The 219,533-nt window shown below is 40.4% G+C and overlaps 5 protein-coding genes and 1 long non-coding RNA gene across 11 annotated transcripts; 4 read left to right on the forward strand and 2 right to left on the reverse strand.

Annotated features, from left to right (window-relative positions):
• Positions 1-4,798: 4,798 nt before the first annotated feature.
• Tip60 (Histone acetyltransferase Tip60) lies at positions 4,799-7,322 on the forward strand. Its single transcript, XM_076774390.1, has 6 exons — positions 4,799-4,906; positions 5,012-5,069; positions 5,434-5,502; positions 5,586-6,669; positions 6,785-6,889; positions 6,950-7,322. Exons 1-6 carry the CDS (start codon positions 4,862-4,864, stop codon positions 6,999-7,001), a joined length of 1,413 nt encoding a protein of 470 aa, XP_076630505.1. The 5' UTR covers positions 4,799-4,861; the 3' UTR covers positions 7,002-7,322.
• A 2,429-nt stretch (positions 7,323-9,751) lies between these two features.
• On the reverse strand, positions 9,752-136,794 carry Rsh (Rap GTPase activating protein radish). 5 transcript variants are annotated; one of them, XM_076774358.1, is made up of 22 exons: positions 136,759-136,794; positions 46,811-46,868; positions 44,646-44,782; positions 43,721-44,152; positions 43,295-43,514; positions 42,668-43,118; positions 42,257-42,395; positions 41,939-42,116; positions 41,373-41,574; positions 41,172-41,283; positions 25,407-25,509; positions 23,636-23,808; positions 19,195-19,678; positions 17,696-18,092; positions 17,182-17,416; positions 16,802-16,973; positions 16,366-16,605; positions 16,101-16,256; positions 14,620-14,777; positions 14,436-14,545; positions 13,785-14,306; positions 9,752-13,543 (listed from the first exon to the last, which is right to left on the reverse strand). In XM_076774358.1, the coding sequence occupies exons 2-22, from the start codon at positions 46,843-46,845 to the stop codon at positions 13,400-13,402; spliced, it is 4,800 nt and encodes a 1,599-aa protein (XP_076630473.1). In that variant the 5' UTR covers positions 46,846-46,868; positions 136,759-136,794; the 3' UTR covers positions 9,752-13,399. The 5 variants fall into 5 exon arrangements, with proteins under 5 accessions (XP_076630473.1, XP_076630463.1, XP_076630454.1 ...); XM_076774348.1 differs by having other exon boundaries at positions 14,620-14,768; positions 16,366-16,626; XM_076774339.1 differs by having other exon boundaries at positions 16,366-16,626.
• Positions 136,795-156,207: 19,413 nt separating this feature from the next.
• Veli (L27 and PDZ_signaling domain-containing protein veli) lies at positions 156,208-157,931 on the forward strand. Of its 2 annotated transcripts, none has more exons than XM_076783925.1 (6): positions 156,208-156,297; positions 156,394-156,432; positions 156,609-156,650; positions 157,013-157,125; positions 157,189-157,434; positions 157,507-157,931. In XM_076783925.1, the coding sequence occupies exons 2-6, from the start codon at positions 156,396-156,398 to the stop codon at positions 157,666-157,668; spliced, it is 600 nt and encodes a 199-aa protein (XP_076640040.1). In that variant the 5' UTR covers positions 156,208-156,297; positions 156,394-156,395; the 3' UTR covers positions 157,669-157,931. The 2 variants fall into 2 exon arrangements, with proteins under 2 accessions (XP_076640040.1, XP_076640041.1); XM_076783926.1 differs by having other exon boundaries at positions 156,216-156,297; positions 156,374-156,432.
• Positions 157,932-158,048: 117 nt separating this feature from the next.
• On the forward strand, positions 158,049-160,361 carry LOC143351876 (intraflagellar transport protein 74 homolog). The gene is made up of 2 exons (XM_076783922.1): positions 158,049-158,737; positions 158,846-160,361. Exons 1-2 carry the CDS (start codon positions 158,343-158,345, stop codon positions 160,359-160,361), a joined length of 1,911 nt encoding a protein of 636 aa, XP_076640037.1. The 5' UTR covers positions 158,049-158,342.
• On the reverse strand, positions 160,232-163,786 carry LOC143351874 (leucine-rich PPR motif-containing protein, mitochondrial-like). The gene is made up of 4 exons (XM_076783920.1): positions 163,674-163,786; positions 160,860-163,592; positions 160,622-160,775; positions 160,232-160,549 (listed from the first exon to the last, which is right to left on the reverse strand). The coding sequence occupies exons 2-4, from the start codon at positions 163,524-163,526 to the stop codon at positions 160,413-160,415; spliced, it is 2,958 nt and encodes a 985-aa protein (XP_076640035.1). The 5' UTR covers positions 163,527-163,592; positions 163,674-163,786; the 3' UTR covers positions 160,232-160,412.
• A 125-nt stretch (positions 163,787-163,911) lies between these two features.
• LOC143351883 (uncharacterized) lies at positions 163,912-194,196 on the forward strand. The gene is made up of 3 exons (XR_013081820.1): positions 163,912-163,995; positions 164,112-164,362; positions 193,892-194,196. It is a non-coding gene; the product is annotated as an uncharacterized LOC143351883 (long non-coding RNA).
• The last annotated feature ends 25,337 nt before the right edge of the window (positions 194,197-219,533 follow it).

Here is a 219,533-nt window from a genome sequence, read left to right on the forward strand (position 1 = left end):
CAGTTCACCTCAACCTCTTGCCTCGTCCTCAGGCTCTCTCCCGTCGTAGTTCCCTTCTACGCGGTCTCTAAGATGCTTTATCTATGTGCCAAATAGATGTATGTACGTGTACACGCCTGTTCGAAACAATGCCGGGCGTGCAACCACCCACCCACCCCCGACCCACACCCTCGCCAGCCAGCCACCCTTTCTGCGAGCACCGCACCATCTACCTCTTACCACCCACGACACCCCCGGCCCCCTGTCCTTCTCCTTGCCCTATCATCCCTTGCGTGCTCTCTCGCCTCAACCCTTACCACCACCTACGTTCCACCCGACCACCCCCGTCGACATCGTCACCGTTTCTGCCAACGGTTCTCCGGGACCATCCTCCCCGCGTTCGTCCCTCGCGTACCTTTCGTTCACCCTCTCCGTCTCGCCCCCTGTCACCGTTGCGTCCTATTTCCATCGTCGTCCCCTCGTACCCCCCTCTAACCCGCCGGATGCTCGGCCCGTGGCCCCCTGCCCCTCCCCCATCCCACCCCCTCCTCATCCAGCCGAGCCCACGGATGCGAGAATACCGAGCCGGCCTCAAAGAGAATGCGATAATACGAAGAACTTCGACTAATGAGTTAATAGTTGGTGCCTCGCGTTACCGTCACACCGCGGGTACTTTATTCGACGTCGCCCCGAGCAACGAGATTATAACGCGACGAGAGGGCTGCGGGGGGGGTTGGATGCTGCGAGGGCTGTGTGTGCACGCGCGCGCGAGCACAGGTGCCGAGGCGTTGGACGATCGGAGCCGAGAAAAGTCATTCGACGCGGATGATCGCCACCCTCCACCCGCCCCGCCAGCAGGTTGTTTTTACTTTCGTCGTGCACGACGGTCACGCTCTTCTGAATTTTACCACCGCCTGGCGGGGGAAATTGTTTTCGGATAGTTCGACTTAAAAAGTTAAAAAGATTTCAATGGCTGGCATTCCCGTTTCAGAGGAGCGTCCGTTTTTATTTATCAACGAGTAAAGAAATATTTACGGGTAAGCTGGTCGGTAAGATACGGATACTTTGAGCAGGGAACCGCTCGCGGCCACAAACGAGTTAATCCACGGCCAAGGATTCTCTCCAGCCTCCCCCGCCCCCCCCCCCCACCCTGAAGGGCGACGCGACGCTTTTAAAACAACTGGCACCGATAGCTGCGAGAAGGGTCGTTCTCGAATTTACATTTCTAATCGCGGCTAAGGAACGCCGCGTTATGGAAATAGCAAAAATAAACGGCGCGATATCAGCATATCAAACGGCCTCTTTGAGCGCTCGGGGAGCGCGTCCCCGACAGCCGCGGGGCGCTTTTTAAACGCGGCGCGGAAAAATCTCGGGAGCCTCGAGTGTGTCGATTCGTCCGGGAACGGACGCGGACCCGCGATAAAAAGAACAGGCCGCCGCGTCGACGAGAGAAAAAGTGCAACCAATAATTTTATTTGCCGCGATAAAGCACGGCGTCGCGCGCGCGCGGCCGGGGAAAGGCTGGTCGCAGGCCCCGCCGTATCTTTAGTAAGTAAACAGAGCGTCTTATGAATTTTAAGCAGCGCCCGGAAACTACGAGCCGTTTCTTCTTCTTCTTCTTCTTCTTCTTCTTCCGGTCTGACCTCCTTTCTTATCCATCTTTTGCCACCCCTTTCGTCAACGTTTGCCTTCGTTCCTTCCCGTCGAGCTCCTACCCTCTTGACTCCCCGTTTCCTCTCTTTTGACACCGGCTAATCCGATACAAAAACAGGCAACGCAATTTGGAAATGTGGATACGCGATCGTGTCCCTTACTTTTCGAACGTTTGACCTTTTTACTCGAAAACGATTGCGTTTAATTCCAAAGCATTCAACGTAGGTGTATACGTATAAATAATATACGCAACCGTGGAACACTTTTTTTTTAGAAGCCTCGACCTTACTGTTACCTTACTTTTCGTCAGAGTGGACGGTCATGCGGCGTTGTTTTGATATTGATCTCCGGATACAACACCGTCTAAGCATTCTAATGGCAAGGGACCAGGATTCTGCGCGCTGCCAGGCGCACGTGTTTCTAATGATTTTAGTGGTACCGAGGTATACCTCTGCAACGTATAGTTATAGCCGACTGCGAACACGTATTACATCCACTCTGCCGGGGCACCGTGTAATATGTCGGAATTGCGGAAAGGGGTAACGCGAGTTGGAGAGCGGAGAGGGCCCGCGAGGACGGTCTTGTGGGATTCTTAATGGCGAAAGGCCTCCGAGGTAACACTACGGCTATTAAACGCAGACCCCGCTAGTCTGTCTCGCGTTCTCTGTCGCGCCAACGACGCCGACGCGGCTCGTTCTCTCTCTCTCGTCGCTCCTGCGTAAATGGGGTAGTTTCTTACTTTCGCGGTGTGCATAGAAATTTAATAACGCCGAGGGCCTCGATCGCGCGGCAAATATTTTTGTTGCGTTCCATTACAAAAATCCTCGTTTAAATTGTTCGAGAGTCAGCGAGACGTAATTTCGCTTTGCCCCCGGTGGTCTACAAACTGCATGGATAGCGACCAATCCGCGAAAGAAAAGAAACGAAGACGAGTTTGATGAGAGAGAGGATGTACGAGGAATAAACAGGACAATTTTCCACGCGTTATATGCTATTTTGGAAACACTGTAGCACGATCGTGAGGGTTAAACAAAATATTTCTTCCGTCAAGCTTGTAAATTCTAAACTGTAAAAGAACCGTGCAGATCGACAGCGTTTCGTCCCTCGCGCGAGACGATAAATCAGCACTAAACTCGGTGGCGCGAGATACACGCGCGGGTCTCGTAATCGCAATTAAAGGGCCGCGTTTAAGAAAGGGAAAAGAAGCAGGGACGGGAGCGGGGAGATACCGAAAGCAGGATAAGTAACGAAAATGTAAGCCCGGATCAACCGCGCTCATCCCCTTTGGCGTTTGGCGTTTGACGCGACCGCTGAAATTTTTACTTGGTTCGATTTGGTCTTTCAGGGATTCCCCGTCCTCTGATTGGTGGACTCTGGCCACGCCCTGCATATAAGGGTGGCTTGCCCGCCCGAGCACTATCAACCCTTATGTATGCCCGATGCGAGTACACTTATGTGCCGGTACATATGTAAGGGTGCAGATTTCGCGCGTACATATATCCACGAGGCGATGTACATAGGCGTAGGAGCGTGTGTACCGGGTGGGGCTCGGCAGGACTGCGGATAGCAGCGGGCGAACTCTCGATACGACACGGTCGATCGAACCAGTCGTAATTTTAGCATCGTGCTGTTATCTAAAAATGAACGGCTCGCTATCGGTTGCTATTCTTTTACGCGAAACGTTATGCAGGATCGCGTGCGTGGAGCTGGTAACTGCGAACGGCCGTCCAACAGTTTTATTAGAGTCGCTGCTCGTTGATAAAACGAACGCTTCGGGTCGCAAAAATATTGTCGCGTTTAAGGGTACATTCTGGAATATTTTCTTTTACTGGTATTTAAATTTATTTGGACGTTAAATCGTCGAGGCGCAACCTTTGTAACACGTTACGAATAAAAATAAAAATATTTCGCCCAAGGAAATAATATTGAACGCGCCCGTGAACAGTTGTTCCCTAGTTTCTAGAATTTAATTAGTTCTTATCCGGTCTGACATAATTTCACTCCGGGGTATATACTAATTTTGAATAACTATGGAACTTGTAGAATAAACTTTTTAATAAATAGCACTACAAATTGTGCACGGTGTTTCGAGTATATCTTTATAATACGGCTCAAATGTACGCGAAAATTACGTAATCTCTCGGCGCTGGACCGTTTCGCGCGGAATTGAATAGAATAACGCGTCACTTCAGAGGAAAAGAATATTTCTATGCAGAGAACATTTTCTACGAAATGTACACTTCCGAGGAAAACGCGGAAAGAAACTTAGTCTACCCTACTGATATTACTATTTTATACTAGACGAAGTAGAATAAGATGTCACCTGAAATTGTCTCCGTGGGTAACTAAAATAGCTTCGCGTTACAATCCTGAAAAGCACGACTATGAAGACAGCGCCTGGAAACTACGTGAAATACACGCGGAAGAGACGTTACATTAAATTCACATCTTTCGAAATGATACGGGGTTTCAGAATTAATTGCGTGCAAATGCGAACACCTTTCACGACACGTCGTGTAACCCTCGTTCTCCGACTGTGTATTTGAATTATTCTTACTTAATCATATCCCACACGGTACTCGACGTCCCATCGTATTACTAAAGGGAAATTTTATTTCATACCGTGTACGAGCACGAACTCGTACCTCGTTTTCCTTCTGCATCCGTCAGCTGCATTTAAGGCCGAGTTCTGGTTCGTCGGGTAATAATAAAATCAGTCGTTTTCAGAAACGAATTACGAATGATAGCCTAGTACTAGAATTATTTAAAGAAACGCAATAGTAAAACTATCTGGTAAACTACAATCGATAGAGGAACTAGTCTACATTAATAATCTCTTCGACAATTTTGTTGTCATATAAACAAATCACCTAGAACCAAACTATCAGGATTTGAACGAGTAAAAGCAGCAATTAAAACGTTTTTCGTGTAAATACAGAATATCTATCCTCAATTTTTAGCCCCAAACGTTTGTAAAGGTAAGTAAACCATTGTTTTCAACGTCTCGATGCTTTATTATTGAACGATACGCGTTCGAAACTTTCGCGGATTCCACGATTAGTTCGATACTCGACTCTCGCTTATCGATATGGCTGATTTCGATTGTGCGGGAAGCCGTTTGAATTAGTTCCTCGTAAATGATAGGTAGTGGTGGGGCGCTCGCGTCAGTGCCGTGAGAGCTTCAAAACAAGGTTGTGTTTGGTGGCAAGTTTCTTGATTTAGGATTGATATGATCGAGGAACACGACGAACGCGAAACAATATGCGATTCAGTGGTAAGTGGTGCGATTCGCTGAATGTGACAGCGTTAATTTCTCCCGAGAGAGAGACCAAAAAGGGGCGAATACGAGGATATTATCAAATTCTAACCTCACTTTCAGAATTCATTGGTGGAAGGCTGCCGTTTACCGGTTAGAATGCACGGCACGGACGATTGGCGTAAGTAACACGTTCGTTTTTACGATCATTCTACTTTGGACAGTGCCGCAATTTTTTTTCTTCAAAATACGTGTACGATCTCGTATCAGAAAAATCGTCCGATAAGTGTGTCACTGAATCACATTATCTGACCGTTCTTCGTACGCACAGACCTTTCATTCGCGTAATATTATCACAGTAACATCCCTGAAATCAGAAATATAGTCGATAGAATGTTTCCAGTACTTGTTATCCACGTACTACGATTGACGTAGTTTTAGGTTATACTTAAATAACTCGGACATCGATAGTACGCGTATATACTTTAATCTAGAAACCTAGGAACGATAAGGATTTATCAAAAGTTTCCTTTTATCATTTACAGCTCTTGCTGAAATCATCAGTGTTAAAGATGTACACGGTGTCAAGTGCTATTACGTTCACTACGTAGATTGTAAGTATATTACAACTTGCTTAAGAAGAAAGGAGCTATGTATGCGCATAAGCAACAATTTAATTAAATCTACAAATTTTTAGTTAATAAACGATTAGATGAGTGGGTTACGGAAGATTGTTTGGACACTAGGAAAGTTCAATATCCTCGCAAAGATGGAACTGCACCAGGTACAGATGCAGCAGCCACCCCGAAAAAACAAGCGCCTAGTAGACCTCCTAGTCCTAGCAGTCTTAGCAACGAACCGGTTAATGGTTCTGCAGTGTTACAAGCAGCATTGCAAAAGAAAATGTCTAGAAAGAGAAAGTCCGCATTTATCGAAAACGAGGATTCTCAGGATGGTCCGCCCCAAACACCAGGTCCGAGGCCGACCGGTTCACTGGTTGCTCATCATCACGACGATATTGTTACGAGAATGAAAAATGTCGAATTAATAGAGTTGGGTCGTCATAGAATAAGACCTTGGTATTTTAGTCCGTATCCACAAGAAATGGTGAACTTACCATGTATATATATTTGTGAATTTTGCCTAAAATATAGAAAAAGTCGAAAGTGTTTGGAGAGGCACCTCGTAAAGTGCAATTTACGGCATCCTCCTGGCAACGAAATATATAGGAAAGGATCGATATCGTTTTTTGAAATCGATGGCCGAAAGAATAAGAATTACGCACAAAATCTTTGTCTACTAGCAAAATTATTCTTGGATCATAAAACTCTATACTATGATACAGACCCCTTTTTATTCTACGTAATGACCGATTTTGATAGCAGGGGGTTCCACATAGTTGGTTACTTTTCGAAAGAGAAGGAATCAACGGAGGATCATAACGTAGCATGCATCCTTACGCTACCACCTTATCAAAGGAGAGGTTACGGGAAATTGTTGATAGAATTTTCTTACGAACTTTCCAAATTCGAGGGGAAAACAGGTTCGCCTGAAAAGCCGTTGTCCGACTTGGGATTGCTGTCGTATCGGAGTTACTGGGCGCACACGATACTGGACATTTTATTGAACATAAAACCGATAGTAGAAAACGAGAAACCTCAGATTACGATAAGTGAAATATGTGAATTGACGTCGATTAAGAAAGAAGACGTGATATCGACGCTACAGAATTTGAATCTCATTAATTACTACAAAGGACAATATATTGTGACATTAAATAGGTAATGGTCAATGGATCGTTAGAGAACGAATCGAGCGGAATTTATACGGAAATTTAGTTTCTTTCTGTAGGAAGGATTTCCTCGGAACTTCACTGACAAACGTATTTATTCGCAGGGATATAATCGAGCAACACGCAGCCGCAATGGAAAAGAGGCAGATCAGAATAGATCCCAAGAGTCTTCATTGGACACCGAAAGACTGGAGTGTTAGGGCTAAATGGTGAAGTGATGTTAAAATTGACAATAAGACGATGCTAATTTGTCTCGAAATTATTTTCAGGAACCCTGGAAGTGACTACGTGCGATTAGCGAGTGTACAAAGCTGTACATAATATTTCGACCGTTACGGTCTGAGTTTTTAATAAGACTGTGTCGGGCTTTGCACGTAACTGCAATGGTCTAAAAAAAACAATTTCACGAAAGCACGCGTGTCTCGGTTTACGAGTTGGACCCATCGACGAACCGTGATTAGCGAAGTTTACGTGATACTGTATCCGTTAACGCTGGCTTACGACTAGAGTCAGAAGCGATGTTTTAATATGGTGACTAGGATTTTTTAATAAGTACGCATACGTCTTTGCGATTAACACGATTTGTACAGGTACTACTAAAACTACGGTCTTGTAGAATTGTAAATAAATCTGATTTTATAATGTGCGCATCATTCTACGCAAACACGAACGCGATCTAGCTTTAAGATAATATTCCGACCTCGAACGACAGCTTGTAAAGATTCGTGTCGTTTTTACATTCGACAAAGGTAATCCGACACTTCCGAATGGAATTAGTACAACGTAGAAGTTGTGTGCACAAAATTGTTCGCACAACTGTGCACACACCTTTACCGCATTAGCCATTATTCAAATTCGCGTGCACGTGTACCGATGACGGATTGTAATCGAGACATTGGTGACGGAAATAGAAACGCAAAGGAAAAAAAAAAAAGAAGAACGTGTCAAAATAATCGGACGTTACTAATCTCGTCGAGTTAAGAACATATGGAGCTTTCGTTTGGCGTTCTGTTATCAACGGCTGTGCTTAAATCGAGCTCGAAAACGCTCGATATAAATAAAATCCGTCAACCAGATTTCACGATTGTTCAACCAAAATGACGAAGAGTTACCTATGAACTGCGAAATAAAAATTGATATTTTTCTCTGAAAGTGTGCATTTTTTATAACGCCGATGAACTTTCACTTTTAGACCAGAAAGAAATATACAAAAAAGACACAAATATATAATAGATAATCGATCTTTTTTCTTATAATTCTCTCGATTCCGTTCACTCATTCTCTTCGCACCGAAGAAGGAACAAATGAAGAAACTCTCGAGACGATTTTTTAAATACAGCATCTTTTATGTATATATATATATATATTTTTTTTTATATTCAACAGTAACATCACAGTAGCTTCATATACAATAAATTTTTTTTTTTTTTTGTTCATAATTTCATCTGCTTTTGTATTCGTTACCACGCAAGCGTGACACGGCGAGTCCCGAATTTGTCGCTAATTTACAAAATTCGCTAGGTTTTCCGCGCGTCGGCAGAGGGACGAAGGAGAGAGAACCGTGCAAACGTGTACGACGTGTAATCCACGCACGACTAGACGACAGCACGAATTAGGGCCGCAAATATTATTCGGATCTGTGCGGCAGTCACGACGATACGATACGTTTCCGATATTTTCTTCGTCACGACACGGTAATATCCACAAATAATGCGAACACAGCGGAACGTCTATCGTGGCAGATTTGCAAAATGCACGCGGTACGCGGAATCCGAATGATATTGCTGACTCGCCACGAAGCTGGTTCGAGCACGCGACAACCATATTATGAAACGTTCACAGTAATGTAGACGATCGACTATGACGAAGTTAATCGGGAGCCCCTTACGATCATATTAAAATACCACTCGGTTCTCTAAGTATTACCTTATCAACGATAATGCTTAATATAACGATCGACGAAACTCATGGAATTTCTTTTCACGTACTTACATACACACAGGAAAAACAAAAAATACGCCCATCCATGCATCCACACGAACACACACGCAATGCGATCGCTATCCACGCCTGTTGATTGTATTCGTGTTCCGTAGACACGAGTATCCGTGGTACTTGAGAAACACTCGGTGAACGGTAGGCGAGGACTCGGATACCCGGAAAATGGTTACTTAACCAAACCTATGGATTGTGAGTATTATGTATAAATCATGAATGACAATACCTCGGAACATGTAACGCAATACTGTATACGAATAAGGAAATAAAACCTTGAACTGAGTGTTGATTGCAGTTTCCTTTTGCTCCTCGTAACTTTACAGGTTATCTCGAGATACGTGGGATGCAACTTGAATGAAATGGGTCACTTGGATAAGTAAGTCGAGTCTACGTAATCTTTTCATACGGGAGATCTCACTAAAGTCTATCGATCTTCTTGTGGAACATGTAAAACTAAAACTACACCGGTGAAAATAATCCCTACGATTCTAACGAGCCTCGTCCTTTCGCGTAGCATTAGCTGTGCAAAATGGCGCATGAACGTATTACGTGCGCGCGCATGTGTACATCATGTGTATGCATATATATACATATAATCATTCTCTCTGATTTTTCTTTATCTAAGGTAGATTCTCTTTTTTTTCTTTATATCTCTTTGTGTGTGTACATCTACGGTTGAACAGTAGTCGGCAATGGCTGGACAGAATCGCGTTCGATGAAAGTTCTTTTTTACGTTCTTCTTTCCTGTATCGGTTCGAGGTGTCACGGAGTTACCGTTTGCTTATCTCTTCGTTTCGATCCTGTGTTTCGGTATTCTTTTTTAATCGTTCTTGTTCCTCGTCTTCTATCGAACGAAACGCAACTGGACTGTCATCGAGCGTGGATAAAAGAACTCGCTTTGTACACAAGTACACACGCATCCGATCGCGACGAGGGTGTGTGGGAGGAGTGGGGAGGATGTGGACACCACAGGCGTAAGTTTGTACTGACTCGTGGCGTTTGTGCGAATTCGAGTACAGGTTCGCTTGTCTGAATTAATTTAGAAACGATATTTCAAATAACAGAGAAACATATTTTATGTTTTTTAATATTTTTTGAGAGTTCAAAGGATCTAAATGCATTTACGTTTTTAATCTTTTTTCACGAGAAACCAAAACTCTATTTTTTCCTTTTCCTTTGGTTTAAGCCTCATTCTCGCGACCTTGTACTCAATTACGCTCGTAAAAATGAGCTCCTCAGCGTTCCTCGGAACTTCCGGAAGCGCCTCGTAGATCGATACAGCGATCGATCGATTACACTTCGAGCACACACTAAAACACCTACGCTTACATACAGAGTTAGTAGAATTTCGGACTACACGCGATCCACGATCGTCGTTCCTTTCGATTCGATCTACGATCGAGACTTTGATGATAATTTCTAAGGTGTCCTGGTAATGTTCATCTTTGTTCGTGGACGACGCGTGTCGCGGAAAATCTACTGTTGTATCGCACTTACGAAGATGAACGACAACGCGAGAGCACAGCGACGAGAAGATTAGACGTTGATCGTGCCACGATCAATGGATCGCGAAGTTGCGATACGCTTGCGAAAACGTTAACGCGTCGTTCGCTGAACGCTTATCCAACAAATTTAATATACCGAAGTTTAAAGAAGGAACGAAGGAACTATATTAAAAACATAATTGGGCCTACAACGTTCTTATTAAACATTACACAACCCTGGGGATGAATAAAATTCTTATCTAGATACCAATTTCGAGTAACGAATGTAAGATAAAAAAAAAATGTTACTCGTTAAACGAAGATAACAATTTTAATTATGAAATGATAGCGTTTCACAATGGGCAGATAAAAATTTTACGTCTACTTTTCTAACATTGTAGATTATAGACTTTAATATTTTCCCTAAACTGCACCCTTGGCGTTCTTTTCTCCCATAGTATAGTCAGTGGACTACTGTTTTCGACTAACGAACTACGATATCCCACATTAAAGGTCTCTATTTCGCGTTTATTTATTGCACTGTACCCATAATTTCTTCCATAACTTCTTCCTTTGCATGCTGTTATGTGTATCATTTAAAATGTAATACAACGCTCAGCGAATACCGCGTCATGGTCGATCTAAAGATTCCCGATGTTTCAGCAAACTTTATTTTCGAACAACGAATAAAAATCGGTTAACGGATTTTAATTCATGAAACTTAAATGGGTTCGCTGGTTCGCGAATCTAATATATTCTATTCGTTGACCGGAAGTAAACTTCGCCCAACTCCGTGGACAGATACCAAGCGATCGCGACAGATCATCGTCCATCGATATTCGACACGATTTCTTTACAAACGTTCATTACAACGACAATCGTTTTATATTTGTTTTGTTTATGTTAATTTACAGCTATACATACGTTTGCATATTTATTTACCTATTTACTTTGTTCTTAGTTTGTCTTGTCTCACGACTCTGCTCGTACGTCACATTTGTACCTCTCGGTTCTACAGGTTCTGTAAAAATATTACAAATAGCCCTCTGTGGTTTCTCTGTCTAAACGAGTCGTCGATTCGCGGATGGAGGCACAAACGTGTCCGGATTCACGGAGCGGCTTCGAGGGTCGATCACAAGCGATAAATCTTCAGCGATCGGTTTATCGGCTGCGAGAGACAGCACCGAGAAAAGATCTACTTTCGTCCAGCCGGTTGCCTGAACAATAAGACACTTAACAGTTGGACGATTCCCCGCGACGCGTCGGGGAATCGGCGAGTGTTTTTTTCTCTTTTTATTTTTATCTCTTTTTTTAATACTTTTTTTTTTTTTTAATTTCTATTTCCCGCGGTTGTTGTTCGCGTCGAGTCCTGGCCCCGTTGGAACGATCGCGTCCACGCGTGCACGACGAACGCAAACACGATCAACACCAGGGGGCACCGGAAACGCATTGGTGTCGCCAACGGACGACCGTGTAAAAAATATCTCTTTTTCTTGGAACTTTGGAGAAGAGTCGTTTCGGGGTTTGGGGTGGGTAGAGCGGACACGAGCGACAGTGAAAAGTGACAGAGGGTAAAAGACAGGTGGACGAAAATCAGCCTCTTTAGTGGTTGTACGACGAGATCGCGCGTTCGTTTTATCTCCGGTTTGCTCGTGAAAATGCAGTCGATGAAACGTCGGGAGCCAGGCCAGTCTGAACTGTATGTCGAGCACGAGCTCGAACGTCGCGATAAAATGAACCGTTCTCGAAGCGAACGACGTCGATACGCGTACGCGTTATTAGAAAAATCATCGAACCGAAATTTGTTACACGCGTCTCTCCGTTCTTCGATCCTTTAAAAACGAGAAAATGCCTTCTTGCGTTCGACTTCTTCTTTCCTTTTTTTTCTCTTGTTACGTCGTTATATATCTTTCCAGCCTGTTCTCGTGAATTGTTTTTTTTTTTTTTTTAGAATTTCTGCCTTAGAGTATTGAAGATACAAAAACTACGATAGAAAACAGAACAGACTTCGAATACCATTTGTTTCGGTTTGTCTCGCCTTCCTTCGTCTTTTTAAATTCCACATTCAACATCAACATCATTTCTTATTATTACTATCGTTTATTATTCTTGTTACGCCTATATTATTATTATTATTGTTATTATTAGCGTCGTCCTTATACGTACATATGTATAGTTAAATTCATTCAAGCTTACCAAGTAGTTAATCCGTACGTTTACCGTATTATTAGTAACGTTTTTTTTTTTTCTTTCTTCGTATCTCTCTCTCATTTTTCTTTTGTTGTTGTTTATGATACAGATTGTCATGTTCGGCATCTCGTTGCCGTTAAAATTCCTCAGCCTCGGATACAATCTCTTCTCTCCTCTCGTTTCTCCCGCGAAAACGATGCTTACGATGGATCTATTCTCCCCCTCCCTCCTCTTGCGGTCTCGTGGCACGTAACCACGACAAAATGGCCGCGATATGCAGGTACCGGTGGCTACGACGCTACTTTCAGCAGCGACACACGATCCCCTAATTATTTACTTCGTCTAATCGACTCTAAACGCCCTCGAGTTCTCGGTGTTTCGCCTCGGAGAAGAATCCACCCTTTCTCCCCCTTATTTTTTAGAACGATATGAAATTTGTGCATTACTTTTCCCATTGGTGTTCTTCTTCTTACCGACGTATGAAACTAAGAAGTCCAAACCCGCACCGAGCACCCCCGAGATCGACGAAATCTTCTTCCAATCGATCGTAGCTCTCTTTTTCTCTCCATCTTCGGAATTTCAGAACGTCAGAAACCCTCAACGGTTCGTTCGAGACTTCCAGGAGCACCGAGCACCGACTTTCTCGTTGAAAACATTCCTCTATTACGAACTAAACATTTTCTACCTCGCGCGAAAGTTGATTACAGTTTCTGTCGCGAACGTAACACGAAGTAAACTGATTATTTTCCTCTCCTCTTCGAGGAACCGCGTCCACGACTGCGTTTTAGCTCATCAAACAATTTCGCCTCGACGACGATCGAACCTCTTTCGCGATCCATCACGATTCTGGCGTAATTACACCCTCCTGCTGATGCTTTTATCGCTGAACAGTTCTCGAATGACCAAGAATATTCGCGAGATCGACGACGAAATTGTGGTGTTGAGTTTCTGGATTTTTTTTTTTCTTTTTTTTTTCGGAACTCGAGTTTCCCTAGTTTACGAACTCGCGATTCTCTCGATTTTCATTGTAAAAATCATTTACATGCCTCAGTCGGTACTCTTCTGATTTTGCACCTCCTTCTGGAAAGACTCTACGTAGGGACCGACGTTGTTGTAGGTGCCCGAGTTCGCTTGGTACATCAACGTCTCGAGGATCCTCTCGTTTCTAATCGCTTTCGACTTCAAAACGATCTGAAACATATTCAATTCGTTACTAGGGTGGTCGACAAGTTTCTCTCGTCGGCCTTATATTAGAATATTTAGCAAAAAGAACTCCATTTATTAGAACTCATCGCGAAACAAACCGTATAATCACGAACGTAATAATATTCATAGAGTTTTCGGTCATAGCCATTGAACTAAATTTAAAATAATAGTTTAAATAAACAGAACAAAATGTCCTCCCCTCTCTGACATCCAACACGAGGCTCACGTTTATAAGCGAATGCGGCGGTATCCTGTAGAGTTTCAGGTCTCTGCTGAGCCTCTCCATGATGCATTTGAACTCCACGTTCGAGTCCACCTTGGCGGACTTGGTCTTGATCCTGTTCTCCGCCCAGCTGAGCATCGCGGCGAACTTCTCGATCTCTCCGACCTCCAGGTCCCTGCACATGATCATCTGCACCATCGACTCGCTGAGCGTCAGGAAGCCCGAGTTCTGGAACAGCTGTCGCGCCCTCGTCTCGATGAAGGCCAGGATCATGTTAACCAGCTCCGAGGCGGACGTGTACCGCCAGCAATAGTTCTCCAGCGTGCAGAGCATCACGCAGACGATCTCGATGCGCAGGAACTGTTTCGCGTGGTGGAAACACGCTTGGAGAAGGTCCGGCAGGTCGTAATGCTCCGCGGCGCAGATCAGCCCGGGGATGTTGCTGCAGGTCAGCGAACAGGAACCGGTGTGCAGATAGTCCAGGAGAATTCTGAACGTCTCTGGGTCGAACTCGATTATATCGAACTGTCGAATATAGCGAGACAAAGCGCTTTTAATGTCTAAATAGAATTCGAACGATCTTTAACCAGTCTAAAACTATCCTTACAATGATCATTTTACTAGCTTTTATAAACGATGCAATATTAATTTTACCTCTGTCTGTGCTAATTTTGCTCTGTCGACCTTCTGCGCGTCCGCGAACACACTGAGTCTAGGCACCGCCAATTGTTGAGCAGCCTTTTCCTTCTCTTTCGCTTCTTTGTCTGCGGTAAAAGAATTTTAAGAGAATATTTGTCAGACCCTGGATTGTCTTTTGTAACGTGTAACCGGTACGTACTGCTGCAATCCTGCGAGCTGGCCCATCGTTTCCGGTCGTCGCTGTGCAACGTGTGGCCGCCGCCGTGTTTCCTGATGCTTCTGCCCCAGCCAGCGGTGATCGTGCCCAGCCTCGAGAACGCGCGCATCACCATCGGCGACGAGGGCACGCTTTTGGGTCTAAACAGGTCAGAGCCAGTATCTCACAGAAACCGCAGAGCGGCACCTCAAGGTACGGAAACGGGGAACCATCTTTGGGAACGTTCTTGCCAGAGGCTGGGAACTTGGAGGAATCGGTTCGTAAAGGTGCTGGAGGTTTCGGACTTTCTGAACGCATCGAAACGAACACGAAGAAACGAACACGAGACAACGACGAAAGCACGGCCCCCCTCCCTGTGGTTTGCAATGTCGCGATAATTTGTTCAACAGGATGTCCAAAACGTTCGACGTTCGAAATTCTGTTCAGCAATTATTTCGAGCAGAATATTTCTGGACACCCTGTGTACAGAGTTTCCAGCAACGAAGTTGTACGATCGAAAAACAGGAGATTCTACGTAAAAAAGGGAATAGAAAATGAGGAATAAAATTGTTACGAGGTCTTCGAGAAAATTCATCGATTAAAGCAATTTCTATTTAACAAATATATTTAACAAATGAAGCGACTTATGAAACAAATTTATTCGACATGTTCGATTAACTTTTACACGCAGAAACGTGCGAAACTCGATCGTACCACTCGTCGCGGGTAAGTTTCGTTTTGGAGTACGTTTGGAATTAGCCCCGTGCGTTTGCATGCCGGTAGCCGAATCGAGATCGTTGCGATAGAAGTGAGATTCCGATTTAGAGATCGTTTCGAAAGAGCAAGGCGTACAGAGAGCACGACAGCCACGAAAGGAAACGCAGATAGAAACTCGTACGCGGCAGTTCGATCACGAAGCTGAGAAGATATTTAGCATGGCCGGGCGGTGAGTTCGATCGATCTTGCAGTGTTTCGTTCCCCGAATAGAGAAGTGTACATGCCACATTTGTCATTCACAAAGAAACGAACGAGACATCGGACTGCGAACCTCAAGATTGCAGTTACTTCGAGCAAAATTACCGACAACTGCGAGATAAGATTGGTACGAAAATATCATGCGGTGCTGTGAGGATAGGAGACATGGAAGTGCCGTACAAAATACACATAATTACGATTAAATATACAATATAGAAGTACATTCGACAACGACAGGCATTGAGTCTCACCGTACGTTCCAATTCTCTTAACAAATCCGCTTCGTTACTTGGTTCGATTGTCTTTAAACCACTCTACGGCGCACTTGTTCGAATAGTTTCGGAAGACGAGTAACGTTAACCGAGAGCCAAATTTCGATTTCGATCGAACAAAGATCGCGCGACAATTTCGTTCTGGTGACAATTCTCGTGAGTAAAGATTCGAAACTCGCAGCTGGACGACGAGAATCCAGACTACCGCCGGTAGGAATTAATTATCGAGATACGAACCTTGGAGTCTCCAAGTCGGGAACTTGGAGGAAGTTCGAACTGCGTGGTTTTTGCGGGCTGAGCAAGGTGGGCGCTGGCCTGGCGAGCAGCTCGGCGACCGGCACCTGAGGACTTCCGAAACCGGCTTGGATCCCGTACAGCATCTCTTGAAACACTCTGGAACGAATCAACGGATCGTCAGAAGCCTCCGCGGCTCGCACGAAACGTTTCCACGCGGCTAATTTTAAACAAACTTCGATAGGTTATTTTAAATATTGTTCATCACCTGCTTCTGACCGCCAGAATCGCCCTAACGCCTATGAACCTGACTTTCTGCTTCTGCTGACCGGGGACCAAGAACGAAACGTCGAAGAGGTTCGCGTTCACCGACGCGTTCTCCTGATTGTTCAAAAACACTTTGGTGAAATCCTTGGCGAGCTGATCGTAGTCCTCGAACTGGTCTCTGACCGAGTCCAAAAGCGGCGACGACGGTCTCATGTGACCAATCGGTCTCCAGGAACCGCGTCTGAAAATATTCATTCGACTCCTGTTGATTCGTTTACGAATCATTAATATACGAAGTACAATCCACGGGTGGCCATAAGCGCGAAACCGCATGAGATTCGAGCGGTTTCAAACTTATTGGTCGACTGATACATCGAGTATTGCATTTTTCAACAGTATTACGGACACGTGATACGTAATTTCTGTCTCTCCTTTACCTGTATGGTTTCGGGATTTGACCAGTCTGCACGTGATTGGCCAAGTTGGCCACGATGTCTTCCAACATTTGGCTACGGGTCCTCTCTTGCATTCTCGCGAATTTCGGCGCCGAGTAACTTGCTCTCTCTCCGTTCACGATTTTCGTTAGTATCCACTCGCGAAACATGGGACCTGAGCACGGAGGAACGAATAATTTAGACCTCGAGTTGAATCGATTCGATGCTCTTATCAAATCTTTTATATTTTATCTATTATTCGTATCTATTAAGCCAAAAGGATTAAGAAAACAAGAAATGTAATAATGTTATTACGAATGAACTTTATTACTCTAGCGTGTCTTTGAGAGAATAGGGAGAGGAGAATCTAAAATGTCGATTACCTTTCTCGAAGACGTTTTGCTCCCAGAGGTAGGGCTTGTAGGCTCCGACTTCGTCCCTGGTAACGACGGACACTTCGTACCTGGTGATTTTCCTTTTTATACGTGGACTGACTCGCACCAAAATGAACGTATGCAGGAAATGCGATTTTATACATGCCGGACTGAATGCAGTGTTATCAGCTTCTAGGAACACGACGCACACTATGTCGTTGCCGATGTGTCTCTTTCTTTGGAGCTACGTAACGCGAAATCATTTCTTTTCATTACACCCATACATCGTTTAAATCAGCCGCTGGCACGTTTAATGTCTTCTATCGTGAATAAGCGATGTCATCGAACGCTCGTGAATATTGTTCGAGATGCCAGAGATCGAAGGATCATCGATTAAGAAATTCAACATCAAACAGACCAATATTTGACCGTCTAATTAAATGCTTTAGAAAATTTTTTAAGAATATAAATAGTTACTGCAACGATGGACCCTCGATCTTAGCGCGTCGATCGGGAACTTTACCTTTTGAGGATCGTGCTTCTCGTAAGGCAGCAGCGTGGACACGTGGAACATGATCTCGATGCTTCTCCAATTCGTGTAGACCGAGTAGAAGCCCGTCAGGTCGTGAATGGTGTCCAAGCCACCCTTGTACTTGTCGAAACCCTTCAGTCGAACTTTGTCGCCAAGGATCTGCAGGAATTCCTCGAAGAGCGGCGAGTTCTCGTTGTTGTCGAGTATCTCCTCCTCGGTGTACTGGCCTTCTTGAACGTACATCACCCCGACCTTCAGTTCCGACTTGATGAACACCTGGTCGAGTTTGAGCAACTCCTCCTGGGTGTCCGGTAGCTGGCCCAACGTCAGAGGTGGATTCACGTTCACTTCTTTGCCGAGACTTCGAACGACTTCCTCGCGATTGTATCTACGATATACGGTTCTTCGTGAAGAAATAATCCTTCATCGATCCCACAGGAAAATAATTCCCTTCTTTCGAAGCACTATGATAGAATTTCATCGCGATTTGTAATATTTGAACACTCGAATCACGAAGGATACGAATAGACCTTACATCCGATGTATTATTTCGGTCGATTTTTTTGGGGCTGTAGCTCTAGTACATAAATAAATTTCAATGAGATACACTCACTATTGCAGGAGTTATAATGGTTTGAAAATTGGACCATGTTGATGGGGGTTTTCTCACTTTACGGGGTTAAGGAACAGCTTTTCGAACATTCTTAGAATTTATAAATATTCTCCACCAAAATACGCGTTGTTTGCATTTTGAAACATTAAAATCCTCCAATCCGTTCAGAAGTTATGATGTTTTAAAGATACGCATGAAATTTCAGGGAAACATCTCCACGGTATGGTCAGACATGATATTTTCGGTAAGGAATTTTTTTCTCGAAACTGCGTAGGAATTCGGGGGTATGTCTGTTCACCAAAAATGATTGTAATTGACCCCCGCAGCCAAAAATAATTTTTCCATTTTTTTTTTTGAAATTTCAGTAGAACAGATCAGTTTCTGGTCAGACATTATAGTTTCGGAAAGGAATTTTTTTCTTGAAAGTAAGTAGGATTTCGGGGGTATGTGTATTAACAAAAAATGATTGTAATTGACCCCTACAGCCAAAAATAATTTTTTTAAAACGATTTGAAATTTTTTAATTTTACCGAAAAATTTAGGCACTTACCCCCTGTCGATTTTTCTTAAAAATTCGATTTTGGTTTTTAATAAATTTTTGTGACGCTCTTCGTTCAATTTTCAGGTCTGTATAGCAGTCAGATTGAGCCACGAAAGTCCCATAAGGTGTAAGGTCTATTCATGTACCTCGTCTGTGCTCAAAAGTCGATCAATCGATTGGCGATCGATAAAGTGTTAAGACCGATACTAATTTTAACGATTCGTACATGAATATATATTCTCTTTGCTTAAAATTTACTAAGAATGTTAACGAAAAACAGGTTCGCGAATGTCCATAAATATTTTTTCCAAAATCCTACGGAAATGAATGTTTTACCGATCGGCGAAGACGCAGCTGGCAGGGATCAGGCCGTGAACAGTGTAGCTGATGGCCCTAACGAGGATCCTAAACTGATCCCGGCCGTTGAGCGTCTCCTGTTTGATGCTCAGTATCACCGGTCCGAGGTCCTCGTCGTTGGTGAAGTAATTCCAATGCTCCCTCTGGTAGAAGTACTTCTCGTAGGTCTCCTGTTCGACGGATGTGAGCTCGAATCCCTGATTCTTTTCCCATTGCTCCTCGATGGTGGTCTTCCTCCGCGGCACCTCGTCGATCTCCACCTCGTTCTCCTCGTAGAAACAGTAATTGTTGTCCTGACGTCTCGGCGCTGGCTCCGGCTGGTCCTCCCCCTGCTCGAGGTCGGTGGCTTCTCCGCTCTCGCTCTCGTCCAGGATCGTGTCGGACATGATCTGCTGTCTCGAGCACTCGATCCAGTATCCAGGCGTCGGCACCAGGTTGTGCGGGAACTCTGTACAGAATTCATCTGCAACCGGAAATCGAACGAAGCGGCTTTAAACGATTCCCCGTCGTCTCTCCGCTGAAAACGTTCGCGTCTCGCGTACTATACGACCCGTTTCGTTCAAGACGACACGCTTAAATCGTTGCAAATCGATTCGCGGGATACCCAATGACCAGCTAATTAATTTCCTTAAATTTAAAATTAAAAAGAAGGATCCCCTCGTGCGTCCCAGGAGACTCGAAGGGTAAATCTTCGTCGTTTCTCCTTGAAAGATGAACCGTGGAAAGTGTCCTCGAGTGCGAAGCGTTTGTTTGGGCCACGTGTAGACTCGAGAAAATCACTGAAGCCGCTGGGGACCGAGCCACCCGACTCGAAATCATTAAGGGAGGAATCCGATCCGCGTTGAAGAGGATCTCGTCTAGCACGAGTCCGGCGTACGGCGTCTTTCAGAGATTTTTCCTCCGTGCAACGTGACTCTCCGTCCACTTAGGCACGTATCGTCGATAATGCGTTCGCCCCCTCCTCGACGCCACGTCTCCCTTCATCGATCCCGACCTTCGACCCTTCGGTTCCTTCGGTCCCTCGCGGCCGTTAACGATACCGCGGTCGACTCACTGTAAGGTAGAACACCAAACTGTTTACAGACAGGCTTGGTATGCGAACTTAAAGTGAACCGGCCGTGGTTGCATCCCTGATTCCAAGTCGTCTTTCCATCCCTCTAATCTCGTCTCCCTCTCGCCGGAACTAATGGTCTATAGTGCTCCGTAAATTTGATCGTCGATACGGAAAGAGGGGATGGCGTTCCAGTTTCCCTGGGCTCCCTCCTTGCGTCCCCAGGATCACGAGATTCCCCTCGACGTGATAAAATAATGAAGAGAACCACGTATTCGATACGGTCGTCCCACGCCATCGGACGACGTCCTGCTGTTGAGAACGTCCGACGCGGGGCTTTACGAGCCTCTTCCTTTTCGCCATCGAAATCTCGATCAGATACCCCCGGAACTGTATTTTTCTTTTAACTTCAAAGTCACACGTTAGTAACAGCGCAAAGACATCGGTCAGATTCCTTACAATACACTTTCACGCTCAAGGGGTCCTCCTCTCAATTTTTGAGAGCTCCAATCATCTGAGCCAGCGAAACGCCATTTTTAAGGGTAAGATTGCTTAAAACTCTATAGAAAAATGTATATAGGCTGTTCGGCCAACCCTGGGAAAAATTTTAATGGAGGATTTTACAGGCCAAAATAAGACGAAAATCAAGAATACCAATTTGTTGATGAAGGCTTTGATAAACAGTTATTAACATTTAAAGTTCCGACCGTACTGAATTTTTTTCTCGAAACTGAGTAGGATTTCGGGGGTATGTCTATTCACCAAAAATGCTTGCAATTGACCCCTGCAACCGAAAATAATTTTTCCAGAACGATTTGAAATTTTTTTTTTCCGTCGAAAAATTTCACACCTTCTCGATTTTTTTTCTCGAAAGTGGATAGGATTTCGGGGGGATGTCTATTCACCAAAAATGCTTGCAATTGACCCCTGCAACCGAAAATAATTTTTCCAGAACGATTTGAAATTTTTTTTTTCCGTCGAAAAATTTCACACCTTCTCGAATTTTTTTCTCGAAAGTGGATAGGATTTCGGGGGTATGTCTATTCACCAAAAATGCTTGCAATTGACCCCTGCAACCGAAAATAATTTTTCCAGAACGATTTGAAATTTTTTTTTTCCGTCGAAAAATTTCACACCTTCTCGAATTTTTTTCTCGAAAGTGGATAGGATTTCGGGGGTATGTCTATTCACCAAAAATGCTTGCAATTGACCCCTGCAACCGAAAATAATTTTTCCAAAACGATTTGAAATTTTTTTTTTCCGTCGAAAAATTTCACACCTTCTCGATTTTTTTTCTCGAAAGTGGGTAGGATTTTGGGGGTATGTCTATTCACCAAAAATGCTTGCAATTGACCCCTGCAACCGAAAATAATTTTTCCAGAACGATTTGAAATTTTTTTTTTCCGTCGAAAAATTTCACACCTTCTCGAATTTTTTTCTCGAAAGTGGGTAGGATTTTGGGGGTATGTCTATTCACCAAAAATGCTTGCAATTGACCCCTGCAACCGAAAATAATTTTTCCAGAACGATTTGAAATTTTTTTTTTCCGTCGAAAAATTTCACACCTTCCCGAATTTTTTTCTAGAAAGTGGGTAGGATTTCGGGGGTATGTCTATTCACCAAAAATGCTTGCAATTGACCCCTGCAACTAAACATAATTTTTCGAAAACGATTTGAAATTTTTTTTTTCCGTCGAAAAATTTCACACCTTCTCGAATTTTTTTCTCGAAAGTGGATAGGATTTCGGGGGTATGTCTATTCACCAAAAATGCTTGCAATTGACCCCTGCAACTAAACATAATTTTTCCAAAACGATTTGTAATTTTTTTTCCCCCGACGAAAAATTTCACACCTTCCCGAATTTTTTTCTAGAAAGTGGGTAGGATTTTGGAAGTATGTCTATTCACCAAAAATGATCGTAATTGACCCCCGCAACCGAAAATAATTTTTCCAAAACGATTTGAAATTTTTGAATTTAATTGTTAATAACTTTTTAACGAAGCCTCCATCAAGAAATTGGTATTCTTGATTTTCGTCTTATTTTGGCCTCTAGAATCCTCTATTAAAATTTTTCCCAGGGGTGGCCGAACACCCTGTATGTACGACTAAAATGTAGCGAAACAAACTACAAAAAAGAATCGTGATGTTACACGTGGCGTTTGGCTTTAAAAAATTCATGAAAATTAAAAATTTGGTAGCTCCCACGGAGGCAGTCACCCCTTGAACGTAAATGATCGCCTGTTGATCGCGCAAAATTAAATCAAACCTAAGCTTGTTGCAGCTACGTTCGTGTTTGATTTAATTTTTCCGCTCGATCTTCGTCGCTCCTATAAATTTCTAACGTGTAAAGTTAGACGCTTAGGTCGACGGATTTACCTCGTTTCCAGCGTGAGCTGATAAACATATTTTCTACTTGGACATATTAGTACATCATACGGTAATTTAAATATTTACAACTATCGTTCGTAAACTTAATTCTACTTTAATACGTGTCGCTCTAAATTTCTAATATTCCCACGGCAGATCGCGTTTTATAATTCACCGTTCCAGGTTACGTCAACCCCGCCTAACTCATATATATGCAATACGCACCTTGCCTCGTGGTAAGTCGGCAAAATACATTATATATAGAGTTGGGTCATTTTATTTGAAATTTCCACATAATACGATAAAAGAAGCTAACATCATCGCGAATGTCTCTTCGGTAAAAATACCCTCTGCTAAATACTAATTTTCTTTGGATTTCCTATAAAAAAAAAAATAAATTTTACTCCTTAGATGTTAAATATTCTATAAATTAGTGATATCTAATTAGAGTCAGTCGTAACAAACGATATCGTGGCGGACTCCCGATGCAAGTAGAAATAAGTAGTATTGGTCAAACACATCAGACATCTATAGATGGACTAAACACCACTGTTATTTTTACATTTATAAAATATTTCCAAAACATTAACACTATATTTACCTTCTTCTCCGCTCTCGTATAATTGCAAATACTTTAAATTCTTTATTATTATGTTTCTAACGTACTACTAATTTTGTTTTCGTACACGGTTTAAATACCACGTAGAAGACCAAAAGGCAGAATCAGTTCCACGATGGCTTCGACTAATCGTTGTCACAGAATAATTTCACGCTATGAACGAGGCTTGGTTTCATACTTTTGGTCTACAGCGTATGTAAAGCCGTATAATCCAAGACAGGGAGAACCACCTGTAGCTTCGGCTCATACATATGCGCGTTCGTAAAAGTTGGCAAGTCGAGCGTCTCTTCTATGGTCGTTCGAACCCCGACGCGACGGATCTCGAAGGAATCGAGACGATTCGAGGATGAAAGGGATCCCATAAATCGCATCGGTGATCCTACCTGAGCACGCCTGCGGCGGCAGCGGGAAGATCAGGGTCGTCGATGATTTTCTTCTCGCAACTGCGCAGCCTAAACTTTGTGGTTTGAAGCTGCGCAACTGCTGCATGAAGTCCGAGCACTCCATCAGCGTCACGTCAGCAAAGTGCAGATCGCAAAGTATTTGATTTTTGAACCTACGAACAAGGAAATTTTTTAAAAAATTTATCACTCGAGGGGCAATATTTACATTTTTATTATTCACGTATTAAATGATATATCAAAGTGAATTTCTATGGGGTGATAAAAATCGTAAAGTTTACGCGTAACTTCGTTTTTTTTAACCTGTTAATAATTCTGGCTACTCTGGAATCGGCGTGAAGCAAAGTTTTATGAAAGTCGAAGCCGCTCGATGAAAAGTGAATCCGCGGCGGCGTCCCGACGTCGGTCGTTATTGGATCACGCCGACCCCCTTATCTCCTTTATCATCTTTTATTATCGCGAATCCACGCGATACCAATTAAAATCACGGAGAGGCGCGCCTCGAATCACGATTCGCGCGAAACTCTTCTCCAACTATTCCGATTGTTCGACGACCTCGCGGGCCCTAGATATTTTACCCCATCCGATCGACTCCATTTTCTACGCGTCTATAAAATTCTACGCTTTTACAGAAGGTTCTTGTTTATTTTCGAAGTCGATCGATTCAGTCGACGAAATAATCAGAAACGTTGGATCGAATAATGAACGAGGCAATTTGTTACACCGTACGTGACATGCATAGATTACAGTTTAAATCAAATATTCAGTCACCGAGGAGATCGTAAAGTTGTGCAACCTGGATTGTTACATAATCGACACCGATTTCATCTACGCTTTTCGTTGTAACATTATTATCGATATCGTTGCATAATCGTGTCAAGGTTTACTTCGTAAAGAACGCGAAATTACCTTTAAAAAAACGAAGGAAAGATACTCGTCGTTGTTGAATTACGTAGTGCGTATTTATGATCGGAATAATAATGTATGACGAACTGTAAATCGAGTTACCCGCGTTTCTCGTATCGCGGATCTTGAATAAAACGGAAATGCAAAACGACTTTTCGTTGCGCTGATTGAAATCACCGCCGGCGCGTCGATGCATCTCGAACGGTTACGATCGCGAGTGTTTTAACTGATTGAATCGCGCGTCGAAGTTGCCGTGACGTTTCGCTCCGATGGAGAATTCGACGATCGAACGAGATCGAGGACGTTTCTCGAGGAAGATTCGACCTCCTCCTTTCGACGATTTCGAAAACTCCAGAATCGTCAATCTAAATGCATCGTAGGGAGAAGTAAAGAATCTTGAATTAAAGAGTGCGTGTAAAAAATTCTCTCTTCGATAAATCTTTGAATAAATTTAAAAAATTGAAAGATCGACTTCGTTTTTCGACTTAAGACGATCGAAGGATAGGTTAAGTTCAACCTCTGAGCACAATTTTAAGCAAATTTAGCGAGAAATAGTATTTTGTTGTAGCAACGAGTGTAATAAAATGGCGACTTTCTCGATCGAGCGTACGTTTTTCTGGCTTGTCAACATACTTTCCGCGGCGAGTGTAAATGTTGCGTTTTCTCCCCGAGCGGCGAATAACGGACGGACGTTTATTGCGAGACCGTTGGCCAGTATTTTCTCCATAAATAGGAAATTAAAGCGGCAGCCGGGCGAAATTACGGGGCACGTCCGTTCCGTAGAAAATACAGGGGACGCGATTCGGCCGCATATGCAACTAGAATCGCAGCGATTTTCTCTACTCACCGTCTAGCCCGTTTCTGATTGGGTCCGGTGAGATTCAGGCCGCAGCTGTTACATTTTAGGCATTCCTCGTGGTAGTGATTGTTGTCGTACAACGGAGATGGCTCTTGAAACAACAAACGCAAGCACGAAGTTTAATCATCTTGTAAATATTTGTTGCAGACTCGATTAAAGTTACTCCGCTTAGGGGGGGAGACAATTTTAACCCCCTTGGATCGATGGAACCTACGAGCATCCCTTTCTCGATTTTAAATGCAAACTACTTTATATTTTTTCCAACATCGAACACAGAAATAAACAGTAAGCCACGACGAATGGCGGACTGGTTCACACCATATATTAAAATCTGAAGTTTGGGAGAACTTGAAATTAAATTACAATTATCGCTAATAATTCCACGATTTCTTATCTAATAAAAGATAGACAATTTCTGATTCGTTACAGATCGAATAAAATTTAGAAATATTTCAGGAGCGGACGAGTTAGGACTACACGATCGAATAAATCGCTGGATCGGAGTTTCACTCTTGTTGGAATGAAATCGTGGCCGTCCCTGTTTCTTTTACTAAAATCTGAAGTCTAGAAGAACTTGAAATTAAATTACAATTATCGCTAATAATTCCACGATTTCTTATCTAATAAAAGATAGACAATTTCTGATTCATTACAGATCGAATAAAATTTAGAAATATTTCAGGAGCGGACGAGTTAGGACTACACGATCGAATAAATTGCTGGATCGGAGTTTCTCTCTTGTTGGAATGAAATCGTGGCCGTCTCTGTTTCTTTTACTAAAATCTGAAGTCTAGAAGAATTTGAAATTAAATTACAATTATCGCTAATAATTCCACGATTTCTTGTCTAATAAAAGATAGACAATTTCTGATTCGTTACAGGTCGAATAAGATCTAGAAATATTTCAGGAGCGGACGAGTTAGGACTACACGATCGAATAAATCACTGGATCGGAGTTTCTTTCTTGTTGGAATGAAATCGTGGCCGTCTCTGTTTCTTTTACTAAAATCTGAAGTCTGGAAAAACCTGAAATTAAATTACAATTATCGCTAATAATCCCACGATTTCTTATTTAATAAAAGATAGACAATTTCTGATTCGTTACAGGTCGAATAAGATCTAGAAATATTTCAGGAGCGGACGAGTTAGGACTACACGATCGAATAAATCGCTGGATCGGAGTTTCTCTATTGTTGGAATGAAATCGTGGCCGTCTCTGTTTCTTTTACTAAAATCTGAAGTCTGGAAAAACCTGAAATTAAATTACAATTATCGCTAATAATTCCACGATTTCTTATCTAATAAAAGATAGACAATTTCTGATTCGTTAAAGGTCGAATAAGATCTAGAAATATTTCAGGAGTGGACGAGTTAGGACTACACGATCGAATAAATCGCTGGATCGGAGTTTCTCTCTTGTTGGAATGAAATCGTGGCCGTCTTTGTTTCTTTTACTAAAATCTGAAGTCTGGAAAAACCTGAAATTAAATTACAATTATCGCTAATAATTCCACGCTTTCTTATCTAATAAAAGATAGACAATTTCTGATTTGTTACAGGTCGAATAAGATCTAGAAATATTTCAGGAGCGGACGAGTTAGGACTACACGATCGAATAAATCGCTGGATCGGAGTTTCTCTCTTGTTGGAATGAAATCGTGGCCGTCTTTGTTTCTTTTACTAAAATCTGAAGTCTAGAAGAACTTGAAATTAAATTACAATTATCGCTAACAATTCCACGATTTCTTATCTAATAAAAGATAGACAATTTCTGATTCATTACAGATCGAATAAAATTTAGAAATATTTCAGGAGCGGACGAGTTAGGACTACACGATCGAATAAATCGCTGGATCGGAGTTTCTCTCTTGTTGGAATGAAATCGTGGCCGTCTCTGTTTCTTTTACTAAAATCTGAAGTCTAGAAGAACTTGAAATTAAATTACAATTATCGCTAATAATCCCACGATTTCTTATCTAATAAAAGATAGACAATTTCTGATTCGTTACAGGTCGAATAAGATCTAGAAATATTTCAGGAGCGGACGAGTTAGGACTACACGATCGAATAAATCGCTGGATCGGAGTTTCTCTCTTGTTGGAATGAAATGGTGGCCGTCTCTGTTTCGTTGGAAATGGGTTTTCCTTTGGTCCCAATTTTCGCTGGACAGTTGCGTCCCCCCATCGATCAATTTCGAGGCACCGGTCGTCGGGCCAGAGTCACGACGCGTCCCAGGAGTTCGATCGGGCTTCTTTCGAGAGCCCCCGATCGCCACTTTTCTCCCTTTTTGCCCGTGTTTTATACTTAACGACCTCTCGAGCCCGCGTCGTCGAGGGGTGTGGTCCGTTCTCTCGTGACGCCGCCGTGGGGGCCATAAAGAATTCCAGCGCGTGCTGAGCACGGAATTTTGATATCGCGGCGAAAGCCTGGCGTCGCGGCGCCGACACCGTCGGGGGAACAACGCCGCGTCGAGTTTTCGTGACCGTAGGCACGTCTAATTGCGTGCAAGCACGCAGCTACGTTCTCGATTCAGATGTCTTGCAATGTGTTCGCCAGCCCCCTCCCGCCACCAAAACGAATTACTCTTATCGTATGCTAATACTGCCTTTGCACACGATAGTTCGATGTTTACGAGGACACCCGGTGGGCTGCCTTAATTTTCCCTACGTGTAACACTTCATTTAGTCACTTTGACTGTGTCATATATTTATCTATTTACGGGTATTCGTCATTTGATAAGAAATAAATGGAACAGTCGCATCTAATCTCGTATGTTTAGAGGCAAGCTACGTACAACGTTAGTGAGGTGCTTTTAAAGAAATGTTTACTAAAATATTCTGATTTGTACACGGAGAATGCAATGTTCTATGTCTGGAGTTTCCTTTTAGTTTTGGCCATGGGTTCTACGAACTCATGGTGTTTATTGTACGAAGATAAGAGTTCGTCGTTAGGACGAACTGCGTTTCACTCTTGCCTTTCTTCTGCGAGTGAAGTCACAGTCCAGTAACAGATCTCTTAGAGAACGATACGGAACTCTAAGATATACCTTAACCTATTGAATAAAAAGTATAAAAATTCTACCATTAATTATTGTTGTTTCAATTAAATCATACGTCTCATAACCGTACCTATTCCAATATTCTATAAAACAGGAGACTGCTTGTCCAAAAAAAAGAAATGCGTATCGAGAATCGTTGCCTCGATTCGAGGGAAACTGTGAATAATACGTTAGAAAGAATTGTTAGGGGAAAGGGTGCAGCGCGTAGTTGAAGATCTTCCATCTCGAATAACGATGTTGCATCGAACGGATCACGTAACCGCCTTTCGGGGAAACCAATTACATTAATCTGAATATGATTCGCGGAACGGAAAGGTTACATCGAGAACCGTGCAATGGCCGTGACGAAATAAAGGGTATCGCGAGCGGGAAATCTTCGTTTCGAAGTAACGAATCGTCCATTAAACGGCGCGGGAAATGTTCCTTTTCGACCGAGAGCAATCGCATTACACGCGGGCTGGGAGAAGCCGCTCGGAACAGGAAATTGTTAATGCAAAGCGTCGAGGGATTGTAGACCGACGGTTTAATCGATACAACCATTAGAAGAAAATTAAGTATTACGCGAGCCTGGCTCTCTCTGTCTCTTTTCTTTGGCACGCCCACGCTTATACACACAGAGATGCACAGTTCGGTGCAAGGGTTAACGCTCTCGCGAGCCAGGAAGCGAACTTCACGCGCTGATTCCGCGATAATCGAGATAAAATTCGAGGCTTCGCGAAAGGGTCCGCGACAAAGCCCGATTAATTAAGATCTCTCGCGCGGATAATGAAATGCGACTCGTCGGAGCGACCGAGCAACGGTGACGGTGGTTTTCTAGTTCGCGCCCCTAGAAAGAAACGCTCTTTCATGAATATAAATAGAATACACCTTCCCGCGTACGAACAAAAAATATGTCCCTCCCCGCCCGACGACCGCGACTTTTATTTTACTTTTGCTCGAACTGGGCGCCTATTTTTCGTTCGATATCCGTGCACGCGGATAAGAATTTTGTCCATCTCCCGGGCGGCAGTCTCGTAGCTCGAATCGCCGGCCATCGCGCTCGTAAAGTTTGAATAATATCCCGAAGCTGCCCCTTTCGCCGCGACTCGTGCAAAACTAACGGCGAAAGCGCGCATTTTATCGCCTTCGATCTCGAACGGGACCGGAAAATAGCCGTAATTTTCCCCGCTGTCGGGAAATAAATATCGAAACGTGTTTCACGACCGTCGAAATCCGCGAAAGCTGCTGTAAAATCAAAACAACGAACCTTTGATTTAAAAAAGAAACATAAATTGGAAGTATCTTGAGAACCTTTCTCTGAAAAATAACAATTGAAGAAATTTGTTCTCAAGGCGAGATAGAAACCTACGAGTGAAAGTTTCGAGAATTAGGTCCGTGGCAGGTGGGCGTTAAGACGCGTTCAAAATTCTGTTTCGTAGTGTTAGATATCAAATTAGAGGATGAAACAATAATTTTGAGCGTTGTTTCGTCTTCTCACAACTGGAATCCGATTATTTAATGAGCAAAGCCAGTGTAGATGATTAAATCTGTGGCAGATGGGCGTTAAGGTACGTATAAAATTGTGTTTCGTAGTGTTAGATATCGAACTAGAGGGTGGAACAATAATTTTGAGCGTTGTTTCGTCTTCTCACAACTGGAATCCGATTGTTTAATGAACGAAGCCAGTGTAGATGATTAGATCTGTGGCAGGTAGGCGTTAAGGTACATATAAAATTGTGTTTCGTAGTGTTAGATATCGAACTAGAGGATGAAACAATAATTTTGAGCGTTGTTTCGTCTTCTCACAACTGGAATTCGATTGTTTAATGAACGAAGCTGATGTAGATGATTAAATCTGTGGCAGATGGGCGTTAAGGTGCGTATAAAATTGTGTTTCGTAGTGTTAAATATCGAAATAGAGAGTGAAACAATAATTTTGAGCGTTGTTTCGTCTTCTCACAACTGGAATCCGATTGTTTAATGAACGAAGCTGATGTAGATGATTAAATCTGTGGCAGATGGGCGTTAAGGTACGTATAAAATTGTGTTTCGTAGTGTTAGATATCGAACTAGAGGGTGAAACAATAATTTTGAGCGTTGTTTCGTCTTCTCACAACTGGAATTCGATTGTTTAATGAACGAAGCTGATGTAGATGATTAAATCTGTGGCAGATGGGCGTTAAGGTACGTATAAAATTGTGTTTCGTAGTGTTAAATATCGAAATAGACGGTGAAACAATAATTTTGAGCGTTGTTTCGTCTTCTCACAACTGGAATTCGATTGTTTAATGAACGAAGCTGATGTAGATGATTAAATCTGTGGCAGATGGGCGTTAAGGTACGTATAAAATTGTGTTTCGTAGTGTTAAATATCGAACTAGAGGGTGAAACAATAATTTTGAGCGTTGTTTCGTCTTCTCACAACTGGAATTCGATTGTTTTAATGAGCAAAGCCAGTGTAGATGATTAGATCTGTGGCAGGTAGGCGTTAAGGTACATATAAAATTGTGTTTCGTAGTGTTAGATATCGAACTAGAGAGTGAAACAATAATTTTGAGCGTTGTTTCGTCCTCCCACAACTGGAATCCGGTTGTTTAACAAACGCAGGCGTTAAGGCGCGTACAAAATAGTATTTCGTCGTGTTAAATATTGAAATAGAGAGTGAAACAATAATTTTGAGCGTTGTTTCGTCCTCCCACAACTGGAATCCGGTTGTTTAACAAACGCAGGTGTTAAGGCGCGTACAAAATAGTATTTCGTCGTGTTAAATATTGAAATAGAGAGTGAAATAATAATTTTGAGCGTTGTTTCGTCCTCCTACAACTGGAATCCGGTTGTTTAACAAACGCAGGCGTTAAGGCGCGTACAAAATAGTATTTCGTCGTGTTGAATATTGAAATAGAGAGTGAAACAATAATTTTGAGCGCTGTTTCGTCCTCCCACAACTGCGTTGTTTAACAAACGCAGGCGTTAAGGCGCGTACAAAATAGTATTTCGTCGTGTTGAATATCGAACTAGAGAGTGCAACATTAATTTTGAGCGTTGTTTCGTCCTCCCACAACTGGAATCCGGTTGTTTAACAAACGCAGGCGTCAAGGCGCGTACAAAATAGTATTTCGTCGTGTTGAATATTGAAATAGAGAGTGAAACAATAATTTTGAGCGTTGTTTCGTCCTCCTACAACTGGAATCTGGTTGTTTAACGGACGTGGTGGGTGTAAGTCGTCGGTGAACAACGTTGGACACGCCCGATCGCGAGTTCCCGCGAGTGAAACGAGAAAGAAGAAGTTACGAGGCAGGAGCACGCGCCCCGCGATAGGAAGCCCGGTTTTATCGGTGCTTTAACCTGGACTTGCTCTCTTTTTCCACGCGTGGCAACGGCCACCTGGCTTATCTGCGTTCGGGTCTCCGGCGTCTGAAAACGGCTCGTAAAAAGAGCTCGAACGAGAATCGAAAAAAGAAAAAAACGAAAAAGAAAAAAGGGAAACACGTTGGATTTTCGCGCGGACGTCGTCCCTGGGAAATTGAAGCGGGAGATGCAATTAGAACCGTGCCCGCCGCGTGAAACGCAATTAGACGCGAATTCACGCCTGTCTCCCGCGACTGGCCCGCTGATTCGCCGGAAACGGTTCTTCCGCGACTTCGATACGCGATTTCCTAACGCGTACGAATCATTACCGTGATTTACTCGCGCCAGGTACGCTCAAACTAGCTATTGAGCGAGATTCGACTCTGGAACGAAGGAAATACCATTTTTTCGATAGAGTGGAAATAGTTATTCCTACGAACTCATCGTTTTCTCGATTAATTGTATTGAATCATTAAGGATCGTTAATGTTTTCAAAATGAGCCTTTCTCTGTAATCTCTCAGAAAATGTAAAGTTTGCGCCGTCTTGTAATAAATCGAATACGAGTCGATCGGTGTTTTGTCGTGTACAGTAAATCCTGATTAATGTTTCCAATTATTGTAACGTTCCTCAGCCCTTCAGTTTTCTTGAAATATGTCCTGCATAACATTTGTCACGCCCCAGGCGATCAATCGCGTAAACGATATCCGAGTATAACAAAGTATCCGTCTTTGGCGGAGTCTATTTTTAGGACATTCAAGTTATGCCCGTTCTCTTGGAAGAACAAAGTAGAAAGAAACAATTTACAAAACTCGATACGCGCGAAACTTTTCAGGAACCAATCGTCAGAGTGATCCAAGCTAATTTCTATCGCGATTACGCGTTCTGTTCTAAGCAGGACCCGCAGTTTCGAACAGAATTACGCCACCGATGTTGACCCTCGTTATCGTTTCGCACTCAACTAACGACGCTCGACGGTCGTGTCGGTCGTTTAGCGTAATTCCTTGCTCAAGAAAATCGCGAAACCACGATCACGCGAACCATCGACGGATCGAAACCAGACACGGGGCGCGACCGCGATCCGGATAAGTTTTATATCGTCCGAGTTACGTAAAAAAAAAAAAGAAAAAACTGGCAATTAGGACGTTTCTGGCAATAATGGGACGGCCACGGATCGATCCCGGGCGAATCAAGTTGGCGTGTTAGATCGGAATTAGTAATGAATGCGGCTGCGTTGTCGAGAATTAATGACGGAAGACAGACGAGAGGAGCACGGGGGCTGAATTTATCGAAACTAATGAAATTCCTGGAATCGCGGGACGTTGGCGATTACGGCCACGTCCCGTGAAAATGATAATTATTCTTGGGGCCAGTTATTGCGGCCGACGAATTCCTCGACGCGTACCGCGAACGAAAAAACCGATGAAGTCAATTATAACAGATTTGTCGGCCATCGAGTCGACGCTGTTGCTGTCCTCGTTGAGATTTTACGTGGACGATATTTTCTATCTTAACGTTTTTCCCGCGAAAATTTAATAATATGAAATTTGCAAAATAATGCACCTAAATTTTTCACTGCAATTAGCTCCCAATAGTTAGAAATATATCGAATATGCGAGAACAGGTTGCAAACGCGTGTATAAATGATTTTTGTAAGTAAATGTTACGAGTACGTTTGTAAACGCGAAGAGAAATCGAACGTCCATTCCACCTATCGATCCCCTCGATCGATTAACGACGCGATAAGGTTCTCGTGGCACGTAACTTTTTTTTACTGCATTCCCTTCCATCGCTTTTGTGGAATTTCCTTTCTCTTGAAATTCTAGATACTTGGTTTTTTATTTAACGAGGTACGACATGCGGTTTTGATCTTGCGGATAGGTGAAATTTTCAAAGTTACGGAATTACCTCTCTTGGCGAACTATTTCGCGTCGATATTGCACGAGGACAGGGAACGTTGCGAGAAATAAAACGGAAAATCATTTTCCAGGTATTAAATCTTGGATTTTCAATATATCCGAGTGTATTCCTCGAAAGAACACCACGGTGAAGGTAATAAATTTTTTACCAACGTAATTATATTTTACCATTGATTTGTAAACGATTATTTCTTGCTATATTAATTTTTTTAATCGTATGCATATGTTTAAGGACGCTATGAATTCTGGTGTTCCTTCTGATCAAGTAAATATTAAGAATGATACAAATTATAGAAATAGAAATTTCATTGTTTCTATAAAATCTGCAAAAAGCAACAGAATTGTGAACAGTGGTATAACTGGACGTATAATAATTTCAATACTGCGTGCACAGTACAGATTCTTTTTACCCACAGTCACATAACTTCGTATAAATCTGAACGACGTCCAATAGTACATCCCAATTGTTTATACATCGATCGCACCACCTCCACTCTATCGAAAGGTTACCTATAAAAAGTATTATAATTGCGTTCGACAGAACAACTCGATTCTTCTCGTGTCTTTTGCATTTTCCTTGCTCCTTTGCGATATTAATAATAAGCAACAGTGAAATTCACACGTACAAACAGCCTCAAAAACTGAATCGCGAATGTTATTTTCTTGTTTTTTACAAAATATTCCTACGAACAGAAATAAAATTCCGTACCCTAATAGTCTTATTTAATATCGTAATATTTATGTTTAATGGTATTAAACGCGATATTAAAATTCGTTCATGAACAGCGGTGTGCATTCAGTAGAACGAGTCAATATTTCTCATACGCCCTTCGCATTTTTCTCTCTATAAAATATTCCTATAAAAAGTAGTCAAACTGAAGGCCACCCGCTAGTACTACACAATACTTCAAGCATCTATCGTACTTCGTATATTTAAAAACCTACCAACAATAGAATAAGTCCTCCCAGTAGTACAGCTCACTATTTGCCCCGCCCTTTGCATATCTTCCTTCTCCATGAAATATTTCTATAAACAGCACCCCCCGAGAGGTCAATAAAAATAAAATTGCCCCAATACACCCTGAGTATAGATGCTTTGAATAAATTCAACGCGATTTTAAATTGAAATATATTATTAAAAAATTGAGAATCGAGAAAGTATCAGACTCTGTTGATCAGTAGTTTTACTCAATGATACAGGTATGTGTGGCTCTATTAAAATACTATAGACGACAGAATAACTATGCTCGGTAAAAAGACTAAATATTTCTGCCCACGCATTTCCTCCGACTCTATGAAATATTCCTATAAACAGTGGTAGAACCCTATACCGCCCACAAGTATTACTGAATATTTCGAACATCTTTCGTCCTTCCTTCGTGGTATTAAAGTACCACCTATGAGCAGTGGAATAACTCAGTAGAACGACTCTATATTTACCGCGCCCTTCGCATACTCTTCTCTATAAAATATTTCTATAAACAGTAGTAACCTACGCTCGTATTACCCTCAAATCCTTTATTGCTAGATTTAAATCCATCTCGAAGAGAATTCAGACGCAAAAATAATTCTGTAAATTATAAATCTAAATATCAACTCTATTTTATTCTACGTACCATTAAAATATAATTGTTATCGTCGATTTAAGTACTGTTCGAGCACAAATGGGAAAACTGTACCAGCGTTCAAACATTTCCAGGACCGTATCCGACGAGACGTCGCGGAGGCGCGCGAAGGGCAATTCCGCGAGGATTTCGCGTGCAGACCCTTGGTTCGATTAACATTTTTCGATTAAAAGCCCATTAAGCCCGGCGTGACGCGACGTTGGCCGGGAGGAAGAGGTTAGATTAGGGAATAATGCGATCAGCCCGTTCGATCGAATTTCCATTCAGAGCGCGGCGGCAATTCCTCCGCCTCCGTCTTCGTCCGGACGCTGGCATTGTGCCTCGACGGGGTCCTCGAGTCTACAAGTGGTCGAAGGAAACGGACGATGCTGATCGACCGACCCTGGTCTTGCTACGCTTCCTTTTTTTACAACCCTCTTTTCTCTCGCTTTCTCCCCGTCGTCGTTCTCCGAGTTTTCGAGAAAATCAGAAGACAGGGACCGAGGAATCGAGAAAGTAACAGGAGTATGTTGCACCTTATTATTCCGGAACGCGGAACCAGCCCCTGACGCAATTTCGAAATGGCGTCGCGAACGGAATTGCATTAGTCTGCGGCTCGTGAATTAAGGGCAATTTCATTTTTCCTTTTTTTCCGTTTCTTCCCCCCTGTCTTCGTCCGAGTGCGTGGAATTGGAAAGCAGAAGCGACCGACGGGGGAGGAAACGCCTTGGAAGGGACGAAGTGTCGCTGGGAATAACGATAAGAAGCTGTGATAATGGAAATTATATGGGGTGGCCGGTAATTCGTGGTACAATGGAAGATTCTTTATAGGGGAGTACATTTCTCAAATACTGCTCCAAACGTATTAGATACTTCTGTTATTCTAATTCCTGGTCGTTCTTCTTTTAAAAGCGTTTGTTCAACTTCGGTGCGATTAAAAAACTACGAGAAATTTTATATCAAGCGATAGTCGCGAAATTACTCTGCCAGCGAGCGTGTTAAATTTCTTTCCTGCTGTGTGTTTAAGTAAAAAAGTTTTACGAAGCACGGTCGGTTCGTACGATAAAAACTATATAAAATGGTAACTTGAATAAATTCTTTGCTTCTTTGATTCTTATTGATACAGAGCAGTTTAATTTTAATACCATTAATTATCCACTGACGTCTCGACCTCAATAATGTCTCTTCGAGAGACATATTGATCTATAGATTACAATTGGAACGTGGATCTTTAATTGCGTACAGCACGTGTCTGAATTTATAATTTTATCGCACAGCAAGAATTACTCTTCGTCTTATAACGAACAAATAAAGAGTATTATTGGTTTTATCGAAACTGAATCAAGATATATTTTATCATATTTATTACGTATCTGGAGAATCGATTCCAGACAATTAATATGTTTCCCGAAGAGGGACCGGAAATTGAGGTCGAAACGTCGATAGACAATTAATAAAGCGAAAATTAAACGCTGTGTATGGTCCGATAAATACTCATCCTGTAACGTATATAATTTAATGACCTCGTACAAAAATAAACCAGAAATGTAAAATAAAATTTTGTCGTAGGAAGGTTCCTTTCAGAGATAATCGATTTTACAAGTACGTGGTTGCACGCGCCAATTTAAGTTAAATTCGTTTGAATGGACCTCATTACAGATTGTCCAGCTCGTACACGATATACGACGGTCGCAATTTGCAAGCAAACATTTGTGCTCGAAACCGAAATACTGAAAACATTTTTTAATTGCAAGAAATATTGTTCGAGCGCGAATTAAGGGCGCCAATTATAAGGTCGCTTATTGTCAATTAAGGGCACGCGTGTCCCGCGTATTATTAAAATCGATTATCGCGAGAACGAAAAATGTTCGTTCCACGTTTTCGACTCGTTTTTAAACGAGAAATCATCCCCCTCTTTCGTTATACATCGAAATCTCGACTATCGCAGGAAACGAGGGTGCAGTAGATAATTTTTATCTCCAACGCGACACGTGTTACCCCGGTCTGCGTCCGTGAATTTTAAAAGGGCCAGAAGCACGGTTCAAGAAACGCAATTATCCAAATAGAGAAGGAATCCTCGTCGGAGATAATCACGATGGCAGATATTCGCGAGTAAAATTAAAAGTTGGTTACGGGGAAACCGACGGGATCGGGAGCAGAAGAAACGTTGTAACGACTTCCGGCGCGGAGTTATTCAAACTTTTTTCGTAACGAGCGTCTCTCTCGCTAGAGGGGTCGCGCGAATTGTGTAAAAACTTATGCTGTCGCGTAAATTTTGCTAAAAGTATCCTCCTGTTTACGTAATGACGAGAAACTTCCCTGCTGTTATCGAACCGTCAGAAAAGAACGCGGGACGCAATTACCAAACTTCTTTAACGCGATTTACTCCAATCGCGTACGAATGCGATGGTATTATTAATATAATAGATAAACACGGATAATAAATCGACAGCAGTTTAATGTTTTTAATTAAATTAATTGAAAAGCCTGACTTAAATATGATTTATTTGTTTCAACGAAAAAGACTTTAACGATTAATAAACTAGTTGCAGAAGCACAGAGGAAATGTGAAATTCGATTTAGCGTAACTGAGAGGGTACAAATAATGAAATACGATTGTCTGTTAATTTCCTATGTAATCTTAAACGTCTATATTAGTGAAACGTTAAGTGACAATTTAATCGTGAGTTGTTTCCATAAAAAAAACAGGGAATTTGCCTTTTCCCTGGCTTTTGGAGCGATGTAAACTCTTAAACGAGCGATACGATCGCGAAGCTCGCGAGGCAAACTATTCCCCGCGATCATATCGCGCAGCGACACGTCGAATTTCAGCGAGAAGATGGAATCAAACGCGACGACACAATGAAAGCATTCTAACGAGAAGCGTTTCTCCGCTCCGTTGATCACGGAGCTCGTGAAACGCGCGATGAAAATACTTTTGGCTCGCTGGTCGACTGCGAGATCGTCTCGTTTCGCGTCCTACGCGCGATTCTTTCAAGACAGACCAATACTTCCGGGCAAAAAAATCGATCACTCGCGTTTTGGATAGCCTGGAGAACGTATCTTATAAATTTCGTCGCGAAATTCGGAATGTTAACGATTTTCTAGAATATTTTAGCGACTCGGTAGGTTCTTTTGAACGCTTGAAATCAGACTTTCATGAAATAGTGCACGAAAATCGTGCAACAACGAACCTATAAATTATTAAAATGTATAATAGTAAGACGAAACTTACGGGAACGCGTTGAGGTGTGGATGAATTATTCATTCGTACATGTTAAAGTGGGAATAAAATATTCAGAGACGTGACGAAACGGACGAGGCACGAGTTGAAAGATTGTAGCGATCTGCATATTATGGGGAACGAAAGTGAAAAACCGAGTCATAAATACAGTGCGTCTGGAATATACAAGGCCGTACTTTGTGGGGAGTGAATCTAGTAAAATAAGTAACAGCGTTCTGCGTGCTTTAGTTTTCGAAACGAGAACGCTTTATAATTCTAAAGATTTCATTTCTCAACGAGATAACGCCAGCCATTCGATAATATTAAACGTGTTCCATAGAAAACAATAAAAGAGAAATGTCAGTAATAGACTGTGAAGACTTTCTACCGCTCAAACATTCAGAGCTGTGTCTCTGTTTTGCCAGACGACGAACAAACATTTTTGTTACGTTGTTGTTATTTGTACAGACCTAACCTCGACCCATCTGTTTCAGACGCGCGCGTTAACATTTTACAATTCCTGTCGAAAACCTTTCTGTGACCCCTCGTTTTCTTTCCCCAACAAAAGTATTTAAGGAAGGAAACGTGAAGAAACTTACGTTCCTTTCGGACGAAAAGACGGTAAACGAAATCGCGAAAACGCCGTTCAGCTTGACGAGCCGTCGTGCGTGCGACTTGGCGGCTCGACGAAAGGCGGCAACCACATCCCGCCGCTGGACAAACAACGGAATCCTTCGTCGATCCGACGAGTCCTTTTTCCCCATTGCTCGTGCACCACGTATCACATGTCACAGGTGAACGTCGCGGACAACCGTTCGAGGACCGTCACACGCGCACCACCAGCGATTCCCGAGCCCGAGGATCGCGATCTCATCGAAGGATCCCTCTCGATCGCGTAGACACCGACGCACGAGTCCTTGGCCAGCTTCCAAGCAGCTCGCCGCGACCAGTGTCAGATGTTTAGCACGCACGATCACCGCCACAAGTGGTTGCGTCCACCAGGACGCCGCGTGTCGCGAAGGAGACCCTCACCAGCCAGTTGCACAGGTGGACATCCTTCGAAGAGGATCGCGGAATCAGCCGATCGATCCCTCGATCGCGTTACGAACGACACCACCCATAGCCACGATCAGAGGAAGCTGTGTTTGCTCGACGACAGCAGCTGGAATCCTCGATGCAGGACGAATTCTCTCGACGTCGGCCTCGAGGATCGATTCCCAGCCGCGGAGGTAAACAGACCGTGGAAGGGAACAGGTGATTCCTGACAGGACGATCGGTTCACGACGTGCACGCGCAGCAAAGAGCCTCGAGAAGTTCTGGACGGTCCCGTCGACGACCAGCGTTGAACAGAGTCGAGGATTCGCTGACGGATCCTGCCAGGACGCACTGGTTCGATCGTCGATCAGGACAACAAGAGACGATCCACGAGCACCGACACCAGCCGCACACGTCGCGATCACGTCGAAAGCGTGACTGTTCCCTGGATCCTGCCGCTGGACGAGTGACCGTCGTCCTTCCCAGGACCTAGATACGTCGCGAAACAGTCGTCGAGACACGATAAGGACACGAACACGCTCGCCAGACAGCAGCTCGTCGGGGCTGATTTTCTATTTGGCAGGCTATCGACTGTCGTGCACCCAGTGTCGTCTGCTCGGAACTAACGCCGCTGGCACCACGCCTGCGTCCGCAGAGACGCTGGACAAGCGTCGCGACGCCGGCTGATCGCGACGAACGCGTTGCCAGGGCGCATGCCGCGCCGGTCGACGCGCCGCGATTCGATTCGAACGAGGACCAACCGCCCCGAGGGCGCGTATTTTGACTCGAGTCGAGCTAAGCGGAACGTTTGATGGTTGGACCTAGTTTGAACTCTCGTTATTCGAGTCTATGTTGATATGAAAGCGTAGAACGTGACTGGGATCTAGGAATCGAATGTGGTTTGAGGGTGAAAGAGAGTCGAGAGGGTCGAGAAACGTTTGACGAACGCTTTGAGCAAGTTTGAGCAAAGTCCATTTGCACAATTTGAATCAGGCTAATATGAGAGCGTAAAGAATGATTCACGTATGAAATGCTTACGTGTGAAGCGTGGAAATAGTTAAATGTTTGATGAGTATCCTAGTCTTTGACCTGTGTCGAATAGAGTGGATAATTTATGTACGAATCCCGGAGCTATTTGGACCCATTAAATTTGTTTGGCAAGTTTTAATATAATTTTTATCGAAAGTTTCTTGAACATTTTGAAACTCGAAGGCCCAAAATTTCAGACACAAGAAGCACCTCGATCGAATACATGAGACTAAACACGCTGTTTCTAAGCCGTGGAAGCGACGATAATTATTTACAAATCGTAAACTAGTGGAAGGGAGCATCGAACGTTATGGACGATGTTTACGTCATCGTTCAGCGCGAAATTCAAACACCAGCGAATGGGCGCCGGGTCTGGCCATGGATAGGTTATACTACTGAAAACGCGGCGGGATATTTGAAACTTGGCAAAGCAAGAAGTTAAAAATTTACATCGACTTTACGAACTTGATCGATTTCAGACGAGGAAAATGATGCTTCTAGTGAATTTCTAAACTATAATTCGCGAGGATGGGATAATGATCGTGAAATGCGTGACTCACCAGTTTGAGTACTGCTATCGAAAAAGGTGCTCGATGTCTCGACGGTCATCGAAGCGAATGTGCCATCGGTAATTTGAGCGGAACTGTCTCTGCGTCCTCGGTATCTTTGAACCTGATAAACAAAGAACGTAAAAAGGACAACGTCGCCTTTCGTATTTCCCTTCTTTTTCAATTAAAAATACACCGATTTAGGAAACTAACCGCCTCATCGCTTTGGGAGCTCTGCCTCCGAAAATTTCGACATCTCAATATTTCTTCCGTGGTGCCCTGGCGCCGGAAACCGCGAGCTATGAAGATTTCTTTGGTCGTCGACTGTCTTCTGACCGGAGCGTGCTGGCTGCTTCCTGGTGCACGCGCGCAAGGACTCGGGTCTCTCGACGAGCAGGTAGAGCTGTCCGGCGACCTCGAATGCAAAAATCACAATCAATTTTATGAATATCGAGAGTCGAGAACGGTTACGAAACACCTACTTCGGACAGTCCAATTGTTTCAATTAAATGCAATCGTTGGGAAATATTTAAAACATGAATTTTCACTTCTCCATCTTCGATAGGATTTAATAAAATCTAGACATGTTATTGGATAGTCGAATTGGCTCGATCACTTGGAAACGACATTCTCTGCATCAAAGATTGGAGTTTGATAGACTTTGGTATCGAGGATAAGTAATTAATAATAATTGTTATTAACCGTAGAGTCGCGTTTTTATCAGTAAAGAGATATTATCAGCAGACAGTGCGGCGTGAAAATCGATACAGGGCAGATACCTCGGTGGCCGACTGGCCATGGACGTCGACTGCCTTCTGAGCTGATGCTTTCGTTGCCTGATAGGACTGATATCCCTTTTATCGACGTTCCTGTCCGGACTCAAATGGCTCCTGGAGTCGCGACGTCTCGGATAAGAGGCGCAATCCGGGCTCAGCGAGTCCCTGCGTGCTTTACGACCTGCAAACATTCCGAAAACGCTTTCATAGGTGTTCTTGAATTCGAAAGTACTCGCCGCTCGAACGAAATACTTTAGGTTTCTATTCGCGAACACGTTCGTGCAACCGTGGATTTATTTTAAACGAATCTCATAACGATACCTCCTTCGTCAGGATCCGGCGATAAAGTCGGTTGACTCCCGCGACGTCCTGCAGGTGGCATCGATTCGTCTATTGCTGCCGCCTGTCGCGTTAATCTCGATAATTTATTCGGCGACGCTTCGTTTCCCTTATAATAGCACTGCAACAAAATCCGTGGATTTCCAATCAGCACCGTTTCCGATATATTTAACCCAGTACCAATGCCCTACTTGGAGAATTATTAGACATTAATGAAATTGTACGCTGCGTGTCTGACTGCATACGGACTGTTACTACTTCCAATTCCTCGCGGTGGAACGTCTGACCTGCTGACGTTAAATCATGATCCTCGAGATCATAGGAGATGCAACTTTGAAACTTTGCAGAAATTATATTCGGATATTATTACTTTGATAATATTTAATTACCCACCTGGGTGGTCGAATCTCTTCTGGTGGCGACCAGAGGATGCGTAGGCGTGTGAACGTTCGGCGAACCGACTGGGCTAGAGCTACCGGAAGTGGAGGTCCCAGGGAGCGGAAGGCTGCTACCGATCGTCGGCGAGATCGTCGGCGGCGTCGTCGACGACATTATGATGGTGGGGGGAGTGATGGACGAGTCCAAAGTTAAATTCTTGTTGTCCAAAACCACCTTCGTGTCCACGGTCAACATGGTGGCAGTCCGGGTGGACGCGGAGGTCGTCATCGTGGACGACGACTTTGAATCAATGGCAGAAATCACGGGCGTCTTGCCGTCGATCGCCGACGTGGTCGTCGTGGTGGTGGTCGTCGTGGCTGTTATCGTTTTAGCCTCCCCCGTCTTCGCCTCGAGGCTGCTCGATCGGTCGCTCTTGTCCATCGAACTCCTGGTCTCCAGATGGTCTCTGAAATCGAAATTCCTTAGAGATTCCACCGAAAGGAAGCTACCTAAATTAAAATATTCTAGGACGTACAATTTTCTCGTGGAAAAGAATTCTTTTTTTTTATTCCACGACGTTTATCGATGGTCGCAATATGAAATTACAGGCTCGTATAGATTGTTATTCTCTTTATCGAGTACCTGACAGCGTTGCTGGTCCCGCTGTCGGTGCTGGAAAAATATTTGGCAGCCGTCGCCCCGATGCCGCCATCCATGGACTGCTCCGACTGTCTGCGCCTGTGGTGGCGGCAATTATGCTTCCGTTCGCCGGAACTGGGGGTCTGTCCAGCGACCATCGAGTCCCTTCTGGACCTTGCACTCTCGCTGGAACCGCGACGGGAACTCCGCAACTCCGCCGACCCTGCAAGAGGAACGCAAACATCAATTCATTATCGAGACTACTTTCGTAGCCAATCTTTTGTATTTTCTTCAAAAAGTTTGCAGACGTATACGTTGGAGAAATAGGTTGACACCATCTAAAGTGGAAACACGTGACCTTAACTGTTAAAATAAATGAACAAATTACTTTTGAGGATACCAAGTATCAATAATAAGTTGTCGACGAACCTCGACGAGGGGTTGGTGAAATGACGGTCGGCGGTGGTTGGGGTTGAGGGGCAGCCTCCCTCTTGCTCCATAATTTCGCGATGTCGTTTTTAATCTCGCTGATCGCCGAGTTTCGTCTCGATTTCGTCGACGGCTGGCTCCTGATCCCGCTGTCCACGGAGCTCTCGCGTCGTTTTCGGAGTCTCTCCAGGTGGCTGGCGTCGGTGGTCTGCCTGGACCAGGGCATGGATTTCGCGATGTCTGCCAGCGTTTCCCGCCGGCAAAGCTTGTTTCCGCGTCCAGCTTTCCCGGAAGCACCTCCGCTGCTCCACTCCCTCAGGATGTCCGTCAATTGTGCCAGGCTGGACCGTCGACGGCGCTGATTCGTCGGCGACACTTCCTGCGGTTCGTTTGGCGGCGAGATTTGCGTCGCGGAGTCTCGTCTTCCGGTTCCTGGAAAGACGCTTACGAGTTACTTGTCCTTCGAACGATACGGTAATTTGTGCCGGAAAAAATGAAGAATATTTCTCCAAGATATTAGTCGTCGTTCACTTTCTACAAATTGTCAAATTTTTCAAACTTCCTCGAGCAAATATACGGCGTTTGTATGCACAGAAAACAGGAGAACGGAACGTATTCATTCTGTCGAGTACACTGCTTTCGAAATCAGTTCGACTCCGGGGCCATATATGGCTGTTCCAATTAGTTTCCAATCACAGTTCGCGCATTGTTATGACTAAAAATGTTTTCTCTGGTAATGATGTGTCAAACTACTGTTCGAAACGTGAATCTAACGGCTCCGTACAGACGGATGACGTTTCCTCGATATCGTCAAACGTCCAATTCACCGAAGCGAAACGAAGTAGTTAAATATCTTCGTCTTGTTCGCGATACATTCGAAACAAAATTCTGACGTTTCGTATACTGTTTGGCGAAAGATCGTTACCGAGTCGTTGCTGCAAAGTGGACTCCTCCACTTGTTCCCGCACCAGGTCGTCCCAGCCATTTCCTCCCTGCCATTCCAGCCCGACCTGATGGCTCAGGATCGGCAGGTTGCACACGAAGCAGATCGCTGTCATGGTCCTGGAACGGAAACGCTCGATCTCGATTTAAACGGACAAAGGATCGCCACGATCCGTCAACGGACGGCGGTGAAAATGTAACTCTAGGAGAAAAGGTGCCATTATTCAACGACAGAGTTACGGGCGAAACCAGGCCATGCCAAACACCAGCCGCTAACAAAAGTGCCGTCGAAGTCGTGGTTTCTCCAACTACCCTCTACTGCTCGATACGCTTCCATGCTCGACGAGTTGCTAATTACGCGGGGAATGGAGCTTGGAGGTGGGTGGGGGGGGAACAAAAAATACAGAGGAAAGATCAAGCAAAATTCAGCTCAGTTTCAAGCAAACTACGTTAACGACTATACTTGTAACTTGGCACGTACTTGGGTTTACGTACTTAGGGGCGTTGATGCTCGTCAGAGACGCTCTGCTGGTTCGATTTCGAGCATGAAGTTAACGAGGAAACTTTGCTCGATTCATGCTCGTATGCTCGCCCTTTCGGAATATTTGCTCTTTAATTACGCGACGCTGTTGAACGTCGCGTTTCGTTAAAAGATAAAAAAATAGACGACTGTTTCGGACAGTTAAAGCAGACGAAGAAAATCCTCAAAGTTTCATTTCGACTCTGAGAGAACGTCTCGGAATTTCATCAACTCCTCGTAATATAATCGTTAAGAACATTAACTCTACGACTTACGGAAGAATATAACAATGTCGAATACAAGAACTACCGATACGAGAACGGTTCGACTCGTTTATTTGATCGAACGGTTCAACTCCCGTCGGTGGCAGAGGGTGGAGCCTCGATTTAAATAATTGCACGAAAACGATCGCGTAAATTTTACGAAACAATTACTCGAATTAAGGTCCAACGTCACCGAGAAGGGATCTCTAATCACGGGGTCGGGTCGCTTAACCGAATAAACGAGTTAAACCGTGTTGGTAGTGTTGGTTGTTCCGTTCACCTGTCAGTTTCAAAACAAGCAGATCTCATTAACTAATTTAAATAACAGTGTGTCGTAAGCGCGAAGCAGAGACTCGGAGGAGGATCGTGTCGATTATAAATTCATACGCGATAACTCGCGTTCCTCCTCCCACGTTTTCCGAAAAGACGAAACCGCGCTACGCTGACGCCCACGCCGTGTGCGTGGGCGGTGACGGTGACGTGCATGACGAACGGTCGGCTAAATGGAGCAACGTATACATTAAAGACACTGCGACGCAGGTGTGGTTGCACAGAGTTGCCGAAACGTGTTCGAGGGATCGTCGATAAACGTCGTTTCGGAAGCGTGGATGCAGCGAAACAGCTCGAGATATATCGTTACGTGTGTTGGTATAATGCGAGGATGCCGTGATGCAAGCTGGATTAAGATGATTACACGTGCAAAAATAAATCGAAAATGTGGACGAAATTATTTCTCGCGCGAGGCTTTGCTTTTGCAAACAATGACAATTTTACAGAAACTCCTGGCAGCTATCGTTATTGCACTGATATATTAAAGTATCTCCGAATTAGTATTTCGCGATAGTTTTCGATTTTAACAGCGACTGAGTTTCGTAAGTAAATTAATTAAAAATTAATGGAAAGTGTATACTTTTCTCGTCCGTTCCTTTCAATTTACCTATCTTTACAGTTCTCAACTTTTCCTTCCTTATAATTAACCCGACTATTTAATTTAAGTTCGCAGCAGAGCGTCCGATCTTCGTAATTTACAATTTTAAAAATAATACATTATTAGCGTGGCAAATTTACAAACTTAATTTTGTTCAGTTGAATCGAAAAGCAGATTGATCGCAGACGGAACCGAATATTTTGACATCGGAAATGTTCAACGTGGTTCTCCTCAAAAACAAAGCCCCGCGTAAAAAGCACCTGTTCCACCATTTTTACGTATTTTTGCACGCGCCGTCGGTTCTGCTCGAGCTCGCAACCCACCCTGTACACAATTACTAGCGAGAAAGAAGGATAGATAGAAATAGAGCCGCATGTCTGTCCTCGTATTCAGCGTATAGCAAAACTCTCTTTGTATATTTGATTTGGCGTTTCGACCTGTAATGTCGAAGTCTGGGGCTCGGCAACGACATCGCATGGCAAGGGCCTGGCCGACCTGCAAAAGACACACACAAAACGTTTTTCTTTTCCCCCCATGGGTGGGAAATAATGAATTTTTAGGGGGGTGTCGTTGTCCTGAAAAGTTACGTCAAGTTCTCTCGATCGTTTCCACCCTTCTTTGGGATTTCAATATACTTTTCTAAACTTGAATTTTAGAGAAATTTCGAAAAACTCGATTCTTTCGACCTCGCAAGACGAGTGCACCAAATTCCTCGCCCACGACGGAATTAATCGACCGGGGCTGTCCATCAAGCTCTTCGTTTAACGAAGTTCGAAGCCTCCGCGAGGAAGAACGCTCGAATCCTCAACTTTGGCAACCCCCGGTGGAACGACTAAGGGTCGTCGCGTAAACTTGGCTCGGCAAATGTTTGCGGAGTTAAACGCTAGAAACGTTTTCACCGGGTCGTAATTTTTCTAATCCCGCCGCCGATGGGATGCTTAGAACGTTCGCGCCTTGATGAATCCGAGGGCTAGGCGCGAACGAGGGGCTGAAATAACGACGAACCACTCGCACGAAACTCTATCTCCGTGCGTAGGAGAATTTCGTACGAAATGTTAAATAATTTCCTGAGATTTGTACATAATCTTTGAATATTAATTAATTCCCAGACGAATCTACGATTGTGAATTAATTTAATATAATAGAGGGTTTACCGTCTCTCTCTGGTTATCAGAAACCGAATAGTACAGAGCTGACGTTAATAAATAATAGTAATATAAATAATTAGTTTCATAGCGTATTTGGATATGAAATTTTAATTGAGACAACGCGACCATCAGCGTCATTGCATCGTAGAACCAACCTGATTATTGCAAACAATTTCGAAACCAGACATCAAGCATTACACGAGCAAAGCCCCATTTTATACGGACGATTTTCATATTACATTACCGAATTATACAATAATAATACCAGCCGCTGTTTGCAAGCCATTTCGCGTCGGAATATATTTCATTACGTTCAATCGTGCGTTTAGGTTCGCCTCCGATACAGAGTTACTGATAATGCAAACATTAATTGTAATAACGGTACATTGTTAATTCCGTATACGATTAAACATTGATGATGTAAACGCACGAAATCGTGACGAGCTGCCCACGCGACGAATGTCCGCGGATCACGCGCACACCGACGAACATAATCTTTGCGTAATTGATTCCACATGTATCGCGTTCCGGCGTTAAGTGAACTTTTGAACTCTAACTCCGTAAGAGTATGGCTTTCTCGTGACATTTTATCGAAAAATCTGTGAAATTTCAATCAACATTGCTACGTACTAGAATTATTCGATTAAACATTCTTGGTCCTCTTAGTTTCGCATGCACGAGAGTAGCATACATTTTCACGTATATTGAAGAACTTCGCTAATGAAGGAGTATGTATTTTTATTAATCGTTCGCACGACATTACATATAACAAATGAATTAATAAACATTCAAAGTGATATTTATTAAATCACCACTAGATTGATCCATTTATATCAGGGAACAGAGTTAAACATGTGAGGATCGGGTGAACGGTAGCGATGGATGACAGTGGTCTCCCCACTCCTCCGCCATCATGTGTAGGACTCATATGGAGTCACTGTGACCGAAGGTTCTCATTCTCTACCTGGCTCCCGGGGAGGGCGGACCACCTGGACTACCTAGACGTTCCGGAACAACCTTACTGACCAGTGGCCACCAGTGGGGACCTCTAGTGACCAGGCTGACCACTGCTGACCAGGCTGACCAAGCTGACCAGGGTGACCAGGGTGACCAGGGTAACTAGTTGACCAATGGTGAGCATACAATGACCAGTTACTGACCAGTGGTGAGTGATATTTAAATCTCCCCTCTCTCTCTTATTTTTCAAATTCTAAATTCGCTCGTTTATTTTTGACTGTTGTTTGATGAAATATTGGGTTTGTTTAATTTATCCGTACTTGTTTCGATACTGTGGATGTTTCCTCCATTTTTGACATATAATGAGATGATCTCTTGACCAGTGCTTCTATTATTTGGTCAATTTTTGCGTTATGGCTTTGAAAGGAAATGATTCTGAACGTAATATGTTCTCCGATCATTTACTGTTTCTGGTTCCAAGTTGCTTCTTGAACTCATATCTGTGTCGATTAATCAGAATTTTTATTTTGATTTTATTCGTGAAACTGATTTGTCCTTTTCACTACTTATGGTATTAATTAAATCTGACTTGATAAGGAGTTCCTCATTTCGTAAAATTATTTTACTGTTCTGCTGTTCATCAGCATCGTCTATCGACTAATCAGAATTTTTATTTTGATTTTATTCGTGAAACTGTATTGTCGTTTTCACTACTTATGGTATTAATTAAATCTGACTTGATAAGGAGTTCCTCATTTCGTAAAATTATTTTACTGTTTTGCTGTCCATCAGCATCGTCCATCGATTAATCAGAATTTCTATTCTGATTTTATTTAGGAAATTCTTTTGTCGTTTTCACTACTTGTGATATTAATACAATTTTATCTGATGAGATCTGTCTTATTTGATAGAATTTTTCGACTCTCTAGCTAGGTTCTTCAGCATCGTTTGTTTAATGTGTTTATTAAATTTTGTTTCAGGTTAAATCTATTACAGATCAATTCCAAGAACATCGAGGGAAGGCGCCATGTGATACTAACACAAGTATTAGTTTCTGTTTCAGGTCAGATCTATTATAGATCGATTCCAAGGACATCGAGGGAAGACGCCACGACCGCCGAGGGACTCATCCGCCGAGGGACTCATCCGCCGAGGGATTCATCCGCCGAGGGACTCATCCGCCGAGGGACATTTAATTCTAAGTCGATTAGATTTAAGCTTCGTCGCGAATCTTAAAATTAACGTCGAAGATTTCTTTATTCTACATATTTTCGCGTCTTACCAAGCAATTATTCAATAAGTAGCTTCTCTCGACTCGTTCCCTCGTTTCTAGCTTCGGTCACCGCTGTTTCATCGATTGAAACATGTGATCGGCCGTGTATCGGGTCCGAAAGATCTAATCGCCTTCCCTTGGTAAGCTTGATCGAGGGAAAACGGATCTTCGCTGGAAGGTGTGGAGTTTCCGTATTCTGCGGAAACGCACACCTTCCAGCGGAAGTCGACCCTGTTTCAGGTACTCTCTCTTTTGTCAGACAGCCCAAGTCGGGTCCTTCGGGCTCCCGGCGGGTTGCGTTGGAGAAATGGAGACCTCGACTCGGGGTTGCAGTTATCTGTTTTCTTGTTGAGATCGAGTTAGCAAGGGCAGTAGGTTCGATCCTCGGATCCGCTGCACGGTTCAGCATCGCGTCGCGTCGCGTCGCGTATCCCACGATTTAGCTTCATCCCTCTTTTTAACCACATAATTGCTTGGTAAAACTAACATCCAAGGAACTTTGTTTCCTTCTATCGTCCGAATTTTAGCTTCAACTTGACTAGACTTGAGCTTCGACGTTAATTTTATTCTATTCTATGCGTCTCCCAATATTGCCAAGTAATTATTTAACAAGTAGCTTCTCTCGACTCGTTCTCTCGTTTCTTGCTTCGGTCACCACTGTTTCGTCGAACGAAACACGTGATCGGCCGTCCAGTTTGTCCGAAAGATCTAGTCGCCTGCCAATGATAGATCGATTTCTAGAAATAGAAATCAATCTACCAAGGGTAGTGTCGATTCGATCCGAAGATCCGCTGCACGGTTCAGCATCGCGTCGCGTCGCGTCTCCAACAATTTAGCTTCATCCCTTTTTAAACAAAATAATTACTTGGTATTTAGACTTAAGTCTTTAGTGTAGCCGCGTGTCCTGCCAAGTAATTATTTAACAGGTAGCTTCTCGTTCACTCGTCCCTCGTCCCTTCGATCACCACTGCTTCCATGTAGAAAGCAAGTGATCGGCCGTTTAGCTGGTCCGAAGGGTCAGTTGCCGTCCTCTGGTGAGACGATCCAAGGGAAAGGGTATTTCGGCCGCAGAGGGGATCAGGGACTGTTCCTGTCTGCGGTAGCCCCGACTCAAGATCCCTCTCTCTGTTAGACGTCCCGAGTTGGGTCCATTTGGCTCCCAACAGGTCGCTTGGGGGAAATGGGGAACCTGTGTCGGGTGCGTCGATTCCCTTACCCTTCGATCGGACTTGCCAAGAGGCAACGAGCTGACCCTTTTGGACTCGCTATTCGGTTCGCGTATCTCGTTCCCTGCACCTACTGCACTTTGCAGTAGCGCGTCGCGTCGCGTCGGGTCGCGTCTTCCTCAATTTAACTTCATCCCCTTTAAACAAAATAACTGCTTGGCAGAAGTGAACCAGAAGATCGAAGGAACTTTGTTTCCTTCTATCTCTCTGGTTTACTAATCTAGCTTCTAATAATGTAAAGGGAGATCGATGGAACTTTGATTCCATCTATCTCTCTTCGGGTCTCCAATCGCAGCAACCTCCACGTGGTGAGACCTGGTAATCGGTGTCACCCACGATAGAAAAGTTATTCTCCGTGGGTGACACCGAGCTAATGGCTGCGAATTTAGAATTGTTTCTTGATATAATGAACGAATTTAGATTTATAGTTAGTCAGGTGTTTGGTTAACCATTATGTTAGACAGATTATTTTTATTTGAAGACAAATTCTTTTGAAAACTCTTTCAACTCTCTTCGTTGGTTGTGCATCTTTGGTCACAGAAGATCTTTATTAATGGAAGGTGGTTGGGAATCGGTTAGTGCGGGTCTCCATTCGCAGCAACCTCCACGTGGTGAGACCTGGTAATCGGTGTCACCCACGATAGAAAAGTTATTCTCCGTGGGTGACACCGAGCTAATGGCTGCGAATTTAGAATTGTTTCTTGATATAATGAACGAATTTAGATTTATAGTTAGTCAGGTGTTTGGTTAACCATTATGTTAGACAGATTATTTTTATTTGAAGACAAATTCTTTTGAAAACTCTTTCAACTCTCTTCGTTGGTTGTGCATCTTTGGTCACAGAAGATCTTTATTAATGGAAGGTGGTTGGGAATCGGTTAGTGCGGGTCTCCATTCGCAGCAACCTCCACGTGGTGAGACCTGGTAATCGGTGTCACCCACGATAGAAAAGTTATTCTTCGTGGGTGACACCGAGCTAATGGCTGCGAATTTAGAATTGTTTCTTGATATAGTGAACGAATTTAGATTTATAGTTAGGCAGGTGTTTGGTTAACCATTACGTTAGACAGATTATTTTTATTTGAAGACAAATTCTTTTGAAAACTCTTTCAACTCTCTTCGTTGGTTGTGCATCTTTGGTCACAGAAGATCTTTATTAATGGAAGGTGGTTGGGAATCGGTTAGTGCGGGTCTCCATTCGCAGCAACCTCCACGTGGTGAGACCTGGTAATCAGTGTCATCCACGATAAAAAAGCTTTTCTATCATGAGTAACGCCGAACTAATGGCTGCGAATTTAGAATCGTTGCTTAAGATATAACAGCAAATGATTCTGACTGAAATATTATGAGACTTTAGTAAAACTTCTCGAATGGTATACGATTTCTTGCATTTAGCGACGTTTTTACAAATTTTGTCAGGTTACTCCTTTCGTTTCACGATGCGTTTGCAAATAATTTATTAAATCTAAACGTGTAGTCGGCAAGCACATTTCCACAGATAATACAAAAGTGATCGATAAAAAGTAAAAATGTACGTCTGGCGAGGGGACGTGCGAATAACGGCGAAGACGTTCGGCCTCGTGAGTTTCGCTTCTCGTAAAAAGGTTCCGAAAGATGACCTAAAAATGAACTCGAGGGTCGGGAATGCTCCCTTAATCGAGCGCCGTGAACTTGGCGTGCCTCGGAATATGAAATTATGTCCCGTAAAAGGCAGTCGCCGGATGCTGGGGTTCAAGGGGAAACGAGGACGCTTGGCCTATTTTAAATCCATTCGTATGCTAATTCGACCGACCGTCGACCAGGAGGGAAAAGGATACAGGGGCACGGCGGACAAAGCAGCCAGATGGAGGTAATTGGATAATTGATCCCGCGGATGCGGGATGAATCTCCTCACGGGAACCAGACGGTGGCTGTGGCTGCCGTACAACTTCGCGATCCGACGGAATACATTTACAAAATTAAATGCCGCGTGGAAACTTTCCGTTTAGAAAGTTTAATCCGCGTGGGCGGCACGAGCGACGTTTCGCTTTATGAAAATTTTCATCGTCCTTCGCGGACCTGCGAACCTGTCGAAGGCGTGGGGACGCCAACTTTTTCTTTTTCTTCGAAGGGGTGAAAAACATTCTGGCAGGATTTCCCCTGGGTCAGGTCTGGGTTAAAAACTATCGAAACTGTAAAATTTCTTACGAGACCGAAACTTTTTAAGCACCCTAAAACTCCAGTGTCCTATTCGAGTTTATTTCCTTGGACGTTTCAGCTCGAGAATTGTTTTAATTCTAAAGTGAAATGTCTCGTCGCCCATGTGTGGACAGTGACAATGAAAGTGTTAAGCAAATATTTTTCTCTGCATAAATGGAGAAGTCCAATTTCAATACTAGGATCAATTGTTTTTTCTTCTATATAAAGGCTCCAGAATTTCAAATGTTCGTAACTAAAAAGCGAGGTCACGGATTGCACGATATAATCCTCTCCTATGTCCGTTCGTATGAGAAATAACCATATTTCGGTGCGTCCTATCTCCCCGAGATACGTGTTGATTATACGTGTCTGACAATGCACTGTCCTACTCTACTTGGGCAACATCAGGCGAGCGACCTATTCCGCGCGATAAGGCACTGGCCACACTCAACTGGCCTGACTGCACCATAATTATATTCGACGCATTCTGGTCGTCTGGCTCCATACACGCGTCCAATTCTACTGGAAACATTCGTGCTACGTTTTACTTATCCGATCGCAGGCTAATCGACTACCAATATGTTTGTCTGACCATCGCGCGACCCATTCTACTTACTCGATTGCCCGACTATGTCCGCGTTAGTTCTACTTGGCAGACCGGAATAAGTTCTAAATTTAATTAAATCGTGAACGCGTTTTATTCGAAGAGTTTTAGCGATCGAATTGATATTAAATGTATATTTAACACTTGATCCGTGCACGTTGAAACGCCTCTCGCTGATCTATGTCGAGCAAATGGCCGTCTTTCGTTTTTATCTTGCGTTCTATTTTTAACCGGAGCTCGAGTGCCTGTGATTTACGGGCTGCATAACACGGGCGCATCTTGTCCAGAAGTTATTTTATTCCCGCGCGCCGTGGCTTCCGTCAGACACATTTGAATTACGGTCGTTCCCCGGCGAGCAAAAGAATTCTTCCACGATTGCAGCCACGGCATTTATTTCCCCAAGACTTCGAACGAGAAAATATTACATCACGGTCGCTGTACGTAAAATCAATTACAGCGTCGCGTTTCCGACCGCGGCCGCGTAATCTATTCCGTTTATACGAAGGACGCTGTTTACTAATAATTATTCTAATTAAATTCATTTCGTTCCGAGGCGCGCGTCGCTGAAATTAATGGCGATTAAAATTCGACGAGCTGCCGTACGAATAATTTGTTAGCAGGATAATTGAATGTATTGTAGGAACACCGTGAAAACGTGACGCTGAAAGTAATTTAGTATTACTGTAAAATATTTACGCGTTGCCAGTCCATCTTGAATGCAAATTTCTAGCGAAAGTAGAGCACCGTTGCTTATTCCGCTATCATCGACGAGCGATTATTTCGTCGTTTTACACGGAGATTCTTAAAACGAGGAATCCATGAATGTGCAACGGCGACAGGAAATATAGAATGCCGCGGAAAATTTGAAAACTTTTAAAAGAATTCTGTAGAATATGAAAAGTACGGAAAGGGACCCCACGTCGCTGCTAGCGAAATTTTAATAAGTATTCGAAAAAATGGTATCGCGAGGAGGGGATCCAAGGAAACAATGTTTTCGTTGGAAGTTTCCGCGGAGTTAGGGAAAGTGTTTCCGAAATTCACACCTTGCCGACTGTAATTCCACAAGTTCCTCGAGTTTCTCCGCTTGCCGCGAGACCGGAGTTTCGTATTCGTTCGGGAGTTGGAGCGATCTTGAGAAAAAGTTTCGCGTCGAAACCGCAAAGTTAAATAAATTAATCCTTTCTCGCCGCGACGGTGACGTTAAACGATAATCCTCGCGTACAAATCTCGACAGGGATTTGATAAACGATTCGCGGGCGCAAAACCATCTATTCGGACGTCTCTTCGATACCGAAACTTTCATTAAATCACCGCTCGTCGATCGTTGCGTATAGATATGGATGGTCGAGATAATAACGCGTGAAATATTCGGGTAAAATTAACTAAATGATAAATTAGAAGTAAATGTGAAAAGTGTTTCGATTTTTAATACATTCGATCCACTTTGAACGACGTATCTTTTATGTTACGCGATGGGGAGTTCATTTTTTGTGATTGTACGCGTCAAGTATCGGGAGTCTATTACGCGTCGAAGGTAACGGAAGCTCTAAACAAATTTCGACGCGACAGGAATTGCCATGCGTCGCAATAACGCAACAGGACATGACATCGCATTGCGGTTCGCATTAACCGACACTGAAACGTCCACTTGTGTCATCGATGGAATATTATTCGACGTGTCGCGGTGCGATATTCATTTTCGCGATGACGGTCCGTGCCTCGCGATCAGGCCACTGCATAAACGATTCGTTTCGAGCTAGCAACATGCACTGTACGCTCAGGAATCAATAGATAAATTGTAATTACGAGTTTCAATGGCCACGTTTTAAATGAAACCGTAACAAAATTACTCGATTATCTTCGAGGCTCTTTCCTCTTTTATGGATTGCAAAAACGTATGGTTTAGAAGTGCATTGGGCCAGCGATGGCCACCGGAAGTCCCAAAGTTAACAGAGGAATATCGAAGAAAAAGGAAGTTTCAACCCGTTGAGCCGCAACTTTTAATAACTGTCAATTACCGTGTACCGTGGAGTAATTATTATATCAGGTCGGTAATTGATTTTCCGCGATGTTTAAAATTAAGTCTCGCCGCGGTCGGTCGACTCTGCGTTCGCTACACGCTCGTAAAAGGTTCGAGAACTATTATCCTTCGAGGCTACGTATCTTCGTTATATTATTCGAACCAATAAAACAAGATTTCATAATTTTTGCTTGCGTTTAGAAGCAACCAGCGGTGATCTGATTAATTTAAACTGATTTCCGCACCGACAAAAATAATTCCATGAGTTTTGAAAATTGATTCTCGAAAACAAAGCTTCGTAATAAAAATTTTATCCCACGTTTTCGATGTATCGTTACACGAATAATCCTTCCAATCCTGTAATTTAATGCGACGGATCGACGCGTCATTAAAAATGAATAGTAATAATATGTCTACTGTTCTATGCATGTATAATATCTATATTTTCCTAGTTCATTTGATCACCGTGTTAAACTAATTTCTGTATATACAGGGTGTTCGGCCACCCCTGGGAAAAATTTTAATACAGGATTCTAGAGGCCAAAATAAGACGAAAATCAAGAATACCAATTTGTTGATGGGGGCTTCGTTAAAAAGTTATTAAAAATTATTTTCGGTTGCGGGGGTCAATTACAATCATTTTTGGTCATTATATGTACTCCCGAAATTCTACCCACTTTCGAGAAAAAAATTCGAGTAAGTGCTGAAAGTTTTTGGTGAAAAAAAGACTTTCGAATCGTCTTGGAAAAATTATTTTTAGTTGCAGGGGTCAATTGCACGCATTTTTGGTCATTAGACATACCCCCGAAATCCTACTCAGTTTCGAGAAAAAAATTCCTTACCGAAAATATCATGTCTGACCATACCGTGGAGATGTTTCCCTGAAATTTCATGCGTATTTTTAAAACATCATAACTTCTGAACGGCTTGAAGGATTTTGATGTTTGAAGAAGCAAACGACGCGTATTTTAATGAAGAATATGTAGAAATTCTAAGAATATTCGAAAAGTTGGTCCTTGATTCCGCAAAATGAGAAAAACCCCATAAAAGTGGTCCAATTTTCAAACGACCATAACTCGTACAATAGTGAATATATTTCAATGAAACTTTTTTTGAATTAGAGCCCATGGGTGCCTACAAAAAAGTGTTAGACAACTTTTCTGTAGAGCGTGAAACAAATTTTTAAGAAAAATCGACAGGTGATAGGTGCCTAAATTTTTCGACGAAAAAAGAATTTTTCAAATCGTTCTGGAAAAATTATTTTCAGTTGCGAGGGTCAATTACAATCATTTTTGGTCATTAGACATACCCCCAAAATCCTAACCAGTAAGGGCGGAACTTTAAACGTTACTAACTTTTTAACGAAGCCTCGATCAACAAATTGGTATTCTTGATTTTCGTCTTATTTTGGCCTCTAGAATCCCCCATTAAAATTTTTCCCAGGGGTGGTCGAACACCCTGTATATCTGTAGAGGGGGAGATTCGTCGATAGGCTGCGATTAAATCTAATCCTGGATTAACCCTTCGAGCGTAGCACGGAGTTTCGTCTATCGAGCAGATTTTTCATTCCCTCTCGATCTGTTAATAATTTTCCACGAAACATCGAATCGACCCATTCGTCTTGTTTCCCGAGGTTCGGAATATTAAATTTCATCACGATTCGACGCGGTGATTACGATCTTTTCGGTGGGATATCGGGCTGACCTCGTTTCCCAGGAAAATATTGCATTTTGCTGGAACTTGAAAGCGCATTCCGGCGATTTCAATCTCGCGAAAATAAATAATGCTGTCGCGGGAATCATCGCGTTTACAAGAACAGGGACAGTTTCGCTTGCAAATTCCGCGGCTCGTTCGCATTTCTCGGTCGACTAGGAACGGCTTAATCAGATCCAACCTCGAAGGTAATATAGAAAAACTCATCTGGCGTCGTTCTGAAAACTCATCCGAGGACGGTAGAAAATACGAAGCGACGTACCAAGTGCCGTCCGCGGCTTTTCAAGACGAGAACGGTTTTCCCGATGCTACGAGCGAACAAAAAACAAAGTTACATTACGTGAAAAGTTTACAACCGGCGCTACGAAAATTTGATCTTATAATTTTTTTCTCGTGAAAGGAAAGCTTCTACGAATAATATTCAATTTTCAACGTTAGAGAATCGATGTTTTGCATTGAAATAGAAATTCATCGAATTGGGTACTCGGAATGGTTATTTGCGGAAAAAACGTGTTTCTATTTTGTCAAGAAATTTTATAAAATTGATAGACCAACGACTGTCGCGATAAATATCCATCGTGACGAATACTGCAAACGATGACATTTAAACGTGAAATCTCTACCCTTTCCGACGCGTAGAATTTTCACCATTTTCGGGGGGAGGAAAAAATGGTGTCAAATAAAATGAAAAATATTGCGACGCAACGAACACTACGGCTCCGCAGTGCGAACTGTCGGAATTGCATTCGAACGAAATGGAAATACACCACCGACCAGCATCGCTACACGGCTCGATTATTATTAACACGATTTTCGAGATGGATCTCGACGTTTCTCTTTAAACTTTCAGTGGAAACGAAGGTAAAACAATTTTTCTTGTTTAATCGGTTCTGAGAATATTTATCGTAACATTTTTTGTCAAATGTCTTCCCTCGAGCAAACATAAATTTCATTCGCGAAGATAGTGTCGCAATGGTACTTCGTTCCATGGCACTTCGAACATCGTGAAGCAACAGTCTGACGTTTACGAAGCCACTGATCCACAGGTGGCTCTTAAATGCGAATAGCAAAGCTAATAAAACGCTTTCGACACCATGAAAATCATTCTACGACCAGTTTGTCCGTAACTTTCCGAAAATTATGACCCATGCGAGCGTTCGAGCTGCGATTTGTCAATTTTAGCTCGAGCTTAACCACGAACCAGACATCCAAACAAAGATCTACCACAGAAACATCTCCCCCTCGATCCGAAACTACGAAATAAAATTAAATGATAAGATTTAATCGTCTAGAACGGCCTAAATTGTCTAAAATCGATAGAAATTTCTTAGCACAGAATCCAAACAGTCAGGATTCCCTCGAATCCACGAATTCTCACGTGCTTCGCCTGCAGTCTGAACGCTTATGCGATTACGGCGAAACAATTTAACGTATTTGCTGGAACATGCGATCAAACGAAATTATAGAATTCCACGATATCTCGAAAAGCACTGCAATCGGTCTCGTCGCGATAGAAATAGCTTTCCATTCATCTTTTCACGGCGAAGAAAATTTCCTAGTAAGGAAATTAAAAATTGAAATTTTCTACGGAACACTCGCGTTGGTTATGTTCGTTGCAGATTAATTTTCTGCTTTCGCGCGACATCGTTGGAAATTTCGTAAATGAAAATGGGTTTTACGCTTATGTATTCAAACAATGTAGTTCGACGTCGATTCACGCCGTTCATCCGGGACATTGCACTCACTGTGACGTCAATTGACAGCACCAGGATTAGCCAATCGCTTGGCAACACTCCATTTTTGCAACACTCGACGAGCGTTCAATTTTGTTTGAGTTGCGAAAATCCGTAAAAATCTGCGCGTTTTTCTACGATAGAAGGACTCGTTAAAACATTCTAGCCATCGTTCTCGATACACTCCGGTAATCGATAACATAGATATTTATCAAACACTCTGTTTTCACATTTTATTGACGTTTGCAAATTTATTCAGGTTGGCGTTGAAACACACCGACGTGAATCGCGTTTCTGTTTATTTTTGTAACCATCCCTTACGGGGTATAGTTTATCACAGTTTACGTAACTAGATAAATATTAAAAAAATCGTGTAGCTAGATTACGTACCGATGTCGATACCAGAATTTGATTTCTGTAAATATTTTTTCTTTTTTATTTCGACTATTTTCGATTACTCGAATCAAATCGCTTCGAAGAAGGAAATTTACATTAGAGTATGAAGTAGAAATAGGCTAGAAACTAAAGGCAGACTTAAATTCGTATCTTTGTTCCATTGACTTTTGTCACCCGGAGAATAAACGGTTTGTTGCGTCTGCAAACAATTTTCCTGGCTTAATTGCATTACTCACGGTCGACTGTCTCAAATGTTATTTAATTTTCTTTAAATTCTATTACCCGTTCAACTCGACGCCCATCCATTAATTTCTCGACGAAGGCGTAATAAGCGTTCCCGGATCGTTCGACCGTAAGGACAAAAGACTTTCTCGAACGGAAAGCCAGCTGGTTAGTTGGAGGTAATTTAGATTTACAGCGAAGTCGTGCTCCACGGAGCCCCAGAAGCGAGGACAACTTTCTCCTCGCGGTGGAGAAACGTACAGGGCGTGACAAAAATATTTCCCGTTTTGCAAAAACGAGTACCAAAATTCTGGCTTCAAAGTTCGATGTTTCCTAATATTTCACTTAACTGTGCCTCTGAACGGAGAAGGGTTGAAATTGTTCGACTGTAAACTCGTATCTGGAGGGGGTGGTGAGACCGCTTCTTTCCCACCCTGTACCAGAACCGAGAGTCCCGAAAGCCTGGCACGAAACAGTAGGGAAAAGGAAGAAGAATGCGTCTACGTACGAGAGAGGAACGCGAGGAGGAGGAAATCACGCATGCTGTTACTCCTCGACGAGCAGAAGCCAAGAGGGTATCCCCATAGCAACCATTGTGGGGATGACGATACTGGTGAGCAACGCGGAAAACAGAGGGAACTGTGACGAACTCGAAGCCAGAAACTGCACAGTGTCGGGGCCAATTCAATCAGATACTCGTTAATGCCTGTGTCAATTTCCAAGCATTCGGTTCGGATATCAAACAATTATTCGAATAAGTTGTCACGGACATCGGTAAGATGAACTCGATGACTCAAACGTTACCAAGTACTTTGCCCTGCTCTGTGTCAGCGAGATCTAGTTACTCCAGCACAGTACTGCGTTAGGGATACATGCATCAGATATCTGCAATTATTTAAATAAATCGTCGTACTTGCTGACTAGAACACTTCTTTCACTATCGACATGAATTCAAATATCAAATATTTCGCCTAAATCTGAGGTACCTAGCTGGCCTACTACAGCACTGCCTCGCTTGTTGCATCGGTTGGGGATCCGCGTTAGGGATACTTGCAACTTTCCCTGTCAGAGGCTTAATAGAGTGTCCGATATTACGATATACGATGAATTCTACTTTAAAATATAGGAACAACGCTAAGGGAAACGTTCTGTTTAAAAATTTAATGCCAACGGAGTTGGAATTATCCAGGTAAGCTCGATTCGACGGACATTCGGATTTAACAGACACGTCGTGTCCCCCATTAGTCCGCTAAATCGAGGGCTTTGCCGTGCCGATTTTTCCCCTGTCAGTCCCATCACTATCGGGGACGAAACGAGCGACAAAAACAGGGGGAAAGGAAACGAAAGTGATCCCCGAAACTCCCATAGGTTCCTCCTTGTTTCGCAGAAGAATTTATGTCGGTGGATCAGCGCGGAATCGAGGAAAGCGACGGTCGAAGCGAATGGAAGTTTCGCGCTACGCTCGCTGAATACGCTCCGGGACTTATTTATCGTCGTCGCGCGATCGGAGAGGGTAGACGACGACCGGCGGCGTAAATAGAAAAACGACGAGGGAGACCGCCCGGAATCCCAGCTTTATTATTGCATCGTAACGCGTTCGAGCGAAGACGAATTCTATTACGACAGTTTACGAACGCACTGTACACTGTGTTTCCCCGGTTATCTGAAAACGAATCCCAGTCTGGTCTTCGACAGCTCTCCAGGAATCGACCTTCCTTCGAATTACAGGGGATGGCGCGTATAAATAAAATTCTAATTTAAATTATTTTTTAAAGGTCAAAGCTTTCGTGTCGATGAAATTTTGTTGAAACTTTCCTAAAACATAGGGACGAAATCTATCGCTCTACGAGGGGGTTGATTGTAGTTAATCGATAAGGGTATTGTGTCCAAAGTATTTTAAGTGATCACTGTGGTTGAGAAGAGTTGGACGAAAGACGAGCATCGAGTACAGTCTGCTTTAGCGATTAGCGTGATAGTTACCGCCTCGAGGGCTTCAGAGACGCAACCCCTTAGGTCTGGATATGCATACACCTAATCAGCGCGTCCGCGCAGAACGCAAACTATCGTTACGAAGCCGATTTGCAAACCCCATGTGTCCATGTTGCTCGTCACCGATACATTACGACGTTCGATCCAGCTAATAAAATTAATATTAACGCGTTTGATCTTAATTTCGAGGCCTTTTGCCGAACGATATAATAATTTGTAATGCATTACGCGAGAAAAGAGGAAGATCAAATAGATAGCGATCGAACGAAACGGAAATAGCAGAATCTCAGTATCACGGTAATCTATGAAATTAATACAAGTCTGTGGAAGTGTACGGGAAACGGCAGTTCACCTTGCAAGTTGGTTTCGAAGGTAGCTGATATTAATAACGAACAGGTCTCCGACGTGACGCTTCGCTGGGAGCAAAGTTACCCTCCGAGGTCTCGTTTCTTATTACCTCCCCTTTCTCGCATGCTTCCTCATTTTTTTCGACCAGCCACTCTCGCCTCGTGGCCTGATTAAGTGGTCTGTCCAGAAATAAAAACTGATTTCTTCCCATTCCGTATTTGCTTTCTTTCGAATTTCTAGCTTGGAGAATACTGGACAAACTTCGAAGGGCCTAAAAATCAATTTCTTTTCGCATTCTCTTAAATATTAAGCCTCGAGACAACAGACGTTAGAGTCGTTTGATTAGACTCATAAATATATACAGGGTCTTCAGCCGCCCCTGGGAAAAATTTTAATAGAGGATTCTAGAGGCCAAAATAAGACGAAAATCAAGAATACCTATTTGTTGATGGAGGCTTCGTTAAAAAGTTATTAACAATTAAATTCAAAAATTTCAAATCGTTCTGGGAAAATTATTTTCGGTTGCAGGGGTTAATTGCAAGCATTTTTGGTCAACAGACATTCCCCCGAAATCCTACTCAGTTTCGAGAAAAAAATTCCTTACCGAAAATATCATGTCTGACCATACCGTGAAGATGTTTCCCTGAAATTTCATGCGTATGTTTAAAACATCATAACTTCTGAACGGATTGAAGGATTTTGATGTTTAAAAAAGCAAACGACGCGTATTTTAATGAAGAATATGTAGAAATTCTAAGAATATTCGAAAAGTTTGTCCTTGATCCAGCAAAATGAGAAAAACCCCATAAAAGTGGTCCAATTTTCGAACGACCATAACTCGTACAATAGTGAATATATTTCAACGAAACTTTTTTTTGAATTAGAGTCCATGGGTACCTACAAAAAAGTATTAGACAACTTTTCTGTAGAGCGTGAAACAAATTTTTAAGAAAAATCGACAAGTGATAGGTGCCTAAATTTTTCGACGAAAAAAGAATTTTTCAAATCGTTCTGGAAAAATTATTTTCAATTGTGAGGGTCAATTACAATCATTTTTGGTCATTAGACATGCCCCCAAAATCCTACCCACTTTCGAGAAAAAAATTCGAGTAAGTGCTGAAAGTTTTGGGTGAAAAAAAGACTTTCGAATCGTCTAGGAAAAATTATATTTAGTTATAGGGGTCAATTATAATCATTTTTGGTCATTAGACATTCCCTCGAAATCCTACTCAGTTTCGAGAAAAAAATTCCTTACCGAAAATATCATGTCTGATCATACCGTGGAGATGTTTCCCTGAAATTTCATGCGTATCTTTAAAACATCATAACTTCTGAACAGATTGAAGGATTTTGATGTTTGAAAAAGCAAACGACGCGTATTTTAATGAAGAATATGTAGAAATTCTAAGAATATTCGAAAAGTTGATCCTTGATTCCGCAAAATGAGAAAAACCCCATAAAAGTGGTCCAATTTTCAAACGACCATAACTCGTACAATAGTGAATATATTTCAATGAAACTTTCTGTTGAATTAGAACCCATGGGTACCTACAAAAAAGTATTAGACAACTTTTCTGTAGAGCGTGAAACAAATTTTTAAGAAAAATCGACAGGTGATAGGTGCCTAAATTTTTCGACGAAAAAAGAATCATTTTTGGTGAATACACATACCCCCAAAATTTTGCGCATTTTCGAGAAAAAAATTCAGTACGGTCGGAACTTTAAACGTTAATAACTATTTAACAAAGCCTTCATCAACAAATTGGTATTCTTGCTTTTCGTCTTATTTTGAGGTTAACAGACTTTAATGTTTATGGTAACACAGAAGACATCGAGTTTCATAAATTTTCTAGCAGCCCGGCGAATGGAAAGGGAGTTAATAAGAGAGCTCTGTACCCTATCTTCTCTTTCTTTTAGCTTCTTCAATGAGCTTTACGTCAATCTCCAGATTCTGAAACCAGCCTTTGCCTCTGTTAGTTATTTCTATCTTCATCTATTAATCTTTTATTTAAAGTTACCCCCTGGATTTCTATATCGAAAGAAACTCGAATAAGTAATAAATATACGAGAAGAAAGCACAGTAGAACGACTTTAATTTCCTAAATATCCTTTTAGTTCGAGCTCTCCATTGTTCTTTCGAATTTATAGTTACTCCTTGTCATCGCTTTAACACTACGAGGATGATGATTGCGGCATTAACCGGCTTGGTAACGATACGATTCGCCAGTGCGTTAATAGAATTTTATATCTAGCACGAAGATCCTCGAAGAAGTCACCCAGAAACGATCTCGTACGCGTTTTGTAGCTCATTCTGCTCCATCGGCGATCCAACGGGCAGCTATTTATCTACAAATTGTTCTCCGGACATAATGACGCGATAAACCGAGAAATACAGTTTAATAGTGGCCTAACCTCCTATGGCGTACGTCCGACGACTTTCTTCTCTTTATGATCACTTTCAGAAAGTACCTCGACCACCCAGATGGTCCGATGTTCGCGAAATAAAGACACGGTAATGGAACCTTTATAAAGGATTTTACAAACGCTTTCTAACGCTTGCACGACAGAGGGGACCTCGAGGACTATCTTCCCGTGGACTTTTAATTTTAATTGCTTCCCTTTTTCAGCTTCCACTCGCGTCGCCGTTGATTTATTTTTGCATAACTCTCGCCGAAATACAGCGACGACGTTCGAACGAAAAGGCGACAAAACCGTAACTGTGCCTTTATATTTAGAAAACGTTTCTGGAAATGTGATTTTGAGGGATTCTCTTAATACAGAATTACGAACTATGCGAAATACGGCCATTGAAGTCGCGTAGAAAATTCGCAGAAGAGAAAGGAAAGAGTGCGGAATGTTCCAAGCGATCAGTTTCCTCTTTTCTGCGAACTTCTCGCCCAAAGACGAAATTCGAAAGAAAAACTTTCCTCCTGGTCCGGGAAAGAATTCTTTCCCGAGCTTTTTATCGTAGTTCGCGAAATTTCGTCGCGAGTGGATGTACTTTCGAAACGTTTTTGAGTGGTTTGTCCATACAAACTGTGCTTCCAATAGCTGCCGGTATTCGTTCTGTTGTGCTTTCTGGTCCGCCTCTCTCGCCAAGTAATAATCAATAACGACGAGAATAAAACTAAATTACTAGCATCGATACCAGATAATAAAGTAACGTTTTATAGCGAGCTATTTTAGCTAACGACTCTTTTAATCAATGAATACGTATCGACGCTCCCATTAGGCAGTAAACGAGCATCGATCGTACTTAAACCAGACCTGATCCGAATCCCGTTTAATTTTAAAACGTCCAAATTTGAACACGAGATCTATTTTGGCACGATAGTAATTAATTAAGTCTTACTCTCAGAGAGATTGAAATAACGATAAAACAGTCTCTAAAAATACACTACTATCCTTGTAAAATTCATTGCATAGATCTATGTTTTCTCTATTTTCAATTTCACAGGAATTGCAACTTGCTCCAATTTATGAACTCGCTCTCCGTTCCAATTTTTATTACCGTTTCTACCGAATTTTTTTCAACGACGCTCGAACTAACATTCATCGAATACCAAACGTTTCCGCTTATATTGTACGAATTTCTCGAAAAAGTATTTCGAAAAATTCTACTCTAAAATTGTATAAAGAAACATCGAGAAAACTCGCGATATCAAATTACGAGACACTAATAATCCGAGTGTTGAAATCGCTCTGTCGTAGTATGGAAAATACAAAATTTTTCAAGTATAAAAACAGCTGAAATTACAAACCGAAATATTAATATGATTTTATTATCGGAACAGCGTGAAAAATCGAAACAGGCGCAGAGTTTTTCACGTCCACGTGAAAAAGTACCCGTCGAAATCGCGTCACGCGCAATGTTAACGAAGAATGAAGAAAAAATACAAGGAACAAGAGTCAATTCCAGGGATGAACAACGAGGCAACCAACTTCAACGCGACGTTGAAAAATGTATGTTTTCGTCGTGGGTCGCGAGGAAAGCGTACGATTTATCGACCGATATGTACAATTTATCGGTTCATTTTCCAGACTCGATAGCTAATCCAAACGAAAAATTGTGCAGGACTCGTGCGCTGACAACGAGGATCGATTAAAATTTACATTTATCAACGTCAGTTACGGAGTAAGAATCACCCTTATAAACTATAACACTTTTCAAACGCACCCTAAAATTGTACGTAAATAGAAAAATGAATAAACTGAATTTAATCGACACCGACGATATTATTATTAAAAATGTGCAATGCTTTGTATTCGAAAATCCCCAATTTTCGTCGGATAAAATTCACGCTAGGTTACGAGCTCACAAAACTGATTATAGATTTTTTATTAATCGAAGAATACCTCGTGCATGAAATATGGGTGGAAAAATGTAACGTTTGCTTTTATTAAATAGCCGCAAAGCAGAATCTATTAGAACCAATCACCCTGTAAATGAAACCCATTCTCCTCCCTGGCGCTATCGCTTAACGGCCATTTTCATCGTCGTTTAACGTCTACCAAATTTGACTTCCAAATTGCCGTTCGAACCAAAGGACGCATTGTTTACTCTCCGTTCTTTTCCCCTCGCGATCGATAAAAATTCTCGTTACGGTCTTGCCCGTTGTCGTTGACGCGAAAATGTTCAGAAACGTTAGCGTACCGATCGATAAAAAAAAAAAATAACGGACGTTAATTGGGAAAAGGTTATTTAACCGCTTCGCAATTATTTGCTTAGTCGTGGCCGTCTTTTTATTCCTCTCTCGAGGTATCGAGAATTTCGTCGCGTTCTTTTTCGCTCGCTTCCTCGAAAAGTTTCGAAAACTCAATTCGGAACTTTCAACGCCCTACCGTTGACAATTACTGCACGCGAAAAGTACACTGAAACTCGTATCGGTGAGCAGTTTGGAAACTCTGGCCTTCTCAAAGGGGTACGAGTTCTCGTCGATTATCTTATTCTTTTATTTGCAATAATCCGTACACGCAAATTGAAAACGACGAAACGCGTGTGAACGTCACTTTTGACGTTAATGTCACGCGAGACGATATTTAAATTTTCATTCGAACGTTCCGCGACGTGGATTGTAAATAGAAATTTCCATTAAGGATGAAACACGCGACGTTTCGTCTCGTCGCGTGACGCGATAAAACATTGAATTTTAGAAAACACAGAATCCCCGTGGTCCGCCTTTGTTCGTTGTTGAATCGCCGGGCGAGAAAGCCTGATCGAATTTCGGTTCAATTTCGTGGCCCCGGTAACCCAGGAAACTTCGCCATTATCCGTGCTCCTACGTTTAATGCGGAGCCCGGTAAATACGCGCACGCACGCAGAAATGCACTGAACGGGGAGCGCATTTCGCGAGGAAACGGGATTAAGAAACTTCCAACGAAAGCCTCTATTACACCATTGCGTGCAGTATATTAATTAAAATCTTCGTTGCCCCGTTCCAATGAAAAAAGAAACACGAAGAACGCTTTCGAATTTCGTCGGAACAAAGAGACACGCAACACGAGGAGAACATCCAATGCAAAAAGAAAAATTCGATGCATTTCCGTGTTAACGTGATAACGAGTGGCATTTATCTTTGAATCGAATGTCTTCGTTCAACTTAATCGATAGCAGCTCGCGAAATTTCATGCGGCGTGTCGCCAAGAATTTCATCGTAGAAGATAAAAGAATCTAGCGATGTAATTGTTAATAATTGTATACGAAAGTGTGGGTCTGTGGTATATGGAAAATCAAAACATAGAAATGTTTGTCATCACATCGAATGAATTTTCTTTGAGTGTGAAAATAATCGTGTGTTTCCCTGTTCGTCGTACACAACATATAACACAGAACACTCAGTACGCGGCACATAATGCACAGAGATACAACAGATAGCACACATAAGACGTACCACCCATAGGTTACAAAGAAAATACATACCACAGAGGCATACGCTCGAGTCTGTAAAATATTTTGCTATTATTTACATGTTGCTATAATTCTAACAAACAACACATAAAAGTTCATTCAAACAAGATCTAATATAGACACACTTAGATAGTTTCATACGAAGTAGATTGATTATTTCAGATTACGCGCGTTCTTTACCGATGAATCTTCGAGCTTCTTTCGAAATAAAATTAGGCGTCCAAAACGGGCCATTTTTCGAACGATAAATCGTTTAACGCGTTATTTTCTATCGCCAAAAGCAGACAAGTTGTTCGTGCGGCCTGTTTTTGGCACCTCGTTTTGTGTAATTGCTGCGCAGCCATTTGGGAAATCAAAGCGTATCAATTACGATAAAAAGGAAAAGATATACAGAGGGTATTAAACAAAATTGATCGTAAAAGTTTACGATGGCAAAAATTCATTTACCCCCGGGATATTTCCACAAAAACTGTAACGGTTAGAGGCGTGTGAAACTCAATTTGACGTAATTCAGTTTCACAGTAGGTCGAACGTTATCGAATACGCTTTGACCGACCACGCGTTGCAATCCCAACCCTTTTATCTCGATAATTTGAATACAGTCGCGTACCGGTAAGTTTTATACAACCTACGGGCACTTCGTAGACAATTAATTAATAGCCATTCGCTTTAAACGCTGTACCCGCGGACTTGGTATTTCGCGTCGTTAGTAAGTTCTTACTAACATTAAGCAACTTGCTGGATCGAACATTCCGTCGCGTTAGTTTCCGTCTCAATTAAGAACGTTCCGTTACGCCCTGTCGCCGTACCGATTTAATTAAGATAATTAATGGAATATTCGTCGATGTTCCGAAGCACTTTTACGCGAACGGTTTCATTCCCCGCGTTCGTCGGAGCCCTTCGAAGGATCCACGAACCCACGATTCTAACAAAAGGAATCTCGAACGCCATTGACATTTGAAATCTGAAAGATCGTCCATACGCGTACTGTACGTCCGCGAGAAGTTGGCGAGTCAAAGGAATGCTCGTCGCTGTTGGTCGAAACGATGACGAGAGCGGGGGATGGGCGGAGCCAACTTCTCCCGTACGCGCAATACATTGAAGGATATCTGTTTAAAAAGTTTTAAAGCGAAAGGAAAGTTAAATTCTTTAATTACCGACTAAATTATCGATCGTTGAGCGTAAAAACTTTTCTCGTGCAAGGTATCCCGTCTTATCGTGTGTATCGCGAGATAAATCGTCCTCCGCGACGCAGCGGAGATAGAAATTAATCGGGCACGCCAGTTTTCAAAGGGTCACGATCGTCGGGCTGACGGGTCGTTTAAATCACAGAGATCCCGACTTCACTGTCCTTATGATTAATGCGAGCACTGCTATTTGATATGAATTCAGTGCGGCTGGGTGGCGTTCCGTCGACTAAGCACACGTCGCGCGATCAGAAGGGAGACTGTCAGGACCAGTCTTGCTGGGTCAACTCAAAATCATCCGTAATGTGGAAGTTGTGCGGAACTTTTGATTAATTTCTTCTTCGTTCCATTCTACGGATTCGTTTTTGAACGTGCCTCGGCGAATTTCCGGCGAGTTTCAACGTGTATTTATTTGCCGCGCGCAGGAGACAATTACGGTTGCTGGTGAGCTCGAAATTACTCTAATTTAATGAAAATATAGGCCACCTTTGTAACCGATACGTTTAACGACGCGACGAATGGTTAATGGCGGCTGGTTAACATTATTTAATGACATAGAGTTGCATGTAAAAATTGTATCGATGGTCGAGTTCTGGAGAATGAATACTTATTTTTAACGAAAAAAAAAATTTCCTCGACCTCGAGGTCCGCGCGAAATACAACCCTGAATAAAAATGTTTGCTTATCGGAAAACTTGCTCATTCGAAACGAACAATCTTCTCCTCTGCCTTCCGTCGTGTCTTCAAAAGGAACGAAGGTATTCTATTCCACGAAGAATGGAGAACCTTTCGTGGGAGTCGTATTGAATCATACGTTATCGGTAGTCTCCGCAGACCGAACTAATGGAGAGTCACCAGAATTCGGATAAGAAAAATTACGAGTAACGGAACACACTTTTTTTGGCGTATAATGATTAAAATTTTCAAGGGAATCATTTTCTTGAGCCCTTTAACCCCTTAACGCTCATATTTTTCGGGTTAACCAAGAATGATCAGTTTTCTTTATTGGATTTGTTTCTAAAAATGCGTATAACGTATAATTTGAAAGAAAACAATTATTATCATCCTTTAAACCATTAAATAAAACAAATATCGTTTTTCAAAGCAGTCAGACTCGGACATGAACGTTAAGGGGTTAAAAAACTATGGTTCCCATTGTTAACGTTACAATGAACGTCAGCGAGAGACTTTTTATAAATATATTCCAACTACCTCTGGTTTTCAGAATATTTAATATTTTTGGTTAAAAATTTCCATCCAGTGGGAGGAAGGATGAATAAACGTGGCTGCAAAATATGGAAATGATCTACTGCAGGGGTCGGCAACATACAGCCCGGAGGTATTTGTGGCCCGCGAGGTGTTTTCGTACGGCCTGCCAATCACATTACAATAGATACGCATCATCGTGGTATCTACGAAAATTGTTATATTTTTCAGGAATTAACTCTTCGCGGTTTAAACGAAAACATATACTTCTAAAAGCTTCCTCGTTACACTTCTCAATTTAACTTACATTTCATTTCAATTCACTTTTCTGTCTATATCACTAATGTAATAGAAGTTCGAACGTGTAACTTACGCATTAAAAAATTACCAAAACCCCTAATCTACCAGAAGTAGAAGACCCTTCCTTTTTCTCTGCAATGGTTGCTTAAAGTACATACTCCAAATAGTATACTCTTATTAGTCGTCTGCGATGGAAATCAGATTTTGCTCGTCTACTATCGTGGCTCGAGTAAAGAGGCCCAACTAATGCGAGTGTCAATGAAGGTAAATAGAGTGGCTCACGACGCACCGTGCTGCTAATGTACAGCTCGCATTATATACACATGCCCGCGGTGCATTGTGTACCAATAACGCGGACTGCATTATTATGTGCGCTTCATCGTTGATCAGTCGATCGGACATCAATCGAGATAATGGAGATAATATGTGCGGTCGCCGCGTCGATCACGCTTCGCGTGATACGCGCAGCTGGCTTGTAAAGGCCTACTCGTGAAAGCGTTCTAACGCGACGATTACCAACTTTCCAAGACCAGGTTCGCGACACGAACATCTAAAACGAGTAATTCATCCGGCACCAATTAACCAACTAATTAACCAACCGAGCGCAAAGTTGGGATACTCGACGATTATTTAGAATTTACGAAGGGAGGATCTCTTACAATGTTCCCGCGCTCGCCAGCAGATGGCTACGCTCGAGTCATACCTCTCTCGCAAGTACTCGATCGACTCAATTCTCCTTTTACTATTTCCATCATACGCGACTCGAGAAAGCGATCGAACCGTGATTTATTTAATGAGACATCCGCTGAAAAATGATAAGAGGTATATCGTTCAATTCGGTGACAGGCGTTGATGTACAATTTCTACAAAATACAACAGAGGGGAGGTGGTTGTGATGGAGGACATTAAAAAAAATAAAGGAGAGAAGGCCTGCGGAAAGACCGACGGAATAACAACGAACGCGAGATTCACGGTGTATCTTCGCCGAACGAGCATTTTGGTATTCGCTGGGGAAATATCACGGTGGGGCGACTCACCCTAAAACCATTAAGGGATGCTGGGTCAGCCACGTGCATCGCGTTAAGGGTGAGCCTCCGAAAAAGGAGGTTCCAGGCTCTTTTTAAACAAATGGTAATCGATTCTGGACTTTCCTGAATATTTTTATAAAACATTCCAAGATAAATAAAATGTGAATTTTGTAATAATCTTTACGATCGAATAAATCCTCTAGGGGGGTTAAATCTTCGAAAATTGCCCAAGTTCGAGCACTGATTTTTCCAAGCGTTCGTAATTCGTAAAAATATTACTTTAACGTCGTCTATAGTAAATCTCAACCGCCGATTTCATTATATCGTATTAAAACGAGTGAAATATTCTCGTTTATTGACCAAAACGTACCGTCGGGGAACCACTTTCTTTGATTACCGCTGACAATAGACCCGAATAATTCACAAACTCGATTGCTTGTTAATGTCGCCTTTTTCCCCCCGCTTCAGCGATCATTTTTGCCCGCTGTTTATTGCGAGGCCGTTGCTCCGAAGGGACGCGAACGCGGAAAAGGGACCCTGCGATCTCCCTTTGATTAACTCGCGACGAATTTCCGGGACTAGGAGAAACTTCCCTCGCTGAATTTTCGGGCTACACCCTCCGGATTCCTGACTTTCGTCGCAGAGAGAACGTGCGAAAACGAATTCGTTTAAACGTCGAACAGCGAACGAGACGCTGCTTTTGGGAAATATTTTGTCGCGGCTGGGAAAATACGACGAAGGATTTTCGTGACGTGCCGGGGGATATTTGTTTTATTTCGATCGAAAGAAACGCTAGCTTGAAAAATAGTTTCTGGCCGAGAAAAGGAACGAGATGTTGTTTTTACGCGCGCTGGAAATACAATGTCGCCTCTCCAGTCGGATTTCAATCGGAGACGATTTTTAAACGTACCCAGCGAGACAATGTAAATTAAAACGTTTAATCTGTGCTTATTATTCTCGTACCGTCAATGTTTCCCGAAAATAAAAAATGTTTCTTACGCTTTGGTCGACCGTAGATAATTTTTAGAAGCAGAATGCAGGAGAAGTATGGCAATAACAAACGAGGAAAACTCTTTTCCAAAGCGAAACATACGGGTCAAGTTCTCCCTTTCCGGAAACGAGTCATGTGTTTCGCGGAGCTTTTAAAAGTTCTGATTACACTCGACGATCGGCGTGTAATCGCGCTTTCATGAAGCGCAATTTTGTTCCTGGCTATCCTTGCGTCTGTTTGTATTTGTCGAAAAGACGTATGTATAAAAAATACGAATGATACGGCGTGCAATGAAATTGGGTCGACCATCGATTAAAACACAAAGCGAATGAAATTTAATTTGCAAACTCTGCACGATACTCATCGACTTTGCTCCGGTTAAATAATCAATGTATACAAAAAATAGTTAATTATTTAATTCGCTCGAATTCGTGGGTCGAGTATTATCGAAAACCGAGAAATAATTACGGTACGACTCGAAATGGCACAGATTAAATACCAAAAATTAAACGTATCGAGATTTATTCATAAGTAGTACGCATTGCCAACAGCTCGCCAGTGAATATACAGGGTGTTCAGCCAAACCTGGGAAGAATTTTAATGGGAGATACTAGAGGCCAAAATAAGACGAAAATCTAGAATACTAATTTGTTGATGGAGGCTTCCTTAAACAGTTATTAACGTTTAAAGTTCCGACTGTACTGAATTTTTTTCTCGAAAGTGGTTAGGATTTCGGGGGTATGTCTAATGACCAAAAATGATTGTAATTGACCCCCATAACCAGAAATAATTTTTCCAGAACGATTTGAAAAATTCTTTTTTCGTCGAAAAATTTAGACACCTATCACCTGTCGATTTTTCTTAAAAATTTGTTTCACGCTCTACAGAAAAGTTATCTAACACTTTTTTGTAGGTACCCATGGGCTCTAATTCAGAAAAAAGTTTCATTGAAATATATTCACTATTGTACGAGTTATGGTCGATGGAAAATTGGACCACTTTTATGGGGTTTTTCTCATTTTGCGGGATCAAGGACCAACTTTTCGAATATTCTTAGAATTTCTACATATTCTTCATTAAAATACGCGTCGTTTGCTTTTTTAACATCAAAATCCTTCGATCCGTTCAGAAGTTATGATGTTTTAAACATACGCATGAAATTTCAGGGAAACATCTCCACGGTATGGTCAGGCATGATATGTTCGGTAAGGAATTTTTTTCTCGAAACTGAGTAGGATTTCGAGGGAATGTCTAATGACCAAAAATGATTATAATTGACCCCTAAAACTAAATATAATTTTTCCTAGACGATTCGAAAGTCTTTTTTTCACCCAAAACTTTCAGCACTTACTCGAATTTTTTTGTCGAAAGTGGGTAGGATTTCGGGGGTACATATAATGACCAAAGATGATTGTAATTGACCCCCGCAACCGAAAATAATTTTTCCAGAACGATTTGAAAAATTCTTTTTTCGTCGAAAAATTTAGGCACCTATCACCTGTCGATTTTTCTTAAAAATTTGTTTCACGCTCTACAGAAAAATTGTCTAACACTTTTTTGTAGGCACCCATGGACTCTAATTCAAAAAAAGTTTCATTGAAATATATTCACTATTGTACGAGTTATGGTCGATGGAAAATTGGACCACTTCTATGGGGTTTTTCTCATTTTGCGGGATCAAGGACAAACTTTTCGAATATTCTTAGAATTTCTACATATTCTTCATTAAAATACGCGTCGTTTGCTTTTTTAAACATCAAAATCCTTCAATCCGTTCAGAAGTTATGATGTTTTAAACATACGCATGAAATTTCAGGGAAACATCTCCACGGTATGGTCAGACATGATATTTTCGGTAAGGAATTTTTTTCTCGAAACTGAGTAGGATTTCGAGGGAATGTCTGTTGACCAAAAATACTTGCAATTAACCCCTGCAACTAAAAATAATTTTTCCAAGACGATTCGAAAGTCTTTTTTTTCACCCAAAACTTTCAGTAATTACTCGAATTTTTTTCTCGAAAGTGGGTAGGATTTCGGAAGTATATGTATTCACCAAAAATGTTTGTAATTGACCCCCGCAACCGAAAACAATTTTTCCAGAACGATTTGAAATTTCTGAATTTAATTGTCAATAACTTTTTAACGAAGCCTCCACCAACAAATTGGTATTCTTAATTTTCGTCTTATTTTGGTCTCTAGAATCCTCTATTAAAATTTTTCCCAGCGGTGGCCGAACACCCTGTATATCGCAAGGCAACTGCTTTTCGTTATGTATTTTCCGCAGCTTTTCAAACCTCTGATTACGTTCGGTTATTGGCGCGTAATCGGACTTTCATAAAGCGAAATTTCATTCCGGCTGTGTGCGCAACGAAGCATGAACACGCACACTGGTTTGTCCGTGTTTGCGAAACGCGCGGCGAGCAGTCGCGGGAAAAGGTCCGCGAGCAAATTCCTGAAAAATTGCGTGGTTTCTTCTGTGCTGTTTGCCCGCGGAAGCGTGACCGTGCTTTGGCATCGTGTATTACAGCGTACGAATTTGTTTTATTGAAAACACCAACGAGACCAGAAACAGTTTTCCATTGGAAGCCCCGCGCGTAACGGCGGAAAGCAGGTACACAAACATCCGGGGGAAAATAAACGATAACAAACTCGACGAGCAACGGTCGAAACGTTTTTTTCTGAAAAACGCTTGCGTTCGTACGAAAGGCGCCGAGTAAGAAATCGAGAAACTCGTCGAATTCTAACGATTCAAAATTTCATCGACCTCCGCATTGTACTTGCTTCGAGTACACTAATTATTTGGATTTTACATCAACGAGGCAGATATACGATGATTGCATTTCGAGAAAATATGTTCGTTGCGCTGTCTATTGTTCATTGTGTGCCGACTGAAACATCAATTTAATTAACTCCGACATTGTGTGCATTACTCGTTACACAGAATCAGTTGATAGATCGAGAAACTATAGCCATTATAGTTTCATTCTATTCGTGTCGAAAGTTTCCCTATCGATCATTCGTTGGTCGATCGATAACCGGTAATGTCGAAACGAACGAATAAAATTTTGTTTCAAATTTCACATTTCAGATAGTATTTTATTTATGTTTTAAAACTCTGATCCCTTCTTTTACCTCGATTCTTACGACTGCAAATTGCAGAGCCACAAAATGGTCTGTAACTCGAGAGCAATAACAAATAGGAAACATATTGATACAAAGTTCTTTCATTAATCTCGCGTCCCCGATCGATACCCGAAGCGTTTCCCACATGGCACGGTACAAACTATACGTCTTCCAGGAGGAGAAGTTTCTCCGCGAGGGAACAGTAATTGAATCGACTAACGATTCGTGTGGCGACTTATCATTAATTGCACGTTTTACTGGCGTCCATACAACCGCGTACGCGTTCGCGACGTCGAAACATATGCATAATCCGATCAACGAAAACGTTACGCGGTACGCTGTTCTCGATCTCGTTGCCCCATTTCCATTTTCATCCGCGTCATTGCGTTTTGCGAATCGGTTTACGGCCTACCAAACTGCACAGTTTCCCATTGTTTCAAGGAAACGTTCCAATTCACGGTGTACAAAGGCGATTTATCGAACGCGAATGTCACTTACGGGGAACAAAGACGTACCCGGAGACCGTGTTTGCAATTTGTCGAATTTTCTGCGTCGCGTATCGCGTAACTCGCCGCGGAAATTATTGGTTTTCGTTTCGAGATTTTTCTCTGCGTTTGGGTCACACAATAGACTTCGACCGGAAGGTTACTGCCTTGGAAAACAATTCTTTTCGCTGTGCTTCAACGAGATCGTCCCTTTGATCGCGAATGATGCGACGCAGGATCGATTGTCGCTGGCGTAAGTGATACTCTGAATTATTGGATAAGATCGAATGGTTTATGAATCGCTCGATTAGACGACCGTGTCGTTCGAAACTCTGTATATTAGTATCCATTCGCGTAAATAAAAAGATACTTCAACTTTTATCGCGAGAGTACTTCGGTGAATTTTCGCAGAATTTTTTACGCACTCGAAACGCGTGAAAATTACGCCAAGCCAATCGGGGTTAATTAATCGTAAAAAAACTTATTTACGAACGACGACGTTACAAAGTTATCGATTGGCCAGGGTTTAGCACAGTACACTTTATACCCGTCATCAATCCTGTCAATTATCACGGTTCGATATAACGCGACGTAATTCGACGTGATTACGATTGAACCTCGATTATTCAGCTTAATTAGAACCGAACGGACGCTGTTCGAATCAGCGTCAAATCGTTCTTACGTGTTGAAAATCCTATAAAAAAACAATACAAAAACTGAAACGACTAATGTAAAATAAACGTTATTGTGCCACCAGATGATTCTGGAATTTTCCATTATATCCAGATATGTTTAAAACAAAGAACAGCGTCCTAACAGCCGCCACAGCGAGGCGTGATCGCTAATGAACGCAGTCATTCTTAGAATACGGTGTTTTTCATTAAATATTACGAAATAGTTATCTGGCAACACGAGTGTCCATACAATATATTCCTTCTAAATACCTTAATTTCGAATGAGTCGATGTTTTTCTACTCTTCCATCCTCAAAAAAATCTGGGAAAAATGGTTTCCTGAAATCTCGACCGCCATTCGTGTTGCGTGCCCCGAACGCCATGCTTCGAAACTTCAATTTAAAAAACGTGCCTTCCCCTGTACCTTAATTTTCATTTTTTAAATTTACGCGGTCTTTGTCGATAAAAAAAATTTCAAAAACGAAGCTACCAGATCAAATTAACTTTCACTACTGTCTCTATCATAGTCATAAATAATCTCTGATTCGGTGGATGGCTTCCAAGGGAAAACCGAAACCGTTCGATAGCTCGTCAAGGCAATTCCCGCGAATTTGCATAACAAGTACGAGCACATTCCGGTCGAAACGTTAATTTATTTAATAATTACGACCACTGGATTGTTAAAATCGACCACGGTACGCCGGCGCGAGTTCTCGTCGGCGTCACGCGGCAATTATTTCGTTATTCAAACTGGCCGCGCACGAGCCAATTAACCTCCCGCCTCGGTAACTCGATAAACTGGCTCTGTCTACCTCGAGTGATAAACACGCGCGGAAATAGATTCGGCTGGCCACCCCGAACTCATCGTCCAAGCGAGAACGAACCTGCGGTTACTTGTAATCCAGAGACTAGAGACGATCACGTGATACGAATCCGCGCGATTCCATCGAACGCTGCGAGCACCGAGATTATAAGCTCAACTCGAGCCGAATTGGAACTTCTTAAAATAGACAATATACTTGCTGGCACTGTCATCATTGTTATTACTATTTTTCTTATTTACAAAACGAACATCACCTTAAATGTTGTTTATCGCGTGTGTGTTAAGAGCAACGACCGCGTTCAGGTTTTATAAACGTATCGACGCGAGCAAAAAACCGTATTATTATTTTAAAAATTCACAGGAGTAATTAGTTTCGGGCTTCGACTGTGCACGCGAACAGTTTGAATAATTCAGTTCGGACAACTATCGATTATGCACTCGTCCCCTGGACTTTCGTTTAGAAACAATAGACTGTTTTTGGGAAAAGTCTGATCAACGAGTTCGTTAATTGCATTTTCGACGTCGAGGCTTGTCGCTGCCCCCCTCTGTAATTTTTTTTCTTTTAATCGCGTTTGTATTTTCATCGATCATGGGAGACGGTCGGTCGTGTTTCGTTAGGAGACTATAATGCGACAAGGGTGAAATTTTTATTATCTCGACCGGTGAAATACGATGACGTTCCGAACGCAATGTATAAAGAAAGACAGCGGTCGTAAATAACCGGGGTAATCACGCACGCGTCGAGATGAAATGTTCAGCGGAAAGATCTGATTCGGCATGTAAATCTTCGTCGGAATCCGAGCCATAAATACACGCCACTAATTGGTCTCGATTTTTCTACTGACTTTCGTTCCGATCAGCGTACCACCTTTTCCCGTAAGTATTTTCACGGGCGAGAATCAACATTCCAACGACGTACAAGATTTTCGTTTAATTCGACGTGTCAGCCTTATTCTTCGTACGATATTTGTTTTACGAATTGTACGATTTTTAAATTGCGCTCGTGCATCGTAGAAGAGGAATTCTCTTAGCCCGTTCGTTTCGAGTTACTGGGAACTTTATTGCGTTTGGATACCACCAATCGTTTCCGGAGGTATAATTCATTGAATTGTTCCGTAGAGTTCGGCGAGGAATTCGACAAATTCTGCACGCGGTTGCAAACATTTTATTTAATTACTCAGAATGTAATTGGTATTTCGAAATTGAAACTTCGCTGAAACCTGCTCGAACACTTTCGATGAAACTTTAATTTTTATCAAGTATTTTCTATTCGTTACCACCACCTCACAATTTTATCAGGATCGAACAATGTATTGTCGTTAATCTATTTATTTTTTTATCTTTTATAAACATTCTTTTATCTCTGCACGAGGACATCGATAATTCAGTCAGGTATTTTTTGACTGCGTCAATACTTCGCTCCTTTCCAGGCTACCGTTTTTAGCAACTCTTGAATAAATAATGGTTCGGAGTTATGGCAGACGAGTAAAGGAAGCGATTCGTCCTTTCCCATCCGAAATCATCAATTTTTAACTAAATTCTGGACAATCGATTGCGTCACAGGCAAAACCAGAGTCGACTATGAAAAATTTTACGTTCGATGGGAAATGGAAGAGAAAATAGCCTGATCGATCGATATGGAAATTTTTTATCAGCAACTGGAACGATTACGATCAATATTGACGAAAACACCGACCTAATTTGCTCGACAAAAATCGTACTTTTCCATCATACGTGGCGAATCAAACGCTAGTAAAAATTGATTCGCTCTGAATAATTCGCTAGCTGCTAGATTATCAACTATTCAAAAGTTTGTAAAAGTAGTAAAGAACCAAAAAATATACGGATGGTCGACGATCGTGAATAAATTGTTTCGTTTCGCCTTTTTCGAACGACACGATAAAAATATTTATTAAAATGGTTCTAGTGAATTTTTTCCAAGAATATCGCAGTCCCAAACTATAATGTTGCTCGTCTTTAGACCAACCCAGTTGCGAACTAAAACACACGCGTGCGTATAGGAGTATCGAGAGAGTAATTTTCGTTAATAGTCTCTTATTTTGCTGGTTCCACTGCACTCGCCTAGTAATTAGATCGGCTCGAAAATTGGGTCTCTATTTTTGCGGTGCTCGGTAAATGCATCGATACAGGTGAACTGTGAACAATTACCTTCCATTTTGTCGCGTAACCGCTGCTGTGACGTCGTTACAAATATCAGTGTCGCGCCTGTTCCGAGCGAGCGTCGAACTTCAGAGACGACATCGTCGCGTTTGATAGATGAATGATGTTTACATTCAACATGGCTCGTTTACACAACCGACAAGCCTGTATTACACGCAAACCGATTCATTTGCACGGCATGCGAATCTGAATTGCCGATGAGCATGATAGAGTCGACTGGAACGAGGCTACGACGATCCATGATCGACTTGCGTTCACCCGCCAATCGATATTTCTCTACGTACACCGTGTATGGAAAACGCGGTCGTAATAGCCAAAGGATCGAACAATTACTTTTTATATGTATAGTAATTCCTATAAATTGTGGATTATTCGAATGAATATTTCTAGTCGATTTAAACTTTTACTATTTGATAATGTGGAAAAGCACTGAATTTTTTAATATAACTTCGCGACAGATAAATCGTGCGATTCGTCGAGTGATTTGCTTTTCGGAAGCGTCGTCGAAAAATCGTGACACAGGATTTTGAACGGAAACGCCATACGTCGAAACCGGATATAGGAACGCGTATTAAAGTTCCGTTCTCCGATAGTAGTTTCTTTTTCAGAATCGCTACAACTTTTATTAAATTACAGTTTTGCCGATTACACGAGGAAGTTCGCGGCAAACGCAACCGTACGAAGGCCGGCTCATTAAAACTTGATTCAATATTTGCCATCCTCTGTACATAGAATTTACAGAGAAATCCGCGGGCGTGTTTACATAGAAAAACGCGGTCAGGAGTTTCGACGAATTTAAAATTTAAAATTAAAATTACATTCACCGATATTCGATATGGTCCCGTAATAAACGCTCCGTCCATGGAGATATTTCGCTGCGATAAATTTCATCTCGCGTTGTAATCAAGGGATACGTCGATGTAGCATTTAAAATTTAATATTTCCCCTTTTGCCACACGTAAAACGCCCGAGTATTCCCATATTTTTCTTTTATTTATTTTCTACTCGCCAATTTTATCTGTCTCCGTTCTCGCGGAAAATTTTCATAAAAATCAAATTAACGAGCTCTTTACCTTTTATTTGCTTCTCGATAAATACTACGCGTTAATAAAGTACACGTGAAATTCCGTTGCAAAGTAACTCCTGTTTCTCGCTCTACCGTTACCTCTGCACCGAAATGTTTCATAAAAATTTTATTAAATTCGTATTAACGAGGACGCGCGTTTAACATTTCTCCGACGTGAAATTTCGTTTCTTTAAAATTTCTCCCGTTACTACGATCGACGTGTTCGATCGTATTTGTGGCTCGAAATAACACCGCGGGTGGAAATTGAAAAATTCTACAAACGCAAATAATTCTTCGCAACATTTTACTGGAATTCCAGTACCATGTTTCGATATACAATCCAATAATCCATTGCAACCGAGGGAGTCTCGAATTCCTCCGAATTCGTTTCTCTTTCGAGATAAAAAGCTAGAAAAAATTCTCTATTCTATTAACAGAATTATTTAAATATTTACCGTACAAAAATATACCACCGATAAATCCCGCTTAACCCCTTAACGTTCATACCAGAGTCTGACTGCTTTGAAAAACGATATTTGTTTAATCTAATGGTTTAAGGGATGATAATATATGTTTTCTTTCAAATTATACGTTGGATACAACATTGTAAGTAACAAAAAACGCATTTTTAGAAACAAATCCAATAAAGAAAACTGATCATTCTTGGTTAACATGAAAAATATGAGCATGAAGGGGTTAAAAACATCCGTAAAGTCCTGATTAAGCCCCAAAACGTGGACCAGAAGTTTGGAGAACATACAGGGTGTTCGGCCATCTCTGGGAAAAATTTTAATGGGGGATTCTAGAGACCAAAATATGACGAAAATCAAGAATACCAATTTGTTGATGGAGGCATCGTTAAAAAGTTATTAACAATTAAATTAAAAAATTCAAATCTTTCTAGAAAAATTATTTTCAGTTGCGGGGGTCAATTACAATCATTTTTGGTCATTATATATACCCCCGAAATCCTACCCCTCTTCGAGAAAAAAATTTGGGTAGGTAGTGAAATTTTTCGGTGAAAAAAAAAATTTTTCAAATGATTCTAAAAAAATTATTTTTGATTGCAGGGACCAATTATAATCATTTTTTGTCAATAGGCATACCCTCGAAATCCTAACCATTATCGAGAAAAAAATTCCTTACCGCAAATATAATTTCAGGCCAGAAATGCTTCCCTGAAATTTCATGCGTTTCTTCAAAACGTCATAACTTCTAAACGGATTGGACGATTTTAATGTTTAAAAAAGCAAACTACGCGTATTTTGGTGGAAAATATGTACAAATCGCAAAAATATCAGAAAAGTTGGTCCTTGACCCCGCAAAATGAGGAAAACCCCATAGAAGTGGTCCAATTTTCAAACAGCCATAACTCCTACAATTGTGAATATATTTTAATGAAACTTTTTTCCGAGGTAGAGCTCATGGGTACCTACAAAAAAGTACAACTTTTCTATATGGTGTCAAACAAAATTACTAAAAATGAAAAACGAATTTTTAAGAAAAATCGACAGGGGGTAGGTGCCTAAATTTTTCGGCGAAATTGAAAAGTTTCAAATCGTTCTGAAAAAATTATTTTCGGTTGCGGGGGTCAATTATAATCATTTTTGGTGGATAGACATACCCCCGAAATCCTATCCACTTTCTAGAAAAAAATTCGAGAATGTGTGAAATTTTTCGTCAAAATTAAAAAATTTCAAATCGTTCTAAAAAAATTATTTTTAGTTGCAAAGGTCAATTGCAAGCATTTTTGGTCAACAGACATACCCCCGAAATCCTACTCAGTTTCGAGAAAAAAATTCCTTACCGAAAATATCATGTCTGACCATACCGTTGAAATGTTTTCCTGAAATTTCATGCGTATGTTTAAAACATCATAACTTCTGAACGTATTGAAGGATTTTGATGTTTAAAAAAGCAAACGACGCGTATTTTAATGAAGAATATGTAGAAATTCTAAGAATAATCGAAAAGTTGGTTCTTGACCCCGCAAAATGAGAAAACCCCCATAAAAATGGTCCAATTTTCAAACAGCCATAACTCCTACAATTGTGAATATATTTTAATGAAACTTTTTTCCGAGGTAGAGCACATGGGTACCTACAAAAAAGTACAACTTTTCTGTATGGTGTTAAACAAAATTACTAAAAATGAAAAACGAATTTTTAAGAAAAATCGACAGGGGGTAGGTGCCTAAATTTTTCGGCGAAATTGAAAAGTTTCAAATCGTTCTGGAAAAATTATTTTCGGTTGCGGGGGTCAATTATAATCATTTTTGGTGGATAGACATACCCCCGAAATCATATCCACTTTCTAGAAAAAATTTCGAGAAGGTGTGAAATTTTTCGTCAAAATTAAAAAATTTCAAATCGTTCTAAAAAAATTATTTTTGATTGCAGGGATCAATTATAATCATTTTTGGTCAATAGACATACCCTCGAAATCCTAACCATTTTCGAGACAAAAATTCCTTACCGAAAATATAATTTCTGGCCAGAAATGTCTGCCCGAATTTTCATGCGAATCTTCAAAACGTCATAACTTCTGAACGGATTGGACGATTTTAATGTTTAAAAAAGCAAACTACGCGTATTTTGGTGGAGAATATGTACAAATCGCAAAAATATCAGAAAAGTTGGTCCTTGACCCCGCAAAATGAGAAAACCCCCATAAAAATGGTCCAATTTTCAAACAGCCATAACTCTTACAATTGTGAGTATATTTCAATGAAACTTTTTTCTGAAATAGAGCTCACGGGTACCTACGAAAAAGTATTAGACAACTTTTCTGTAGAGCGTGAAACAAATTTTTAAGAAAAATCGACAGGTGGTAGGTGCCTAAATTTTTCGGCGAAATTGAAAAGTTTCAAATTGTTCTGGAAAAATTATTTTCTGTTGCGGGGGTCAAATATAATCATTTTTGGTTATTAGACCTACCCCCGAAATCCTACCCACTTTCGAGAAAAAAATTCAGTAAGGGCGGAACTTTAAACGTTAATAACTTTTTAACGAAGCCACCATCAACAAATTGGTATTCTTGATTTTCGTTTTATTTTGGCCTCTAGAATCTCCCATTAAAATTTTTCCCAGGGGTGGCCGAACACCCTGTATAAAGGCCACCCTTTCGGTATTCTCTGAACGCTGTCAATTTTAGTGCCTCGAATATCGTGAATGTCCTTTAAATTTACAGAGAACTAGGATCGCGGTGACGTACTTAGTGGTCCAGTTACCACGAAGCACGTCAAGTCGCGCAAAATCCGCTCTTCCGGCCCCGCGTGCCCCCTCCTGGACAACTTCCGGCCGCTCCTAATTGACTTCCGACACGTGGCGACCTATCGCGAACGACGTCCAAGCCCCGACGAAGGCTTCTAACCGCGATCGGGCGCACCTTCTTCGACGCTCGAGCTTCGATCCCGGTTAACGAAAGCTTTCACACGTGCTCACACGTTCGACTGTTAACCCAGAATCGAACCAGCGTAATTCGATCGTGGAAATTATGGAATCACCGTGGAGTCTGGAGAAACTGGCGAGAAATTCGACTAGCAATCGTGGACGCTCGAATCTGCAACTCGAAAGGGTCCCGAAACGTTGCAGCTCGAGAGGATTCGAATATCTGAACGACTATGAGCATTTCAATGCTAAAACTACCAACAATTATGGTGTATTTATTTGCACGAAAGAAATTAGAACTCTTAGAGAAAACTACGGTTTTCAAACATCCAGTCGAGTAAATTTTGTCGAATTTTTAAACGTTAATAAATTTTAATAGGATTCGTGAATTTGAGGCTACGAAAATAAGTATCGAGGCAAATTTTAAGTTGCGCGGATGTCTGAAATCAAAGTTTTTGGACTCGTGAGAGATTGTACGGTTTTAATCTGTCAATCGATGAATTAATGGATCGAACGAGCGGATACGTGGCTTTAGATAATGCACGAGCGAAGACCGTGCGTACCGTTGAGACAAGTCGGATCGTAGTTTGTTAAATTGTAACGCAGCGACATAGAATTATGTTGCTGAGCACACCCGAGGTCGAACTGTAAATTCAATTATGCAGAAAGTTTACTAAAACTGTGTTTTAGCGAAGGCAGGATGTGGCTTAATGGACTTGGAGGTGCTTTCGGTGGTACTGGGTGACGAGCAAAATGTTATTGGAGGATCTCTTGCGGAAATTTGCACATGTTTCTATCGAACGTCCAACGAATAAATCTTTTACGCTATGCTCACTGTGACAAAAGAACTCTCAAATGAATCTAGATGAATCCGTGCCTTTCTCATTTTAATTTCCGTCTCTTCCACCGTTCATTTTTCCTTTAATCCACTTGACAAGCAACATCGAATCACGAAACAAACGAAATTAAATATTATATTCTGAATATTCTGTATAATTTAATATACGCAATTTTTTTGTAATCGACGAGGCTGTTGTTTAAATATTTTCGGAGGATATTACTTTCCCCGAAACAATGCAGAGAGCGAACCGTGCGGAGTATGGAAGAGAATTGAGAGATCAATAAAACGCGAAGATCAGTGGTACGTGAAATTGAGAAAGGAATTATCGCGACAGCTACTCGTTTTTTTACCAACGGAATAAATATTTTACTTAAATAAAAGACGATAACGAAATCGTCGGAGCGCGAAGGTTCTTTATTTAAATTGAATATTGACTGGAACTCGTCAAATTTCGCTTTGTGGTATGCGTTTTTGGATATTTCTTCCTCGATCGGACGAGCAGATTGATCGATTTCGACGCGTTTCCCATTAACGTCTTCTCGAAACGAGAATCGAAAGATTTCGAACAGTGGTGCAAATGATAACGTATCGATACTACTGATACTATCCCATGAATTAGAATCTAATCTCAATTAGTATCAAACGTTCACGTTCTCGAGACGAAGCTCGGAATATTATAAAACCGTACTTTAAAAAACCATACAGTTTTATACTCTCAGAAGTTTATCTTAGTGCTTTTCAAGCCAGTCTGAACTTTTCTAGCCTTATATATGGATACATTATCATGCTGAAAAGTAGCATCGTCGACCATAACGACCAGCGTTAGGCAAAGTCTTTGTTACAGGAAAGTTCTTCGAATAGTTTTCAACTTTTACCGTATTACTTAATTCGTAATTTGCAATCCACCCTTCCCTGTTAGAGCCTCTGCAGTTTCCATTCGTTGTAATTTTGTGTATCGCGAAAGATCCAAAAGATCGAAAATAACGTTTACGCCGGACGAGCGTGTCTTCGATACTAACTTTTATCGGTCAGGTACGCGTCCCTGTCGCCGGCAGGAAGGGAAGCGAAGCGACAAAACAACGGGAACAGTTTCAAAAAAACCCGCATGCAGACCAGTTAACGCCAGCATCTCCTGTTTCAAGTTTATTCGTTTTCTGCCCGATAGAATTACCCCTGGCCCCCAACAATGGCCCCCGTTTCATTTTATACGCCGCCCCTGGCGGCGGTGCTTTGAGCTTGGGACGTCTATTAAGCGGGAAGGTCAGATTAAAATTAAAATAACGAAAGACCTCGTTGTTAGCTGGGCTCGAGAGCCACGGAACTGGAACTCGGCCAGGGATTTATTTCCCTGAAACGAGTCCTTTTCGTTTGATCTGCTGATTATTATTGTTATCGTTACGCGAATTCACCGTAAAGTTTACATGCTACCACTCTGCAAATTCAATTAACTGCGTGCGTAATTTTTTATATTAATTTTTAGACCTTTACGAATCGAATCATCAACAACGATTCGTAACAATGTAATCAGAGATTACGTCAACGATATCATCGTACACGAGTAGAGAATGATCGACGAGACGTCCGCGGGAACCAAGATCTAAAGTTAACATTCGCAAGACAGATTATCTAGGCTGTGTGGTTGATAAATTATTACGTTAACGTTCGCAAGTGGTCGATCTAATTTGCTCGAAACGTTTTACGAGATACAGTTGGGATGGAACGAGGAAATAATAGAGGGTGCTGGTTCCGCGATCCGACCGCAGAACTTTCAAACACGATGCGATCCATGCACGACGCCCGGCGAAATATCGGCAAATATTTCAATTAGTTGCACACAAATGCCAATATCCGATATCGGATATCCGCCTTCCCGAGCCCCCCTTCCTTATTATACGTTCATGAATTTGGCAATGAATCCGATAACTCGCGGGCGAATTTCGGTCGACGACTTTCGGACAAACAGTCCTGGGCCCCCGTTCGAGAAAGCAACATGTGCGTGTACGCGTCCAAAAGTACGCTAACAAATGCTCGTTCGTCTAGCTTAAAGTTCCAATAAATCTACGGGAGCGTACTCCCAGCGAGCAATATCGTTTAAATGATATTGCGAAGGAAATGGCGCCGCGGTACCATTTGTTCGCCGGTGTATCACGCTCGAGAGTCGAAAATTTAAAGTACCGCGCTCGCGAGCCTGCACGGCTGAAATCGTTTTTTATTTACTTCCGGGGCTCTCGCTGCCGCTTGGATTTTTATAAACACGGGATATTATTTCGCCCGGCTCGTAACACAAGATTTATTCCGAACGATATTTACCCGCGCGAGATCCACGAAAATATTTTTCACCCTAAATTAAACCGCGAGTGAGCGTTAGGGTAAGACTATATTTAATAAAGGGTTCGTCGTTTTGCAAATAATTCAACGAAAAAAGGGATTAAAGGGAATTAAATTCTCATCGTCATCGACGACAACAAAATGTCGACGTTCGCATGTATCTCAAACGCAACCCTTTTCCTAATTCGAGTCACGAGATCCGCGGGCGCGTTATCTTCGCTTTGATATCCACCGAATAGTACAGGAATTCCTTTTGAGACTATTCAAACGCATAGTCGCGCGTAGTTATGCACGCACGTAGATGTGTGTGCAGCCGAAACACAAGGCACGCAGGATTTTAGGTATTAGCTCGCCATGCGTCGTGATGAACCGCGATTCTGTTTTATTAATCAGTTTGACCTAGCTTTCATTTCGCAATTACGTTACCCGGTTGAATATTCCCGGTTCGGTGCGCGGGAATGGGAAAAAATCTACTCCATATCGCGATTCCTCGGTCGTTGTTCGAGCAATCAAATTCATCGTCGAATAAACACCCCGTTGGAAAACTTTAATAATAGAAACACACTTTTTACTCCAGCGTATAAATTCTAAAAGATCTTCTCGTTCAAAGAGTTTTCATATAACGAGGAAATCGTATCTATGCTTTCAATGTTCACCGCGTAAAAAGGCTGCAAAAATATTGATCTATTCTGCCCAAGACTCGAAGGAACCCTCTCACAATATGGGCAAAATTTAATCCTACGCTCGCGTCGAACTACGATGGTTCCATTATTTACGTTTCTAAGGTCTCCTCGTTCAGCAATTATAATCACGATCTTTGTTCTTGATCTACATCCCACTGTTCCCTCTGTTCTCCCAGCTACGATCTTATTGCCTTATGCGATAGTACTTTTGTGACGTCAACAATGTTGCTCGCCTTGCTCCGCAAAGATCCATTGGTTTCATTCCGAATCCTCGTGAAGTTTTATTTTTTTTTAAAAACGTCGATTCATGTACACGTTTGATTCGAAACACGGTCGAGCTTGTAACGCGATTTCACACCTCCCCCAGGAGTCCGGTATCGACTTGGTCGTTCACTTGCGTAGTTTCGTTCGTAGAGTTAGCGGACAAAGGCCCGAGCGTCACACGATATCGACAGGTACGTAATCGACAGACTGTTAAAATTGTCTTTGTATCGAACTGGCTTTGCCCAGTCGTTCTCTCGCTTTTTGTCGCTCATCCAACGAGGCTGCTCGCCGTTTGTTGCCGGGGAACGCGCACGCGAGACTATTAAGTCTTTACGCGCGACACGAATCCCTCTAGTCTCCAATTACCCTGTTCCTCCCGAAACGTTGCTCAAAACCAATATTTGACAAGTTTTTCTCACTTTCGACCGATGAAAATTAACTTAGGGCACTCGTTAATCCTCGTGGAAACTACTTTCGACGGTTCTCGGTACGAAGCTTAGCGTGTGAACAGAGATTCGAATCAAGTTCTTGTTTAACCAGTAATATCAACGTTATCGCGTTGTATATTAATATTTAAGTACTCGCGTATGTAAACCTGCCCCTAATAACACTCCATTATACAGGGTGTTCGGCCACGCCTGGAAAAAATTTTAATGGCGGACTCTAGAAACCAAAGTAAGACGAAAATCAAGAATACCAATTTGTTGATGGAGGCTTCGTTAAAAAGTTATTAAGAATTAAATTCAAAAATTTCAAATCATTCTGGAAAAATTATATTTGGATGTGGGGGTCGATTACAATCATTTTTGGTGAATAGACATACCCCCGAAATCCTATCCACTTTCTAGAAAAAAATTCGAGAAGGTGTGAAATTTTTCGTCAAAATTAAAAAATTTCAAATCGTTCTAAAAAAATTATTTTTGATTGCAAGGATCAATTATAATCATTTTTGGTCAATAGACATACCCTCGAAATCCTAACCATTTTCGAGAAAAAAATTCCTTACCGAAAATATAATTTCTGACCACAAATGTCTGCCCGAATTTTCATGCGAATCTTCAAAACGTCATAACTTTTGAACGGATTGGACGATTTTCATGTTTAAAAAAGCAAACTACGCGTATTTTGGCGGAGAATATGTACAAATAGCAAAAATGTTCGAAAAGTTGGTTCTTGACCCCGTAAAATGAGAAAAACCCCATAGAAGTGGTCCAATTTTCAAACAGCCATAACTCCTACAATTGTGAATATATTTTAATGAAAATTTTTTCCGAGGTAGAGCTCATGGGTACCTACAAAAAAGTACAACTTTTCTGTATGGTGTCAAACAAAATTACTAAAAATGAAAAACGAATTTTTAAGAAAAATCGACAGGGGGTAGGTGCCTAAATTTTTCGGCGAAATTGAAAAGTTTCAAATCGTTCTGGAAAAATTATTTTCGGTTGCGGGAGTCGATTACAATCATTTTTGGTGGATAGACATACCCCCGAAATCCTACCCAGTTTCGAGAAAAAAATTCGAGGTGTGAAATGTTTCGTCAAAATTAAAAAATTTCAAATCGTTCTAAAAAAATTATTTTTGATTGCAAGGGTCAATTGCAAGCATTTTTGGTCAACAGACATACCCCCGAAATCCTACTCAGTTTCGAGAAAAAAATTCCTTACCGAAAATATCATGTCTGACCATACCGTTGAGATGTTTTCCTGAAATTTCATGCGTATGTTTAAAACATCATAACTTCTGAACGGATTGAAGGATTTTGATGTTTAAAAAAGCAAACAACGCGTATTTTAATGAAGAATATGTAGAAATTCTAAGAATAATCGAAAAGTTGGTTCTTAACCCCGCAAAATGAGGAAAACCCCATAGAAGTGGTCCAATTTTCAAACAGCCATAACTCCTACAATTGTGAATATATTTTAATGAAACTTTTTTCCGAGGTAGAGCTCATGGGTACCTACAAAAAAGTACAACTTTTCTATATGGTGTCAAACAAAATTACTAAAAATGAAAAACGAATTTTTGAGAAAAATCGACAGGGGGTAGGTGCCTAAATTTTTCGGCGAAATTGAAAAGTTTCAAATCGTTCTGGAAAAATTATTTTCGATTGCGGGGGGCAATTATAATCATTTTTGTTGAGTAGACATACCCCCGAAATCCTACCCAGTTTCGAGAAAAAAATTCAGTATTGGCGAAACTTTAAACGTTAGTAACTTCTTAACGAAGCCACCATCACCAAATTGGTATTCTTGATTTTCGTCTTATTTTGGCCTCTAGAATCTCCCATTAAAATTCTCCCAGGGGTGGCCGAACACCCTGTATACATCTAACGTTATTAAATATTGATCTACAACATAATAACACGAAGATATTATCAGGCAACTTGAATTGAATCTACGTTCGCACGCAAACTGCCATATGATTCAACGATTGTTAAATTTCATTCTTTTCAAATTCAAACCCCGATTTTTATAATTAATTTTCTTCACGAGGTGGGGAACGTTTGAACTTGGAACTCCCAGTGCAGTAGCTTCCTCGTATAAAGTTCTGATTTCATTCGGATGCCTGGTCACGTTTCCAGTGGTCGAGAAGCAGCGCGTAGGATTTTCGAAATTGAATCCTTCCAATTATCGACAGCCGTTCGACGCTTCGACGAGCTACGACTCTTTTGCCGGTTGTCTTTCGATCTTTCCATTCCACCGTGGGTTCCACGCGTCGACGAAACGACCGAGGTATTCGCGGGAATCGCGAATCGAAACGACGAACAACCCCCGGAGAAACTGTCTCGCGCGACAAACCGTTGAAACGACAATTTAATTCAATGGCGTCGAAACTTGCGCGTTTCCTGGAAATTCTACTGTGCTCGGTGTTTCGAAACGCCGGTGTTAAATCTCGTTTCGAAGGAATTCGACTACTTTTCGACCTGATAAAAAATCAACAATTGTACAACGTAAAATTTGTATTAGTACTCTTATAGTCGGGCAGTAGAATCAGCTACGACGACACAGACGTTAGAAATCATAAATGGCTGAGAAGTAGAACGAACCTAAACGTAACAGACGGTAGATCGATACTAGATCAAACAGTGAGGTTGGTTCTATTAGGTGGGACGATAAAACGAGCCCTGTCGGGGCAGACAGTCGAAGAAGGTAACGCGTGGGACAGCAAACGCAGCTGTAGTACATACGTCAAATAGTAGAACAAGCTGTAACGTGCCAGACAGTAGAACAAGACGCGATAACTCGGTCGGTTTCAGCTCTAACGAATGGCGCAAGTAGAACAGACTGCAACAGGTCGGACGGCGAAACGAGCTGTTTAGCAACCGCGAAGGGAACCGTCCAAAAACAAGGCGGGCAATATGTTGCAAAACAGGCGACAAAATTCTATATATTTACACGAAGGCGCGGAGGCATTAACGCCGAAATAAATTCGTCCGGGACGTGTGAAACGGAGGAATTAATTCCGGGAATGAAACTATTCTAGCGTTTCTAGCGTGACGGGTGCAATTATGCAATTTAGAAAGGGGAACATAATTGTCTGCGACGACGAACCGCGAAATAACGCGAGCGTGCCGTAAATATATCGTTAAACGAAAGGTGTTCCGTGTACGAAAACATTTCAAAATGAACGAGTCTGTCAATTTTCCACTGGTTTCGATCGAATAAAAATCGTATTTATTTGCCAGTCGAAAGCGACAGTATTTCGAGGGGAAGTTCGCACTTGAAACGCTTTATCCTCTTGCGAAAATTAATTACGATATTCAAATACTCTTTAAACCATCTGCGAGCAAAGCACTGTTCCAAAGTTTCTTGCCTCTCTCGCGGAAATTTCTCCAACACGAGTACCCTGCCACCCTCGTCGAAACCCGCCCTTCGTTTTCCACGAATCTGCATCCCCACGGTTACTTAGCGTTATTACGGTTTTCCATAAAGTCCTTCCGAACCTGTTTAATCGTCAGCCTGGAAGGCCCGGCGGTAATACGAAATCGATGCTCGCTAATTACTATCGACGAGCGCGAACGATTCGACGACGTTCCGAGCTCGCAAGAAACGAATCAACGAAGACCACCGTCCCCGACGATTTAATTTCACCCGATCGCGAGCGGTGGTTTAATTACATCCTCGCTGGGAAGTCTTTTCCGCCGTACCCCGAACCGGAACAGCGATAGTTGATTTAGAAACGATCTGGAAGCCAGTGGAACCAAAATGAAGAATTTTGCAAAATATTCGATTGTTAGGTTGAAAAATAACGTGCAATAAAATAAAAACGAAAGAAGTATCGTTGATATTTACTACTGTTACTACGAATTCATTTCTCCCGATTTTAGGACTCGCGACGATCGTTTCAGCGGAGCGAAATGGCTGCACGATAACAGAGAACTAATTAAGCCCGAAATTAAACCGCACCACATATTTCTGTGATGTTTGAGCGCACGGTGAAACCGCATATATCAATCGATACCCAATCGCGGACCTTCGTTCGCGATTTCGACAGCAAACAGAAAATTACCCTTCTTTGTGTGTCCGTGCATTATTGTTATCATCATACTGATTGGACTAATTTCGTCCGACATCGATTCCTGATACCGTTTTAATTACTTCCCCATTAGTACTGTTATTGAAAAATAATAGTTCCACTCATTGATCCAATAGTTGTCACAAAATTATTCCTCCGCGAGAAGAGAGGTACTTCGTTTGCTCCGCCCATCCCCACTTTCGTCGTTTCGACCAATAGGAACGTGTACTCTAAAGCGAGGAACCAATCAGAGTCGCATTCCTTTCACTCGCAAACTTCTCGCGAACTCACAGTATCGGTCCCGTCATTAATCATATGGACATTTTTGCAATAATTTCCTGGAAGACCCATCAGCTTTGCAATTTTTTAATCCATCCACGCTATTATACTTCTACTTCCTTTGAAACTCTCGTCTTTTTCAGGTATGTTTCTTTCCTTTAGAACCCCCGCCGCTTTCACGCTTTCTTTATTCTTGTTTACACTTTTTTCCCCGCCACTCCTCTGCATTCCTCCCGCTTTATTTGCGTTCGCGTCGCTTTAGTTTCCTTTGACAGCAAACTTTCACGCCTCGTTCGCGATAGTCGCCACTTTTTCCTTCCCTTTTGTCCCGCCAGCGACAATCTCGTGTACGTCGAACTCCTTTTTTGGCAAATGAAATTGTTTTAAAAAAATACGCATCGAAAGCTTGAATCGCAAGCTCCCGGTAACAAGAGGAAAAATGTAATATGAAATATAATCATATTCGAGGTATTCCTCTGAATTCCATTACATCGTTGCGGAAACCTCGTTAAAAAAGTTAAAAAGGAAAATAACTTCGATAAAACTACTCTTTGAAACCGTTTAATATTCGTTCGCGTATTTCCTTGTTTATTATATTTCTTTTAAAATACGTTAATGCGGTCTGGTTTGAATAAGCCAACCCGTGCACGAACATCTATTCAATTTGTAAAGAAAATCTGGAGAAAAACTCAGAAACGTAAGGGCAAACTACAATTTAGTGCACGGCGGATGTTCACGTGTAACCCAATTAGCGAGTTATACATTTTGGAAGGCGTTGTTTTGTTTAACTGTACATTAACCTCGTTTCCCGCGTTATAGGATGCGTCATTTACCCGGGAACTTTAGCGAAATTTCGCTTCCTGTTCGCGCCTTCGAGTCGATAAAAAAACAGAATACAACTTCTACAAATTTCAAGTTACTTCGTAATAAGCGACAACGTTGTGCGAAACGTTGCAAAGTACTGTGTCGTATTTTTCTCTGTTCTTCTATCAAACTTGCTGAATTTCCGAATAAACAACCGAGAAGTGGTATTTGATATTCAAAGGGGGAGGAGGGGGGTAGACTGTAGATTATTTCCACGATCTGACAGGACACCAAAGGAAATGGGGAAGTTAAAGACGCGATGAAGCGAGTCAAGAAGTTATCAAAACTTCCGGGACGAAGGAAGGCCGCGGTTGAGGGGAAATTAGAACGAACGGAAATGTTGGAATAAAAATGGAACGAGGGTTACTTCCTCATCGAGAGAACACTTTTGCACCAACGGGAACGAACGGAGCGTCTGTTTTCTTGATTAATGTCCCAGCAGAGACGAACGGAAAAAGAGAAAACACAATGTGGCGTTACGTGGAACGCACTCGCGAATAAATGCGAGCGAGATGAAAAAAACAAATTCGCGATTATGACTATGCGACGTGGGCCGATTAATAATTTGATACATAATTGAAATTTCTGGCTTAAAAATTATGTAGGTGACACAGTTTCCTTTAATACGAAGAGACGTACCTTTTCCAATAATTGATAATCTGTAAAAAGGAAATCTATCTTGGTATCTAAATGGTAAATCTTGGTATCTATCTTGGTAAAAGCATCTAAAATATAAATCCATTGGAACGCAAATGTGAAGTAGCAATATTAATTTGTTACATATTTCCTACCAAAGGGCGAATAGAAAATTTACCTCGCGGACGGAGAATATTTATTCATCGTACAAGTGTATCCTATCGTAAACTCGATTCTGAAATAATAATTAATATGCGCTCGCTATTTTAAAGAACAAATACCTGTTTATGGAAATTTATCCTCGAACTCGCGATATTAATTTATCGTTCCTCGTATAACCGAAAACGTATACAAGATAAATATAGGTTTCGATAATATGAAATTGGAACATGAATTTTCACGCGCATGCGTTCAATGGGTAATTTCGAAATCATTAACGAAATCATTTGACGTCATTTAAGTACGCGTAATACACAATTTGTTGCGCGAGAACCACAAAACGTTTCTGACTTTTTAAAGAGTTAAGATTATAAAATTTACTTACATCGAAAGGATCAAATATTTGAAAAAATTGCATTTCAATTCTACAGAGGCTTGCATGTGTACCATCGCCAGAATAATAATGCAGAATAAATAATTCAATATCGAAAGTGGAAAGGAGATAAATAAAACGTAAGCAAACCAGACGAGATAATGAAATTTTCATAACGAGATCCGACGTTTCTGACTCGAATTCATTAATACGTACAAAATCAATGTTTGATTAATACATATAGTACCAAACAAAAAAAATTGTTACAGAAAAATATCGTAATTTTTCTAGAATAAATTCTGCACGAAACACTTTTCTTAGGTCGTCGAAAGCGACTAAGATATTCGAGACAACGATAAATGGGGCACACTCGGTGAACAATTACAGTCGTATAATAAAACGCGATAGAAATAAAAGTCCTTGGAACGCGAACGTAAAGCATAAAGGAGGAAAGCAAATTCTCGTCTGCAAATAACCGTAAAGATATCACTCTCGATGAAAAAAAAAGTAGTCGATCAAACGCAACGGAACGTGCAAATATCGGACGTACTGCTGGAGAAGATATTTTTAAAACACAAATATGATTCAATATTAATGCGCTCATTAGCCAGGGCTCTTACAGTTGGACTGTTAAATTTACATCTCGCGAAAGTATAGCCATGCGACGAACTCAAGAGAATCGAAGAAGCTTTCCGTTAACTTCGAGCAAACTTTAAGCAGCTTGTTTGTTCTCGAAATGGATACGATCTGGTACTTTGTTGCTACTTGTACACAGATACTATTTTAATTTGCAATCGTAGTAGATGCTCAAAAATGTTCTCCCTAAAGAAAAAATATTTCCAATTCTAAATTCTGGAGCGACACGAATCGCTTGTAACGATTCACACAGGGCCACTGCCCGCCATCTTCTTCTTAAAGAGAGTAAAACCAATTTTATTTCTTTCGATTCGACCAGCAACGTACCATCCTACGATCTGATCGGGAGACACACACAAAATAAATCAGAAGCTAAACGATAAATTCAACCTCGTGGTTCTTTTCGTCTTCCTGAATAATGTTACACACTGCAGAAATGCAAAAATAATTGCAAGTTACCCGCGTCGGGAAGTATATTTTCTCTTTAAATAGTAGAATAACCTCACGAGCAGCTTTTGTGCAATAATATTCGACAGAACTCGAGGAAAAAATTCGTGTACATTGTAGAACCTCATTAATGTAGTCTACGTAGCTCTGGACGTTTGTTTGACGTGAATTTCAATGTATTTCTGCCTTCATGTTTTTCAGTATTTTCGTGTTAAAAAATCCAAGATAGCTTCACGAGTTGGTTCGTAACTAAATTTAACTGACCGTTTCGAATACTTAAAATTTAAAAAATCCAAGTCTGCGCCGATGCAACTAAACTATAATCGATCCACGATTGACAAAAATACGATAACCTGGAATATCGAACGACGGGTACTCCCGTGCCAACTAAGACGGTTATGGGTTTCTGTTCCGCGCGATAATAACCAATCTGTTTTTCCTAGTAATGAGCAAACAAGACGATGGCCGCACAGTGACGGGTACGTACCACTGGCGAGGAAAGTAATCCGACGAGCAAACAAAAGCTACTGCGCCTTTCTTCCAACGCGTGATGTCTTCGTCAATAGTGTTGTGTACACAATCGAGCATCGTGTGTCCGCGCGAGGGTTCAATACCGATTTGATTGGAACTGTCGTTCAAATATTAATGTTTGTTGCTTAGAAAATTTGCCAGCGTTTAAAGAAATTTCATCTACAAGCACTGTTCTCTAGCTCGACCGTACAAATATATTTTCTCTTGCACGCTAATGGGGTTTACCCGTGCAATAAATAAATAAAAAAAATCCCTCGTCAACTCTCTGTGAGTACAGCAGATGAAAATTGAATGTTCCATGGTTTATGCTAGCAGTGTTAAAAATTCAAAGGGGGCAGGAAAACAGCAAATTGAACGTGTTATCGAATTTTCCGATGAATATTGGCATTTCCATTATTATTTCGAATATTAAAGTAACCATACGTACGCCGAGTAATTCCACTTAGAATTCGTCCAGGCTCGTCGATAATTTACACCGAAACGTCCGCTTATCTCGCCGATCGTGAAATCTCGCGAGAGAAATGCGTATGTACCGAGCAATTAATAGTTACGGTCGATTATGGTAAATTGCAACCAGAACGTGATTCGAATGCCGAATTGCCGTAACTGGCTGCCAACGATTACGTTTCGCGTATCTTTATTGAGAAAACAATGGGACGGCGTTGCTCCGCCGATTGTAAACAAACGAGTTTCAATCCCCGTTCGATCACGGATTTATGACAAAATCGAGCACCGTGTTGTTAGAATTGATAAAACGATTAAACGCAAACGATCAAAAGTTCACAACACGTCCGTACTATCTTGTTTTCGTACGCTTTACCCCTGTGTAATGATGTTAATACGAACACGATGTTGGAATACCACGCCCAGCATCCGGCTTTGCGTGAAAAATGGAGGAAGAGGATGTTTCGAATATCCCTGATCGAGCTGCGACAACGGTGTGCTTTCTGAAGCAAACGGGACGTGCAAAGGTAAAACTGCAATCCGTAGGAATTGCTGGCAGCCACCGGGGCTCCGTTTCCCGACGTTCACCGAAGATTTACCTCCGATACAACCACTTTACCTTGACACGTGCTTTGCATTCGCCATCCCCGTAGCTACGATCGATCGGATGCAACCAGCTCCTCGTCGATGTGTACGGAGTCCAAGTTAAAAATTCGTCAACAAGAACGAAACGAGTGCACCCCGTTTTACCCCTTGAACAGTTTCGACGGCTAAAGTTCGGTAGTAATTTCATCCCTTACGGGACGCGACTCGTCGACAACGCGCGGAGCGTTTAATTCGAAAACGTTTGGAAGAAAAAATCGTCCAACTGTTCAACGTAGATACAATGGGACTATTATAAAATTCATGGAGAAATTTATTCGTTTACTGTCTATTATAACACGATAGTTTGGAACTAGAATAAAATACGAATCGAAGAAACGAAGAGAACTTAATTAAATTAATTAATTCTTATAACGAGGTAAATAAACGAGCAAACGAAATCCATTCAAATAATGTGTTCATTAAGTTCCCAATGATTATATCTTCCGTGACCTAGATATTATGAATAAAATTATAGGAGGCACGTCGAGGGATACAAAACACATTCGGTACGACGTCGAGACAGCGAAAGTCATTAATTTCCTCGTGTTGGCACGGATACATAAATTTGATTAATTTGTCAGGCTTCTAACGGATCAAGGTTCCTTCTGAAATATCATTCCTGCTACGGCCGAACAACGGAACAAATTAATTTTAAAAATAACCGAGACTCCGATTCCGAAGTGCGCTTATTGATTATAGCATTTATAGAGAACTTGCACATTTAGCTATGCGAATTATTCATGGCTCTTTATACTAATAATCGATACTTTCCCTACCATGGGACAGAGCGCTCGGGAGTTGAAATAATTGCAAGATTTACAACCATACTCCAAATTATACACGACAAACAATTTAAAGGATCACACTCTATCCTTGAATTAATTCTATTTCCATTTTTCTTTACTGTCAGGAAATTTAATCAAATTCAAAGGAGGACCCTTCGATGGAGATTTATTAAAAGAGTCGTTCCCTCGATACTTATGTATCTGCGCCCAATCTTCGGTTAAAATTACCCGGCTCAGACGGACGTATCGAGATATTTTCACGATCGTTAGACCCCCCGTGTCGAGGAGCTCCTCGAGGACGTCGTACTACGCATCCAAAGTGTCCAACAGGCATGCCAGGAGCGGCAAAAATTGGCCAACGACGCAGCGATCGGAGCAACAGCCACGTGCTCGTCAGCCCCTCGTTGTCCGGGGGACTTAAGCTTCATCGATTTCGCACGGGGGCTGGTTAGCCCGCGATATTAGCCCCCTTGCACGAGGGTTTGTCGCCCAAGTTTTGGGTCTCTGCTAGGGGGAGCAGAGTACGAGATTGACGGCTACGAAAGATGAATAAGCTCGCGGGGGTGGCAGAGAACCGGAAACCGTGACACAAAGGAACGAAGAAAAGAACGATACCGGACCGATACAATACTGTGATTCGCTCAAGTACGCAAAAATCTGACGGGGTCTAATTGTTTTTTAAACTTAAACATCTACGAAATTTTTTATTTAATCAATTGACAGGATTTGCGCTAACAACAAGGCTTGAATTTTTTGCCAGTAAAATTTCCCTGTTCAAAAATCAGGTTTACAATTTATAATTGAATTATAAATCTCACGATCGATTCTATTTTACCGCGTATTTGTATATTATGTATATATTATATTTTCGGTAAAGAATTTTTTTCTCGAAAGTGGGTAGGATTTCGGGGGTAGGTCTATTCACCAAAAATTATTGTAATTGACCCGCGCAACCGAAAATAATTTTTTCAGAACGATTTGAAAATTTTCAATTTCGCCGAAAAATTTCAGTGAAACATGTCAATGGATGGTCAGACATTGCATTTTCGGTAAGGAATTTTTTTCTCGAAAGTGCGTAGGATTTCGGTGGTACGTCTAATGATAAAAAATGATTGTAATTGACCCCTGCAACTAATAATAATTTTTTTAGAACGATTTGAAATTTTTTATTTTCGACGAAAATTTTCTGCACCTACTCGAATTTTTTTCTCGAAAATGCGTAGGATTTCGTGGGTATGTCTATTCACCAAAAATGATTGTAATTGACCCCCACAGTCGAAAATAATTTTTTTAGAACGATTTGAAACTTTTCAATTTCGGCGAAAAATTTAAGCACCTACCCCCTGTCGATTTTTCTTAAAAATTCGTTTTTGATTTTTCACATTCTTTAGCTATACGCACTGTTCTCCACTGAACTGTAAACATGATATAGTTTCTCTTTTACGCCAATTTTACCCGTATAATGAATAAATAAAGTTTGAAGGTTTCTAAGCCAATAATAATTCTTGTCCAACGAGAGAGAAAAGAATGGCGAGAAGACGAGGCGGCGACGCGACCATCCTGACACTCAATTGCGAATTTCCGGTCTTGCGGAAGACCGGGGAGACAAAAGCTCCGGCGCAGAGATATCGCGCTCGTTCGTTTAATCCACGCCTACGAAACGTTCTTCGCGCCTTTTGCCGACACGCACACGCTCGAGATTGCGTCGCCGACTTCCCACAGTTGTTTGCGAAATTGTATCCGGGGTTTATAGCGAACTTGACGCCAAACGAGTTTGCAGATTGTTTCGAACGTCGACCTCGTTGACTAACGCGCGAAACACTTTCCGTGAACGAGCTTTTGTCACCGAAACGTGTAATCCGGGCTCGTCGACGAAATTTCGCTCTTAGCGATCTGTTACTCGCGAGCAGGAACGAACAAAATGGCTACTAATGTCCATTAGACGCCATCGCGAGATTTCCAAACTACTCGAGAGCCTCATCCCCCGAAGAAAAATGAATTCTCTAGTTAAGGAGTTAAAATAAATAAATCTGTCCTCCCCAAAATGTCGAAGGATATTTTATAAAGAATCTTCGAATGCAGATTCGGGTAAACGGTGGCTTAGGGAGTGGTATGCAACGAAATTTGCGACACAAGCCGCGTATCAACGATTTCGCGCGCAATCTACGTTTGATTCGAAACAGAAGGAGCGTTTCGGTGAAAATTATTCCTTCCACTATGAAATTATACTCTCAAGCGAGAATCGCGTTAACGCGGCGTGAACGTCAAGCGCCGTGACGCCTGAATTCCAATCCCCTGCCTCTTCCTCCACTCCCACAAGCTCCCAAAGGACTAATTCGCGGAATCGGCATAGTTCGTGGCCCGCAAAATCCGGAATCGTAGCGAACGCTCGGGTCAGAATCAACAGTTTGCTCTATCGATTTAGTCGTCGGCGCGCCGTGTGCCTACGAAACAGGGCTTCGAAGCGTGACCGTACTGTCAAACGAGGGAATTCCAAGGAATCCGACCCACGTGCCGAGCAAACTTTCGTTTTTCCAGCGAAAATTGCGATTAACGGCCGAGCCGTTTCAACTGCGAACGAGAAACTGTCGGGAACCGCGTGGTAAAAGAATTTTCGGAATATAAAATCGACGTGGAACTCGTCGTTCGTATCGCGTTTTAATATTTCTGATCGATACGGATAACTTTGGAAAATAAACACACCGCGATTTCGATCTATAGAGGCCGACCACAGTCGAACAATTTCAAATGTTACTATATCGCGTTTTGAATTTAATGCACAGACACTGCGACCGCGATGGAAACAATAAATGCGCTTCTGCGTGAAACGTACACCGACGGAAAATATTTAGTTTGTTTTCGTTGGTCGGTGTGCAAGCAACGAGTTCCGATTCCGGGGACTCGTAGTTTGTTTTTCTGAGGATTTATTAAAACGCAATAAATAGAAAGCGGGAAAATATACTGGCGAACGTCTGGCCAAAATGTGGCTCGGAAAAATAGAATTCTTTTCAACACGAGAATATTAGTTTTTTAAATGCAACCAAGATGGAATCGAATACGTTGCAATCGACGACACGAACGATTTTTGCCTGCTATTTCGGGCAAATTAAATGTTTCATATGCGCTACAATCGATTTCTTGCTTAACGTTTTCAACTTCACGTTTCAAATAATCATCGAAACATCGAAGATGAATGTTTAACATTATTGACCTCGTTATTCTGTGAATGTTAAAATTTAATTCTAAATAAATTGCTTGTTTCTATCGACTGTCGAGTTTGAAATTAATAACGCTGATATACGCAGAGAAGTTGATATTCCCAAAAAATAAATTAAAAAAGAATTATTACGATTAGAAAAATCAATATTTCCTGAATATAATATTTATTTTATTCGTAATGGTTCATAGAAAAATGATTAAAAGTCTCTTTATATGGATTTCAATGAATTTTAATACCGGTGAGAAAATTTTTTACTGAATTTCCCCCGAACAGGACGTTGATAATTAATGGGTTAAATTACAGATTCTGAAGGATATCGATTTTATTTTCACGTTCGTCGTCCATCGAGTCCTTTCAGAACTTTAGAACTTCCTATTTTCCAGAGACGGTTTCGTAAGTCTTCGAAAATCCTCGAAGATACGATTACTGATTTTTCCCGATGGAATACGGACGAATCCCGAAACTGCGATCAACGACACGAGAAACGAGACAATTTGAAAGGAACACGATTGCGACGAATCTAACTTGGACCGATTATGGCGACTACGACGCGACTGAATCAAGGCAGCGACGATGAATTTGCATTGAAACGACTATGATGAATCTAAGACGAAACGACGACGAACCTGAAAGAGACGACGATGACAAGAAATGATAAGACGCCATTGTGAACGTGCCAAAGCGAAAATGGTGAATACAGGCATTTGAAAGGAAAATTACTGTTGGATGTGAGAAACACGATGATTAGGTGAGCGAACAATGATTAGAAGGAGAATTCTTACTGTATACAGAGTGATCCAAAGTTTATGAACATGTAACACTCCCATAGAAACTACTAAGATTGCTCATTTAAAGGTCTCTGAAATTCCCTAGTGCACTTAATAAATGTTTCGTGTCTTAGTAAAATATATTTCTTTTTTATTTCAATCGATCGGTATTCGAGCTGAGAATACGGTGTATCGTTTAAATTGGAAGAATTTCCTCCCTGTGACGACAATAGCTACCAATTGAGACTTCCAGAAGCACGGCATCGGCATTTTATTAATTTCGTAGCTCGCCGTTCGAATTCCATTGCTTGGAAAAGAACGTCGATCAGTAGGAGGGGAAAGTGGGATCATCGGTTGGGGTTCCGTTTAACTCAAAAGCCTATGCCAGTGTCCAGGGAAATAGCAATTTCCGAATCCGTTTCAGTATCCAGAAAGGAGGGTGCAAAATCAGTCGACGGTGGTTCAACGACCAATCTTCGAATTCCTTCTTTTGTGAGACTCGTGCATGCCCAGGCACTCGTGCCAAATGACACGTGACATTTCTTTCTCGCGTGATTTCGCAGACAATTCTTTTACCCGCCTTTCCCTCGCGTCGATGAGAATCCATTTTATTTTATATCGATGGTACAAGCGGTCGGGATTCTACATTAATTAATAAATAATAAAATAGGATGGACATAGATCACATCACAGATATTCGTAAACAAATTGACAATGCTTGGTTACTTTTCGATCTGTCACGGGAGAATCTCCAGCCGTAACAAATATCCATTTTACACCCCGTACGCGAGCAGTACAAAGTGCAGTGTACGGTAGACAGCATAAATAGTTGTACGTTCATTTGCAATTCAAAAGAGGTCGGTTTATCCCGTTGACAGCGACTAGATGAACGAATAGAATCCACTTACGCTAACCAAGTTACGGACGTGTATCCAAACGAGACGTTAAACCCGCGGTTATTAAATTCGCAAGCGAGAACCCTCGAGCGCCTGCCGATTGAAAGAGAGACTACGGGCACGAATCGCTTCGAGACGATGTAAAAAGGGAATTTCGAACGAAGACCACGACCCTTTCTACGTTTTACGTGCTCCATAATTGCCAGGAACGAAGAAGAAATCTGGGTGAAACGAAATCACGAAATTCCCTCGTAACGCGATTGAATGAGTTTCGCGCGAGTCTCGAGGCTGTGAATGGAAACGGGAAAAGAATGGCGCGCCGTTCGAAATCGCCCAACGAAAGATTCCCGCGAGCATCGTGTTTATTCGAAAATAAATCCCGACGTTGGAATTTCTTTATCGTCCGACGCAGAGATTCTGAGATTATAAAACAGACGTTGGAGAGACGCGAATGTTTTGCTTTCGAGTAATCCGTATTGTTCGACGAAAATTAGTTACGAATTTAAATTGGTGTAATTTTATCGTCGAAGGGAACCGTCGGGCCAGTTTTACGGCGCGCGTTTCGGCCATGTTCTGGTAGTTACCGGGTTTAATCGAGCGAACCCCGAAAGGCAAACTAAAAGGCAGGAGAATAAAACGGGAGCAACTCGGTCGCAGGCTATCGTATTTTAGGGATTAGTCCCGTAATTGCGGTGCCCGGCCCGTAAAATCCGATTTCCAGTCCCTGCAAACTCCCGCGAACCTCCGCGCCTTTATATCGTCGTCGCCTCCAGTCGCTACATACGTATCCGGCCTAACGAAAACTGGTATCGACGGAACGAGTTTATGGCTGCCGCGACCCGATTCGCGTCTCGATTTCATTACTGTCGAAACGTGGCCGTGAAATTGAACAATCGCCGCCACTTTTTGTCACGTTTACGCTCCGCTATGCTTGGAAAATATGGAGATAAAAATTGCCCGATTTTATAGAGTAATTTGCGCTTAATTGTTTGCGTTACCTCGCGCCTCGTTTCGAGTGTATCGAAGTTCCCAGGACGAGAAAGGAAACTAGAATGTGGCTTCCCCAGAATACCGCAATGTGACATCGACACTCGCGACGGAGAAGTTCTAATTTCGGACGGCACCGCGGGAGTCTGTCGAATTCGAAGAAACTGGAAGTTCATTGAGAGTTCGATGTCGAAGGACCCTCCCGGTAGAGTGAATTAAGGGTGAACTGATGTCGACGAAGGTCGAAAAGTATCTGCATTTTGTAAGATTAAAAACGAAGTTACAAGAAAGCCTTTCGATGAGATTAATGGATCTAAAACACCCGAGTTTAGACGCGAATGGTTAATAGTTTACGATAGTATGACTATCTACAAACGAGCGTACTTGAGTCGATAAGACGTTAGACTGATGACGCGGTCCTTTTCTTGTCGCTGGTCCAGCTGAATTCGAACCGGCGACCAAAAGAAAACTGTACCATCAGTCTAACGTCCCATCGACCCGACCTCCTAAAAAGATAATCTCGCGTTATTATTTTCGTGTACACTGGAAAGACAGACAATTCGTTATGTTCTTTCTTTTAAAAAATGACCAACTCTTTTTACTATTACCCTGGTAACTTAGCGAAAGTGCAAGAAATATCCGTTTGGCTGGTAAGATTGATCGATCGAACAAATTTTCTGATGATAAAAATAGGTGGAACATTCTGTATACGTCGTTCCGTCTATTCGGGTTCTAAAAATACAGCGACGCAAAACTAGCGAACCTCGACAAAAGAGGTCTTTACATCCCTCGTTGGCTTTCCTTTTTCTCCCGAGTTCTTCTTGTCGAGAAGACTCTTTCTTTCCTCGTTCGTTTTCACCGCGGAAAATTCGAGCGACGCGCGTCGCGGACAACTATCGCACGCAACGCCGACCGCGATTTACCGTCGTTCGTCATTCTGCCTTTTAAAAATCGTTCAAAGTTCGTGGAACGTGAAAATCCGCCGTTTGTGCCCGTTGCATTCGACAGTCGCGCGTTTTTCTCGACGGTAAATTATGCGTTGACCTGTGCGCGGTCGGATTTGCCTCGCTAGACGATGCAAAAAGCTTCCGGTGACGTACTGCCGCAGTTACTTTACAAAACACAAATTGTGGGAGTACGTGTACGCTTTAATTGTAACGAACTGTGCCCGCCTGCAATTTCATTTTTCCGTCGAAACGAGCAACAGGAATATTCTCCGAGGTTTTCGACGGGACTACATACCGCTGGTTGATTTGAAACGAAAATAAAATTTATTAAAAGGCGAAAAATAACGATTTTCGTTTTTCGCTTCGATCGAAAAAGAAAAGAATTATTGTTTCGAAACGAAGTTATATTACAAAGTTTGCTGCCGGGGCGTTGACAATTTCACGTAGGTAGGGGGGGTGAAAAAAGGGCGCGACTTTTCCGGTCAACTTGTCCGTCAGATATTCGAGATGCCTTACGCTGCGACTGCAACGTACAAAAAACGACATTCGAAATGAAAAACGAGCAACGTTAACGGGGCGACGCGAACTTCAAAGGTGGCAATTTTATAGATCTTTTTTGGAGGTCTGTGAAACACAAAGCGACAATACCCGCTGACCCCAACGATACTTTCATCGTAAACCTTTACAGCGGGAAATTTCGCGGAGGTTTTACGTCGGTTCCCGTTCAAACGGAACGCTGCTGTTCGTTTCGGTGTATAAAAGAGCTTTGTGCAAGTTGACATCGAGCTATAGAAATTTTCCAAACGGAAGTAATCATTTCGGTTAATAATTAAGAGAGTACTCTAGGATATTTATGGAATTTTATCAAATAACAACTGTTGGCCACCATCTTTCTGTCGTCTTGCACTATTGAGTTACTTAACATTAAACTACCAAGTTTAAAAAATATCGACGGAATAACCTCGAACTTTACCGAACGATTATCAAACTCTTTTATTTTTTGCGATATAGAATTACGTCAAAAATCATGAAAAATATCAATTTCATCGATAGCAAATAGGCGACTAATACTTCTAACGGAAACGAGACCGACGATGACGCGAGTGAAGCTGAAATTTGAATCGCTGCGGCAATATTTATTAACGTTTCCACTCTCGCAATTTTTCATCTATTTCGGGCACTCCGCTAGCGTTCAGCTTGGAGAAGAAATGAAAAATATTCGATTCAAAGATAAATACGAAGAAAATATTTATTCGATAGGTCGTATTTCCTACATGGAAGAGTAAATAAATTGGCTTGCAGATCGATATGTTCCTCTTACGTACGGAACAAAATTTTAATTCGGTAGATACTCTGCTGGAAGTCGAAGTAAAAATTGTCTAAAACTTTTGTTCGCATAGATTTCCTTCGGAACAATTTATCAACTCGTCGATCGACCATCGTCCTGTCGGATCGAAGCCGCGAACAGACGAGTTGAAAAGTTACGCGGTGAAACGAAACTGACTTTTTGAATAGATGCAGTAATAGATCCCAATCGAATCTGGGAACAGCGTTTCGCTTCCATGGTAATAAGGAAGTTTCGAATGGAACTGGCTGTTCGGTCCTCCGTGCAGATAAGGGAGTTCCGTGGAAACGGAATGATAATTAACGAGCACGCCTCTCGATGTTCGTAGAACCAATTTGCTGTTTGGCGAACATTTCAGATTTCCATTCGATATTCGTAACGGAATCGCCAACATGGTTTCAAACTTTCCTCGACATATTAGACGCCGATACATTACTGTGAACCCTGATCGCCACGACTCCAAACCCCTATTTTCGCTGAATTTCATTCGAAAATAATTAATTACCTTCACCGACGGCAAAATAAATCTCTAAAAACTCCAAAGTAACGCGAATCGACTTTTTTAAGAAAAATATTCTTGGAAATAGATAAAGAGAGAAAGGGCCACTCGACGAAATTGGTCGGAGAGAAAAATCTCGCGTACCTTTGAAGAGAATTTCGTCAGAGGAAACAGATACACGCGAAGTCGCGGGGAAAATACTTTCTCTGTATGGAACAAGGAAATCTCAAGGGACGCGTAAGGCTTTTCAAGGATGAAGTAGTTTCGTTCGATAACTTACAATGTCAACATGTTGTAAGTTTCTCGAACTTGCCACTTCAATCTAGCGCGTTCAAAGGTCTTTTGAAGAGAATCTTATATGACATCGTACACTTACTTCGATGAAACTCCATCGAATTCGCTTCAATGTTCCTAATAATTTTTTTTTAACAGAAACATCTCATTATTGTTAAATGTTTCTTACTACAGGGACAGAATTATCCACTAAAAATTACCCTGTAATAAATAGAGCTTGTTACGGTTAGAATTTTTACAATAAATTGTATAGAATAAGTACAGGCTTTCTCGATTCCAGGGTAATTTAACCCTATTTTTCACTGAAGTATTTGCTCGACAGTTCTCTCGGCGTACAAGCTGAATTCTAATTTTAATTACTGTTCGAAATTTTTATATGGACAAGAATCGCAAGCACGATCGTTCTGTTGGAAAAACGATTTGTACCGACGCCGTTAAAATTAAACGTTGCCTCAGTGGCGAGCCAACGAATAATTAAATCGAGAACTCTTTGATGCACGCCTATCGGGATAAAGAGAGTACTTTCAGCGGCTGTGCTCGATTTATTGCGAGTAAGAATGTTGGAACACGCGTGGCTGAAACGAAAAAGGGAAACATTCTCATGGCTAGGATCGATGAAAGAATAAAATTTGTCAACAACGAGGAATTAGAATAGAAACGGAACCCAGTAATGTTTATCGATGTTGACAAGCCAATACAGAGCTGGTTCCGCCGCGTTGCAACGAAATCTACTGATCGAAGTTATTGGCGTTCGTTTGACTCGCGATGCGAACAGGTAAGGGAACAGAATGAACAAAACGTTTCTTTACGGAATCGATGAAATGTATTTTTGGAACGATCGACGGCAGAACAGACCTGACAGCGTACGTTTCGTCGAAGCTCGCGCGCGTTTGTATTTGCATTGAATTTTCTTTGCGCCGGTCAGACGGTAAATGGAACGCGGCACGCTTCCCGTAAGATATTTATGACGAGAAAGAAGAGAAATTTCCTGCTCTTTGTAGCGATTGCTTCCCTTTCGACGTACAGTTTCTGTCTTTTTCGTTTCCCCGTATCGAGAGGAGAATCCCAAGGAAGGAACGAGCCGATGAATTGACAGCCACTTCGACGTCGATTTTTGATAAAAATAGAAAGAGGTCGGATCTCTAAAAGGGCTGTTTTATAATCTTCCGCCTCGCCGTTCGCGAAAAAGCCTGTTAGATTTTCCATTTCTTCTCTGTCTCGCGGTGTAATCCTTTCCAGCGGGAACGAAGGGGAGCAAAAGAGAGAGAAAAAAAAGATTGAAATAAAAGGGACCTCCGTAAAAAGCAGAAAATTCGCTTTTTATTCCGATAGAATCTTCTTTGTACGATACGCAATCCGTAATATGTACTTCATTAATGAAGCTGGCGATGGAAAAATATTCGAATCGACCGTGTACGTCATATCGTATTCGACGTCGTAAAAAAAGAACATTTAAAATAAAATAAAATAAAATGTCTGAAGATTTCAGGGATTTGTGCTTAAATTTTTTTAGCTCTTAGATCGGGTCAACGAACATTCGTGCGAAGTTAATACATTAATACAAATTTCGGAGAAGGGGGTGAGAAAAATATTCCGAACGCGTAGAATGGTGGATTTGCACCGCAAAGGAACGAAAATCCCGCGAATTACAAAAACACAAGGCCCCGTCGAGAATTCCGTTTGAGGTTTCAATCCTGTGAAACGCTGAAAGTACGGTTCCCGGAAATTAGTACGCAAGGCCAAGCGAAGATGAAAGGAACACTTCGTCGACGAACTCAAATAACAGCTAACAAACGGTTAAATTCGATATTATCTGAAGTCGTATCCCGGTAAAGAAAACTCATTACGACAAAGAGATCCTTTTGCAAAGCAGCTCGACGATTGGATGTCGTTATTTTGAAGGGTACGGACCAGACCTTGGCCGATCTTCGAAGAAAACGAAGCGGAAAATGGACCCACTTGGCGCGAAAATAAACGCGAATCTGCCCAAAACGGAGAAAAAACACATTTCGGTGAACAATACCATTGTGGCGTCGCCTCCCATGCTCGACCCCTCGATTGCTATATACAGGGTGTTTGGTCACCCCTGGAAAAAATTTTAATGAGAGATTTTAAAGGCCAAAGTAAGACGAAAATCAAGAATATTAATTTCTTGACTGAGGCTTCATTAAAAAGTTATTAAAAAATTTCAAATCATTCTGAAAAAATTATTTTCAGTTGCAGGGGTCAATTACTATCATTTTTGGTCAACAGACATACCCCCGAAATCCTACGCACTTTCGAGAAAAAAATTCCTTACCGAAAATGTAATGTCTGACCATACATTGACATGTTTCCCTGAAATTTTTCGGCGAAAAAAAAAATTTCAATTCGTTCTGAAAAAATTATTATTAGCTGCAAGGGTCAATTACAATCATTTTTGGTCGATAGATCTACCCCCGAAATCCTACCCACTTTCCAGAAAAAAATTCAGTACGGTCGGAACTTTAAACGTTAATAACTTTTTAACGAAGCCTCCATCAACAAATTAGTATTCTTGATTTTCGTTTTATTTTGGGGTGGCCGAACACCCTGCCAAAGCTTTACTGATTTCCACTAGCAGACCCGAACGAAACGCGCCCCCTCCTTTTCTTTTCTGCCCCCCTACGAGATTCTCACGAGTTCCTAACTGCAGCAAAGCAGCGCCACGCCATGTTCCAAAGTTGATTCATCGTTGATGTTATAATTGATACGAACGTTTTCGATAGTGACAGACGATACAATGTATACTTGATAGAAAAGCTCGGATTATAAAAGATAGGAAAGACTCGATTCACCGTTTCGCTTCGAATGAAATTCTAGGCTCTTTGCGGAACACTCTGGCGCGTCTTACTGTAAACAGTCTCGAACAGGATGAGAAAACACCGGCGAGCTAATACTCGGACGAGCCACTAATAGCAGAAAAGAATTCCTCTCGATCATAAGGCGCTCGATGTTTCATTACTGCGTGGTTCATTAAACTGTTCACACGTTGTACGATGTTTGCCATGCACTACGCTCGCTCCTCGATGTATGGTTTCTACAACGGTGCACGGTGTTTCCGGCTTTGACGTACGGTCCTCGAGCGCGACGGTAAAAAATTTATAATTAAAACGCGACCGTTCTCTCGAAACGCGTGCGTGAAAACGGGAATCAGTGAATAAAGAATGTTCTCGACCCGGATCGACCTCTCTCGAACCAAACTCCGGGGTAGCGGATGGTCGAGCTGCAACAGACAATGCCACGAGTGGCGATAAGCAGACTCGAGCACTCCTCGGTGCATCGCCATCCTCCTCGAGTGGATCTTCAGATGTTGCAGCAAAGGCATGCAAGGACAGAACTCGATTCTAAGGACTTTCCCTCGTGGGAACACACAAAGTCAAGGAGGATGGTATCGATCCTGAAGGAGACCATTCCCGTTTCGGCAGTCAAAGCAACTCGGTGAGAACGTGACGTGAGTTTCCACAAAGAAAATTTGGTGGATTCGACGAGTTTCAGATTGCATATTCACAGTTACGAAATTTTTAAATATTATTTTATAGCAATTGACGTTAAACTTGATTAATAAAAGCATGTGAAATCGAAATCTAGCGTTAAAGTAACAACATCGACCGGATTGCAATAACTAATTCCAGAGCCAACAAGCCACAACATGACGTCGAACGTCACGTTCACGACCATGAAGCACAACGATCCGCCAATTCCCATTACACGGCACTTAAAACCATTACTGGGTCGAGGTTCCGGAAGGAAAACACCGCGACCGGTTAAAAATAGAGGGGCGATAAATCGCGAGAGTATGAGAAGAACAGAAACCTCGGAGTCGAGAAAAAAAAAAAAGCTGACATCGATATTCGCTAAAGCACGCAGTAATGGAACCGAACGGGGGGGTGGTGGAGAAAGGGTGGAACAAATCCTGGGGAAAGAAAAACGGCGGGTAGATACACGAGGTTGCAAGAAGGAAAAACCGGGAGGCAGCAGCACGTAAGAAAGTTGAAAAGTGGACGAAGAAAGAGGCGCGTAACGAGGTGGAAAATGTTGTTACGGAATTGTGTTATTCATAGATCGTTGGTGCTCGTCTTTAAAATTACATTACAGCTTGATTACTGGACGAGACAAAGTTGTTCGGAGCTTCTTAAATTTTTAAGGGACGAAAAATATAAAATATGCTCTCGATTGTTTTGGAGTGAGCTTAAGAAGCCTACGAGCGCGAGTTTGGCCCCAAACTTCGAGTCGTTTCTTTGCCGATATCGATGTTTGGTTCCATCGAACCGACGTTTCGTTGGCGTTGCAATTAAAGGGGGAGACGGAACGGGGATGAAAACGATGAAAAGGAAGGAAGAGTTGAAACCATGAGAGAATAAAGGGGTTGGTAAGGGGAACGGAGAAACCTTCGCGCGGGAGAACGCGCGGGGAAACAGATATGCAGAAGAAAGGCGGCGGTGGAGGGTCGAGGGGATGAAAGGAGGGTAGCAACCGCGTCGGTCCAGGGATGATCCCGGCTGTGTCTATTTATACGGGCCAGGGAGCCGGCGCAGCTACCTGTTGGCTGGCTGTGTACAGTAGGGCGCGCGTCACCCCCTATATACGTCCACCACCATTCGCGAACAGCCGAGCTGGCCGGGTGGCTGCCAGCCGCCTCCGCGCAACAGGGGATGCCTGTAGCCTCTCGTATACGCGTCCACACGTAGACGGGCCAAAGCGGATCGACGACGGATAAACGTGGAACTGGGTCAGCGGCTCCGTAGAACTGGGTCAACTAACCCAGGGATTCTCAACGGGGACCACGTGGCTCAGCACGACCGGAGCCACGGAAAATGCTACCACTTAACGAGCCTCCAAAACTATCGAAACAGAACGATACCACGCGCCAATTATCATGAAATTTATATACGAGATTTCTTTGCCCGCAATGATTCGTATCTAGGGGGTGAAAACCATGTCTCAAAAACTACTCAATCTAGGGAAAAGTTGTGTATTTCTTACATTTAAGCAGGTACCTAAGCAGTTTCTCAAGATATCTGCTGTCTCAAAATATTCGCATGAATTTGTCAGTATAAACTACAGACTGACACGAAAAATACGTAAAAAGTGAAAGTCAGTCGCCTTCGAGAAAGACTTTGGGAGCTTGAGTTTCTGGAATCCTCGGATAGCAAAATGGCAGACTGTTCGTGGGAAGTGGGTGATAAAATTCGGAGGGTGTTCGCGAGCTAAGGAGGATTGAGAGACACTGGACAAACCGTTACCACCACCGATAACACGCCGCCGTTTCATCCAGACACGGCGATGTTCTCATCGCGCGTCTGGCTGACTGAAAAGTCGCGAGACCTGCGCGCGACCATAACCCGCGTTGTTCTCGGACTAACGAGGAACATCCGCCAACTACCACCCTTCCACTTTCGATGAAACTTTCCAGGCTCCGGAGAAGATGAGAATAAACGTTTCATTCCATTTCCCTATTCTTATATTTCATTTTTTTTATTTTACACAAAAATTCCATCCATCATAGACGCCATATTTTTCGAAATAAAGATTACGCCGTTCACTTTGCATGGAACGTTACGCAACGACCGCTACAGCGTAATTAAATTCTCAATTGTCAATCGAATCCCTTTATCGTTGTTCCAGGATAGCTCAGAAAATAATTACATTTAATATACCACTAGCAATTGTTCGCGTTGCATCGTTATTAAAAAAATCCAATATTCGCGAGTGCTCTTCCATTCTGGTGATTTATTAATCAAATATACCGGGTATATCGGAACTATACAGTCTTAACCGACTAATGGAACTCGCAGCAAAACGAGCAAAAGAGTTCGAGTAAATATAGGTTCACGATCTAATTGTTTCCAATATTATTAAAGTCGATCGAATGATAAATACTTCGTTAGCCAGTTAAGACTTCTGTGGCGACAGTTTCCGCGCTCGCCAGCAGAGGGCCACGCTTAACTCTTATCTCTCTCGCAAGTACTCGACCATCTATCAATCCTATTCACTCTGTATAAGCTTGTCCCTTCGAATGATCTCTCCGAAAGTCCCTCCGATCATCGATCGACTGGAAGATGTTACGCTGGTCGTGCACATTTAACCAGTCGACTGTCATCGTCGGCGTCTATTTTAAGATTAATTCTCCGCCGATGAAAATGAGCGTGAAGGACGCGTCACGGCCTTCCATGGCTTTAATGAAACGTAACCTGCACGCTTTTGCTCGAAACGTTCCCTGTGCACCTAGCTATCAATTCCAAACGCTGATTCCAAGCATTTCGGTGAACGCGTCGAATATTCACGATTCGTCGAAGCATTCTATAAGCAACAAAAGTTTCTCAATGGCCAAACGACGCTGAATAGAATTCATTTGTAGAGTCGTAACTTGATAAACGCCAACAGAGTGGTAGTTGTGTTTAGCGTGAAATCGATTTTCCCCTGACTCGAACATGTATTATAACTTCGATACGGTGATTTCTACGTACAGAGTGTAACTGAAAAGTACGTCTATTTATTAACAACAGAACGTATCGTAATATTCTCTGGTCGAAAAGCTGCAGCTTTATAAACTCCGTGAAACTTGTACCAAATTTGACACGACGTTGTCAACCAACTTAACCGATCCTACACGTCCGGGACTCGAACTCCAAAGTCTGTTTCTGACTTTCGAAATAAATGGAGCTGTCCGTCGTGCTCCAAATGGGCGATTATCGCGAGCAGACGCGACGATGCACGGCGCAGATTATTCGCAAGTAAACAATTCCTCTGTGAATTGAGAAACGAGCACGTCGAGCTTCCATGTTCATTAAAAGCGCTTTGAATCCAATTTACACGGTCGGTCTTTAAAAAAACAAAAATTGAAACGCGAAGTTTTAAAAGCAGCGTTGCGAAATATTTAAAAAAATTTAGACTCCGCGTGTGATTTTTAAACAATATAAACGTACTACGTTTATCTTATTCGGTGGTTATAAAAGTTCTGTTATCTATTTTTAATCAGATGCTTTTGATACCTCGTGTCTCGACTTTTTGTCCAGGGTAACCTAGTTGTTCGCTCGTTTAATCGAAAATGTCACGAAACTCAACTTCGTTCTTCCAACGACCGTCGACGAACCGTGAAAAGACTGAAACGCGAAAATGACCAAACGAAATACAATCTTCGATGGCGCATGCAATATTACACTCGCGATTCCACGGCTGTCGATTGAACGTTGGCGAAACTATCGTCCGATATTGTATTTACGTTGCGACGAGGGGGTGAACAAGCCGAACAACGCGCGAGAAAGCGATAGATCGCGTCGACGGAAGGCGAGAACGAGAGAGAAGAGAGACTCGTTTGGTCGGGGGAGTTGGCAGAGCTTGAACAATGCGTCTATTGTGCTACGAACTCCATTAGAGCGTTTCCCTAGCCGTGGAGAGACAGCCAGGGTGAGCAGAAAGGGACGAAAAATTGGGAAGAGACAATGGGGCGTCGTTGTTGCTACAAAAAGAAATTTGCATGTGACCTCTTGGTAGACTCTAAGAGGCCTCCAGGTCGTTACAATTTCTGTTCTCCAAAACTGAATGCCTTCAGTGGGTTCTACAAGACAATTTTACAGCCCTCTTTACAACACGATTGATCAATAATTCAATAAGTGGATAGTGGATGGTTTTAAAGATTAATTAAAGTTGCATCCCTAGGAATATACTATGAATATAGGTCGCAGACGAAGTGACGCGTCGCGTGGTTTGCAAGTGGGAAGTTCAGCGATCACTGAAATTCCGGTTTACAAGCCCTGGACTTCTGCAACCTATATTCAGAGCGTAACGCTAGCTATGTAAGTGTAATTAATCATCGTCGCAATATTGTTGAAATTCCGAGGGTTTAAAGTTTTGGTGTAACTACATTTCACGCGTAAAAGTTATTAAAATTCTAGTTTCGTAGATGATTAACTCAAACGACGTTGCCATTATCAACGGTGAAATCGATGTCGCAGTTTACTTAAGTGGGACGACAGCAAAGCGGATCAACAATCGGACCACCATTAGTAGTCGATAACAACAACCAGAAGTTGCTCGTCAATTGACTGCCTACAATCGAACTGTTTCGCTTCCTCTACCTTCAGAGATTATTGGTCGCCCGAGGCAGCATGCTTTAACCCCTTCGTCGCGAACAAAGAGAATTACGTTCGTTTGAATGTCAGCTTGTTTGTCTCGAAATAGAACGGTCAGAAATTTGTTCGCCACTGTGTAAACTGTTTCAAAAAAACATGACGCTCGAACGTTGTCCTGGGATAATTTAAGATACAATAATTTCCTAAGTATAATTTGCGCGAGGCGCAAGTTGTAATTAATTTGTAATATTCTTATTACGCGCGAGGAACTTCCTGCAAGTTCTGCGTCGTTGGATTGAACTTAAAGTAAACTTCAGCACGATAATGTAAATTGACAAAGTACTTGCACAGAAAACTGCAAGGATTCTCGGAACTCTGAAGCCCGACTATAAACGTCCACGACTACTTTGGATCTAATTCATCCGCGTGCAATAGCCACGCCACCGTTGGGGGGGCTAACAAGATATTTAAACAGAAAACAAAATATAATTTACAATTAGATACAACAAAAATTTGCGTATCCACAGATACCGCGATCGATTCGAAAGCAAATTTAATTTTCGATTCGGTTCGAGTATAATCCGTGGAACGAATGCATTTGCAAACAGGCGTGCACAAAGGATCGCAATTTATTCGAAAAAGAGACTGGAAATCTCCTTTGAAAGAATTCCAAATATTTTAATTACTTCTCCCTGCGTTTGTCAATGTTCCATTCAACCGAATCCGCGCCTCGATTTAGAATTATTTTATTCTATTAAAGCTTTACGCGAGCTCCGTTCCACACGCGAAAACACGATCGAATCGAAACAACGTGTCGTAAAAATACATTCGCGAGCAAAACAATAGCCCGACAAGAGGTAAATAAAGGAAATACGAAAAAACCGCACAGAGGCGCAATAAATATTTTATATTTAATACTTCAAATGCCAATCTCAAAGCAGATCCCCTCGCGGAATCTGTTTCTATCATGGATGCCCCAACGTTGACCTTTTCCCCTTCCTAAAACATCCTGAATAAAACGCGTCGATAAAAGAACTCCGACACGACCCTGATAAACGCTCGTTGTATCTTATTTTAATTATCTGGTAGCACCTTGAAATATTTCAAAGTTGCATTCATTTTTGTCGCATGACCGACGCGTCTTACCATTATTGACTATTTCTACTTGCTACTTGAATTATTCCACCTAGCTACAAACTGACAAGAAACACCAGAAATCGTATCAGGAAATTTTATTTGTTTCAATTTATTTCTGCGGAACTATTTTGATGACTATTTCTACTTGCTATTTGAATTATTCCACCTAGCTAGAAACTGACAAGAAATACCAGAAATCAGATCAGGAAATTTTATTTGTTTCAATTTATTTCTGCGGAACGAATTCAAGGCTGGCGCGTCTGACCATTAATGACTATTTCTACTTGCTACTTGAATTATTCCACCTAGCTAGAAACTGACAAGAAATACCAGAAATCGTATCAGGAAATTTTATTTGTTTCAATTTATTTCTGCGGAACTATTTTGATGACTATTTCTACTTGCTATTTGAATTATTCCACCTAGCTGGAAACTGACAAGAAATAGCAGAAATCAGATCAGGAAATTTTATTTGTTGCAATTTATCTCTGCGGAACGAATCCAAGGCTGGCGCGTCTGATCATTGATGACTATTTCTACTTGCTACTTGAATTATTCCACCTAGCTAGAAACTGACAAGAAATACCAGAAATCAGATCAGGAAATTTTATTTGTTTCAATTTATTTCTGCGGAACGAATCCAAGGCTGGCGCGTCTGACCATTGATGACTATTTCTACTTGCTACTTGAATTATTCCACCTAGCTAGAAACTGACAAGAAATACCAGAAATCAGATCAGGAAATTTTATTTGTTTCAATTTATTTCTGCAGAACGAATCCAAGGCTGGCGCGTCTGACCATTGATGACTATTTCTACTTGCTACTTGAATTATTCCACCTAGCTAGAAACTGACAAGAAATAGCAGAAATCAGATCAGGAAATTTTATTTGTTTCAATTTATCTCTGCAGAACGAATCCAAGGCTGGCGCGTCTGACCATTGATGACTATTTCTACTTGCTACTTGAATTATTCCACCTAGCTAGAAACTGACAAGAAATACCAGAAATCAGATCAGGAAATTTTATTTGTTTCAATTTATTTCTGCGGAACGAATCCAAGGCTGGCGCGTCTGACCATTGATGACTATTTCTACTTGCTACTTGAATTATTCCACCTAGCTGGAAACTGACAAGAAATACCAGAAATCGTATCAGAAAATTCAATTCGTTTCAATTCATTTTGGAATCCAAGTTTTTATTGCGATATATCTTATTCGTACACGAGCCCCCATATATAATCCAGCAACATCGAAGATTAGCCGTGCATTTACGCGAAGCGCATGCAAATTGGATTACCGACGTTATCCTTCGATTTGCAACGACGACCCATCACGCAAGAAAAGGGCGGTCGCTCCTATTTACGAATATCGTCTTCGGGAAATCAAGATTAATGGCCGATAGCGTATCGTTCGCCTCTCGTGGGTCCTTCGTTGGAAAATTTCGAAACGATAGAGGCAACCTCGCAATAACGTATCGCGATCGTTTCCACGACCCTCGAGACTCGAGTCCTCCGCGAAGGGATGTTCCGGCGCGAGAAACATCTGTTTCTCGTTCGCGTCGAAAAACCCCGCCCGGAATTCCGTCGAATCAGATAATATCCATAAATTGAGAGCTTGGCAGCCTGGTCGATCGAGGCAGGGATTTTTAAAGGGGTCCGCACGACCCCGCGAGTGACAGATGTAACAAAATGGAAAACCACAATCTCTCGATGCGCCGCGATAAATATTACGAATATATTAGAACGATACACGCGACTCGTACTATCCCGGAATAATTTAGGACGTTCCAAGTAAATGCAATCTCCGATAGCTACCTTTGACATAGAATCGCAAGATACGACCTTTGCATATACATACGTATGCTGGGCATTTGAAACATGTACACAGTGATATGAAATTTCGGTTCTCTGACGCGATACGGACGAGTATTTCGATACATTTGAGACGAACGCTAAGTTACACAGAGTAATTTGATAATTTAAACGATTTTTGAGTTTCGACGCGGAATTTTGCGTGTGATTTTGACGAGTCGCGGAGCAATTTACAAGAGTCGAGGAAATTTTATAACATGCACGGTGTGGAGCCAGTTATCACGAACAGAAACTGGTGGAATCGACGCACACAATTCCCAAGCATTGCGTCGAGGCATCAAACAACTATCGAAATGAGCTGTCATTGGTATCGATATCGTGTACTTGTTAATATTTATAGCATTATCGATGCGATTTAAACACCAAGTATCGTCGGGACCTGAACGAGACAACGATGTATAACGAAGAATCGAATAACCATGAACAGATTTTCATTCAGGTAATCGTTCGAATATTTTTACTTTTTCTATACCACATTATCATTATCTAATAGGGAGTAAAATTACATTTTTTCGTCGATAATTTCTGCAGAATTAATGGAGAAATGCAATACAAATGGAAAGCACGTTAATTAATTTATCGAAATATCAAATTAATTCTGTTTACGAATCGTTGTTTCAAATTATTCTTCTTGGCGTTTATTATATTTATTCGTTCCCCTTAAATTTTAACGATGCTGTTCGATCGACTATGGAAAATTTAATAAACTCTGACTCTACACATTTGTTATGAATCAGCGATAAAAGTATCTGTCGGAATGATTTGCACCTCCAAGACGAACGATCTTCCCTGACTTTGTATTTAAAACAGCCTGTACGTAGAGAGGAACCATTAAATGGTAAATTATAACGCGAACAAAGTTTAATTCCCTTTCTGTTATAAAAAGTCAGTGGGCAAGTTAACTGATGTCATACTTTTAACTGGTAATACCTCTCGAGAAATTCTCTGTGGAAGCGTATCAAATCTTCTTCTACCGTCGACTGATTTAATTTCTACTTCCTGCTGCAAGTTCCTCGGTGGATTATTTTGCCGTCACATTCAACCAACACCACCTTAGCTACTGGGTGCTCGAGTGTCGAAGAACCTCGTGGACAAGTTTTCTCTCTCAACAGGTGGCAGTCGAACAAAGAGAAACAGAGACAGCGACGGGATTCACTAGAGATTAAAGCACAGAAGACAATTGGTGCTTTATAATGACCCATGCTAAATCTGATAATAACAGTTATAATCTACATAATCAAATCTAACGATTATTCGACTGAACTTCCTAGTAAAAATCCATTTAACCGAAAAAATTAAATTTTTATCGATAGATTATTTCCTCTCCGGTCGATCTAAATGAAACTTTACTTTGTACCGTTTCGCGTGCGATTACCAGGATCTCGTGTAAAATTAATGCTCACGGGGGTAGGAAGAAAGCCTGTTTCCATTTCCCTGAGAAAACAACGCTCGACGCAAGGAGTTTAATCAATAAATACGGGAGCAGAGAGGAACAGTTGGAAACTGCGAACGAGCCCTCGGGACGTGATTGTACGTTTGACGAAACGTATCGTTGTTGAGCGCGATAAGCCGGGACTAGCAAACACCTGATCCGTTATTACAACCAGCCTGGATACTTTGGCCAGCGATAAGGTTCGTCGCGGTCCTCTTAATCGGAAAATCAGAGACCGCGTTGGGGGAAATCCGACAGCGGAAACGCTGACGAGACTCGTTTGGTCGGGTGCTTTGCTCGCGATAGCTTCGCCCTAAGGTCAACGAACCTAATTCTCAGCGTTTACAACTTCTCGAATTAACACTCCGTGTCTACGATTTTTTTCTTTAAGCCACGGAATCGAAGAAAAATACTCGAGCACGATTTAACCCTTAACTTTGTTTATCTTGTTACTCTGAAAGTATAATATATCAATGAATATTCGCTGTAGTTGATATAAAATTATACATGATTTCTTTTCACGCGAAGCAAATTTGACATATTTCTGGACCGTTTTATATCCACTGTTTGTCTAATAAGTAACTTGGACTCGTCGAAATATTCTTCAAGAGTTTCGTAAAAGAGTGAGAAGTTGCGTAAGACGATCTCGGAGTCCAGAGTGCGACAAAACGTGCAAAGCTTAATTCGCGACCCGTCCAAGTATCTTGTTTAATTAAATTTTTTTAACGAGCCAAACTATCTGCCTGCTAGTAGAGCACAGAGACTGAAATTGTTTTACTCCCGACGTCTTATCTTAGCAACTACACGCTGGAAAGTCTTTTAATTTTCGCGCGGAGACAACGCGTATGTATTCCACAATATTCCTCGTAACGTTTATCGGTGCTGGATTCAATTAACCTTCCACGAAAGTTTCGCCGGACGATCATTTTATAGTGTTTCTCGAAACGTGCCTCACCGAGAAAAAAAATCGTTTCGACAAAGTTGCCCGTTAAATTGCCAACTTCCCGGCAGTTGCATTCATTAAAAAATACGCCAGACTCGGCGGAGCCATGGATTATAGAATCGAGAGGGGACTGGTGTGTAAAAGTTTAAGCAAACTTCTCTGGCGAGTTACGAAGACCGTTTTATAAAGGAGCCACGTTCACGAAGACACACCCGGCTGATCAGCTCTCGATCGTTCGTATCTCGACGAGTACGTCTCGTATCGCAAAGTGTAAACGGACATTTTGATTCGCATTTTTATTCGCGGCTCGGTGGAAATTCAATGCGACCTAACCTGTATTTTACAACTTGTTCGTCGTTACGCTTATAAATAAACGCGCTTCGTAACTTCGAGTTGCCGCCCATGAAAAATTCAACGTTCGACTCGCGTCGCGGAAAAATCGTGAAAAACTCGGCCAGAGCGACCGTTCGAGGAGAAACGAATTTCCGCTTGGAGATTGTTTGAAAATTGTGTCGTCTCGGAAAAGGATAGTCGTCGTCTCGGGTTTCATCGAACAGACAGGCTGTATCGCCTTTCCGAGCCGCGGTATCATCGTTCTTTCCGGTAAAAGCTTGTCTTCCCTCTGACTAATTGAATTCTGTCGCGGTTCCGCGACGAAACGCGCCTCCTACGATCCACGCAAAGTTCTCAAACGGAGGCTAAAACGAATCGAACGGGGATGTTCGGTGTAAATATTTTCGAAATATTAAAAGCGTATGGAATCGAAACGCGAAAATGTACACAGAGGAAAGAAAATTAATGTTTCGTTTAATAACGGTTGAAGTTATTTGCAACTGAACGCGTAATTACGATATTATTTACGTCGTTTTTTACGAAGCTTTTCGATTTCGAACGAATTACATCGATCCTGCGTTGAGAGACGTAACACGAAGGCATGTTGTTAATTTTAAAGCTTCATCACGGAACTTGGAATGTTGAGCTACGGATCTAGGTTAGATCTCGGCTAGTCTAATTCGATGGAGTCCAGATTAATCGAGGCTCGCTTTTCCGTTGGGCGTAAATCAAAATTGGATGCAATTCTTGATGAAATCTGGGCTACGTTCGAACTCGAAAAGAGAAATACGTACACTGAGTATGGGTTAGGATTTCCTTTTGACATCCAACAGTTATCCGTACTATACGAGCTGTACATGTTGCGCTATCAAGTTTTCCGAAAGCATAATAGTAACCGGAGACCAATAACGTCGTACGGAGTTCGCTTTTCAAACCACAATATCTGTATGTACGTTGTTACATCCCTGGTGGGGTCTGGTAACCGTAGAAATAGTTCAATAATACAATTAATTCGATTTAATAGAAAAAATAATTTAAAATTCACGAGAATAAACGTTTTGGTCGACGACTGGGAAATAATGATTTTTCTGAAACTTGGATATCCTGTGATCTCGAAGGATTTTTAATAAATTCTGTAATTTATCGACTCGGCGATTTTTCTTACTGGACGCAGCCACACGAGACTAGATTCGATAAATTCACCGTAGTTTCCGGAGCACATGGGTTTAACCATTGAAACAGGGCACTCGGTATATCAGAACGTTTCACGTAAATGCAATTATTAACACGGAACATAACGCTGTAACGATTGCGCGGACGCAAACCACACGCCACGTGGATCGTGTTTCCGAGGATGTAGTTTGCGTCTAACATTATCATTATCCACTCGCCGATGCTCTACAATATTCAACCATATACGAAACGCATACTTCAGGCATCTAACTAGTTCAAAGCCTTAAAAATTGGATAACGTTTGAGCCAAAATGAAAAATATGAATTTCTTTGCGCCCCTGGGAAAAATTTTAATAGGGGATTCCAGAGGCCAAAATAAGACGGAAATCAAGAATACCAATTTGTTGATGGAGGCATAATTTTTCCAGAACGGTTTGAAATTCTTTTTTTCGTCGAAAAATTTCAGGGAAACATGTCAATGTATGGTCAGACGTTACATTTTCAGTAAGGAATTTTTTTCTCGAAAGTGCGTAAGATTTCGGGGATATGTGTAATGACCAAAAATGATTGTAATCGACCCCCGCAGCCGAAAATAATTTTTTTAGAACGATTTCAAATTTTTTTTTTCCGGCGAAAAATTTCACACCTTTTCGAATTTTTTTCTAGAAAGTGGGTAGGATTTCGGGGGTATGTCTATTCACAAAAAATGATTGTAATTGACCCCCGTAACCGAAAATAATTTTTCCAGAACGATTTGAGATTTTTTAATATTGTCGAAAAATTTCAAAACTTATCCAATTTTTTTCTCAAAAATGGGTAGGATTTCAAAGGTGTGTCTGTTCACCAAAAATGATTGTAATTGACCCCCGTAACCGAAAATAATTTTTCCAGAACGATTTGAAATTTTTTTTTTCCGTCGAAAAATTTCACACCTTTTCGAATTTTTTTCTCGAAAGTGGGTAGGATTTCGGGGGTATGTCTATTGACCTAAAATGATTGTAATTGACCCCCACGACCGAAAATAATTTTTCCAGAACGGTTTGAAATTCTTTTTTTTCGTCGAAAAATTTCAGGGAAACATATCAATGTATGGTCAGACGTTACATTTTCGGTAAGGAATTTTTTTCTCGAAAGTGCGTAGGATTTCGGGAATATGTGTAATGATCAAAAATGATTATAATCGACCCCCGCAGCCGAAAATAATTTTTTTAGAACGATTTGAAATTTTTTTTTTCCGGCGAAAAATTTCACACCTTTTCGAATTTTTTTCTAGAAAGTGGGTAGGATTTCGGGGATATGTCTATTCACAAAAAATGATTGTAATTGACCCCCATAACCGAAAATAATTTTTCCAGAACGATTTGAAATTTGTTTTCGTCGAAAAATTGAAGCACCTATCCCCTATCGATTTTTCTTAAAAATTCGTTTTTGATTTTTAATAAATTTGGTTGACGCTGTATGGAAAAGTTGTTTAGTACTCTTTTGTAGGTATCCGTGAGCTCTACTTCAAAAAAAAATTTCAGAGATACGTTCAGTATTGTAGGAGTTATGGCCGTTTGAAAATTGAACCACTTTTATGGGGTTTTTTGCATTTTACCGGGTCAAGGACCAACTTTTTCAATATTTTTACAATTTTTACATATTCTTCACTAAAATACGCATTGATTGCTTTTTGAAATATTAAAATCGTCCAATCCGTTCAGAAGTTATGGCGTTTTAAAGATATGCATGAAATTTCAGGGAAGAATTTCTGGCTTCATATTAGATTTTCAGTAAGGAATTTTTTTCTCGAAAGTGCGTAGGATTTCGGGGATATGTGTAATGACCAAAAATGATTGTAATCGACCCCCGCAGCCGAAAATAATTTTTTTAGAACGATTTGAAATTTTTTTTTTCCGACGAAAAATTTCACACCTTTTCGAATTTTTTTCTAGAAAGTGGGTAGGATTTCGGGGGTATGTCTATTCACAAAAAATGATTGTAATTGACCTCCGTAACCGAAAATAATTTTTCCAAAACGATTTGAGATTTTTTAATTTAATTGGTATTCTTGATTTTTGTCTTATTTTGGCCTCTAGAATCCCTCATTAAAATTTTTCCCAGATATGGCTAAACACCCTGTATAGAGACGCAAATGTTCCAGATGTGCTCTCGCCGAAGATACATCTGTGGCTTTTACGGCCCAAACGATTCCCAGCCAGTTAATCGGCAGACCGATCTGGATATTAATTAATCCCAATTAGTCGTGTTAACGTTATTGGGTAATTAAGGTCCGCCGGAGCTAGCTTGTTCCACTTTGCACCATTAATTCTGATCGCGTTGCGTGGAACAAATATTTTGCGAGCGGGGATCAGGATTGCTTAATTGACTTCTTCACGGTGAATCAGTCAGATTTTATTTTTATACAAACATTGTACGCACGCCCCCGTTGCTCCAAATTAACCACCCTTAATTCTCCAGAGCATTTTTCAACAACTTTGCTCGTAAGAGAAAAAAAACTTGATTCTGAATCTTGAATTATCGTACTCAGAAGGGGTATTTTAATCGATGGAAGGGTTTCTTCACCCTAAGCTTTCAGTATTGATCTTGGGAATAATTTCTATATGTAGAAATATCGACTAATCACGTAGCGAAAAATTATTGTACGATCCTCCACGAAACATAGAAGACTGTCAATTTAAACAAAATGTAACATTACAATTTTCTACAGACAACTATTACTACGCTTGTCGACTGAAGTTATACGAGGTCAGGTTATTAACAGCTTATATCTCGCCTTTGTATCGTAACGTAAACTTATTTTTACATCTATACATTCCTTTTTGCTTATTTTCCACTTTTATACATTTTTTATTCAGTCTACGAGTATTTGTTTTCATTATTATTGGCATGTAAGACATTTTTTATAGTATCTTCTATAGATACTATTCAAGTAACGAGCGATGCTTTTGACCATTGTTCAAATAAAATCTGATCGTCTAGAATTGCTCAACTACGGTTGCATTTAACAGTTTTAAACCTTCTCGGAAGATGTCTTCCCTGGGTAGAAGTTAAATTGACTTTTGCAATAGTTGAATATTGTGCGAGAAGTTTTGTACTCTAATCGCTCACTTCGCTCGCATTGATAACATGTACGCCTTCTACGTTTACACTGAACACGTAATTGTTTTTTATTATAATGAAATTTCTGACATTCCCTTTGGAATACATTTTAAATCCCTTTCATTGTAGAACACACAAGTTGCCACAATGTCAAAGACGATCATATTCAGAGGCGTAACGAAGCGAGTCACTCCATTTTGCGATAATTAAACGATTCATCTTGATAACGATTAAATCGTCCAGCACGATGCGCGGCACAGATTTCCATCGATTATGTGAATCCACGACTCCACGGAAATTAGTGAGTTTGTTCGCTGCCACTGTCGTCGCGTTCTCGATAAAATAAAAACTATTAAATCCGAGGCTAAATAAATTAATATAATTATATTCTCAATATTCATTGCACAATTAGATTTTTCATCAGCACGCAAACTTTAATCAAGCCGTTAGTAAGTGGTAGTAAAATTGAAACCCCGTTTAACGAGTATTTAATCACGTTAATTATTTCGATATTGTAAAACGTAAGAATCGCCTCGTGGTTCTGAAATAATTCTATAACCGACGAGAAAGGACGGGGATTATTTAATTCTCAATTTCATTTATTTATACGAACCCTTCGGTATCGAAGAAAAATACGATCGAGAGAAAAAGGGTAAAAAATCTTAGCAAGAAAAATTATCTTCGTTTCGATGGAACAATTTCGAGCTCGTACAATTACGTGGCGAAACGAGTTTCAATGTTTCGACGCGCGTATTTTTGCTCTTTCCTCGCCGTTGCTCGACGATTTTACAGACGGAAAACGCGATCCTCGCGTGGGAAGCCAGCAAGATCCGTTTATTCTCAACTTAGACCGACAACGTGGAAAATCTGGCTGACGATCGAAAGTTAGGTGAAATCGCAGTCGCCCTCGGCGATAAGTCTTTTTCGACTCCCGGGAGTTCAAAGAATTAATTAACAGAAGATTAACGAAACAACGACGGACGCTTTTCCTTTGAATTAAAATATTTTTACCAAGAAAATGTCCACATATAGGAACGATTTGCGAATGGTGATTCGAACGATCAACGTTAATTAACACGGTCTCCGTGGATTCTCTCCCCGAAGGATTTCGCGAGACGACTGGAAGCACGTAGGCTACAATATTTTAAATAAGAATCGTCGAAATCAAGCGTCGAGAAACGAAAGGAAAATATTACGTGTTCCAGGGTGCATAGTTAGAGAAACTTCGAGCCGCGAGACGACCTTAATAAATCGCGAAACGTTCGCGAGGAAAGAGATCGCGTACAATCGCGATCGGTTATTCGATTTCGTCGCGGCTTTTCCTCCTCGATGTTTTGACCGTCGTTAATTAACGACACCGTGGGTAGATCAGTAAGTGAATCACGAACGGAAATACGATTTATCGACGGCGGTATCGGGTCCTGAAGTGAAATTAACGATCGACGGAACGGGCGCGGACGATGATTCGCGACGACGCGACGCATCGACGATAAAACTGCAGCGGGGGGGGGAAAAAAAAAATCGGAGACGAAGGAAATTGGATTCCGCGTCGACATTCCCGTCGTCGTTCCGTCGCTTTCGATTTTTGTCCCGCGTTTTGCAAATACGTCGCTGATTAATTGAAATTAAATCGGTCAGGTCTACCGTGACAGATAAAAAATCGAGACGCGATCGCGGGGTCGGTTAATTAAATTCGTTCGTTCGACCGTGACGAATAAGAAATCGAAACACGATCGTGGAACCTTATACTTTCTATATGGATTATTATTATTATTGGTACAGAGTCTAATAAGGTCTGCGAAGCAATTCTCGACTAAAACCCAACCCCCGGACGAATTATATTGCAGTAAAAAGTGATTTGCGATCGCTGAGGTTCAATTGGGCGGAACGACGGTCGGATCCATCGAATAAGATAACACGATTCTCGTCCTCGAACCGGATTGAAAACAGATTTCGCTTAGCACGAAGGAAAGTCGTCGAACAACTCTGCCCAGAAGGACCTAAAGGGGATCCGGAAAATTACCATATGCATCCGAGGTCTCCAATCACGAGGAACATGATTACTCCGGAAGGAAGAAGTTCCTTCGGTGGCTGTCGCGAAATTGCTCCGAACGAAGTTCCCTTCAAATTTCTTTTTTTCGAACCTATCACTTTTTAAATTAATTCAACGATTATGGCGAATGGTTTTACGCGTCCAAAGAACCAGCACAATGTTCTAAACAAATACGATTGCTTTCTAAAGACGCCCTAATAATTTAAATAATTCCAAGTCGTCGAGTATTGCAAGCTGGCAATATTCGAAATTTTCTCGGTACATTTATCAGGATGATTTTTCAACCCCGAACCCCGGTCGTCGTTCAGCCATAGCAATGTAGAGAGTCTTACAGACTCTGAAGCACGTCTGAGGAAAGTACTAAGAGGATTGGCTCCAATAAACGCGTTCATCGCGTACCTAGCGAGTTTATCGAATTTTCCTGAATTATTTGTACTTTTACAGAAACTCTAATTCAGTGCTGTCCAACATAAGCTGCTGAGCTTAGGGACCTTCCAAGACAGCGTCTCCGTTAGCACAATATAAATCCTCTGGTATATGGGACAATGCTTCGCGAGGAGCTCCGCTGTAGACAGAACTACCCTAACTGATATCGCAGTGTCCGAGAAACATCCCTACGTGCACGCTTCTCTCTCGTCTGCCTAGGTTCAAAATATTCAGCCATAACCAAGGGTGATAGCGATAGTAGAGACCTGTCAATCTATATTAAATCTATCAAAGGCTCGAACCGATCAAAATCCCGCTGATTGATCGGTATTTAGAATCACCCTACTGAATATTCTTTGTCGTTGTCTGTCTATAGCAAAAATAAATCTCTGCTTCTGAATAGAATTATGCAACAGGACAGGATATATTCCACCGGGGTGTCAAAAATAAAAGTCATACTTTTGCTCTAAAGTCACGACGACACACAGGAAAATATACCGCGAGTCGTTGGATATTTAGTACCTATAATATAATACGATGATCTATCGCGTCGATACCCGATAAATCCTTGTCTTTTCTATCGAATCGATATCTTACGTTCAAAAGAATTTACTACAAAGGCAAGTGCAACGCGTAATGATTGCACGTGCGTTCTTTGTACAACGAACGACAACGTATCCTCCATCTGAAAAGGATCTTACAGATTTTGTGTCTCATCAAACTTCGATCGCATGTATATTTCAACGTCAATGTATGCTCTGTACGACCACACTTACTTAACCCAAACGTTTCGTGAACATTTTCAATCCCAAGAACGAAAGATTTTCAGTAATGATTCTCAAAATGAACGACGGCGAAATTCGACACAGATATTTATACGTAACAATATCGAATATTCTATCCTTAAAAACGGACTTGAGAAATTATTCGACTTCTAAATCGTCGTCCATTTTTTGGGAATCGCGAAGGGTGACACTCACGCGTGGACAACGCGAGAGCTCAAGAACAGTTTCGCGCGAGCAGCCAACAGGTTTTCATCGACTCTCCTTTTTTTGGTTTTCGCCGACTCATCGAACTTCGCGACACGATCGATCGAGAAACTTTGACCCAGTTACGCGGTTCGCCCTTCGAACGGTGCGTTAAAAAGCGACGCCTAAACCGACGAGTCCGCTCCCCTCCCTTGCATCCTGTCGCCGGTCCACGGTGCAGAATCGCGCATTGTTTAATATGAGCCTGGCATACGAAATGAACTAACGACAAAACAGTTCCCGAACTGCTCGAAATCAGAACGCGCTCGCTTCTCGCCGAGAACAATGGAGCCACTCATGGACCACTCTGTTTATGATACCTGCGCACGACGTAACTTTGCTCTCGGTGAATCTAGTTCGTCTCACCGGGTAGAAAGTGCCGTTTGCTATATTTAGGGGCGAGCGTCGCGTTAGGTGCACGGAGAAACGGGGCTGCTCGACCTCCGTCGATCCTACGAGGCTGGGTTCTGCGTGGTTATTTTCCGAAACTGTAACCGGGACTACCCCACCCCCAAGTCTACCAGTTTCTTCGACGAAATCGAATCGACCGTACTTTAACCATTTTTCGTTCGAAGCTCAATATTTTACCCGCAAATATTAGCGAATTTTTAAAAAAAGTTAATTTAGTATCTTGATTGGGCTGAACCAAAATAATAGCTTATCCTCCGCTCAATATTTTACCCGAAAATATTAGCGAATTTTTAAAAAAAGTTAATTTAGTATCTTGATTGGGCTGAACCAAAATAATAGCTTATCCTCCGCTCAATATTTTACCCGAAAATATTAGCGAATTTAAAAAGAAATTAATTTAGTATCTTAATTAGACTGAACCAAAATAATAGCTTATCCTCCGCTCAATATCTTACCCGAAAATATTAGCGAATTTAAAAAGAAATTAATTTAGTATCTTGATTGGGCTGAACCAAAATAATAGCTTATCCTCCGCTCAATATTTTACCCGAAAATATTAGCGAATTTTTAAAAAAAGTTAATTTAATATCTCAATTGGGCTGAACCAAAATAACAGCTTATCCTCCGCTCAATATCTTACCCGAAAATATTAGCGAATTTAAAAAGAAATTAATTTAGTATCTTAATTAGACTGAACCAAAATAATAGCTTATCCTCCGCTCAATATTTTACCCGCAAATATTAGCGAATTTAAAAAGAAATTAATTTAGTATCTTAATTAGACTGAACCAAAATAATAGCTTATCCTCCGCTCAATATTTTACCCGAAAATATTAGCGAATTTAAAAAAAAAGTTAATTTAGTATCTTGATTGGGCTGAACCAAAATAACAGCTTATCCTCCGCTCAATATTTTACCCGAAAATATTAGCGAATTTTTAAAAAAAGTTAATTTAGTATCTTGATTGGGCTGAACCAAAATAACAGCTTATCCTCCGCTCAATATCTTACCCGAAAATATTAGCGAATTTAAAAAAAGTTAATTTAGTATCTTGATTGGGCTGAACCAAAATAATAGCTTATCCTCCGCTCAATATTTTACCCGAAAATATTAGCGAATTTTTAAAAAAAGTTAATTTAATATCTCAATTGGGCTGAACCAAAATAACAGCTTATCCTCCGCTCAATATTTTACCCGCAAATATTAGCGAATTTAAAAAGAAATTAATTTAGTATCTTAATTAGACTGAACCAAAATAATAGCTTATCCTCCGCTCAATATCTTACCCGAAAATATTAGCAAATTTAAAAAGAAATTAATTTTTGTATCTTAATTAGTCTGAACCAAAATAATAACTTATCCTCCGCTCAATATTTTACCCGAAAATATTAGCGAATTTTTAAAAAAAGTTAATTTAGTATCTTGATTGGGCTGAACCAAAATAACAGCTTATCCTCCGCTCAATATCTTACCCGAAAATATTAGCGAATTTAAAAAGAAATTAATTTAGTATCTTAATTAGACTGAACCAAAATAATAGCTTATCCTCCGCTCAATATTTTACCCGAAAATATTATCGAATTTTTAAAAAAAGTTAATTTAGTATCTTGATTGGGCTGAACCAAAATAATAGCTTATCCTCCGCTCAATATTTTACCCGAAAATATTAGCGAATTTTTAAAAAAAGTTAATTTAGTATCTTGATTGGGCTGAACCAAAATAACAGCTTATCCTCCGTTCGAAAGTGTGGAATAAAATTTCGCCATATTAGGCTTCGTTCTCGAGATAATTATATTTGAGAAGTAGTTGGCCACACGTGTAATTAAATACTACTTGTTTGATGCGTCTGACCATTACTTGGTGTTTCTACTTGCGCCGATATCAAAGTCCTGTTTTATTTCGCGCGTACCAGACTGTACGTTCGAATTCAATTTATCTGGAAAACGAACCATTATACGAATTTTTGTATGTATCTGTATAATATTGTGTACTCTGAATTTGTGTACCTATGTAATTATTAATTACTACATCCGTAATATATTTTATTACGATTTCGTTTCAGACCTCAGTTATGTGCAATTATGTCTGACCTTTGAAATTAATATATTGTCATCTAGGACACGATATAGACACATATTATCTTATACGTATGTGTAGGAACCAACATAGTACGTACATTGCTTGATACGACCATATATACTCTGATATGATTATGTATCGTCTTCGACCACCAATTTTGGTATCTGATCGTATATTGTGTTTCACACACGATTCAGACGCGAATGCATTTTGAGAACTAATCGAAATTATATCGTATATAAAGAGAACCTCCTACAAACCACAGAAATTTGAATTTCGATGGTCAGATATAAAGAGTACGATTCGACGTTAAAAAATAGTTGTAAAAGATGAAATAAAATTTTTTCGCAGTAGGCTTCGTTTCCGTGAAAATCGATTTTGAAACTGTTCGGGACGCGTGCGCGTTTTACTAAAATTCGGCCTAATCGATCTCGGTCTAGACGTCTGTCATGTTCGTATGCAATGTGTAGATGAACAACACATACTCGGAAATAATATTTTCTTCTAATTAAGCCCGCGTATTTTATGTAGAAACGTACAAGGAATGCAAAGAGACGTCCATGAATTTCAATCTAACCGGACAAACACGCACACGTACTTCCAAAATTCATTTTCTCTCGAACGAAACCCGGTTCAAAAGAGCATCGATAAATATAAAAAGATTACCGGACAATACGTGCAAATAAATTTAATTGTTTCTCGTCCGTTTATAAATACATAAAAATAAATCGAAATATTCCAACTCCTGGTTATAAAAGTAAAACAGAGTCTACTAGCTTTTATAGATTCGGGAAAGTCAGCGTTTTCTTTTCCAGAAATCGACCTTTTTTATCTCGCGTTTAATCGAGCATCGACGTGCCATTCGACGAAGAGAACAAACGGGATACGTTGGAAGCGAGCGAGACAAAATTTTTATTTCAATAGTGGATAAACTTTAATCTCTCGCGCGATAAGGACGCGTTGAATAAATAAAATTAACGGTGACAACGATGGTTCGTCTATACGGTGAATATTGTTTCGAATAAGAAGATATTAATATCCGTATAAAAATAGAAATATTCGATCCAAACAACGAATATTTACGTCGGAGGATAATCATTGGTCGTCTTAATACTTCGACGTAGTCGAATAGGTTGTTCCTGGTAAAACTAAGTCGCCTTCGTACAATTTCCGTCGTGACAGTATCATTCGAAAACTTTGATAATGTCAGCTGAAAACTTTTATCCGAACTTAGTATGTGATACGTATGATATACTGGGAATGGGAGCATATACAAGGTGTTCGGCCAACCCTGGAAAAAATTTTAATGGGAGATTCTAGGGGCCAAAATAAAACGAAAATCAAGAATATCAATTTCTTGATTGAGGCTTCGTTAAAAAATTTCAAATCATTCTGAAAAAATTATTTTCGTTTGCGGGGGTTAATTACAAATATTTTTGGTAAATATACATAACCCCGAAATCGTACGTACTTTCGAGAAAAAAATTCTTTACCGAAAATATACTCTGTGACCGGAAATGTTTCTATAACTTAATCAACAAATTAGTATTCTTGATTTTCGTTTTATTATAGCCTCTAGAATCTCCCATTATATACATATACAATATCCAGACTGGGGTTTTAACCGCTTAATTTATGGTCCTCTTCAGGCAAAGAAATTTTAAGTCCAAAATATAGATTTATAGCCGTGTAATCTGTAATAATATGAAGTAAGAAAAAGAGGCAGTGAAAGGGGAGGAAAATGAAAATGATTTACATGTGGATTAAATACGAAGGTAGAAAAGATATGATCAATAAATTATATTAATATTACGCGCAAGAGAGAGGGCATGAAGAAGGGAAGGAAAAGAAAATATCACGAAAATAACATACATGTGGCCTGAAAGATGTAGTCCACATGTAAATTAAATCCGGTTTTTCTTTTTTTTTCTCCCTTTTATATTCAATATTATTACAATTTTTCTTGGCCTAACAAGAACCACAAATTATATCATAACAACATAGGCAATATATACTCCCATTTCTAAACAATCACGCATACAAGTAACATCGATTTTGGAGGAACAAAATCACATTTTGCGTGTTTAGTTTTATCCGAAATTCGATGGATTAGCGTAAAGGCAGATTTATAATCAGCATTCGCGCACGAACAGTACATTGTTTGCCAACGGATGGTCCGTGTAACAGAAATAATCCCGTTTGTAATGATATCCCTCTGCGCATCGATGCGCTGTTATCGAAAGCCCCTTCAGTTTTCATTTGAAACGACTCTCTGTCGAGAGATAAAGAGAGAGAGAAAGTGTGAAAGCATCGATCGCGATCGTCGTTCCGTCGAAAGAAACGAAATATTCGCTAGAGCTTCGAAGGGGTAACATTAATCGTCACACGTACACACAGAGGTGATATTTGTGCTCGGTCTTATTGTCGTGATTTACATTTAGAAGAAAACGTGGCGTACAGGGGACGTTTGTGCTGTCAGGATAACACGTCTTTCCGTGTATGTAACACTGCGTGAAAATAATTTCTATACGTATAAATATGTATGCGTCCGTGGCTTGGCTGAAGAGAAACCTACGTCAAACGCCATTAAATCCGATGCTGGAAGCTCCTACAAAATCTTTAGTTTGCGGTAAGATTGCAATGTCGATGTTAGGTCACCGAATAATTACAATTTTAAAAGTTTTCCATATGCAAATACTATCTCGAACTTAGTCTTCTCTTAATAAACATACCACGTCAAACGAAATCAATCACTCTCAGGCTTCGAACATCGAACGAAAGAATTTTAAATTCAAGGTTCGATTGAGATTGTCGTGTAAAATTGGTTCGATTCGAAATTTAAAAGGAGGTTACACGTATGTTATCTATTGTTGTTTCGTATTTTATCCAGTTTGCGAGGAGCTTTTCGTTCCGTAACATCGAACGATCAGAGAAACGTCAAGTTACATTCGCGTTAATCGCGTTATCCGCGAGTTTAACAGGGTTTGAGGAAAATTGTACGCAGCGAATTCTTCGGCCGAACCACGAACGCAATAAAGGGCAAATCTCGTGGAAGACGTGAAGGAGAAGGTGGTCTGCGAGTGTGTCTGCTTTGTATCAAAGTAGACGAAGAGTTAATGCGACACCGTCGTCCGTAATCTCGTTTTGCTAACCGCGTTTCCTGGATCGTTTAGAAGCTACTCCGGGCCGGTTAGCAAAACCGCGTTTCCTGATTCTTGTTGCCTACACGGGCGTGGGAGGCGTCGGACAGGCTCCCAAGGAACATTAATTTAGCGCAGCGACGCGGCAAATCTGCCTCCCGCGTGAAAAAAATTTCGATTAAACGACGTTTCGCGCGGAGAACTGATAACGTTAACCGATATCGTTCAACGTGAAAATTTCCGCCCGCTGAAACGTAAATATATTCAATCGTCGATACGAAACACGCGATACTGTTAATTTACGAAAAGATCAAGCGCCTTCGAACCGTTAGCCAACGTTTCTGGATCGTTTAATACCAACGCGAGCGTCTGACACAGCGTTGATTATTGGAAAATTTAATACGCGAAATATCCAATGTGAAATTAATTGCGGTGCAAAGTAAACGACGACGCTACTTAACGTAAAAGTTATCTTGCTCATGAATAATTCCCGTTATTAAAAGCCTTTTTGGTTGGATAATTGGAATATTTCTTAATCGATAGAAAAAACGTAACGTCAGTGGCAATTATTTAATTTAACGATTACGAGAGATTTAATCATCGGTGTAAAATACGTAATGCCGAATATTTAATTATTTAATTAATCGTGGTATTCAAGGTAATAATTGTCTCGATCGCGATTCGTATTATTACCCTCGATCGTTAGCAAGAATGTAATTATTTAGTTAAAACATGTAGACGAGGGAATTAATTATCGTTCGATAGCTTCGAGTATCGAACCCGTCAAAGAAGCGTCGACACACACTTTAGAATCACTTCGCAGCCTTCGCAAGACTCTTCGAGATCGTTCAAGACATGGTACACAAGTTCAATCCAATCACGATCCATGAAGTATCACTTAGAACACCCCTCGGAAAGACAAAGGAGAAACCGGCAGCGAAAAGATTAATCTCCATTCTCTACCCTTCATTCATCCATGCAGAGTAACGCGACTTTCTCCCCGCCGTTCCACGAGATTTTCCACGAACACTCAAAAACGAACGACGGAATAAAGAGCCGCGCCGCTGAATCAACCCTTAAACCGGTCTCTCGGCGCACTTCGTTAAAGCGTCCCGCAACGTAGATCGAAAATGAAAAAGGAAACGCGAGAGATCGATTAATCTCCGTCGCGAAGCTCCCCCGGAGCGTTTCACGAAATATTAAAAAATAGAAGATTCCCAACGAGAACGGAACATTAAACAACCCTTCGAAGAACTCCCTGGGGAAAGGTCGTTACTTCATTAACCCCTTATTAAAAGATAACGAATGCTTCTCGCCTCGAGTTTCTTCTACCGAACTACCAAAGTATAATTCGCTTCTCTTTGATTACGTATATTAAAAAAAAAAAAACAACTAATTATACGTTGAATTATAAATTCTTTTATTCGAATACGCGTTTGGTAAAAGTTATTTTCGTACGACCGGGGACGACGGAAAAACGAAGGACGAATTCTAATGTCGAAGGGATGAAATCGTCACGTACCAGCGAGAGTCCGGTTCGAGAGTCGATCAAGGGCGCGGGGCAGATGGGAGGGAGAGTGTGATCAGCCAATTGTGGAGAAAATTTACTCACGATTGTGTGGCACGTTTCGGCGGTGCGGCAGGACTGTCGTCGAGGGTGGAAAAGCACGTCGGACCGGCCGCGAAAGAGGCTCGCTCCACTCTCGACGCGCATCGCGCAGACGTGCTTCTCCAACCCCCTCTGCGTTTACGTGTACACACGGCGAACGATCAACGGGGGGACAGAACGGAGATCGCTGGCGGTTTTCCTGCGACTGGTAGCGGAACAGAAGGGCCGAGACGCGAATGGATTAACTTGTAACGGTGTCACCGGGAAACGCGACTAAATCCACGCAACTTCAACCTGAAAGTACCTGTACCCCATCCAGAAACAAAGAAATAAGAATCGTATTTGTCGAGGAAAAGCATTATTCGAACAACCACTGTATCTGCAATCTTTGACACGTCACTGTTTTCGAACAATTTGAGCATGAAACGCGACTAAATACAAGCTAAAAGTACCTGTACCATCTACCACTAGTTGACAAGTCGAAAATAGAGAAATAAGAATCGTATTTGTCGAGGAGAAGCATTATTCGAACAACCACTGTATCTGCAATCTTTGACACGTCACTGATTTCGAACAATTTGAGCATGAAACGCGACTAAATACAAGCTAAAAGTACCTGTACCATCTACCACTAGTTGACAAGCCGAAAATAGAGAAATAAGAATCGTATTTGTCGAGGAGAAGCATTATTCGAACAACCACTGTATCTGCAATCTTTGACACGTCACTGTTTTCGAACAATTTGAGCATGAAACGCGACTAAATTCATGCAAATATAAGCTAAAAGTACCTGTACCATCTACCACTAGTTGACAAGCCGAAAATAGAGAAATAAGAATCGTATTTGTCGAAGGAAAGCATTATTCGAACAACCACTGTATCTGCAATCTTTGACACGTCACTGTTTTCGAACAATTTGAGCATGAAACGCGACTAAATTCATGCAAATATAAGCTAAAAGTACCTGTACCATCTACCACTAGTTGACAAGCCGAAAATAGAGAAATAAGAATCGTATTTGTCGAAGGAAAGCATTATTCGAACAACCACTGTATCTGCAATCTTTGACACGTTACTGTTTTCGAACAATTTGAGCATGAAACGCGACTAAATTCATGCAAATATAAGCTAAAAGTACCTGTACCATCTACCACTAGTTGACAAGCCGAAAATAGAGAAATAAGAATCGTATTTGTCGAAGGAAAGCATTATTCGAACAACCACTGTATCTGCAATCTTTGACACGTCACTGTTTTCGAACAATTTGAGCATGAAACGCGACTAAATTCATGAAAATATAAGCTAAAAGTACCTGTACCATCTACCACTAGTTGACAAGCCGAAAATAGAGAAATAAGAATCGTATTTGTCGAAGGAAAGCATTATTCGAACAACCACTGTATCTGCAATCTTTGACACGTCACTGTTTTCGAACAATTTGAGCATGAAACGCGACTAAATTCATGCAAATATAAGCTAAAAGTACCTGTACCATCTACCACTAGTTGACAAGCCGAAAATAGAGAAATAAGAATCGTATTTGTCGAAGGAAAGCATTATTCGAACAACCACTGTATCTGTCATCTTTGGCACGCCATTGTTTTGGAAAAGTTTGAATATGCGAGGACTTCTTTGACATAATAAATAAGCGTCATTTTGGATTCTAAGATTGTCTGAGAAAGTCACAACTTGGAAATGTAAGATAAAGTACCCAGTACCATGTATCGAAAAAGAAAAGATGGAGGTAAGGGCCTCAAGCGGCCATATTGGCTAAAGTATCGTTCGAACGATCACTGGTATTTACCGACCTTCCTACGCCACTGTTTCAGAACAGCTGCGTGTTGTAACGAACACTCGAACGTCTTTTTTTTTTAAAGAAGTTGCAGCTTGCAAGAGTGTCACAGTACACGCGAACCTACGCAAATATAAAGTAAGGCTACCGGTAGGTTGCACTTCTAGAAAGAAAGTATGAAAATAAGAGGCCCCAGCGGTCACATTCGTAATAGGGAAGCATTGTTTGGACAGCCACGGTATCTACGATCTTGCTACGCCACTGTTTCGAGACAATTACGATATATGAAGACTCCATGGGAAGTAAGAGGAACGTCAACTCGAACAAATTTTGAATTTAACGTTTCTATGTTTCGTCAGTTTCTATCAATTAAGGTGCTGAGTATAATAATTATCATATTTCGTTTATGTCTGCGCGTATTTCGAAAAAGAAGGATAATTTATATTAAATGATATAATACTTTTCACTCGCAACGTTCTCTATCTTCGCCTAAGGAGCGCTTAGCCCAGTTTCTCCACGCATCCTGCATGCAAAACCAAAATGAATGGATGGGTATGGTAAATTCCATTAAAATCACGCGGACCGGGAACAGCATTTTCCAACGCGGAAAGGAATGGATAATTTTCCAAAGAAGCGTAGCAAGTATTTAAAAAATTTTCTAAACGATTCACCGGGACCCGCGCCCCCTCGTTCGTCCGACAAATTTCCCTCGCGTACGGGAAAGAAAACTTTCCCCGATTAGGAAAGTTTCAGATCAAATTTATAGACAATAAACCGCGTGAATTTTTAACGATGCGTGGCCTAACGCGTTTGCATCGAAAATGTCAACTCTTAAAAGTGACTCTTCGCGTGGCGAAATGTTCCTCTCGCCAGCGAGACTGAAAATTCGATTTAAATTGAAATGGTCCTTTAAAGAGGAAATTTTCGACGGCTCGGGTTCCCCTCGCTATTCGAGACCGTTTTGCAACGCGTTGAAAATAGAAAAGAAATTCGAGCGTAACAGTTTCGAGTACTTTCCGAGTAAGTTTAACTCGTCGGCGTATGCTAGGAATATTCAACATCTCAAAAATGTGTTTTCCGAACAAAACGTTCGCGGCTGAAATGTTTCCAGCCGAAGAACATCGTTCTTTCCTATGTTTCGAAGTACTTGCTACGAAATAAATAATATTCCCGAACGACGATGCCCTTAAGACATTTTCCAATTTAAGCAACATTTAAAGAACGTTTTATCGTGCTCCAAGAGAACGTAGTATATTTTAACGTCAAGCCACGCGAACATATTTTACAAAATATCCATATATGTATATTCAATAGGGTCGAAACGTAAGATTTTGATTTATTATGTCAACGATTACGCCCTCGTGGGGATCATCGACGGCTGAAAACATCGCGAACCCGATTGTTCGAGATTTATGATCCTCGTTGGCCTAAGTCTGGTGCGTGCAAGATAGTAGATCATCTTCGTATGCTTTCATCTTGGTGCATCTTGCATAGTTTGCGATTAAATCCCTTCAAATCCTCCGTGTTGGTTGTTGGCTCTAACTCCCACCCACGTAACTTACTTCCCTTTAGTGTCACGATTGAACTCTCCGTAGAATGCAACCTTTCCTCGAGCATCATCGTGTAACATTTCACCTATCTAGGTGTTTAGACCGTCATATTGCCGTGTCGCCCTACATTTTTACGTTTACGTCTTTCACGTATCATCCTCGTCGCGTTTCATTCACCCACGCTGACCTCGTACCTTTCCAATCTTCGGTGGTTTCTTTGTTTGACATCCGCAATATGGTTTATGGCTCCAGTTTATCATCTCGAGCATCATCCCTTACTCGGAAACTTCCAAAACCGTTTTCTTGTAATTTGATATTATAATAGAATCCATATCCGAGGAAGGACGAAACGTCGTATATTTTCAATCCCTGTACGCCTATATTTTACATCCAAAGTCTATTTAATTGGAGTTATAATCACAAAAAGCGCCCGGAATAAATTCCCTACCAAAGATAACTTTCGAAATATCATTAATGAAGGTATTAAACAGAAGTAAGCTAAGATACGAGCTTTGAGGCACCCCGGATGAAATATTAATATTCCTAGGGAAGAAATTCTGCACTTTAATTAACCGTGGACTTTTCGTAAAGAAACTGGAAATCTAAGACAGAAAATTACGTTCAACTTTTATATTAGGATGGACTTGTAGGTTGGAAAATCAAGATCTTCCCGAAAATCGTTTCGTCGCGTTAGACGTGTAATGGAGGGACATAATACCAGATAAGCCGTAATACTAATCGTCTCGATAAAAAGCTCTCTTGTTTATCAGGAATAAAGTTTTTGCTACAGTCCCCGTAAATTCCATCGCATTATTCCTCTGCCCCAACATTCTGGCTGGCTGAACACGCGGCAAAGATGGATTCCACGTCTCGGCTGTCTTGTCTACGACGTCCTTGCCTCAAAGACTCCTACCTATTCGTTTAATTTACTCCCTTCCAATTTGTCTTCGCATACCAAGAATACTCCCAATCACAAGAATCGCTCTAAACCATTCTATGCATTACGTCTCCACTCGCTTGTTTCATTTAACGATAATGAAACCTAATAAAACTTGAATTTGATTCCTGCAAAACGGTCCAAGCACGAAATTATACAACTTTACGCCAACGCGCGAGCATCCGAGCCGACTCTAGCGGCGGCTCGATTTTGAAATTTCAATCAGTCTCCGAGTAATTAATTAAATTGTTCCGGGGGAAACGAATATTCGACGAATTTTCCGGTCGACTGCACATAATTATCCGATCGACTACCCGTATCTCAAAAACGATTTCGACTTCGATGATCTATTACGCTATTAATCAAACCGGGTGAGAGACTCGGGGGAATTATAATAAATTTCAACTCGTGACCTCCGGAGTCGCTCGTACGAAACAAATCGATCTCTGCAACGAAAGTTTCGTATTTGAAAAGAATTTTGTCTACGTATGATAAACGATAAAAAATGTAAAGAAAAGTCGAAATACTCCGTGATCGATTCCAAACCCTTAAATGACGATCGATCGTGCGCTAGCAGCGTTCAAAATTCATCCCCTTTTATCGCGTGGAGGGAGCTGAGGATAACCAGGCGCGATAAACACTCGGTTCGATCATCTAATTAAAAAGTTGCTAGGAGAGAGAACGACGCGGCGTGGCGTCTTCGCGTTACTCGTGAATCTTTCATGTGTCTCCGGGTACGGTCCATCGCGACGCCAGACGCTCCAGCTGCTCCCAAAGAGCGCCGTGGAGAACGGAAGTTTCACAAGGAGCAACGAAAGATCGATGGTCCGTCGGGGCGCGAAGGTTCGAAACAACATTCTTCATTTCGGTGCCCGGGGCTTGGTCGTCGGTTCTCGTTCGCCCGTTGCGAAACTTGACGTCGTTACTACCCCCGTTGCTTTCCATCCAGCAACACCGAGCATTTTGTCGCGTTCCTCAGCCGGAAACTCCGACGGTTACTTTCGAAACTCGTTGGTAATTAAAAAACAAAAGGATTCCTGGGAAAACTTGGTCGTCGAAATCGTGGGAGCTTTTGATGCAAAAGCAGAAGTAGACTCGCGATCGAGAAGTTTGATTTTTATTTGTTCCGCGAAGAAGTATACGGGATGAATCTTGAGAATACAAACTCGCTTCTCGAAAGGAAAATTACGCATATTTTTTCATGGATAACTCGATCTTAAACATATAGTTGCAACACGATGGAAAAGGAGTAAGCGAGGATGAAGAAAATAATAAAATGGAACTCTAGCCAGGTCCAAAGTAAAAGCAACAAATTGCCACGTGCCTCGACGCGGATATACTGGCGACCATGAATTCAAAACTACCTCTTTAGTGATTACATTATACAATTATACGGACAGCCATTGTCACTTACATATTTATTAGCTGTAAATAAGTTCGTGTGGCGTTATGGGTACTACGAACGAATTATTGAGGAAATAGAAAAATTTTAACGAATCGTTGATTTTTATATTCCTTTTTGTCTTCGACTCAGTATATAAAATTAACCCTCCTACGATTCGGTATATAGATTTTCTTTTTATGAAAGCTCTAGATTACTTCAAGGGTCGAGTAAGGAGTATGTACGACTAGATTTATAAATTTGGAAAAACTTTTTGTTTTGACCTACACGAGGGAGGGGATGGATTTGGTCAAAAAGTTAGAATTTCATTTCACTCAAAAAGATCCTTCGATGTAGCGCGATGGAAAGTTTAAAAGAGACCTGTAAAGTTTACTCGGACTCCTTATCGAAAAGTTTTAAAAGAACTACGAAATAAGAGAAACCCATCGTCCGAGACTAATTCGATTAAATTACAGTTGACAAAGAAATATCGGACGATGGAAACTTCTATCGGAAAAAACGAAATTGATAACATTTTTGGTCGACGCTCGAAGGTTAGCGACAGAGAATTTTGGAGACCTGTGTTAGAAATTTCTCATCAATGATATTCAGGGTGTTTGGCCACCCCTGGGAAAAATTTTAATGAGGGACTCTAGAGGCCAAAATAAGACGAAAATCAAGAATACCAATTTCTTGATGGAGGCTTCGTTGGAAGTTTATTAACGTTTAAACTTCTGCACCTTCTCGAATTTTTTTCTTGAAAATGCGTAGAATTTCGGGGGTATGTGTAATGACCAAAAATTATTACAATTGACCCCTGCAACTGAAAATAATTTTTTAAAAACGATTTGAAATTTTTTTTTTTCGTCGTAAAATTTCACACCTTCTCGAATTTTTTTCTCGAAAATGGTTAGGATTTCGAAGGTATGTCTGTTGACCAAAAATGCTTGCAATTGACCCCTGCAACTAAAAATAATTTTTCCAAGACGATTTGAAATTTTTTTTTCCGTCGAAAAATTTCACACCTTCTCGAATTTTTTTCTCGAAAATGGTTAGGATTTCGAAGGTATGTCTGTTGACCAAAAATGCTTGCAATTGACCCCTGCAACTAAAAATAATTTTTCCAAGACGATTTGAAATTTTTTTTTTCCGTCGAAAAATTTCACACCTTCTCGAATTTTTTCCTGGAAAGTGGGTAGGATTTCGGGGGTATATATAATGACCAAAAATGATTGTAATTGACCCCCGCAACCGAAAATAATTTTTCCAGAACGATTTGAAATTTTTTTTTTCGTCGAAAAATTTCACACCTTCTCGAATTTTTTCCTGGAAAGTGGGTAGGATTTCGGGGGTATATATAATGACCAAAAATGATTGTAATTGACCCCCGCAACCGAAAATAATTTTTCCAGAACGATTTGAAATTTTTTTTTTCGTCGTAAAATTTCACACCTTCTCGAATTTTTTTCTCGAAAATGGTTAGGATTTCGAAGGTATGTCTATTCACCAAAAATGATTGTAATTGACCCCCGCAATCGAAAATAATTTTTCCAAAACGATTTAAAATTTTTTTTTTTCGTCGTAAAATTTCACACCTTCTCGAATTTTTTTCTCGAAAATGGTTAGGATTTCGAAGGTATGTCTATTCACCAAAAATGATTGCAATTGATCCCTGCAACTAAAAATAATTTTTCCAAGACGATTTGAAATTTTTTTTTCCGTCGTAAAATTTCACACCTTCTCGAATTTTTTTCTCGAAAATGGTTAGGATTTCGAAGGTATGTCTATTCACCAAAAATGCTTGCAATTGATCCCTGCAACTAAAAATAATTTTTCCAAGACGATTTGAAATTTTTTTTTCCGTCGAAAAATTTCACACCTTCTCGAATTTTTTTCTCGAAAATGGTTAGGATTTCGAAGGTATATCTGTTGACCAAAAATGCTTGCAATTGACCCCTGCAACTAAAAATAATTTTTCCAAGACGATTTGAAATTTTTTTTTCCGTCGAAAAATTTCACACCTTCTCGAATTTTTTTCTGGAAAGTAGATAGGATTTCGGGGGTATATATAATGACCAAAAATGATTGTAATTGACCCCCGCAACCGAAAATAATTTTTCCAGAACGATTTGAAATTTTTTTTTTCGTCGTAAAATTTCACACCTTCTCGAATTTTTTTCTCGAAAATGGTTAGGATTTCGAAGGTATGTCTGTTGACCAAAAATGCTTGCAATTGACCCCTGCAACTAAAAATAATTTTTCCAAGACGATTTGAAATTTTTTTTTCCGTCGAAAAATTTCACACCTTCTCGAATTTTTTTCTGGAAAGTGGGTAGGATTTCGGGGGTATATATAATGACCAAAAATGATTGTAATTGACCCCCGCAACCGAAAATAATTTTTCCAGAACGATTAGAAATTTTTGAATTTAATCGTTAATAACTTTTTAACGAAGCCTCAATCAACAAATTGGTATTCTTGATTTTCATCTTATTTTGGCCTCTAGAATCCGCCATTAAAATTTTCCCCAGGGGTGGCCGAACACCCTGTATAGTACATAAACATTGCCAGATACTCTTTATAAATAATTTTATCTCAGATGGTCACGATTGTATTTATACCAAAAGAGTGCAAACCTACGAGATACGTACTTACACCGTGCAACTCTCACAGTAATGATTCTTAAAACGAGCCCCCTCAGACGTGATTCGTAAATTGATCTATGCCTCCCAAACTGGGGAGGAGCCTTCTTGGACTAAAGCTGTACGAAAAATGAACGTGTCAAAAAAAGTTTGAATAAACTCGAATGTACGAATGGACCGTGCCAAAGGATGGTTGGTACGAGCTGATTATTTGCAATATTTTATAGAAATTAACGAATATCGTTGGGTCTGGAGGAAAGGGTAACGATCGTGGTGTCAAGGTGCAAAGAGGCAAAGAAAGAGAGAAAACGGAAGATATACGTAGATTCGGGCCGAGGTAACGATTACTCGAGCGAGCTCATGGGGGATTTTAATAAGGAAACGAGAGCTTATTCATATCCGTGGACGGCGCAGGCGCCAGAAAGCCACCTGTAGCCCCAGCTTCCAATCAATACATCACAGAGGCATATCGTGCAGCTTTTCAGGTAGCAATGTCTATGTACGCGCAGTAGGCGCATATACCAGCGGACGCGTAGCTGCTCCGGGAAGCCAGGAGTCGCCTGTTGCTGGCGCACCGGCCGCGCCGATTCGATCCGACTTCTATGCTTCGATTTCAGCCCCGTCGATCTGCTCCGCTTTGACGCACCCTGTCACCAGAGTCCGTCGAAAACGACACGATACATCGCGCTCTAAGGCCGACAGACGGATGATCCATGTTCGGGTCCCGGGAAATCAATGTAGGTCGCGTTTCGAATCGTTCCTATCGAATATTGGCTGACCACCCACGAAGGCCAACGGCATTCCGAAAGCAATCACGTAATTTTCGATTCTCGTCGGTCGCTAATTGACGAGGCATTCTAATTTAAAACGTTATTATTAGAATTTCCGTTTGCAATTACGCGAAAGATTCTATGAATGTTCGATCGCGACGGTGGTGGGATTCTTTCAAACTCGGGAGTCGATTCTCGAAAGGAATCGACCGGTTCTCTGCGATACTCGATTCGGAGGATCGTGTCAGCCCGTTGTTTTCGAATGCGTTCAAGATGGAAATATATCGACGAATGCCAAGATCAGCGACAAAATTGGACTTTTCGTATTAAAAAGTCGTATTACATTCTTGCGAATCGAATACAATTTCAAACGAGGTCGCGTATTCGATTTGCAAGAAGGTAATACGATTTTTTAAAACGAAGAGTCCAATTTTGTCGCTGATCTCGACAATGGTGTTACCAATGTTTCTCATTTTCGAATAGAACTATGTTTCCTTATGTAATATAAAAATTCGAACAGAATATCGCACGACGGAATAACGGACTTTCGAAGCGTACGTTCGATCTTCATCCGTCGATAAAAGAGGGAAGCTATTTTACGATCCACGTTGCGCTTCGTACGTACCGGGAGTCGAAAATGCAAACTCTCGATCGTCGGGAATTTGCGTGCAAGTTCGAGGGCATGTATTATTCATTAAAAGACGAAAAAAAATCGGTGTTCGGTATAATGCTGTTCGCTGTACCGCATAAATTTATACAAAGGTTCCCGACGATCGTTCGTCTTTCTTTTCAGACGCCCGGTGTGCACGATACAACGTAAATCGATGTTCGATGCGTGCGTATATAGACCGCGAAAAACAACGGGAAAAAAACATGGGATCCGATGACGCCACGAATATTCGTGCGCGGGATTTGTTACACTCGCGATTCGTACGTTGAAAACAAAATACAATAGTGAGTATCGCCTAATTTCGGTGAAGCTGCGTCATTAGGGGCACTGGCTGCTTGCAATGTAGGTCGAGAATGGGGGAAAAAATGGCACGATTGTCTCGAATAAATTTTCAATACAGCGAAAACCGGAAAACTACCCCGGAAAAATAAGACAGAAGCTTCTCATTCATTGAGCGTATATACATATACCGCGTTCTCCTTGGCACCTCACGTGTTACTAATAAAAACGCGTATGCGCCGTATTATTAAAGTAGAACGTAAACATTGGTGTTAGTATCGTCGAGAAGAATCGAAGGAATCGCTTTTAGAGAAGTTTTTAAAATTCAATATTATATTGGAGCCGAAGAAAGAAATAAAAACAGCTTCGAAGGATCTTCGAGGAAAAATACACATTCTATAAACGATGAAAATATAGTGTGTGAAAGGAGATTGTAAGAGGCAAGGAAAGACATTGGTATTGCAAAAAGGAAAGTCTACGAACGGATGGACAAAATTAAAGATGTAGATTCGTGTATTTATAGTCATGAAAATTAGATTGGTTCGGGTAATTTATGGCTGAAAACTTTCTTAAACCTATTCTCTCGTAGCAAGCTCTGATCGATATCGATCGGGAATAGAGACTGCATCAAAGTTTCGTAATTAGATGGTCGCTGTTACGGTCTCCGATCGAAACGTCCAAGTCGATATTTTCTTTGTACCGGTGTTATCTATTACTGGAACAAATGGTTTGTAATTTAACTTATTGAATGCTCGAACCTCCAGATCCTCCATCACAATATAAGCTATACAGTGGCGACAAGGGAGATCCCATGGGGGATAATATATATTTTTTTTCCTGAAAACGACTACCACAAGTTGGCCGAAACGTCGGGAAAATATACTATCGTTCAGAACTGACGTTCTTATTTCCTTCTTTTTCGGTACACCGCGACACAAGGGTTGGCACGAAGACTAATATCGAATTTTGAAACTTCATCGCACCGAGTAATAAAAAGAACGAAGTAACAGGACAATTTTTAACGAATGTTTATAGAGAAACCACGGAAGTTTCAAACTTCCTTTCGATGTTTGCGAATTATCAAAACATCCAAGGAAAGTTCCAACTAAAAATTACTGTTTCCAGCCATTTTCCAATCGACTGTGTACATTGCAACGTTATGTTATTCGATTTTATTTTCATCTCTGATGATTGTTATGTGGTCCTTTGAACGACTATCTTCTGATGGAGGCTTCGTTAAAAAGTTATTAACAATTAAATTCAAAAATTTCAAATCGTTCTGGAAAAATTATTGTCGGTTGCGGGGGTCAATTACAATCATTTTTGGTGAATAGACATACCCCCGAAATCCTATCCACTTTCTAGAAAAAAATTCGAGAAGGTGTGAAATTTTTCGACGGAAAAAAAAAATTTCAAATCGTTTTGGAAAAATTATTTTTAGTTGCAAAGGTCAATTGCAAGCATTTTTGGTCAACAGACATACCCCCGAAATCCTACTCAGTTTCGAGAAAAAAATTCCTTACCGAAAATATCATGTCTGACCATACCGTTGAGATGTTTCCCTGAAATTTCATGCGTATGTTTAAAACATCATAACTTCTGAACGGCTTGAAGGATTTTGATGTTTGAAGAAGCAAACGACGCGTATTTTAATGAAGAATATGTAGAAATTCTAAGAATATTCGAAAAGTTGGTCCTTGACCCCGAAAAATGAGAAAAACCCCATAAAAATGGTCCAATTTTCAAACAGCCATAACTCCTATAATAGTGAATATATTTCAATGAAACTTTTTTCTGAAGTAGAGCTCATGGGTACCTACAGAAGAGTATTAGACAACTTTTCTGTAGGGCGTCAAACAAAATTACTAAAAATGATAAAGGAATTTTTAAGAAAAATCGACAGGAGGTAGGTGCTGAAATTTTTCGGCGAAATTGAAAAGTTTCAAATCATTCTGGTATTGGCGGAACTTTAAACATTAATAACTTCTTAACGTAGCTACCATCAACAAATTGGTATTCATGATTTTCGTCTTATTTTGGCCTCTAAAATCCCCCATTAAAATTTTTCTCAGGGGTGGCCGAACACCCTGTATATTCCAAGCTACGTTGCCCAACCGTTTGTTACTCGCGGTAGTAGGTGTAGGGAGAGTATTATACGGCCCCTAAGTCCTAAATCCTTTCATGGTAACACCCGGCGGAGGTTTTCACGGTTCAAACACGCCGCGAAAGAGAAATGCCTGGTAACGCGGTTCGTACCGCTTTCTTCGTCGTGATTTCTCGTGTGCCGTGAAACCGCAGCCGTCCACGTATACACGTATGAAAGCAAATATTCACTATTGCGATATACGATACTCAAAGTATCGGCGAAGGTGGAACGTAGAATCGAACGCCGCAATATCTGCTTTGGCTGGCGTGGAAACGCGTACATACGAGCCATTATGCTTTGAGATTCTAATATCGGTCGCGGATGATTCCGGGTGAAAAAACGATGAAATTGGAACGCGTACTCCTCTGATAAAATTCAAAGTCTGAAACGTTACTCTACGTTCTCTACGGTCCATGAAGGCGCTTTTAGTTTCCTAAAGGTGCGTTGGAATGCGCTTGCTTTCGGTTTCTTTGAAAAAGCTTCGTAGCGAGCGAAGATAACGAACTAAAATCTCTTATGCTACCTCGTTTGCGAGTCTTGAACCCACGTTTTTTAAACGATCGATGACTCGAGACAGACTCGAGCGGAAGATTTGTGCTGTTATTTTCCCGGGGGAAAAACTCGAAGATAAAATCGCGAAGTGACGGAAGAAGATAGAAAAATGCACAATGGTTCGTCAAGATAGACGATCCAACGAACCGAGATACCGCTGTTATACGCGATATCCCGAAATCTATGTGGACGGAATTGAATTTCGCATTGTGCCGCGAACCTGCTCCTCCAAAGATCCAACAACGCGCGCAGAGGCATCGCTAACCGCGTTAATATCGGTTTCCAGGGGCAATCGAGCAAGGTCCGCCGTTGTACCTTGCCACTTGATGACGAGGGAAGGGTCTATATCTAAATATAACGTTCCGGCAAGGGCTCGTTCGGTCGAGGTAAACCTGGATAATATCGATTTCTCGACGTGCTCCTCCGCCGAATGTTCTACCAGTCGAGTTTCCATCCTGTTTATCCACGCAACGCAAACCATTCCAGGCTTTATCCGACACCTATCCGAGCCAATTAACGACGAATGGTAATTACTCGACCTATACAGATCCCTATCATCACGGACCAGGCATAGACTAATCGGTTGCAACACGGACTATTTTATCGACTGCACGTTGCATGTCACTCGCAACGTTACCGACTCAGAGAAGAATAAGACTGCAGCGGAACGCCGGGAATTATAATTGAATTTACCGATCGTCGATTATTTTAATCGCGGAAATGAATAGAAATCAGAGACTCAAAAGCTAAGAGAAATTTTAGAAACACTGCTCTAGGCTGTTATTACTGTCTCGGGGCAAAATCCAAATCCAAAATCGACTATGAGAATTAAAACTAAATGTGACGAAAATTATGATTTGATAATATCGACATATCAATCGCTTTGGGCCTGATGAGGAAGCTGTATTTATGCTAAACTACGCGAGGAAGATCGCAGCCATTAGCTCATATTATTTCTTATGTAATTAATTATTAAATAATTATATTATACAGTAACAAGTGATAAAATTAATTACATAGTAAATAATATGACCCAGGTCTCACCGCGAGGAGGTTGCTGCGAATGGAGACCCACCCTAGCCTCACCCCAACCACCCACCTTTGGCGAGGAATCCTAACATCTGAGAGAAAAGCGGTCGGAATTCGACCATTATTAGAAACTAACAATAAAAGAAAAATTATCAGAACAGCTGCTCGATAAACAGATCAAAAAACTAACAAAATCTCGATACATGTGTGGCAATCCACCACATGTTTTCTAGAAACGAAATTGAAATGTGCAACTGCACGTATGAACCTTGACTATTAGAATACCGATATGTATCTTCATAATCAATATGAACTTCATAATCGATATGAATCCCTCTTGAATAGGCACTTGTATTACAATAGTGCCTAATGAGACACTGAAGAACGAAGTTGAAAAGTGCAACTGCACGTATGAACCCAACCAGGTACAATATTAATATGTACCTTAATATTAATTGTCCCTACTTAAATATACGTTCGTGGCTCGGTGGTATTTATTAGAGCGCCGCGGAACACTCGTTTATCTTATAATCTATATACATTTATACTTATATTCTAACGCAATCCGTAAACGCATGAAGAAATATCAGAAAATATTTTCTTCTTGGTGTCTTTGTCAATCCCACGATGTTTTCCTAAAACATACGCTTAAATACAACAAATATAAATCATATAAAACAAAGAATTGGGGGGCAAATGTTGTCTTCTTGGTGCCTTTGATAGTTCCACGATGCTTTCCTGAAACATACACACAAATACAATAAATATAACTCAGATAAAACAAAGAAACGTGAAAAGAAATTACCTCTTTGGTGTCTTTGATAGCCCCATGATGCTTTCCTGAAACATACACACAAATACAATAAATATAACTCAGATAAAACGAAGAAATAGGAGAAAATGTTGTCTTCTTGGTGCCTTTGATGGTCACGCGATGCTTTCCTGAAACATACAAACAAATACAATAAATATAACTCAGATAAAACAAAGAAATATAAGAAGATATGTTCTTCTTGGTGAGTTTGTTCATCCCACGATGTTTCCCTGAAACATAAACAGAGGCAGTAAGTAATTGTATGAGATAATTACTTCCCTAAAAACGATATTTCCAATTAAAAAGCAATCGCGAATGGTAATTATTCGCAACGCTACTCTGAAAAGCAAACGCGAAAAATAGTAATTCGCAACTCTAAAGACAATCGCGAATCGTGTCTAGTCGCAACGCTACCCTGAAAAGGAAACGCGAAAAATAACAATCCGCAACTCTAAAAGCAAACGCGATTGTCGTATATTCGCGACTCTATTATAATAAAAATTTATTAACATATTGACTGCTGCCACGTTTAAATAAATTATTGCATGAAAAGTATAAATATATTGAACATATTCAATGATGTACCTGTTATTTTATTTTTATATTAAAAATGTTAGAGTTCGTTCCAAGTATTATTAAAGAATGTAAACTTGTGGTGGCAGTAAACATGTTAATATTCATATTGAAACCGCGAGTTGGCACGGTGGCTGGCATGTACGGTGCAATCATGTACAAAGTACATGCATACGTGAGCCAGCCAAATAAACAAACTAACTACAACACTACAGACGAGTTAAGTGACACGATAGTAACAGTAATGACTCTCCATTCTCATCCGAAGATGAAAATGAAGAGCCATTCGTTGCAGCCCACTCTTGAGACAGTTTGTCAGGGCCTCTTCGACTCCTGAGAGTCTCTTCTTTCTTCGGCGGTCCTGGCAAAGCCTGAAACTTAACACTAGGCTCGAGCACTCCGTGCAATACGCAGACCTCCAACAATTCAAGGAATTGTTATCGGAACACGTGTGGAGAAACTCGAGCGGGACGAGCGTTTCGAGGGGGCCTAATCGCGACCGCGAGCGCGAAGAACGACTTTAAAGTCGCAGGCGACTCCAAGAATGGAAAACAACACCAAAACAAACGGTAGAAACCGTTTAAATCGGGTAACTTTTCCACTCTTGAGATCGTAACTACAGGTACAGGACTGCCACGCGAAAATGTGCCTACCCGAATTACTAATGTGGACAGTCCTAACCTGACCCTACCTACTTAGGTCTAACACATACACACCAGAGAATAAGTTACCTACCTACCTAATCCTATATTTAAAAAATTGCAAAACTCATTCTCACAAACATACACTCCACGGTTCTCATTCTTAATGCCCGGGCGCGACCTAAACTAGAGAGGACTCCCCGGGGTTCCTCCGACACCCGGACATTGCAAACATTCACACTCTAAATGTACGTACCATTTCCTGAAATCGACTGACACGGGCTAGAGACCATTGCGTAATTTTATTATTCATACAGGTTGTTCGGTTACACCAGGGAAAAATTTCAATGGAGGATTCTAGAGGCCAAAATAGGACGAAAATCAAGAATACCAATTTGTTGATTAAGGCTTCGTTAGAGAGTTATCAACGTTTAAAGTTGCGCCTGTAGAATGGCAATCTGCGCACAACGCGTGCGCGCGATAGTGGTTCTCACTCAGCATGAGAAACTCTCAGTGACGAGTGAGAATCACTGTCACGCGTACGCAGCTGTTCGCAGATTGCCGTTCTACAGGTGGAAAACGTTAATAACTTTTTAACGAAGCCTCGATCAACAAATTGGTATTCTTGATTTTTGTCTTATTTTGCACTCTAGAATCTGTATAATATAAGATTGAAAATCTATTAAGCATTTGTTAATATTACAAATAAAGTCAAATAAATTGTATGTAAAAATTTGATATTATTATGACAACTGATAAAAATCAAATGTTGCAAAATTGTGTATGGATATTATAATTATAAAAATTTTTGAAACGACGCACTTCCACAGCCTAACCACAAACACACATATGTGGAGAGTACGTCGTGCACGATTCACTAACCAATGTCAGTCGCCAATTATACGTTATTATAAATTGTTATAAACTAAGTCATCGTGCCCGTTGCCTTCGATCATGCAAATAGCACCTGGGCATGTGCATGAACTTGGGCAACGAACACGGAAAGATTAATCTGAAAATCCTGACTAAAAAAAGTGGTTAATTAAATATAGCTAAACGATATTTCTTATTTAATTTTTGGACAAAATGACTCGACTTATATCTAATATATCAATAATAAAATATGTTAATATTGAAAAATATTATAATTAAAGAAGACTGTTATGATTTAAATTTAATTATTTAAAATGAAAGACTTTAATTGAGATTTTACAATAAAATAACTTACTTTGAAAATTGAAGGTATTTGAAACAGATTTATTAAATTATTATTTAAAAAATTCAACTATCCATGGTCGATTCTGTCGTCAAAGTAAATTTTTAAAAAGATCAAACTAGTATGCAATGTATGTTACTTTCAGTCAAAAATCGACCAGTCGCGAAATGTCTTCTTGCATGTAAAATACCATCATGTGATGTATTAAGAAAATAATCAATATTTAATAATTGTATTAATATTATAAAAATTACTGTATATTTAAACGTAATAAAACATTAATATAATGTTTTCACATTATATAAATTCATATTGTATTCAATCATATAATCCATATAAAGTTAATAAAAATATATTTTACAGAAATTGTTTTAAATATTTTAATAAAAATTTTATAATAATCATATTATATAATGTTTATTTTTAACATTAAAAAACTCGAATGCAAGAAGACCCCTAGCCTGCACTAAAAATATATAACAATTAATGTTATTATTCACGGGTATTTTTCAAACCCGCGGTCACTTAACTCGTCAAAAATACTAAGTATACAACTAGTCACCCGTGTTGTTTCGGATCTTTCATCCTACAACATGATTGAGGACCAGAGGAACGAAAATCACATGCGACTCACCAATGATGAACTAATATACCTCTGCGATGACTGCATGGCGGCGACGCTGGCCTGCTGGAAGTCATCAAACAAGTCATCCATCAGTCAGCATAGTCCTGCTGGTTTCCAGGGTGTAGAGATGAAATCTAGAAACTGTAAAGAATAAGGAAACAATTATAATCTGCTGTAAAAATTATAAACATTTCGTAATTTAATATAAAAGTCTTTACGTATTCAAAACTTACATCTTTCGCTCGTAGAGCATCGTCTAAAACTCCTCTTCAGCGATGCACTGACTCTAATACCGGAAACGAGTAATTCTACTTCTCAAAGGAATATTTGAAAAAAAATATTAAAGGAAATAATAAACGCGACCGAAAATGAAGCTCGGCGAACAAGTGATTTTACTGTCACGATTTAGAAAGCAATGAGCCACGATGCTCTGGAAAGAGTATACAAATGCGCAATAGACACTGGCTCGACCTTCGCGTGTGCCTAAAGTGTAAACGAAACACTACTCGAAGCCACTATGCTTCGAAAAGTAAACTATCTACGCAACAAGCACCGACTCTATTGGCCGCATTGCACGCGATCATCAAAATTCCTGAAAGAAGAACTGTATAAAAGGGAAATAAGAAATGTTAAACAAGCACCTAACCCAGACTCAATTTGAAATATATTTGAATTTTTACAGATATTCTGAATCTTGCAAAATTAAAGTTCTGTAAGTTGTCGTGCAATTCCGACATTTCGTAACAACAAATTTATAAAAAGTTAATCAAAAATATGATACCCAGAAAAATCAATCGCGATCGAAATACAGTAAAATGTAGGTAATTCCAATTTTTCGCCCATATCTACCGACGCCATTAGTACCTCCCACCCACGTGACCGTTATAAAAGGAAATGGAAAAAATGTGCATTACATATTTTCTTATTTAATCTTAATACTGAATTGTTACACAATCACACATCATACTTACGAACTGTAAAAATTCAATAAAAGAAACAAACATATATAAACAAGTATAAATATGCTATTTACTATGATAAATTAGATTTTACCAATCTTCGGTTTTACCAAATCCGTTTCGAATGATTCGTTCGATTCGACTGTTAAGTGTCATGGCATCAATGACTGGTGGCGCCCTCAACTTCCGAAACTGTAACAGAAATAAAATACAAATTTTGATTATATATCTTAATATAAATGTACCTATGTAACAATTAAACATCGATCGAACTTGAAATATGTTGTACGAAACTGTATATAATTATATTTAGAGGAATATAACGATGATCAACCTCGGTTAGATGTTGGCAAAAATGCACGAAACCGATTCAACTTTCTTCGCGATTTCGATTCAATTCGTAATAGAAATGTATTAATATTAAACGAAAGTACCGTTAGACAATGGCAGAGAGTAATAATAATTAAATGAAAAGCAATTAGATGTTAATAGATAAAATGTACGTACCTTATTATCTGTGAGACGACCGTCTTACAAACACGTCTGATCGCGCCAATTTTCACGTTGCGAATGACGTACTGCGCAGTAGCAGCGACATCACGAGCTAGGCGGTAGATGGGTGAAAGTCCTATGCCTTTGATTTTCGACGTTTTTCCAACGGAAAGATTAAACCTCGAATTTCAAATAATATTGTTGATATTTATGCTCGAAAATGCCTCAGATAGAAATTACAACTGCAAAAAAAATAAAACTTCTTTATTCATTAATGCAATTATAACAGGCTCACCGTATAGGGAATTATTTTGGTTCTGTTAAATTACTAAAGATATTTCAAACAGAAAATTCGAACACCTTTCAAGCTATCTTACATTCTTGGTCCAAAGTAGTTGGTCGATAGATCGAATTGTTGTATTTTTATGACAGTTTGCGACTGTGTCAGAGTCAGATAGAGTAAAGTGTAGACCCGTAAGTTGCCTAAGTTATTTATATTATATTTTATAACATTGCAAAAATGCAACTATTCTATGTAGTATCTTTTAAGATACTTTTACTTGTTTCCAGACATGCTTGCGATGGGCGAACCTCTCACTTTAGCAAATGGTAACTATTATTATATACAGTCAGTTACAAAAGCCTTCATACACCCCGTAAAAATGGTACTTAAAAAAAAAAAATAAACACTAACTTTGTATAATATCATTTTTTGTGTGTTTATTAATTAGTAACTTAGATTCTAATGAGATAAAAATTAAATATGATATTCTTTTCATTTGTAGATGTTAAACGGTCCATAGAGTTACTGGATAAACTACAAAAAGGTAATGAATTAGATGTATTATATAGATGATTGCATTTTAAAATTCAAGTCTATTATATTAACTATTATCTGTATATTAAGTGTTGGAATTGGTGAATTGGTGTTTAATATTTGTTGAGAAATATTGCAATTATAAAACAACTTACATTTCTGTTTGTAATAAATAAATTAACATAGTGAAAAACAAGTGAATGAATACTCTAATAATCTAAGTAACAAAGTGATAAACTTGAAAGTATTGCAGTGTCCAAATATTAAAGTAAGTAACTGTATGTAACACCATTCTGTAATAAATTTCATCTAGTAATGAATTAAGTTTAGTTACACATATACGCTTATTGATTAGACATTTTGTTATTTTAGGAGGTGAAGTACCTGCAACAAAATTAGCTGCCTTACAAAAAGTTTTACAAAGTGATTTTCTCAGTGCTGTACGCGAGGTGTATGAACATGTATACGAGACTGTAGATATTCAGGTATTGTACTTGCACAGACGCATTATAGTTTATTTGATGCAATACTAATATTAATAATTTCAGGGTTCTCAAGATGTGCGTGCATCAGCCACAGCAAAAGCTACAGTTGCTGCTTTTGCAGCAAGCGAAGGCCATGCACACCCGCGAGTTGTGGAATTACCAAAAACAGAAGAAGGCCTTGGTTTTAATGTGATGGGTGGTAAAGAACAAAATTCGCCCATTTACATTTCACGAATTATTCCTGGTGGCGTTGCTGATCGACATGGTGGTTTGAAACGAGGCGATCAACTTCTGTCAGTGAATGGAGTGGTTAGTGTTATTTTTATAAACCAAATTTTTTTAGAATTTACTTTCTAACATTAAATTTATGTTATTCGCTAGTGCGTTGAAGGAGAAAATCATGAAAAAGCAGTGGAATTACTGAAACAAGCACAAAACTCTGTGAAGCTAGTTGTGCGGTATACTCCGCGTGTCCTCGAAGAAATGGAATTGCGATTCGATAAGCAAAGAGCAGCACGCAGTAGGCGTCAGCACATGCAATAAATCTAAATATATATTACGTATTATTTATTTTCTAATGACCAACCACACACGCCTTAATTTTATCTTCATTATTCATAAACCCGAAATTTTATCTATTTGGAGTTATAGAACATGTGCGACTTAAGTTTAATGAAATCTTACTATTATTGTAGCTATTGTTGTCGTTTATGTCTTTAAAATAATGTTGCATACAAATGTTATACAGCTTTAAAAAAAATCAAAGTTGAACAATAAAATGTGACCTGTTCCTTAATTTTATTCGATTATCAAATATTTGTGTAATCTGATTTACAACGTAATTTATAACCTTATCTAGGGGCTTCGGGGTGTCCATGAGGATTTCCCCACGTACAAAAAAAAAAAAACAGCCGCTTATAGCAAAAAATCATTAGTTTAGAAGATATTTTTATTGTAATATTATGGGTGGTGACATCGCAAATTACGATATTATTAAAAGATCTACACTAATGCTTTTAATTACTTCTTACACTTGTGTTTATTCCGTAACTCGGTCCTCGTCTGCAATGTTAGGTTTATGACGAACAGGTTGCTAATGACAACCACATTTATGATGACACGAACTTTTATCGACTGTTAGATCCATTGGGTCTATTTTATAATTTATCCGATATAGCATTTGAAGAATTACACTTGTTAAAAGTCTGTAAATAATTATGTCTCAATGGCATTGGGATCACGACAGTGCTTCGGATAAATCGAGTGTAAAGAAGAGACCGTCCACGGGTATATCTACACCACAAAATAAATTCGAAAGACCTAACAGAATAATAAAAAATGAATTGGGAGGATCGTACGTCGCTTCTGGAAATAATCGTCCTGCAACACCTGGTCAAAATGTTCTGGCAAGGCCACCATCAACATCAGTTTTGTTTAACCCAATACAAACTGACAGTTCACGATTGACCACATCATCGAGGAATTCTCCTCATTTAAACACAGGATTTTTATTGCCTGGTCATATGAATATAAACATTATGGAAAGGCCAATTACTCAGCATGGAGTAGCAGGTGTTAGACCTGGGACATGCAGAGGATTGTCAATGACAAGGTAAATTCATTTTGAGCTAAAAAATCAAGAGCACCATAGTAATAAGTAATCAATAGTACCAATAGTTTCTGACCTCTTCATTTTATAATTTTGGACTTTTATTTATAGACAAATTCAAGATAAGAGATATTACATTGGTATTATGCAACTAAAAATAAGGGAATTGAATCAAGAAATTTCCATTATTACAAAAGATATTGAATATCAAAATAAAGAAAAAGCCACCTATCTACATTACGATAAGAGAGCTAAAGATTTAGCTACAGAATTAACAGCTTTGCAAGGGCAGTTAGCAGACTATAATATCGTTGTAGATAAAATGACATCCGACATTGGAAAGGAAATCATTGATCAGGAAACTGAAGAATTGGCAACAAAGAACGAACAAAGTTTATTACAGATTGAAAATATGTTTGAAAAAAGGAAGGAACTGGAACAACATTTAAGTAAGATAGAAAAACAATTAGAAAACGAAAAGAAGAGAACAGAGAGGCTAATTGAAAGCATGGACTCGAATACAAGAGAGAAATATGATAAGCTGTTGAAAGAAAAAGCAAGTTTAGAGGAAAAAGCAAATAAAATGCAGCAAGAATTGGATGAGTTATACAAAGAGCAAATGTCTTTGGAGGAAGAAATAGCATTGTCTCCTTTAAAACAAGAAGCGGTTAAGTTACATCTTAAAATTGTAGAAATGGAAGAGAAAAGAGGAAAGCTACAGCAGGAAGAGAAGCACAGAATTTCGCCAGAAGAAGAAAAAGAAAAATTATTACACAAAATTAAGCAACACAATATAGACATTGCAGCTGCAGAAGCATTATTAACTGAGAAGAAGAAGCGAATTCAAGAAACGGAACAGGAACTTGAACAGTTGGAAACTGATATAGAGGACAACCAATCTGAAAAACAAATTAAATATAAAGAACTTCGTAAGCGAGAAGAAATCATGGAACAATTTATGTCTTCTTTCGAGCAAAATAAACAGGTTGAAACAAAAAAATTGTACGAACTAGAGACAACAGTAATTGAATATTTGAAAGATATTTCAAATATTTTGGATGTCGACGTAGATTTTGTAGGCGGCGATGAAATGGTTATATTGAATAGTGTATCTTCTTACAATGAATATAATAAGGATCAGAGTTTAGAAGGATTAAGGAAAGAAAATTTAAAGTTGCAGCAAATTTTAAGTAAAATGAAGATATTAGAACAGAAACTTAAAGTAGAATTTACTGATCTTAACGAAAAAATAAATAATAAAGAAAACAAATTAATGGTTTTAGAAGACGTAGACAGTCTAAAAACTAAATTGACAATACAAGAAAAACAATTAATATCAAAGTGTGATCAACTAAAAGAACAGCAATCAAAATATGAACGAGAACTCGAAGAAATTCTACTCGAATATAATGAAATAAAACAACATTTACAACGTAATGAAATATATGCTGAAATTAATATATTAGAGAGTACAGTAGAAAAGTTAATGGAAGAACATGAAAAAATTAGAAATTTTATTGTTCAGCTAAAAGAACGTGGCAACTATGGCCCAGTGAAAGAAAACACTTTTAGTTCAGTAACTAATTATAATATTATATTAAAAGAAAATTTGAAAATAATTTATTAAGTAAAATCATTTTTTGTAGTTCTTAATCAATATTATTATACTAGGTGTGATTCATGAATTCGTTACCGTTAATTTATGACTTTTCAGTAGTGCATTGAAGGTATTTTCAAAAATTTTAGAAGGTATCACACCTTTCTTGTACATTTTTTCCCTCAACTCCTCAGCATCTTTCAATTTGCCTCGATGCCCTACACATACAAAATAGAAAATACAAATTTTTATATGAGCATTTATTATAAATTAAAAACTCGATTACTCACTATATATGGCCAGAATTAAATTACATATGGGGTTTAAATCTATTTTCAGTATTTCTTTATATATTTCCAACATTTTCCATGAAATTGCTAGAATATCATCGTCTGATAAATATTTTAAGTAAGTCACTAAAAGTGTATTACATATATTCTGCTTCTGAAAAGTAAATATTTCAATTATAAGATATATATGTAATATATAATTTCATGTACATAGTAAATATGAATAATAATGTAATACTTTGAGGAAAATTTTTAATTCTTCTATTTTATTGTTTTGTATTAACACTATTGTAAGAATTGCAGCTGTTCTTTTTTCTCCATTCACTTTTACCATAAAATCATAAACTTCATCCAGTAAGAGTGTGTTTTTTGGAGATAATGGTGGAGCTTCCTTTATTAATGTTGATAATATTAAATGCTTTGCCGGTGTAATTTTATATTTCACGGCACATTCTTTGAATACATCTACAGCCGACTTAATATCACCCTTTTTGCAAGGAATTCTTACTAAACAACTAAGTATAGTACTGTTATACTCGCAATAACCTTTTTGAACTAGTAGATCTAGCATCTTTTGAACATAACTCTCATTATTTTCTGCTAATAAATTAATTAATTGGCAACAAAATCTAATCACATTTGATTTTTGATTAACGTTTGTGTGTTCTATTACACTAAAAGCTTCTTTTATTCTATTCTGCTTGATTAATAATTGAACATACTGTAATATTTTAAAATTATCAATTTTGAAGTCTGGAAATAGAGATTGAATCGTATGTAATTTAAAACTGGCTTTGTCGATCATTTCGTTTTTTGTATAAAAATTGAATAAAACCACTTCCATTCCAGGTGAAAATGTAATATTATGTAATTTTATGTCTTTTAGAAGTTCATTCACAAGAACTACATTGTTTGCATAGCAAGAGACTTGGAATAATTTTCGAATTATATGTATATCATACTTTCCAGTATTTTTGAGACTATAGTAACGTGACTTTAATTGATCTTCATTCATGTACGGGGGACGAATAGACGAATTTTTATTTGTGGTTATATCATTAAACAGAGACGAAATTTGATATTCTAAACTTTTGGATAAATTTAGACGAAAAATTGTCTGTTCTATGTAGTCTCTCTCATCAGCAGCCAAAACTGCACCATGTAATTTCATACTACTCAAAAATTTCAAAATATTGTTTACATCAGATGATTGAAACTCACACTGATTTACTAATTTTCGTAAGAATTTTCCAGTAAAACCATGACCATTACTGGATAAGTCAAATAAAAGATATATGGCACTATGAATATCCTTTGTTAGATTATAATGCAAAATCAAAGAATCTAACATGTCTTGGCAATCGACTTTTTTATTATAAATACGACACACATGCAAACTTTCTTTCACCCTATTCACACTAAATAAAAATTTCATAAAAGGTGCTATTGTGCGAATAAGTGGTACCCCATGTTCGTATATTTTTTGAACTGTACGAACAGGATCACTAGTATTGATATATGGAAACACAAAAGAAATAAATGTTTCAGAATCTATTTTAACATCTAAGGATGACATGTGTCTAATAATTAAGTATATATCATCGTAGTCTTTATCTCGACATATTTTCGAGAGTAAAGGCCAATAATATTGGCACTGAATAACCATGCCCCTCTTCTTCATTTCCGTGAATATTGTGAGTGTTAATGTTTTATTATTTGCATTTAAGGCAAATTGAGCTGCCTTTTCCCAAATTTCCAAAATATGATACTTTATTTCAAAATCGTTTATAAATTTTAGCAAAGCTTGTTGATCCCCATTTGATTCAATCATTTCTTTTACAAAACAAAATGCAAATGTTTTTCTTGTATTTTCAAACGTATCTTGTATAGGAATTTCAGTAATAATTCTATATGCGTCTGAAAAGTGTCCAGCATTTACAAGTTGTACAATAACAGCCAAAACATCTTTTTCAGATTTCCGTAATGGGTGCATGTATTTCAAAATTTTTGGTATATGCATTCCTTTTCCTGATAAACTAAGAAACTTAACAAGTTCCATAAGATACGACATGGACATCGTAGTAGTTTTTAAAGTTTCTGTTAATGACTCTATATCATCAGTTTTTGCAAAAGCATACATTAATTGTTCATAGCTTTTAGCTGATGGTATAATATTTTCTGCCATCATAGTATTTATAACATGTTTAGCTTTTAGTACCTCTCCGTTTATAGCATACACGTATATTAATGCATTGTAAGCATCTTCGCTCAAAGGGAAGTTTTCATTATGTATGTTTGAGATAAGAGCCTCGGTTGATGCAATATCACCCAACTTTGATGTCAAGTTGAATAAAAGACAATAAGTATCGTACTGTGGTTTAACAATCATATTTTTTAAAAATTCGTCTGAATTAATAGCACTGGAATTATCAATGTACGTGTTTAACAAAGCATGATAATGTTCTATCGTCAATTCGTGGTTTTTTTTGTTTATGTGATTCCAAACACAATTTGTTAATGTTTGCCGCCATTTCAAGGATGTATCGTACATCAAATTTCCACAGCACTTAAGTAACATTATGCTTTCACTAGACGACAAATCGCGATTATTATTTTCTATATCCTCGATGATTTCTTTCATATCTTTTAACTTTACGTATTGTTGTTTAACGTCCTGGTGTAATCGCATGATATTATATTGAAAACTGTTGCTATCGTTATTATTAATGTTATCGTTAAAATTCGTTGTGTTTTGTATGCCGAATTTATTGGAATTTGATTTTGCCACAGAACCACAGAACAAATACGAATCATTTTGAATGGATAATGTTGAAAAGTTTGAATGAAATGTCTTATACAATCTCATTGTTTTCATTAGTTCGTTGCATTTTCGAATTAGAATCATTTCATTAATTTTTAATTATTAACATATCCTTTATTGAACGAAGTAAAATACACACAGGTTATAAACCTATAATTTATATATACGATATAAACAAAATTGTATGGAACGAAAGAAACTATTATTCATTACTAATTTGTATGTTCTTACGTGAAATATACATTGTTTTCATGATGATATAATCGAGAAATTATATTTCTAATCTAAACTACTCCGTACTCCGTCCCAACACATTTCGTCGCATTCTCAATCACGCGATGGAATTGTAGTTGCGATCGACTCAGCCAATAACGACAGTGCGTGTGAGGCATGTGTCGCTATTAACGTTACAGCCAATCAGTGTGTCTTGCCACCAAGTCATCTCTCTATGGTACTTACGTGTCTAACGGAATAAATACCACAGCGTCGACAATGTACACGATGAACTAGACAATTCAATGGAAGTTTGCCTTTGATAAATTGCACCAGCCTTGTAAGTATAGTTTTATAGCGTACTCTGCGTTTAAAGACTATTTCGAAAATATTTCGAGATACATAAATATATGCTTGCAACGATGAAAATCTTTGACACGCATTTTCTATCGGCAGACCTATTTTCTATTGTGTGTAATATGTTACTGTACAAACATGAATATTCATAGTCGTTGAGAACGTCTTTATTTCGTGATACTGACCTTGTACTTTCGGTAATAAGAGACGAGCGATGGTCGTAGTTCCGAGAAGGGCGGTAATTTCGGGAAAACGCTTCAACAGAAAATGAACTTGTCGAAACTTGTCGAGGCCGGGCACGCTACGTTATAAGACGAAAGCAAATTTTGCGAGGAACTGAAGCAACGCTCGTAAGTAATGTAAACAATAAACCAATAGATCAAAGTATTTCGAAACATTGACAGGAAGCCTAGTACATAAATATTAGCATGAGTATGTTTCGTCTGTATTTCCTTTAAAATCATACATTTTCAAGAAAAAAAAAAAAGAAAATACCATTAACGAGATTTAAGATCTAAAAAATTTCTAGAATAGCGCATTTCATGAAAAGGATAGTAACGCAACGCAAATTGTGGTTTTGCTGTTTATAATTTTATTTTTACAATTTTGGTGCATTCGGGGAAAAATATTTCTTCTTTTTCTTTTAAGCAGATATTTAACATCGCATCGACATCTAACTCATTACAGGTTTCTGTATTAGGTTTAAAATTTTGTATCGTTTTTAGAACGTTCAATTATTTGGGGTTGAGAAATACATGATTGTTAATATTTATGAATTCTGAATATGCAACGTATCCGATTAACTACATAAAGTACATTTATGAACGAAACCACCAGGTATAATTCAGATTATAGTGAGAAAATAAATATATTCGATATAAAAAATATGCACACATACACACACACGCGCGACATGCAAATTTGATAAAAATGTATCAGAGTTAAATATGTAAAAAATGTAAGGAAAACATGATTTATAGTAATATAAATTGATAAATATGTAATAAATAAATAAGTAAATGAGACACGATCACGCACACACAATATACATTATAGCATAAATATATATAAAAGTATGATAATAAGTACGATAACCTTATGGATTAAACGATTACACGTTAAATTCATTCTAATAGATATTTCACACGCAAACCTTATGAAAAATTATTTGTTTCGATACACATCGTATTGTCTTTAAAATATATTTACATAAACGTACTATATCTTATACTCAATTCGATACAGTAGATTTTGCAAATAACTTACAATCGCTAAACCTAATATTTATGTACATTTTCTCGGATTTTCGTGAAGTTGTACAGTATAAACTGCCGTAGAATATCATAGACTAGATTTATTGATCATGGACTGAGATCGAGTACCCTACTAAGTTCGCCAAGTGAAATTCAGGAGTTAATTTTCAGCAAATATTACGATACCAAAATGTTTATTAAACACAGTACGTTTCTTTGTCGATCAATGAAATATTTGAAATGTATATGTTTTCGTTTAATTAGTCTGTGTTATCTTTTGCCTCGTAAATTATACACTTGGGTTAAACCGTTCGAGTTGATGTCCGTGATTTCGTTGACTAGAGGCCACTCTTAATAATACATTCTCATAGATCGATTATACTCGTATCTTATTTGTCCATATTCGTGACTAGAATTTGTTATTATTTGGTAATCGTTGCACGTGCACAAGGAATACATTAATCATTAAATCTCCTTGAAATAAATAAAATTAGTTTGAGATCGAGTTGGAATACCTGCTAAGACTAGATTTAATCGAGATACGTCAGGTGGCGCTCGCGAAACTCCGTCGATAAATGTTGAATTAAATTTGATTTTACCTCTGACGATTAAACGATTTAAATTCAGTTAATACAATATTTCTAATTACTAAACACAGCCCGCTAATAATTACTTCGCAATTCTTAAACGCTACATTTTTTTGTATTTATTTATTGGCCGTTTAATCCAACTCGTAATGTCTTTTTTTTTAGTTTACAAATTAATGGCAGTTTTGTACGTGGTTCGTTAAAATCATAATTCAATTTACAATAACTTAATTCTACGTAAGTAAGCTGCCAATGCGGACAATTCTCCCGTATAGATGAATATTTGAACAAATTCGAGTAACTATTTAATTATCGGATCGTGTAAGTGTAAATTAAAACAATCGACGTAACTAGCCAATTTTTATTTGTATCTCAATGATTTTAATGATGGATTATAATTATAGAAAATTGATATTTTTTTTAAGTTTTTTTTTTATATGAAAGTTATTAATTTTGTAACGTTCTATACGATAGTAATATTAAAATAAAATACTGGCACGTTTCCCAAAATAAAGGAAAAACATTATGTTTACATCTTACCAGTTAAGTGACTAGACTCATCCTATCGATAAAGAAGCTAACGAACGACTAGAATCTAGCGACATCTGGCGGTCGTTTTATGACTAAGGTACAGCGATTCTTCGAACTCTGCAGATAGAGTTGGCTAAATTTTATTCATCGATAACGAATATAAATGTTAGATTGATTCTTAAACTAATAAATTAGAATCTATTAACGAATATTTGAAACCAATATTCAAAACCTAGTTTACGAGTGAATCTTAACAGTTTTTATTCGTCATTTGAGAATAAAATTTCCCCAACCCTGGTTACAGATAAATGAATGTTATACTTTTTTAACTTAACTAATTTTTCTATGGCATCGTATCCACGGATAATTTTATTCTAACGATGTGCGCAAGTATTTAAACGAGCGATACACAATCATATACGATACTTTGAAATAAAAATCGAAATTGCATTTACTTGTGGCCTGCATATTAGTTGGTGAATATCAATTGATACAATTAGTGTATTTACCAATTAATTGAAAGTAACTAATTATTAAAACAGACTAGAAACACAAAGAAACGTTGTGAAGATATATACATTATTGCTTGAACTTAGCGTAAAGCGAAATTAAATTAAATCCGTATTCGTCTATGTTAAATGTACGTGACTAGATGCGAAACTAGAATATTATATTTTATGACTAGATTATACTTTTTGTTTACTAATTTTTGATTTTGACTAGATTGTTATTTCTTTAGTTTGACTAAATTCTTTACATTTTTTTTTATTTCGACTAGATTTCGTGTTTTGATTCTCAAACTGAACAGAAAATTCTCATCACTTTTTTTAGAATAATTCCAGCTGCATTTTTAGTAACAGTAAATTATAGTAAAAGCGTGATTGAAAACTTTTCTACAGTAATATTTTTTTATACGTATGCTACTTCCTAAAGACTTAAACAAGAATAAATCTACGATTAGTGAAAATATTATTAACAAATGTAATCGAAGTTGGGTAAAATGCTATTTATACTTAAATTTAATAAAAACAAAATCGATGATATGGACTACTTTTCATTATTTTTGTGCGATAGAAATAAGAAAATATTGTTTCTTATTCGAGATATTATTTTATTTGAATCGTAACGAATGTATTATTTAAAATATTTTCTCTGTAAATTTTACCCAGCTCCGAGCATAACTAAAGCTAGAATCACCTATCCTAATCGTATATCTACATTTGTATTAATAAACAGTCGACTCAGAGTTGAAATCTCCATTGAAATTCTGATTTACTTTTCGTACTTAAATTTCGAAATAGATGCTAAACGAGCTGCGGACTTGAATTAATTAGCATACCGAGACAGTGTCAGGGTCAAGGTTGTAAGTTTCGGCGAACAATTTCTGCACAGTCGTGGTTCCATCGACGACCGATTTTCTGCATTTGGTAGATTATTCTTTGGGTGTCTTCGGTGGAATAATTCTTTTGAGTCTCGAACGATAATGTTACTTGGGCTTCTCTTCTTTCGTCAATTTTGTAACGCTGACTAGTACGAAACTTCGAAGGAAATTCTCATTCCCCGAGCTAGTGACTTGAGTAGCATTGTACTTTTAGCATCAGTACTCTACGTCTCTATCTCTCTCTCTCTTTCTCTCTCTTCGCCACTTTGTCTTCCCTTTGTACAAGTTAAACGTACGTATTGCGTATGTACAATCTTCTTTATACAAGCCCTCGAAGCCCGAGGACGACGGAGAATAGAATGTTACTATTTCTCGCACTTTCCCGATCTCGACGACTCGACGATCCCCACCGAGCAAGATCTCAACCGCGATTCGTCGACGAACGATCGAACGTGTACCGTTTACCGCGTACTGATTTGGTCTATTGTACTCACGTCGATAGCGACAGGGTTGCGTCTTGGCATTTTCGACGTTCGATGGATCCATCTTCGGTGTCCCCTCGACTCCGTTTCCGGTTTCGGTTCAGAGCTGGTACGAGAACGGTCCGGTCCCGGTTCGACGATCGGCCTCTCTCGGTGATTTCAATTCGAACGTGTTCGAATCGGGAAAGCAGGGCAGAAGGTCGTGGACCCTCGGAGATTGGATCGAGCCTCGCTCGAGCCAGGAAGGAAAAGACGCAGGGAGAGGAAAGTAAAACGTAGAGGAACGGGTCGAAGAAGGGAAAAAAAAGGAGAAAAGGAAAATGAGGAGGAGAATGAAAATGGAAAAACCGTTCTCCGAGGGCCACGCAAGCGCACAGTCGCTCGCCTGCTTCCAGACTACCTCAAACTCCGCCGCTGCGCTCCAACTGCATATATCCCCCACTCTCCCCTACTCTACCCCCACCACGTGCACTTGGGCTTCAGCTGCGACGAGAACCCCAAATTGTCGCGTGCCCCACTTCCGTGGTTCCGTTTTTTTCAAAGCTTCGCTTTGTATTCCCCACCGTTCCTTTCCCCTCCCCGCAGCTCGTCACGCCCTATAGAATCGCTTCCAGACGCCGTTCCGTTCTGGGATTCGCGAGCTACGCCCCACCATTCGGCCAATTTCCAAGATTTCCTCCCTTCCCGGCGCGTGCGCACTCCCGTCCACCCTGTTACGCCATCACCGACCGTAACGTTATTGTGCCTCCGTCGCGGCGTAAGAGATTCAACGAGAGGAGCGGGGGGGTTGATTCTCTCGGGACTCCGGGGGTTCCTTTCTGCGCGCGCCTAGATCTGGTATCCTTTCGGGGAACCACGTGTCGTCGCTTCTGCATTATCCGCGGTTCAAATGCTCAACCCTTCGGCGGTCCGAGACATCTTTTAATAGACATTCTTATTTCTAGTCCGCGATACAACTACATTTTAAGGGTAAGTCTCGATCCAAAAGTTGTTCGAATACCTACTATTACGAGTGGTTCCAATTTGAGGGGGTCTTCCAGCAAAGTAGACAAATTCTTTATGAATTTTTTCAGGTTGTTGTTTACCTTTCGAGGATACTTACACATTTTTCTTTGGTACAGAATAGTAAAGTAGGCTGTTTAGAAAAGGATGTCCAAATGTCTCGTCGTATAAATTTATCAGTTTGTAGTAGACAAATTCTTTATGAATTTTTTCGGTTTGTTGTTTACCTTTCGAGAATAAGTACACATTTTTCTTTGGTACAAAATAGTAAATTTGTAGACTATTTAGAAAAGGAGGTCCAAATGTCTCGTATAAATTTATCACAGTTTGTAGTGTGCTTCCAGCAAAGTAGACATATTCTTTCTGAATTTGTTCAGTTTATTGTTTACCTTTCGAGGATACGTACACATTTTTCGTTGGTACAAAATAGTAAAGTAGGCTGTTTAGAATAGGAGATCTAAATGTCTCGTCGTATAAATTTATCACAGTTTGTAGTGTGCTTGTATGTGTGTGTGTCATAGGAAAGTGTTTCACACCCTTCCTGGTAGAATCGCGGCACATACCGCGCATACCTCATTCTCGAACCCTCCTTTGGTCGCCCATTATATTCGATTGCGAAATACCGACTTAGGCTACCTTAAACTATTTTGTATTATACAGGCTGTGCCACCGTAGATGATCATCTCGAATAACTGGTAAATAGCACGTTACAAAATTGTTGGTCGAAACAGGCGGTATAGTGTCAATTGCCTCTTACGTAGATAATTATTGAAATATTTCGTTTTATCGTGAGTTCTCGTTCCGCGATTCTGGTACCTGTGACTCGTCTCTGCATTGTTATTTGCCGAGGAACATTCGAATTAGCAATACAAAACCGTGACAAGGTCTAACAATGCGGGCGCGACATTGGTATTCACGGTCGATTTGCGATATTTTTAAGACTCGCGTTGCCAAGTGTCCGTCCCCTATTCGTTCCATGGACGTTTCTGATAACTATTATCGCGACCTTGACTATCTCTTTTTCGCGAGGACTGTTCTGGAATTTCCATGGAAGCTACGGTTCACCGAGAAATTAAAAGCTCCATCGAATGCTGGAATCAAAACTATACAGGGTGTTCGGCCACCCCTGGGAAAAATTTTAATGGGGGATTCTAGAGGCCAAAATAAGACGAAAATCAAGAATATCAATTTCTTGACTAAGGTTCCGTTAAAAGTTGTTAACGTTTAAAGTTTCACACGTACTGAATTTTTTTCTCGAAAATGCGCAGGATTTCGGGGGTATGTGTAATGACCAAAAATGCTTGCAATTGACCCCTGCAACTAAAAATAATTTTTCCAAAACGATTTGAAATTTTTTTTTTCCGTCGAAAAATTTCACACCTTTTCGAATTTTTTTCTCGAAAGTGGGTAGGATTTCGAGGGTATGTCTATTCACCAAAAATGATTGTAATTGGCCCCTGCAACCGAAAATAATTTTTCCAGGACGATTTGAAATTTTTGAATTTAATTGTTAATAACTTTTTAACGAAGCCTCCATCAACAAATTGGTATTCTTGATTTTCGGCTTATTTTGGCCTCTAGAATCTCTCGTTAAAATTTTTCCCAGGGGTGGTCGAACACTCTATAGAATTTAAAAAGAAAATGTGTTTCTAATCTCGTGCAAAGTATAGGCTCGCGATAATTATAATTTAATTACAACTATCGTCAGTCTTTCGTCCGGATAAAATCGTCGCTGCCTCCTCCCCCTCCCGACAGTGTGTTGTGGTTTTCGTTGAAAACGTTTTTCCAGTAAAAATAAAAAAAAACAACAAAAAATGCAAAGCTAACCGAAACCAATACGAAACGAGCGAATGAAAGCTTCTATTTTTCGTCACTGTTCCCGGATAACGTCATCCATATTTACTCACGCAAGTTGACATGGAAATAGATAATTACACTTTCCTAATTTATTCTACAAAACAAACTATCCGTTTAACGTTCACGCTCTCCAGTCCAATTTCCGACACGTTTCGTATTTTTTTTTTATTAATGTAGGAATTTAAATACGTTCCCAAAGATTTGCAATCGACAATTAGCGTTCGATCGAACAAAGAGTATAGCGAAGCGAAGTGTTTGATCGATTTCGTGAGTCAGTAAATGTAAATAGTGATTGCGTGTGAGAATATCAGCAGAGGAATGAGAATACTGGCAACGTTTCGTATAGTCGGACCATATGACGTCGTTTCGATATACAGAAATATCATAAACGCAGAAAAATTATATTACTTATGGTTATAAACCCCGTTTCGCTGCGAGGGGTCTATAATTTTCGGTGGGACTGCTTAAACGTTCGCCGATGGTGCACGTCACGGTGGGAATTTTCCCGGTTTTCATACGCATTTTAACCATGAGAAATATATACAGTGACGGCCATTTATGTGCAAGTCATTTTTTAATTTCTAAACCGTCCATATTGTCTTGAAAATTCTTGCAAAAATACACTACGGTGTCACAACTATAAAACATTCCAAAAATTTTCAATTTTCATTGTGCTCAACATACATCAGTAATTATATTAATAATGATTTTCATATCTGTTCTTCTAAACTAACACTTTTCTAATAAACTATCCTGGAATAACTTGTTTCCATGGAACTCTTATTACAACGGATTTTAAAATATCTGTTCTTTAAAAACACTGTTTATAAAGATTCTGTAAGATTTCTTTCTATACTTTCTTTCTATAAAACCTCATAAAAATGGTCCAATCTTCAAACAGCCATAACTCCTACAATAGTGAATATACATATTTCAATGAAACTTTTTTCTGAAGTAGAGCTCTTGAGTACCTATAAAAAAGTACTAAACAAAATTTCCGTAGAACATCTAACAAATTTATTAAAAATGAAAAACGAATTTTTAAGAAAAATCGACAGGGGGTAGGTGCCCAAAGTTTTTGTAAAAATTAAAACATTTCAAATCATTCTGAAAAAATTATTTTCGGATGCGTGGCTCAACTACAATCATTTTTGGTCATTACACATATCCCCGAAATCCTATCCACTTTCGAGAAAAAAATTCGAGGTGTGAAATTTTTCGACGAAAAAAAAAAATTTCAAATCGTTCTGGAAAAATTATTTTTGATTACAAGGGTCGATTACAATCATTTTTGGTGAATAGACATACCCCCGAATTCCTACCCACTTTCGAGAAAAAAATTCGAGAAGGTGTGAAATTTTTCGACGAAAAAAAAAAATTTCAAATCGTTCTGGAAAAATTATTTTCAGTTGCAAGGGTCAATTACAATCATTTTTGGTGATTAGTCATACCCCCGAATTCCTATCCACTTTCGAGAAAAAAATTCGAGAAGGTGTGAAATTTTTCGACGAAAAAAAAAAATTTCAAATCGTTCTGGAAAAATTATTTTTAGTTGCAGGGGTCAATTGCAATCATTTTTGGTGATTAGACATACCCCCGAATTCCTACCCACTTTCGAGAAAAAAATTCAGTAAGTGGACAAATTTTTCGGCGAAAATAAAAAATTTCAAATCGTTCTGGAAAAATTATTTTTGATTACAAGGGTCAATTACAATCATTTTTGGTGAATAGACATACCCCCGAAATCCTGCGTATTTTCGAGAAAAAAATTCAGTACGAACGGAACTTCAAGCGTTTATAACTTCTTAAGGAAGCCTTCATCGACAAATTGTTATTCTTGATTTTCGTCTTATTTTGGCCTCTAGTATCTCCCATTAAAATTGTTCCCAGGGTTGGCTAACACTCTGTATATCAGTTCCAACAGAATTTTTATCGTGAACGAGAAGTATAGTTGTTTGTTTCGAAGGCTGTTTTCAACCTCTGAATGAACGATAAATGGCGTCGTTTTCAATGAAAGATTCAATAAACTTTTTATTGAATCGCAAGAAGGAGGCAGGGAATGCTACCTCCTCACCCCTAGATATACTTGTATCGAAAGCAGTCGCATCAATAACGTTTATTCCATTTCCTAGCGTGACTGGAAATTTTGTATGCGACCGGCACCCTTTCGGGTCGGCTATTTGCTCTAGGGTTAGAAGAGAGGGAGGGAAACGGAAATATTACTCGGTGGGTAGCAAAATGCGGTGTAATAATGTCCCGCCGCAGGCATACTTAGCTAATTGAACTGTATCGTGACTATTCGTTTCAAGATTAGGTTACAAGAGGGCATGCAATGCCCCGCAGCCGGTAGGAATGCTTCGAAGATATGCAAAGACTCGAATTATACAAAATTTCCATCGTTTTTGGTCGCCATTTATCTCCAAAAGTGGGCCCACGATAACTCACAAAATCGATCGAACGCCTCCATTTTGTATACTTCCTATTTAATCAAACTCTAATTATGCTTAGTGCTTCGTCCGCGATATGCTGATCGATGACTTGCTCTTCGAACGTAAATTGCTAGGAAATAATGTTTATGGTTTTGTAACTTTGCAATATGGAAGCTGAGACTGTGTTCCGTAAATCTAGCGAGCAGTATAGATTGCATTCGATGACATCTTTCTCGCGAGACACGATAGAGCATCATTATGCGAACGAAGGAGGTATGAAAGGGATCGGTGAGTCTTGAAAAGGGCTCACCTGTTGCAGCCACTACTCTAACAACTCACCAGTCTGAACAGACCAGCAACATATTCGCACCCTATGAATTTCCATACAACTACCCCTATTTCGCAACTGTTACGCGAAACTGTCGTAATCGTTCGGTTGATTCTTTAGTATTAGAACAACTGCGCCAATTGTGAAAATTAACACGTTCGTTGACACGCTAGTTTTTCTCGAAATTTGGTTCAAATTATAGCGTGAGAGACTCGGAGAACCCTTCATCGTTCGTTTCAAATGTGTAAAATGGTTGACGGTAAAAGGTGTGTACGTATTTCATGAACGTCGATGAATGTGCGCGAGGTGTTTCGATTAAAAAAACAAAATTATCGAAAGTTTTACGATAGAGTACCTCCTCGAGAACCGCTGCACCATCCTGTCGCGATTCTTATATTTTAACAAAAGAGAGCATTCTGAGAGGCTATTCGTTGCGAGTTCGTACTTTGTTGTAATATTGACAAAAAATTAAGCCACGCCCGGGATAGGTGACAATACGAGCTCGAGATCGTGGCAATTTACGCGATCGTGAAGCACCTTTGTAATTTCCATGGGTTCCGAAGCAATGCCCAACAATAGCGGTTGCGATACGATAGAGCCACTCGTTAAACAAAAAGGCCACTTCGGTACCGAGTGGACGTCTGTGCTTTTTTCCCCCTGAGCACCACCTGTTCGTGGGAAATAATTATTGATACCGCCACGGAAATCCTACGTCAACGGATTCGAGGTACAAAATTACTGTCCAAACCGAACGGGCAACAGAAAATAATTAAACGTCGATTTATTCTTGGACCGTGAAATTTTGCTCCCGCGTACTGAAACCAGGGCAAATATAACGATTAAAAATGAAAGAGCACATCGATCTTAGGGCTAACATTTGCAACATAGTATGCGAATTATACAGGGTGTTCGGCCACCCCTGGGAAAAATTTTAATGGGGGATTTTAGAGCCCAAAATAAGACGAAAATCAAGAATATCAATTTGTTGATTGAGGCTTCGTTAAAAAGTTCCGCCAGTACTGAATTTTTTTCTAGAACGTGGGTAGGATTTCGGGGGTAGGTCTATTCACTAAAAATGATTGTAATTGGCTTCTGCAACCGAAAATAATTTTTTCAGAACGATTTGAAATTTTTTTTTCGTCGAAAAATTGAAGCACCAACCCCCTATCGATTTTTCTTAAAAATTCGTTTTTGATTTTTAATAAATTTGGTTGACGCTGTATGGAAAAGTTGTTTAGTACTTTTTTGTAGGTATCCGTGAGCTCTACTTCAAAAAAAAATTTCAATGAGATACGTTCAATATTGTAGGAGTTATGGCCGTTTGAAAATTGAACCACTTTTATGGGGTTTTTTGCATTTTACCGGATCAAGGAGCAACTTTTTCAATATTTTTACAATTTCTACATATTCTTTACTAAAATACGCATTGATTGCTTTTTGAAATATTAAAATCGTCCAATCCGTTCAGAAGTTATGGCGTTTTAAAGATATGCATGAAATTTCAGGAAAGAATTTCTGGCTTCACATTAGATTTTCAGTAAGGAATTTTTTTCTCGAAAGTGCGTAGGATTTCGAGGATATGTGTAATGACCAAAAATGTTTGTAATTGACCCCCACAACCGAAAATAATTTTTCCAAAACGATTTGAAAATTTTTGTTTTCGCCGAAAAATTTCACACCTTCTCTAATTTTTTTCTCGAAAGTGGGTAGGATTTCGGGGGTAGGTCTATTCACCAAAAATTATTGTAATTGACCCCCGCAACTGAAAATAATTTTTCCAGAATGATTTGAAATTTTTGAATTTTATTGTTAATAACTTTTTAACGAAGTCTCCATCGACAAATTGGTATTCTTGATGTTCGTCTTATTTTGGCCTCTAGAATCCCCCATTACAATTTTTCCTAGGCCAACACCCTTTATAGATCATAGAAAATAGCAGAATGATAAAGTCCACTAGTTCAGACTTTGTAAGAATGCCTTACTCGTCAAATATATGGATTAAACGTAACTGAACATCGAAAGACGCAACCATGGTACCGGATTGTACTGGAGTTCATCTTCCGCGTATTCCAAGCGTTTTGTCTCGGCGTGGATTGCACATCCGGTTACCGAGCAACGGAAATTTAAACGTCAGATGCGAGAATCGATCGCTCGACGATACATCACTGAACGGAGAGCTGGTATACAGTCGTGTGTGTGCGTTCACCATCTTATCCGTTCGAATCAATTTCGTTTATTGCATCGATCTAACGCAATTAACTGTACTCGATCGCGTGAAACGATTTATAAACATCGATTCAAATAGCGACTACCAGAAGCTCCATAGTTGACGAAGATTGTCTTCCATGTGTTAGTAAATATTTCCTTATAGGAACAATTTAAAAAAAAATGACTTTTTACCGCGTTTTTAGACCAAAGAGGTAGCCAAATATGGATCAAGATTTGTTTGTATCCCCATTACTCGCACGACGTAGTTATCAATCAATTTTCGTACAACGATCCTCGTACACGGTGTCTCTTGTACCACAGAGCCGCGAAACGCTTCTAAAATGCACTTTTTTTTTTGTAAACAACCTTTCGTGCACGATGAAAAACGTATCTCGGATCACCGTCCTACATAGTACAGAGTTAATCTACGATCTAGCCAGCATGCATGTGACGCATGCACGAGACGTGCTCATATCCGTACAGTAAATGTTACATCGTGTCGCGGGTAAATGATTGCCAGAAAATTGCAGTTTCCGATAGGGTCGTTGCAGCGCGGTTCCGCGGATGGTTACGGATCATTTTCCTTTTTCTTATCGTAACTACAACCCCGCCTTTACCTTCTCCAAGAAGATCGATGCGTACTTCCAAAGTTCTCTGTAGCGATCACGAACTCGCTCGGCTTTGCACGCTACCGGTTTGGACCAATTTCATTCAAATAACAACAAACAATCGAATATTTTATAGAAGTTAGATTTTATAGACGTTCGCTACCACGATGGTTTTTCGTATCTAGAGACACCCTCTGTTCGAATTACAGTAAAATAGAAATATTCGATAATAATTGTTGGGATACTTAGGGATGTGGTTGATAAATAATACTTGTCACTTTTTTTGAAACTAATATCGAGGGAGACGATTAAATATTTCTTCAACCCAGGAAAATGGCATTATTTATTATTGTTGGAATGTATGTAAATATTATAGTCTCGATCTATGCGCCATCTGTGAATAGAAATGTGTGAAAAAGAGGGGGAATGAAAAAGATGGTCATGATGGATAGAATATGCATATATTGTAAGAAATAAACACACTTAATTATAATACTATCATTATCGCTATGCATAGTCTATCCATCATGGCCATCTTTTTCACTCCCCCTCTTTTTCACACATTTCTATTCACAGATGGCGCATAGATCGAGACTATAATATTTACGTACATTCCAACAATAATAAATAATGCCATTTTCCTGGGTTGAAGAAATATTTAATCGTCTCCCTCGATTTAAATTAAAGACAGAATATTTTTAATATACTTTTTGCAGAACAACGTCGTTAGAGCGTTCGATCGGTCCTGGGTAGGGCGATCGTAATTTGATCGAAAGCGGAAAGTCTTCAGCGTCGGTTCTCGTTTAATTTTCGCTAATCGTAGCCTCGAATCTCTTCAGAAAAATTTTACTCGAACCTTGTAGAACTTTACAACAGTTTTATGCCTTCGTTGATTGCATGCTCGGCTAACCCGAGAGCGACAGTTTTACGGTGCTTTATACTTGGCGTGAAGTTATCGTTAATTGCTCGTGATAATGCAACGCTCGCCGGAGCCTTAGACGAAATTCGTATAAATACGTCACGAGATTCCTGGCTCGATGCTGTTTTTCGCGAACCGTTCAGATCGCGATTCCTCGTAAAGAAAATATCAACGCTCGATGACAAAAACTTGTATTTTAAATTATGCAATAACCTTTTCGAGTACTAGTTTATAGAAATTATCTATTGCAATTACTATTCTGCGATTTGACACGGAAAGGCTTGTGTACGCATTAGATTTCGGATGATCAACGATCTCTTAGCCCCGTCGGAGTTCGTTGTTCCGCGCAGTTATGCGAACGAAGGGTGCAAGGACAGAAGTACTCGTCCACCCTCTTCGTCTTTTATATACGCGACGCGTGACTGACAGCTTTCTAGGGATTCTCTGACGTCCTAATGTCGTATTTCCAAACGCTGCAAATATCCTGTTGACAATTGCTCGTTTCGATTAGTCTGCACGTAATTCGAGTACCCCTGCATTTTTACGTCTTGCATTGCAATTAGGTAATTGCTCGACGTTTGGACGTAGCTCGAGCATCGAAGAAGCGACAGCTTCGTAGCGAGAAGAAGTTTAAATAACGTTTATTCGTAACAGATAGGGATAATTTTACCGAATATCGGGAGAAATTCGTCGGGTTTCGCGCTCAGAAATTTGTTGTTTATTGGATGTGTGGTCGGTTTCTAAAACGTCGTGCACGTAAACGATTACCTTTCCGATAGTTACACTAGTTGAAACATTATCTCCGGTGGCAATCCAGTAGATTAGTTCTTAATGCAGCTCCCTCACGGCGACGCAGAGCTGCGCAATTAAACGAGTCTCAGATGAAAATTACCGGCGTGACCGCCACTCGATAGAGATCTTATTATGTATACTTGCACGTATACTGTTGTCTAGCACGAAGGCTCTCCACGATGATTGCTTCGTGAGAACTAGCGTAGACTTGGTTCTGCATTAATCTAACGGTAACCCAAAATTGAAAATCTCTCGGACGAGTAATTAAAACGGCACCGATAAACGAAACACAAAAGTAGAACTTCCGTGGCGTGAAAATATTGATAACAAATTTCGAAAACAATCTGCTTTATAAGAGTATATGTATAAGAACACATCTTTGTTTTCTTTTACTTATGATACAAACGAGGAGTACAGACATTGGATTCTACACAGATTGCAATTTGTCGAATTGCAAATGTTCTATTTACGTGGAAAGTAAAAGAATAACTGAAAATTTCAATAGTTTCGTTCGAGCAGCGACTGTGTAACCAAAGGAACGCGATTGGCCATATCATCTTGCAGCGTTGAAAAATTCTTGTCGCAAGACGAGACGCGTTTATCGACGTTGTTTAATTTTGGGGCTGGTTTTTGCACAAAATAAGAGTGCTCGAGCCTAAATCGTTGCAGTACCGCATTTTCGAAGATGGGAGGAAGACGGTTGATAGCGAGTCTTCCCTGCCCCGATGTATTAATAACACGCGATTAAAAGTTCATTTTGGTTGGAATTTTAATTGCAATTAGGCCGGGATGCCCGGCACTTATCTAGTTAGAAATTAAGTTAAGGATAAAATGTGAACTAGCGCCGGACGTGAGATTGCATCTACTGTTTCGCGAGTTATTAGTAATATTCTTCGGGAAATACTTTAAGAATTTATGAAACGAGACAGTACGAAGGGAAAAAAGACGACTGGTAAAGGGGAAGGAGCAGAGTAATTTTTAATACTTGCCCCGAATTAATTTAATGCTAATAACCAGCCGTTTCCCGACACGTTTGACACTTTTGTTCCTTGCGAAACAATTATGAGATATTAACCTACCGACATTCTTCACGGTCTTTCCCTTGTAGATGGAACGTTTGCTCTCAGAGCAATGTAGCCGCTCTAAATAAAATTAACTCGTACCAGTTTTTACTTCTCCTTCGTGATAATAACGGTAGGAGCCGACGTCTAGCATATTCGCGTAATTGCAATTTCGTGTCGATTAACAATTCTCGTTTGCAGTGTCTTCGGAGGCGCGGTACAAATCGAGCTTGATTTCGAACAGTCATTGCACAGTTAATAACAATAACAACAAAATTATTTGCACAATGATTTGCATCCGAATTGCAATCGTATCTATATCTTGGTATATAAAGATAGATATCTACCCGTCGAATCGAATAAAAAAATGTTTGGTTGACAAAGGCCTGCTAATCAACCCTTTCAAAGTAAACATCGATTTCCTGTTTCAACGCGATAATCTAAGTTGCCTATTCGCATCTGTTCGTCACCTTATCGTGCCAGCTCGGTGCCTAAATATTTACTCATTGAGCAGTCCCAGTAGGTATATTGTACGATAAGAAAAGAAATATTAACGATTTAGCAGATTTACAAATTCATAGAAAAATTATTTCGCGATGATGGCTTCGCGACGGAACATTAAACGTACTTCCGATGTACTTCTACCGTGAAAAGTATGACAAACTATCGAACCCAGTTATAATCGCGAACACGAACAGTGATATTACACATTTTACAAATATTTTATTCGCGCGTAATAACTTTATTTCTTTTGCTACGAGCGACGTTTAAAGTCACGCCAGCCGCCGGGGTTATCGACGTCCATACAAATATTAACTCCAGAAAGACCGAGTCACGAGTAATTACGTTAAAGATCGAGGGGGAGGGACTCGTTGGGCGCAGAAAAACACAACTACAGCAAGAGTAATGGTAGTTTGGTATGTTGGAAAACAATTAACACGAACAATAAGAAAGTGTAGCAATTATGTTCGTCAAATTTTCCTTTCTCAAAGTCCTGTATAATCTCAATCGTTTGCATATTTCTTACGTATTTGTATATGTATAAACGTTCTGTATATAAATTGTCTATAAACGAAATTCGGAACATTTTCACAAGACCGTTCGTTATTGAACGCGATCGTTTTTATCGTGCGTTCGACGCGACAGAGAACAAGGAAAACGAACAAATAAATAAAAGAGGGAGAACAACGACAAGTGGTTAGGGGGGTTGAAAGAAAAAACGAGTAAATATAATATTTATCTAGATCCTAATTATGAACCACGAGGTATTAAATGAAGCCCTTCGTGTCCCCGGTAGTAATGGCACTTATATGGTGTCCTATAGTGGATTACTTTACCATAGTGCCTATATACCGATATCCAGAGCAGCTGCCCGGAAGAGCGGCCACGACACTTCCTTCCTGGTCGCCTCCTGCCTATCTAGCCACTTTTTTACGGTGTCCCTGTCTTGTGCTCTCGAACCCGCACGAATGCTGCGAACAATATTCGTCACCGATACTCCTCTCGGTCACTCTCTCCCTCCTCTCTTTCCGCTGTTGAGCAATTGAGCGTCGATCGATCATGAATTCGGTTCACTCTGTACTTACGCCTAAACTAAACGTCCCCGTTTCTCGCCAGACTCATCATATTTTCCTCAAACCAACGAAGAACACGTCCTACGAAACCTGATATATTATTTGTTATTTTGTACGTTTCTTTGTTTATTTCACTTTTGATGGAATCGTGATTCCAAATACGTTGAATTTGTGACAGAATCGAATGGAGTATCGAGGTTGATATTTGACATAATTTTTATCAAGTATGCAGTGTCCTTTAGCGAGGTCGTAAATTAAACTCTTGGGGGTTGGGACCGACTACTACTGCGACACTTAGGGTCTTGCATGACATCTTGCTTGAGGGTGCCTTTTTGAATGTCTTTCTAAATGCATATTCTACATGCATATATTATAAGCAGGTGAATTAAGATATTAAAGACTTGAGTAAGATCTTTACCTGTTACGATACCTCTAAAAATGTTTCGTACGGCCCTGACTATGGTCTAAGGTCCTTAGTTGCTCGTATTTCTGTCAATTCACATGTTTCGGGAGCTGAAACGTGTAAACTTTGACACCTACTCGAGTTTACAACCTCGCTATATCGTGGCCCGGACTATACCAATAAGTGGCATACGAGTCGAGCCTTGGATTGTCGTTAAAAATGCGAAATTGTTTGGAACAATGAAAGTTCCACGTATGATTCATTTTCGCGGGGGAAGCAAGTTCCCATAGCTGCACAGCGAAAACCATAAACTCGTCCATTTGTCCCACCTGTACAAGGAAGGTTACACCCCCTCCTGTTAAACCGTGAATCGCGTACCATCATCCCCTTTTTCTGTCGCGTATCGTGGGAAGAGTGCACATTTGCTCATCGATTGTTTTTCGAAGCCTCGACAAACGGCCGTGTCTGGTCAAGTAAAAACATTTAAAACCTACGAATCGACCAGCGATTTTCTCGAGGGTTTCTCCTCAGCCCTTCCGACAACGTTCCTAGTATTTCGCTTTGTTTGCGTTCGCGTCCCGTCGCTGCTTCTTAATGAAACGTTTCTCGAAACCATACGCGTTTAATGATTGAAAGCTTGACGAACGAGTGTGGAACTAATTCGGCTCGCTGGGGTTTCGTTTCTTCACGGATGGTGTATTAGCAGATTCTTAACGCGTTAACAACAGATCGGGGAGATCTTTGCGCTTTAAAAATATACAGGGTGTTCGGTCACCTCTGGGAAAAATGTTATTGAGGGATTCTAGAGGCCAAAATAAGATGAAAATCAGGAATACCAATTTGTTGATGGAGGCTTCGTTAAGAAGTTATTAACGTTTAAAGTTCCGACCGTACTTAATTTTTTTCTCGAAAGTGCGTAGGATTTCGGGGGTATGTCTGTTCACCAAAAATTATTGTAATTGAACACTGCAACTGAAAATAATTTTTTTAGAACGATTCGAAAAATTTTTTTTTTTGTCGAAAAATTTAGGCACCCTTTCGATTTTTCTTAAAAATTCCTTTTTCATTTTTAGTAATTTTATTTGACGCCCTACAGAAAAGTTGTCTAAAACTTTTTTGTAGGTACCCATGAGCCTTACTTCAGAAAAACGTTTCATTGAAATACGTTCACTATTGTAGGAGTTATGGCCGTTTGAAAATTGAACCACTTTTATGGGGTTTTTCTCATTTTGTGAGGTCAGGGACCAACTTTTCGAATATTTTTGCGATTTATACATATTCTCCATTAAAATACGCGTGGTTTGCTTTTTTAAACATTAGAATCGTCCAATTCGTTCAGAAGTTATGACATTTTAAAGATTCGCATGAAAATTCAGGCAGACATTTCTGGTCAGAAATTATATTTTTGGTAAGGAATTTTTTTCTCGAAACTGAGTAGGATTTCGGGGGTATGTCTGTTGACCAAAAATGCTTGCAATTGACCCTTGCAACTAAAAATAATTTTTCCAAGACGATTCGAAAGTCTTTTTTTTCATCCAAAACTTTCAGCACTTACTCGAATTTTTTTCTCGAAAGTGGGTAGGATTTCGGGGGTATGTCTGTTCACCAAAAATGATTGTAATTAACCCCCGCAATCGAAAATAATTTTTTCAGAACGATTTGAAATTTTTTAATTTAATTGTTAATAACTTTTTAACGAAGCCTCAGTCAAGAAATTGGTATTCTTGATGTTCGTCTTATTTTGGCCTCTAGAAACCCCCATTAAAATTTTTCCCAGGGGTGGTCGATATACTAAGCAGTGACCGGCTGTTCGTAAGGGTTGCAGAGCTACAACCCCTTTATATTATCTCTTTAACAATTATTTTCATCAAATTAGACCTTTTGTTCTAAACAAATAGCTTCACTCTCGGTTTGAACGTATCGTACATCGATTTCAAATAAATCATCGTCTGCAATATTCATTTTCAAGACTAAAAAATTTTTCTCCGAGTTCCTTCAAAATTCTTTGTCCTTACTGGTAACAAAAATTGAGACTTCGTCGTAAGACGTGAAACTCGATTACTATAAGTTTAATATGAAGATCAATACGGATGGGAAACGTGTTGTATAATATATTAAGTAAAATTGTTCGCGAGATCAAAAACGGAAGCATCGTTTCGTTCGTAGACCGCGTATCGAATAAAAAATTCTTGCAACGGGAAACGTGATAGTGTTTTCCAAAGAAATTTATATAGTAAGCTTGTGTGAACGAATGTGTAAGTGGCCGTATAGTCTCCTTACCTTGAAATGTTAATTCCCACAGATAAGTAGGTACCTTGGTTGAGTGACACTCGCCGCTTCAAAGAGAATATAATATTTGACGCTGATTTATGTCTTCCCCGGGCAAATTTTCATTCAGTGTCTTTGATGATGCCACGTGCACCGTATTTCACCGTTCCTCTGCTCCGATTGCAATATTTAAAAATAAAAATTCACGAGTCCTATCTATTTAGCGATTCGACTCGAGGATCGATTGTTTTCCATGGATCTATACGATAACAGAATCGAAAGTTAACAAAATTAATAACGATAGTACCGTGTGCGTAGTGCATAAATCCTATCAGCAAGTGACTTCCCTTAGATCGATAAAAAGGTATCGCGTAAGACACGCCGCATCCTGGCACGTGCCAACGGATCCCTTTACGCGTTTCCTCCTTGCCAACCATGCTATACATAACAAGCTGGGTATATCCGACACGGGAGAACCCAGGTGGATATACATAATTTCGTACCAGATGCATCTTAATGGTATAATGTTTCCCGAAGACCATCGTGTTTTGATACCGTACGCACGTGCCTCCACTCCCATGACTCGGTCAGAAAAAAAGAGAATCGCTCTGTGACTCGGCAAAAAGATAATTAACAACGTTGCTCCGTCTCAAGACGAATCATTTAAAAATATTACACAAGGTGTTCGAACACGGGGCATCCAAGAGATCGCAGAATACTTTAGGAAAATAGTCTTTGAGGGAGTATATCTCCTTAGATACGGGTGTATTTATACAGGGTGGGGCAGTAACTATTAGCACCTCAGATATCTTGGAAACTATAAATTTCACAGAAATATTTGCTAAAGTAAATTGTACAGTACGAAGGGTGCTATTGGGTGGCGATAATAGTTTTTTTGCAGGTGGAGGTACTTCGGACATTTGAAGGTCACATGCATTTTTTTAAATGGATCGGTATGTTTTTGCTTCCGTATCACGATAGAGGATCTTAAAACGAGTTCAACGACCTATTACACAAGGTCATTGAAGGTCATAGAAAGTAGAGAAAGGCGATAATACTTACGGTTTTGGTAGTAAATGAAACATGTTTATAGTAGGTGTTCGAAATGATGACCATCACTGTCAATGCACCGTTGGATTCTTTTTACGATTGATTGACTTGCAAGTCTTACAGCGTCAGAACTTATTGATGCACAGGCTGCAATAATTCGCTGTTGCATATCGAGAGATGTAGTTGGTACTTCTTTGTACACTTTCTCTTTCAGTGTTCCCCACAGAAAGAAATCTAAAGGTGTTATGTCTGGTGAACGAGCTGGCCACGATATTGGACCGCCGCGTCCAATCCAACGATTTCGAAATTTTTCATCGAGTTCCCTTCGCGCAATCGATGAATAATGTGCTGGGCATCCATCATGTTGATACCACATGGTTTGTCGTGTAAATAAAGGTAACTCTTCTAGCAAAAGACCCAATGTATCCTTAATAAAATTAGCATAGACGTTGCCATTGAAATTTCCATTGATAAAATAAGGTCCAATAATTTGATCACCTATGATACCGCACCATACATTCACAGACCATTGTTTTTGATGTTCAACCTGTCGCAGCCAATGTGGATTTTCCGCTGCCCATAAATGCATGTTATGCAAATTAACATTCCCGTGATTTGTGAATGTTGCTTCATCAGTAAATAAGACGGTATTAAAAAAAAGCTCATTGTTTTGAATCTGACGTATAGCCCATCGACAAAATTCAACGCGATTCATGAAGTCGTTCCCATGCAATTCTTGGTGAAGACTAACGTGATACGGATGAAATTTGTGACGGTGCAAAATGCGAAGTACGCTCCTCCTACTAATGCCAGATTCGCGTTCAATTTGTCGCGAACTAATATGAGAATTTCTAGACACACTAGCGAGCACACCGATTTACATTTCTTCGTTAATTACTCGTTTCTGGCGTTCACTTTTACGAACACTTAAACTACCGGTTTGCCTAAGTTTATCATACACATTTTTAAATATTTGACGCGAAGGCTGAGACCGATGTGGATATCGTTCAGCATACAAGTTTTTCGCCCTTGCAGAATTTTGTTGGCATTCGCCATAAATAAGAAGCATATCAACCTGCTCTTCAAACGGATACATCGTGCCGGATTGACCGATTTATCGATACTAATCTTATGATGTTTATCTTACTCTGCAAACTATTAAAGTGTCCTTCAAGCAGTGTTTATTCTCAGTGAAGTAAACGGTAAGCATTACGCATTCCTCTACTGTTGACGAAACGTATGTTTCATTTACTACCAAAACCGTAAGTATTATCGCCTTTCTCTACTTTCTATGACCTTCAATGACCTTGTGTAATAGGTCGTTGAACTCGTTTTAAGATCCTCTATCGTGATACGGAAGCAAAAACATACCGATTCATTTAAAAAAATGCATGTGACCTTCAAATGTCCGAAGTACCTCCACCTGCAAAAAAACTATTATCGCCACCCAATAGCGCCCTTCGTACTGTGCAATTTACTTTAGCAAACATTTCTGTGAAACTTATAGTTTCCAAGATATCTGAGGTGCTAATAGTTACTGCCCCACCCTGTATAGATTTCAACTTTCGATCGTTGAAACGGAGACCAGAGCGAGCATAAAATATTTTTAATAATTAAATTTTCATCTTTGTAAAGTAATAAAGGGGCTGAGAGTCCCTATAATCTTGCAATTTTGTAAAATTCATGCTTGAAGTATAACTGTTTAAACTGAGAGCACCCTGTATACTCTGAACCGTGCATTCAACAACGTAACAATGAACGTCCGGGAAGTATCCCCTCCTCCGATCCTGATGAAACTTTGCAGATTCGTATCGCGATGCAGATGATACTTCTTTTTGGCTGTGGTGGAAACAAGCCTCAAAAGTTCACCCGCCTCTTTTAATACTATTTTTAAAAACTATGTACGAACAAGTTGTTAAACAAATTCTTTATGGTTTTTGACGAAGACCATGTTGCGACAGAAAGAAACGGGACACCTTGTGTACACAAGCTCGTCATAATATTTAGTTCCATTTCTGTATCGACCGCGATAAATGAAATATTTTTAGCGATATTATTACGAAGCGAAGTTCGTCATCGTAATAAAGTAAGGAAGCGAGAAATAGAACAATCCTCGCACTTTCATCGCACGTGAAATAAATAATAACCAATTCGTCTCGTAATCCGTGTTACTCCAAAAATACACCAGGTTTATGAAATATTAAAAATTCCTTAAAGCGAGACAGTCTCCGATCTTCGACGTTCCATTTTGTCGTTTGAATTCGAAATTGACAACCGAATTAACGATACATTTCAAGTAGAAGAAAATCGATACCAGACAATGCTTTTTATTCGTCTTCACGCGTTTGCTTATAAATGTTTAAACAGCGTTAGCGTTATCGAGAACTCCTTGCAACGACAAGCAATCCGTTGGACGCGACTCGATCCGCGCGATCGGTGGAAGTTCTACGATCCACCGCCAGCGAAATCGTCAACTCTTTATTGCATTATAAATGCTATAGATATTTTCGAGTTATTCCAAATAACCCGCAGAATGTGGGTCGCTGCGGGAATCCTCGGAATACGATCCTCGTCGCGGCTGTTCTTTTCAAAGAGTGCATTCAGACGGTCTTGTGCACTGGCCTCGTTAAAAGAGTGCTCGCACCGGCACTTAAAATACTCCTGACCGCATAGGGGTGAAGAACGCCAAGATATTTTCAAGATGACTCGAGTTTTCTGGACACTTCCAAGTGCCCATATGTATCACTGCCAAACGATACAAATATACGGGCCCAATCTATCTGGCCCACTGCACGAAACGTCTCGAGAACACCCAGGTTCGACAATTTCTCATCGAATTCCAATGGTTCCATTCTCTGCGTCTCGTTCCACTACCAGCATGAGTTTTAAACGCGTTATGTGTCGTGTATTATAAATATTCCGAGTGTCCGAGTTAAATAGAAAGAATTCTCCCTTACTATGTAAATTAAAGTTATTTATTATAGATACTTTCCGTCTATTTTTTGAAGAACAATCGAGCTCTTGCTAGCGATTCTTCCCATCCAAATGTTTTGGAACGTTATTTTTACTTAATATTTGAGACAGTGCGTGTAATCAGTACCGATAACTTGATTTCCCCAAACAGATGTCGCGTAAAATTCAAATGTTGGTTTCAGAAGCGTAATGAACTTTTTCTCCCTCGGCTGGCTAATCTGCGATTAAGATCTCGCAACGGTGAACTCCTTTTCTCTTCTTATTGATATATACCAGACACGCTCGGCATGTGGTCAATGTACTTTGAACGATGGAACTTCTAATGTTCCCGTTGTTCGTGCTTTATGCGTTCTACCGTGTATTTACCGAGGGATGCTGGTGGACAGATGTGTAAGTGGTTGCACTCCGCGGATAGAGAATTTCTAGTGAACTCCCTTCAATGGAGATACACTGTGCTCCGGGTCCTTGCTATACTATTAATCGGCCAAGGATGAATTCACAATTTTTTCCGGATAATCGAACGATTATCAAACGTGCAGTACCATTTCTAGCTACCGTACCACGCCGAGTAAACAATATTTTACGCAAACATAAACTTTGAAAACTGAAAATTGAATCCTGCATTCTTTCTTCTCGAGATACGATTAATCTTGTTTACTGATTCGAAGTTACTAATTTGATTTTAAATGCCAAGTAGATACTGACTATCTGAGGGAAGAGCAATAACTGTTAGGATCGGTATTTGTCACGTTTTGACCTCGCATTTCAATTCCCGCCTCTTTCATCGCACCCCAATCGACTGCGTCGAAGACTCGAGTACTTTGGATCGCGTTCGCGTTTCGTATATCGAAACGCTATGCATCACCATTACTGGCGAACGTGAGCGTGTATCGAGCAGGGGCCACTCTACGCTCGATTGAACAGTGCTATGCCACGAATCCTCCCGAACGAAGATGCACACGCACAGTTAAATATGTCCTTTCGAAACGGGCGACAGCCCATTGTTATTCATAGTGCGCACTTGACACGTAAAAAGCTCATGCACAGATGCGTACGAATAATCCCGCCTCTCCGTGTACACTGGTATCAGAACTAATATATTTTAGCGCTGTACAAAGCTCGTTGGCGCATACAGTCGATCGCGAAAGTCTTCGTGCACACCCTAGAAAAGTCACTTGGAAGCAAATAAATAGCATTGGTAATTTGGGGTACTACAATAATCAATTTTCGTACGTTTGAAAAAATTCACAGCCATTTAAACGCAATAACGTGTGAAAGTAGTATTTTAAAGGTCGAAAGATGGTTGGAACTTTCCAGCAGCGAAACAGAAAACGGATTCGTTTATCCTTCGAAAGTTTCGGGGACCGTCCACTAATCAAGCAGAATTGGCAAACGGGGCCGATTAGATGAAAGTTTTTACGGTGCGTCAGAATTTCACGCTCGTCCACGCGCGAAGCGAAATTTAATTTTCCCGCTCGCGTCGATCACATCGCAATCACGAGCCTCGATCGTGGTCGTTTAGGCTAAAAGTTACGACCAACCGTGCCTTTATTCTTTCTTTTTCGTCGATCGGCGACGAGCAAATACAATTATCGGGACATCAAACGCGATCGCTTGCCGAATCCTGGTTCGCAGAGGGTTGTCGCGCGATAACGGATAATGTATGGCGTCGTACAACGTTCGTAACAACGAATTAGAAACGTCGGAATTTTATTTACTCGCGTATATCTGTTTCTAAAACTAAACCAAATTACAAGATACAAAATAATAATGAATTGCTTTCTTGTAACGTTCGTTATTTTCATAGGAGCGATCGTAGCAATTATCATACTCGAATCTCGCGCGAAATCGGTACGTTTGCCTGATCGCGATTTATGACAACTGCGCAGGACCACTCTGGGGGTACCTGTGTGAGACGATTAATTCGTTCTCAGTTAACGAACGAACGTCAAGAGGAACTAAGCATCTACAGGATGTTCGGCCACTTCTGGGAAAAATTTTAATGGGGGATTCAAGAGGCCAAAATAAGACGAAAATCAAGAATACCAATTTGTTGATAGAGGCTTCGTTAAAAAGTTATTAACGATTAAATTCAAAAGTTTCAAATCGTTTTGGAAAAATTATTTTCGGTTGCAGGAGTCAATTACGATCATTTTTGGTCATTACACATACCTCCGAAATCCTATCCACTTTCGAGAAAAAAAATCGGGTAGATTGTGAAGTTTTTCGACGAAAAAAAAATTTTTCACATCATTCTAAAAAAATTATTTTCGGTTGCGAGGGTCAATTACAATCATTTTTGGTCATTACACATACCTCCGAAATTCTATCCACTTTCGAGAAAAAAAATCGGGTAGGTTGTGAAGTTTTTCGACGAAAAAAAAATTTTTCAAATCATTCTAAAAAAATTATTTTCGGTTGCGAGGGTCAATTACAATCATTTTTGGTCATTACACATACCCCTAAAATCCTACGCATTTTCGAGAAAAAAATTCGAGAAGATGCCTAAATTTTTTGGCGAAATTAAAAAATTTCAAATCGTTTTGGAAAAATTATTTTCGGTTGCGAGGGTCAATTACAATCATTTTTGGTCATTACACATACCTCCGAAATCCTATCCACTTTCGAGAAAAAAAATCGGGTAGATTGTGAAGTTTTTCGACGAAAAAAAAATTTTTCAAATCATTCTAAAAAAATTATTTTCGGTTGCAGGAGTCAATTACGATCATTTTTGGTCATTACACATACCTCCGAAATCCTATCCACTTTCGAGAAAAAAAATCGGGTAGATTGTGAAGTTTTTCGACGAAAAAAAAATTTTTCAAATCATTCTAAAAAAATTATTTTCGGTTGCAGGAGTCAATTACGATCATTTTTGGTCATTACACATACCTCCGAAATCCTATCCACTTTCGAGAAAAAAAATCGGGTAGATTGTGAAGTTTTTCGACGAAAAAAAAATTTTTCAAATCATTCTAAAAAAATTATTTTCGGTTGCGAGGGTCAATTACAATCATTTTTGGTCATTACACATACCCCTAAAATCCTACGCATTTTTGAGAAAAAAATTCGAGAAGATGCCTAAATTTTTTGGCGAAATTAAAAAATTTCAAATCGATTTGGAAAAATTATTTTCGGTTGCGGGGGTCAATTACGATCATTTTTGGTCATTACATATACCTCCGAAATCCTATCCACTTTCGAGAAAAAAAATCGGGTGAGTTGTGAAGTTTTTCGACGAAAAAAAAATTTTTCAAATCATTCTAAAAAAATTATTTTCGGTTGCGGGGGTCAATTATAATCATTTTTGGTCATTACACATACCTCCGAAATCCTATCCACTTTCGAGAAAAAAAATCGGGTAGGTTGTGAAGTTTTTCGACTAAAAAAAAATTTTTCAAATCATTCTAAAAAAATTATTTTCGGTTGCAGGAGTCAATTACGATCATTTTTGGTCATTACACATACTCCTAAAATCCTACGCATTTTCGAGAAAAAAATTCGAGAAGATGCCTAAATTTTTTGGCGAAATTAAAAAATTTCAAATCGTTTTGGAAAAATTATTTTCGGTTGCAGGAGTCAATTACGATCATTTTTGGTCATTACACATACCCCCGAAATCTTGCGCATTTTCGAGAAAAAAATTCAGTACGGGCGGAACTTTAAACGTTAATAACTTTTTAACGAAACCTCCATCGACAAATTTGTATTCTTGATTTTCGTCTTATTTTGACTTCTAGAATCCCCCATTGAATTTTTTCCCAGGGGTAGTCGAACACCCTATATACTAACTGTTAAGGAGTGATAATAACAGCCATTTCGTACGTATTTTTTTTTAAATAAATTATATAGAAACAAAAAAGAGTTTATCAAACGTGAGAAAATATGGCAACTGCATCGATTAGCCGGTCGATTCGTCGAATTGTTCCGCGACGAGGGCGCGTGCCCCGCCACGTGCTGGCTGATTTTATCTATGAAAATACAGGAAAGTAAGTTGTGCATGGCCCACCATATCGGCACGAGGTAATACCCGTTAGCGTATAATAACCAATAGGCTTTAGATTCCGGTGAAAAAAAGAACGATATCTATTTATGGGGCAGGCGTCCATCAAGTATCTGATTTCCTTTTTAATCGAACGTGTTTCCACAATACGTTCGGTATCGCTGGTAAACGCTCCCCTAATGTGGCTACAAAATTATCCGAAATAACACTGTAAGGTCACAGTGTTCCATAACGTCTAAGACGTTTAATGTAGTGCCCCTAGATTAGCCGGAAAACGCTATTTTGAGTTACGCGAATATTCAACACGATACAAATTCGGCACATTTCTGCTTTTGGATACGATAATTGCGTTTGATCCGGAACTCGATAAATCTCGAACGTCTATTAGAGTAAGCAGAACACCGTATTTCCTGATTATTGCCTCGTCTATATTAGGTATCGATTTCGAAGTGTTCGACGGAAGTAGCGTAAAAATTTAATTATAAATTCGTCTCTAGACTTGGACAGTTTTAACTAAAAATCACCGATGGCGATTTTCTGGGGCCCGTAGAAATCTGGTCGCGCCTAGGTGCGTCGGAACAAATCCGCCCGAAACGATTCACGGGTATTTTGACGGGGCGGTGTTCGCGTGTTCGCGTGGTCCGATGCTCTGGTGTGTGAAAATGCACACGTGCCGTGGTGGCCCGTGCACGACGATAGTGAAAAGGTATCAGCGCCCTGGCGAAATGCGTGTACGTGGCACGCGTGCACGTATACGCGTCGCGACACCCTTACGAAGCCTTCGAGCCCGGTGTACCTAAAGTTCCGAAGGGTGCACGACCCCCTCGCTGTACACACATGCAGATAGGGCCAGGTGGTATGACGTGGCTCTGTTATGGGGGCGCGTATGGGGGTTCTTCTGCAGGCAGCTGCAGCTTGATTCCGACAATGCACCGGCACAAAAAGCCCAGAAAGACCACCGCGGCTTCGTAGCGTGCCCTGGTACCGCGATTATGCCAAGGGCAGACTTGCGCCCATAGGCTTAGGTACTCCCGAATTTCTCTACCCGTGATTTAGAATTTATTTTTAAGCCCATTAACGACTCACAAGTTAGGACAAACTAGGAAGCAAAGAGGAACGAGCTGAAAAATATCAATCGATTTGTTCGATCACTCTTCTTCAGGACGAACGATTTTTTCGCTAGTTCTTAAATTTACAGGCCTGAGAACTAGTGTACACAGAGTAAAAACACGTGTAACCTTGAATAACAACATTTGAGTCTCGAGTATCTCAAATTCGTGAGTATCGTTGATATTTATGACGCCCCATTTTCGTAATTTAAAAATTACCATTTACCAACCTTGAGCTTTACAATTTTAATCCCATATGGTCCGGCGTGTGGATTACGCCAATGGGGGGGCCGTCGAAGACGTCACGTGACGCGCACCTTGAGCACAAAGTCTCGAAGACGCGTGTGTTCGTAAGAACCGGTGACGTCACGGTGTAAACGTCAGAAGGAAGCAGGTTGTATCGGTTTCGTGCCCATGGGGTAGCTTAAGGTGCACCAAGGTCCATTCACCAAGATATATCTTTAGACGCGTGCCACCGAACAACACCGTCTCTTAAAGGGGGCACAAAGACGATCGTATTCACCAGAGTACACACAAAGATGGTTAGGTGCACCATACTCTGCACCCCAACAGGGGCGGAATATCGATCAAAGGAAATGCTCAAGGCACCGGATAACTGAAACCTATTAAAGATATTAGCCTTTTCTCGCAGGATGCTGAAAGTAGCGAACAATTATATGTAATCTATTTATTTAATTACATTCTATGCATTTGTTGACCACGCGTAGCAAGAGCCTATGCCTTCGGAATAGAAATCTTGGAGCAAAAGTTGCTTGCTCGTGTCAGGATTCGATAAAGTAATTGTTTAATAACCGTTTCGGTCAGACCCTTTGCACGAACTTGAATACTGATTTCGTTGCAGCGTGTCGTTATAAAAAAAAAAGGAAAAAAGTGAAAGACAATTGAATGGAACGACGTCCACGCGGTCCTTGGAACGTGTAGTTGATTAACATATACGTGTAACGCCTGTTCTAGATCATTTCAAGCGTGTTTTACGAGTGTCGAGACGGTGCGCCTCATCGTTTGCTAAATTAACCACCTGTTACGTGTTTCTGTTGCAGCAATGGCGCGATCGTCACGATCGAACACATTCGAGCCCGTGCGTGCCGCATATGGAACGCGAGCAACATCGATGACCAACCTGAGATACATTTATCTGCATACTGAGTACGTATCCAATTAATTAATAGCTAAGCATCGTAATGCTGCACGCGTTTGTAAACACGGAACCATATGGGCTAAGGTACAACAGATTGTACAATACACCTATCCTCTCCTGCCAGCTAATTAAAAAAAAAAAAAAGAAACCACCGGGACGATCTTCGAATCTACTTAACTGTAATTAAAAAAAGAAAAAAACATTTAATAGTCCGGAATAACTATAATACGCGATATTTTGTCGAGTCACGCGCCATTTTCTAGTCAAAATATACTTAAATTGCGAGTAATATTTCCTGGATCGCTAATATTTGCCCTTCGCTAGGGACTCACAATGATTGGTCCTGTTATTGGAGGGTTTGATGCCTACTTATGGCAGTCCATCAGTGTAATTACACCATACCCATGCAATTATCCGGGTTTGCTTAACAATGATTTCACGAAATCCCTCTACGGTTGCGCCATCCCCTCTAAATACAAATTCGCAATCATCAAAAATCGAAGGAATTGCGATCGGCTGTTCGAATGCATTTTTCGTAACTTCCCCGTCGTGTCTGGACAAAACGGATATTACACTTTTAGTCGTTAAGGGTTCGTAGAAACGTGCTACGAGAGAATTTCTCGCTTCTGACCGGCTTCGTTATTTAGCATAGGCGTAGATCGCGCGGATAAATTAGCAACTGCGCCGTTTTGGCGTCGATGGTCGGAATCAATGAATGGGGTTTGCATTGGTTGTCCCGGGGAAAGGAATTGGCTCGTGTCGACCTCCTCTGGAGTGGCGGCACACGTCACTTGGGGCTGCAGGAATGCATCCATTCGTGCTAGACGCGTGCAGCCTAGGATGCAAACAATGGCGAAAATCATGCATTGTGGCGGCTCGCATTGTAAGTCGGAAAGCTGTGACATTGAGTTGAGGCAGCTGCGTGCTTCCTGCCCTCCCCTCGCCGCTCGTAGATCTCTCTCTCTTTCGTCATCCCCTTCGACTGGTTCCAGGCTATCCAGGGGTGGAAGGGTCCCGCCGCCGTATCTGCACAGAAAGCAAATACTTGCTGAAATTTCGTTTGCCTAGTATTATCTTTCCCAGAACTGGTTGGGCACTTTAATGTCGCCTCTGACCCATTAGTTTTTTTTTATTATCGAATTACCGCCGCAGATGCGAGCCACGACGATCGATTTCCATACTGGTCCTTTTTTCTCCTCCAACGATCAACAACCGCTGGTCTTCGTTTGTATTTTTAGTCATATTATATTCGATGAAATAGAGATTTTACAAGAGTTCCTTAGGGTTAAATTTTCACGGTCGTTGCTCCGAACGGAACCGTATTTCGCGTGTTCGCGTGAAAGAGTTGAAGGATGAATTGAAACGCGAAACTGGAATCTGGTGGTCCACCCGAGCACCTGGACAAATTCATTCAAGAGGATGCGTTAGCACGCGTCGAACAGATGCGTGGGTTTGAGTCTATTGCTGCAGGCGGTTCGAATCGATCGTTACGAATCAGGACTCTTTTTACCGCGACAAATACCGAGTTGTAACTACGACGAGCCGCTTCGCGTTTGAAATTTTTAGTCGGAGAAAAATATATTTCACATTTCTAACTCGTCTTGGAAGAATGCCCCGACGCGTGATCAATTTCTGGGGCAGGTGGGTGCGCCAGAACACGCAGCCACGCGTTTCACTATCCCGAGGAAATGAATGAATCGACGAAAACCGAAGGAAACGAGAAGCTAGAGACCTTAGAATCGCCCTAAAGGCTATTCGGTTGTCCGCTAACGTATGCACGTACACGCGAACCTAAGTACATTCCCGCGTACGGCGTACGTGTACGTGCGCGAGTCGAAGTCATGAATGAAAAAGAAGTAATACGACCTACGGCAAGAAGCCGTAGATACGTCTCTCTCCTTGCCCCCCCTTCGCCTCGGAGGGTCCAAAACGTTACGGTGAATGAAACCAATAGCGTGATGCAGAGAAAAAAAGTTGACAACGTTGTCGTGGAACTTTATCGGTGTTAGTTTCGAAAGTAAAAATTTTTTTTTTCGCTTCCAATGGTCGGTGTTTCCGACCAAATACTGTGAAACCAAAAAAGACTCCAAGTTTATTTGCTTTCGAAAGTTGCGTAAGATTCTACGCCTTTGGATCGGTGAAGATTCGTTTATAATTACACCATTGTAGTGCAATCATTTTTCTTTTCATATGCATGCATGAAAATAGCAATAAATATATGAACGTAAAAAATGTAGTCTCGGTAGAGGCAATATTTTACAAACAGCATGAAATCGAAGTTGTACGATTGAGGGTTTCTTCCCCTGTTAGATGCATCATGAATTAGGGGTTGAACTCGTAAAGATAAGTGAATAAAATATCGTGCACGTTCTTTGTGCCGTGGTAAAACGTCTTTCCAAGTAAAATACTCGAATTTTGCGTAACTTATGCAGGGTTTTCACGCGCGAAGTTTATTGACGCGACTCGACTGGCGCCAGTTGTCTTGCGTATGGAAACGCGACAATTCGACTGGCGCCACTTGACTGACACCAGTAATTCCTCCTACAAAGTAAAGAGCAAACGTACTTTTTGGGGTGAATCTTCCTTATAATTTAAACAAGTGTCGCCTTTGGAAACGTTTTCGTCCAATTTCGAACGCATCAAACGAACGAACATCGGCAAATTCACTCGAAACTTGGCCCAAACTTCTGTTTCGATGTCGCGTTTCTTAGCGATTTGAAAGGTACGAGTTCTAAGACAAGTTTAATACCGAATCGTATTTGTACCTTAGACAGCATTTTGTTCTTAAATTACATAAAGGACCAATTTTGTGAGATAAAATTGTCAGATTTCCTATCGATCGTTCGTTTAGTAACACTGTTCCTTAAATTGACAACAAATTCGATACCGTTTGCTGTCGACGAGAAAACGATAAAATTGAGAAATTGGGTCAACGAATCTTTGCAAATAAATTCTGATTAGATTTCGAATTATTATATTAACGATGTTATGTGACAAATTTAATAATAATGCCTTTATTTCGAGCGCTGGAGAAATCGACCGCTTCTTACGACGAATTACAAAAGAATTTTAACGCGAGCAATCACTGCAGATATTTATGCAAAACGTATGCAAAGTAATGGAACCAATTATACAATCGTTTCATAATTCCTATGACACTCGACGCTGAAGAATTTGAAGGTTGAAATAGACCAAGTAAATTCTGATCATAATACGATAGGAATTATATCGAAGCCCACTTTGGTACTCTTGGAGATACTTTTATTTGCACCAACAAAAATAATTGATGAAATTAGTAAAAATTTAAAAAAGCATGCACTCTTGGGGAAGAGAGCGAAGGGAAATTTGAATGTATAACAGCAGAATCGTGTTACTAGTCTTCTGGATTGGTTTCGCGTAAACGATCGCCTAACGGCAACCCTACAATTTGCAGCGAAACTCGCGTCTTCCGGTGCAGGGGTCCGACAGGGTAAGAATTCCTCTCCGTGAGTAGCTTTCCATGGGGCGGAGGCAGTCGTTCTCTTGAATGGAGAAAAGATTATGAGGCCCCTTTCCTTGGAGGCGAGTCTTGGGTCGAGGGTGCGTCGTGTAAATAGAACCTGGCGAGCAGAAGGTATTACACGGGCACGCGACAACCGAGAAACAGGTCTCACTGTCTTCGGAACCGACCGGCGAACCCCAAGAAACTTGTAAGCCAACGCCTGCTTATTATTTGGCAGTCTTTGTCCCGAGATAAAGGTGTAAGGTGGACCGGAAAGGCAACTGACTTATTCCAACCACCTTCGTTACTCTCCAACACTGTTCAAGACAGTATAACAACATTGTTTTACGCTTCATTGTCCTGGAAGCCACAGTTAACGAGTACTTCCGAAACAGTTAAACGGATACAAATATTTTCACTTCGACGAGAGTCACCGAAAGGTTTTCTGGAAATAAGTGATCTTTTTAGAAGTTTCTTTCGCTGTCTCGTTAGAAAGAATCGTGTGATGGAATCCAATAAGCATCCCTCCGAGTCGAAGTACCGCGTTACGTGGCAAAATTAATTTCTGATGTACTGTCTGTGGTCGGTTGCCTGCATAGTCATGGCGCACGACATAAATCCAATCCTAGGTGGGTAAACGGGTGCACAATACGTGTCCCCCCCCCCCCCCACCGCCGCTCGTTCACGCACGAGTCGGTATCTGGGCAGGATTGGCACGCGTGTATTCGAAAACACGAGGAAAGAATCGACAGACGAGGAGAGAACGTTGGCTGCACACACGCTCTCGCAGAAAAGAAGGAGTAACGGGGTTCCCTTTTGGTGGAGTTATGGGGTGAGTCATCACCTGGCTTCAGCCCATAAAGGGGGAAAGTGGGCTCATAGGACTGCCGCGTTATGGTCGAGGGGAGTACGGGTGGGGCACGGAGAGATTCCGGGTGGTTGAGCTGCAAAAGGCAGGTGAGGATAAGGACACGAGCCAAACGGGCGCACCTACAGTGATAGAATGTATTTTTATGCTGCAAAAGTGTTGTTGGATAAATTCGATAGGATAAACCACCTAATACGTATTCCCAATATGCCTAATAACGCTCCTATGTTGTGAAAAATGAAATACTTTGAGGTTCAGGTATTACATTTCCCGATCACACCGCTATTTCAGGACCATAAAAGATACTCAAATATATACACAGAGCTGTGAATAATTAATTATACTTGCAACTCGATGGTCGGATAGATTTTGTTTATCTTTTGATGGTGTTCGAATCAAGACTCGATGCTATAACTCGATTCTGAACCACTTTTTTTTTATAAGAGAAGCTCCGTATTTTACTGCTGTAACTATTTATCGATTTAATAGATATTATAACAACTGGAGTGCCAACCCTGTTGGGGTCTCGTCTGGCATTATTTCTCGTGGAAGAAACGAAAGTAGAGGATTCCAAAGAGGGGTATCAAAGCATGTATTTCCAATACATATATTAGCTGTAACGCGTGAACCTATCTACGTGGTTGGAAAGTATCGTCTTTCATTAAAATTACCCTGCTGTCTGCCAATCGATCTGCGTTGCAGCGTGTCCATCATGCTAGGTATCTTCGTCGAACGTTTCACGTCGGTGTTAAGTCGAACGAAATCGAACCTTTTGCAAATTATTAAGATAAAAAATTCCCAGCCCTTGCACAGCCACGTTTCACAAAAATGTCCAGTTCTTCTCGTTTCATTTTATATTATTTTAAATCTACCACTTGTTCGAAACATTCGAGATTTCTAGACAGTTTGAAAAACACTGCTATTCTCCAAGTTTGATCATCGATATATTCCTCTCCCGTAGATAATTAAATAAAGTTTTTGCTTTAATCGCTTCGTTATTATCGTGTTTGGTAAGAAACTTATTGCCAGGAATTGTATAACAGACTGGACATATCTGTGTTCTTCGATCGATGTCGTAGGGAGGATCGCTAAACGCCGATGCCAGGTTTCCATGAACGGGTTGAAAGTGATCGAGTCGAACGACCACGAACGAGGCTTTCAATTTACTCTGTTACGTTTCGCATACTGCGTGTATGTACGTACACGTGTTCTCAATTACTTCGATCGATGGTCAGTCCGTGTATTATGTGTACGAAATCGATTACTGCCGTCAGAACTTTTTGTCCTCTCGTAAACATACAAGTCGATTATTTCGTTTATTTTCTCCTTATTCTGTCATTAATGCTATATCTCGAAAGTTTGCTCCTCCTATTTAGCCCAGTGTTTTTCAAACTCGCGGAGAAAAAAAAATTTTTAATTACCTTTACAGCATTTTTATTCTGTATCCAATAACTGCTCGTTCGAACAACGGAGCGTGGGTCCATTTTGACCCGAGTATAAATCTTACCATAAGGTTTTCGATTTAATTTTCGCGTTGTTATATTTGTAAAATCTTTTATTTATTTATTTGAATCGTAATGATCGATGCTTACTTCGATTAATATTTATCGAATGCTATAACAAACGTACGAGCGTGTTCCGGCACAGTGTACACGGCAGACACGCGTAGTCTATAACTTTTTAAAAATTCTACCAACAAAAATAATGTACCCGGTGAAACTTCGCCGGGGGGTTAATAATTTCAGTACTTTCGAAGGGATGTCGTGAAAGTTATCGTAGCGAAAAAACAACCTTATCGATTGTTCGTTTACCGCGTTCGACCGGCTCTAGATAAAACTTTCAAACGTTGATTCCAAGATTTATTTAACTTTTTAGTTTAGTTTTAATGAAACATCGATCGCGAAACTTTCTTATTTTTCGTTTTTAATGCGCGGAGAAAACCTTCTATGCTGCAGATTATAATAATGTCTGGGATGAAACTTTTTTTTTTTTTTTTTTCTTCGATCGAACTTTCCAACCACTTATTTTTAAAATTCTGTCGATCGTTCGTAATTCTTTACCTGAAATTAATTTCTGTTCCAACGAGAAAACGTAGGTATATCGAGTTCATAATTATTCGCGGCAGTTTAAAAATTGCCTCGAGGTAAATTATAATGTCGTGAGCGAGGAGCGTAAAATTCGTTTTGTCCGGTTCGTTTTTTATTCCCATCGAACGGTGCCGTGACAACGTTAATTAATAAAATCTTATGGTTGCGTACCCGGTAGGTAGAGGGGTGGGTATAAATCATGGTTCAGTCATAGGTGCACCATATGGCGAACGTTGAAAAGGCCTGGCTCCTGCCCAACACCCATAGACACCGTGAGGGGTGTCCATGGTGACCACGTGTCTTGCAAATCGTAGGTATCGTCATCGTCGTAACTCTCTGAGCTCGATGGTTATTTGATCGCAATTCCATCAACGGTCAGTTAAACTTAACTTATCAATTATTTCTCCCACCGTCTATCCTCCCAGAATGCGGGGAATATTTTATTATCCTGGATATACGACGCTGTCCCACGGTTATCGGACATTTCCTCGTCCGGTTTAGAAAACATAAATTAACGTACAAACTTAATTTCCTCGAATAAACTTCTTTCCTTTATTATGTTACAATCACATAGTTTAAGTTGTCATTTTTATATACACAGGTTTTAGCAAATTTAGCGTTCGCAGAACATTTAATTTTCAATAAATTTTGCACCCGACGATGGAAAAATATTTTTTAATACGGTCAAACGTGAAAGTACACGAGTTGGCGCAGTCGCGAGAAATTAGTATCGTAAAACCATTAGACCGCTAGTAAATGGTAGATGAGTGGAATAAAATAGTTTCTCCGTCTGAAAGTTCCGGTCGGTGTACCGATAAATAATAGAGCGATTGCAATAATCCTGTCTGCGGTTAATAACAAACGCGCTCGATCGTTCGTTGATTTCTTACTGCCGGACAGGAAGTGTCGATTCGTTTCTGAGACAAAAACGTCGGATAAAATGGAGACAGAGATCGGAACTGTCGATAGAACAGGTAATGAATTATCGAAGACGTCGAAGCCAACGGGACAGGCGATACCTTATATCCTTTCCTCCGAGATAGATTTGTTCCAACGTAACCAGAAACGCGATTAGCGTTGGTGACATTTCGTGCATCGCGACGACATATTTTCGGATTTCACCGGGACCAATGATATTCGAGTATAAAAATATTTAATCGATCCAACAAACATGTATGAAACTTGTCTTTCTCGTTAGACAAAACTGTTTACCTTTACCGATATCCGATCGTAATTTTTTATCGTGTACCGATTTCGACGTTTATTGGAAAACCTACGTACGCTTCGCGTATTTCTGTATTTTATATAGATATATAAAAATGGAATTTAAGTCTATTATCTGAAAATTCCCTCATCGGAGCGCTGCACAACGGTTTGAAACAGTTACTTCCGGTACCGTTTCGACCACTGGTTTTCCAGGCTCGGTAGAACTAAAACAGGAAAAAATTTCGAAAGTTATTCCGCCGTGTCAACGAGACACCGCAGGCAACGTGAATACATCCAGCAATTTAATACCGAATTTGCAAGAAATTTGCCTTGCAATCTGTTCGGAGGTAGCGTGGCATCGGAGAGAGAACAGGGGGTGACAAGGGACGCCGGAAAAACCGTTTAAGAGCCACTCTCGATGCAAATTCATTGCAGACATTTGCATTTATCTTCGTTCGATCTTGGGATAGGATTCAATTTACTTTTCGCGGGATTGTTGCAGCGGTAGCATCCAATTAACCCGCTCGATTTTTCGAAAATCGATCCCCGGGAGCCACGTACAAGAAATTTGAATAAAATCGTTCTACGAACGATACAGTCGGAGTGAGAAATCGAGTTGTAGCTCTTCTCCCTCGGAGTACGTTGAAAAGAAATTTCGGTTTCTACTCAATTTCGAAGAAAAGCCCCTTTAAAAGTGCGGGGACTCAAAAATCTATTACGTCTTCGACACTTCGCGTCGAGCCTTAACTTATTCATGGACCTGTTGAGGCGTTCAAGATGCGTTTAGGGCGGGGGAGAACACGCGTCCCTCCTGTCGCAAGTAGATATAAGGGTAGTTAGCGCCCTTCCGCCATTCAGGGGATGAAATCACTACAGTGACCAAGGACTCGTAAAATTGCCCGTTTAAAATACAGCATGCTACCGTTTCGCAGCATCGCGCGAACTTATGGCTCTTTAATATCCCCTATGAATGTTAATGTCGATTCAATTTTTCGATACATGCGTAATTATTTCACCATCGAACCCCGGGTGCTTTTCTTCCATCTATTCTGGTCGGAAAATAAATAATTAAATATTCTCGTGTTCTTTATTCATAACGAAATATTTCTGTAACTTCTACCCGTTTCGAGTAAACGAAGAGCACGGAAACAGCGAACGTGGAATGTTTCGTTCGTTGTTCGCGAATAAAATTTGGCCAACTACGGGGTCAAAATGAACCCTGGATTCGGTGTACGAGGATCGATGGACGTTTCGAATCCGAATTTATTTCTGCCTCGACTCCGGTGTACGTCTGGCTTTATTGGGTTTCGAGAATTCGATGTTTATCGGGATTGATCGCATACCTGGCATGACGAGGCATGCGTCGCCACAGTAATTACCAAGGGATGCGTGTCTTTACGCACCCGGTCGGAAGGGTACCGCGTTCACCAGGAGGGTGCCACACGCAACTCGCCACAGCGACTATGATTCACCTGAACCATCGTGTTACTATAGTTACTTGATGCCTACTCGCTTAGGCTCGCGAGAAAGACTAAAAGTTTTCTGCGTCCACCACGTTACGAAACATCGAATAAATTCTCGTCGATCATTATACTCCAGGATTACCCTCGAAGGACACAACTTTCCAGGCTCGAACTATTCCAGCCAGCCATTCGAATCTTAAAGAGTTCGAAAATCTTGAAAATCTCGATAATCTTACGACTCGAGACATTCGAGAGTTCCAGAGCTTGCAATCGTCTTACTTTTCGTAAGATACTTTCGCGACAGAGATTATTTTTGTTCGTTTACGATAAATACCGCGATCGATTTGCATTATTTAGTCGACCAAACGCGTAAAACTTGCAAGCTATCGTCTCGACGCTTTTCTTTCTTGAACATACAAAGTGTTCGGCCACCCTTGGGAAAAATTTTAATGAGAAATTCTAGAGGCCAAAATAAGACGAAAATCAAGAATACCAATTTGTTGATGAAGGCTTTGTTAAACAGTTATTAACGTTTAAAGTTCCGACCGTACTGAATTTTTTTCTCGAAAATGCGCAAGATTTCGGGGGTATGCCTATTGACCAAAAATGATTGTAATTGCCCCTCGTAACCGAAAATAATTTTTTTTGAACGATTTGAAAATTTTTTTTTGTCGAAAAATTTAGGCACCTACCCCCTGTCGATTTTTCTTAAAAATTCGTTTTAGTAATTTTGTTTAACGCCCTACAGAAAAGTTGTCTAATACTTTTCTGTAGGTACCCATGAGCTCTACTTCAGAAAAAAGTTTCATTGAAATATATTCACTATTATAGGAGTTATGGCTGTTTGAAAATTGGACCATTTTTATGGGGTTTTTCTCATTTTGCGGGGTCAAGGACCAACTTTTCGAATATTTTTGCTATTTGTACATATTCTCCACCAAAATACGCGTAGTTTGCTTTTTTAAACATTAAAATCGTCCAATCCGTTCAGAAGTTATGACGTTTTAAAGACTCGCAGAAAAATTCGGGCAGACATTTCTGGCCAGAAATTGTATTTTCGGTAAGGAATTTTTTTCTCGAAACTGAGTAGGATTTCGGGGGTATGTCTGTTGACCAAAAATACTTGCAATTGACCCCTGCAACTAAAAATAATTTTTCCAAGACGATTCGAAAGTCTTTTTTTTCATCCAAAACTTTCAGCACTTACTCGAATTTTTTTCTCGAAAGTGGGTAAGATTTCGGAAATATGTGTATTCACCAAAAATGATTGTAATTTACCCCCGCAACCGAAAATAATTTTTCCAGGTCGATTTAAAATTTTTAACGAAGCCTCCATCGACAAATTGGTATTCTTGATTTTCGTCTTATTTTGGCCTCTAGAATCCTCCATTAAAATTTTTCCCAGGGGTGGCCAAACACCCTGTATATCTCTGCCAATAATTACGATGTTCCTTTATCTTTTTCTTATTTATAATTCCTTGGTTTTCGCGTGTTCGTTCACAACAGGTATACACGTACACATCGCGACTTTTGTTAGAATATATTTAACGAAACTTCTGCGGAGCGTTGCATTCGCGATTAATTCGTAAAACTTTGATTATGATCGATCGAGGTTTCTGCTTCGACCGACACTCGAAACGCGTGGTTCGGTAATAACATATTAAAGCATAAGTTTGTTAAGTGTCTGCAGTGTGCTTGCAAATTCATGCACCTACTCGTCCAAATGCAGCGAAGTCTCCGGTATCCGAAATAATAGGGAGATAAAATATCGTTTGGGTAAGGGAATCTTCGAATAATAAAATAAATAATCAAGTTCTGCATTCTTTGAAATCCATTTTTCTTTTAAGTCTGCAAGCACCAGCATTTAATTAAATTTAACCCAATAAACCCAACCTAGAGTGGATTTGTTATTGGGGTAATAACATTATCTAATCCTCTTAACTGTTAATATTAATCCTATTGGTATTATTACGAGTAATTCTTATTTAGGGGCAAAGTTTTGGTCTTGGCGAGGTTTAACATACATAAAAAGTAAATATAGCTTTAGTGCCAGAATATCTTTCTCTATAGTCCCTGCCATAGCTATATGTACTACTCGTACTAAATACAGAACTGTTGCTTCTTTCTTTCGTATCAACGGGACTTGAAAAATCGAGCACACCAAACGCGGGCGATTCCTTTCCTTTGAGTGCGTTGGTTAACGTGTCAATATTCTCTAACAAAAGAAAAGCGTAGTTCAAAATTTTTTAAATCATCTTGAACTTAAAATTCATAGAGAAATACCAATTTTCTAGCGATCTAAATTAGAGTAATTGTATCAATCGTGTATACAAAATATACAAGACGAGATTTCTCAACAGTGGAAGTAGATTATTCTTCGAATGTACTCCGAGAATTTAAAAATATTTGGATTTCTCAATACGTTCAGATCCGCGTATGAATTTTAACCGGTTTGGAAGTGTTTAAAATGTCGCGGTTCGTTACGTTGTATCGGTGGATTAGGCACCGGGAATGACTTCACCCATTTTACGAGGTAGCAAGAACAGAAGGACACTGGACAAATCAGTGACGATGACGGTGGGGTGATGGCGTCTAGACGTTGTCGTCGTGGATGTCGTTGACGTCGTCGCACTGACTCACTCGACACCGACATCCGACGGTAGGGGGTACGGCTAAATATTGCGTGCACGCAATGACACACGATGCTTTGAAATAGTTCCACAAGCCACTACGCGTTGATTCAGCGCTGCATCCGACTCCCTTTACTTCTTCAGGGTCACGTGAATTATTGGCACCGTACTATTTAAGGTTCACCATCATTCACCGCAGCTTTCGCAAACTGGAACAAGAAACTGTCCGAATCGTCAAGCTTGCCCCACTGTTTCTGCGTCGCGAAAATTGATTTAAAAAATATTTTTAATTACTCCGCGAAACGGAGAATGTTTCTTCGTGATACATTCTTTAATAAGGAAAAGGCTAATCGTTTTAATAGATAGTGATTGGAACATTATAATCCATTTGGAAATCAATGAAATATACTACCGTTGCGATTTATTAATATAATTTAACAAATGTGATACGTCGTACGTAAGTGATGTTTAGAGAAGTGGATTTTTAGAGAATGATTTTTTTCGAAACCTGCGAGGAAAGAAACTGTGCTCCTCGAGCGTGAGCAAAGTGTCTGGAAAAAGATTTGATTCCCAAAGGAGGCGTAGGAATAGGCGGGGCGTAATATTTTACAAAAGAATTCTATAATTGGATCCTTAATCTTGTTTACGGTGAAGAGATCAAGTGGTCTTTGTCAGGGTCGCGTATGCTCTGTGCCGGGGGACGCATTCCTACACGGGTGGCGTCAACCAAAATAGATTCGCCATAATAGACGCTCGAGGGCTCCTTTCGTTTCTGGGACATCGGGGGAAAAACGAACTTGATCGAGCCCGGTATTTCAGGCTCTGGCCACTTTGTTCGCGTCTCTCTGCGCGGTCTCGCGAAATTCAACGACTCGAGCCGCCGGAAACTATGTTGACGAGCGCCGAAAAATGTCGCTTTTCTCAACCACGCTCGAATCGAGAATATAATCGACAGATATTGACCCCGTGTGATTTATGAAATTTCGACGTCGCTTATCGGCTAACCTGACATTTTAATTGAAATGTAAGGCACGCCGTGTGAACGCACAACAAATAAAGTTGTTAACTTCCTGCGTGGAGCGTTGCAGAAGGAATGCTCATCCTCGTGGAGTTCCCACGCGATCGGAACCGCCTGTTTGCTGGGGGTCCTAAGCGAACATCGACGCGTTAATTACAGTAACGTCCCCAGCCGCCCTAAACTCGTTTGGAATTCGAACTAACGGTCGCACAATCGAAAGCGTCTAATGGCGCGTCCAAGACAAATTTTGATATTCCCACGTATCATACTATCAGGCTGCACGTGCATGGTCGTCCACTGACAGCTGTTTCGTTCCGAAATAGGGATGCTTCCAACTCCATTTTCCGATCGTTCTGAGCAACGTGGAAATATTTTCACAGTCTCTGAAACGATAACGCTTCGTCCAGATAGCCAATTAAATATATTATACAGGGTGTTCGGCCACCCCTGGGAAAAATCTTAATGGGGGATTCTAGAGGCCAAATTAAGACGAAAATCAAGAATACAATTTTTGGTGAATACACGTACCTTCGAAATCCTATCCAATTTCGAGGAAAAAATTCTACAATGTGGACAAATTTTTCGAGAAAATTAACAAATTTCAAATCGTTCTGAAAAAATTATCTTCAGTTGCGGGAGTCAATTACAATCACTTTTGGTCATTACACATACCCCCGAAATCCTGTGCATTTTCAAGAAAAAAATTCAGTAAGTGGATAAATTTTTCGACAAAATTAAGAAATTGTATATTAGAGTTTCCTCAGTTCTTCGAAACAACACAGTGCTAAGGAAGGACCGTGACAATTACCCTTCTGAAATGTTAACCAACGATTTGCTCGAACGGTTAGAGTTTTTTAATTTTCGACTGCAAGTGTATGTCCAGGTGCGAACAACCTTTGAACGTTGGGTGTCTCGATGAAAACGGTAGCGAAAGGAACCCCTGGAAGTAGTTGACGGTTGATCGGTGATTCATACTAATGACGAGTGCCGCTGTTCATCGATTGAATTTGTAACGCTTGCCGGAACGCACCTGCGCTCGTTACGGGCGTCCCTTTTCACGTAAAAACGAGTCTTCCTTTGCGATTCGCGAATGGCTACCGCCTACTAATTTCTAAAAGTACACCGCAATTTACCGATAAACATCGATCGTTCCACGGAGAGCAACGCGTAGAATCATTGGCGGATCGAGGAAGATTCAAAGATGGCCGCGCATCAAGGGCACGGGAGATCATAAATACAATGAGACCTCGAGTTACGTTATTTATAGTTATGCGGGCTCGTAGATACGTTCGCACATTTAAATCGCATTGTTCACTTTACGCGCCTAATATAGTATGATAAATACGCTTCTAACGCGAAGATTTCTTTTATACGAAACGTAAATGTATTTTAAAAAACTATTCGACAATTTTTATGTCATTTTGCGTATCGAGAAAAATTAGACACCGCTGTCGTGTATAAACACGATGATCGCGTTTGTAAGTGCGACCGCAATGCTAAGAGGTGGATCTATGTTAAATATTTAACGAGACCGAGTACCCCAACATTATTAAACACGTAAATAAGGGCGACTGGTCGTAATAACAGTAGAGTATAAGAATAGTCCTGGATCTAGGATTAAAAAGGAAAAACGTGCTCCCCTTAAAATGCCCACGTGCGAGTGCATTCTCCGCGACGTTTATGACAACAAGGGGCATGCACACATAATGCCCATGTATTTCTGTCAGTGGCACGCGCTCATTAGAGGCTAGTTGCTTGCGTCGCCGTGGGTATTGTTGCCGGTTGAACCGAACGATGTCAATAGAAACTCTAAAAAGAAAAATCCAGAATAAAGAATCCACCCCCGTGTACCGGTCTCTTGAATGGCAAACCTACAATCTGCTACCAAAATGTCGTCTAATGGGGCTGCCAGTGTCTCCGGTTTCTTTTCACACCGGGTGCCTCTCGAAGAGGTGAAAAATAACTTGCAGCCAGACAAAACTAATAGGATGCCCGTTGCGATGACTACCGACTGACAGGGCGAAACGTTTCGTCACTGTGAACGACACCGTTCGTAAATGGCTGATTACGAAAAATTACCATACAGTCCCACTATGAAACCCACAACATTCGAATCCCACAGCAATACGGTGCGTTGTTAATTAGTAGCAATAATCAGACGAAAGTGTCCCCGATACTTAACATTCTTCATCCCCGCAAAACAGTGATTTTAACGCCGAGTTTGATTAATGAGTATGTCCCTTGATTAATGAAATTGACAAAATATTCCCGATGTCCGGGTTAGAGGGCGCTTAGCCCGGAATTTCACGTTGTTTTTCTAGTTTAAAGTATCGATGGAGTTTCGAATTTCGGATCTGTTTTCGGTGCACGGCTCGTTCGTCAGTTTCTATTCCCTCTCTCGGTCCTTCAATCAGCGAAATATTCGCGGAGATAGAAACGAGCGTAGTTGCGCAACTTTCACGACTTTTCTTCGGCGAATAGTCCGCGGCTCTTGCTGTTTCCCTTTAAACGAATTACGACGGTGTATTAGCTTCACTATTCAGAAGTCATCGCGCACCGGCAACCCTTTCGGATTGTACGTGAATAGAGCAATTAACGCGTACACTTCGGATCGACAGAGCGGAGGATCTAGGGACAGAGAGGCGAGGATAGGAGCTGGTGGAGCGCAGAGTCGAGCAAATATCCAGCAAATAAGCGCGACGTACGCGCGTTAATAGGGTTAAACGGAGCAGGCGCGACCTCTCCTCTTCAAAGTAACGAAGTTATTCGAAGTAACTGTCGGAGTGATCTGTCTGCAGGCACAGGCAGTTCCGGATGGACGTACCTGCGTGCAAGGTACTTCGAAACACCCTCTCGTCGCGATCATTCTTTTTTTTTTTAAATAAACTTCGAAGCTTATTAGACAGCCTCCCGTTGCATTTATTCTCCACTGTTTGATACTTTTCGAGATATGATTATTTATAACGCTATCTTATCTATGAAAAACCAGACATTTCTTACGTTCAACATATTTTTCTAGCTTTATTAGTTTCCCAGATATCGAAGGAAACGTGTTTTCCACCTTCTAAAGATACGTAATTGGGTCGTTCACCCTAGATAACAGTCGGAGAACGTTAACGTTTCAGTGTTTTATTTGAAAACAGTGCGGAGTCGAGTCGATCTGCCTTGAAAATTTATTTAAAATCACTCTCGAAAGATGTCGAAAGAATTTGTCGAGGAAAGCACGAACACATTTCCAAGCTTTATAAGTGGAGATAGAAAGAAATCGCAAAGAAAAATTTTATATGGTTTAACGACCCCTATTATCTTATGATACAAGTTTTTTCCTTCTAAGTGTATCGATATACTTTGAAACTGTAATTGTACTTTTACTTTCCCGGCAGTTATAGAATACAGCAGAGGGAAAGTATCGCTATCGGTCGAGCTTTGACGCCAACGATCTCTTGCGCTTCGTGATTTTTTAGATCCTTTTCGACCTTCCACTGTATCTTGGGCGTGGAACATTCTATAAAATACAAAATCGGAGTTTGTCAATCTTCCTTGGGTTTAAAATGGAATATTAAAGGGTTCGAAACCTTTTCATCGACACGCGTAACTTTTTGGTATCGGAGAGGAGAATTGTCGTTGGATAGCGTGGATCGTTTAATCGAACTCGTCGGAATCGGGGGACAGGGTCTAATTAAGAATGCTCAGAGACCGAAAAAGCGTAATAAAATTAGTGGACTTAGACCCTTTTCTATGAACCCTCGTCAATCTGATCAAACGCGTCGAGAAGACCTCAAAATGAGACGGAAAGCGTGCTTCTGGTCGTTGTACATTCACGCTGTGAGATTGTTTGTTTATGGGGTGCTTCTGTATAGTTTCGACGACCCTCGACAAATACCTCTCCCCCTCTTCCTCTGTCAGCGTTTTGGCCAACGTTCGCCTTTCTCGCGGACCTCCAATCCGGTCGAACAAACGATTCCTCTACTCTTCGGTTGCATGGTATAATGGACCGAGTCTACGTGGCCTATGAGTCAGTTTCTACAAGGGATCGAAAAGGTTCTGAAAATAACTGTGTCGAAGCGTTATGTGCACATCGGTTCTTATTCAAACAGTTATAAACAAATATGTCGATACTATATCGATTCTATATCGATAGGTATACATATACGCTTGAATAAAGATTAAATTGTGTATCGTATGTTTTGTCTAGCATCTTACTAAAAACTTGCGTATAATAAATGATCAGTTTTCTTAACCCTCTATGAGCCCGTGTAACTTTCAGGTCACATGCTAATATATCGTCATTTTACTAAATAATTTTAGTTTTCTCAATAACTAGACTGCGGATGTTTATGCATTTATGGGAAATTTAAATTTTCAAAAAACTACAGAACGCACTTAATATGCCAAAATATAAGAAATGTTTCAAGTTAGATACAAATTATTGTATTTAGGGGTTGAGACAACCCTCTATAAAGTTCCCATTTCATTAATTCTATTAATAAAAATACGAATTTGCATAAAGATCCGCGGTCTACTAATAACAATATTGATGACGGTTGGCAGCACCAAATATCAAAGTAAGTGGCTCGTAAGTTTATATTCAAGAAACAAATTCGGCCCATAGAGGGTTAATTCCCGATTAAATGAATTCGATTAGAAAAGAAAGCGATACGGGAGTTTCTGTACAGTAATTATTTGAAAAAAATAATGGATAGCAAGTAGTGGACGATTTTCAGTGCGAGTGGCTCTATTTACGCTACCACACAGTCCGTATTCGCGAACGTGAACACTCTGGTGCCTAAGGCGGGGTCGTCGTTTGCTTTGATGTTTTCTGTTGATTTTGTCGACGAGAAATTGCATTTAACATCCTGTGTATCGGATTTCGATGCCCCCAAACCGTAAGCGCGATTGTCGTCGTTGACCAGAGTCGGGCAATTCTTATTTTAAAACAAAAATCATATTTTTATTTTTCGAAATAGACTCAGTGTGTATACAGGGTGTTCGGCCACTCCTGGGAAAAATTTTAATGGGAGATTCTAGAGGCCAAAATAAGACGAAAATGAAGAATACCAATTTGTTGATGGAAGCTTCATTAAAAAGTTATTAATGTTTAAAGTTCCGCTCGTACTGAATTTTTTTCTCGAAAATGCGCAAGATTTCGGGGGTATGTCTATTCATCAAAAATTATTGTAATTGACCCCCACAGCTAACAATATTTTTTTCAGAACGATTTGAAATATTTTAATTTTATCGAAAAATTTCACACCTTCTCGAATTTTTTTCTAGAAAGTGGCTAAGATTTCGGGGGTATGTGTATTGATAAAAAATGATTATGATTGACCCCCGCAGCTGAAAATAATTTTTTTTTTCGCCAAAAAATTTGAGCACCTGTCCCCTGTCAATTTTCCTTAAAAATTCGTTTTTGATTTTTAATAAATCTGTTTGACGCTATACAGAAAAGTTGATTAATACTTTTTTGTAAGTATCCATGAACTCTAGTTTAGAAAAAAATTTCTATATTCACTATTATAGGAGTTATGGCTGTTTGAAAATTTGGCCATTTTTATAGGGTTTTTCTCATTTTTTAGGGTCAAGGAACAACTTTTTTAATTTTGTTAGCATTTCTACATATACTTCACCAAAATACGCGTTGATTGCCATTTGAAACATTAAAATCCTCCAATCCGTTCAGGAGTTATGATGTTTTAAAGATTCGCGTGAAAATTCGGGCAGACATTTCTGACCAGAAATTATAATTTCGGTAAGGAATTTTTTTCTCGAAACTGAGTAGGATTTCGGGGGTATGTGTGTTGACCAAAAATGCTTGCAATTGGTCCCTGCAACTAAAAATAATTTTTCCAAGACGATTCGAAAGTTTTTTTTTTCACCCAAAACTTTCAACACTTACTCGAATTTTTTTTTCGAAAGTGGGTAGGAATTCAGCGGTATGTGTATTCACCAAAAATGATTGTAATTGATCCCCGCAACCTAAAATAATTTTTTCAGAACGATTTGAAATTTTTGAATTTAATTGTTAATAACTTTTTAACGAAGCCTCCATCAACAAATTGGTATTCTTGATTTTCGTCTTATTTTGGCCTCTAGAATCCTCCATTAAAATTTTTCCCAGGGGTGGCCGAACACCCTGTATATACGACAAAATCTGGGGCATCCTTTGCTCCTTCTAGACGCGATTAGACGCGAAATTTATTCGGGAATGCGAGTATGGATTATAAATGATCCGGATCCACCGGTTCGGGTGTACGAAGGGGTGGGTTTAAATATAAATTCCCCGCTCCCCCGATTATCAATCGAACGCGATGCACCCTGACGTAGACTCTGACGCGACAGGGGCGAGTTTCCAGTTAGGAAAACCCGCGTAGGGAAAAAGAAAAGCATCGGATACAGGGAGGTTCGTTAATCTAGGCGGAGGTTGGGCCCTGGCACGTGTCGCGCACGCGTCGAAATCGCAAACTTTCTACCTTCTATAGCGCCATTGTGCTCCAACGTCGATCCTTGCCCCCGTTGTTCCCATGCTGAGACAGCCGAATACATATTGGTACACCGTATACGTACAAGGAACACTGATTCACGGTGTTCGAGATCGTCTCTAGGTCCCTGCGGAGAACCGTACGTCGTAATCGACGAAAACGAACTATACGAACTGTAAAATGAGTTTGGTCGAGGGTTGTGTCGCGCTTCGTCACCTTGTTAATCATCCCTGCGCGATAAAAGATTGTTTAAGCACGGACGGGCACCGATTCGATAGCGACGGAGGTTCGAATCGAAACAAAATGGAGATGGTGTTTCATTTCGATGACAAATTACAGACTGGGATTCTCGGAGCTTGTAAATTACGCTCCAAAGTAACGTAGGTTCAAAGAGCCAGCATCGATAAAGGGGACTCGAAGTCTAATATACAACAAAATTAAATAGTATTCGTTCGAAGAATTAATTGCAATTAAATCGTACGACCATAGGGATTTAAGTTGTGCCAGGCCAAGTTAGCCTCACCCTAAATCGTCGATGAAGAGCAAGTTGTTAAATTAGGTTCTTTCCCAAACGAGAGCTGCTCGAGTCGGTATCTTTTCATTGGGTAGCTGATCAGCGTCTTAATGGCGGCTATCGTGCGCTTTTCAATTACGAGGACGCCCCATTGTTTTACCGAACCCGTTCAGGCATTCAACGGGTACTTTTCGATCTCCATGGGTTCCCATAGAGCCGTGGCTCCTGTGGGAACACGGTTCTCAACGATGTGCACAACCACCAATTCCTGTGGGAAATATCTTCACCCTCGTGCGTCCAACAGATCGCTATCAAAGGGGCTTCATGGTGTGCAAATTGGTTTACATGGTCGGTGTTTCGCTCTCGACGCACTGCTCGTCCCCATAAAAAGGAAGCCACGCTTCGATACCGGGCAAATCGACACGTGCTCGAAATATTACTGTTAAACGAAATTAAAAAGCGGTGTCATCGAGACGCGCCTCTTCCACTGTATTTATTGCTCGACCGCGTGACTTGCGATAGCTAAACGTAAATGGAAAATTCAATATGGCGTATCACGGAAGACGAGCCTCGAAACTAACAATTAGAAGAGGCATTCTAGCCGGTTCTCGATGAAAAGTAACCACAATTAAGAGCGGTTCGCGAAAGAAACGACTCCCTAAGAATATTTACGAGTTATAATTCAGATAAGGTGGCGCGCCGACATTCAATTACAGGGGTGAAAGGTTGCACGGGCAATCATTGGCCCAGATAGTGCTCAAAGTCTTGCTCGAGACCGTTGTTAAGTCACACTCTTCTTCCTCGAGCGTTCCTTTTCCCGTCCTTCGTCTCCTGCGTAATTACTAATTATTACGACGTAATTATCCGACATTAGAGCAGCGTTTCGTGTCTCTGTGCGTGAGCAGTTCGCATAAGGGAGCGGAATACATTATTCGCGATTCCGTTTCTTACGTGTGCACAGTCGTTTTGCGTTTCCTATGCTTTTTGCGCGGCGAGAGCTTTTTTCGCCAAGTTTTCCAAGTATGCGTGCGTTTTAGCCAAGACATTGACCTCATTCTCTTTTTTTTTTAACGATTGCAAACTAGTAGAGAACTTTTTTGAAAGATGTCGAAAATATGGTTTCTTTTCAATCACTGCACAGTGTGCCCCGTCAAACTTGAGCTCGATGGAATAAAGTATCGTTTATTCGCAAATACGAGTTACTTTTACACTTGTTTGACGATGGAAGATTGAATTTGGCGAGCATAAGGGCGATACTGGTAGAAGTCTCCGTAGATATCGTACGAAAGACTGAGAGCAGCGGTAGCACGAGCAGTCAATTAGCAAATTCTTAGGAAATCGCTTGGCATTGCAGCTGTTGTACGTTCTGCGTGCGTAATCTACATGCGAGGGCGGACTATATTATTCGCGCTTACACTTCAGACCCGTACACTGTAATTTATTGAACGAGCCGATGTAGATAACGAAAAAAGGGATAAGATCGTGAGCAATGCTGGCTCGAGGTATAAATGCTGGCTAACCCAGAAACCTGGTATTAAAGCGACCAACGGACAATTTTACAACAGTTGAAAAATTTCAGTAAACGCACAGAGACCATCCGTGAACGCCAATCGAACGATATTGATTAAAAGATGAATAATGTTAACAAAAGTACGTAGTAAAATGGAACCGTCGAACCCCTGGAAACACTTTAGAACTCTTTCAATAACTATCTTAAAATCGACGAAAAAATTGTGGACACTCTGAAAACACAAGTACTTTCCTTTGACAAAAATTCTTCATGGTTTCTGCTATTTTTATTTTCGTTCCTATTACGATCCTATATTTTCCTAGAAGTTTTCCTGCCCGTTTTGCCCGTTGCTATTTCGCTGGAAAAAAATCGCGAGCACTCGGGAAACGGCGAAAGTTGATAATAATTCGAAATGACATTTAGCCGGTGTCGTGACTCGAGATCAGAACCGATAAAACCACAACCAGTTGAGCTTCTGCGAGTTGATTTTTCTCGTTCCTCCTTTATTTCCAAACGGTCCCGTTGATCACGCGACTAACACATGTACCCATTAACTCGTTTACTGTCAAAACGTTTATATCAGGCCGGTGCGCATGAAACCTCGAATTGTCGCGTAAATGTTCTCGTTACGATTACAGTTTCAAATGGATTTTCCCCGAGACCATCGATCCGAAAACGTAGGGAAATCTGTTTGGGGGTGGCCGCGACGCGTTTCTAGGGTGATCGATCGACGCGCGTCAGTCGAGGTTCGAGACTCGAGATTCGAGATCCGCATCGCTATGGGAATCATTAAGCACCTTTACAGTCGGGGCAGATATCGAATGACACGAATCGAGGCGAGTCGAGAAGTGCACGGTGCACGGATATCACATGCCGTAGAAACTTTTTCTCCGGCGAGGTCGCACGAAGCATTTGGCCTCAAACTTTCCGCCGTGTCGATCCTGATAAAAAACTCCGACCACACTTCGTTTGCAGCGAGCACGGTTGCTCACTAAACGTTGAATATCGTGAGAAGCATTGCTGCATTTTTTGTCGTAAGAAAATCGCTGTTCGCTCGAAGGGAAAACGCCACCGTTTAGATCTCGAGATCAGACGAAATGAACGTGCCCTTTATTTTTCCTCTCGCGTCGCCATATACGTTTCCATCGAACGACAGTGACTGCACAATTTTCGAAAATTAACAAAATTCAAGTAGAAACAAAATGTATCGGTTGCATTGGTACGCGAGAAAATTAAGCTTTTATAAAATACGTAATTAATTTGAGATTTTTTACGAGTAACACGAGAGTTGCAGGAGTTTTTTGACTAGCTGTGTGTGGTAAATAACTCGCGCGAAGCTAACACGATCGAGTTGTAAAATAAAGAGTGCCTTTGCACGCTTGTCAGAGCGCCCGGTTTCGTGTCGGTTCAGTTCTTTGCTTGTACTACTTTGGCCTATCTCTCATCCTGTTCCGTTTGCTTTGCTGCTCTTTCTTTCTCTCGTTTCCCCTCCATTCTGGCCCGTTGCTTCCGTCTTCTCCCTGTTCTCGTACACTTGTTGCTTCGTCACGAAATCGGGCTGCTCGAAATTTTTAGCCTCGTCGACCCCGTAGTGCTCTGACGGAAAAAACGAGCCTACGATACTTTCATTATTATTATCTATCACGAACGACACCAAACAATTTACATTTATAAACGTATAGTCGGACATTATTTACCCTAGATTTACCTCTTACGTTGACGGTGCTTATTTCTCACAGAAAAAGACTTTACATTATGTATAAAATTAAGACTACGATAGTCTAAAGGCGTTACTCAGGTTTAACAGGTTCTTCCCCTGGAATCTTCGCGTCCAAACGAATTTTAAAATATACACTTATATTCAGAGAAACGTCGATGATCTTCAAAACTCTGGAAAAAAATTATTTTTCCCAGTATATTAGTCGTTTGATACCGTATAAATCACGTAAAAAATAATTTTTATATCGCGAGGATTAGAAGAAATATTTAGATTGTACACCCTTTACTTTGAGTTAGGTGTTACCTTAAATATTTCTGCAGAAATTTTGAACCGTCATCGTTATGAGAAAAATTCACGAGTCGATGGATGGAGATTGTTTGTATTAGACGATGCATGATAATTAACCTCGTAGAACGGAAAAAGAACATAGATCGACTCATCGAGACGAAGTATGTATATTAAATACGTGTACTAACTACCTTGGCTACGTGATGAAGCATTCCATTACACATGACTTAACATCACAACGTTCGTCGACAGTATCATGGAGGGAATTTCATAGCTCTCCATTAGCTCCTTTGCCAGCACGATAATGGCTCTTTGATTACAGAGACGCAAATGCATTTAGCTAGTTCATCCCTACAGGCTATTCCACAAAATTTGATATCAACGGGAACCGGCAAAAGATCAAATATCTTTTCCAACTGATTTTATTTTATCTAACTCGTATCTCCAACGGGTATTTTTCTAAATTCCTATTCGTATTCCTGTTTCTTTAATAGGAAAGGAAAAAGGGTAAATATTCTACGAACAAACTATAACAGAATTCGTGAACGCGAATATTGTAATGCAAAATCAAATAATCTGATTTTTAGAGTGTCTATAAATAATTTGATCAAAAACAGAATTAAACGGTAATAAAATGACAAATTTTTAGCGTCCAAATATTAGTTGATTCGCTGTATTTGTAAATTATACAACCACTCTGTCGAGCGATTCCCAACTTCCCAGCAAACTAGCATTATTTAGCTCGAAAAATATTCGTAAATAATAATTATGCAACGCACCGAAACCACACTGAAATGCATAATATCCTGCAGTATTTTGCCCAGCACGGAGAACGTTGATATTTGATTGGTATTTTATTGTATAATGCGTTTTATTGTTTACGTGTCTGGGATCAGGGGGAAATACGAGAAGCGAATTCTCGGCCGTTTATGCGCAATTTCATGCGACGTAGCCTCAAAACAATACGTGGAAATTCATTTGTCGTGGATGGATTACGTTCAGTCAGGTAGAAATTTAATAATAACCAAAATGTGATATCACGGACTCGCGAATTAACCTCGAAACTTATTTTAATAACAAGACAGGAATGTGTTTCTTTGATCGTTTTCTTTGATTTCTGTTGAGACTCGATGATCGAAAGAAGATTCGAAGAATCGTGGATCAGAATCGACGCGGAACGATTGGAAAATATGAGAAAATTCTCGATAAAAAAAACCATTTGTACGCGATTTATGATAATAATATTTCCCAGGTAGGAAGAAATCGAACATAGATCGAGTCACGAGAGTATTCGGACACTTAGGTATGCTTAACTTTAACACATTTTATTTTATTTTTTAAGTAAAACAAAATGGTCTAAGCGTTCGAATATTTTTGTGATTTAGTTGGAATGGCTTGTCTTTACATCGACCGATCAAAGGGTGATTTTCAACGAACCGAGCATAATTTCTTTCCGTTCCCGAGTTCTAATGAAAATTGGTGTCCTCGATTCTTGATAAATTGCCTTCGTAATTGCAAATTCGAAGATTATTGTGCTTCGAAAGCGTCTCAGGTCAAGTATGTCTCCACGAATTTCGCGCCAAAGGAACCGACAGTTTACACGATTGGTTTGCGCCTCAACTCTAAAAGCAGAGATCACGATACCGAATTTTGGATTATTTCTAACATCAAGAAACTTTTGCAGAAGTACCTTAATGTCGCGCTAAGGTATTTAAACTGACATCGACAAGGATGTGCAAGATAAACAACTTTTAGAAGCAAATGAACGTTATTTTTAATTCGCAAATAATTGCTAATTATTTGCAGTTATCAGAGCTATTTGCACGTTTCTTGGAAGCCCGTCGATTACGCGGTGTCCTTTACCTCTGTAGTATCAACGGTATCGAAATCCTCGAACAAACTCGCCAGCCACGAATCGTTTTCGAACGAAGAAGCGAATTTCAAGACGCTACGTTGCGAGTATCGACGATCGTTGGAGAAAGTGCCCTCCGACAATCACTATTCGTCGAAAGATGGTTGTGATTCGAAATTGCTCGACGAAAGGTATACCGATTCTTTCGAAAATCAGCGCAGTCAAAACGTAAGAAAGGAAACGTATCCTGTCGTTGACAAAGACGTCGAATCGATGGGTCCACCGATCCGGAAATCGAAAAGGAACGCGTGCGTTCAAACCTCGAGAAGAAAATCTCGACGCAAGAAACGCAAGAAGGACGATGTGGAGCACCTCGAGACGGAAATTTGTGCGTTCGATCCCACGGAAAAATCGTCTTCCAAGAACAT

This window comes from Colletes latitarsis, chromosome 2, assembly GCF_051014445.1.
Source record: "Colletes latitarsis isolate SP2378_abdomen chromosome 2, iyColLati1, whole genome shotgun sequence".
NCBI lineage: Eukaryota > Metazoa > Arthropoda > Insecta > Hymenoptera > Colletidae > Colletes > Colletes latitarsis.

Bases quoted from the DNA above. Each gene is read 5' to 3' on its own strand.
- Tip60 (XM_076774390.1), top strand. From the start codon at position 4,862: ATGATCGAGGAACACGACGAACGCGAAACAATATGCGATTCAGTG. The intron at 6,670-6,784 runs GTAATGGTCAAT...ATTTATTCGCAG, and splicing joins TATATTGTGACATTAAATAG to GGATATAATCGAGCAACACG. The intron at 6,890-6,949 runs GTGAAGTGATGT...AATTATTTTCAG, and splicing joins TGGAGTGTTAGGGCTAAATG to GAACCCTGGAAGTGACTACG.
- Rsh (XM_076774339.1), bottom strand. From the start codon at position 46,845: ATGTCGTTGCCGAGCCCCAGACTTCGACATTACAG. The intron at 43,119-43,294 runs GTACTCGATAAA...TTTCGATTTCAG, and splicing joins GGGACCAGCAACGCTGTCAG to AGACCATCTGGAGACCAGGA. The intron at 14,778-16,100 runs GTTCGTATCTCG...TGACCTGTTTAG, and splicing joins CCCGACTTGGAGACTCCAAG to ACCCAAAAGCGTGCCCTCGT.
- Veli (XM_076783925.1), top strand. From the start codon at position 156,396: ATGCTTGCGATGGGCGAACCTCTCACTTTAGCAAATG. The intron at 156,433-156,608 runs GTAACTATTATT...TTTCATTTGTAG, and splicing joins ACCTCTCACTTTAGCAAATG to ATGTTAAACGGTCCATAGAG. The intron at 156,651-157,012 runs GTAATGAATTAG...TTGTTATTTTAG, and splicing joins ACTGGATAAACTACAAAAAG to GAGGTGAAGTACCTGCAACA.
- LOC143351876 (XM_076783922.1), top strand. From the start codon at position 158,343: ATGTCTCAATGGCATTGGGATCACGACAGTGCTTCGGATAAATCGAGT. The intron at 158,738-158,845 runs GTAAATTCATTT...TTTTATTTATAG, and splicing joins AGAGGATTGTCAATGACAAG to ACAAATTCAAGATAAGAGAT.
- LOC143351874 (XM_076783920.1), bottom strand. From the start codon at position 163,526: ATGATTCTAATTCGAAAATGCAACGAACTAATGAAAACAATGAGATTG. The intron at 160,776-160,859 runs GTATTACATTAT...TTTACTTTTCAG, and splicing joins AATTAAAAATTTTCCTCAAA to AAGCAGAATATATGTAATAC. The intron at 160,550-160,621 runs GTGAGTAATCGA...TTGTATGTGTAG, and splicing joins TTTAATTCTGGCCATATATA to GGCATCGAGGCAAATTGAAA.